At 40.2% G+C, this 243,793-nt stretch overlaps 2 protein-coding genes, 2 long non-coding RNA genes and 4 pseudogenes across 10 annotated transcripts; 3 read left to right on the plus strand and 5 right to left on the minus strand.

Annotated features, from left to right (window-relative positions):
* Positions 1–14,168: 14,168 nt before the first annotated feature.
* LOC114209162 (small nucleolar RNA U3) lies at positions 14,169–14,264 on the minus strand (annotated as a pseudogene).
* A 78,683-nt stretch (positions 14,265–92,947) lies between these two features.
* Positions 92,948–116,620, minus strand: LOC148165040 (uncharacterized; annotated as a pseudogene).
* Positions 93,067–122,591, plus strand: SPTSSB (serine palmitoyltransferase small subunit B). Its single transcript, XM_028103109.2, has 5 exons — positions 93,067–93,421; positions 93,644–94,519; positions 104,706–104,802; positions 117,636–117,679; positions 121,527–122,591. The coding sequence occupies exon 5, from the start codon at positions 121,559–121,561 to the stop codon at positions 121,787–121,789; it is 231 nt and encodes a 76-aa protein (XP_027958910.1). The 5' UTR covers positions 93,067–93,421; positions 93,644–94,519; positions 104,706–104,802; positions 117,636–117,679; positions 121,527–121,558; the 3' UTR covers positions 121,790–122,591.
* A 22,733-nt stretch (positions 122,592–145,324) lies between these two features.
* LOC148165041 (uncharacterized) lies at positions 145,325–173,076 on the minus strand. The gene is made up of 3 exons (XR_015768774.1): positions 172,620–173,076; positions 162,534–162,652; positions 145,325–145,587 (listed from the first exon to the last, which is right to left on the minus strand). It is a non-coding gene; the product is annotated as an uncharacterized LOC148165041 (long non-coding RNA).
* Positions 163,093–163,653, plus strand: LOC114209064 (glycine cleavage system H protein, mitochondrial pseudogene; annotated as a pseudogene).
* On the plus strand, positions 172,431–186,948 carry LOC114209070 (uncharacterized). Of its 6 annotated transcripts, none has more exons than XR_015768773.1 (5): positions 172,431–172,605; positions 173,339–174,532; positions 175,031–175,292; positions 183,035–183,134; positions 186,439–186,947. It is a non-coding gene; the product is annotated as an uncharacterized LOC114209070 (long non-coding RNA). The 6 variants fall into 6 exon arrangements; XR_015768772.1 differs by having other exon boundaries at positions 172,432–172,605; positions 173,339–174,551; XR_003609235.2 differs by having other exon boundaries at positions 172,436–172,605; positions 173,339–173,497; positions 174,434–175,292; positions 186,439–186,945.
* Positions 186,949–199,157: 12,209 nt separating this feature from the next.
* Positions 199,158–238,939, minus strand: NMD3 (NMD3 ribosome export adaptor). Of its 2 annotated transcripts, none has more exons than XM_028103100.2 (16): positions 238,841–238,939; positions 238,245–238,301; positions 237,232–237,366; positions 234,974–235,070; positions 228,474–228,554; positions 227,572–227,700; positions 227,209–227,299; positions 211,797–211,875; positions 211,011–211,107; positions 208,822–208,939; positions 207,574–207,719; positions 204,839–204,951; positions 203,959–204,031; positions 202,018–202,124; positions 200,998–201,068; positions 199,158–200,566 (listed from the first exon to the last, which is right to left on the minus strand). In XM_028103100.2, the coding sequence occupies exons 2-16, from the start codon at positions 238,286–238,288 to the stop codon at positions 200,433–200,435; spliced, it is 1,515 nt and encodes a 504-aa protein (XP_027958901.1). In that variant the 5' UTR covers positions 238,289–238,301; positions 238,841–238,939; the 3' UTR covers positions 199,158–200,432. The 2 variants fall into 2 exon arrangements, with proteins under 2 accessions (XP_027958901.1, XP_087881718.1); XM_088025592.1 differs by lacking the exon at positions 238,841–238,939 and adding an exon at positions 238,598–238,616.
* A 3,088-nt stretch (positions 238,940–242,027) lies between these two features.
* LOC114209027 (small ribosomal subunit protein uS2 pseudogene) lies at positions 242,028–242,833 on the minus strand (annotated as a pseudogene).
* Between the last annotated feature and the right edge of the window lie 960 nt (positions 242,834–243,793).

The following is a 243,793-nucleotide window of genomic DNA, read 5'->3' on the forward strand; positions in this document are numbered from 1 at the left end:
ATAACATAAAATTTCACTCTAAATTTAGGAGACATTACATTTTTTCTACTGATAAACCTTTCTCTCTCATTAAGATAGAGCCCATGCTTGGGAGGACGTTCTTTGAAGATCTGTTAGTTCTTTTCCCAATAAAGGTAGGTATTTACATGGACTTAAGAGTCTACATTTGTAAAATGACTTGGCAAGTTTCATGCTGAGGCTAGGGCCATGGATTATAAAGAAATTTAGGGTATTATGCTAAGCGAAATGAGTCAATCAGAGAAAGACAATTATCATATGATCTAACTGATATGGGGAATTTGACAAACAAGGCAGAGGATCATAGGGGAAGGGAAGAGAAAATGAAACAAGACGAAACCAGAGAGGGAAACAAGCCATAAGAGACTCTTAATCTCAGGAAACAAACTAAGGGTTGCTGGAGTGGTGGGGGGGTGGGAGGGATGGGGTGGCTGGTGATGGACACTGGGGAGGTTATGTGCTATGGTGAGCACTGTGAATTGTGTAAGACTGATGAATCACAGACCTGTACCCCTGAAACAAATAATATATTATATGTTAATAAAATAAATAAATAAATTTACAATGAAACCATGAAAAAAAAGAAATTTAATAACTGACTAGCAAGTACTATACAAGTACTATACAAAGCCACTGGCTTTGTAGATAGTCAGTTATGAGTAAGGTTCAGCTCTTCTACTTACTAGTCGTTTCATTTGGAGCAGGTTACTCTATGTCTCTAAGTCTTGGTTCCTCAATTCTAAAATGGAGATAATAGTAGCTTCATTTTGTGTGGTTGTGAAACTTAATGAGATAATGCATGAATAGCTCTTAACACAGTGCCCTTAGCAACTATGGGCTATTATTTTTAGTGAGGATTAGATCTAATGAAATTAACTAGCCAGAAATAGTATTTCAAAATACCATGGCAGGTATTTCCTAGTCTCATGTTGTGTCAGACTGGCATTTGGCCCCATTTCCATCTTCTTTTATGTACTCCTCTCTATCTCAAGGACTCAAAGCCTGAGAAATACTTTTCCCAGAATCTCTTGTCATCAGGGTTCCAGTTTAGTTTAGTTTCTGACATTTAGTTTCTGACACTTTCATAAGACGTAGAAGACAGAAAAATAGCAGAAGCCATTATTCTTCTGCTGGCCGCAGTTGGAATGTATGGACTTTGGGCAGAACTGAAGTTTGGCACACCAACATCATTTCCTGTCTTGACTCTGTGGGTGGCTGTGACCCAGTTTTCTGCAGTTTCTACCCTGGGCATCAAGAACAAAGTCCCAGGGGCGCCTGGGTGGCTCAGTTGTTAAGCGTCTGCCTTAGACTCAGGTCATGAGCCCAGGGTCCTGGAATTGAGCCCCACATCGGACTCCCTTCTCTGCGGGAAGCCTGCTTCTCCCTCTCCCACTCCCCCTGCTTGTTGTTCCCTCTCTCACTGTGTCTCTCTCTGTCAAATAAATAAATAAAATCTTTAAAAAAAAAAAAAAAAGAACAAAGTCCCAATTCTCTGAAGGCTAGAGGCAAACCTGGCAGCTAGTGGCAGCCTTGTGCCCCTCCCCCCTTCAATGACTGCATTAGTACCCAATTACCTATACTAAATCCCAGATTTAATCCTGTACTTAATCTTGAATCCTGTATTATTCTTTTCTATTCACTTTATCTCTATTTCTTTTATTATAAACTCCCAGCCTGTCTTATCCTATCTCATATCCAATCCTATATTCTCTTTTTTCTTACTCCACCCACTCCTTGGCCACCCATAACAGCTTAATCCATTAGAAACTAACTGGATCCAATTATGTCCCAAAAAGTTTTGTCATAAGGTCCTTGCACAGGGGAGTCTGGGTGGATCAATGGGTTAAGCATCTCACTCTTGATTTTGGCTCAGGTCATGATCTCAGGGTTATGAGATCGAGCCCTGCATCAGGCTCCATTCTCAGTGGGGAGTCTGCTTGAGATTCTCTCTCTCCCTCTGCCCCTCCCCACTCTAAAATAAAAAATTAAAATCTTTTAAAAAAAGATCCTCCCACAATGTTTTGAGCCTACAAATGTAATAATCTACACCAATGTTGTATTTCAGGTGCATTCTTGAATGCTGATCAAAGTATAAATATAAAGACTTTGAAATAATTTAAGGCACGTGTATATGTGTGGATCAGTTATCAGGCTACAAAAATGATGACCTTTTCTGACTTTATACAGAGCACTCTTCCCCCTCTGACCCCTCTATAGTTATATAAGATTCTAAGATGGACTTTTATGTATATAGCATTCTTTTCCTATCTTAATACTTTTAATTTTTCACATTTCATTATGACCGATATTCCATGCTGTGCTCCTTCTCATACCCAAGTTTCACATTATTCTTTCCTTTTTTCCGTCAACAAATGTTTATTAAACACTTACTCTGAGTCAGACATTGTATTATATGCAGGAGTTAGAGCAAAAAATATCTGCTGTCATAAAGCTTACATTCTAACGGCAGTGATAAATATCAGATGGCAAAAATGATCAATATTTCAGACTGTAATAAGCATGATGGAGGAAATAAATAGGGGTATTTGATAAAGAGTGACAGAGAAAGATTGTTTCAGACAAGTTCTTAGAGAAAGCCTATTGGAGGAAGTAGCCCTTAAGCTGATAGGAAAGCCTGAGGAAAGAGCACTGACAAATCAGAAGGAGCTAGTCACAGGAGGAGCAAGAAGAGCTTTCCAAGCAGCTGGATCCCAGTGCGCCCTGTCACAGAGAGAGCAGGAAGGCCCAGAGGCTCTGCATGTCTGGGGTGAGAGAGTGAGAGAGAGCCTGGCATGGTTTCCCCGGGACACACCAAGTAGCTGCTATATACTGTCATAAGGATTTGGGCTTTGTTCTACAGGCTATAAGAAGTCACTGAATGTTTGAGCAGTGGAGAGACCCTGGCTGCTGTGTGGAGGGTGGTTGCAGATGAGACAAAACAGGAAGCAGTAAAAGCAAGTGGGAGCTGTTGTAGTCCAGGCAGTAAGAGACACAGAGGCTCACATTTTTGTTGCCATTATTTCACAAATTAAAAAATCAACCCCTTCCAGAAAATAATCATTACTGTATTTAATATCTATCTGAAAAGTACATTTGCAACTAGTTAAATTGGAATTTAACTTCACAGATTGAGTCTAGAAGGTTTCTTAGAATTGTGGCATTAATATATATCACCTTGAGAAAATGAAGATAAGAGAGCACAGTAGGAGTCTACATGTGGAAAAATTCTTGAAGACTATGATTAATAATTATTTTCCCTTAGGAATATGAGATGAGGTTTAGTCGTTGGTCCAAGGTTTTAGTTTAAAATACACAATGAATCTGAGATAATTTTGCACTAGGCAGCGCAACCTAGACACACAAATGTTTGCATAGAAATGATGCTCGTTAACTTTTGTCTCCCTAAGACCAGAGTAATGAACCCCTAGCTGCTCTGAGTGGATTTTAGGAATAAAGTGAGATCTTAGCCCCAACTGCTGATAGAACTAGCTTGAGTGGGATGAACTGGGTTGGGCTGAGAGGCTTTCCCTGTGCTCAGTTATGGAAGGAAAAGAGGCAGGGTTCTAAGACGCCTGAGCTCCAGTCAAGACATGGGGATGACCTCAGGGCTTGTTCATCCTGCAGGGCTGTCGGCCTCCCCCATGAATTTCCTGCTTCAGGAATAATCCAAGGTAGAGTGGAGAGTTAGGGGCAGCAGCTACAAGGGATCACTACCATCACACCCACTTCCTGTGTGGTCACCCTCAGGAGGAAGGTCCCAGAACAAGGAGGAAAAGGAAAATGGGGAAGGACAGTTGCTGCCGCGACTTCCTTCTCTGCTGGAGAGCTACATCCATCCATTGACCGATCTTACTCTCCTTTTCTTTGTAACATGCCTGGTGTTGAGCTCTCAATGCTAAGCAACCTCGAGGGAGGATTTCTGATCAGCTGTTTCCTTCCACCCTGTTCTTCCAGGCAACTCAGACGGGCCTTCTAAAGCTCAGATTTTGAGCTCGTTCGCAAATGTAACGCCATCAAAGGGAAGAAGGAGAAATTTTGTAATGGTAGATTCTTATTTCTCACTTAATTTTTTAAGGGCAACTCCAGAGTGATTGTAATCAGCTCTGATAAGCTTTGCTCATCCCTTTGTGTTGATAGATGCAGCAAAAGCACCATCATTTCTGTTATCCAGAAGACACTACTTCTCCCAGAGTGTCTAAATAAGTGAATCCATTACAATTTTATTAAGCACATTGAATATCATATTACATTCCACCAAGTTAAATATTTCTTGTATTTAACAAGGGGGCGGTAAAATAAAAACCTTTTCAGCATTTTTCTGTTAGATAAAAGGGATTGACTTTGGTTCGGAATCTCACACTAAAAAAAAAAAAAAAAAAAAAAAGTCCAGCAGCATGGATACTGGTTTTTTCCCTCAATGCATGCCACCACTTTCTGTTACTCCTCTTCTCCTCCCACCCTGTCTTAAATCAAGGCAGTATGACAGGAAGCAGAATGTTCCAAATGGCAAGTGAGGCCTGTGGCACAGGACTGGGTGCAGAAAAGGAACTGCATTCAGCAGAGCTGGGAGCAATCAAAACGGGGCAGGGCAAAGTAATAATTCAGGTGACTGGTTGGTGGAAATGCAAACTCACCCACATGGGTGAGTAGACAGGTTAAAAATATACATTAAATTTAGACATAAAAATAAGTCCTCACTCCACATCACCAAAACATAAACGAAAGCTTTAAGGATGGGATTAGGCAAAGCCAAGAACAAAATTATTACAACTCCATTTTCTTCACAGGGATTCCGAGTGTCCGCCGAAGGAGTTTTCCTACTTTAGGGATAGGGAGAAAGGAGGTGGGGAGAGCACAGTATGAACATCTACGTGCGCAGCTGGAGAATTTTCGGGCTGATGCAGTCCGCTGGTTTTAAGACAGCCAGGGGGAACAGTGTGTGAAAGGTTGGGGGGGAGCTTGTGTGTGAAAGGTGGGGGTGGGCTGTGTGTGAAAGGTGGGGGGGCTGTGTGTGAAAGGTGGGGGGAGCTGTGTGTGAAAGGTGTGGGGGAGCATTGTGTGAAAGGTGGGGGGGCCTGTGTGTGAAAGGTGGGGGGGTTTGTGTGTGAAAGGTGGGGGGGTTGTGTGTGAAAGGTGGGGGAAGCTGTGTGTGAAAGGTGGGGGGGTCTGTGTGTGAAAGGTGGGGGGACTGTGTGTGAAAGGTGGGGGGAGCAGTGTGTGAAAGGTGGGGGGGTCTGTGTGTGAAAGGTGGGGGGACTGTGTGAAAGGTGGGGGAGCAGTGTGTGAAAGGTGGGGGAACTGTGTGTGAAATGTGGGGGAGAGCAGTGTGTGAAATGTGGGGGGTCTGTGTGTGAAAGGTGGGGGGACTGTGTGTGAAAGGTGGGGGGAGCAGTGTGTGAAAGGTGGGGGGAACTGTGTGTGAAAGGTGGGGGGGAGCAGTGTGTGAAAGGTGGGGGAGCTGTGTGTGAAAGGTGGGGAAGCTGTGTGTGAAAGGTGGGGGGTCTGTGTGTGAAAGGTGGAGGAAGCTGTGTGTGAAAGGTGGGGGGTCTGTGTAAAAGATGGGGGAACTGTGTGTGAAAGGTGGGGGAAGCTGTGTGTGAAAGGTGGGGGGTCTGGTGTGAAAGGTGGGGGGCCTGTGTGTGAAAAGTAGGGGGTCTGTGTGTGAAAGGTGGGGGTCTGTGTGTAAAAGGTGGGGGGGAGCAGTGTGTGAAAGGTGGGGGTCTGTGTGTGAAAGGTGGGGGGGAGCAGTGTGTGAAAGGTGGGGGGGTCTGTGTAAAAGATGGGGGATCTGTGTGAAAGGTGTGGGGACTGTGTGTGAAAGGTAGGGGGGTTGTGAGTGAAAGGTGGGGGAAGATGTGTGTGAAAGGTGGGGGGTCTGTGTGTGAAAGGTGGGGGGAGCAATGTGTGAAAGGTGGGGGGAACTATGTGTGAAAGATGGGGGGGTTGTGTGTGAAAGGTGGGGGGCCTGTGTGTGAAAGGTAGGGGGTCTGTGTGTGAAAGGTGGGGGTCTGTGTGTAAAAGGTGGGGGGAGCTGTGTGTGAAAGGTGGGGGTCTGTGTGTGAAAGGTGGGGGGCTGTGTATGAAAGGTGGGGGAACTGTGTGAAAGGTGGGGGGGCTATGTGTGAAAGGTGAGGGTTGTGTGTGAAAGGTGGGAGGGGCTGTGTGTGAAAGGTGGGGGGCTGTGTGTGAAAGGTGGGGGCCTCTGTGTGTGAAATGTGGGGGTTCTGTGTGTGAAAGGTGGGGGGAACTGTGTGTGAAAGGTGGGGGTTCTGTGTGTGAAAGGTGAGGGGGAGCAGTGTGTGAAAGGTGGGGGGTCTGTGTGTGAAAGGTGGGGGGACTATGTGTGAAAGGTGGGGGTCTGTGTGTGAAAGGTGGGGGGGCTGTGTGTGAAAGGTGGGGGACGTGGAGGAGATGCCAACTGGCTATACTTCCTGCTCCATTTTTCTGTAAACTCACAACTCATCTAAACAATAAAGTCCATTCATTGAAAAAAAGGAAAAAAGCAATGGAGTCTGAACATGATTGAATTGTTCACTTATTTGTTTATTAGTTGGTCCTGGTAGCAGTTAATAATCTATCAAAGTTACTGTTGAAAAACTGAAATTTAAAATTGACACGTGCTCAGAATACTTTTTGTTAATAAAGGAATTATGGCATGTTACTAAATCTCTGATGAAGCCAAACTGAGTTCCATGTTAGAAACTTTCTCCATGAAGCAGAGATTTCACTGAGACTTTCCTACTTCCTTGCTATAAATGATCTATATACCCATTAAATAAGGACACATAAACTTAAGCAAACCACTTTACCTTTCTGGAGACCATGGAGAATGCCTGCTGTAGGGTATTCCTCTGTAGGTAATCACGATGGAAAAGGAGTAGTAGGTCCTAACTCCAGCTCTATCGGATCCATCAACAATTAGCCAGAGGTTCCCTAAGGGGAGGTTCTGGGGAAGCTTCAGGAAACAGAATCTAACAGATTGGAGGGTTTTAAAGAAAAGGAGTTGGTCTTTGAAAGAAGAGGTGGTTTTCAGATGACATGCTAGACACAGAATTTCATCACTAGCAGCTTACCTTCCATTGATAGCCTTGCTCCTTGGTGTTGAAAGATGTGTGTTGCTCCTTTCATCAGCCTACTCACATGCTCAGATGTAGGGAACTCAAATACGAAGTAAAACTACTACAAATATGGCATGAAAGAAGTGCTTTATTACAAAAATATTTCCAATTACCAAACTTCTGCATGTCTTTAATTTCTGCAATGTGTAAGATCCTTCCCCCGCCTTTTTTTTTCAACCCAGGATTCTGAACCTACTCCAGTGCTCTGACCCTCTCATAAACAGACATTTGGAAAGGCAGAAGTTTGTCAACAGACATTGTGTACATCCCAAAATATATCAGTCCCTATCCTGCCCACTGGAATCTGAACTAGTTCTGGAGCCATTAAACAATTTAAATCAAGCTTAGAGCAGGCACCATAGAAATATTTTAATCAGAAGTTACCAAGAGAAATCAATCCAGGCCTGTAGGTATTGGAGTTAGTTCCTACCCTGTCTCTAGTTCTTAAAAAATTCTTGAAAAATCCTTAGTTGCTCCTCACCATTCAAAAGGCCATTATCACTGACCTGTACCATCATTTTAAAAGGCAGAAGCATCGAAGGATATAGGCCACACCGTATTTATCCGGGTTGTGCTGATATGCTGATCCTAGCACCTTCCTGCTTTGCTCAAACTTTGTAATTTGGCATTAGGCTCCAAGACTTCATTGTGGATCTGGGCTCTGTTAACTCCATGAGAGGGAGCCCTGAGCCTGGGTCACTAGCAGCTGCATGAGATGTGGGGTAAGTCGCTTTGCCACTAGGGCTCAGTGTCCCTATATTAAAAACAGTAAGTTTGGACTAGATGAGCCAGAAATAAAGCCTTTTCTAGTTCTAAAGTAGTGAGACTCTTTTCCCAATAAATTCTGCCTAATCACAGCACTCGGTAATTAAATAGTATTATATCTTCATTTTGTCCCCTGGTCCAGGGCCTATTCTAGGACTTCAGAATTAGGGCATGGAAAGCTCTACCTGGAGCAGTGGTTCTGGAAGACCCTCTAGAGGTCAAGGGCTCTCCCAGGGAGAATTGAGAATCCCAGAATAATGCTATCTCTGATAAGCATCAGGTTTGGTATCAGCCCAGAGAAGAACAGAAGGGAATCTGTCCCCGAAAAAGCTACCAAGATGTTAATGCTTCACATCAAAACCAGGAGTCACTTTCTCTTTCAGGACAGCCTTGCTATTTAATACCCAGAAGACCAAGGACAAAGAACGGCATTGTATGAGCTCTGTAACTCAAGCAATTAGCCAGGTAATGGTCTATGGGGTTCATTACAGCAGAATGTCAATTAAAACACTTAGAAGGAAATTATGCAAAGCCCTTAGATTTCAAATCTTATAAACTACCCAGTAAGACTAAATTATAGTAAATGTCATATCACTAGTGTAGGTATCCCATAAATGAAAATAAAGTTTTTCTAATGTGGACTCTTGCCTAATATCTCATAAATCCCAGAAATTGAAAAGAGCGGCCAAGTGTCTAGTCTTGATTCAACAATAAAGGAAATGAGATCAAGGATGTCATGTTTGAATTGAATATCTTCTTTCCTACCTTTGGTCTAATTAAGTAATACTTTGTATAGCTCCAGTTAATTGTTTTTTAAAGATTAAAAAATATAGCTATTAGTTTTAATTTGGATTTCTGCCAATGGACCTTAAGGAGGGAGATTAGAAGAGGAATGGGTAAAATGTGAATTTCAGAAAGCAAATTATTTCTCAGAAAGATCTTTAGATAAGATTTCTCTGTTTAATGACTTGTCTGACTTCATTCCCACAGAAGCACAGCATTTCTTTTTTTGTGTATGTGCAGATACATCATCAGAAAAATGGGCTTCTTTAAAATAGAAAATAAATAATGGTGTTCTTTAAGAAATTGCAAAAAATGCAAATAGCATTTTGCATCCAGTAGTGACTTTTCCTAAACACTGGCAGAAAGAACATGATATATAAAAATTAGTTTCTGTCCTGAAAACCCTCAAGTCAGGTTTAAGCAAGCAGTTAATTTTTATTCATGAATTATAGATCCGTTAGAGAAGGGAGGGAAAATAAAATGACTAATAGATCTAGAAATGTAATGTTCCACTAATTCTATCATGGAAAGCTAAATGCATGTTGCATTTGTGTTTTTATTCATAATTGTTCTGTAAAATACCACAGCCATAACACATTTTTAAAGCAAAATGTCTTTTCTCCTTACCAGATAATTGTTATGATAGAAACCATATTTTTCATGTGACTACCTACATCATCTCAACTGAAGATGTACCACACTATTATAATCTAAACAAAAGCTGATTTTTAAGACCTTCATTGCACATCATCTCTGAAAGGGGATCAAATATTGCATGGAACCAAAAATATGTAGTTCTATCCCAGTAATCTCAATATATTAAAATCTGCCTTTAGAATTTATTTATTCTGCTTATCTCACGGATATTCATAAACTTAGTGACTTTAAAATTAAAAATGATTCTATACTCCATACCACAAAACTTCCACATTTCAAAAATCAGTACAAAAAGTAGATTTAATACCATAGATGAAAGACTGCCTTCTATCAATTGCATGCTTTTATCATATCTATTCATATTCTTATTTCCTTGAGGCAAATTATATCAACAGGACTTTTTTAAGCCTGGGATCTTATTGCAAAAGGCCTGATGGAAGATAAAATAAATCAATGTTTGTAATCATCACCTACCTTATGGGTGTTTCCTTAACAGTAATCCCTTTCCTAGAAGGCACATTGGAAAATTCAATCTCATTTATCATTAGACAGGGGTCTGTTTTATTTCTTTCAAGATCTGCCGCTACCCAATGAGAGGTGAGTGCCCTTGATGAGGGGAGTGGTGACTTTTTCTGACTCTGAAGAAAGGTTCTGAAATCCGATGAAAGGCAAATGACTTGGGAATACTGAAGTCTTAGCTGTTCACTGGCCTGACCTTGTCTGCCAATCTCCTCAGCTTGAGGGATTATCTTTCATCCTAATACTTTAAGGTCATGATATCATAATGTCAAGCAACTCTCCTGTTTAGTAAATACTATATTTTTCTGAAGGATCTCCACCAGAATCTGCTATTCAGGCAGCATTTGGGTATTCAGAAGCATCTGCTTCTGTTGCTGAGTGAGCCCTGAATGCAGGAGAACAACCGCTTGGGTGACATTTCTGAACACACACACTCCCCACCACCACCCCCGCCTTTTACTGCACGGACTTGCCACCCATTGAGAATTGACCAAGACTTGTAGATTCCTGGCCAGGCCCATTTCTAGGAAAATATCCTTGTCATCTTGTTCGGGACTATAATAAGATGTCCCCAAGAATTTATAAATTACAAAAGCACTATCGGCCTCTTGATAGATCACTCATTCGGCAAGCAAGAATGCAAGCAAGCGAGCATTCACGAGAGCCGGCCAAGCGCCTGCTCTAGATGCTGGGCACAGAGCAGGAGAAAGACCAACAGGGTTCCTACTTTCATGGAGTTTATATCTTAATGGGAGAGACAATATTTAAAGCAAAAAGATGCAAACAGTAAATATCAAATACTAATAAGCTAGTAAGCATTATGCACAAGCGAAAATAAAATGAAGTAACGGAGAGGACCAACTGGCTTCTTTAAACTGGAAGCTCAGGGAAGACCTTTCTGACAAGCTGGCATTGAAACTGCTGCAATCTGAATGAAAAAAAAACCGTCGAGGGGCAGGAAACCCAAGGATGGGCAAGAGCATCCCAAATGGAGAGACCCAGAGATGGCAACAAGCATTAGACTGTCAGAGGGACACAAAATGCATCAGAACCCAGATCCAAAGAAAACCAAATTAAATCCCAGACAAGCAAGATGGTGCTATGATTAAGTATCTTAACACATCTAAGACTGGATCCATAGACGAGGACTGTTCAATCAACAAAAGACAGAAAACAGAGTCTGTGAGGCACGAAAAGAATTAGAACCCATCCAGACAGTCCCAAGGAGCCTAAGCCAATGGGATTTAAGTATCATAGTCCCATTAGTAAGTTGATCCCCATTATGAACTGGATGCAGCTGATTAGCTTAACCAGAAGCCATGAAATATTTGATTAATGTAAATCCTCTCATTCTGATTCCACACTTACCAAGTGCTTCCTGATTCTGCCCTCAGAGAAAATGTGCTGTCATAAGACTTCAAATAATTCGACACGGTGATTGCTCCGGGTTACATACAAAGTGAGTTTCTAATCACCATTTGGCTCCCCCTGTAACTTGCTGGTTTGGAGAAACAAACTGATACAAGTACAGCAGCCCATATGGTTATATTTCTCCTTGAAAATTAATGGGCCTGATGAAAGCTATCTGCCTCCTCCTCATTTTAGTGTTTCTGGGGTCCTGATCACTGCTGGACCCCAAAAATGCACATCTAATCAAGCCTCCATCTACAGTAGCCCAGCCAAGTTCTAGCTGGCCTGTCCTTAGCAGCCACTGTCTCCTGATGCTGAGGAGATATATATATATGTATATGTCTGGGACTACCACATCTTCATCAAAAATGCCTGGTAAGTTCAACTGGGCATGATGAAGAAAGTTCACGCTCTGGAATAAGCAATCAAGCTCACTGAAGTCCATCTTTGAGTATATCATGCTATCTGAGATGTTTGGAAAGCAAATATCAGTTTCCTCATCTATAAAATGGAGGAGTTGGGCTAGGTCTTTTTCATTGATTTTTAATGACACAAGTAACATATTAATGCATTTTCTCTGTAAATGCATAAAACATTAGAGGAAACAACACCCCAGTTGTTGTCTCCTGCCTCTGCTGCCCCAAGGTGAGGACTGTTATCACATATGAATCCTTCCAAACCTTTAAGCATTTATGTATGTCTACATACATATAGCTACTTATAAAATATAGTGTTGTTCACTTTATGTTTAATAAATGGTTCCACATTGTATATCTTGCTCGGTAATTTGTTTTCACTAAGCATTGTATCTTGGAGATTTTTCCATATCAGAACATACAGCTCTCCCTTAGTCTCTTTAATTGTTGCATAATATTCCATTATATGACTACACTCTACATTTGTTCACTATTCATCAAGTGGGGGCTATTTAGACTTTTTCTAACGTCTATCCTCTACAAAATGTTGCAGTAAATATCCTTGCTCATGCTTTATTGTGCACATAAAAGAGAGTAGCTAGAATAGCTCCAGGAAGAGGAACTACCAAATGATGGTATCTGAGTCTAGACTAAAGTTCTAGTCCCTAGACCACCTGAATCATAAGAGTGTTTATTGGGGCACCTGGGTGGCTCAGTTGTTAAGCATCTGCCTTCGGCTCAGGTCATGATCCCAGGGTCCTGGGATCAAGCCCCGGATCAGGCTCCCTGCTCCGCCGGAAGCTTGCTTCTCCCTCTCCCACTCCCCCTGCTTGTGTTCCCTCTCTCGCTGTCTCTCTCTCTGTCAAAAAAATAATAATAATAATAAATCTTTAAAAAAAGAGTATTTATTAAAAATAGAGAAAGAAATACATAAGAAAAAAAGAAGGCAGCTTTCTTGGTCCCATCTCAGACCTTCCGAGCCAGAATTCATGGATGTGGGAGCCAGAAGCTATGCTTTAAACACTTTAGGTGGTTTGCACAGTAAAGTGGGAGAACTCCTAGACCATGTGGCTCTGGTGCTGTCTCTAAAAATGTACTAACATGCTCACCTACCAACCACTTCCATGCGCAAGGCACCACATTAGGAGCTTGACACATATGATCCTGTTGAATCCTAACTCCCACCACCCAGGACCAGAGCTGGGTTGCAGTTACATCTGGATTCCAATCCAGAGTTAGGTCTAAGAAAATATATGACAGCCCATGAACACAGTGCTTCACACCCAAGTACACCCCCAGAAGAGTTACCTTTCACCTCCACTTCCCACCCCTGTGACTATCCCTTCCATCCAGGTCTGTTTCCACCACTGCTCCCTCCCAGCATGTGCTCTGATGAACTCCGGATCGTGCCAGAGGGAGATTGGCCTGCTGCTCCGACAGTTCGGTTCTCCTCTTATTTTCCCTCTGTCACCACCAAATCTTCCAGAAAAGCCTTTCTCCTTAGACAACAGGTGAGGAAAGGGAAGCTAAATGAGCAAAGACCCATGTCCACTGTGCTTATAAGATCACAGAGCAGAAAAAGCCACAAATATTAATATATTAATAGTTGTATTCAGTTAAGACTTTCCCATTAAATGAAACCTTGAAAGGTAGGTACTGTTATCTGCATTTTATAGATAAGAAAACTGAGCACAGAAATGTGAAGAAATTTACCCAAGATCACTAACCAGGGAAAGGTAGACCCAGCATTCAAACCCAGGTCTGACTGCTGCTAAAGCACAACTCACAAGCCTGCTTTATACTGTTTTTCATCTCTAATCCATGTGTCTGCGATTTTTATCCTGCCCCCTTTCTAGACAGTTATGGAGGACTTCATTCCCAAGTTATAAGAAACAACCTTGAGCATGAAGTTTAAAGGAGTGTGGCCTACAGAAATCTTCATCAATTCATTTGGAAGTGTTCAGCAGGCATCACACATTATGCTGAGTCACATTAGGAATTCATGCCAGCCTATAATTCTTTACACTTTCTGGCATGCTAGCACCGGATGGATTTATGTACCACTAAACTTAGCTTAAAACACCTCACTGCCTAAGCCCTCGGTAATGCTGACAAAATATATGTAGCTGCACTTATAAATCATTACCTTTACTTACATTTTAGAAATTGAAAATAATGTTTTCCAAGGAGTTGTTGGACAGTTGCAACTCACTAAAATGGACGGGCTATAGTTGCCTTAGCCTTAGATGAGTTCATAAGGGTGAGGCCTTCGTGACAGGACCAGAGAGCTGTCTGTCTGTCATGGGAAGACATAGCAAGAAGGCAGCCATTTGCAAACCAGGAAGAGCTCTCACCAGAACCCTGCCATGCTCTGGCAGCCTGATCTCAGTCCGCCAACCTCCAGAACCATGAGAAAATAAATTTCTGTTGTTTAAGCCACACAGGCTCTAATATTTTGTTATGGCAGCCCAAGTTGACTAAGACAATAGCATTAGATCACTTTGTTTTGGTAATTTTATGAATTTCTTTTAAGATAAAATTAACAAACTATAGAAATGATCCCTGAAAGTATAGTCTTTAAATTAATACAAAAAAATTTTTTTATTTGTAACTTAGTTCAAATTCAGTTGACTGGAAGAATGTCCTTATTCTTAGAATGAAAAGCTTAAGTATTTACCTTTAGTGAAGTATCGGGATGCCTACAACTTAATTTCAATGGTCCCTGAAAAACTTATAGAGACAGAGATAAATTTATAAAATGTTAGCAATTGTTGAATTTCAGTGAAGAGTGTACAGGTACTCATTCCATTCTTCTTTCATTTTTCTATGGATTTCAGTTTGAAAAAGGAAAATTTGGAAGTGTATTAGTCAGATTCTGCTGTGCCATTGTTGTATAACAAACATCTCCAGAATCTCAGCAGTTTACAACAAAAAGCTTTTATTGATTTCTCATCCACAGGTTTACAGATTGGCTAGGCAGCTCAGCTTTAAGATGTGGGTAGAGTTTATTTCTGCTCTACAGATCCCTATAGTGAGACAGGTAGCTACCCAGCATATGCTCATCTTGTAGCAGATGAAAGAGTCCAAGCAGTTAAGAGAACCACACAATGTTTCTTCAGATTAGAATCACAATAGCCATTTCTTCCCATATCCCACTAATCATATTGAGACATGGTCAAGCCCAACCTCAATAGGTCTAGAAAGCATATTATATTCACATGAACATAGCAAGTATGGGGAGAAAAGAAAGAATTGATGACAAGTAATACAATCTAGCACAGAGGAAACATTTCTCAAATAACAAAAAGCTCTATGGAAACAAATATCAGAGAAAGAAGAGGAAGAGGGTATTTATACCTAATACAACATGATTTAAAAAAAAAAAAGTCAATTTTGAAAGATCAAAGGAGGCCTCACTGAAGAAGTCATGTTACAAAGCACATGGAGTCATAAAGGTGGATAAACACTTTTTTCACTTTGCTTGATAATGGGGTATGCGAAGTGATTTTAACAAGGGGGTGGCTTTTTGAATACCAACAGCCTTCCAGTCATTCAAGATCCCAGACAACTGCCCTGATTCACTGTCTCTGCAGCCAGATACCCAGGAAGAACTCTGGGATAAAATTCAACCTTAGGATTTGGACTTCGACTTCTTTCACAATTAATTGTACTTCCCCGACACTGACCAAATTACCCTGAAAATCAGCATTTCTTGTACTAATACAGTCTCTAAGTACTAACTTTTCCTAAATGGCCATCACAATCACTTAAAGGAGTCTTTTCTGTATATTAAATTTTGAAACAGCAATGTGTCCAGGTGAAATTTAAATTATGAACAGTATAAAATCAAATATATAAACATATTGATATTGATATATACTTACATATATGTCATAACATATATTTCATATGTCAATATAAATATATTTATAAATATATATATTAAAAACCAAACGAATTCGTAAAAAATTTTGTGTTCCCCTTCAGAGTAGCATTTATAATCAAAATAACTTATTAAGAGGAAAACAATGAAGGCCCAGAATAAAGCTCCTTTTATAAAACAGCTACATCACCAAGCAGATTATATTCCTGACCCTGAATTGAAGGAGTTTGTCAGCTTACTTTCCCAGTACATCAGCTCTGCTGGGCTTCAGTCCAGAAGGCCTCTCTGCTTTAGCTTACCTCATCTCTTACTGACCTTTACTCCCCAGATGTGTATCTCATGTAACAGGTCTGTGCACTTGACCTTGACCACTTTGATCAAACACAGAAGAGAAAGGAGTTAAAGGAGAAAGCTTCCCTTACTAAGCAAACAAGCAGGAAATCCTCATATTTCTGAGCCTTTTGTTTTTAATAATGTAATATTTCTCTTAAACTTACCTATTGAAAAATTAGTTTCACCAGTAGCATGGAGTTCTGAAAGTTCCAGTTTGAAATTAATTTTATACTTTATAAGATTTTAATTGCTATGAAGTTTTGTTTCATCCTTCCTCTTATTAAGAATCTTATTGCAGGGGCGCCTGGGTGGCTCAGTCGGTTAAGTGTCTGCCTTCGGCTCAGGTCATGATCCCAGGGTCCTGGGATCGAGCCCCACATCGGGCTCCCTGCTCAGCGGGGAGCCTGCTTCTCCCTCTGCCTCTGCCTGCCTGCCTGCCTACTTGTGCGCTCTCTCTCTCTCTGTCAAATAAATAAATAAAATCTTAAAAAAAAAAAAGAATCTTATTGCAAAAATATTCATTTGTTTTCAGCTCTGATAAAATGATAAAATGGAAAATTTAAATGGCAGAGAGCTTCCTTCTATTTTGTAATTTAATGTGTAAATAAAGTCAAATCTTAACAACAAGACATTTCACTACACTTGTTCATCATTCAAATTGACTACCAGAAGAAAAGAAAGATTATCTTTTTGGTTGCTTCCAACGTTTTTCTAAAACCATTTAACTTTGTTCCCATTGATTCAAGCAATAAGAGACCTAATGTTCCTTGAAGAACTTATATTTGAAAATGCTTTTTGCTTCCTGAAAATATTCAAGTTTTATAACACTAGGGTTTTTTTTTTCAATAAAGTGGAGTTCAAGAATATAGGCAAATCTCTCACCAGGGACCTTTGAAATATTGCAATATATCAGCAATTCAATTTAAACTAAAAATAGTTTCTTTTATATTATACATTTTCTTAAGTTCTGATAGATTTATACTTCCCTCTATAAAACCAATTAATTTTTGCTAATAGGCATCCATTACTAATATACACTAATATCTAAGTGTTTGTTTTAAATACACAGTAAGGTGCCAATTAAAATTAAATCCTTTTTCAGTTCTTTGAATTCTGTCAGAGCAGTGACTCTATGCATATGGGAAGAGTCCTAGTTAGCCACAAAACAACCCCAACAATATATTGATAAATTAAAACTGAAATACATGTATGACCTGATTTTTCTCCAAGTTCCAGGTCACCTAAAAAGTAATTACTCAAACTTTACTGAATTTTTCATCTAAGACCCTCCCCTAAGTATTTCTAGGATTCCCCATGGGTGTTTTGCCAGATAGCCCCACAAGCTCTGCATAATCCACTGTGCCCCACTTCTCCTCAAGCCTCTACTGGACTCTACGTCTGCTTCTCCTCCAGCAATGGAGGGCAACAGTACATTGTGAAGCTGGGGGATACCTCTCCCCACTGTATACACCCACTTGGATGTTTGCTTATTCTCTTGACGTCTTAGAGAAATTTAAGTGAAAATCCTTTCCTGTTTCTCCTGGCCCACATAGAACTTACACATGAGACCAAAGAGGGATAGCCTGTGAGATAAATCTAAATAACACAGACAGGTTGCATTGGAATTCCCATTTCCAAGTGGCAACTTATATGGCAAGAATGAATTCTTCTCCTGGAAGAGTTCTTAGTCCTTATGCTTATCAGCTTCCCATCCTTTAGGGCTAACCCAGCATTTTCCACATGACTCCAGAAATGCCTGGATCCCACTTTAAATATAAGCCCCCTGGTCCCAGTGATTACCTGCATCCAAAGTAATACATAGGGGTGCCTGGCTGGCTCAGTCAGTAGAGCATGCCACTCTTGATTGTGGGGTTGTAAGTTCAAGCCCCATGTTGGGTACAGAGATGATTTAAAAATAAAATATTTTAAAAATAAATAAATAAAGTACTATGTAGATTTGACTAAAACATTTTCAAAACTATTTGCATATTAAAATAAGAACTTCCAACTTTCATAACTTAGCTTTCGAGATGCATGTTGTAGTAGACATTTGTGTGTTTTCTGACTGAAAACCTTCTTTTTTTGGCAAGTTTTTAAGCTTCGGAGTCTTGTATCTTCAAGGTAGAACCCAGGAAACTCAGCCTCCCTTGTAGCTAAGGCTCAAACATGTGACCTAGATTTTACCAATATGTTGTTCACAGTGAGACTTCAATTTGGAAGTGAGCAACCTGAGAAAGGAGTTCTGCACACAACCCAACGTGGTGGCAAGGCTTACAGCAGAACTGTACAGCTTTCTCAGAGACTTAATCTATGAAGAGACCAAAGTGAGAGACAAAGAGTCTCTTTTTTCTGTTCGCCTTTGTTAGCAGGATTCCAGAGCGCTCCTAGGAGCAGCCTCAATATTCTACAAAGCTTTCACGGAAACAGCTCTTCCTATGTTTCTCACAGCCTTTCCGAGTTACCCGGGACTCAAACATGAACCCAATAGTGACTACACTCTATTCAGAGTATGTCTTCCTGACTGATGACTAAGTTTTTTCCACTGGGTATTTTCAGCAAAACTGGCTTATTCATCCCCAAATAAGATCCCTCAAGGCTCCTACATATAGGTATGTGGTGGGGCTACCCCATAATTTCACTCTAGTCACACTCAAACCCCACTTAGACTCAAGCCTGAGTCCCTACTTTATTAATATCTTAAATGATTAAATTACCAACGAATGAGCATATTCTAACAAGTTTAAACATGTTTAACTAAATAAATAATGAAAACATTCCATTTCAACAATTTAGAATCACAAAAAAAGGTCTTTTCACTACTAGAACAATTCCAAGCCCCATGCTACAATTGCAAGAGGTGCCCCATCTTTTTCCCCAGGTTCTACTGAGATTCCCAAGGACCTCCAGTATTGTTTACTTAAAGAGTTAATTTCCATTTGTAATTATCTGAGCCTCCTCAGACAGCCCAACAGCCCCGGCAGTTCCTTCCAATAGGAGTCACAACCACCCAGACAGGGCACCTGGGTGGTTCAGTTGGTTAAGCGTCTGCCTTCAGCTCAGGTCATGATCCCAGGGTCCTGGGATAGAGCTCCGCATCAGGCTCCTTGCTCAATGGGGAGCCTGCTTTTCCCTCTCCCTCTGCTGCTTCCCCTGCTTGTGCTCTCTCTCTCTCTCTCTGACAAATAAATAAATAAATCTTTAAAAAACAAAACAAAAGGACCACCCAGACAAATAGCCCATCTGCTGTTGTTACTGTAGTTCTGTCAGTGCTAGGCCAGAGATGTTCAAGTATGAGCCACATTTTGTGCCCAGAACCAGCCTCTCTTAGGATTGCTCTAAGCCCGGCCAGACTCACCTTGTTGACTTTTCAGAAGGATAACTAAAAAGCAAACTCTATGCTCCGGAAGAGACCATCTCAAATTCTTAGGTATTCAATCCTTAACAAATCCGATCGAGGACACTAATAGTCCTGATTGAATATCTTTTAGGAAAACTATTTCTATCCCCTCTTTTAGAAGTAAAATATGTACATCTAATTGACATTTACTAAATAGAACACAATGTGTGCATTCTCAGATTCAAGGTAACCTCATACCTTTATCTGAGAACAATGGGCGTGTGTTTCCTGATCTTACTGACCCAGAATGAAAGAGCCTATTCTGAAGAACTTCCTTAAAAAAAAAGAGTCCGTTCCAAAGGTAAAGACATTTTTACCTCCATAAAGCCAAATTGCCAGCCACCTTGAAAAGAATAGTTTCCTCAGTAAATCTTTTAAAAGGTAAAATCCTTCTGGGTAGTTTTTTAAATCTAAAAACAATGCTTTCTTACCTAAAAAAACATCATTTTAAAGCCCTTTTAAATTGTTTTAGACATGTATTTTTTGAAAAGTACTACCTGCAGATGATCTAAAATTCAAAATATCCAAAGTAGATTTCTCTCCCACCCCATTTGCCTTCTCAAAAACAATCACTCTTTGCAATATTTTATAATTCCTTCTAGAGGTTGTAGAAGAATCAGCGCCAGCATACCTCTTTGGAAGTCTCTTGAGTCAACTTCTTCTCCTTCATTTACAACTTTCCACACGTTGAGATTCTATGGTGTGGCAGTTTCTGTATTTTTGTCTGATCCTTATAGTTATTTTGATCTGCTACCTTACCATCAAGTAGGCTCTTTCATTTTTCTTCCTCTTCCCCAATGCAAGATAGTGGCTATTTTAGCCCTTACGAGTAGCTTTGTTCTGCAAAGTGAAGAGGTTGTGTTTTTGGTGAGATTTCGCCTATTGTTTTCTTTACCCAATACAGTTGGCTGCTTATTCTGATTTTTTAAGTTTTCCTGAGATTATGCACCTTAGTGCAAAAAAACATGCACAGCATGTCAAAAACTGTGAAGGGTCTGAGATTTTAACCAACTTGCAAATAACACTTAGCTTCCCACAGTCTGAGGGATGCTGGCAGAAGAGATGAGACTCCTGGGTCAGAGACAACGGATGGTTTATTACTCACAGCAATAGCCAGAGTACCATCATTTGTGCCAGTTCCTCAAACCTTAGTTCCCACAGTGTGGCATCAAGAAGATGAAAACATGCCTGCCTCTGAAGTACAGTGCTTTACAGGAAAGGAAACAGCATAAGGATCCCAAATCATTTACAATGGAAAGTAAAGTTGTCAGACTTTTGCCCCAAAAAGAGACATCTTTATTAGTCCATTTATGGTCCATTTATGATACTCCCTCCCTTGCTCTGAGGGGAGACACTATCTCTATCTTTCAAGTCTGTTTACTACACAAACATCCTTGAAAAGACAGTGCACAATAAACATAATGAGTGCCACTGCTCCCAAGACATGCAGATGTGAGCAATTAGGGAGAATTACCTCCAAAAAGGCAGTGCCTCCAATCTCCTAGACACCAGTCGGAATTTCATTCATTCTGTAAGCTTTTATTGAGCACCTACTTTCTTCCAGGGGCTATGACCAGTGTCCATTGAAGGAAATAATGTAGGTGGAGGATTTTTTTAAAACTGTGGAGAGACCAGTGTTAGCTATTTTTCCTATTACCATAGTTGATCTCTCTTTTTAGTATTTGCCAGAAGTAGAGATGACATATATGTCCATTTCTTTTGCAGGTTATCTTCCAACAGATATGTGGGTCTTTAACTCCACAGCACGGGTTTAGTTGAAGAGATAGAGTCCTAAAACGCCAGAGCCCTGGTTTCATCTGCACAGAACAGGCTTTTCTCTGCTCATACCCAGTTTTCCTGGGGCTTTCAGTTCCCTCCTTTCATAAAGGGATGAAGAGAGAAACTGATTAGCCTAGAACTCAAAAATGTAAAACTTCTCAGTTGTGAAATCACACAATACTTAAGCACATTTAAAAATGTTAAGCCAAAGATTGTTCCATTGGAGTGCTTTCTAATTTAAGTTAATCCATTTTGCTTATTCAGAATTTAGCATGGTGTATATTTAATTATGGTGTGTGATGGGGGCATCTGGGTGGCTCAGTCGGTTAAGTGGCTGCCTTCAGCTCAGGTCATGATCCCAGGGTCCTGGGATCGAGCCCTGCATAGGGCTCTCTGCTCAGTGGGGGGCCTGCTTCTCCCTCTCCCACTCTCCCTACTTGTGTTCCCTCTCTCGCTGTCTCCCTCTCTCTGTCAAATAGATACAAAAATCTTTAATTATGGTGCGTGATGTAATGAATAAAAAAGTACTGGTAACTCTGAATATTTTTAAGATCTATTCATGAAACAAAATTTCAAGATGAAGAAATCAACTGTTTTGCAAATTAGTATATAGTATATAGTTTGTATAATACCAAAAAAAAAAAAAAACCTTAGGTAAGAGAATGTAAATTAATTTCTGGGGGTTTGGTTTTGTTTTTATTTTTATTTATATTTTCTTTTTTTTTCTTTTTACAATTCAATGAAATATAATCAGCATGCAGCAAACTGCACATATTTAAAGTGTACAACTTGAGGAGTTTTACCATATGGATACATCCATAAAATCATCACCACGCTCAAGTTAACATTCGCCCCAGCACAGAGCCCAACACATGACTCGATCTCACAAGCCACATTCATGAAGGATGAAAAAGTTCTAGAGATCTGCTGTAGAACAGTGTGCTTCTAGTTAACAATACTGTGCTGTACACTTAAAAATTTTGAAAAAGAGAGATTTCATGTGATTTTTTTACCACAATAAAAAATATTTAGCTGGGAGGGACAATTATCAAATAAATATCTGAAATGTTAGGCAAGGATGAATGCTATGAAGAAAAATAAAAACCAGGGTAAAAGATAAAGAGAAAAAATCCAATTGTATGTATGGGTAGATCTATTTCTGGACTCTCCAGTGTCCCATTGATCCATAAGTGTGTCTATCATTATGCCAAATGACACTGTCATTTTTAAGTATTTTATCAAGGAAGATATGATTGGCATACAAAACTCTGTACATATTTTACTTTAAATATCTTATAGTTTCATTTGCCAATTATACCTCAATAAACCTGGGAGTAAAACTATAATTGGAGAATTCCGTGAAAATTTTTTTAAAAGGCTGGTGTTTGGGGAAAAAAAATCTGTGCATATTTAATGTATACAACTTGAAGAATTTAGAGATAAGTATATATCCATAATACCATAACCACAATCTATGCATTACACATATCCGTCTATAAATTGTTTTTTTAATCCATCACCTACAGAAGTTTCCTCCTGTTGTCTTTATTTATTGTGCGTGTGATTAAAACATTTAATATAAGATCTATCCTCTCAGCAAAATTTTAAGTATATAATGCAATATTATTAATGAGGAATCTAACATAGTCATACTAATAAAGCAGAGAATAGATGAATGGTTGCCAGGGCCTGGGAAGAGGGGGAAATGAGAGGATTAGTCAAAGAATACAAAATTTCAGTTATTCAAGATGAATAAATCCTAGAGATTTACTGGACAGCATAGAGCCTTTATTTAACAAGACAGTTTTAGACACTATTATTGAAGCCATATAAAAACCCTTGAAATCCAGTAGCACAAAAAAGCTTTATTCTTTTTCAAAATTGTTTTGGCTATCTGGGATCACTGTATTTTCACATAAATTTTAGAATCAGCTTATCAATTTCTACTAAAAAATTTCTTCAAGGATTTGGATTAGGATTGAGTTAAATGTCAATTTATTTGTGTAGAATTGACATTTTAACAATATTGACTCTTCCAATCTATGAGCCTGGTATATATCCCTCCACTTATTTATGTCTTCTTTATAATGTCTCAACAATGTTTTGTTGTATTTAGTATACAGGTCTTGAACGTCTTTTGTCAAATATATCCCTAAATATCTCATATGCTGGTGCAAATGTGAAGAGTATTGTTTATTTAATTTAAATTCTTGTATTTTGTATATTGATTTAGTATCCTACAACTTGCTAAGCTCACTTATCACTTCTAGTTGCTTTTTATAGATTCACTGGGATTTTCTACATAGACTATTATGTTTTCTGTGAATAAAGACAGTTTTACATTTTTTTCCAATCTGTATGACTTTTATTTTTTTTTACCTTATTTTGCAGGCTAGGGCATTTATTCTAAGGCTAAATAGAAGTAGTGAGAGTAAACATTTTGCCTTGATTCCAATGTTAAAAGGACATCATCACTCTTTAATCATTAGATACAATGTTGGCTGTAAGTTTTTAATAGCTATTCTTTATCAGGTAGGAAAATCCCTTGTGTTCTTAGTTTTCTGAGAGTTTTATCAGGAAGCTATGCTGAATTTTGTCAAATCCTTTTTCTTTTTATTTTCTTATCATTATTATTTTTTTTAGAGAGAGAGAGCAGGGCTGGGGGGGCAGAGGGAGAGAGAGAGAGAGAGAATCTTAAGCAGGCTCCATGCCCAGGACAGAGCCCAACACATGACTCTATCTTACAACCCTGAAAGCATGGCCTGAGCCAAAATCAAGAGTTAGACGCTTAACTGAGTCACTCAGGTGCCCCTGTGACATTTCGTGTAATACTGCTCTGCCGGTAATAAATTCTAGCAACTTTTGTATGTCTGGAAAATACTTTGATTTTACCTCCATTTTTAAAATATATTTCAGCTGGGTGTAGATATCTAAATAATAGGGATTCTATCATTTGGTACTTTAAACTTGATGCTCTACTACATTCTGGTTTACACTCTGTCATATGTATTTTTGTTTTTCTGTATGTGTCATTTTCCTTTGATTTAATTATGTTCTCTTTATTCCTGCTTTTAAGCAATTTAATTATCTCCTTTGTATGGTTTTCTTCATGTGTCCTCTGACTGGGGTTTGTTAAGCTTTTTATATCGATGGGGTTTACTGTTTTCTCAAGTTGGGTAATATTTCAGTCATTATTTCTTCAGACATTTTTTTCCGCCTTCCTCCCATCTCTTTTTTCCTTCTGAGACTCCAGTGGCATGCGTGTAAAGATACTGACAGTCTCCCACACTTTACTAGGGTTCTGTTCACTGTTCTTTTTTTTTCTCTCAGTGTTTCATTTAGGATAGTTTCCATTACTGTGTCTTCAAGTTCTCTAATTTTTCCTTCTATAGTGTATAATCACCTGTTTAATTCCATTCAGTGTATTTTTATCTCAAACATATGTTTCATCTCTAGAAATTCAATTTAGGTCTTATTTATATCTTTCATTTCTCTCTTCATCATGCTCATGACTTTCTCTGCCTTTTTCAAAATATGGAGTATAATAGCTGATTTATTGTCCTTTTCTACTAATTCTATCATCTATCTAATTCCACCATTTATGTTTCTATTAATTGACTTTTGTCTTCATTATGGATATTTTACTATCTCTTTGAATGCCTAGTAATTTTTTATCAGATGCCAGACATTGTGGTTTTTACATTGTTGGATACTGGGCACTTTGTATTCCTTTAAATATTTTTGGACATTTTTCAGGGATGCAGAAAGTTTTTTGGAAATGAATACTAGTTTTTTCTCTTTACATATTTTTAGGCTCTGTTCTAAGATGTGGTTAATTTACTTGAAAACAGATATTTTGAGATTTGCTTCTAAGCTTTATTAGGTAGGTTTAAACAGCCATTAGTCTAGGGCAGGGCTCAGCAAACTTTTTGTAAAGACCACATAGTTAATAGCCAGGCTTTGTGGGCCACGTATAACCTGTTGCATACTCTTCTTTACTTGCCTTCAACAACCCTTTTAAAAAGTAAAACCAGGGAGCTGGGTGGTGGGGGGACAATTTAAATAGATGATGGGGATTAAGGATTGCACTTGTGATGAGCACCAGGTGTTATATGTAAGTGTTGAATCACTAAATTGTATACCTGAAACTAATATTACACTGTATGTTAACTAACTGGGATTTAAATAAAAATTGTTAAAAATAAAAATAAAAAAGTAAAACCGTCCCTAGTTGCACAAAAAAGGCCAGATTTGACCTGCATGCCATAGTTTTCTACCCTTCATCCAGGGCTAATTTGACTCTTTACTAAATTCCTTGGGAATAAAAAGGCCTTTCCACTCTTACTGGTAGAAACAAAAGCCATTTCTGGCACCATGTGAGCTCCATAGGCTATTCTGCCTGATCGTTTCTGAAAAAATATCAGAGAGCCATGTCTCCAGAACTCTCTCACTGGGCACTGTCTTCTCTCCAGTACTCTGCCTTTTCCATTGTAAGTGCCTTGGCCTCCATGAATTCTGCACTCTATCTCCTCAACCAGGAGAGAGTGCCAGTTTCTGGTTGGGCTCTCCTCCCTGCACTGAAGCCTAGAAACTCCATTAGCCTGTAGCTTAGATAATCACTGGGCTCACCTGGCTTGTGTCCTTCTTTCAACGATCACTTTTCTATACTGCCTGTTGTCCAATATCTGAAAACCATTGTTTCATATCTTTTGTCTGGTTTTTTAGTTGGTTAAGATAAATCTCATCCGTGGTTAATTCATCATGAACAAAAATGGCAGTCAAGAATATAATTTTAAAATATTTACATAAAATTAAATATTAAGCTCAAGCAAAAGCATCACAGTTTTTTTCTATAACTTATATAATTAAAATTATGCTCATATATTACATAAACCACAAGAAGAAAATATTTTCCCCTATGACCCAGCAATTGCACTACTAGGTATTCACCCAAAGAAAACAAATATAGTGATGCAAAGGGGCACCTACACCTCAATGTTTATGGCAGCAATGTCCACAATAGCCAAACTATGGAAAGAGCCCAGATGTCCACTGACAGATGAATGGATAAAGAAGATGTGGCACGTACACACACACACACACACACACACACACACACAATGGAATATTATTCAGCCATCAAAAAAAATATATCTTACCATTGGCAATGATGTAGATGGAACTAGAGGTTATTACACTAAGCAAAATAAGTCAATCAGAGAAAGACAATTATCACATGATTTCACTCATATTTGGAATTTAAGAAACAAAACAGAGGATCATAAGGGAGAGGAGGGAAAAATAAAATAAGATGAAATCAGAGAGGGAGATAAACCATAAGAGATTCTTAACTCTAGGAAACAAACTGAGGGTTGCTAGAGGAGAGGTTAGTGGGGGGTGGGGTAACTAGGTGATGGGCATTAAGGAGGACATGTGATGTAATGAGCACTGGGTATTATATACAACTGATGAATCACTGAACTCTATCTCTGAAACTAATAATACACTATATGTTAATTTAAATGTAAGTAAAACTAAGGAAATATTAAGATGAAAAATTTTCAATTTTTTTCTAAAGATTTATTTATTCATTCATAAGTTTTGGAGAGAGTGCACACAAGCAGGGGCAGGAGAGAGAGACAGAAGGAGAGGGAGAGAGGAAGCAGACTCCCAGAGCCCAACATGGGGCTCAGTCTTACAACCCTGAGATCATGACCTGAGCCAAAACCAAGACGCTTAACCGACTGAACCACCCAGGTGCCCTGACAAATTTTTTATTTAATTGTACCATTTCCTGAGAATGAAGTAGTTGTTAAAAATTATCATTAGCTAAAAAGAGGAAGCTATAGAATATGTGTCACCTAGATGTTGTAATAAGACATACTCTTATTTTTAAAATTTTGGAATATGGACCAGACATCATATTTGATAAGTAAGTAAACTTTATATTCAAAATAACAATAGATATTTTTAGGGTTCTAAACAATTTGGTTTTGGAAAAAAAATAAAATAGTTTCACTTACTTATTAAAAACTAGGACAATTTATATTTAAACCCTTTAAATGTATAGAATAAATAAATTCAACTTACATGGGCCTTTTAAGAATCATCAGCTAATTGCTCTGAATACCTCTAATGACTTCTTTCAGATTTTTAGAATGCCAATTATTCTAAATGACATGTTCACTATAATTTTAAGTCGTCCCTATTTTAAAACTATTTCAATTTGTGGTAATATTGCTTTCCAGCAATTAAGCTAAAAATGTGTCTTAAATATTCAACATTAGAACCTAAATTACATGGGCAAAAACATCTCATCCATGAATTTCCAAGAAAAACTTTTTTTAGAATTTAACTGACTAACCATACTTCTTCCACTAACTGAAAAAATAATACTCCTCAGAAGAGCTTACGTTAAAATGCCACTTCTAACATGGGATAAATTGACAGAGAACAAGTCTACCTTCATTAGAAGGTACTAAGGTCATTCTAGTACTATACTTAAATCAATTTCATGTTCTTATCAATGAACTATATCATTTTTACAGAAATTACCTTAGCTCATGCTAGGCTTTCTGGAACACAAGGAAGTATAATATGCATGTTTCCTGCCTTCAGGTAACTGACAATCTGGTTGTAAGAGAAGGCATATAAATATAGGAAATTAAATAATGCAGGAGATTTAATAAGTAATTTGTTATTTAGTAAAAACAATGCCATTTATTAAAATTCTAAAAAGTCAGCTGTTTTACACATATTATGTCTAATCCTCTCAAAAACTATTTAAGATGAGGGGGACCTGGGTGGCTCAGTTTGTTAAGTGTCTGACTCTTGATTTCCGCTCAGGTCATGGACACAGGGTCATGGAATTGAGCCCTGCTTCAGGCTCAATGCTCAGTATAGAATCTGCTTGGAATCGCTCTCTCTGCCCCTCCCCCAGCTCATTCTCTAAATAAATAAATAAACAAATAAATAAATAAATAAATTCTCTAAAAAAATTATTTAAGATGAGCATATTAAACAGAACTCAAGTAACATCTCTTCCTTCTCCACCTTTCCCATTCTCTGTCTCTCTCTCTCACTCACTCACTCACTCACATTTTTCCTTCTCCTTTCACATTGGCTTCATTCTCTAAAGATCAATGGCTACCCAAACCTGAAACTCTGAGCAGAATCATCTGGGGCTTGCATTCTTATACTCCCACACCAGAGAGAAAAGAGAGCTTTTCTCTCCCAGCTTTATTTTGGGGAAAAAAAAAAAATCTAAGGGGAAAAATTCTAAGTGGTCTGCCTTAGATCAAATGTTCACATCTTGGAGTGATGATAGTTGCCATAGGGATGAAAAAAAATAATGGGTCCAAACAGAAGTTTCCATTACCACAAGGAGGAGGAGAAACACAATAAAGTCCTTAGAAGGGGCACCTGGGTGGCTCAGCGGGTTAAGCGTCTGCCTTTGGCTCAGGTCATGATCTCAGGGTCCTGGGATCAAGCCCTGCATCAGGCTCCCCACTCAGCGGGAAGCCTGCTTCTCCCTCTCCCACTCCCCCTGCTTGTGTTCCCTCTCTTTCTGTGTCTCTCTCTGTCAAATAAATAAAATCTTAAAAAAAAAAATTTTTTTTTAAAGATATAACACATATTATGCAATTCACCCTTTTAAGGTATACCATTCAATTTTTATTATATTCACCAGAATTGTGCAACCATCACCACAATGACTCTTAGAACATTTTCATTCCCCACGTCAGGCTCCCCACTCAGTGAGGAGTCCACTTCTCCCTCTCCCTCTGCCCCTCCCCCTGTTCCTTTGCCCTCTCTCTCTGTCTCTTGCTCACTCTCTCAAATAAATAAATAAAATCTTTAAAAAAAAATTTTTTTAAAGAAATGTGCATTTATATTATCTCTTATAATTATGTATTTACCTTTACCACTGCTCTGTGTTTTCTAGTGTACAACTGAATTAAGGTCTGGGATCATTTGCTTTCAGCCTGAAGCACTTCCTTTAGTATTTCAGATAAGGTGGATCTCCTAGCAATGAATTGTCTCAGTTTTTGTTTATCCGAGAATGTCTTTACTTCACCTTTTTTGCAGAATGTAAGATTCTTAGTTGGCAATTTTTTTCTTTCAGCTTTGAATATGTCATCCCATTATGTTCCAGCCTACATTGTCTCTGATTAGAAGTCATTCATTAATCCTACTGGAGTTTCCTTGTATGAGAAAAGTCATTTTCCTCTCACTTGTTTCAAGATTTTTCTCTGTTTTGGCTTTCACCATTTTTACTAAGATATGTCTGGGTGTGGACCTCTTTGTGTTTATCCTACTTGAATAGGATAAAATCCATCTCACTAGAAAGGAACAGTCAAAATACTGTGCTCTAAAGTATCTTTAAATAATTCATTTCTGGGGTGCCTGTGTAGCTCAGCTGGTTAAGTATCTAACTCTTGATTTCTGCTCCAGTCATGATCTCAAGGTTGTGGGATCCGGCCTGGGTCAGACTCTGTGCTGCACATGGAGTCTGCTGGGGTTCTCTCTCTCCCTCTCTCACTGCCCCTCCTCCCCCTAAAAAAATCCATTCATTCATTCATTCACTCATTCATTCATTCATGTGATTATGCTATCAAATTAATATGCATGCAGATCAATTTATTTATTTCTATTAGTTTTTAATGTTTAAGGGTTTTTTTGTATTATTTTTGTTTTTAATTATGTAAACCAACATAGCAAAGTCAAAAAATATAAGAAGGTGTATTCACAAAAGACTATCATCAGTCCTGTCTCCTCCTCCTTGCCCCCCAAAGTTCCTTCTAAGTAACCATTTTTGCTTATTGTGGTTAATCATCCTGCCATTTTTTTAAATATAAGAGTAGGCATATAAGTACTCATATTCCCCTTTTCTTATACAAAAGATAGCACTTGGACAAAACATTCCTCACCTATATCTTCTTTATTCCTTTTTAAACTACATGTGGATGTACCATAGTCTATTCAATCTGTCCCCTATTGGTGGACATTTTGGTAGTATTTTTTTCAGTGTATTAGTTTTCTATTGCTGTATAACAAATTATCACAAATTCAGTAACCTAATACAAAAAGAAAATTATTATCTCACAGTTTCCGTGGGTCAAGAGTCTGAACACAGGTTATCTGGGTCTACTGCTCTGCAACACACCAGGCTGAAATCAAAGTATTAGCCAAGTCTGTGATCTCACATGAAGCTTGGAGTCCTCTTCAAAGTTTACTGGTTGTTAGCAGAATTCAGTTATTTGTGGTTTTAAAGTGAAGTTCCCATTTTTTTGCTAGCTGTCAGCTGGGATGATATTACTCAAGACCCTTTCCAGAAGTCCTCTCACATATGGGAGTTTACTTCTCCAAAGCCATCAAGACAATCTTTTTTAAGGATTCACCTGATTAGGTCAGACCTACTCAGGATGATCCTCCTTTAGACTATCTCTAAGTCAGCTGATTAGGGACCTTAATTATGACTGAAAGATTCCTTTACCTTTGCCATATAATGTAGCCTAATCCTGAGATTGCTATCCTATCATATTCACAAATTCTGCTTGCACTCAAGAGGAGGGGATTATACAAGGTATATATGGAGTGGGGATGAGAATCTTAGAATTCTGTCTACCACATTTAGCATTACAAATTATGCCTGGCTGGCTCAGTCGGGGGGGAGCGTGTGACTTGATCTTGGGGTGGTAAGTTCGAACCCCATGTTGGGTGTAGAGATTACTCAAATAAATTAATGAAACTTTAAAAACAAAACAAAAAACAATGCTACAATGAAAGCTCTGTGTATATGTTATTTTATTTTATATTTTTGCTGGTTATCTTTGAGACAAATTCCTATAAGAATTATACAGTGTAATTTTGCTATGTATTGCCACAAAGCTTCCTCCACAGAGGTCAGACCATTTTATATTCCCATTAGCAATGTAAGAAAGAGACAGTTTCCAAACAGCTTCACTAACAGACTATATATCAAACTTCTAGGTTTTGCCAATCTGATTGGCAACAAATGGTATTTTACTGTAATTTAAATTTGTATTTTTTTTTATTATGAGATAATTTAAGCATATTTCTCATATACTTAAGGGACATTTTGAGATTTGAGCATGATGTATTCAAGCTTTTCAACCAACCTGAAAAAGAAAATTTGGCACTGGGGAAAAGTATGAGAAGACATTGACTTTTTGAAAAGTCCATAAAACCTATGGATCTGCTCCAAAAAAAATTTTATCTAAAAATACCTGAGTCTTTTGCATAGCAAAGGAAACCATCAACAAAATGAAAAGGCAACCTACTGAATAGGAGAAGATATTTGCAAATAAATTATCCAATATAAATCCAAAATCTATAAAGAACTCATACAATGTAACACCAAATAATAATCCAATTAAAAAATGAGCAGAAGACCTGAATAGACATTTTTCCATAGAAGACACACAGATGACCAAAAGACACATGAAAAGATGTTCAACATCACTCATCATCAGGGAAACGAAAATTAAAACCACAATGAGGTATCCCCTCACACCAGTCAGAATGGCTAATAGCAAAAGGACAAGAAATAACAAGTGCTGGTGAGGATGTGGAGAAAGGGGACCCATGTGCATTGTTTGTGGGGGTGTAAATTGGTGCAGCCACCATGAAAAATAGTGTGGAGTTTTCTCAAAAAAATTAAAAATAGAAATACCACACAACCCAGTAATTCCACTTCTGGGTATTTACCCAAAGAGCACGAGAACACTAATTCAAAAAAATATGTGTTTCCCTATGTTTACTGCAGCATTATTTACAATAGCCAAGATACGGAAGCAACCTGTGTCCATCGTAGATGAATGGACAAAGAAGAAGTGGTATATACAGTAGACCCTTAAACAACAGAGGGGGGCTGGGAGACCGACATTTGTCCAGTCTAAAATCCACATAGAACTTTTGACTTCCAAAAAACTTAACTACTAATAGCCTACTCTTCACCAGAAAACTTAGTGATGACATAGTCAACGAAAACATATTTAGTATGTTATATGCATTACATAGTGTATTCTTACAATAAAGTAAGCCAGAGAAAAGAAAACGGTACTGAGAAAGTCATGAAAAAGAGAAAATATACTTACAGTACTGTATTCATTGAAAAAAATTAACTTACAAGTGAACACATGCAGTTCAAACCCATGTTACTCAAGGATCAACTCTATATACAATGGAGTGTTTCCCAGCTATAAAAAAGACTGAAATCTTGCCATGTGAGACAACATGAACGGACCTAGAGGGTATGATGCCAAGTGAAATAAGTTAGACAGAGAAAGAGAAGTACCATACGACTTCATTTATATGTGGAATCTAAGAAGCAAAAGAAACTAATAAAATAGAAACAAACTCATTAATACAGAGAAAAAAAACAATGGTTGCCAGAGGAAAGAGGGTGGAAGGATGGGCAAAATAAGTGAAGCGGATTAAGAGGTACAAACCTTCGGTCAGAAAATAAGTAAGTTGCAGGGATGAAAAGTACAGCATAGGGAATATAGTCAATAATATCATAATAAATTTGTATGGTGACAGATGGTAACTACACTTACCTGGTGAGCATTGGGTAATATACTGAGTTGTCAAATCACTATGTTGTAAACCTGAAACAGATACAACATCGTATGTCAACTCTACTTCAATTAAAAAAAAAAAAAAAAACACCGAGTTCATTTTTATATGCAATTTATATTATTGCTTTGAATGTTTCCTGCTTTCACCCAGGCAACATAGAAAAAGAAACCATTTTTATTAAAAAAAAAATCATTTCTCTCAGGGCACCCGGCTAGCTCAGTCGGTGGAGCTTGTGGCTCTTGCTTTCAGGGTTATAAGTTCAAGCCCCACATCGGGTGTAAAGATTCCTGAAAAATAAAAAAAATTTTTAAGGATTTTATTTTATTTTTTTTTTTTGAGTAGGCTCCACACCCAACATGGGGAACGAACGGATGACCCTGAGATCGAGAGTGACATGCTCTACCAACGGAGCCAGCCAGGAGCCCCCCTAAAAATAAAATCTTAAAAAAAAAATCATTTCTCTCAATATTGCATAGGATTGTAATTTCTATTTCTCTTTTGACTTCCCGGCATATTAACCCCGTTCACTGCTCAAACTTACTTCCCACCACGGGAGCCACAAAACCCAGAAGCTGGTTCCCCATCTCCTCTGACAGTTGGGGCACAGACTCCTGGCACATATTTGGTTCATTAAATGCAGCAGCCCGGCATTCTCAATTTGGACAAAGAAGAGGGTAACAGTAGCGAATCCGTTATGGTGTTGAGGGAAATAGCAGCTAGGTGTACCGTTCAGTGCCTTCTGTGACAGTGATAAAAACTGAGACATACGGAGCCCCTAATGGCAGTGGTCCTCCCTGAGTTTGGTTCTGTGGTCTCCCAGCCATGGCTCTGACTCCTAGTCTACCACTGTTCCTGCCGGCATCACCAGGTTCCCTCGCCAGCCCTCCTGGAAACTCTGGGAACGATCCCATAGCCTTTCTGAAAAATCCTTTTCTGTCTTATCAGCCCTGGCTGGTGCACTTTCTTTTTTTTTTCTTACAGAAATGCATGGCAACTTCCTGAAAATGTGAAATAAATTAAAATTGTTCAGATGAAATGAAAATGAGCTTGATGACTGCTCCGAAATGAGAATTCTGAAGTTATCTGGCAAGAATAAGAAGTTCATATGACAGTGCTCTTTGACCTAACACACTTGTCAGCTTTAATATCCACCTTATTTCCATTGCTGGTTCCTAATAAGTGCTTAATCACAAAGATGTAAATTATTATAACCCCTCAAGGCAGCTGGAGGCCTCGCTGCCCCCTTGATCTTGAGGTAAAATTTCCTTGTAGTCAATAATTCTACAGCTCATGAAATCCAAAGCTCTATCTCGAGATTTCTGCTAATCCTGCACCAACTGGCATCTGCCCAGGCTCACTTCTAAGCCCTGAAGTCCTTACATTCTGCCTTATCTCACCCAACACTGATTCCATCATAGGCCCTTCTCACACACAAGCTTTTGTGACATTAATAGATTCGACTGCATCTTTTTTCGGGGCGGGGGGGCGTGCAGAAAGGTCACATCAAACAATGTTGTACTATTTTACTGACTCTAAATGTTTATCTTTCTATTAGACAAAGCAGTTATGGCCATTCTCTGAAGCTTTGAGATTCGTTGATGTCCAGGCCTCAAGGGGGCTCCCCTTTGACCCAGTGATAATCTCTGTACCCTGTTTTTGTTGTTCTTATACCACTTCTTTGTCCTGACCCAGTCAGTAAGAGGCAGCTGTGTTGCCTTGAAAAGAATTAGAATCATAAAAGCAGGCACACAAAAAGCAAAAAACCTAATGTAGGGTTTCACTTTTCTCTGGATTTCTGCTCTTTGTTCACCTTTGGATTTCTGGTTTATATCTGCAATGGGCTGTTAAGTGGGGAACAGGGAAGCCTTGAGGGAAACAGAGCATGGAATTTATTTATAATAATTTATTAAAAAGAAAACTGACGGAGACAATTCCACCGTCAAAGCTCCATGGGAATTAAATGAGGGTTCCTTGGGTAAGGAGGTGACAGGGACAAGAGTGTATATTGGAGCATCACCTGAAAGGAGGTGGGAGGAAGGGCTGAATCACAAAAGGCGGTGGGGGAACAGCAAGTGAAAGAGCAAAGTCACCATCAAGGGCAGCTAGATCTCTAAAGCACCCTCTGCAGGGAGGCTGATGGAAGCTTTGCTGAAGCTCACCCATCATCCCCAGCCATTCCAGTGACAATCACAGCCAGCTCAGTAACTACCCCACAGGGGTATGTTAGCAATCCTCCCATTGCTGATGGGATAAGACTTGTTACCCATGGACCATCCACCAGCAAGACGTCTATCTAGATTCCCCCCACATCCAGAATGTGTCATATAGATTCTTCATTTTACAAAAGCCCAGGATTTGCCAAAGTCTGGAGGTGCAAGTCACCGGTTCCAGCACCTAGGCAAAATTTAGTCCTGACAAAATCCACCCCATAACACGTTTATCAAAGTATGATTCCCAACAAAGACAGTTCTAAGAGGAATTTGGGGGCAGCCCTTAATGTTACAGTATTTTCTCTGCAGTAAATGGAATCAAAACTACCATCATTTGATTGGCCAAATTAAACTTGTGTCAAGCAACACCAGGATTCTCTAGGACTCTGAACTGACTCTAAGTCAAATTATCTTTTATCCTCACATCAGCAAAGGTATCTATGCTAGTCAAGTTTCTCCAGAGAAACAAAACCAAAAGGATATAGTCATAAGAGATAGACAAAGAGATAGAAAGAGAGAGTAAGAAATTGGCTCACATGATTGTGAAGGCTGGCATGTTCCAGGAGGTCCAGTGGCTGTGAAGGCTGGCATGTTCCAGGAGGTCCAGTGGTATAGTTCCAATTCAAAGGCTAGCAGGTTTGAGACCCAGGAAGTAACAATGTTTCCATTCAAGTTCAAAGGCAGGAAAAGGCCAATATCCCAGTTAAAAGGCAGTAGACAGGAAAAATTCTGTCTTACTCAAGGGAGGGTCAGCCTTTTTATTCCATCCAGGCCTTCAAACCGATTGAATGAGGTCCACCTACATTAGGGAGGGCAATCTGTTTTAGTTAATCTACCAACTTAAATGTTAAACTCATCCAGAAATACCCTCACAGAAGCCCCCAGAATGATATCTGGCTAAATACCTGGGCACACCATGGTCCAGTCAAATTGACACATAAAATTAACTATCATAGTATCTTTAGCAAAGTCTGAATCATTGATGCTATCTTTGTCAGTAGGGAAGGCATTTCAAATACAAATTCCTATTTAAGGTTATCTAAGCAAAATAACTTTCAAATAAACTCTACCATATTGCCAGGAATCTGTACAATGCTACTTCTTCAGCATCTGCATTTCCACACATCTTTATCTAGCATCAGAAAATTCACATACGTACTTAGCCAACTCCAGCAGCAGTTTGGCCAAAGAGCTTGTGATTTTCCAATAGCACCCCCAATTGTCATTGCAGAACCTTGAATCAAAAGATTCACTCAGGTATGTGACTAAAAATATCTGCCAGGTAAGTCAGGCCATGAACAAGATATTCCCATGTCAAAACTATCCTAAAAATAGATTTACTTTCTTTTTCTCTCAACAAAGGGAAACTTCCAACAGCTATCCAACCACTTGTTCCAAGATTTGCTTTCGGAAAACCAGTAAATTATGGAATAGAGAAGAACTTTGTATCTAGCTCCCATTTTCTTGACAAAACCTCTTGAAAAGATGCTAGTTGTGAATTTAACACTTTTCATAGCAGTAAGCACGACTTCTTTCAGAATTCTTGATGCCAGCACATGCCCATGTCAAAAACAGTGAGTCACTCTGACATGTCACCAGGCAATAAAGTGTGGTGCCAAGCATCCAGAGACCCCATCTGTACACAGAGTATCACAATTTTTCTTGCAGGCCAAGTTTTGCTTGGCTAAGAAGAATGGCATCATTTCGAAGCTGCTGACAACCTTTCCAGTTTCCAAGAAAGAAATGGGACTTTTGCTTTGATGGCATCAGCATGCACATACCAGGCAAAACACAGGAGCTGGCCGCACTGAAAAACATCATTAGTTTTATTGAAGAAACTGGTGTGTCAGCTCCATGATCAGCTGTGAAATATCAGGAGAAATGTCAGCAGCTACATAGTGAATCACATAATTTAGGAGAGACACTGCTTCCATTACCTTCCCCTGCTCCAAGCTATTCCCAACTTGACCGTTGGCATAAACTTTCATCAAGACCTCTCTGGATGTGTGTGGCTTCTTTCCTTTTCCAGTATAAAGCTAGTAGGATTTAAGCGTTCTGCCTGAGGTCAAATCCAAGCATTCATAAACCCCTAACCTTTTCAAATCAAGATTTCTTCCTGAAAACTTCCAATGAGTTTCAGAATGGATAAACACAAAGCATCCCCTGGTTTTACTGGATTTGGGATCTCACTGGCAAGAACTCAGCTGCACAAGAAGCACACCAATTTTTGAGTTGGTGATAAAAGGGAAAGCAAATGAAATACACATCATCATTTTACCCATGTGAGTGTCTCAATTACAAAATATGGGCTTCTCCTCATTCTTCTTTGACTGACGAGTGAGTTGAGTGTTTGGTTGTGGAGTGGGGACAGCTTCTCCCGCCTCCCTTGGTCTCCACCCCTGCTCACTGAGAAGCAGACTTGTCCAGCTCCCCAGGCAGTCTGGGGGTTCCCATGCATTCCCCTTACTTTTTCCTCCAATAAGGAGGGGAAGATAATGAAGAACTGGTCATTGGCCACATTTTATTAGCAGACAAGGCTGCTTTTTCTCAAAAGGCTTGCAGCCACTTTCCAATGCTTCCCCTCCATTTTCCTTCTCTCATCTAATTAGTACATGTATGTGACCCTGGTTCTTTGGAGCAACCCCACAACAGTCTCTGTGTTCCAGCAGCTCCTCCTGAGACTGGAAAGGTAAGTCTGGCCAAAATCTTCTCCTCAGATCCACCGATCTTAGTTTCAAAAAAGTTTGTTGAGACCTTTAGGCCTTGGTAGTTCTGCTGTCCTCCACAAGAGCTTGCCAGAAGCATGGGGTGGGGGGGGAGTCAGGATTCAAGCAGAAAAATAGAAAGCACTCCGGTTACTTAGAAAAGAAATAAATGCAGGGAATGGGACTATAACATCGTTGAAAAGCCAAGGGGCAATCAGAAGGGAAGGAGGTATTAGCACATCAGGAACCCCAAGGGGCCATGCTGTTCTGCCCAAAGCCATGAGATGATATTTGCAGCAGCTGCCGGCTCTGATGCTGACACCCTGCAGGCAGTCACACTGCACGTCCCCACTGCTGCTAGAGCCAGAAGTCCAAGGGCTTCCGCTGACATCCGCCTTCTAATCACATAAGACTCCCTCCCATTAGAAGATCTCACTGGAAGCCAACTGTAAGGGAGTCTGGGAATTGTAGCTCCCAAGCTTTCCACTCAGGGGGACAGGACAAGTATGGGGCTGAGGACTCCCAGATAATAAGACATGTGTCACGTGGATCAAAGACAAAGGACTTCATTACTTGCAGCACAGCAGGGAGCATGACGTTCATGTTCACATCAGTTCTCCTTACCTCCCCCTCAAGTGCTACAGGTCAAGGTCCAGTGGCCAACGTTAGACACTACATACAAATGGGTTTTTACCCCAGCTTAGGAGCCCCACAGTTTTGGAAATCCCAAAGTTTAAAGGGGACTGCTAGCAAACCTGCTCAACCTTTGTTCCAGAGGGAGAGATTATCTTTATTATACTGAACAGCAAACAAATCTGCCCCCTGCCTTAAGATAGACACCATCACTATTTTCCAAGACTTTGCCATACTAACATCCTTGAAAAAATAGTTGGCAACGAAAGTTCATGTAAAACACACAGAAACACAAGAAACCAATGAAGAATTGTCTCCCACAAAGTCAGCCATTAGATTTTTGAAACAACATTAGGAAAAATATTAGGGAAGCAATACCTACACCAAAGAAAGACTTTCCTTCACCTGTGAAAGTTGCTCCTTTACTGAGTGTGCTATCCTCCCTTCTGGCCAAATCAAGAGGTCAATGCTAATGATCATTAGGGTAGCAGATGTTAAAACATACTACCTTCTTTTCTCAGTTGAATTATCCTACAGTGCAGCATCTTTTTAAAATCATTAGCAAAGAGTCAAGAAGGAAGGGCAATAAAAAAAATGTCTGGACAAAAATGAGATTTCTCTTGATAATTGATTCATTTGGCAAGGGAGTACACCAGAAGAATGACTTCAGAATCTCTCCAACAATTTTGTATTAAGAGGTAGATTTTGTGGGGGTTTTTTGTATAGTTGACACACAATGTTACATTAGTTTCAGGTGTACAACGTAATGATTTAACATCTTCATACATTATGCTATATTCACCATAAATGTAGCTACGATCTATCACGATACAATGCTATTATGGTATCATTGACTATATTCCCTGGGCCGTACCTTCTATTCCTGTGACTTATTCATTCCATAACTAGAAGCCTGTATTTTCCACTCCCCTTTACCCCATTTGCATGTCCTCACACCCCACTTCCCTCTGGCAATCATCAACTTGTTCTCTGTATTTATAGGTCTGATTCTGCTGTTTGTTTTTTCATTTGTTTTGCTTTTTAGATTCCACATAGGAATGAAACCGTACGGTATTTGTCTTCTCAGTCTGACTTATTTCACTTAGTATAATACCCCCACAGTCCATCCATGTTGTTGCAAATGGCAAGATCTCATCCTTTCGTATGGCTGTGTAATATTCCATTGTACATATATACCACATCTTCTTTGTCAATGGACACAGGTTGCTTCCATATCTTGGCTATTGTAAATCATGTTGCAATAAATATAGGGGAGTAAATATCTTTTTGAATTGTTTTTGTTTTCTTTGGGCAAATACCCAGTAGTGGAATTACTGGATCATATGGTATTTCTAGTTCTAATTTTTTTGAGAAACCTCCATACTGTTTTCCATAGTACCTGTACCAATTTACATTCCCACCAATAGTGCACAAGAGTTCCATTTTCTCCACCTCCTCAACACTTTTTATTTCTTGTCTTTTTTATTTTGCCATTCTGACAGGTATAAGGTGATATCTCATTGTGGTTTTGATTTGTATCTCCCTGATGATTAGTGATGTTGAGCATCTGTATGTCTTCTTTAGAAAAATGTCTGTTCAAGTAAGAGGTAGGTTTCTTGAAACCGGTGAGATGCTACCTTTCCAAAAATTTCCTGCCAACACTTATAACACAACTAAATGTGTAAAGTATCAGACTTACATTTGTTCATTAACAATTTTTCTTTTTCTACATGCCAAGCATTGTGCCAAGTAGTAAAGACAAAAGTTAAACAAGACGGACAAGATCGTTGCCCTCATGAATATTACATTCCAATGGGACAGACAGAAAGAAATACATAGATACAATAATTACAGATTTTGAGAAATGCTGGAAAGGAGATGAACAGGAGAACCACAACAGAGGCAAAGATCTTAATCAGATATGGTAGTTAAGGAGATACTGTCTAATGGATATGCCGTTTATATCATCATAATGGATGAGAAAGAGCCAGTTCTGCCAAGTGGGGGAAAGAGTGTTCCAAGTAGGGCAAACGTCCTGAGCAAAGACCTTGAGGCAGGAAAGTTCTAAGAACTGACCAAAGGCCTATATGACTGCCTAGTTTGTAAGAAGAGATTAAAGTAAAATTTAAATTTAAAAAAGATTACCACTATTTCTTTTATTGAAGAATCCTTTGTTTCCATTTATAAAACAACTAACAGAGTTTGATCATTAGAAGCAGATGAAATGTTGATCTTCCTAAAGATTTGAGAAAGACTATGGTTGTGCACACTCACAGTCTCTCTCTAGCACTCCCCCCTCTTCTTCCCTTACTAAAGTCACAGAGGAGTTGGCACTGACCCCTGCCCCTCTAGATGTCATCAGAGTTACTAGAATATTTACTGTTGGTGACATCTCCCATAATCCTCTCCAGACTTTCTGAGCACCATGGGACAGTCTGACACTGACTGCTGTGGCTTTGGGGTGGGCTCTCCTTGGTTCTTGTGATTCCTCCACCCACCCCCACAAAACTCTGACATAATCCCCTGGAAAGTTTAAAGCACTCTCCTCCCTAGAGGCTGAGGGTGGTTTGATGGACAGGCCTCCCTTCCCCTTTACCACCATTCAGTGGCCCAGGACCAGCTAACCAGACAGGGCAGGCATGTCCAGACACTTCAGAAAGCAATCAGCACGTAGGAGGGGAGCTGTTAGCATTTAGCTGGGGCAGATGCTTCTTCAAGCCTCTTCGTTCCAAACACCTTCCTTCCCACAGGAAGAATTCTCATCTCCTAGGTTCTCCTCCTGCCCCAAGTCAGGGGAGTCATGGTCTTGAGTACCTTCCACCTCAACCAAGGAGATGGTTACTCATCTTACCTCCCAAGATCTTAGATGGGGATGAGTTTCAGTCCCACAGGTAAATGAGCATCCATCTTCTAATTCAAAGTCTCTTTTTTTTTTTCAAGATTTTATTTATTTATTTGACAGAGAGAGAGACAGCAAGAGAGAGAACACAAGCAGGGGGAGAAGGAGAAGCAGGCTTCCCGCCGAGCGGGGAGCCCGATGGGGTCTCGATTCCAGGACCCTGGGATCATGACCTGAGCCGAAGGCAGACGCTTAACAACTGAGCCACCCAGGTGCCCCTCAGTATCTCTTTTTAAGTCTCACCAGTGAGAACTGTGGTCCTGCTTGTTCCTTTCACAGTTCACCTACGTAACAGCCTGCCCACTGACTTTTTGGCAAGACTGAGAAACAAGGTGCCTTAAGACTTTGCTCAGCCCATATCCAACTCCTTAGTGCAGCTTCATCTTCACCATCCAGGATCCTCATGAGTGCCCCCCCACCCCCAGTTAAGAGTGTGGACTTTGGACTCCTAGGGACAAGCAGGAACCGTGGTACCAAAAACCCTTGTTACAATGCTTTAAGAAGCCATAAATGGAAAAAAGAAAAAGCATGCTTAATAAAACCCTTCTCAAACTCCTCTTGATGAGTACATAATCTATTTGTATTCAAAAGGATAGACAGTATGCCTAAACCCCACGTGGCTTAGTTATCTATCTTCTTGGAAAAAATCACTAAAAATTCTATAAAATTCCTAATATATTCCTAATTCCTAAATATACTCCACTCACACTTTTGTGGACTAAACTCAGGAACAAATATGATTAATGATCTAATAATCCCTATCAACAGAAAATAAAAATGAGATGAAAGATTCTTCTTTGTTAACTCTGTCAGGGAACAAGAGTTCCTGTCCCCTTCAAGGGTCCCTCCAGGTGGACTAAGATTCAAACTGACATGAGATAGATTAACAGGTGAAAATCAAATGTACTAGTGTACACACAGAGAATCCACACAGACACGGAAATTCCAAAGACAGGTGAAATCAGGTATATATGTCACTCTGAACTAAGGAGAAGGGAGTGGGGTCTGAGATTTCAGAGGAAAGAAATGCATTTCCCAGGGTGATAAGAAGAGGAGATGTTTGGTAATTAGATGTTCACCCTGCAATACAGATGGGTCACTCAGATAAAATTTATCTCTGCTAGTAACCCTTATTTCGGGAAAGACTGAAATTTAGATTCTTCTATGTAGTTAAAGGAATGAAAAGTTTCTCTTGAGGCCACAGGGTCTTGATGGCCCCTAACCTTAACCCTAACCCTAACCCGAACCCTTGAGCCCACAGGGTCTTGATGGCTCAGGATCATCTTTATTCCAGAGTGGCCCCTCTTGTGGTGGCCTGCCCTTGGCCCCTACAACTCCATACTGGCTTCTCTCCTGCAGAGAATGAAACTTCTCATTGCAAAGATACTGGACATATCTACTTTGGCCCTGAAGGGTTCTTTGAGTTAGTTTACCAAAAACCTGTGTTCATGTTCAAGGTTGCTGGGCACAGCTTTTATCGTCAGCAGTAGGAAATCAGGAAATCTTTCATACCGTTAATCATTTCTATCCCAGTTTCTATTTTTATCAAAGTACACAATTCAACAATAGTAAACTGCTTTAGTAAAAAAACTGGGAGTCAGGCAAAGAGAAAAGGACCTTGACACTGGTTTCCTTCTGGTTTTTTCCTATTTTCAGACACAGTATGGTTTCGTGGTGTTACTAAAATACAAGAAAGCTGATAGCTCAATACAGTGCCTTTGTTAGAACCACCCAGCTGGATCATTAGAAAACAGATATCTTCTGTTCTGTTTCATGTTTCCCTAAAATGGCGCCCAGTTTGTGGTGGTAAATTGTTTTCAAATGATAGGTTCTCTGAGACCAATAATGCATGAATCCTCCTCTCGAAGATTAATATTATTTTCCACTCCATCTATCTCGCTATGGAAAATGGCGGCAGTGGTGGAAGTTACAGCAGGCTGGGAAGGCTGGTGAGACCCAGCCATCTGCGCCTGGATCAGTTTCAGAGCTCTTTTAAAGTGAGTCTGGGTGAACAGAGGAGATTTGTTTAAAACACTTTGTCATGCTGCAAGGCCAGTAACTAGTTGGACAGGCTGAAGATGGGACAGGGTTATAGGCCCCTAGATAGTTCATCAGAGAACTTGTATTAGTAAATCAGAAATCACACACCTGAAACAAACAAACAAACAAGCAAAAAAAACAGGGCGAAAATGCTATTGTAAAAGTGATTTAAAGAAACTGTCTACTCCCCAGAGGAAAGGCTTTCAATGGTTTCTCATTTTTATTCACATATGCTGTAATGTAACAAAAATAAAAAAAAAATGCTCAGAAGTTGTCTTTGGGGCAAAAACACTTCACAAATCTCTCAAAATATGTGAGAGAAGATTGTGAGTAAATATACTGCTGTTATGAGGTGTTATACAAATTTGCTAGACTTTGGTGCACGTAGAAGTGAAAAAAGTTTACGTGAAGAATCTGTGTTTGTTTGTTTTACCTTACTAAGTACCCACAAATAAGGGAAAGGCTCCAATAGATTAAAAATTAAATTAGAAAGTATAACAGAAGATGAAAGTAAATGAGATTTCATTTCACATTTAAAATAACAATGTTTTGCATTTAAATGAAATTCTACCTTAAAATATAGCATATGTTATAAAAAGAAAAGCAAGTTTTCTCTTATCTTGTGGAGAGGGTGCAGATGTGCCCAGATGGAGAACTATTTATACTACTCCTAAAACATTCACTAAGTATTAAAATTTATAGATCATTTTCACATAATCAAATGTCACAGATGGATTTGATTAAATTATAAATGTTACCATTATGTAAGAATTCTGTAGGAAAGTTGTAGGGTTTCAATCTGATTGTTACCATAAAATTTTCAGCAATTTCAAGTAATCCACAGTTTCTTGAATGGAAAGTCCACTTGATCTGATAAATTGACTTCAGGTTACGAAATCACCAGATGTCACTGAGGCTGTCCTCAATTAGAACCGTCCCTCCCTCATTAAAATGGTGAAAAATGGATTATGATTATATTCTTTAGTCTCACATAAAAAACACATCAGTTTTTTTGGAGGCACTACTCCCCGTTACTACAACTTCAGACTAGTACCATCCACTGCATGCACACACGCACACGCATGTACGTGCACACAGCACCTTTGTCAAGGTTCTAAAGACTGGACCACCATTCAACCTGCCGCCAGTGCTGTCTTTGCCACCCTACAGTTTATCTAAAACAATAGGAATACTGATCCTGCATACTTAACAAAAAGGTTGTAGTAAGCATCTCAAAATTACAGTTGATGAATTCACAGTCTAGCAATTCTGAATCTGACAACGTCTGTCAAAACTGGGTCCAGATCCTGACCTCATGACTTACAGCCTCTGCCACCTCGGGGTCACCCCTTATTCCTCTGAGGCTCAGTTTCCTTGTCTATAAAATAGAATTATATCAACTTTGTGCATTGTTGGGAGAATTATAGATAATCGAAGTAAGGTACCCAGCACCAGGCAGGCTGCATGGTACTGCTCAGTCACTTAACACTTGTTAAACTCTTGATGCTTTGGGAATGGGATTCTCTCATTTTTGCTATTTGCACAGTCTTCTTGTACCCTTAAAAAAAGTTATAAATTTTACTGGGCACCTGGGTGGCTCAGTTCGTTAAGCGACTGCCTTCTGCTCGGGTCATGATCCTGGAGTCCCAGGATCGAGTCCCACATCGGCTCCCTGCTCAGCGGGGAGTCTGCTTCTCCTTCTGACCCTCTTCCCTCTCGTGCTCTCTATCTCTCATTCTCTCTCTCAAATAAATAAACAAAATCTTTAAAAAAAAGTTATAAATTTTAAAATGAAGGGATGATTTGGCCACCCTAAAGTGGTCTGCCTTCTCTTTTCCAGGTTTATTTCACTGTTTGATTCCATTTGGATTGGAAGGGATATTGGTGTGTTAGGGTCGCTCCAACCCAGTACCACAAACAAATGGCTTAAACAGAAACTTGTCACAGTTCTGAAGGCTAGAGGTCCAAGAGCAAAGTGCCGGCAGAGTTGGGTCCTTCTGAGGACTGTGAGGAAGAGTCTGCTCTAGCTCTCTTCCCCAGCTTCTGGCATTTTGCTGGCCATCTTTGGCATTCCTTGGCTTGTTAACACATCACCCCAATCTCTGCCTCACATGGTGTTCTTTCCACGTGCATGTCTGTGTCCAAATTTCCCCTTTTTACAAGGACACTAGTAATACTGGACTAGAGCCCACACTCCTCCAGTATGACTTCATCTTTAATTACATCTGCAAGGGCACTTAGGACCTCAACATATGACTGGGGGTGGGGGGGGCGGGGGGGAGTTGTACAATTCAATCCAGAACAGAAGGTTATAAGACTCTCATCATTTCCATGAGCTTTCTGGACCATAAACTCCAAAGGAAATAAGCAGGACCTAATTATAACTCTGGTTGTCAGCCTTTTCACATTGCAAGCCCTCTGTGCTGGAGCACGGATGTGTAACATTATATACATAACAGAAAGGATCTGACCTTCCTACAGAAGAGCAGATCTTTCTAGAATTCTATCCTTTTGTTTTCTTAAATAGCAACACCACAATGAATGTCTCAAGTTTATTGTTCATTTTCATCTATTGCAATTCATAGTTCAGCTAACAATCACTTCATTGACAAGCTGGGATTTCAGAAACCCGGCAATAGGAAATAAAAAAAAACATGACACAGCTTGACCCAAAGCCTAACAAAGAGCTTCACCTAAATATGTGAACATTTTGAGGTTGCTCAAAACAAGGGAGCCAAAACTCTGAGGCTGGGAAGTATTTTTCATAGGACAAAATTTTCTTCAGGTAGATTTTTCTTACTGCGGTTTTCAGTTATTTGAAGAAATGATCCATAGACGGAATTCTTTTAATGGGGGACAGCTGCAGGCATGAAAAGTTCGCAGGAATACTAAAGGAGGCCTCCCTCTGTGCCTCTCAGCTACCCAGTTCCCCTCCCTGGAGGTAACCCCTGCTGCCCGGGTCTTCAGTCTCCACAATTAGAAACAAAGACACCTGTAAACTCATACCAAAGATAGCGCTGTGGACTGTGGACCGTCCTACGCCTGACTTGTTTCCTCTTTACCTTGTATCTTGAAGATCCTGCCCTATCAGTAGCTGTTTCATTAGTTGTAACCACGGCCCTCATTGTGTTCCAGAGTCAGGATTCCTCCTGGGCAGGAATTTTATCTACACAAGTAATGCAGTGTTCTCACAATACTATAATGGACCCCCACACTCCCCCCCCAACCCCCGCCCTCCCACGCCCACTAAGACCCAGAAGGCAGGTTTGTGCCTAACATACAGTATCAAATGGAAAGATGGACAGACTTACTCAAGGCTTTCAATGGCACCATTGTACTGGAAAAGTTCTGTTTGATACCTTGCAGTTTTAAAAAAATAAAATAAAATAAAATAAAAATCAGGTTCAGGAATTGTTGCTTCCCTACCCGGCCTCCCGCCCTAATTCCTTTACTAATGGAATCTGCAAGTGAAGGAATCGGCAATTCTATACCACCATTGCTAACAGCCAGAGCAACTCCACCCTAGGGCTGGAATAGGATTTATGTGAAATTCCCCTATTGTTGAACATTTAGGTGGTTTGTACTTGCATTCAAAACAACGCTGGCATACCCGTGACCTTTTGGGGGAGGGGCACAAATTGCCAATTTGATCCCCAGAAATAAATTCAACGTTTGTTTTTAACATTTGAGAGCATGGGTCCCCTTGAGAATCTGATGGAACTTTCACCTCTCCTCAGAAAAAAAAAGGCAAATACACACAAAAATTTTCAGTTTTAGGGAAACTCTCCCCCACAAAATGACCCCAGGTTAAGAACCTAGTATCAAATTATGCTCCCACCAATATGTAAATGCCTCTTTGCCCTCACCGTCACTTCTCAAACTTTTTACTGATTTGATAGATGAAAAAAGTATACCACTCTTATATCAATTTTTTGATTGCTGATGAAATGTAAACACTTTTTTAAAAAGTTGATCTGATCATGTATTTTTATACATGACTTATTCAAGTCTTTTACATAATGACTCAGATTTTCAATATTAAATAAAAAAATTTTTAACTCAACACTATAAAAGCAGATGATAAACTTGGAAACAGCCAAGTCCTAAGCATTGCCTGGGCTAAAATAATGAAATCGTTCATCTAAGAGTGTCAGATTCTAATATTGCATGTTTCATTATTTCCACTAGAGGGCAATATTAGCTTGTCTATTATTCTCTGGCTTCTACAGCCCTCAAGACTGCTACATTTATATTCCCTAGTCTTTTTCTAAAAAATATTTACAGAGAGTAAAGAGTTATAAATACTTTATTATGCATATAACACATAATATAAAAATAACATTTTAAATATTCTATTTAATTTGTTACAACACAAGAAAATGTACAAATGGTATTTTAATTATCATAATCAGAGCTTCATATGAAAACTATGTCTTCATTACTATTTACTATTACAGAGATTGAGTGAAATTACCATTACTTACAGAATGGTGCTTACAGCACAATTTAGAATTGAAACTTTATTAATCATTAGTATTAAAAAACAGAAGAAAAGCAATGGACTCCTGAAAAGGCAACAAGATTAATTCTTGATTCCAAATATTTATTACAACTGGTCGACCATGTACTATCAGACATAGCCTGGTTTGTTCTTTTCATTCAATAAATACTTACTGATTACCTGCATTTACAGGGTATTCCTCTGGGGCCTACAAATACAGTCATGAAGAATACCAAAATCCCTGACCTCAAGGATTTTTTCCCACTAGAGGGGTAGGGCAGAGAGGATATACAAATATGTATGTCTTACATACACACTGGCAGGTGTCAACAAAAGTTCCTTTGAATTTAGGTGCATTTGAAGATCTAATTAGCTTTATTAAGCAATCAACTTATGAAAAAAATAAGTTAGGAAAACAACCTAGCAAATACAAAGGAGCTCTAAGATGTACAAAGTGCAAGGTTTTTATAGGAAGGAGGGTGGAGCAAGGAAGCTAGTAACAAGAGAAAAGAAAGGATTGCTTGCTTCAGGCAAGGTCACTTTGGGGGGTGTCTTATCATGCAGATTACCTCATCTTCCTTAGAGTGATGGAGAGACCCTTAGAGTGATGGAGAGACCCTCAGGAGGGATTACCTCACTGGTGCTTAAAATTCCTGACTGGGGTGCCTGGGTGGCTCATTTGGTTGAGTGACTGCCTTTGGCTCGGGTCATGGTCCTGGGGTCCTGGGATTGAGTCCCACATCGGGCTCCCTGCTCTGCGGGGAGCCTGCTTCTCCCTCTCTCTCTGCCTCTACCTTGCTTGTGCTCTCTCTCTCAAATAAATAAAATCTTTAAAAAGTAAATAAATAAAATAAAATTCCTGACTGATCTGTTAAAACTTCATTTCTGGCAGAGGTTGAAATTGCAATTAGGTTAGGTATTAGGCCTCAGTTTGGTGATTTGGGCCTGGTTTTCTTCTTGACAAAGATGATAGGGGCTAAGGAGGGAAATAAAGCTGGGAAGGGAGTTATACCACACTGGGGAAATGGAAGCAGCCAGTGGAGGCTTCACACACAATTTGACATCTGAGCACACAGCTTGGGGAGCTCAGTCATGTGCTGACAAAGGATCATTCCATGAAGAGAAGGGACATCAGGCGCAAAGGTGTTGACGAGGGAGTGGATCTGACTAGTGAGAAAGAGCAAGGAAGCCCATGTGGCTGGAGAAAGTGACCCAGGGAGGGGAGAAGGCCGTGGCAGCAGCATCAGAACTGAGACTTTTACTCTGAGATGAAGAAAAGCTGGCAGGATATGATCTATATGCATACAAAGAATCACTCTGACTACTATTGTAAGCAGAAAGAATTAGGGGTCCCCCGAAAAAGAAAGACAAGTCATAGCTCCCTTGACCTAAGGAAAGTCATTTCAGGCCCCGAACCACCTGTGCTGTGTGCCTTACAGGTACCACTTGCCCAAAGCCGATTTCTAGCAGAACTTCCTGGGATATGTCAAAATTGTAGAATAGACCCCAGTAGATCGTGATTTTTAAGGGAACTAAAGAATGTAAGAACAAATGACCACTATCAGGCCAGGAGATAGCTTCCTCATATCAGGGACAATAAATCAGTGATAAATCTCCCAGTGCCGGCTCAAAAGTAGAGAATGACCCCACACACATTCTTGAGTTATCTTTGTGGGATCTAAACCCCTTTGAGCACTCAGATACCCGGCCAACTAAAGCCAGAGAATTGGTGATGTTGACCCTTGCCAGCCCTCAGGACTGGGACCTGGTCTCTGTCACCTTACAATGACTTTGCCTCAATTCCAGGCTGAAAGCTTTTAAGTTCCTTCATGAATACACATGAACCCTAAGCTTGAAATTTCCCCACTTTTGTTGTTTGAGGAGACACCACTTTGGGAAATATCCCCGGTGTTCTGGACCTGCTGCAAGTAAAACCCTTCTTTTCTTATTCTTGGCTTGGTTGTGTCTTTTGGCTCAACACCCACCAAGAGGTGAACCTGGTTTCAGGTAACACTGCTTTAAAGAATAGACTGTAGAGGGGCCAGAGTAGAAATAGGAGGACTAGTTAGGGAGCTGCTGCCATTAAGTAGGTGAGAAACCATGGGGCTGTGGACCAGACTGATAGCAGCAGAAGGCTGGGGGCAGATGATGGCTGAGGTGCCTACGGGTAACTGCATGCAGGAGACTGGCATTCAAGGCAGAAGTCTGCGTCAGAAATAGAAATTTGAGAGACATCAGTGTAGAGATGGAACAGGATCAAAGAGAACAAGTGTAGAAAGAGCAGAAAAGAGGCCTGGAAACCGAACCCCAGGACATCCAGTGTTAAATGTCGAGGCAATCAGAGGACACCAGCAAAGAAGGTTGAGAAAGGGTCAAGTGAGGTAGGAGAAAAACCAAGAAGGAGGGGCTTGGACGCCAGTAGCCTTCAGGAGCACAAAGTAAGCATCGTTAAAAGCTGAGGGCAAAGACTGACCCCTGATGTTAGCAGGGCTGATCATGAGGGCCCTGACAGCAGCGAGGTTCCTGGGGTCATGGGGCTGGAAGCCTCAACAGAGAGGATTACAGAGATACAGCGTGACACAATAGAGAGCAAGTATAATAGTTACTTCAAGGAATTTTAATAAAAAGGGAACCTAGAAATGAAGTGATAGCCAGAGAGGGATTCGAGGTCAAGAGGTTTTCAAAAGCTGGGAAAAATGATAGCATGATTCTCTGCTATTCGAGAGAGGGAAAACTGGTCGTTGCAAGGAAGAGAGGACACTTTATACAGCAATGTCCTTGAGTAGACAAAGGGGATGAGATCTAATGCAAAAGATGGGGGCTAGCCACTTTCAATATGTGGCCAAGTATATGGGCCCAGACACCAGGAGATGGGAAGATTTTTGAACAAGAAAATAAGGTCACTGGTTCCCATGGCCCTTTACTCTGCATTTTTATTAGGAAATGTGTCTCATAGGAACCATTTATAAAGCTCTATCTACTCCTATACTATAGCTAACTAATTCAGTTTACACAGCAGCCTGATTATTCGACTCTCCATTGTTCAGAGCGGTACATTCCACAGCTGCCTGGGCTTTGGTGTCACAAGGGAGGAGTGCCAATGGGTTGATGAAGCCTGCTTCAGAAGGGACTGCTCTCATCCAGAAAAAAACCTCCCCACAAGAACAGTGGGGTCTCTGGGGCGCCTTGGTGGCTCAGTCGTTAAGCATCTGCCTTCGGCTCAGGTCATGATCCCAGCGTCCTGGGATCCAGCCCGGCATCTGGCTCCTTGCTTGATGGGGAGCCTGCTTCTCCCTCTCCCACTCCCCCTGCTTGTGTCCTCTCTCTGTCAAATAAATAAAATCTTAAAAAAAAGAAGAAGAAGAACAGAGGGACTCACCCAGTTATGATACATCCAACATAGGTGCTTAATCAGTGTAATCAGGGGGTGGCATGAAATGGTAGGAAGAAGTTATGGTGAAATTAGGGTCAGCTAGGTAGCCCTGAAATCATGATGCTGCTAAATGCCGGTTTTAGAAAACTTACTTTCTTGTACACTAGAAAGAAATCTGATTGAATTATTTGCTCAATATATACTACATGCCAAGCACTGGACAAGCACATAAAAGTCATTCCATGATGAGACAAATTTTCCTACATCTCACTTGGTCCTTTTACTTTATTGACAACATCTGGCAAAGTAATCACCTTCTCAAAAATCCTATCCCCTCATTTTTGCCCAGAACCATGAAAGAAGTCAGTTCTTTCTTTTTTTGTGGAAGGATACATGATTCTATGGACAGGATTTACTTACCCACAAAATGAGTCTTTTTCTTTTTTTTTTAATTAACATATAATATATTATTTGTTTTAGGGGTACAGCTCTGTGACTCATCAGTCTTACACACGTCACAGCGCTCACCATAGCACACACCCTCCCCAGTGTCCATCACCAGCCACCCCATCCCTCCCACCCCCCACCACTCCAGCAACTCTCAGTTTGTTTCCTGAGATTAAGAGTCTCTTATGGTTGGTCTCCCTCTCTGGTTTCATCTTGTTTAAACTGAGTCTTTCAGGGGCACCTGGGTGGCTCAGTCATTAAGCATCTGCCTTCGGCTCAGGTCATGATCCCAGGGTCCTGGGATCGAGCCCCGCATCAGGCTCCCTGCTCAGCGGGAAGCCTGCTTCTCCCTCTCCCACTCCCCCTGCTTGTGTTCCCTCTCTCGCTGTCTGTCAAAAAATAAATAAAAATCTTTATATAAATAAATAAATAAAAGAGTCTTTCAGTCCAGCTGTACCTGAAGGATTTTTCTCCATCATTTTCATAACCGCCTCACCCTAATTTAAGATCACAAGTTCATGAACTTGTAGTATTTACTATATATTCTATTGTCTTCCTCAGCAACATATTTTGTTATTCAAAATATATATATTCCCACTACCATCAGTTCCCTTGGCAAATATTACTGATTCTTTCCTCCTTGAGTTTTCAAAGGGGCATTTTTCAACAAGGAGCTGGGTCTTTGTTATCTGTTCAAGTAGCAACATTTAGTTAACGTTGGATTACTTCAGGCCGTACCAAACCGCCAACTCCAGGCCTGTTGTCTTTCAGGGGGAAATAAGAGGGTGTGATGTTTGAGTAGCATAAATTCATTAGTGATCTCCCACGAGATTAATCTAGTCCGAAATCTGTCAGTGAAGGACTGTACTTTTGGTTTCAGACTTGACAGTGAAGATGATAAGATTCATTTAAAAATCACTTTAAAAAATGGAGGAGAAATGATAGTTTCATAAAACAACAAAGTACGAATGTTGCTCTCTGTGCAGCACTGAAGAACAAATTGAAATGAACAAACCAAAACTGCTTGGTCAGATTTTGACTGTCCTGTTGTTTTGACTATTGGGGCAGGTATTATAAGAGATGTTCCTCTCTTCACAGGAAACAGCTTCGTGAGCTCTGAGTGGTAGCTGCGGTGATCTGGGCATTGGAAGTTTCGTCTGAGAGGTCCTTGTTCTGGGGTCACTGGGCCCAACCTGCCCATCAGTTTATGAATCACATTCATAGGCCCCAAGGTGTGTGGGACAGACTATACGGCAGCCTTGCAAATTGTATCATTCTGCATACATTTGTACACAGAAATCCCTCTGCTTATTTACTTCCTGTAATTCTTGATATTCCTTGTGGGCTCCTACCCAACTAAGAGAGAAAATGCAAACACAATTTGATAAGGGAAATTTGTGTCCTAAGATGGCCAACCGAGCCAGCAAGGGAGTCCCAGCCCCTACCCCGGGGCTCTTCTGGGTCCTTCTCCCTGCCCCGCTTCGTGCACATGCCAAGATTGCCCAGTATGCAGAAGTACAAGTGTATAAATTACCCCCTCTGTTTGGGCTCAGGGCTCAGACCTTTGGAAATCACTCTCCTCTGAGCCCACCGGCATTAAATAAACCTCCTATCCTCCAAGATCTCCGAGTGCTGCTTGATTCTTCCGTCGGTGATCCAGTCCAGGTTCCGTAACATTTGGTCCGCTGACCTGGAAACCCAACCGCACTGGCCCATTGTTGCCACCGGTTTGGGAGCAATGGCAGGGTGGTGACTGAACGAGAGATCATAATGGAGAAGGCGTGCCTTGCCTAATTTTTGTCAGTCTCCCGCCCCGGTCACCTTGGGCCAGCCCCACTCCACTGTTCCCACTGGACTCGAGGAGACTTGGCAGGTGAGGACCTGGTCCCAATGTCAGATTACGGTAAGGCCTGGGGCCCCAGGACCCAGAGAGGCCCACCCATCGCGGTGGAAGGGGAACCTGATCACCAACCAGAGACCTCTTAGAGGTCTCATAGGTAGGGATTCCCAGGGAGGGAATGTAATAACTTCTGGAGTGAATGCGTGAGTGAATGTGCAGTCCAACGTGGCTTGCTCAAGCAGACTGATTCTGTGCCTCCACGGGCAGGCACCCGTAAGGTCTCCAGAAGCCTACGGAGTCTGAGCGGTCCTATCTGCGATTCTGAATGGCATACAGTCTATGGCAGCATCAGAATAGTTTCTGATCGTAAGTCACAATGCTGAGACCGCTACGGCTAAGCCTCATCTAAGCTCCTTCGGGACATGGCCAGATGGGCATCTGATTGGTCTCCTCACCTCAGGAGGCAACCCCCCTTTTGTCTGTCTCTGTGCCACCGCACACGGGAACATCACCATGGCATCAGGGCAGAGTAAACCTACGGTTCTAGAGACCATGATGAAAAATTTCAATAAGGGGTTTTCGGGAGACTGTGGAGTCAGGATGAACCCCAGCAAGTTCAGAACCCTATGTGAATTGAAATGGCTCACCTTTCATGTCAGGTGGCCTTCAGAAGGAACATTGGATGTCCCAACAATTCGTTGAGTATGGTGAGTCATAACAGGAGAACCAGGACACCCTGACCAGTTTCCGTACATTGACTCCTGGCTAGGAATTGCTCAGACCCTTCCCCCTGAGTGCGTTTAGCTTGCAATAGGCAGGGACAGGCCAGGGTCTTAATCACCTCATCCAACCAACCTAAAGAAAATCAGCAAAAGCCCCAGTCTCCACAAATCCTAGCCGGAGATACCAAGGACGAACCGACCCTGACCCCACCATATGTACCCCCAAGACCGTCTACACCTGGCCCTTCAGCTCCAGATACTCCACCGCCATTGGTTTCACCAGAATCCCCAGGGCCAGAAAATCCACTGGCGCCCCCAGGCCCAAAAGATCCACTTTCTCCAGGACCAGTAGCCAGGTTGCACCCCAGGCTGGGCACAAGCACCCTCCAAATGCCAGTAGGAGAGACACGGGAATCCAAGACGCACGATGAAGAAGGGACGGTCCAACCCGGCCATTCCATGATGTATTATCCCCACCAACCTCCTTAACTGGAAACATAACACCCCATCCTACTCTGAGAAACCACAGGCTATGGTAGATCTCATGAAATCCTTCTTCCAGACTCATCGGCCAATGTGGGAAGACTGCCAACAGTTACTCCACACCCTGTTTAACACAGAGGAAAGGAGGAGAATAATGAAGGGTTCACAGCAGTACCTGGAAGAGCACGCACCAGAAGGAGTCATCGACCCTGCTGCCTGGGCTAATATGGCCACACCCGAAGAGCGCCCAGCATGGGACTTCACAACTGAGGGACAGGCCCACATCCGCCGATACCAGGAGGCCCTCCTCTGGGGAATCTGGACAGGAGCTAAGAAACCCATGAACATGACTAAGGTATCCTCGGTCACTCAACAACCAGGGGAGTCCCCCGGGGACTACTACGAAAGACTATGTGAAGCCTACAGGATGTACACTCCATTTGACCCCAAAGAACAGGCAAGCCAAAAGATGGTAAACACCTCCTTTGTGGCTCAGGATGCCCCAGACATCAGGAAAAAACTTCAGAAACTAGAGGGTTTTGCCAGGATGAACATCACCCAGCTAATAGAGATTGCCAATAAGGTCTACATGAACAGGGAGGTCACAGCCAAATGGGAAGCCAACAAAAAGATGAAAAAGAAAGTCAGCCTCCTTGCCACCTCTCTGAAAGAAAAGGACAACACAAAGGCAGGGAGACCCCAACCACCAAAAGGGGGGAGACCCAGAACCCCCTTGGCAAGGGATCAATGTGCCTACTGTCAGGAGAAAGGGCATTGGAAAAATGAATGTCCCAACTGGGGAAAGGCTCAGAAGCCCAGCCCCTACAAGGAAGAACCCCGAGAGGAGGACCTCATAGGCCTTGTGAGAATGGACTCAGACTGAGGGGGACCGGGCTCTTTCCTCCTCAGCCCCCATAAGCCCACAGTCAGAATGAAGGTGGGGGGCCAACCAGTGAATTTTATGGTTGATACTAGGGCCGAGCACTCTGTTGTCACCTCCCCAGTGGCCCCTTTCAGCAAAAGGACTGCAACCATCCTTGGGGCCACTGGGACGTGGGTGATATAACAGCCCTTTTGCCAGGCTCGCCAGTGAGAACTCGGGGGCCACAAGGTCCGACATGAATTCCTTTATCTGCCCGATTGCCCCATCCCTCTCCTGGGCCGAGACATACTCTCCAAGCTTAGGGCTCAGATAACCTTTGAGCCCACCAGACACACAGCCTCCGACTGAACCCAAGGCAAGAGGAGATGCGGTCTCTGTTACTAGAAATTACCATGCCATGGGAAGAAGAAAGGAGGCTATTCTGTGCCCAGGCCCAACAGAGCAGCTTGCCAGAGTTTAGACTCATCTTCCCTTCAGTATGGGCTGAAAACAACCCACCTGGACTAGCCCAGAAGCGGGCCCCTATCATTGTTGAACTGATCCCAGGAGCTCAACTTCAGAGACAAAGGCAATACCCCCTTCCACAAGAAGCTAAGATCAGCATCCAAGAACATCTGGCCAACCTCAAAGAAGCAGGTATTCTAGTCGAGTGCCAGTCGACCTGGAATACCCCACTCCTGCCAGTCAAGAAGCCAGGAGGGGGATACCAACCAGTTCAGGACTTGTGGGCCATCAACAAGGTGACCATCTCTTTGCACCCAGTGGTCCCAAATCCATACACCCTCCTTGACCAAATCCCAGGATCGGTTCACTTGCCTAGATTTGAAGGATGCCTTCTTCTACTTCCGCATAGCTCCTCAGAGCCAGCCACCGTTTGCCTTTGAGTGGTCTGAACCTGATACAGGGCGCCAGATGCAACCATTGAGAGGGCCCCAATCTCCTTAGGGTCTCAGGTACACTCTTTCCAGACAGGGGACTCAGTTTGGGTCAAAGATTGGAAGAAAGACCCCCCTCAAACGGCAGTGGACAGGGTTTGTTAGGTATTGGACTGTTTTAACCACCCCTACTGCCCTCAACATCTCAGGTGTCACCCTGTGGGTCCACCACTCAAGAGTGAAGAAAGCTCATCATTTGGATGAGGAGCTGCGCCAGTGGAGACTCCAGCCAGACTTCACAGAGTGGGCTTCACCTTCAATGAGACCCCACCAACTGATGGACACCTGCTCACTGTGGTCCCTGACTCTCATCAGCGTGATTTTCCTCATCTTGGGAGTTGGACTCTACACTGTTGCCCCTCCTGACTGGACTTTCCCCCAGAGGCTTATTATTGTCATTGCTTATTGGGTGAACCTAAGGTGCATTACTACACTTACTTCCCCACAGGTTTCATCTGCTGTCGGGTTAGTCACAATAGCTCCCTCTACCTAAAGTCATAGACCCCGCTTTTACTGGCCCTCTGCTGTCTACTCCTGAGTGCATTTCACCATGGTTTTCCTGGCCCCAGTCAGTCCCGGTTTTCTGCTACCTGGTGTGCTGTTCCTCCTCACTGCCTCTAAGCTTGCCCAGCCCAGCAAGGGGGGCAAACTCTCGTATCACTGTTACTGGCAAATGGACTTTCCAGCTTATCCCCCTCAATCCCGCACCAGCACCCCCACTGACTTCTTCCAACTGGGATGGGCACACACCAAAGGTTGACCTCTGTTTTGATGGATGTCAGCTTCTTGACACCTCCTGGGAACCTCATAGATGGTGTTCCTACCATGGCCCTCACTCAGGTTACTGGCTGGTAGATATCTACATCTGTGGGGGCCCTACACCTCAACAGCCAAACACCTGTCCTCAGTTCTGCTCAAAAGCCTGGGGATGTGACTTATGGGTGGCAACTTGGCCAGGAATGGAACAATGGTCCACCAGGTGGTGCCTCAAACAGTGCAGTGACATCAGGATTTCTTGTCACATAATGCTACCCCATCCTCTTGCCCCAACAATCACTGTATAGCGCTCACCCTCTCAGTCTTAGAACCCAATGCCATGTCATGGGCTACAGAAATCATTCTCCTGTTGGGCCAATATCACCCTATGGGGACTGACCCCATGGCCAAATTTATGATTAAGTCCATGTTCACGCCAAGCCTTACAGTCAACCCCCGGAGTCAGACAGAAAATAACTTGCCCTGGCGCATCCCTGGGTCCCCCATCCACAGGCAGCAAGCATCTATAGCACAACTGTTAGGTATGATTAACGCCTCCCACCAAACACTTAACCACTCAAATCCACCCATAGTGTCTGACTGCTGGATCTGTATGAAGTCTGGTCCCATCCAATACCTAAGTGTCATCCTCAACCAATCCACCGTGTCACCTCCCACCTCGGTACTGGGGACCTCAGATTATCCTTTTCTGGCTCCGGTACCGCTGTATGGCAACTCTTCCTCTCCCATCATGGGCCACAGTCAGATCTGTGCTCCTAACAACATTTTTCTGGCTTGTGATCAAGGTATATACATCTGCATCACCCTGCACGATCAATTATGCAGGCTTTTCAGTCTCTTAGCCAATCTTTCAGTCCTCCCCAGGAGCGATGCCCCACTCATATGGAGACCTCCTAGCCACCCTCAATGCTCCCCCATGGTCATCCCTCTTATCATGAGCCTGCTGGCCACATCAGGTGTTGCCCTCAGCACCACTGGCGTCAGGATGTCAGGTTCAGTACCAGGGGTTAACTCAACAACTCACAGTGGATTTTTCCACCCTCACTCAGTCAGCCCTAGCCCTGCAGCGCCAACTCGATTCACTGGCCTCAGTGGTCCTCCAAAACAGGCGCAGGCTCGACTTGCTCATGGCCGCACAAGGGGGCCTCTGTCTCTTCTTACAGGAGGAATGTTGTTTCTATGCTAATGAGTCAGGGGTGGTCCAAGAAACTCTGATCCAATTACATGCCGGTGGGAAACACTCCAGCAGACAACTTGGTGGGATACCCTCTCACAATTGTTCCCTTGGTTTGCCCCCCTCATCAGCCTCCTCCTATTGCTTTTCCTCATAGTAGCATTTGGTTCTTGTATTCTTAATGCCCTCACTAGGTTTATCACTACTCAAATTGCTAAAATCAGACTCCAGTTGCTCCTTACTCACTATTGCCCCTTAGAAGATGAAAATAATGCCCTCTAAACTAGGTGTTTAAAGAGGCATCAAAGGGGGGAATGATAAGGGAAATCTGTGTCCTAAGATGGCCAACTGAGCCAGCAAGGGAGTCCCAGCCCCTACTGCTGGGGCTCTTCCGGGTTCTTCTCTCTGCTCTGCTTCCCGCGTGCACCAATCCGGGTTCCTCTCCCTGCCCCGCTTCACACACATGCCAAGAGTGCCCACTATGCCAAAGTACAAGTGTATAAATTACCCCCTTTGTTTGTGCTTGGGGCTCAGACCTTTGGAGATCGCTCTCCTCTGAGCCCAACGACATTAAAACCTATCCTCCAAGATCTCCGAGGGCCGCTTGGTTCTTCCATCAGGCAATCCAGTCCAGGCTCCGTAACAAATTCACTTGGTAAACTCCATTAAACATATAGTGTCTTTGAGTAACTTGGGCTTCCTGAGGAGAAGGTCAAGCACTTTTAAGTTTCTTCCACTTCCCATGCTCTTCTCCAAAATGGCAGCTCAGGAATGGTGGTGGGCCCTGGATACAAACCCACCATTTTTTGCCTTCCATCTCCTATTCTGGTCACTGGAGCCCCCACCTGCCATCTAATATTCAAATCTGGGCCTGAGGAACTGTCAGATCTTTCTCAGCTGGGTCTGATGAGGTCTGATCTTCAATTTCCAGTCTACCTCCAGCCCAGCTGGGCTACCCTACCCTTGCTTCAAGTCACTTTGCCCCATCAATGTTTATACCCCTCCCCTTAAGTTCACCTACTATCCACACTCCATCTACCTGATCCTGCAATTGCCCACATGGTCTTGGGAAGAATCACTCTGTGAAATTTCCTCCTCACAAGAAGGAAATAGGGCAAAGACCACTCTTCTTTCACCTCTGCCCTCACCCTACCTAAAATGTCTCCACATTGGACACCTTGACCTAGACAGAGTCACTCAGACACGCTTTGTCTCACCATCTGCTCCCTCTGCTTCTGTTACCTCCTCCTCCCACAAGGATGGGCTCCCCTCTTTCTCTACCTGGAAGAATATGGCTCATGCACTCAATCCAAAGAAGGCCCAGATGGAACCTACCCTACCCTATGCTTCCTGGAAGCTTTTGAGTTCATGGTTCAAGCTTGAAGGTGAAGGAAAAGAAGGAAAAAATCTTATTGTAAGACAAAACAAAAATACTTCCAAATATTTCAACATTTTCCAAAACGTGATTCCCTCCCATCTTCTCAGAAGCAGAATTTTTTAACTCCTTTCTAGAGTTTCTTCACCAGCCTTTAGTTCCCTAAGTTGCCAGTGTACCTTCAGCATTCCAAAGACGACCTATTATCTCATTTAAACAAAACAAAACAAACCCACCCAAACAGTCGTCTGAGCTTTGATGTCAAGTCAAAGCAGCATGCAGTAAGGGCTGGAGGCTGCAGAAAAGCCAAATGTGAGAACATAATACAGTATTAAATTGAGAAAGAAAATGACTCACAGAATTCGGGGCATATGAAAGTATGTTTGGAAAATCAAGGCCAGCATTATTAATGAAGCAGACTTGTTTCATATGGTGGTGAACACACACCCATAATTACTTTAACGATCTTCAACATCACATCAGGAGGACATAACCTGCCAGATTGAAAAGGTGAGCACTGCCCTACAAAACTCATCATATAAAACCAGCCTTATCTAGCTTTTATAAATTAATCTTCTAATGCAATTGCCCAATTGAATAAAGCTTTAGTATGACTCAATCTTACTTGAATTTAGGAATTCAGTCCAAATACTGAGGTAATGGTTGACACAAACAGTCATTTGCAAGGTCAAGGGGGTTCCGATCAAAAAGACTAAATTTCTCATTGCTTGTCATTTCCACATAGTGTATGTCTATTTGAATATTGAATGGATCTCAGGGGAAAGTTGAAGATCATTTCTAGAGCCTTATTATTAAAGTCTCAAATAGATGCCAAGTAAAGAAATTTACATAGTTACTAATACAGACATTATTTTAAAAAGTCATTCCTAAGCAAGATAAATTTTATTCCATTAAACAGATAAAATACCCATTACCTATTTTTTAAGCAGTTTCTCTTCAATATTTATATAACAGTTTGTCTTTCATGTGTGACTTAGATCCACAATCAAAAAGAGTCTCTAAAAATATTAATTAAAAAAAAGGGGGGGCGGGGCGCCTGGGTGGCTCAGTTGGTTAAGCGACTGCCTTCCGCTCAGGTCATGATCCCGGAGTCCCGGGATCGAGTCCCACATCGGGCTCCCTGCTCAGCAGGGAGTCTGCTTCTCCCTCTGTCCCTCTTCCCTCTCGTGCTCTCTATCTCTCATTCTCTCTCTCTCTCTCTCAAATAAATAAATAAAATCTTTAAAAAAAAAGGGGGGGGCACCTGGGTGGCTCAGTTGTTAAGCCTCTGCCTTCGGCCCAGGTCATGATCCCAGGGTCCTGGGATCGAGCCCCACATCAGGCTCCCTGCTCAGCAGGGAGTCTGCTTCTCCGTCTCCCTCTGCCTGCCGCTCCCCCTGCTTGTGCTCTCTCTCTGTCAAAAATAAATAAAATTTAAATTAAAAAAAAAAGACTAAGTCTCTGCTTTGGTGCCACTGTCATTTTAAAGGGGAAAAACAGAGAGTCATGGAAAAGTGATGAGAGGTGTTGAATAATGTAGCTATGAAGAAACTCTTGGAGAAACAGCATAAATAGGGTGATAAAATGAGAACGTCAAGTCTACTTAAGCTCCCTAAACTTCCCTGAAATGTAATATAATCGTTAACCAGAACATAAAATGTCACTGAGGAAACCACAGCTTTTTAGGAACTGGAGCCTCTTCAGTTCTTTTTGTTTGTTTGTTTTTCCCCAATTGCAAAATCCACTTTTCTATAACAACAAGGAAATGAATATTTATGAACTCCTGCAGCTCTTTGTTGGTACACATATTAATATACTGATGATCAACAAGCTTTCGTATATGCTTGTCCACTTCTTCACACACACACACCCCAGATTATAAACTAGAGCAAGGATTATGGCCTAATATTCTTCAATCTTCCACAATTCTTATTCTAGTTCTTGCAGACAGTAGAGACTTAGTAAATGTTTATCAAATTGAACTGGACTTTGCGTTAGTGGTTTAACTAATAGATGGAGAACCTGCCACAGTCAAAAGCTTCAAAAAAAGAAAGAGAATTTCTAAATAAGATATTTTTAAAACTCCCTCATTTTATGGTACACTGGCATGGTGTGCAAACTAATTTATATTTTTTCATCAGCTCTTTTATACTCGGGTTCAGCAGAAATTTTGCTGGTAAATCCATATGGCAAATTTCCAGGGTTTTAGACTGTCGATTCAAAACCTAAAGCTGTGTTGACCAAAGGTATCTCACAGAGACAGAGTGCCCTGGCTTCTGATTAAATTAGTGCTGGATGAGCTTAATTGCCTCCCTTTTTAATATCTCACCACTGGAGACTCAGTGCAGGAGGGCTGAATTTAATTGTAATATCAGGTTTCAGAAAGTATGGCTGTCCTTCCAGATTCTATCCACTTTTCCCTCTAGGACAATTTCCTTTAATTAAAGAGATAAGTGTCTGCTTTTTGTGTGTATTAAGAGTGGCTCAAGATTAGAGTTCTAGGACAAGCAATGCACACACGTGGGATAAAGACAAATACAGCTTTGATGAAGCAGAGTAACTAGAAGAGAAGGAAGGAAAGGAGGGAGCGAGGGAAAGGAAGCAAAGAAGTGAAAGATACTTCAGTGAAAATGAAAAACACAAATAGAGTAGTGAGTTGTGAATTTAAAGACACCACCTAGGCAGGGCCAGGATGATGTGTCTTCTTGACTTGGTTACCCCAAGTCCTTAAGTCACACTGCCATGCCCTCTGTAGTTTTCAGAGAATGTTAGTCCTGCTTTTCCAAATTGATACAGATTCTAATTTAGCGTGTCTGCCGAGGGTCCCGAGAGTCTGTATTTCTCACAACTGTCACCCGGGGACCAGCCTTTGACTACTAAAGTGTCAGCTGGTACCCTAAGCAAGAAACTGATTTTCTTGTATTAAAATATAGAACCAAGTGTCTCAACTTCGACATTTCTGCCATTTGGGGCTGGATGATTCCTTGTTGTGAGGTGCCATCCTGCAGGCTGTCCAATGTCCCGCACTGTAGGATGTTTATCAGCATCCCTGTCCTCTTCTCACTAGACGCCCGGAGCAAATCCCCCAGTTATGACAAACAAAAATGCTGCGGAATACAGCTCAACGTCCCCCGGGAGGCAAATCACCCTAGCTGAGGTCCACAGAAATCAAGGACATGTGAGCAGTCAGAGGGAAAAGGCCAATAGGTAAAATGCATGCATTTTTGTAAAAGCAGCCCTGTGTTTTGGTTCTTTGCCAGCCCTGACCCTTAGCCAACCTTGGCCTTCCTTTAGAAATGACAGGGGAGGAAACAGCGCTGGAAGCCTTCATGCCAACACCTCGGATGAAAACATTACAACTCGGCCAACTGCAGCCTGGCCTCCCTCCAGGGAAATCTGCCATCCAAGAACCACCCCCTCCATTCGCTGCAGAGCTGGCAAGATCTGAGAATATTCCTAGCATCTAGAAGAAATAAAATCCTTCGGACCTATTTTTAGGGCTTAGATAAATGTTCAACTAGTAGAAATGTTCACTATTTCAGACACACTAAAAATGTAGTTTTAATATCATCTATACAATGCATCTCAGAGATTCATTCATTCCTTCCTTGCATTTAAGGAAGCAAACAGCCAATATTTTCTAGACTGTTTCAGAAACATAGCAGAAGTTGTCATGGCCTTTCGGGTGAATTTTAGTTTTCCCTCCTGTCAGGAACGCCAGTAAAATAATCTCTCTCATCATTGCAATGTGGTCATTTCCTTCTCCACTTAACTCCCAAATTGCTTACAATTTTGGTTCAAAGTCTTTTCCTTTACCTTCTTTATTTATTGTGTTGTTCAATTATAATTATTTGAATATTTATTGGGCCCTACTAAATTACAAAATGTGTGGAAGGCAAAAAAAATAAGACAGTGTTTCTAATCTCAGAGTTACCTATTTAGTTAAGGTAAGACTAACACAAATAAATAGACTAGTGACCAATACAAACAATTCTAAGACTCCCTACCTCCTGAACTATGCCCAGCACATAGGAGACTCTCAACTAATCTTTGTGGAGTGAGTGGATGAACCACTAATGCTCCAGTTTCCAAATGCCATCAAAGTTGACAGATGAAGAATTTTATTGGTTGGAGAAGGTTTCATGGTGAGAACTGAAGAAGTCTACCCACACCTGCACTAAGAGACGACCAAACTCTAGGATGGCTTTTAGCAATATAAGTCTGTGTCCCGGGATGCCTGGGTGGCTCAATCGGTTAAGCGACTGTCTTCGGTTCAGGTCATGATCCTGGAGTCCCAGGATTGAGTCCCTGCTGATCGGGCTCCCTGCTCAGTGGGGAGTCTGCTTCTCCCTCTGACCCTACCCGCTCTCGTGCACTCTCTCTCTCTCAAATAAATAAAATCTTTAAAAAAAAAAAAAAAGAAAGAGGCTGTGTCCCCAGGATGACCACAGTCCCACCCTCCCCCCCTCCATAAAAACACCTGCCCAGAGAAAGCTCACCTGCCAGAAAAGTTGGCTGCTTTTCTAACCAACACCTGAGGACAGGCCCCACCTCCCTTTCTTAGAGCATCTACTAAAAAGAACTTACAGCTGTGAATCCTTCCTCTGTCCCTTTGAGATGTATATGTATCTCCTACAACTCTGGAGTGTCCTCCTTAAGGACCTGAGAGCCTTGGAAGTGTAACCATCTGGCGGTACAGAGCCTCTGCCTACCAGCCCTATCAGAGGACAGAATCCGCACTTCCGTCCCCGCCAGCTGGCACCCACGGCTGGCCTCGACGCATCTATACTGACCAGCTCTTTGTCGTTCTCCTGGAGCCCCACTCTCCTCCTCCATACTTCCTCGCGTTAAAAAGCCCAGTCACTCCCACCCAAATCAGGGTGTAGCTGATTTTCACCGCTTCCACTCATGCCCCCCTTTGTTTATCTTTGAACTGGTGACGTTGAGACTAGGACGGTGGGCAGAATTCCCCTGTCGTCACTCTCTTCTAGCGCCTTCTTCCAGCCCACTTCATAGACATTGATTGTGCCCCATTTTCCCACCTTCCTTTACCATAGCTGCCGCCCACCGCCAGCTCCCATTTACTCGTTGTCGCGTCTTTCCCCAACCGGTGACAGCATCTGGGGAGTGTGGTCCTGGGGCAGACTGACTGTATACCTTTGGAGGGGGTCTAGGATCTGAAGTGGCCCCCACTGCATCCAACTCCACAAAGTACTCCGAAACTGTGGTCCACACCAGGAGCCCCTCCTGGCAAATTAACTGAAATTCCTACTCCTCCCACGTGTGGTGGGGGGATGGGCTTTCCCAGGCGGGCAGAAATGAAAACTGCTCCTGCCCTACTGTCTCCTTTCCTTTTCCTCCTGCATCTATAGGTAGAATCAGAGATGTTAAAATTCTACAGAGCTCCTTTACTACAATCTTCTCATGTAATAATAGAGGACCCAACCACCGCTACTACTTGACTTTTGCATGCATACTCTGCAGCAGGAACTGTGTTGAATGCTTCACAAATCGCACGCTTCTCCCCCACCCTTGGAAGAGGAAGACACCGAGGCTTGAGAAAATGGGAGTCTTAACTAGGTTTCTGCAGCCAACAAAAGGGGCAGGGCTAGAATTCAAACCCACTTTTTTTTTTTAAGATTTTATTTATTTATTTGAGAGAGAATGAGAGAGAGAGAGCACGCACATGAGAGGGGGGAGGGTCAGAAAGAGAAGCAGACTCCCCGCTGATCAGGGAGCCCCATGCAGGACTCCATCCGCGGACTCCAAGATCATGACCTGAGCCGAAGGCAGTCGCTTAACCAACTGAGCCACCCGGGTGCCCCAAACCTGCTTTAAAAAAAAATTTTTTTTCCAAATCTTTTACAAATATGAAACTTAAAATTAGCCACTCTCTTATCCTCCAGATTTAGTAAAATAGTAAGACCACCACCAAATTTTGTTAGATGCATTTTTTAAAAAGAGATGTGTACAAAACGATCAGCCCTGAGGATGTAGGTGAAGGGGGCTGTGACATATAGTTACAAATTTGTACAAAGTCTTCTGTACTTACCGCAATCACATTTTCCTTAAATTTGGCAAAATTTCAGTAGCAATTGATTTAAATATGAAAATGGTAAGATAGCATGTTATCCTGAGAGAAGTTAATGCTTATAAATGTTGTTTTATTTGTCTCAGTTTAATGAAAGACTAGTCAGTAAAGAATTTTGTAAATATTGAAAGTTCCATTAGGGGGCAACATGGGGCCGTCACATAGGTGAGACATTATTAAAAAAAACAAAAACAAAAACAAAAAAACCTGAATCCTCTCTTTAACCTCAGACTTTTCCAGAGCCCAAGCGTACTCCAAAAATAATATGCTAGGAATTGATTTTAAGAATTACTGCCAGGAATTCGAAGCTCTGTGACATCCTCCCAATGGCAATGAGAGCTAAATATCAGAATTGAGGAGTCTAAGACCTGAGGTTAGACCTTGGGTGAGTTCCTTGCCCAGTTTGGGTCTCCAAGTTCATGTTTGTTAAACAGGCTAAAATCACTTCCATTGCTTACTACAGAGGGCAGATGCTAATTTCCAGGGAAACGCTATGCCTACACAGGTAAGATTTGATTAAAAACACAGTTAATTCAAATAGATTGCTGTATTACCTGTCTGGAGCCAGGATCCTGAAGACAACATATGCCCAGAAGCATAAAGTTGGAGTGATAATCTCCTGACACCTGAATCCCTAAAACCCTGATGTAAAAGGAAATCAAGGCCTCAGGTAAAAACCCTTCTTTCACTAGCAGCCTTTCACTAGCAGCGACTAGGCACCACATGGAGACATCACTCAAAACCAGTGGGGCCTGGGTGGGCAAGCTCCATCAGGGATGGAGGAGTTTCCAGCGGGTCTCAAGAAACTGGTGGTCTGTCTGCATACCTAGGGCCCATAACTGTAGATACCTCAGTTAATTATCAGCCTTTTTAAATGCCTCTGCTATAATTAACTTTTGCAAAAATGATTACACAGGCTTTTATGAAAATTATGTTGTGCCAATAGGTTGCCTAATGACTTATTTGTCTGATCCTCACTTTAAAGAAAGTAGGTATTTTTAAATCATTGCCCTCCCTGATACTGGTTGATGTTAATGATTCAACTATGTGTACCTTGCTTTGCTTTGTTCATATTTAGGAACAACTATATATACTGCCTTACAGTTTAACTACTTTACAGTTTAGGATTTTATGTACATGTTTATCTCCAGAACTAATCCTGAACATTTTGAAATTCCATCATTCAAGGTTCTTTGTTTATAAGAGGGCAGATTTTTCACCAGTCTCAAAATGAGAATACTAAAAATCAAATGAATAAAGTAACTCAGCAAGTCCCATCAAATTCCCTAGTGACCTGATGTAGGTCACCAGCAGGGGTCACTAAAGAAGTGATGGGGTGAGACCAGGTATTTAGCCTAAACCATAAAGTGAGTTTTCAATGGGAGACCCTGGGTGATAAAAATCTGTTTAGCATTTTCCATAGATGTTATATAGTCTGGGTGGGAAATGATCCTGTTCTAGAAAATTCATCATTTGGGGAGGAAAAACATAATCCTTAGTCAGAGTAATAATAGGCCCAACCCTTGAGAAAAAAAACAGAACATGTTAACCATGGTTCCTCCATCTACAGAGTCAACATTTGCACATTCAAAACTTGCAGGTATCAAATATACATATTTGTTTTGAAAAGAATTTTTGGAGCCAGAAAATAATCTACTCTTAGTGACAACCCTCTGACATCTCCTGACTTCTGTTCTACCATACATGAAGATGTCTCAAGAGAAATTCCAATTCTTACAACTTGAAGCGTTCTTCTGTTGTGCTGAAAAACGCATAGCTAGAGACAAATGAATTCTCATGTCTCTGGGTCCCACACTCCTCCACAAAGCTTCACTGTAGACCAGATTCTGAGGGCTGAGCCTCCAGCAAAGTGCAAAAGAAAGTCTTTAAGAAGCAATGGAAGAAGGCAAAGTGGAAGAGGGAAAGTAAGGGAAGGAAAAGGGAAAATGTTTTATTTGTATTCAAAGAGAATTCCATGACTGTGGCGTTGAGATAGAAAAGAGCTATGTTGGGGCACCAGAAATAAAGGCTTAGAGTATGATAAATATGCTGCTATTTCGGGAAGAGTTAACAAAACGTATGAAATCAGAGCTGTCCTAGACCCAGGTTCTGTTAACCCAGGAGTTAAAGACCCTTTCACAAGGCTCTTTGGTGTAGGACTCCTGGAAGTCCTAGTGTCATCCACAGCCTTCTTTGCTCTGCCCACACACACACACACACACAAAATGGCCAACTTTCCTCAAACCCTAGAGCATCTGAACGTAATGCACACCAAAATTTTCAGACCAGTTTTTACATGTAGATAGGGCTTAGCTACTTGCAATCCCCGCTAAGCCAGTCTTTGCCCTAAAGAGACATACTTGTCCCCAACCTGGGAGAGCTGGTCATCAGCCTGGTTCATGTCTCCCAGCTCCCAACCTAGCAGCCCGTGTGGTAGTTTCCATAGGGGTTTCTTCCCACTGGCTCCCTCTCCCTGACATTAGTCTGAGCCCTTTTCTGTATATTTCTTTCTAATCACATGCCAGTCTCAAGGTCTGCTGCTTCACCATACCAGCGAACGTCAGGATTGCCCACAATGATCCAGCGCTTCCAGGAAGTTTAAAAAGATAAACCGTGCCTCCAGCACCAGCTCCCCCATCTTAACCACCACTTGCAGTTCTTCATTCACTCTTTAATGTCCCCTCGCCTGTGCCCCCACATCAGGGACAGCCCCTCCATGTCCCAGGCCTGCACGCTGTACCACCCCTGCCAGAGGACCCCGTGGAGAAGCTGAAACTGGGGTTTCTGGGGGGCACTGCCACAGGAGTATCCACTGTGTTGGAAGGTGAATTCAAAGATGTATGAGACACATAACCCCATCTTCAAACTGATTAGCTTTGAGTGTCAGAGGTAACCTCACAATTCAACCCGATGTTCTCAGGCCTGAGGAAATGTTGTAAAACAACTAGGTTGTCAAGAATGTAGGTTTTATGTCAGCTTCAAAAATAAGTCCCAAAATTTAGGTTACGTGAAAGCAGGAAGGTTTCCAAAACCACAGAAAGAAGTTCCACTGGATTTGATGGGTCACAGGCCATGGATAAAGGTTTGGGGGCAGGGGGTAAACACAGATGATGAGTGAGTTATAATACTCCCCTGCAGACAGCCTCCTAGAACATCTGGAGGGCGAGTGTCTAAAAGCAGAAAAACCAGGGCGCCTGGGTGGCTCAGTTGGTTAAGCGACTGCCTTCGGCTCAGGTCATGATCCTGGAGTCCAGGGATTGAGTCCCACATCGGGCTCCCTGCTCAGCGGGGAGTCTGCTTCTCCCTCTGACCCTCTTCACTTTCGTGCTCTCTATCTCTCATTCTCTGTCTCTCAAATAAATAAATAGAATCTTTAAAAAATAAAAAAAATAAATAAAAGCAGAAAAACCAGCTGGAAACCTAGTATAATTCTCCAGCAGGGAAAACGCCAGGGCCTGAGCCAGAGAAGGGCAGAGGGAATTAAGAAATATGAAAGACCTCGCAAAGGAAGCAGCCTCAGGAATGGAACACAAAACAGTCAAATGCAATAAAGACCATCTACCCTTGGTTCCAGGGAGAGGAGTGGAGCCAGGAGCGGAGATCCTTTTTGAGTTCGTATAAATCTGTTCCTAAGGCACGGAGACCCTCTGGTTTTTGAAATCACTGTGACCTGAGACGTGAACCTACTTTCTCTAGTTGTTCATTCAACAAGCCTTGATTTAGTACTTCTTCTCTGCGAGGCATTAAAAAGTCAGAAATCATTAAATGAGGTCCAGGCCCCCAAGGAATTCACCGACCAGTTCCATGACTTACAGGTAATGATTTTGGTTTCCTCAACTCTCACACAGAGAACTGCCACTCTGTTTTCCTTCATGATTTCCCCCATAACCAACTATGATGATGCACTGATCTTTATTTAAACTGGTACTCTCTTGGAGGTGTCATGAGCCACTGCTAAGGTGTGGATCATTCATTATGCCCCCCCTTTTTAAAGCTGTGTGGGGTTTTTTTTTTTAGATTTTATTTATTTATTTGACAGAGAGAGAGCACAAGCAGGGAGAGTGGCAGGCACAGGGAGAGGGAGAAGCTTATCAAGGAAAACACAGAGCTTAAAGAACAGCAATTCAAACGGAATTTCAAACATCACAGAGGACTAGAGGCATGGTCCTTCGCAGCTTGTAGCAAAAAGTCTCCTTCTCTGCTATTTCTCAGACGGAATTTTGTGCCCCATCAGGAATATGGGCGGTACTCTAAGCTGTACTCGAAGCCACGGGAAGCCGGGCGCATTACTCTGAAGCATCTATTTTGCTTGAAGATTTGGGGTAATTTTATTGATTTGAAGTAGCTTATATTAAAACACACCAAGGGCGCCTGGGTGGCTCAGTTGGTTAAGCAACTGCCTTCGGCTCAGGTCATGATCCTGGAGTCCCGGGATCGAGTCCCACATCGGGCTCCCTGCTCGGCAAGGAGTCTGCTTCTCCCTCTGACCCTCTTCCCTCTCGTGCTCTCTATCTCTCATTCTCTCTCTCAAATAAAATCTTTAAATAAATAAATAAATAAATAAATAAATAAATAAATAAAACACACCAAAACATTATGCAGTTCAATGAAGTTTTGTGCAGATTTTTCATAAAAAAATTTTTTAATATTTTATTTATTCATTTTTGAGAGAGTGACAGAAGGCATCAGAGGGGGAGAGAGAAGCAAACTCCCCACTGAGCAGGGAGCCCGATGCGGGGCTTGATCCCAGGACCCTGGGATCATGACCTGAGCCAAAGGCAGATGCTTAACGACTGAGCCACTCAGGCGCCCCAGATTTTTCATTGAAGTAAGTTTACACTGGGCCTTCGGGAGTATGTGAAGGAGACCTAGGGGAAGGGAGAGGAAGGTAAATAAATTGACTTTTGGATGCACTCCAGGGTAAGGTTTGGGAATCTTGACTCATATGACTTAGGATGAAAAAAACAATCAAGGACCATTCAATGAGACACAAAACTCAATACATTACTAAAATGTCCTTCCTTTTTCCCTGTATTTACTTTCAGTGGAAGTTTTCTGTGCTTTATAATTCTGAGCCTCCTGACTATAAGTTAGAAACTCAGTAACTGAAAATGAAAGAGCAAGCTGTGAACGGAAGGACCATCAGAGCTGACACTGGCATGTCTGAGGTTAAAGCGATTGTGAAGGTGGACTCCATTATCTGCAGAACATAGCCAGCTCCCTCACAAACCAGTGACCGTTCAATGGCATGGGTCAACCAAAATGTCAAATTTAAGGTTTGTACACACGGTCTGCTATGGACGCCCCCCCCCCCCACCTCACAAGGCCTTTAAAGAACTTAGGAGCCCAAATTCTTCGGCTGTCTAGGTTGTCTGTGTAAATCTTGACACAAAGACAGCCATCTCCATGGTAACCATAGATAAATGTAGACATAAGAGTGGCTTTGTATCGCTTACACAGAAATGAGAAAATCTGGTTCAAACTGTCTGACTTTTGATGCTAAAGATGATGGATTCAAAAAATAAAGTTATTTTAAATCTGTCCTCTGTGGCACTTAAATAAAGTGGACATATGATTTTCCCAGAGTTGAGTAGCTCTTGAGACTGATGGCTGGGACTTTTCGTTGCTGGCCTTGCTTGGGTGCAGCAGCAGGAGTGTCTTCAGCAGGCAACAGCTAAAACGTCACACAGCTTAGAAAGGCCCTCCGAGTGAGGTCCAGAGCAGAGCAAGCCAAAGTCCCCCATTTAGAAACATTCGCAGAGTCGAGAAGAGAGCAGAGCATTGGCAAAATAAGGGTCTTGGCAGACTGGTTTTCCCCAACGACTGTGCCCCCTCCCGCCCCTCTACTAGAAGGCCAGAATTTAGAAGGTGTTTTAACTGCCTGGAAATCACAAGTTAGAGAAGCAAGGAGAGCGGCAGGTCAAGCCAAGCCCTTGGTTCCCTGGGGAGCTTGATCTAGATAGTCCCCACGCAGGAGGCACAGGTAGATCTGATCTCAGCCAGAAGGCCCAGGCCCCTTCCCTGACTCCAGCCTGCCTTGCCCTGACAGATCCTGGCAGCCATTCGGCCAAGGCTGGTCTTCAGGAGGGCAAAGCTCTTTCTGCGCCAGAGAAAGAGGGACCATGGGTGGGAATGGTAGGCTGACTGTGGACATAGCTTAGTTTATAACTTTAAAATATTGAGATATATGATATATGGCCTGCTTTCATACTGCTGAACCTGATCAAGGGTTAGTAATCAATTTCCAAGAAACACCAAGTCAGCGAAACATGTTCACCAAAGCCCAGTGATGCAAGCAGCAAAAATTCAGAATATGGAAACTCTACAGGACAAGTAACAAACAAACTGCAGGGGCGGGGGAGGCTAGGCTGTAGAAACAATAGATTAAAAGAGACTTGAGAACCTATTCAACAACTATACGGTGCAGCCCTTGCTTGGAATGGAGCGAACTGACCAGAACAGTCATTCGTGAGCCAAAATATATACTGAAATATGAATGGATGACATGATATGATATCTGGGATTTGCTTCAAATCCTCTAGTTGGGGGGATAGAGATGACCTAAGAACGGCCAGGAATTGACCCCTGGCGAAGCTGGAACGTGAGATATGAGGGTTCCTGACACTATTCTCTCCAGTCTTACATAGATTTCCTTTCTTCTCTCCTTCCTTCCTTCCCTCCAGCCATATCTATTCACTAGACTAAAGGAAAAATAGGAGTAAGTTTGTGCAAATAAATGCAATGTTTTCAGCTATTTGAGGAACTTTTGAGTCAAATGCTTTCCCCATGTTAAATAGAGGTATTACCTATTTCAAAACATTTACTCTATCAAGACAGTGTCTGAGAGAAAGCAACTCTGAATCCAGAATGAGCTTTAATTTAAATCTCACCTTACCACCTGGGCGACCTTGAGCAAATCATTAAACCTTGCAGCACCTCCCTGGCAGTTTTCTCACTTGTCAGCCTGCCGTAAAACCACTTTGTGTGCTTTGTTGTGAAGATCAGCGAGAATGTTTGAATGTGATAGGTTCTTAGCACACAACTGACAACAATTGATTAGAGATTATATTCCGATTATTTCTGCAAAGATTTAAATTCTTTGCCACAGAAGACCTAATTCTTGATTTTCAAACTTTCACATTTCACCATTTTACTAAAGGTTTTGTTGCGTTTGACGGCTAACTCCTCCTTTTAGTCTGAGATAGCAGCTATAGAAAATAGCAAGCAGTTAAAGTTTAATGTTAAATGTTGGTCTCATAATGAAATCGCCTTTGACTATTAAATTTTACTTTATTCTTATGCCAACCTGTGACGGAATATTTTCTTTGTATATATTTATCCATAACAATAAACTTATATCGGTTGCCATAGGAAAAATTAGTCAGCTCTTGGGAGTTTAAAGAATGAATGACAAACTGAGGGTTCTAGAGGGGAGGGGGGTGGGGGGATGGGTTAGCCTGGTGATGGGTATTAAGGAGGGCACGTTCTGCGTGGAGCACTGGGTGTTATGCACAAACAATGAATCATGGAACACTACATCAAAAACTAATGGTGTAATGTATGGTGATTAACATAACATAATAAAAAAAAAGAATGAATGTAATGGAGGAATATTTATCATCAACACCCCACATCCTGCCTCCCCTGTCGGAATGTGGGAGAAGCATCCCTCCTCCGTGGAAGCCCCACCCCTCCATTGGCCCTTGGCTTCCCTCTGCTCTTTGCTTCCTCAAGGATATCACTCAGCCATTCTCCCAGGCATCTTTGGCACCTTCAATCTCTCCCTTACTACTGGATCATTCCCTTGAGTATAAAATACAATTATCTATTTTAAAAAACCCAACTCTTCCTTGACCCTATGACCCCATTCAGCCCCTGCCTCATTCCTCAACTCTTTTTTTTTTTTTAAGATTTTATTTATTTATTCATGAGAGACAGAGCGGGGCAGAGAGAGAGAGAGAGAAGCAGAGGGAGAAGCAGGCTCCCAAGGAGCAGGGAGCCCGATGCGGGACTCGATCCCAGGACCTCGGGATCATGACCTGAGCCGAAGGCAGATGCTTAACCATCTGAGCCACCCAGGCGCCCTCCTCAGCTCTCTTTACAGCAAAACTCTCAAGTCCTCACTTTCCACTCTCTCACCCACCCCTCTAATCATCTCTCCATCCCCACGACACCCGAGAAACAAGTCTTGTCAAGGACCTTCAGCCACACCAAACCCCCAATGGCCAGTTCTTTGTCTCATCCAACCTGACCTTTCACTGCATTTTGACCCAGCAGTCCACGCTCATCTTCCCAATTCATTTTCTTCTCTTAGCATCTGAGGCTCCTCACTCCGTGTTTTCCTATTCCAACCCCCTTTTCCTTTTTCTGTACCCAGCTGCCAACCATGGAAGCCCAGGGCTGGGTCTTTGGCCCTTTTTTCTGCCAGCCCTCTGCTCCCTCCTGTCCCCACACCCAACATAGATGTCTTCTAGGCCCAGGATTTTAAATGCTATCCATTCACTGATGACAACCTTATTTTTATCTCCAGCCCTGACTTCTTCTCTAAGCTCTGGTCCCATAAATACATTTTTGTTTAAATCAAGTATAATTGACATACTGTTATATTAGTTTCAGGTGTACAATATAATGATGTAACAAGTCTATACATTTCTCAGTGCTCATCACAATCAGTAATCATAATCCCCTTCACCTGTTTCACACACCGCCCCCACCCACCCACCTCCCCTCAGGCAACCACCTGTTCTATGTATTTTAGAGTCTGGGTTTTTTATTTGTCCCTTTTCTCCTTTGTTTGTTTCCATAAATACAATTATTTAATTAACAACCACATTTGGGTGTCCAATTGGCATTTCGAAGCTAACATTTCCAAGAATTTCCACATTTTTCCTTAATAAGCCCCACCTCTTGATTACGTGCATGGAGGGAAAAGGGATTTAAGGACACCAGTGGTTTTGCAAAAGTCACTTTAAAAATATTTGGGTTCATACGATCCAGCAATTGCACTACTGGGTATTTACCACAAAGATACAAATGTAGGGATCCGAAGGGGTACGTGCATCCCAATGTTTATAGCAGCAATGTTCACAATAGCCAAACTGTGGAAAGAGTCAAGATGTCCATCAACAGATGAATGGATAAAGAAGATGTGGTATATATACACAATGGAATATTATGCAGCCATCAAAAGGAATGAGATCTTGCCATTTGCAATGACGTGGATGGAACTGGAGGGTGTTATGCTGAGTGAAATAAGTCAATCAGAGAAAGAAATGTATCATATGACCTCACTGATATGAGGAATTCTTAATCTCAGGAAACAAACTGAGTGTTGCTGGAGTGGTGGGGGGTGGGAGGGAGGGGGTGGCTGGGTGATAGACTTTGGGGAGAGTATGTGCTATGGTGAGCGCTGTGAATTGTGCAAGACTGTTGAATCACAGATCTGTACCTCTGAAACAAATAATGCAATATATGCTAAGAAAAAAAAAAGAAGAAGATAGCAGGAGGGGAAGAATGAAGGGGAGTAAGTTGGAGGGGGAGACGAACCATGAGAGACGATGGACTCTGAAAAACAAACTGAGGGTTCTGGGGGTGGTGGGTTAGCCTGGTGATGGGTATTAAAGAGGGCATATTCTGCATGGAGCACTGGGTGTTATGCACAAACAATGAATCATGGAACACTACATCAAAAGCTAATGATGTAATGTATGGTGATTAACATAATAAAAAAATTAAAAAAAATATTTGGGTTCTGTAAATCGTTCAATAAATATTATGTTACAGATGCTCAGCTGAGTGCACAAGATCCAAGAGAGGTGAGATAGGACCTCCACCGTCAAGAAACTCAATATAGTATATAACCATTGCTCCTTACAGTTGTCTAAACTTAACTTCTTGCCATGGGTTTCCTCAACAGTAACATAATAATAAAAATAATTATTATACTTTTCTCATATGATTATGTGAATCAAATAAAGTACTATATATAAAAGTGATTATTCCAGTGCCTGGCACATAAAACCCACTCAATAACTGTTAAGTTTTTTTAAGATTTTATTTATTTGTCAGGGAGAGAGAGGGAGCAAAAGCAGGGGGAGCGGCAGGCAGAAGGAGAGGGAGAAGCAGACTCCCCGCTGAGCAGGGAGCCCGATGTGGGACTCAATCCCAGGACCCTGGGATCATGACCTGAGCCGAAGGCAAACACTTAACCAACTGAGCCACCCAGATGTCCCAATAAATGTTAACTTTTAAATAAGTGGCTAAAATCATTTGCCCTGTTGTCTCCTGAAATTCAAAATGGCACTTTCTTTATGCCTCGAAGGGAGACAGGCATATAAATAAATATGGAAATTATGCAATGCACTTGAGAGTAACACATAAATTAGTGTAAGTTCTGAAAGAAAATGTTCTCCAACACAAAGCCCAAACCAAACAATTGCTACATAAACATCTGCTGCAGAAAACAACTTTTTCTCTAGTCTATGCTTATTGCTTTTATCTTACTCATTTTGTCTTCTGGTCATCTCTTCCCTCTCAAGTATCCTTCATTAAAAAAGGCACTCCACATTTAGAGGCATATTCATTCTTTCTTCCTCCTACACTCCAGGGATCTGCTACCTTCAAAAGCTGAGCCAGCAGAGCGATGGTGTTGAAATGCCAATTATGGAAAGCCCTACATGAAGCCTATCATTTCGTTTCCTGCATAAATACTTGGCAGGCCCTCTGATATCCAGATTTTAGGATTGTTTTGCCTCCCCAACCACGAGCACTGAGTCTTTAGAAGTATGTCCTTCCCTTGGGAAGGCTGAAGGCCCTGGGAAAGGGAAATGCTGTGAAGCAGGGCTGGTTCTGCAGGAATCTAGGTACTTGTCGAGGTCAGCTGTTTTCAACCCTGGCTCATCAAAACTCAGTCATGTCATGAGCTGTTTGAAAATTCCCTTAGAAGCTCTTACTAACCAAACTAATCGTCCAACCATAATTTCTTCTAAGACTCATCCCCATTTTTGCTAGTTTAATGTATCCCATTATTAAATCATCCACATAGCAATCTTATAGATTGTAAGGTTTTCTTGGAAGCACACTTAACCTTATATTACATAGTACCCACATAAGTACTTTTTTTCTACTGAAATCTTTGCATGCATGTAAATTATTAGAAAACTGCACTCCTCAAATTTCACATCAAATCCTGAAGTGTGTGACAAGGAGTGCTATTTTTCTTTTACAGGTAGAGAAGCTGAAAACCAGAGACATTACTAAATCCATAACAAGGCAGGAATGGGATGATGGAAGCCTGATACAAAATGCTTTCTCCTTTTGTTTTTCCTGCAGGCCTTCTTGAAGCATGAGGTCTCATCAGCATCCTGAACAAGGAACATCCTCCTGAATTGTTCACGTTTTTCTTGAGAAGGGATGACAAGAGTGTCTTCAAAGGACACATTTAGCTTTATTCCTTTTCCCAGCCCTCTTAAAGCAAATGAGTCCCTCTTTGCCCCTCCTCTGATTTATTTCTGTGAGTACTTTACTGACAAGTAAACCTTCTTGTCTCTGTTCAGAGTCTATAAGTAATGAATGACTGTCTCCCGACACAAAGGGGAGGATTAGTTCTTCCACACAGTGGAAATCCCACAGCAAGGTCAACAGCACATTGGAATGCTCCCTTCTGCCCACCCTTGATAGAGCACAGAAAGGGCAGGTCCTGTGTAAGGAATTTCTACCACAGGACCTGGGAGAAAAGCATTGAACTCTCTCTCTTATAGATGGAAAGAGACTCAGGGAGGCGGAGTTGCGTGAGCTCCTACGGCTAGCACGTGGCAGAGCAGGAAGAGAACAGAGGCCTGTTCTATTCTGCGTCCATCCTGCTTCCCCTTTGCACCGTGGAAGACAACGCTTCTCTCCTCAAGCACCTTCAGGACGTCTGAAGGTCTATAACCTCACCCATCCAGACCCCCTGCTCTGGTTCATCCCTGGGGCCAGCCTCAGAAACCCATTTGCTGCACCCAAGAAACTAAGGCTTTGCCAAGGGCTACCCCAGACTGAGCTGAATTCTGGAATCTTGATGTTTGAGTCTTTCTCCATCAAATATGAGTCAGGGTCAGATCAAAGCAAACTGGCCTTAGAAAATGGGAGGGACGTAGAGGCCCTGGGACCAGGAGACCAGGATTTCTGCCTGGAATCATCATATGCTAGCAGTGAAAAGACATGCCCCCCTTCTCTGAGCCCCAGTTTCCTAATCTGGAAAATGGAGACAGCAGAACCTTCTGCCTATCCAACAGCATTACGCCGGGAATCAAAACGAGTAATGGAAATAAGCAAGGTGTCCCTCAACAAGAAATCGGATAAACAAACTGTGGTGTATCCACACAATAGAATATTACTCATTAACAAAAGGGAACAAATTACTGATACATGCAACAACACAGATGACTCTCAAAAGCAGTACACTAAGGGGAAAGAGACACAAAGACTGCAACGATCTAATTTCTATGAAATTTCCTAGCAAGAAAAGCTAAGCAGTGATGACAGAAATCAAGAGAGTGGTTGCACGGGGCTGGGGTGGGAGGAATTGACTGAGAAGGGTAATGAGGAGACTTCCTGGGGTGATGGAAATGTTCTGTGCCTTGATAGAAGTGTATACATTCATTAAGACTGATAGAGAACGCACACTTAAGACCTATGCATTTCACCATATGTAAGTTGTGCCTCAATAAAAAGGATAATAACATTTAAAAACCTTTGTAAATAGAAGAGCTGTGTACAAATGTAAAATGTCACAGTCCTCCTTCCATCATTTCTTGGTCAGACAACCTCATACAAGTGACTTGTGGTAGCTCCCACTAAAAATGCACTTAACTGAGGTTGCCTTCTTTTAATATCCAAAGTTGATGATTGGATCTGAATGTAGGGATTTCTGAGAAAAGCAAATAGCAGACAAACAGAGGAACACTAAGTTTAGAAATAATGATTCATATTCTAATAGCTAAGTGGCATATGGGCCATTCCACAGCATATACACATTTCCTCTAAATCAGACTCCTAGATTTCCATAGAAAAGGGAAGTTGCTATTTAAAATTTAGCCAAGATAGCAAGCAGCAATAAAAAGAATAATAGCCAGCCTCTTTCAAAGTGTTTTTTCTGCTCTCAACAGCCCTGCAACGCAATCAGCATTATCTCCATTTCACAGCTAAGAAAACGGAGGCTCAGGAGTGGCTAAGTTACTTGCCGCATGATACATAACAAGAAGTCACACTTAGGCGTGTCGAACTCCATAGCTTCTTCACTCTATCCTGACAGATTATAGATAGAGGCCAGTCTCACCTACCCTTCTAATTAGTTATCTTCACAGTTGTATGTAATTTTATATCATTACAGAACAGTCATAATAGTGATAGCTAATATTTATTGAACATTTATTATGTGTCCGGAGTTTAACATGTATTAACTCACTAAATGCTTAAAATTTAATAACAGGTAGATATTACTAGTAGCTTGATTTTACAAATAAAAAAAATGGCCATGAGAAATAAAGGAACTTTCTCAAGGTCACAGATGTAGTGAGTAGTGGAGCCAGGTTTTGTGCCCAGGCAGGCTGGCAGAGGCCACACGAGCGTTCCGGTCCCCTCATTATCTCTTCTCAATGCCACATGAAGGGTGGCTCACCTCCGAGAAACCCAAAGTACAAGGCATAACACAGTGAGGTTAAAACTCATTTTGGAAAGGAGTAGAAAACATTTCAGGTTTCCTAGGAACAATCTGCAACCAGTTGCTAGTCCTAGATTGCAAAACAATTGCACATCTCCTATTTCTGCCCAACTCATGAGACTAGGTGGGGCTATCAGTATTTCTAGAGTAGATGCAATGACAACAGAATTTTACACATCTTTATTAACAAGTACCCTAAAAAGCTCATCCAAACTGACCATCTCTTGGAAAATTTCATTTATCCATCTAATGGTTCACCCTGACACCTCCAAAAGATGTGTTCAGACTCTCAGAGTAATGACTCATTGTGCAGTAAGGGAGGAGAAGGAAGAGTGTCAGAAAGGGAAGCGAGACTGCGAGCTCGACAAGAAACCCAAGTGTTTCTGATACGCTCCTCCCTCTTCCGCCTCCTAGAGAATTCCTGAGCTCTGGCTCCTATTCCTATCACAGGGCTCCCAGATGTTAGCAAGCATCACAACCACCTGGAGCAAGGGCAAGTTCTAACAAGCCCCCAGGTGAGGCGAATGCTGCTGGCCTTAAGACCACACCTGGAGAACCACCGCCCTCTAATATTTATTGCTAAGGAATCTCTGTTTAAATATCTCCAACCACAGGGGGCACCGAGGTGAAATTAACACTGCCCACTCAGCAAACCAGGAAGTTACAATTTTACTTACCAGCAATAAGAGGGCACACTTTAACTTTGTTCAGAAACACACACACACACACACAAACCAGCTCAAAAACTGTCTAGGGAAGGGTTTACACCTGGTGGGGGGTGGAGAGGCCCTGCAGACCCAGCAGCTGACGTGCAGATTCTGCATAAACATGGGCAGCCGGAGTCTCAGCTGAGCTCATTTAGCTTAACAAGTCTCTAGCTCCAGTTCACAGTCAGCAGCAGAGATCAATAAAGCTCCATAATGCTCTTCTGTTAGTCTCTGGACTTTCTTTGAACAAAATAATAAAAGATGAGCAAGGGTCAATAGTGCGATAGACATAACCCACACCTGCCCGCTCATTAGATCTCACTCTGGTTACATAGAGTCAAGCAGCACTTTTTAAGGGGGTTTCTGTGGTTTTCTGTGGTCATTTTGGAGAGATCCCCCCCACCTTGGTTTATTACAATTCACCAAATCCTAGATATGAAAGGGGCCTTAGAAATCTTTTGGCTTCACTTTCCATCAGTCTATATTGCAAGAAACTTTCCTACAATATTCTTAGGAGATGTAAATATGACAGTCTTCAAAAAGATGAAGGCCCACCTACCAATTTGCGGAGTAACTTTACATGGATCCCTAACCTATTCACATGATATGATTGCTGTTTATAAAATAAATCCTTCAGGGGCGTCTAAGTGGCTCAGTCCATTAAGCGTCTGCCTTTGGCTCAGGTCATGATCCCAGAGTCCTGAGATAGAGTCCCACATCAGGCTCCCTGCTTGCCGGGGAGTCTGCTTCTCCCTCTCCCTCTGCCCCTCCCCCTACTCATGCACGTGCACGCGCGCTCTTTTTCTCTCACTCTGTCTCTCAAATAAATAAATAAAAGCTTTTTAAAAAATCTTTCATGAACTTCACTATTAAGGAAGTAAGACAACTAATAACCACTGAGTGCCTGCTATGTGCAAGGCAATGGGAAATTCCTTTTACAAACGTCATCTTACTCATCACATCAATAGGTGCTAACTTGCAGCTAGCCAGGTAATCTAGATATCCAGATGCGCACTGAAACAAACAGCCAGTCAGGCAACTTGTGTCAAATTTAAATTAAATGATCCAACAGCTAAGTTGAAAAGTAAATTTTTAACACCTTCCATGTGTTAAATGACTAGCCTTGGCGAAGAGAAACCGTTAGCTTTAGTAAATAAGAGTAGGAAAGATACTTCCCAGGCAAGTCAGGAATACTATTTGGTATGACTGGAGAGAACAGGCATTTCAAAGGACATTGATTATTTCCTCGTCAACAACGACAAAAAGTCAACCAAAAGGGCTGCAAGTGATATTTTTAAAAGGATACGGAGAGGGTAGGGATCCTGTCCTTTGCAAGAGGTACAGGAGGTCAAAAACCTCCCCTAAGTAAAGGAGGGCTCAAATAAAAGCGGATTATTTATTAAGATGGTAAAAAAGCAAAGTGTCTCTGGAGCGCATTTACCACTAAACCCTTCCTCCTGTCTCTCACTCTCTATCCATCAGCCTCCCTAGCTGAGCCACCTTTCATTCTCTCTTCATTCTAGGGGAGAACTGTCTGTGTGCGTCTCCCCCCACCTACGCAACACCCCACCCTCATTGTCTTCCCTCCCTCTCTCCCCCTAGTGGCCATAGCGTAGAATTGAAGCCTTCAATTTTACAGTCCTTGATTAGAAATTTTTATAATTCTCCCTTAAGAATGCCTCCGCTCTTTTTTAAATGAGCTCCAGTCTTATTTAAAACTTCAAGGCTTATAATTACTAAAGTTGTCTTGAAATCTGCTAAATCCAGAACACCATGTTCTACGCCTCCATGAAAGATAATTTTAAGATGAAATCAGGAAAAGCATGATTTCTGCCGATCCGGAGGAGTACACACCACAGGAGGGTATGTATCTAGGAATGCCTGACCTCTTGTAAAGCCAATCATTGAATTTAAAACAAAAACAAAAGTCATGATAAAATCCAGTATAGAAGATTTGGGGCAAATAAAATGTACCATCTCTGAGCTATAGTGACTCAAACTATTACATTGTTTCAGTGTAAAGAATGAAAACCTGAAACAAATAAAAAAAAAATTTAAAAGAGAAAAACAGTTTGTCTTAATATAAGACGTTTTTCAAAAGTACAAGGAAATTCCTAGTGCTCATTTTGTTTCAAGTATTGATCTACCTCTTAATTGCTCCTTGCTTTGCTATTACTGATTTCAAAATCAGAAGGAGGGCTTGAGCATTTATTCATTTATTTATCCCTCAAATGCCCTGGGAGAGAAAAGGCTCCTGGCAGAAAGCATAGGATCTTCTTGCCCCTGCAGCTTCTAAACTTAGGAGACAAGCTCTGAGCCAAATGCCTCAAAAGGGAAGACACAAATGTTGAGATATTGCTGACTGAAATAACTTGTTCAGCTTTATAAACATCAAACAACAAAAATCTGTGCTCCGAGTAGCTTCTGAGCTACCCTGGGTCCAAATTCACAGTTCTGTTATTCCTCAAAATCAGGTCTTTGGTTATGAAGTCCAATGAGCCTGAGTCTGGCTCTCTTCTCCTGGGACTTGAAATATCCTTAGTTCTTAGAAGGACTTAAGTTTGAGTTGGTAGTTTCCAGAGACCTGTCAAAGAGACTTCTGAGTAAGCCCTCCACAAAACTGTGCCACATCCAAACAGCTACTGCAGTATAAATAACTTGACCCTGATAACTTGGAATTGATCATATATTAGTCACACAACAGTTGGAGGAGAATGCCTAGGTAACCTATTACCCAGAACTGTGTTTCAGCTTCCCTTAGAAACAATAGTAATATGACTCTTTTCTTCTTAAGAAACCATAAGCCTCCTTGAAACTAAGATGAAAAAATAAACTCTTCCAGTTTTTCTTCAATATTCTCCTCAATTAAACTTGGATACTTACTATGGAAATGCAGCTTCATGACAAAAGCTTCGCTTTCCTACTATTTGCCATATCTAAGAAATTTCTAAATAGAAATGTGGAACAGCTCGATTTCCCCCAAATAAACTCTATTATCTAGGTAATAAAAATATCTCTATCTTTTATTATAAAGTGAAATAAAATTCAAGGAAGGCAAATATTTTGCTGTAAATATTCATGTCACCTCCTACTGGTTTTCACCAGAGTTGATGGCACATTCAAAGTGAATGCAAAATAAAACAAAACAACTTTTTAAAGATTACCTCTTACGAGCAAGGTCACTTCCTAACTAAGGCACTTGCTCTCTCATTCCAACCTCAAAGTCAGAATTCAAGCCTGTGGCTCAGCAAAAGCACAGATTTTAGGGACCTCTAAAATAATTTGAATATAGTGGCATTAAAAATGTTACACCCACGGGGCGCCTGGGTGGCTCAGATGGTTAGGCGTCTGCCTTCGGCTCAGGTCATGATCCCAGGATCCTGGGATCGAGTCCCACATCGGGCTCCCTGCTTCTTGGGAGCCTGCTTCTCCCTCTGCTTCTCTCTCTCCCTCTCTCTCTCTCCCTCTGTCTCCATGAATAAATAAATAAATAAAATCTTAAAAAAAAAAATGTTACACCCACATATGCCCAGGGTCTATTTCGTGGCCTTCATTAAAATGTCTCCCTTTCCTTTATTGCATTGGTTAGATTCTCAGACAATTGATAAGATAATAACTATGTGGCCAAGAGCAGTTCAACTCCCATCTTCATCTGCAAGTTCTTTTGTGTTTCATTCCCATCTCAGAAGCCCCCTGTCCCTCTACTTACATTTTCCTCAGAGAAGAAATCACAGATTTTAACCTGGCTTCCTTGGGGAACACTTCCTGGAGTACTAGGTCATGTCTTTTTTAACCATTTACCATTGAAAATTCCTTCATCTTGGGCCCAGGCAGCCGGCATCATTCATCAAGGTCAGACCTGAAAGGTATAGTCAGTCATGGCGATTCCTCCTAGGCCACAATGTCTCACAGCCTTGTTGGCAGGCATTGCTCTTATTTATTTACTTGTTTACTTATTTATTTTAAGCACACCCAGCATGGAGCCCAACGCTGGGCTCAAACTCATGACCATGAGATCAAGACTTGAGCTGAGATCGAGAGTGGGACATCTAACCAACTGAGCTACCTGGGCGCCCCTGACAGGCATTTCTCTTAATGCACCTCCTGTTTCCACCATCAAAACTCTCAGTAGGCCTCCTTTCCTCTTTCTTTCTTTTTTAAAAATTTATTTAAGAGAGACAGAGAGAGCACAAGTGGGGGAAGTGGCAGAGGGAGAGGCAGAAGCAGACTCTCCACTGAGCAAGGAGCCCCGCATGGGGCTCCATCCCAGGATCCTGGGATCATGACCCCAGCCGAAGGTAGATGCTTAAACAACTGAGCCACCCAGGTGCCCCACCCCTTTCTGATGAGAGTTGTGTGATCAGTAATATCTAGCCAGGTCTAGCACTCTCCTCTTGGTTCATTTGGTTGCCTCACCTTGACAATGTCTTCCTGGTTTGTAAGTGTTCTCTGAGAATGCTAGATAGCCTCCTCTCCTTTCAGTTGCAGTAATTATTTTTTTTATTATTTTTTTTTAATTTTTTGTTTCAAGTTTTTATTTGAATCCCAGTTAGTTAACATAGAGTGTAATGTTAGTTTCAGGAGTAGAATTTAGTGATTCATCACTTACATATAACACTCGGTGCTTATCACAACAAATGCCCTCCTTAATACTCATCACCCATTTAGTTGCAGTAATTTAATACCTATTTTATCCCATCATGCACTTCTCTATTGGATGCTCAACCAAATACTTAACTGGATGCGCAAGTCTAAAGCCTAAGGAGATACAACATTCTAGGAGCTGTCAACTTGTAAAAGAGATCCCTACCTCTGAAACACAAGTAGAAAAGAGAGTCTAGATGGTTTGCTATATGTTTAACTCCATCTCTGGTAGTTAGACTTTAACTTTTATTAAGTCAAGAGTCTTGTATCTTCACATCAATGAGTCACTGAAATGTGACATGGGGATAACTATAAGCCTTTTCTCACTTTCCTCATTTAGAAGCTCAAAAAAGAAATACATCATCTGAGTGAAACCCTTCTTTTAGCCCTAAAGGAGCTGGATGATATGACAATATGCATTTTTAATGTAATTCAATAAAAATCATGTAGTACCATCCTGCTTTTCCCCCTGATCTTCTCCATGTGCTTCTTGGTTTAAAAGTTTTCAGAATTAATATGATACTAGTGGGAAAGGTTAAATTGCGCTCTCATTTTATATTTGACATGGACTAAGTATCTTTAGCCATGCCAATTAACCTTCTTGGCCTTCATATATTATCCATCAGTTACCTTTCTTATAGTAAGTCAGACAGGAGGAGTTACCTCAGCCTTTTTGCTCTATTTGGGTCTTCAACTGACTGAATGAGGCCCACCCACATTGGGGAAGGCAATCTGCTTCACTTAGGCTACAGACTCTAATATTAATCTCATGTAGAAACACTCTCATGGACACATTCACAATAATGTTTGAACACATTTCTGGGGACCCCTGGCCCAGTCAAGTTGACACATAAAATTTATCATCACAGTGGCCAAACTTTTTGGATGATCCAACCATTTTACTTTGGATTTTGACATGTAACCAAATCTCTGCCCAGAACAAACTTACTTTGCCTGTATTTTGCTAAGGGATTCATTGCTTTTTTTGTTTTGTTTCCTTAAGGCTTTTGATTTAGCAACAATATTCTCTGACTTCTTTTTTTATCCTTAATTAGTTGGAGTAAGACTCCTCAGCAATAATTAATAGCTGTGTAATGAGAAAGGGAGAGAGAACTCCAGCCCTAACATTGCCCATTCCCCACTGAGCGCATTGTCACCCATCTTCAACAACAAAACATCTTCCTCTGACTTTAATGTACTACGAAAATTCATAGCTGCTCTGGCATTGTGACATTTTTCGGTGGAGAATTTGACATTCATTGTAAAGGTATTACTTTAATTACCATCAAATGTAACTTTTGGGTCAGGTTGCTGTTAAGGATAAAAAGAACAAACAAATCCAGAGTGAAAATAAGAAATAAGAGAATAAGGCAACAAGAAAAATCAGATGCCAACAGTAAACAACAACAGGAAAAGAAGCTCATGGAAACACAATGGCAACTGGAAAGTAGCCAGGGTCCTTTCTGGAGCAGTCTGTCCCAGTCTTCAATATCTGATCCAGTGACCTGTATTTTAAGTTTATATGATAGCTTTATGGGAGGCATCAGGGGAATTTGGGGAAGCATCTCACAAACCACATAATAATCACCTAAGAAATTCTTCCCAGCAAGACTAGACTTTTTAAAATCAGGCAGGTCACAACATGCCATTGCCCATGTAAATTAAAACAGAATCTTACCACAAATAGCAACCAAAATTTATATTGATCTTCATCAGTTTATTTTTTAAATGGCTGTCATATGCTTTTACCTATCATTTTTTAAAAGTAGCATTATTGAGATATAATTCACATACCATACAACTTGCTCATTTATAAAATACAGTTCAGTGGTTTTTAGTATGTTCACAGAGTTGTGCAACCATCATCACTATCTAATTCCAGAATATTTTCAGGACCCCAAAAAGAAATCCCATATTCATTAGCAGTTACTTTCTATTCTCTCACCCCCACCTCTGCCCTAACCTTAGACTCGAATTGAAAAATCAACTATTTATTTATTTATTTATTTATTTATTTATTTTATTTTATTTTATTTTATTTTAAGTAGGCTCCACGCCCAACGTGGGGCTTGAACTCATGACCCTGAGGTCAAGAATCCCACACTCTACCTACTGAGCCTGCCAGGCGCCCCCAAAATCAACTCTTTTTGAGTCTGGAGTCTGCCATCTTTTCAACTGGAATTTACACCATTGGCTCTCCTGGGTCTCCAGCTTGCCAACTGCAGATCTTGAGACTTGTCAACCTCCATACTAAAGTGAGCCAATTCCTTATAAACTGTCTCCCTCCCTCCTGCCCCACCCCCCTTTTCTCTTTTGCTCTCACTCTCTCTCCATAATTGGATCTATTTCTCTGGAAAACCCTAATACAGCCACTTTAGAGCAATCTGTATTTCAGACATTGAGAGTTCTGTCATTTTTTTTTTTAGGATTTTATTTATTTATTTATTTATTTATTTGAGAGAGGGTGAGAGTGAGAGAGCACAAGCAGAGGGTGTGGGGGGAGTAGCAGAGGGAGAGGGAGAAGCAGGCTTCTCGCTGAGCAGGGAGCCCAATGCGGGGCTTGATCCTAGGACCTGGGATCATGACCTGAACCCAAGGCAGATGTTGAACAAACTGAGCCACCCAGGTGCCCTGAGAGTTCTGTCATTATTATCCTTAACTGATGAATCAATCAATTTCTCATAAAATAGGAAGCTGTTATGTTTAAACTAATTTCTACTTTTAAAACCCGAGTTAATTTATCTTATTTTTTGTCAACTATTGTTTTAAGTACAAGTCTTGTAAACAGATAAGGAAGTGAAGAGTCCTATATCTAATTATATGATACAGGGGTACCTGGGTGGCTCAGTTGGTTAAGCGACTGCCTTCAGCTCAGGTCATGATCCCAGGGTCCTGGGATCAAGTCCCACATCGGGCTCCCGGCTCAGCGGGGAGCCTGCTTCTCCCTTTGACCCTCTCCCCTCTTGTGCTGTTTCTCTCTCTCTCTCTCAAATAAATAAATAAAATCTTTAAAAAAAAATAAATATATGATACTGAGTTAAAGAATGTTTTATGTTGGTCTGAAATATTAGGGCAAACAATGGGTTTCCCTGAAAAGGTAGTTCATAGAAAACACAGTTGAGTCATAGTTGGCCCAAAAGGGGAGGAAGGGAAGAAGATAGGGAGGGATGGAGGGAAGGAAGAGGAAGGAGTGACCAGTTATGTTCCTAAAAGACTAGTTTAAAGCTGTATATGTTATAAAAGATTTTAATAAGCAAAAGAGATGTATTAAGCATTTTCTAAGGGTCAGATACTTAGCTAACTGCTTTATACGCATTATAATCTCATTGAACTCTCAAAACAACAGTAGGGAACACTTATGAGACATTTACTCAATGCCCGGCACACTTCTGACTGCCTTTTGTATATTAACTTAAGTAACTTAATACATTTATTATCCTTTGTGGCAGATGAAGAAATTGAGGCTTTGGAGAAGTTTAAGTAAGTTGTCCTCATTCACAAGTTAAGTGGTCATGGATTTAAATATGGGAGGTCTGGCTCCAATATCTGTTCTCTTAACCAGCACAACACAGCCACCTTCTTTGAGAAAAGTGATACACGAGAAATCATGGAAAGATTGTTTATAGTGAGCCAACGGAGGATACGGCAAATGACAGGGTTTGACAGACAACTCTTAAAAGTTGTGTCACTTTAGAGGAGTTACAACCTCTCTGATTCTTGGTTTACTGTCTATAAAAATGAGATAAAAACTCCTACCCTGCGAACTTGTGGCAAGACAAAGAGATGATGTATGGAAACCTTGGCAGTAATAGTTCAATAAATTATAGCTATATCAACATTATTATTATCTTTATCACTGTTATTATTATTATTCTTTTGAAGTTTGACATAGAGCTCAAAGACACAAGCCATACAACTTTCCTGGTTGGTTTGTTTGTTTTCAACCTTACAGTTCTAACTGAGGAAGAAAATAAAATTCTATGTTGATAGAGGGAAACTGAAACACAGCAATTGATAGTAATGGAGGATATCAGTTGCATCTATGTAACAATGTAACCAGGAGGGGAAAAAAATGTTTTCCATTTAACAGAAAAACAGAATTATACCCTTATTCAGAGAAAACAAGGATAAATAAAAAATTACTAATGAAGATCCTTATACTAACCAGAAGGAAATTGAGATGGGTTCTTTGAGTTAATTAATATATTCCCATAATTTATGCAACTACCTGGGTTTAACCATGATGTGGTTCTGGAGACATTAGCTGGCTTAGCCAAGGGTGCAGAATTACTGCAAAGCTAGTTGATGACTCGGTAAAAACTAGTACATGTCAACTTCACAAACCTTTAGAATTCTCAGTGTTATAAAGAGTTAGAGTATTTTATGTCATCATAAAAATAATTAGTACTAACCTAATAATGTTTTTTAAAAAATAAGGGTTAAGGGGGCGCCTGAGTGGCTCAGTCAGTTAAGCATCTGACTTTGGCTCAGGTCATGATCTCAGGGTCCTGGGATCCAGCCCCACCTGGAGCCCCACCTCAAGCTCAAGCCCCCCCACACACACTCAGCAGGGACTCTGCTTATCCCTCCCCCTCTCCCTCTGCCCCTCACCCCCTTATCCTTCTCTCTCTGCTCCTTTCCCCCACCCCACCTCACACACCCCACCTCAAGCTGGCTCATTCTCTCTGTCTCAAATAAGTAAATAAATCTTTGAAATAAAATTTTAAAAATTTAAAAAATAAAAATAAGGGTTAACCTGCACACTGTGAAAGCAAACCAGAAAGAAGTCCATAAAATTTGTCTCAAATTTCTGTTTTTGCTTTTTTTTTAAGGATTTTATTTATTTATTCAATTGACAGAAAGAGAGAGAGAGAGACAGCGAGAGAGAGAACACAAGCAGGGGGAGAGGGAGAAGGAGAAAGAGGCCTCCCGCCAAGCAGGGAGCCCAATGCGGGGCTTGATCCCAGGACCCCGGAACCATGACCTGAGCCGAAGGCAGTCGCTTAACCAACTGAGCCATCCAGGCGCCCCTGTTTTCACTTTTAAACACTCCTGTTACTGGGTTTCTTACTTTTTCTCCTCCTGGTCATAAAATGAACATAAGAGAATAAGAGTTGATAAAGAGAGATAGATGTTGCTGATATAGTTAGTTGGGGCTGTATTCTTTTCTCTTGATTTCATTGGCTTTCCATTGTCTTCTTTGTCTTGTCCAAATAGCTGTAGATACATATTGGAGAATCTTTTGTTAAACTGGTCTTACAACGGCTCTGGGGGTTTCTGTATTGTTCTTTGGGGGTCTCTTTATTGCTAAGAAGTATCCTTTTAAGGGCAAGAATTGTGCCTATTATGGTACATCTCATGTTTGTTGATAGTTAATGGGACGGTCACATTAGTTCCTTAATGAAATACTGCTTTTCCAATCTTTAGAACTACTGGCTCTCATTATTAATATGATCTTTATTTTATTATTAAAACTGAGACTGTTTAAGGGTTAGGGTCTTCCCACAATGAAAGACTTCAGCCTAAGCATATGCATATCTGTGAAACTGGAATCAGTGAGTTGGAGCAACGTCACTTACTCACTCACTCACGCTGCTAGAACATAGCTCCATAGGAACTTAAAAAAGTGTACTAGGAAGGAAGTAAAGAAAAGGAGGGAGGGGGATGGGGGGGAGGGAGGAAGAAAGGAAGGAAAGGAGGGAGGGAGGAAAGACTGACGGGCAGGTGGGCAATCCTGTTTTTGCCATGCACTTTATAAGAGGGGGCTGAGTTAATTTTCAATTCAGGGGGGTCTTTCTAAAGTATTCCAAAGGTGCTCAGTCATGAGGCTTGGATTTCTCAATGCTAAAGAGCCATGGAGAAGGCGGCTGAGTCACTGAAAGAAAGGGAAGGAACATAGAGTTCCACTAACAAAACAGAAGAAATGTCAAAATACAGAAGAGAAGTTCCTGAATGATGGTATTTAGAGGAGAATGGAGGAAGGAAGGGAAGAGGAAAAGCCAGGGAGGAGGGAGATGGAGAACCGTATGAGTACTTCGTAAATGGTGGTTCATTTAATTCTTCAGACGAACCCAATGAAGTCAATATTATTCCCACGTTGCAGATGAGAAAATTAATGTATAGAAATAATAGACAATTTGTCTCAGACTACAGTTTGTTAGTAGAAAAGCTGGGATTTGCACCCAGGGCGATTTTGTCCCAAAGTCCATAGCTTTTTCTACCAGGACACCCTGGTTACATTTGGAAGCTTGAGAAAACTCATATTTCAAACTGTTCATTTTGCTCCCCCGGGAGTAAGACGGTTCTCAGCAGATGCATACCAGATCTGGTAACTGACAGCTGGTTATTTTAAGTGGATTCCCACATCAGGTCCTTTCTCCTTCCTGGTATGCTGAACTCCAGATACATTCCACACAACCTTTCTGGGTCAGTCGGTACAGCTTTTACAAAGTGATCCCATTCCCTTCCCATATTTGTCCTCAAACCTCCCAGGTTACCTGAGGGAATATACTCTTCTATTACTTTTAACTTTTACTATTGCTAAAAGATTTCTACTCCATGCTTGCTGGAATACCTAAAGAATTCAACAGCTGCTTTATGATAATGACAACAAAAGGCCTTGTTCAAAATGTTCAGTTGATAAATTATCATTGCTTCAAATTCTCATACTATTATATTCTAAACAATTCTGCCTGGTTCTTTAAATCTTATTCCCCTTTCCATAAGCTGTGGTGTGTCTTAACCATTTCTTATCTCACAATTTGTAGTTAGCTTAAAGGGAGAATCCTCTTCATGGCAAAAGAACATCATTTGAGACTTTTTTTTTTTAATATCCTCTTTCTCTGTGGTTATATATAATCTTTCCTTCCATCTTTCCTTCCTGATGTTACTTGTATCTTTGTTCCTTGATTTTTTTTCAATGAATACGTTTTTTCCTTTTATTGATCAATTCTCCCGGATTTTTATTTTCTATTTCATTAATTTCTGCTTAATCTTTACTAGTTAATATAATGCTTTTGCAATTTCTTCTAAGTTTCTTGGTTTGTACATTATTTTGCAATAAATACATTTAAGGTTTATGATTTCTGCTTTTCAATACTCTCCTGATTTTGTTATGCAGGATTTTTTTTCTTCTATTTCTAAAGATTTTGTAATTTCTCATTTGTTCTTCTCTTTAATCTAGATTTAAAGCATTTTTAAATTTCCAGTTGTATATCAATGACAAGGAATTTTTCGTGTTAAGTTTTTTTTTGTTAATTTTATCCTCATTGTGCTTCAATAGTTGATGTGGTCTGTATGATTTCCCTGTCTTTTAAAAATGTGATCTTTATTTTATGATCTAGTTAAGTTTTGAGAATGTTCTATGATTAGATAGAAAAAAAAATCTATTTTCCATTTGGAGGTGAAAAGATACACATCTCTTTTATCTGTGTGTGGTTATATTACACATATGTCATTTAAGATCCTTTTTAATAGTCTGGATGCTTCTGCCAAATGTACCACTTTCTCCCAACCTCCACTTGAAGTAATTGCAAGGTCTCCTATCCATTTCACAAATCTCTGGCACAGAGAAAAGGGGCCTGTTTCTATAGTTCCACAAATGTACAATCACATGGTGATTGGCGAGAACTAGATAATGAAGAACGAGACCTAAAAACTAGTGTAATAGTACTGGTCCTACCACACAACGGGCTTGGTGACCCTGGACAAGTCACTTTTCAGGTTTTCTATTTCCTCATCTATTTCCACGCCTCAATGGTGTGGTCTTACTTGCTCTGCCGAAATTACAAGGTTTGTCAGGAGAGGCAGCGAGATAAGGAATGTGAACAACACAAAGTGATAATGAAATAAAAAATACTAGGCGTGGTTGCTCATATTTAGATACAGTTCCAGAGAAGGAAAAGATAACCATGTAAAAACTGGCCAGCACATGTTCCAAAGTGCTCCTCCGTTCCTAGTGGCTCCCTTCCCTGGCCCCAACCACCTTCAGCTTCCTTTGGGGACGCACCCCCTCCTGCGAGGAGAAAATCCCTCTCAATAACGTAAAACTCCCTCTTCGTGGCACCCGCAGCTTGGAACCTGCTGGAAGAGTGTGGTGAAAACGAGCAGAAACCTGCCCGCAGCTCAAATTCGCGCTTCAGCACCATCAGCCCTGGCCGAGCATGTGCAGTGCCTCCTCCTTCAGCAGTGGGGGCTGACTGGCAGTTGCCCAAATGCTCATTAATCACAAGAGGCTCTGGGCCCCGGACGTCCCCGGGCCTTGGGCAGAGAGTCTCGGTGGCGGAGATATCGGGGCCGGGATCCTCAAGGGCCTCTGCGCTCGCAGCCAGCAGCCGCCACGTTAAATCTAAGCATCCTGCGCTCGGTAGAGAAGGGATCGATGGTGTTCTGGATGCGGGCTTCCAGGGAAGATGCTCTTCGCGGTCCCGCGCCTCCTCGGGAAGATCGTTGAGAGTGGAGCGCGGGCGCTGGGCACGCCGGCCCCGGAACCGCGGGAGCCCGCGCCGCGCGGGTCTGCACCGCCGAGCCGCCTCCCAGCCCGCTCTCCCCAGTTTGCTTTCCTGCCGCAGTCCGGGCCCGGATTAATTCTCTTCACTTGTGAGTGAGCACACACAAGTTCCCCGGGCACGATCCTTCCTTCTGTTTCCCCGGGGGGGCCCAGTTTTTCAACGATTAACCTCCCAGCCAAGGGGCGGAGGGAACGGGGCAGGATGGAGGGAGTGGGGCGGGGAGAGGCGTTTTTGCGCGTTCGAAGGCACCAAAATCAGCTGCCGACGTTAAATGGGTTTACTTTCTTCGATTTTTGACAAACAAATGTAGGGAGATGCCTGCTCGGCCGACTGCCGCCCCGGCCCGGAGCCCTGGGCTCACTTCGCAGCCTGCTGCCGAGTTTCACACCGCAGTCCTGCTCAGCATCCGCCGAGCTTCGCCCCCTTGCCCAAGTCTGCAGATGGATGGATGCGGGGCGCAGGCTTCCCGTGGTCGGGTTAACGCTGGCTCCGGCTAAAGCCCCAAAGCTCCCACCTCGCGCCTCCCGTTTATCTGCCCGCCCCCACCACCACTACCGAAGGACGTGCCCCTCTGGTAGTGTCGGGGCTCCCAGCCCAAGCAAGGGGGGAGGACACCTCCCTATCCCCTCCTCCCCAACCCCGCCGCGGCTCGGGGTTTTACTGCAGCAGCCGGAGGTGACAGCGACGCCTTCGCCTCCTCCGTTGCTCTCAGAGCCCCTGCTTCCCCTGCATCCGGAAAGCGCCCCCTCCTGAGAGGCTGGTCCCCGGAGAAGTGCTAACGAGCTGCAGAAAACCAAATTTAAAAAATGTAGAAGTCGCTGGGCTGCATTCCTCCGAGGACGAGCCTGATCGCCCAGGACAGAGAGTGGCAGCGTGTGGGAAGTTGGGACCGTAGAGCAAAGGGGGAGGGGAGTGGTGCAGCCGGCATTCTCCTCTGGAAGCAATCGCTGGGAGCAGTGCGGTTGGACACAAGTTTGCGCGGGAGTGTTTTCCTTTTGTCAATAATTAATCACCGGAATCGGTCTGGCAGAATTGGAGTTTTAGCAATAGTGCAGAGGGCGGGGCCGAACACCTAACTCCAGGAGGCTCTGAGGCGCCCGGCGCAGTGGGAAGCTCGCAGCAGCTGGGGAGGAGCCAAAGCCTGGGCGCTCACCTAAGCCGCAGGGAGATAACACCCAACCGGGAGGTAAGCATCTTCCAAAATATATGCTTGAACGCTAAAGTAGCTTTAGTAGGTTAGAATTCCTGTCTCTATAGGGGAAAAATTAATCCTAGCTTTAATGCAATTTATCAGTTTATTATTTAACTGCATTAAAATTTTAAGAATTGAATGGGTTTTTCCATTTGCCTTAGTAACACCGTTGCCTTTCTAACATAGTTAGAAACTAAGAGGTTTCACTCAACAGAAGCCAAACTTTATTACCGAAACTTTCCCAGCCCAAAGAAGAGATTACTTTGTGAATTACTTTCGTATTTATCTTTGTGTAGTTCAGTAACTATTCAGGGAAATATCTTTGGGAGATGCTTGGTTTCATTCTTAAATATTCTAGTGTTATGTTCTTATATAATACTTTTTGCCCCTAAAGCTACTTTAGGTGATAGTACACACAAGTCAACTGCCCAAAAAGTGAAGAATTTCCAACAAGGAGTACATTTTAACATTTTCTCATGATTATTAAGCAGTATGTATTTTCTCAAAGATGCTTATGTGATCATTCATGAGTAACCAGACTTCTAAACCCCAGGAGAAAGGAATAGTTAGCTTTGCCATGGAATGGAAAGGAATGGAAAGAGGAGGGTTTTAGATATGAGCCGAGGTTCTATGTTTGTTTCAACTAAAGTGATATTCGACTGGTTGGCAATTAACATAGATGAGTTCAGCTCCTGATTCAATAAAGAATTTGAGGAACTGTTAAATGTAAATCTTAGCCCTAAAACTACAAACGGGTTCATCACGGAAATTGGGAAAGTTGTTTTTATAAAAGACGTAGTGATGTGGTCATTCTTTTGAATTAATTAAGAAATACATGGACATTTTTGCCTGTGAACTTTTTAGATTAACGCATAAAACTAATGAGGTTTTAATAACTTGATTTTCACATTTTAATTATTCCTGTGCTTTCAAAAACAGGGATCATTTTGATAACTGTCAATGGCTTTGATGGCTTTGTACATAGATTACTAGAGCAATAATCTCATATGAAATGCGCTGTCACCCTTATTATTCAAATATTTCTATTCGGCCATTTAATAACAATAAGTTAAGAATAGTTTGTCAAATCAAATGCATGAGCATTCTAGAATTTGACTGGATATAAAGTTAAAAGTCAACCAGGCCTCAACTTCAATCAGTTCTCTTAATCCAATGTTAATAAATTTACAAAATTTACTTTTGTAAAAACTGTCCTTCATAATTCTCTATCTACTATGTCAACATAAACTCTTTTACCACCAAGTATAACAGATGCAACATTTGCATTAAAAATTATTCAAAAGGAACTCAACTTCCAGAAAGGTTGTGTAAGGAGCTCCATGAACCCACTCTGTAGCAAAACAACCACTGGTGAAAATTACAGATGAGCTATTTCGTCTCTGGAAATTGTTCTGAAGAAAGACAACAAATGAGGAAAACTTTACTCAAGACAAACTACTGCAATTCAGTAAAAACAGCAGGAATGTGAGGCATTTCAGCCACAACCCACTTCCCTGCCCCCTTCCAGCTAGGGGGTGGTGCTCCATTCCCGGGGCCTGCAGCCAAGAACACAGGGCTCCCTCTCAACTTAGATCCCAGTCTAGGGCTATGGTATACCCTGGGAAAAGCAGGCTACTGGCAACTTACCACCCGTTTTGTGTTGTAGAAACTTTCATCTAGGCAGGAGCGGGCAAGAGGTCTCAGGCTCTTCCTCCAACTACCCCCATTCTTAAGGCATATGAAGAAAAATTTAACATCTAAAAGACAAATAAGCCATTCAAAAATGGGCAAGGGAATCGAAGAGCCATTTCTCCAAAGAAGATGTACACACGGCCAATCAACACATGAAAAAGTACTTACTATCAGTAGTCATTAAGGAAATGAAGATCAAAAGCATAAGGTACCATTTCACACCAACCAAAATGACCATAATAAAAAAGGCAGATAATAACACTGTTGGAAAGGAGGTAGAGAAATCGGGATCATCACACATTGGTGGTAGGAATATAAGATGGTGAGTTGCTGTGGCAGGGGCGCCTGGGTGGCTCAGTTAAGCATCTGACTCAATTTCAGCTCAGGTCATGATCTCAGGGTCCTGGGATGGAGCCCTGAATCGGTCTCCAAGCTCAGCAGGGAGTCTGCTTGAGATTCTCTCCCTCTACCTCTCCCCCTCCTCCTGCTCACATGTACTCTTGCTTCCTCTCTCTCTCTCTCTCTCTCTCAAATAAATAAATTAAAAAAAAAAAAGTTGAATACAGGTGTCTTGGGGTGATGAAAATGGTCTAAAGTTGACTGGTGATGTTTATATCACTGTGAGTATACTAAAGACTACTGAAGTGTGTACTTGAATTGTCTGAATTATATCTCAATAAAGCTGGTTTTTAAAAATAAATTGGCCAAAATAAAAAAAAAAATGGGTGGATTTAGAACTTGGGAGTTCATGAATCCCCATATACCACTAGACAAATGGTTTACATGAGGCTTTTTTAAAAAAATTTTTTTAAAGATTTTATTTATTCATTTGTCAGAGAGAGAGCACAAGCAGGGGGAGTGGCAGGCAGAGGGAAAAGCAGACTCCCCACTGAGCAAGGAGCCTGACACAGGACTTGATCCCAGGATCCCGGGACCATGACCTGAGCCAAAGGCAGATGCCTAACTGACTGAGCCACCCAGGTGTCCCCACATGAGGCTTTTTCCCCAAGGGCCACATTGAAATATATGAAATAATCAAGAGTGGCACAGGTGTTACACAGCTTTGTGATTTGCACATGTTTACACACCCACCCAAGCTTTCCTCTGTTTAGAAATCAGTCAAATGTAGGGGCGCCTGGGTGGCTCAGTCAGTTAAGCATCCCACTCCTGATTTCGGCTCAGGTCATGATCTCAGGGTCATGAAATCAAGGTTCGAGTTGGGCTTGTGCTGGGCATGGAGCCTGCTTAAGATCCTCTCTTCCTCTGCCCCCATTCCCCCCCGCCCCCCGCCCTGGCATGAACTCTCTCTCTCTCTCTCTCTCTCTCTCTCTCTCTGTCTCAAATAAATAAATAAATAAATAAGGAAAGTAGTCAAGTGTCATTAATGTAGTCTTACAGAGAATTGGCTTGTAAATGCCCTTTTTGGACTCACCAACTTGCCATATTAATTTAAGCCCAGTGAGGCCAGTTGTTCCTCCTACCTCTAGATAACTCTAGTCCTTTATCAGTTCTTCAGACCAGTTGTTGAAAGAGGTCACACTGCATGAGAGAAGGAGGTTACGTAAATCTCAACCAAAAGTGAACTTTGCCACTCAGATTAGCCCAGTTTCACTCCCACTAGATTGGCCCCCGGAGTAGGAGTCTTGGGGAGGGGGAAGGAAAAGCTGGGGCCACCACAGTGGTTTTCAGACTACACCGACATGGCGCTGCTAGAAAGCATCTCCTGTGATTATATGATCTCCAATACAAGAGGAGCTCTCAAATAATGCATATACTCCTCTAGTCACCTTAATGGTTTGAGTTCCCATAAACTGCCTGATCCTGTACCAAGAACCATGGAATTGGATGATAGTGCTTTGTCCAGAAATAAGAATATAAAATTAGTGAGTCTCTGAGTTCCATGGGGCTGGTAAGTAGCAGCTAAACTTGCTGCTAGCAACAGTTATGAGTACAATGAGCCTAACCATACCCTTAGCTTTAGGGATTCAAGTAAGTCTGCCTGCATCAGGAAAACACAAGAGTTTCTATTGTCATCAGCACAGGCTTATCCTTCCATGTATATGTTTAGAAGAGCATACCATGCTGATGAAAATGGGTTCCATTTGGCTTTTGACCATCAAAGCTTTTGTAAAGGTCCTATTGTCATATTTTATCCAATTAGAAGATTTATACAAAATAATTTTAAAGGTCCAACCAGTTGTCTGTAGATTAAATACACTTAAAAAAAAGCTTGATCACATTTATTATTTATTAATATTGCTTTGATCGGGATTAATAATTTATTTATCCAATAGATATTTATTGTGCACCTATCTTGGGCCAGAACAACTCTAGGCCCTGAATGAGTAATAAAATAAGCTCCTTCGAGGAGCTTCAATTCTAGAGGGGACATCAGCCGTTTAAAGAATGATTAAAAAATTTATTATTATTATTATTATTATTATTAAGTGAATTACAGTGTATGATAGGAGATAAGGGCTCTGGAGAAAAAATTAAGCAGGGAAGGGAATGAGGTACAGTTTTAAACTGTGGCATCATGCTAGGAAGTAAAATTATGTAATTAGATACTCGTGTACAGACCTGGCCCTGTGTCTCTGAGATAGACCGTGAGGATGACTAGCTCCAAGGGAACTTCCCCCTCAGGAGTCTCAGTGTCCCCTTCCCATCAGCATTATTTTGCTCCCTTGGATTTGCTGCTGTCTCATTAAGGAAAATACGAGTCTTAACGCAGCCCCAAGGAAGACAGAGCTTAACACCTGCTCCAAAGAACCATAACCTAAATAAAACACTACCTTATGATAACAAAAATTCTTGTTGAGGGAAATCATTAGCCTGGGGTTTTGGTTTTCTTTTGCCTTTCTCTCTTGCTTTGCCCTGGATTCTTGTAGTCTGCCGGAGGACCGTGTGGTAAATAATTAAGAACTGCTTTCCCAAAGTTTACATCTTTTTTGAAGAGTGAGAGGGTTGGGGAGAGGATGAGGGGAAGATAACTTTCCAGGTCATCTTGGAAAGGTGAAGGGAGAACGGAGCTTTCAGAACTAGCGAACAGAGCATGGAATCCCACAGATCACCCGAAAAAGGAGAGGAGAAGCAACCAGAGTCTCCACTTTCCTGGACTGTCCCAGAATCTCTACTCAAGGCCCCTGTTTTAAAGATTTTTATTTATTTATTTGACAGAGAGACACAGCGAGAGAGGGAACACAAATGGGGAGTGGGAGAGGGAGAAGCAGGCTTTCCGCAGAGCAGGGAGCCTGATGCGGGGCTCGATCCCAGGACCCTGGGATCACGACCTGAGCGGAAGGCAGACGCTTAACGACTGAGCCACCCAGGCACCCCAAGGCCCCTGTTTTAAAAGACACCAGAGGACACATTGCTGTAGGAAAAGACAATGGATGTGGCAGTTCTCCTGGAATAGAGCTTTTAGAAAATGGCTTAAAAGGGAGCAGGGACTTGATGTTTTTAAGTACAAAAAAAAAAAAAAAAGAGCATTTATTTCAGGCTTAGAGGAGAAGCATTTAAGCATGTTCAGAGTCCAGTTAGAAATAAGTCAAAAGATTCCCTGTTATAATGGGTTTATTATGGAGTATTAGAATTCTAATTCATTTATTCTACAGATGTTAATTGAGCAGTCACTCTGTGCCAGGTGCTGGGGGAACAACATAGAGGAAGACCTTGTTTCAAAGACCTCTCTTTGTAGAGGTTACATTATATGCCTTTTGCTACAAAATAGTTGAAGCACACAGTGATGAGGATAAGAACTTTTCCACCTGCCTGTCCTGACACCCCCTTCCAGACTGGGTTAGAGCCTCCTTCCCTGCCCCCTTCCCTGTCATAGTGCTATCACACTGTGTGGGGATGCTAGTGTAACTGTCCTTTCTCCTCTCTAGAAAGTGGCTAGAGGAGAGTGCCCATGTCAGTCTTAGTCATAGTTTACATCTCTAGTACATTTTTTAAATTAAAGATTTCTTTATTAATTTGAGAGAGAGAGAGGAGCACGGGGTGAGGTCAGAGGGAAAGGGAGAGAGAGAATCACAAGCAGACTCCCAGGCGCCCCTCTCTAGCACATGTTTGATGAATATTTGAGTGGATGGATGGGTGGGTAGATTAATGATTTGCCAGGTTAAGATCAACGCTCTTTGCATAGATAGGCAGTCTGGCAGAGTGGTTAAGAGTTGTGTACTCTAAATTAGTTGTGAGACTGTGGGTCAGCTTTTAAATTCCCAATGTCAGGGGCGCCTGGGTGGCTCAGTCAGTTGAGTGTCCAGTGATTTTGCCTCAGGTCATGATCTCAGGGTCCTGGGATCAAGTCCTGCCTTGGGCTCCGCATTCAGTGGGGAGTCTGCTTCTCTCCCTCTCTCTCTGTTCCCCCCACCCCCTGGCTTGCATTCTCTCTCTCTCCCTCTCTCAAATAATCTTTAAAAAATAAATAAAATAAAATAAATTCCCCAATGTCTCACTTTCCTCATTTGTGAAATGGTTATAAAAATAGTGCTTCCGCTTGGGACGCCTGGGTGACTCAATCGTTAAGCGTCTGCCTTCGGCTCAGGTCCTGATCCCAGGGTCCTGGGATCAAGTCCCGCATCGGGTTCCCTGCTCGGCAAGAAGCCTGCTTCTCCCTCTCCACTCCCCCTGCTTGTGTTCCCTCTCTCTCTGTGTCTCTCTCTGTCAAATAAATAAATAAAATCTTAAAAAAAAAAAAGAAAGAAAAGAAATAGTGCCTCCCCTATAGTGTTATTAAGTGAACTATATAAAGTAAACATATAAAGTGGTTAGCAAAGTTCTGGGACAAAAGTTGTTCAATAAATACTACCTGCTCTTATTACCAATATAGAATGGCAATTTCCTGGGGGACAGTTTGCTATTCAAATATTGCATCTCTGCCCTTTCAGCTGCATTGTAAGATCAAAGGATGTCAATTAGGAATTCCAAGCTAAAGGTGTCATTTTGAGTTCAAGCTCTCCGAAAAGATTAAAAAGAGAATTTGGGAATTAATATAAGCAGGATATTGAACAAGAAAATTAAATGGACTAGAAAAAGAGAGGAGGAAACAAGCTCAAGATGGCATGTCCAAAGCACCTTTTCTGGAGCAATAATAACCTCTAGTGCTCTCACCCTCCCCTGTAGATAGCCCAAGTACCAGCTCATCCCCGTTCTGGAACACACTCGTGCCTCATAAAATGTCACGCCCCTTAGGCATCAATAAATGTTCACTGATGCAGAAGAAAGAAAAGTGGGAAAAAAATTATTTGAAGTGGAGTCTTATCTAAACCTAAAAGTGTTATAGTATCCTTTTCATTTCTTTTGAAAATTGAATAATCCTCTTTTTGTGTGAGACCTTTGGTCAGAATTATCATAGCGCCTCCTCCCAGACAAGTCCTTATTACCTTCTGAATGAGACCAAACGCCAACCTGTGACCAACATATGGAACCCCAGCATCCTCTCTGCTTCCCTCTGCTTCTGGCAAACAGAATTCACATGGTCTCTCTCCCAACCACGGGGGAGTCTCCTGGCTTTCGTCTTCCCCTCAGAATAGTAAACTTCTCCTTTACTAACTCATCAACTGGGAAGTCATTTTTAAGTAAAATTAGCTTAGGATCACTCTATTGATGGAAAGAAACTGGGCCTAGGAAGAAGACATAACTGACCCCAATTCTTCAGTTATCAGCTCTTTTTATTCCTCAAGGCTGTAGATACTTCCTCTACTCCACAAGGGAGATCTTGGTCCTTAAATTTTTAATAAGATGTTTTATTGCCTAAAATTTTCAACAAAGAAAAAAAATCAATCAGGTTGACCTAGTTCTGGTTTTGATGGGCAGGAAAATCAGGTTATAATTTAGGACAAAGAAGTTGTTCCACAGGTTTCCTCCATTTAGGAGAAAACTTTTTTTTTGATGCAAACACAAAAGAGGTGATATGGTACCCCTGTGACCTTTGGAGTGAATTCTTTCTCCTAGGCTCACGGAAGTCACCATTTTACCCACTTACATCATATGTCTCTAAAAGGTTCAGTAGAGTCACCTGAAAGGAATCTCTTAGGAGAAGAAATAAAATGCACGTAGAAAATAAGAGGAACAAATAATAATTGTGATAAAATTTACTCTCTGAGCCCTTTACTAGGACCAGGCACCATTAAGTATTCTTTACCAATGTTGTGCTGTATCATCTTTACAGCAACACAGAAATAATCATCTCTGTGTTACTGACAACATAACTGATGTTCCCAGGGGTTAAACAGCATCCTGACTATCACACAGTAGTAAACTCCAGCTTGCCAATTTCAAAATCCACACTTTTATTACAGCCCCCCAAAATTTAATGAAGCAAATCATTCTCCAGTGGGATATTGAATTCTGTTGTAGAAATAGGATCTCAGATTTGATGAAATCTTAGTAATTTCTTCTTAAAACCTTCCTGCTGATTGATAGCAACCCTCGGGAGGTGTGGTCCAGTCTCTGCTTGAACGGTTTCCCTAATGGAAATCTCACTACTTCAACTAGGCAATCGCTTTCCCTTTAGATAGCTCTTATTATTTAAAGTTTTCCCTGAGATTCACCTCTGAAAACAATAAATTCCAAACCTTCGCCTCCATGACTGCCTGTAACATCATTTAAAACCTTTCAGATCTTTTAAGACCTCCACGACACGTTTCTCTCCTCAAATCTTCCCTCAACATTGCCCTTGAAAACCTTCCAGACTTGGGAGACCAACCATAAGAGACTCTTCATCTCAGGAAACAAACTGAGGGTTGCTGGAGGGGAGGGCGGTGGGAGGATGGGGTGGCTGGGTGATGGATACTATGGGAGGGTATGTGCTATGGTGAGCGCTGTGGATTGTATAAGACTGATGAATCACAGACCTGTACCCCTGAAACAAATAATACATTATATGTTAATTTAAAAAAAAAAAACCTTCCAGACTTTTCTCTATTTAGCTTCCTTTGGATGTGCTCAGCCTGCTGGAGTAACTGCTTTTAACAGCTGGAAGAAGGATGCTAATCAAAGCCAAGTGCTGTAGCCCCCTTTGTCACCTGTGGCACAGTACTCCTATAAATACAGAAGAACACTGGCACTGTGGTCTGAATGTATCCTCCCAAAATCCATGTTGAATCTGAACCCCCAAAGGGATTAGAAGGAGGTGGGGGCCTTCAGGAGGTGTTTAGGTGATGAGGATTGAGCCCCCTATGAATGGGATTAGTGTTCTTATAAAGAGGCTCCAGAGAGATCTCTTGCCCCTTCCGCCATGCGAGGATACAGTAGAAGGTACCGGCTATGAACCAGGAAGAGGGCCTTCACCAGAATGATAGTGATGCTGTCACCTTGATCTTGGACTTCTTAGTCTCCAGAACTGCAAGAAATAAATTACTATTGCTTATAAGTTACGCAGTTTGTGGTGTTCTAACAGCCCAAATGGACTGAGACAATTAGATTGCTTATTTGCCCAACATTTTGCAACACTAACGACTCGTAATGAACTTGAAGTCAAATTAAATTCTTTATTCTTTCTTACTTGAACTGATCATCGGCCACATTTTCCCCCATCTGACCCTTAGACAGTTAACTTTTTGAATTGAAGAACAAGATTTTATATTTCCCCCTAAGTTTTACCATACTTGGAACCCTGTAACCTGCTAAGTCTTATAACTCCACCCCATAACTTGGGCTTATCTGTAAATTTGATCATGCATAATTTCTATGATTTAATTCGGATGGACAAAAATGCTACCGTGGTCAGGAGAAAATGCAGACCTGTGGGCCTCACCAGTGGGTCTTTAACCCACTCCCCGACTTGATGATGCTTTACCAATTACGAAGCACTTGCACAAACATTTCATTTGGTTCTTACAAATACCTTGTTAATCAGATACTATTATCATTATATGTGAAGACAAAAATTCAGAAAGACTATCTGACTTGCCTAATGTGACACAGCTAATGTCAAAATAGGAAAAAGCCTTAGGGCTTCTGATTGTTTCCAGTGCCTTTCCAAAAACAGATTTTTAAACAGATTAAAAAAAGATTAACTTTTTCCTTTTTCTCCCTACCATGGATATCAAAAGAGACTAATCAAAATCAAAAAACATTTTCAAAAAAAAAACAAACATATTTTCTACAAACAAAATCTCACATAAAACCCACCATATAAAGCAGATTAAAAGCTGGCTGTTCTGCTAGAAATGAGGTGCAAGACTCTTAGCCTTGTCTCTGTCCCATTTGGGGGTCCCCTGAACCCTGCTATAGATGGTAACATGGCACCTCATAGTCCCCCAGGGACATTCGGAAGTGACTAGCCAATGGCATGTTTTCAAACTGTAACCTTCTCTGAAAACAATTTTTAAATATGACTAGCTTGTTATACCTTGTTTTTGTAATATATTCTAGAATTTTGTGGGAGATATCCATTTAAGAGGTTGCATAATCTTTTACATGGAACAGAATTGTTTTGAAGTTTGAAGGCAACTTTGGGTTAATTCAAATCTTTATTTCACAGATGAAGAAACAGCAACCCAGAGAAGAGGAGTAACCCACACAGGATCATTCCACAGAGGCACAAATACAAGAACCCAGCTCTGGACCCTCCTCGGCAGGTAAATTCTTCTGATTATATCATGGAGTCTCACTTTTAGAAATCTGACCCTTTTGATGACAAGATGACATCTTCAACAACACGGGGCTTCTGGTTCTCACTTGAGCAACCAACAAACATTATATCCTTGATATTATAATGACATTTAAGATGATACAAAGGAATAAAATGGGGCAATTAGCTTTAGCAATGAGGCCTTGAAACAGCTTAGCTAACAGACATCACAGGCTTCTTTGAAAGCGTGTGCAGAAAAAGGTTTATGCAAAATTTGCTAACATCTCAAGGGGTTTCTAGATGCGCCCCACCACCAAGTGCTTGGCCTCCAGGTTAAGAACCTCTGGCCAAGCCTAGTACAAGTGCCAGGGTCAGGACTGCATAATGCCAGCTCCTTTCTTATTTATGGGTCTGCTGGTTAAAGGCGTCTTCTGTTTCAGCATCCTTCATCTTTTATTTAAATGGAGCGGCATCTTATCCTGGAAGACCTTTGATACAAGAGCGTACTAAATGTTTTAATAAGTATTTAATTAACTGGATGGGACAAATTGAGAAATATGATAAAATGAAAACATTTTTCTTTCAAAGATGTTAGCAGTGAAAGTGAGGACGATCCGTGCTTATAATAGGACCTTCATTTTTGTTCTGTTTCTTTATTTTTAAGAAAGTAAGAAAAGGAAGTAAAATGAAAAAAAAAAAAACCCAAAACCTAGATTACCACTAATTGTTGTCATGACCGCTTTGATGAAATCTATGGAAAATGGGGAAAAGAGTAGGGGTGGGGACAAAAAGAAGTAGATTTATCTTCTAAATTGTTTCTTAATCCTTCCCTTTGCCACAATGTTTTAAGAGATTTATGGTTCTGAAATGGTTGGCAAAAATGTCTTCATTTTAAAATAGTTTGGGAAGCTCCTAAATTACTTTATTGATAACGAGGACTGATTTTCCTAATTCAAAGCCACTCATGGGACCCTTAGCATTTGTACAGCACTCTCACAGGAGGGCCAGTGCGGCGATAGAAACAACGCTCGGAGCGAGAGAATCCTAGGACCAAATCCCACTGTTGTTTCCGCTTTGGCTTTTGGCAATAAGCAAAGTGCAAAAAGCTAATGCGCTTCAGTTTTCTTGTCCTTCTTTTTTTTAAAGATTTTATTTATTTATCTGACACACAGAGAGAGATAGAGCAGGAACACAAGCGGGGGGTGGGGGTGGGGGTGGGAGAGGGAGAAGCGGTCTTCCCGCGAAGCTGGGAGCCCGATGCGGGGCTCGAACCCAGGACCCTGGGATCATGACCTGAGCCGAAGGCAGACGCTTAATGACTGAGCCACGCAGGCGCCCCACTGAGCCACCCGAGGCGGGGGGGGGGGGGGGGGGGGGGGGGGGGGGCTAGTTTTCTGGTCTTTAAAATGAAGTGATATATTTTTTATCTCCTTGATGACAGCCACACCAGAACTGAATAAACATACTAAAGAAGAGTATCTCTAAAAGTGGCCTCTAATTGAATAACAAAGTTCAGATGCCTTGTCTTAAAGATGAGCTCATGTTCCTTTAATCTATACCTGGTATTCATAGCTAAGGCAATGATTAGTAATATTAATAGAGTGTGCAGGGTAAGTAATGTAGTATATAAAACACTATGTAGTAATCATAATAGTTAAGATTCATTTAGCTCTTCCTATGTATTATTGTAAATACCTTACACTTTTTAATCTTCCCAGAAATCTTATGAATGAAGTTCTGTTATGATTCCTAATTCCCACTTGAGGAAACTGAGTCAGAGCGGTTGAGTCACTTGGCCAGGGTTAAACCCAGATGTGATCCAGGGCCAGAGCTCATCACTACTCATCACACCCAGTCTCTCAGTGAGATTCTCACCCAGCTCCGCATTCGGTCACTGTGAAACTTTTGCCCCCAGTTTTTTCATCCTTAAAATAGAAGGCACTTAAGTTAAGCATCTAGCCAGTGCCTGCCAGTGGTACTTAATAAACGTTTTTTCTGTTCTCTGAAAAGAATTTCACATTATAAAATTCTAATGTTTTTTCTGTATTTTTTATTTTTTTTAAGATTTTATTTATTTGACAGAGAGAAACAAAGCAAGAGAGGGAACACAAGCAGGGGGCGTGGGAGAGGGAGAAGCAGGCTTCCCGCTGAGCAGGGAGCCTGATGCGGGGCTCGATCCCAGGACCCCGGGATCATGACCCGAGCCGGAGGCAGATGCTTAACGACTGAGCCACCCAGGTGCCCCTAATGTTTTTTGGGGTTTTTTTTTTAAAGATTTTATTCATCTATTTGTAAGAGAGAGAGAGAGCACAAGCAGGGAGAGTGGCAGGCAGAGGGAGAAGCAGACCCCCCGCTGAGCAAGGAGCCCGATGCGGGACTCGATCCCAAGACCCTGAGATCACGATCTGAGCCGAACATAGAGGCTCGACCGACTGAGCCACCCAGGCATCCCAAAATTCTAGTGTTTTTAAAGAGATCTGAATTTGTTTCCTAGGGCTGGTGTAACAAAGTATTACAACATGGGTGGCTTAAAACAAATGTATTCTCTGATAGCTCTGGAGGTTAGAAGTCTGAAATCAATGTGTTAGCTGGACCACATTCCCTCCAAAGGCTTTACGGAGAATTTTTCCTCTGCACCTCCTGTGCTGGGATTCATAACTTAATTATAGCTACAAAGACCCTTTTCCCAAATAAGGCCACATTCACAAGTTCCAAGATGTGGACATATCTCTTTGGGATCCACCATTCAACGTACTATGAAATCTTAATTTAAATATGCTTATGTCCTGGGAGATTCCCTCTGGTATTCTTGACCAACAAGCCCACATTTATTCCAAGAGGGAAAAGAACATTTTATCTCACCCAATTTACGCCTATAGTTAAATTGGTTATAAAATCTGCCGGCTGAAAATATTTTTCTTAATATGCCCAGTTGCCATTAGCCTTCTCACATTTACTTGAAAATCAATAAAATTCTTGGGAAACAAGCAGTTGTTACCCATTTAAAAGAACAGGCCTGCAGCTTAGCACTTGTCCACTTTTCACTAGAATCATGCAAGGTAGCCAGGCACTTGGGAGCAGGTGAAAGAGAATGAAGCCAGTAATAATATGGCTACACAGTTCTTACCGGGAGAATGAGAAATCCACTTGGCTAAATGGTCAATAAGACTTTTTTCTTTTAGTATATCATTTAGGTAACTCAATTTTAAGTACGAAATCATAAGATTTAGAGTAATTTAATTGCCTAAAAGCAACAACCTGTTTTGACGTAACTCTATGAACACCTGTCTTTCCTTTCCCCCCTCCTCGTACCCCTAAATTCCCTACGCCAGAAACTAGCTGACCTAGAATGCCAACCAACCCCGGAGGGAAATACCCTCGGATCTGGGCGTTGACAGAGAAAACATCTCAACAATGCCATGTCTATCTCTATGACCCTTGGAGTCAGCCTAGATTTCTACTTATTTGCCTAAAAGCAATAATAACTGAGACACAGAAGCAGCTCAGTTGAGGGCAGTGAAAAACAACAGACTGTATTACTACTGTCACAAAAATCATGCCTATGAGAGTTCAGTGTTGTTGGTCACCAAAATAAGAAAAACACTGAACTCATCACCAGAAGCATTCCAAACAGTGTAATAAGAAGTAAAAAACAAACCAGAAGAATGAGAAAGAGGAGGAAGGACAGAAAATAAAAAAAAAAAACAAAAAAGTTTTATGAGCAAATATTCAATGTTATCAAAAAAATAAATTTTCAAAGAAAACTACTGTTAGGACATACTATTGGACGTGTCTTGATTGACCAGCTGCCTGCCTATCAAACAGATTTCCATTGACAGAACTCTGGGAGCAAGTGCTCACCAGGTATGATTGTGACAGATCAGTGTTGCAGTAACTCACCTTCTTCGGCCTCAGATTGTTTCTTAGAAATAAGTTTTCTGTTTCTGAAGACACATCAAATATAATGACGATAGATAGGATGAGATAAAGGTTTAATTTTTCATGGTCAGGCCTCTAGCTCCTAAGAAAACAGAGTCCTTAGAAACAAACAATAAGAACGTAGTTCCTTTACTGAATTGTGGGTTTGGGCGCCGGGGTGGCTCAGTCATTAAGCGTCTGCCTTCGGCTCAGGTCATGATTCCCGAGTCCTGGGATCCAGCCCCACATTGGGCTCCCTGCTCCGCGGGAAGCCTGCTTCTCCCTCTCCCACTCCCCCTGCTTGTGTTCCCTCTCTCGCTGTGTCTCTCTCTGTCAAATAAATAAATAAAATCTTTAAAAAAAAATTGTGGGTTTGATGGCCAAGAGCTGGGGAAGAAAACACAAAGCAGAACTGTTATGATGTGCATGGAATACAGTTGCCTAGAAAGGGCTCTGTAATGACAGTAGAAAAGTTTCGGCCAAACAATTTAACCACTTTTCCACTCTGACTTCTTTTAAAGTGCTTTGGGTACTGGGGTCTTATAAGCCCCATTTTTCACATCACTGTCAAAAACAAATAGGCATATCATAGAATTTACAATTCCCACAAGTACTGTATGTATTCTGTATACTGACTTTCACTGATGCCAAGAATACACGTAAACATGTCATCCCTCCTCTCAGAAGGTTATTTGTAGTTTGGCAGTTTCTGATTTTCCTCTTGTATCCTAAAAGTCAAGAGAAAGGGAACCCCACTGGGACCTCCGAATTATTATTTGAAGACATTTGGGGTTATTTATTTACTCAGCTTTGGATGGTACATCTATGTAATTTTGCTCAGCTAGTCATGCCCCACTACAAATTGAGAATCTCAAGACTTTTAATGACAAAAAATATATATTGTTCAGACTGTTTTATTTAAGATTTCATTTATTTAAGAGAGAGAGAGAGAGCAAGCACGAGTAAGGGGAGGGGAAAAGGAGAGGGAGAAGCAGACTCTGCGCTGAGCAGGGAGCCCAACATGGAGCTCGATTCCAGGACCCTGAGATTATGACCTGAGCTGAAGGCAGATGCTTAACGACTGAGCCACCCAGGCACCCCAGTTTCTTCTTCTTTAATAAAATAGTAATAAAGACTCTTAATCTCAGGAAACAAACTGAGGGTGATAGAGTGGTGGGGGGTGGGAGGGATGGGGTGGCTGGGTGATGGACATTGGGGAGGGTGTGTGCTATGGTGAGCGCTGTGAATTGTGTAAGACTGGTGAATTGCAGACCTGTACCCCCGAAACAAATAATACATTATATGTTAATAAAAAAATTTTTAAAAATAGTAATAAAGAGGTTCATCCTAAGAAATGACATTCTAGCTAAAAGCTTGGCTCAGAAATTCTACTCTCCCCTCCAGTTTGGGCAGAAATAAACAGAGGTACTTGGCTTTTTTCTATATGAGTAAATGAAAGGACACCAGGAACAACACAAAATATATCATCCCACTTGTTACAAATTTCTCTTCCTATTCATAACATCTACTCAACACGAATGTACTTACTGCTCTTTTTTAGTTTCAAAATATTTATCTTCTTTTTGATAGCTACCCAACATAGAGACTGATCTAATGTGAACTTAATATTTCTTAAACTATTATGAAATTTTGTGTTAAAGTCAAATTCCAAATTTTCTTTCCTGGGCAGAAGTCTTTAATTCATAAATCCCTCTGGAATCTGTCAGAATATGCCAAACAATAAGGATTATTTTGAAATTACAGTTATCCAACATATGCCATTTTGCCCAGCGGTCTCAATAGATAGTTGGGCTGGAAATACATGTTTTCTCTTGTTCTGCTTTTGTTAGTGTCAATGACAATTGGAGGCAATCAGGTCAGTTCAGATAAGCCACAAACACACTCTGCTCTTGCATATAATTCAAACCAACACTGTACCAACAACTTGGCTAAATTGTTGGTGAGACTTTTTCTTTTTAGTACATTATTTCAGTAACTCACTTCTAAGTACAGGATTAGACAACTTAGAGTAACTTAGTTGCCCAAAGCAGTAACATGCTTTGACTTACAATTGTTTGTTTCTTCCTCTCCGAGGAGCCTAGAATTATTCAAATCCATCACTTCTTGTCTGACTACTAATATTAACCCGGGTATCAGCATGAGGCATTGGTTGCCAAAGGATGGCTGGAGAGTATTCTAAGATGGAAAGGAAATTCACAGGAAAATGTGAAGCAAGGATGGAACTTTCTGTGAGGCACAAAAAAACACTGGAGTCATCCACAGAAAACTTAGAGCAAGATATCTGGAAAGTGGGAGACCAATAAACTGCTATTATGCCTGATTCTGACATAGACACAATATGAAGTTTTGCCATTAATCGTAGGAACTTTGTATCTTTGTGAATCAAACCGTGTTCACATAAAGCAGCAACTTGCAATTAGGTCTCCAAGACAAGAACTATTACATAAGGTTGCACAGGGCACAGCTCACAAAGTGAGTGGTATGTGGTTGCCCTGCCCAAGACACATTTGAAAATGTGCTTAGAGATTGCATTGCCTTTCAAGTAGTGGTTTGTGGTGATCACTATATACATATGTTGTTTTAGTTTTTCAAAAACATTACTAGACAATTCAACCAGCGAACACAAATAAAGGTTGAGGTTTTTTCTTCCTATAAAATATACACAGCACTCCGTTATAGGTAACCGTTATTTCACAAAGACCCTTTGACTCTATTAACTTAGGAAAAATCTTGCAAATAGTTTAAAGTTGTACCAGTCCACAAGAAACATCAACAAACACTACTAGGACCATGACTATGACTTCTAAAGAGCTCACGACCTACCCCTACATTCCCTACCGCATCACTGAGACACTTGGAGGCAGTTATGATGATCTTCATTTTACATAGAGAGGCTGGGACCCAGAAGATTTTGGAACTTGTTCAGGAATAGGAAGCAAAATGAATGAATGGATGAATGAATAGAAAAGAGTAAGCTACAACACAATTAAGGTCTCCAGATGTTCCCATCCTGGGATTTTTCTCTATTAAAACAATTTTTTCTACCTACCAATCTTAAATTATTACTCACCTAGAGTAAGCACTTGTAAAAGCCATTTTAATGGGCTTTAAAACGACTTCACAAGTGTTTTTTTTTTTTATTCCCCACAGAGTCCATGAACTTTAAATAGTATGAGAAAAAAAAAAGCATTTGTTACATTGAAAAAAATTTAGTACCAGCTTCTTTCCTTCCTACAAAAGGACAGATTGTACTGAATTTGCAAAAAACAATCTGCCTAAAACTCATTGCCTGAAAGCAGACAATGAGAATTCATAAGTACCTTTTATGTAGCCCACATGTGCTATGGAAATATTAAATAAGTACAAGTGTGTTCCCTGCCCTCAACCTACTTACAATTCAGTCAGCCAGCCAGCCAGCCAGCCAACCAGCTCACCAGCCAGCATGCAAGTATCCCACATTCCAGGCACTGGGGTTAAAGAGATGACTGGGGCATATTCCCAGTTCTCAAAGACCTCCTAGTCTAGTGGAGAAACTTTATATGGCTAATTATATTATGGTATAAGTGCTGAAACGTTCCAATTAAAACACATAAACGAAAGCAATATATTTTGCTCAGGAAGGGTAGTTTCCTGAAAATGTTTCATAGGAGAGAGAATATAGGAGCTAGGTCTTGAAAGTGAACAGGATTTTATCTAGAAGAGAAAGGGCACAAGAACATTTCTAGAAAAAAAAAAGATGAACAAAAGCATGGAAGCTTAAGAGTGAATGGAATTTAGCGGGAGAGTTCAGAGATGCTGCTGGAGAGGTAGAAAAATGAGATCATGAGGGGCCTTAAAGGAATATTTCATATCATAGGAAATGGAGAGCCATTGAAGGGTTTCAAGCAAAGAAATTAATCTGTGATTTTAGAAAGTTAATTCCAGCATCGGGATGGAAGATTGTAAGGTGAAAGGAGATAAGTTTGTAGGCTATTTCATTAGTCCAACCAAGATATGGAGAGAATCCACAGCACTGCCCAATAAAATTTGCCGCCATGACAGAAATGTTCTATATCTATGCTGTCCAATATGGTAGCCATGAGCTACATGTGGCTACTGAGCACTAAGTATTTAAATTGCCCCATGTGACTAGTGGCTGCCATATTGGACAGTGCAGAGGCATCTTAGAGAAGCTGGCACTTGAGTTAAGCCTTAAAGCAGGGTGTTTCCAACTGTAGGTTATAATTGGTGTAGTTCACAACTGGGATATTTTTTAATGACCAAAGAGAATAACATAGAATGCAGTAGAATTAAATCAACTAGAACAGAATAGAAAAGAAAGTAGCATGCACTGTAGAGTAATACTGTGAGAGATGTTTGTTTCAGTTATAGAGCTGTGTGTGTGTGTGTGTGTGTGTGTGTGTGTGTGTACTCTGGATCACAATGCAAAATGTACTTTCCCTCTCTATTCTGTTTAAAAATGTTTGAAAGCCATTCCTTTATGAAAGGGTATTATTTAACCATGTTCAGAGTTATTAGCAAGACGTTCCCAGAAGAGCAGAGTTTAGTTCATTGGAGTTTAGAATAGGGATAACTCTGGACTTTCAAGACTTTCCTAATTATTTTGCTTTCAAAAAATTAATAGACTTTATTGTTAGGAAGAGCTTTAGACTTACAGAAAAATTGAGAAGATAGTACAGAGAGTTTCCACATACCGTGCACTCAGTTTCTCCTATTAAGACCTTACGTTAGTATTGCAATTAATGAGCCAAGGTTGACATGCTATTAAGTAAAGCCAATACTTTATTCATATTTCCTTTGCTTTTACCTAATATCCTTTTTTTCTATTCCAAGATTCCATCCAGGATAACACATTACATCTAGTTGTCATGTTTCCATAGGCTCCTTTGAGCTGTGACAGGTTTTCACATTTTGCTTGCTTCTGATGACCTTGAGAGTTTTAAAGAGTACTGATCAGGTATTTTGCAGGATGCTACACTGTTGGAATTTTGTCTGATGTTTTTTCTCATATTGCACTGAGGTTGTGGGTTCTTTGGGGGAAGACCGCAGAGGTAAAGTGCCATTTTCATGCCATGATATCATGGATACATACCATCAACATCATTTATCACTATTGATCTTGGCCTTGATCCACTGGCTGAGGTAGTGCTAATCAGTCTTCTCCACTCTAAATTTACTTTTTTATCCCCTTTGTCAAACAGTACTCTTTGGGAGGAAATCACTCTGCTCCTTTTAAAAATGAATTACTTAGGGACCCCTGGGTGACTCAGTCAGTTAAGTGTCTGCCTTCGGCTCAGGTCATGATCCCAGGGTCCTGGAATCTAGTCCCACATCCGGCTCCTTGCCCAGCAGGGAGCCTGCTTCTCCCTCTGCCTGCTCCTTCCCCTGTTTGTGCTCCTCGCTCTGGCAAATAAATAAATAACATCTTTAAGAAAAATAAAAATGAATTACTTAATCAAAGGGAGGCTTGAACCTGAGTAAAAAATACTGAGTTCTTTCCAAAGAAAGCTACTTCTGAGTGCAGACACGGTCTCTTTTTAGATACAGCATCTCTCTCTGCAGCAGGCAGGACACTTTTTTCACATCTCAGATTTTCAGGTTCCAAATATGAAGCTCACACACACACACACACACACACACACACAAACACACACACACACACAAATTGAGTGATTGACGCGAAGTTCCAAAATAAGTCGGAAAGGAATTAACTCGAAATCAACTGCACATCTTTCTGACTTTTCTCCTCAGCCCCAGATGCTGACATTTTAGAAGTAAATTTAACCCAAAATTTAACCCAAAACCCAAAATGGGTTTTTCCCCCCCAAGAGGGAAGATTCATTTTTAGGCTAATGTTTAGAAAGGGAGATCCCACACTGAGAAAATCCGGTAATTTGGAGTAGCTTTTTTAGGTGGAGGAGGGCTGCAAGAGCGAGCCTCTGCAATGTCCACAAGGTCAATTCCAGCCTGCCAAAGCACCTGCTGCTTCCCCCTCGTTGCAGTTGCCTAACCTCCTGCCACTCCTGTTCTCATGTAGAGAAAACAACAACACAGAACTTCCTGAGCAAGCCCAGCCTCTCTTTTTCATTCCTTCCCTGCACGTTCCCTTCACAATGCTCTCGTTTCATGACTCATACACATGGGTTCATGGGAACACGTGGTGTTTTCTTGTTGCTCTATGTATTCTTTCTTGTCCATACAGACCGGAACAAAGTCCTGCCCCTGAGTAATGTGGGTCATAAGTCCCAGGTCCTCTCCGTTCATTCTGGGAGAAGAGGTGCAACTTTATCTCCTTCCTCACTGTACACAAATCGAGTGAGGGGGAAAAAAATCATCACCTGTTGATAAAAGGGCAGTGACATTCAGAAATAAAAAATAGTCACTTACTCTCCAATCAATTATAAGATAACTTCTTAGGGGACTTCCAAGCCCTTACTATTTTCCAGGGCCCCAGTGTCCTAGATTCCCTTCAGGATTCAGTCTCTTCCTGTGTCTCCCAGGACTCTAATAATCCTTCTCTCTCCTCCTCCCCTCTGCTTGGTAAAATTCTGCTTTACCAAGTTGGGTCAAGCCATGGCTAAAGCCAATTATCAGAGTTTCTCTAGTAATAACAACAAAACAATTTATTATTTTGCATATTGTAGCATGGGTAAAGCCATGCTAAGATGTGCATCACTAACAAGAACCTAAATTTTTGCTAGTTCCCAGTAACATTTGCAATAAATAGGCATCCAGATCCTCATTTGGTCAGAGGAGCATCTGAAGGGTGGGAATTCAGGAAAGAGTCTTGAGTAAGGGAAGAGTAGAGTCTGGGGAAACAGAGGGTAGGGGCTGAGGTCTTCCAGATATCCCACACACCTGAATCCATTGTCCTTGCTCAACTTTGAGTCTTCTAAGACCACAGACAACCTTCACCGGAATTTTCACTTCATTCATCCAGTGTCAACTGCCAAGATACCAGGTGTTCTCCACCTGGTCCGGTCACTTCAATTTGGTTTGACAAACCAATTTCAATGTCAACCAATTTAATATCAATTTGATGTCAACCCCATAGATTTGGTCCTTTTCTTTAAAATGAGTAATTTAGTCTAGGGGATCTCTACAGTCCATCCAGTCATTAACATTCTGAGTTTCACTTTAGCTACCTGTTATATGTGGTAAATATTGTCTCTAATGTAGATTGGTGGAATATACTCAGTTGAATTATAATCCTCAAGGGCAATGATGACTGTCACCATGGAATCTCCAGTTTCTAGTGCAATTACCAGCATGTCAATAATTATTTTCAGTAAATAAATGGGAGGGTGGGAGGGAAGAAGGGAAGGCTTTCTCCAGTTAGTTTCTATCTTCCTATCTCTGTCCTTCCTCCATATGCAAATCTTTGATGTTTTGCTTGCATTTCTGCTAATCCTTCCGGCAACCCTAAACAGTAGGGATTATTGTCTCCATTTTACAGGTGAGGAAATTGAGACCCAGAACAATTAAGTAACTGGGCCAAGGTCACACAGCCAGTATGTGGAGGAGTCAGGACTTGAACCAACATCTATCTTTATTCCCAAACTCATACTCTGCATTATGCAAATGCAAAAAAAAGCACTTCTCAAACTATAAAAGATCCTTTGAAAATATAAATTGTTTTGTTGTTATTATTACTAGAGAAACTCTAATAAATCAAATCCATTAGGCACCTTAGAATGTGGTCCTACACTGGTCCTCATGATTTAAAACAATGGCCCAGAGAAAGCCTTTCCTTAGGCTTCACAGGCCATTTCTCCAGGTAACGCTGCTGCCCTTTGCTTCACCCTCTACTTCTTACCTGGAGCTTCAATTGCTTTGTGTTCCGCAGGGGCTCCCAGCCCTCCCAGTTCACCCAAGGGTGTACCCATCACTCAGCTTCAGCTGTCAGTCATACCCATCTAGGCCCCCAAAGACATATCACTATCTGCTTAAGCAATGCTGCCCCTAAAAAAAGGACAGCTTCCTTAAAGATCTAGGAAGTTTTTAAAAATCATCAAGTTTGGAGGGAAGTTTTTTTTTAAAGGCAACAAACTACTGCCTCCTTCATTTCCATGTATGGAAATCACCTTTCAAAAGCACACAACTGAAAACCAGGAGATTTGTTGTGTGCTTGAGTTTAAGTCCTTTGTTTAGCTTTGCATTAGGTCTTTAAGGAAGTGGGCAAACGAATTCCACATTTCACTGTGAGAAATTAAGACATTGAAATGTTTGCTCTCATCCAGTTCTAAGTTACCAATGGGTGATTCCTTTCATGGCATTTCTGCCATCTTGTTTCCCCAAACTCAGCCCAGTCTCCTAGTTTCCTTCTTAGCATCTTTCCATGTCCTATCCCCCATGTGGTGTTCATTACTGACCCCTCATCCACTGCGTGTTTGTGACATGGTCCAGTGTGCTGCCTATAAGAGCATCTCCTGTCTACAGTGCCATTTTGGGGACAGATTCCTTCTGAAGCCATCACTGTTCAGAAGAAATCACACAGTAGTACTCAAAATGCATTTGTTAATGAATGAGTGAATTCTTCTACCCACATTACTCATCTTAAGGACTTTTTTTTTTTTTTAATCTTGGATGTATTCCCATAGGAAATTTTAAAATGGGCTCAAAAGGAAGTAGAAATATATTACCTAAGCAAATCTAGAAACTAAATATAGTGTTTTTCTAACAATAGATTGTAACAGATGCTTTACCAATAATAACCAACTCTCTCTTCTCACCTTTTCTTTTTTTTAAATGTTTTATAAAATGCTATCCCCTTTTATTCTGTAAAAATGCACATAGATTCTAGAATGTACTATAATTCTGTTTCCTTTGTTTCCCGGCTGCATTAGTAATTTTTTTTTTTGACTAAAGTGTAGTTGACATACAATCTTATATTACTTTCAGGTGTACAACACAGTGATTCAACGTACTCACCAGTGCTCAGCACGGTAAGTGTAGTCACCATACAAAGTTACTACAGTTATTATTGACGATATTTCTTATGATATACTTTTCCTCCCCATGACTAATTTATATAGTTACCTTTCCAGCTAAGGAACAAATAAACCATCTTTAAAATTGCTTTTCATCAGTAAGGGGAAGAAAGAATCAAAGTGAGGGGAGAAATCAATGCCTTTTGTTGACTTTTAGGCTTCAAGAGACTGAAGTGAGATGTGACGGTACAAGCATTTTCACATGTCCTAGCTGGCTCCTGAGAGAACTGGGAAGTGACACAGGGTCCTGGGAAGTGACAGAGGGGCCAGGAAAACTGGCAAGAAAAACTTTTAAAATCTTGATTCTTTAAATTGTTAGCAGTATATATCAAGGTCTTACCAGGTATCCACCTCTGGTGAATGCACGTTGGTGTGCTTCAGATCTATTGTTTGTCCGTTCGATTGATTGGTTTTTACGGTTGAAAACAACAAACATTGACTGTCTCACGGTTTCTGTGGCTCAGGAATCTGGGCACAACTTAGCTGCATGCCTCTGGCTCACAGTCTCTCACAAGACTGCAGTCGAGGTGGCCATCGGGGCTGCTCGAGCAAGAAACTTAATTTTAGAAGACAAATCTATACCCCACATTGGGACAGAGACTACTAAAAAAGAAAAAAGTTAAAAATAGAAGAGAAAGCTATGGCCAGGCAATTTGTTGTGTGTATTTTTAAAAGCTAAAATGAGAAAAAGTATAGAGAAAAAGCCAGTGATATTTCTTTTTTTTTTTAAGATTTTATTTATTTATTTATTTGAGAGAGAGAATGAGAGATAGAGAGCACGAGGGGGAAGAGGGTCAGAGGGAGAAGCAGACTCCCTGCTGAGCAGGGAGCCCGATGCGGGACTCCATCCCGGGACTCCAGGATCATGACCCCAGCCGAAGGCAGTCGCCTAACCAACTGAGCCACCCAGGCGCCCAAGCCAGTGATATTTCTAAATGAGTCGTTTATCTCATTTATAAAAGTGAAAAGAGTATTAAGAATATTTTAAGCAGATTTTTGGTAGGAGGTTGATTCTGAATGAGTAACACCCTTGGGACAGCAGAGGTATAGATTTTCTGAAATGACTGGTCTTGAAAATCTTTTCATCTTGGCTTTAGAATGCAAAGAAGGCCACATGTCCCTATGAGCTTAACGCTTTATTGTCTCAAACCCACCACAGCCCCCCTCACTCATAGGATAAAGACAAAATACTTAGCTTATCCAAGTAGTCCCTGTTGTGCTTGGCCTAACTCTGGCCACCCCCTTCTCTTCAGTTTTCTCCTACTCCCACTCTCCATCCCCAGGTGTCTATGGCTCCGTTCCCTGACCCCCGCAAACATCTGTCAAACCTCTTCCCACCTCTGACTTTTGCACAAACATAAGCTGATCCCTCTCTTGGCCATTCTCCCCACCTGACTATCGATGTTATCTGTATGACTTATAGTCATCCTTCAGATCTTACCTCAAGCATCTCTTCCTCCAAGACTTGCTAAGACTGGATCAGGTTTCCCATAGCCTCTCATACGCTGCTCTTTTCCTTAAGGGCATAATGTAGTTGATATACATATTTGTGTATACCACTTGATTGCTACCTTTCTCCTCAACTGGACGAAGCTTCCTAAGGGGAGGGTCTGTGCCTGTCTGAGCCATTGGTCTTCCACCTTTGCCTAGTACAGCCTGGACATGATACCTGATGAATGTTTTCTCACATTCCCGAACAGTTACCCAGTGTCACCCCGAACCATATCTAGGTAATGAAGAGGAAGCAAATATGGGTAGCTGTAAATGAGATCTTTAAACAAGTAAGTTTAGTTTGAAATATACAGTTGTCTAGTAGGACAGCCTAAAAGCTCAAATAGTGATACCTCCTAATTTTCTCCATTTTGGCCTCTCAATGGAAAATGTTGGTTGCTTGGATAATATTGCTCACTGAAATGACCACTTCTGTCATTCACTTCCTCTGAGACCAAACTCTATTGGCCTTTGCTCTTTCTCTGCAGCCAGAGCTAGGAATGAAAAAGAATGTTGGAAGTGACTTCTTAACCAAGGTCCACCAACCAGGACAAGGCATTTCAATCCAATTACTTAGTTCCTGCTCTGGCTTCTAGGACAGATGGGAGACTGACTTTTCTTTTCATAAGAAAGCACAATGACTTCAGTTTGTACCATCGACTTATTTGGATTATCCTGGCCATTATTACAGATAATCGCAACAAAGACTTTCTATTTTGAGTTTTTGTGGAAATTACCCTTATCAGAAATAGTTACTTATCAAAACCAAGCTGTTGAAAGTCAACAATAGCTAACCATATCCTACTTAGGTTGGGACTATGAGTGATCTATAATCATTTTTTTTTTAAGTTGGTTACTCTTCATTCATTCACTCATTCATTCAGCACATATTTACTTATGACCATCTTTGTGGCGGGCTTTAGGATCATGAAAGTCTCCCCATAGCCTGAGGAGTCCGTAGTCTTATGGAGCAAAAACATCTTATTTTACTCAAAGAGAATCAAAGAAAAGAGAGACGTGTTTAGGTCAGAAGGTAGAAATTATCTTCAAAAACTTTAACTGTGATTTGAATAGTAAATGTAAGCAAAGTGGACTTAGATGATGTGGCACCGTTATATTCTTAGGAATAAGCAGAAGAGGCACAAGGGTCAGCTTGTATTCCCATAGTGTCTGTGGGAGTTTACAGAATCTTCCCAAGAATCTTTTTAAGAAATAATAGATGCCCTTCTTTCTAGGAAGTTTTACATGCATGTGGTTGTAAGTGTGATTCTATCTGGGGACCAACAAAACCTTTTTATATGGTTTTCATAATTTCTTTACCCAAAAACCAAATGATCACCCACCTTTGGGCTTCCATGTGCTTTGGAGGTCCCCAAGACCGCCCACATAGTCAGTGATTCACTAGAAAGACTCACAAAACTCAATATATGTTTATACTTACAGCTAGAGACTATTACAGTGAAAGGATGTACAACAGGATCAGCAAGGAAGAAAGATACAGGTGGAATTGGAAAACATATCTTTACAGGCTTCCGATGCTCTCTCCCTCCCATGAGTGGACAAACCAAGCGTGCTTCTTTCTCCACTAGCAAAAAGTGCAGTGATACATATGCAATATTTCTCCCCAGAGAAGCTCATTAGAGACTCGGCACCAGGGTTTTAATTGGGGCTGGTTCTGTGGACATCCTTTGCCTAACAATTATCAAAATTCAGACTTCCAGAATAAGGCAGGTGTTCACCAAAAATTACAGTGTTTTCACAGTTTAGGCATAGTGAATCATCCTTATCCATTAGGGAATAGAGAGAACATTCCGAAAGCAAGTTCCCAGATGCTGGCCAAGGGCCAAAAACTTGCAAGCAGACCCTTGTAAATATAGTAGCCTCAGGCTCGCTGTATTAACTTTTTTCTGCACACCATTCTTTAAATCTTCTTCCAGAATACATGTTGTAGGAAATAGAATATTCACACTTCTCACTCTTTGCATACATGGCTAAAGAAAATGTGGTTAGCCTTGATTTTTAGGTATTTTCACTAGATTATCCACTAGCAATTATCGTTTTTAGATAACTATTACTATTATTAATAATATTGTTGCCATTAATCCTGGTAGTAATTATTATCCATAGTGGCAATATTTTGGGCTCCTATGATTAATATACTGTGAATTATTTCTAATATAATATTCATATAAATAATCCATCCAATGATCATTGACATTCTTTTAAAGGTTTTAACATGCTGAGATCATGAAAATCTAAGGAGATTCTGTGTTTGGTTCCTCATTTCATTTTTCTTCTAATCTGTTAACAGGACAGACTTTCTGCAGCTTGAAGGAGCCAACAATGGATTTCAAGCGTGTGAAGGACTATTTCTCCTGGCTCTACTATCAATACCAAATCATTAGCTGCTGTGCTGTCTTGGAGCCCTGGGAGCAATCCATGTTCAATACAATCTTACTGACCATTTTTGCTATGGTGGTGTATACCGCCTATGTTTTTATCCCAATCCACATTCGTCTGGCTTGGGAATTTTTCTCCAAAATGTGTGGCTATCACAGTACAATTTCTAATTGATCCTGTTTGCATTCTGTGAATTGGCTTTGCCTATGTATATGTTGCTTACAACTTACCGGTGTTACGTGAATACGTGTCTTCTTTCATTGTATGATCTGAAAAACTCTCTTGTCTATGCACTCTTATATCTTGCCTGCAGTGTGGGATAGATGTCTTTTAGGTTTTTTTGTACATGCTACGTGGTGCATTAGTCCATATAATACATACACCTTGCCTCACATACCAACCATATTCTTTCAACTTAAATCTACAACTTTAGATTTTTTTTTAATCAGGAAATTTCATATAAAATTTTTCTGAAAAGTAGGCTCATAAGAGACCTACCAGAATCATGTTTAAAATGCTCCCTTGATATTTATTCTGTACTAAAGGGTATATTTAAAAAAAAAATTGTTCATAAGCTCCTGTCAAAAGTATCCTATTTGTTTACACATATAAAAAGATGTGAATAAGTTATATGGGCCCCCTAAAGTCTTATTTTCTAGCAAACTGCTGATACCTAAAATTCTTTTACTTCAAGTGCAAAAGAATAGGTGGGAGGCAATTATCTCTTTTCAGAATGGTTCATGAATTATTTCAAATGCCTCTAAAAGTCTGGCTTTATAAGAGTTTAAAATCAACAATGTTGATTTTAGATAACCCAGTAAGTATTATAATACAAAAAATATTAAGTGTAAGGAACAAAATATAATCAAAGTAAATTCAGATATCATGACTTGTGATGTTGACTTGCCTTGCATGGTGCCCGGGGGGTGGAGGGAGGGAAGAAAAAAGAAATTGCTTTCTTTCTGTGATTTCACTCAGTGGAGGAGGGTGGGGGGAAGCACGTATTGGGCTACAGGAAGAAAAGCTAATAAATAGGCTGGAAGTAATAGTCTACCAGCAGGAACTCGACAGCTCCAGTTAAATGCTTTGATATAGTGGCTCTTTTGCAGAGCAAAAACAAGATTTATTAAATTTCCTTCAAAGTGTTTATCTTAAAACAAACACAGGTTTTTAATTGTACTGCTGAATCAAATGTGAATGCCAAAGACCAAACCTTACAGTTCGTCTTTCCTTTCAATAAATAGTAAGGTTCATAATTCTGAGGGTCAAAATGTAAATAGTTTTTGGACAGTATTTGCACCCATGTTTGTGTTATGGAAAAAACATTTCCAAGGAAGGCTAGAGAGAAAGATGTTTGACATGCCAAATTAACATGCATGTTTGTTAAAAAACAAAACAAAACCAAAAACACGTGTTTTGACGATAAACCAGATCTGAACCTGGACTTGTTGATTTTTGCCAAATAAACTTAGGCTTAATTTTGTAAATAAGACAGTCACCTCCAGATTTGCTTTCTCCTCATATTGCACCAACTATCTAGGTGCTTCCATCCACACTTGTCCCCAGACTTTTTTTTTTATTCTTAAAGATTTTATTTATTTATTTGACAGAGAGAGCGAGAGACAACGAGAGAGGGAACACAAACAGGGGGAGCGGGAGAGGGAGAAGCAGGCTTCCCGCTGAGCAGGGAAACCAATGCGGGGCTCGATCGCAGGACCTTGGGATCATGACCTGAGCCAAAGGCAGACGCTTAACGACTGAGCCACCCAGGTGCCCCTAAACTTATCTTTTCTTATAATCCATTGGGGCAACTGATCTTAAAACAGCGGGTTAAAATGAACATTTATTAAGGGTCTTCTCCATAGTGAACCCATTTTACATGTTGGAGTAGATATTAAGGTCTCCCAGTTACAGGTAAGGGACGTGGAACTTGGAAAAGACGCATTTCTTGTTCAAGGTCCTTCAGCTGCTAGTGGCAAAGCAAGGAAGCAGGTCCAGGGCGGGGCTCCTCTGGGCCCGGAAATACGTGGCACGTTGGAGCCGGTGGGAGGACCATGGGAGCAAACGAAAGATGATGGGATGGGGTCACCGACAGGTTAGGAAACAGAACCACATCGATTAAAAGAGGCAAGGGCATGAGGAGACAGCGGAGGTCAGAGGAACAAGAAGCCCAGGTCCCAGTTCCACCTTTGCTGCTTACCCTGGTGCTGTGTTCACCCATTTCTACACTGTCCAGGCCCATAGGCCTATTTTGAAAGATCGCTTTCACTTTTAAATATTTAAAAGAGGATTCTCAGTTAAGCATGAACTTGGATGCATTCCCAGTTCTCAATGATTCAACATGCTTATATACAAGGACCCCTGCTAAGTACTCTTGGAATTCAATTACAAAGATAGTGCATTGACCTTAAAATCCTCCTTCTAAAAATAAGAGTTAAAATAAATGTGAAGAGACACAGTAAAGCCTAATAAAGGATATTGCAAAGCACTGCCCCCAGGCTGTCACTTTGAAGGTAAGCATTTCCTCTGAGCAATCAAAATGATAAACACAGGGTTCATCAAATATAATCAAACATAGTATGGGGGGGAAAAACCTATCTGCATACAGAAGGGAAGAGAGACCCACCTGCGCTACTCTGTCAATTTGTCCTGCTAGGCAGAGATGCTCTTTACCATGACCAGTGTTAGCCTAGATTACAAACACTTTTTATATGCTTTTTCTTTTCTTCTATTATTTGTATATTTCAATAGTGGTCACAGAACTTTAAAAAAAAAAAAGGAATAGTCAAAAGTTTCATGGTTAAAATGGGCTTGTGTTTGTCACTCACTAAACTTGGAATCATAAAATGTTCCTGCACGGATATTGGCCAAGTCAACAACTGCTTTTCCTTACTTGTGCAACCAAAAATACAAAATGCTGAGAAAGCAGGCAGTTTTAACACCAAGATAACACTGGTCAGTCTTTGTTAATAAGTTGTGTGTACTAAAAAAAAAAAAAAAAAAAAAATCACTAGTTCACATCTTCTACTTCTTTCTTCTTCCATCATTACCTTATTTAGATTCGCTCACTAGCAGAGCATGCGCCCCTGAAAGGCAGGAAATTTTTTCTTATTTCTGAATCCCCAGTATCTAGCCCAGTTCACAATACAGAGCTTAGCAGATACACATCCTAGAGCACATGACATACCCTGTATCCACGCAGAATCAAGGAAGCTCAGTATTCGTATTGGGCCAACCTCAGAATGAATAGCTTCCATCTATCAACCAAAAGAGTAGCACTCATTCATTTGTTTATTCATTCATTCAACAAACATATTAAAAGCCAACCATGTACAGATAGAGGAGTGGAGAGATGGATAGATATCTAATGAAGAAAGCCTAGTAGAAACTAGGTTGTAGGTATTCACATGTCCGTTGTAAAATTCTCTTAACTTTACTGCATGTTTGAAAGTTTTTTTTTTTTAAGATTTTATTTATTTAAGATAGAATGAGAGTGAGCCAGAGAGAGAGAGCGAGAGAGCATGAGCGTGGGAGGAGGAACAGAGGGAGAAGGAGAAGCAGGCTCTCCACTGAGCAGGGAGCCCAATGTGGGACTCAATCCCAGGACCCTGGGATCACGACCTGAGCCGAAGGCAGATGCTTAATGACTGAGCCACCCAAGCGCCCTTGTTTGAAAGTTTTTATAAAAAACAAAAAACAAAAAAACGCTGGAGGAAAAGTCTACTACAGGCTGGTCGTTGAGCTTGCCACTAGGAAACAAAGATAAATGAGACTGAAACAGTAACACTCCCAAATTCATGAATCATACAATCTGGTACACAAGATGACACAGGAAAAAAATAAGCAAACAAAATATTTATGAGTTGTGGTAAGGTCTTAGGAATGGAACAGCAGAGTGCTGGAGAGGAAGCAACAGAAAGTCGGGGAGGGTGGAGCATTTGGGAGACCCAGTGAGACTTGAATCCAAACTTCTCTCATTGTAGGATGGTAGCAGGAGGACGAGGTGGGAAGGAGGTGATCTCACACTGTAAGAGGGGGACACTGGCTGTTGTGTGAGGGCAGGTGGGAGGGACAGGGGTCAGAGCAGGGAGAACCCATGCAGGAGAGGGCTGGACTAAGGCGGCAGTATCAGAAGCAGAGACACAGAGGTCTGATTTGACATATTTTGAAGCTAGAAAGTCACACATCTTATTTATAGGTTGGATCAAAGGAGTAATTCCATTAAATACCCAAAACCTTTTTCTTTAAACTCCAAAAGAAACTTCCCAGTTTGGTAAAGTTATTTCCGGAGCTGATTAACTATCCTAAGAGAGGTTGAAGGAAGCCAGCTTCATATATTTTTTCTATTTTTTCCACTGTATGTCATCAAGAGTCCTTACACTTCTGACTGGAAGAAAGGACTCCAGTTTTCCACCATGAAACAGAATGTTATTCTCTAGGTACTTTGCATCATCAAAACGGACTAGCCAAAATATCAGTAGCATGGTTGTTCCTAGGGATTAAATTACCCCAAGACTAATTCTAGAGCTTGAAAAGGCTTTAGAAGCAAACTTCAGGGCTCGGGTTCTCTTTGATTCATTCCCGAATTATTATGCAGACAACAGTGAAAGTAATGGTATTGAGAAGATTTAATAGTAGTGTTATCGGAGCATGGCTGACCAATTTTTAATTTCAGTTATTTGGTTAGAAATTATGAGGAAACTGGAGGCAGAAGGAGTTCCAAAATAAAATTACAGTTGCCTTTACTATAATGGCAAAGCCTATTTCTGTAGCTTTTTTGTGAACAATGATGACGTATTCCATTAACAAAATTCACACTTCTAATCATTTCCAGATGGAATTCAAAATTCAAATTGCTGCTTTTTATTATTGTAGTTTTCTTTCTAACAGAGGCAGCACTTAACCCAGATGTCTGATTGTGGGGGAGGGGAGACTGCAAAATGGAGGAGAGAGTGCCCCACATCTCTCTCACACGCGCGCGCGCGCGCGCGCACACACACACACACACACACACACACACACACACACACACACCAGCGGGTAAATTCCCTGGATGGCATCGTCCTGATCACTAGGGATGCAGCGATGGAGGAGAGCCCCATGTCACCCAGCTTGGTGTCCCACTCAGCAATGAGATGAGAAAGGGACGAGGAGGAAGAAGAGTCAGAGAGATTGGGGGAGGGGAGGGAAGAAGGAAAATGGAAGAAGGCTTATCCTTTTGTTTTCTGCCTTCATACTGGGAAAGTCGCACTTCCAAGTAAAGTGCAATGCCTCTCCTCCATCTTCATCCCTCAAAGAAATTCCCTGATCTCATATATTTTTTTCCTAACAAGAGCCATATCCAAATGTTTTATATCTTGTTCACATTAATATTTCAGTTTCTTTTGTTAAAATAGTTCACCTTTGCCCATAGTAAAAAAAATCTTCTGAATAATCAGGCAACTGATCCTCTCTCCATCCTCCAGTGGGTCTTATGTCTTCCCTCCCCTATGGCCTGGCTTCTAAGTTTCACTCTGTCTCATCCCATCCCAACCCCATTACGTCATTATTTTTCAAAGCTCAATAACCTCCTTAGAAAATTAGGGAATGGATTTGGGTCTCTCCAGAGTGTCTTCAAATTAAAAAGTCTACAGTCTATGAAATTCTAGTGACTCTCAGCATTTCAGCTTCCTGAAGCTTTCCCTGGTTATTGATAGGACCCTGACCTTTCTCTGAAATTCTATGGCCTCTGTAACGCTCGCACTAACCATCGTTGTTACGGGGAGAAAGGTAAGACAGCCCACAAATAAAAACAAACAAGCAAACACACAAAATCCCAAAGAGCAATCAGTCAGTCCTTCACCGCAGATTCAGTTGAGAAAAACTAGTTCATTGAATGGGTGGTGGGTTTATAGGAGAGGCCTTCCCGGGGGATTCAGCTTGCACCTTACGTTTCAGTAGCCACGCCCACTCCGCAGCCCCTCCCCCACCCCCTCCCACAGGCCTCTTGGGGGCCCTCCGCCTGCCTACTCTTACTTGCTGCCCCAGGAAGGGTTCACTGTCTTTCTCAGCAACCTCAGTTTTCACCACTGGACGAACACAGAGGACTGGGGATAAGAGGACCGGCTCTGAGTAGAATCTACAAAGACGGAAGCGGTTCGGTTCCTGTCCTGGTCTAGCCAACAGACAAGGGTCCGATGTAACCTCTGGTAGCTTATCTTTTACACCTTGTTATGCAAAGGCACTGCCATCCTCCCAGCCCGGAATTATGTTTCCCTCAGCCAGAAAAAGTAACTGGCTCCAAAAGAGGGGTGAGGGGGAGGAAAAGTCCATTACCCACAGAGGAATACTCCGTGTCTCTCCTTTGTCAGTTTCCACAGAGTCCTGTGTGAATTGCTTCTGGAGAGCACAGACCTTGTGTTTTGTGTATGTGTGTTTTGGTTTTTGTGTTTTGTGTTTTTGGCCCCGTGTAATTTTGTAGGAGCTCATTCAATGAACTGATTAATGAATAAGTCCTTTTGACAATTAAGTCCTTTTGACAATTCCAGGTCGGGAAGCACAGAGTCCTATTTCCAGACGTGATCTGTCATTAGAGTTTGTATTGAGTGATTCACCTCTAAAGAAAGTTTTTAAACTCTGAACGAGTGTAGACGAAGGTTTTGAGAAATTACTGACCCTCCCTTAGATTCTCCTACCTGTTACTCCTCTTCCGCTCCTATATTTTTCCTTCGCAGCAATCCCCGCATACTCTGCTGAAAGAAGGAGGATTTTTAAAGGCTAAATGATGAATTTGCTCCTCAAGTACCACGCCATTGGTTCTCATCTGTGGCTATACATTAGAAGCATTTGGGAGGTTTAAAAACCACCAGTGCTTGGCCCCACCCAAAATATTAAATCAAAATCCCTGAAGGGGACCGCAGCATGGTTCTTTAAAAAGCTCCCCAGGTGATTCTAATATTCAGCCTAGACCAAGAACCACTTTACCAGGGCTTCACTAAGTGCTAATTAAGTCACTAAAATCCAGTGTAAAGCTGGACACTCCACTTAACTTTCTCCCATTTGCCAGTTTCCCCAACATGTCTATGACAGGGTCAAGGCTCCACTGTTTCTCTAGACACAGTCTAAATCATAACAAATATCACTTCCCTACAGGTTTTCTGTAAAAGTATTTAACACTGCCTTAAGAGCTTAAAGTGCTAAACAGTTAAGAACATCACACTCCCCACCAGATTCTGTCCCATGGGATGATGTCTTCAATCATTCATCATGCATCATTTAAGAGCAATAAAATATCACAATTTATGCTTCTAGGCTTGAAGCTCTAAGTACACTCGATCTGCCGCTGATGAGTTTGGTGGAGCTTTTTCATTTGCAACTTGAGTACAAGATCATGTCACCATAATTCAGTTAAGCCAAATTGTGTCATCAGTCTTGCTGCAGAACGTGCAAGACTTCTCCATTTCACCGTACGGTTGGAAGGCACCAAGGCGTCCTATGGACGCATGATTGTACCTCGCTTCCTTTTGTTTTAATTACTTGCGGCTACCCGTCTTTCCCATAATAGATACATAATATAGGAGATTGTTAAAAATCAAAAACAAACAGAGACCAGACTTAAAAATTCTCTGAGCAGACAAAACCGGTTTAGTCATAGAAGCAAAGCTTAATTTAGCTTATGCTGCCGGATGAACTTGACTAGGTCGTTTCTTGCTTATGCCTCTGGAAATCATAAGCAGAACAGTTTCCCGAATTTGATATGAGGTAACCACTAACCAATTCCCCATCATTTAAGAAAATTATAATATTATAAACCAATCACTGTGAAGAATAAAGAGTCACCGCCTTTCTATTATATAAATTGTCTTATAACAATGCACCGCCGAGCCTCATTCCATGTTTTGGTTCCAGTGCTCTCGGTTTGAGAATAGTCTTTTTGGTGTATGCACAATAAACTTTTACTAATTATGACTTAGGTGATCCCTGGTTTTCCTTCTGTTATTTATGAACTTTTGACAATACACGCACACACATATTTTTAAACCATCTAAAGCCATACCAATGTAGTTGGTGACAGAAGCCATTCTAATTAGAAACTAAGTTAACCAAGTGATAATGTGTAATAGAAAAATGAATACCAGTGGTGGATGATGAAAAGATAAATGCCAACCGGAGGGTAGAAAAACCCAAGTTCTCGTTCTTGCTCTGGTAGCTGTGTGTCCCCTTGGGGAGGTCACTTCGCTTCTCTAGGCTCCAGGTTTCTCTGCTGTGAGGTGAGACATTCACCTGGGAATGGCACATACGCTTTTGCCTTTTTCGGTTCTTCAGTCATTAGCAGGGCCTTCGGGACGGTGTGTTGAGAAGCGTTCTGAGGCTGTATCAGCTCACTGGACAGAAATCCATTATCAACTTATCAATGTCTATCAGGAGGTCGGAAGGAAAGTGAAGCTTAATTTCCACTGGGCCGAACACCAGAGAATTGCCATCCCAACCCAATGCAATGGATGGAGACCAGTAGAAATAAAATGAAAACAACTGTTTCCACCACCTTAGCGCTAATCTTTACAGCCCTATGTACATACTGGGATATAGCTGTCTTTAGCCAGTCACACTTACCTGTCAGCTCTAGTTCAAATTCTACCTCTTCTGCTAAGCCAACGTATGCCATGATAAGAAAGGGTAACATTTATGCAGCGGGTACTATGTGTCAGGCACTATTCTAAGCATTTTGCAAAGGTAATTCACTTAGTCCTCACAGCAATCCATTTAGGGATCCCCATTGTACAGAGGGGGAAAGCTGAGGCACAGATTGTGTAAGGGACTTGTTCAAGGCTACGTAATCACTGAAAGAGCTGGAATTCAAACTGAGGCAGTCTGCACATGGGCTTAACCACTGGATGAAAGATTATCTTCTTCTGAATATCTATATCAACCACCCCCCTTCACCCTACTTTTTTATTTTTCCATTCTATTATGTACTGATTCCCTGTGACTGCCAGAGATCAGTGCATGTAGTAAAACACTTTGAGATTTAGACAGAATTTTACAGAGGGTGACCATACATCCTGGTTTGACCTGGCAGTGTCTTAGGTGGGGGGCGGGGGGGGGGAATTCAGAGGCTTTCTACCTGAGATGATGCCTGAGTTACATATTAATGAGTAAATAGCATAAATAGCAATTGGCCACCTTAAAATCAATTTATTCTCCAATATGAACATTCTCCCGTTCCAGTTGGTTATATTGCTTGGACCCCAAAATACATTCTTTTTTTTCTTTAAGACTTCATTTATTTATTTGAGAGAGAGAAAGAGAGAACATGAGCAGGGGGAGGGGCAGAGCGAGAGGGAAGAGCAGACTCCCCACTGTCCCCACCGAGCAGGGAGCTGGACACAGGCCTCCATCCCAGGACCCTGGGATCATGACCTGAGCCAAAGTCAGATAATAACCGACTGAGTCATCCAGCCCCCCCCCTTTAAATACATTATTTCATAAATGGAGTTAACCATCCCTCCCCAAAACTCAAAAAAAAAAAAAACCTATTAAGTTATGTGCAAGAATAAAGTGCAGTCCTGTCCCAACTGCAGTAACTTGCTTTGCATAATGTCACTTCCAGGTGATGTTCTTGGGTTGTTAGAAAGGGAGGGAAAGATTTAATAAAATTCTTGATTAGGAAAGGAGAAAATATTTCAGGGCACCAGAGAGTGAGGAAATTGTTCCCTCTTATAGGCAAGAGCTTCAGACTTTCCAATAAATCAAAGGTAATGAGCCGGTAACTCCATGAAGATATGAGGGGGAAGATGCTAGATTTTGGCGAGTTTCAGACAAATAAAGATTGGTTCTACTTATAACGCCGAGCCTTAGTTTAAGGATGGTTGGGCCAACAGGACAGCCCACTGATCAAAGAAAATAAAAAGGGACTGCATTGGAATCCTGTTTTTGTTTGTTTCTGGTTTGGGACCATGCCTTTCATTTAACAGTCGTATTTTTCAAATTAATTATAATAATGAATAACTTTCGACCTGACCGTGACGGTGACTTTACTCCACAGACACGCAAAGATACAAGCCTTGTAAGTCACATTTACCTGTAAGACCTGACAGCATTGAGAAGCTCAGAGAAGAAATGGCAAGGAGGACATGGTTGCTTCTCACTTCTTCAAAGCCTGGGTTGACTCTGGGTTAATTACCATAATGGGACACTCAATCCAGGCTCAAAAGTCAATCTGATTTAACAATGGTCATATATCCTGGAAACCTGAAGTTACCTGCCTCCCAGATGAAAGACAGGAGGAAAAAATGGTGAAACCTATTCAGGATGGTGGGATCCTGACTCTTCCAGAGACAGAAACCAGCTTAGAAAAAACAATAAAGCCAGGGCGCCTGGGTGGCTCAGTCAGTTAAGTGTCTGCCTTCGGCTCAGGTCATAATCCCAGGATTCTGGGATCAAGTCTCACATCAGGCTCCCTCCTCAGGGGGGAGTCTGCTTCTCCCTCTCCCTCTACCCCGCCCCCTGCTTGTGCTCTCTCTCTCCCCCTCACTCTCTTTCAAATAAATAAATAGACTCTTAAAAAAAATAAAAAATAAAGCCAGTCAGAGGTGGGGAGCCTGGGTGGCGCAGCTGGTTAAGCAGCTGACTCTTTAGTTTCGGTTCAGGTCATGATCTCGGGGTCCTGAGATCAAGTCCCACATTGGTCTCTGTGCTCAGCATGGAGTCTGCCTGGGATTCCCTCTCCCTCTGCCCCTCCTTCCCCTCCTCCTCTCTCTCTGTCTCTCTCAAATAAATAAATAAATCTTAAAAAAAAAAAAACCAGTCAGAGGTGATATCAGTCTATTGGGCAGAGGTTAAAAACCAAGATCAAGATCTGGGCAAAAAGAAAATAATTGTTTGGATTGGCAGGAGCTAGGAGAACAGAAATAGGGAGTCAAGACCAGGTGGGAGGGTGCCTGGGCTCAGTGGGTGAAGCGTCTGCCTTCAGCTCAGCAAGGAGCCTGCTTCTCCCTCTCCCCCTTGCCTGTGCTTGTTTGCTCTCTCTCTCTGTCAAACAAATAAATAAAATCTCTTTAAAAAAAAAAAAAAAAAAGACCAAGTGGGAAACTCCAGAGCCTAGAGTGGGAATAGTGCCTAGAAACTCCCACTCCTGGTAAGACATATCTGGGGTTCTAAATTCCAGGCTGCCCCTGGGAGTTGGGGTGGGGGGGCATTTGGTCAACCTGAGCCAACTTCCCAGGTTCAGGGCTAAACACCAGCTCCGCTACTTTCAGAGCACACTCTTGGCCTAATTCTTGGTTTTGATAAGGTGCCTCAGGTGAATCCAAAGATTCAGGAGGGCAGCAGAACAAACTTCCACTTGAAGTTACCTAACATCAGTGCCCACAATCAGAGTGGCCCTAAGAGTTATAGCAAACCCAGGGTGCTCATGTGCACACTTCTCTGCAAATTAGAACTTTTTTCATAAAGATGTTGTGGCCTTTCCTTTATTAATTTGTTTAGCAAAATGCATGTTCACAGGACAAAGGTGAACTGGAGCACAGCCCTGTTTGAATGATAAGTCCCGTAACAGTACACCTTGTTCCTTTTTCAATTTTTCATAATGCGTGACATGGTTTATTTCATGTCAATTCTCCCCTTAGAAAATAAGTGCCATGGGGGCAGGAACTGTCTATTTTTGTCCACTATTGTATCCCTGTCCCCTGAAACACTACGTGGCCCCAAGTGGCCCTCAATAAATGTTTTCTGAATAAATGTTGCTACTCACTCAAAAAGTTGTGAGGAATAAAAGAGAAAGTATACATGAAGTAGCCATCACAGTGCCTGGCAACCGAATCAGTTGTTTTATGTGTGTGTGTGTGTGTTTTACAGAGTACATGAATGGAGATTTTACTTCACTCTCTCTTGGTGCCCTGTCTGGTTACTTTCCTATTTTTTAGATTTCTTTTATTACCTTACTTTTTACACGAGTGCTTAATGCCTTCACTTCCTCTCTAACTCCTCTCCAACCTCTGCTAGTTTGGCTCCCCTGAAACCATCCCCTCAAAGCTGTTCCAAAATCCAAACAATTGGCAAACTCCTTGAGACTCTCTCTCCAGGGTCTGGGACACCACTACCTATTCTCATGCAAATTTTCCAGTACTTTCTCCCTGTTGCTGACACTTGATTTTCTCCTATTCTCTCTGTGTCTCAGCAGGATTCACACCTTGACCTTCTGCCTTTTTGCTTCCATTAAAATTGGATTTAGCCAATCTCGGTTTCCACGTATTATTTCTTGCAAATGACTTCAACATTTTTTGATCTTCCATTTTTGTCTGACCTGTAGTCCCATAGTCCCAACACCTTGAGAAACTTGCCCTGCCTTGACGCTCCTAGAGCCCTTTCATGCTCCCTACACTCAGAGCATAGATGTCTAGCTCTACCAGACTCCCCTGGGATAAGATATGCAGCACTTAGCATAATTCCTGGCACAAAACACGTGATAGTTTTTTCAATAAGTGAATTAATGAATGAGTTTATAAAACTATTACTAAAACATTTTCATTCAAATCTCTCACAATATCTCAAACTTTATACCAAAATGTCCTTTCCCCCTGAATTCCTTTGCCTCCTGAATTTCCTGCTGTCAGGAGTACTGGCATCCAAATTACCTGAGCCGAAAACTCTCAAGTCCTCTATGACTCCTCTCCATTTCCCTCATATTTATCAAATCTTGAATGTTTCTTACATATTCTGTGTCATGTCCATTCTCCATCCCCACTATCAACATGCAAACCTAGCAAGGCCTCAGGTCCCATCTAGATCACTACAATAGACTCCCTGTTCCCAAACATGTGAAGACTCTGTTATCTGCTACAGGCTTGTAATTTAATGTTCTTGACCTGGTTTTCAAGAATCTCCATAATTCAGCCCCCCTTCTCCTCCCGCTCTTGGCTACTGACCAAACTTCAGGTCAACATCCACTGGCTACCCCAGGCAGGCTGTGCTTGTCATCGATCGCTTGAGTGCGGGCTTGCTGGTTTATTCTCTCCCTATGTGAAGTCCTTTCCATCACCCCCATCTACGGAATTCTGCCAACAATGCAAGACTGAGATCAAATAATTTCTTTTTATTAACAGCTCTCCTGAGATATCTTTGACATATAAAAATTGTATATGCTTGATGTGTATGACTTGATGTTTTGATATTGAAATAATTTTTTTTGTATTGAAATAACTTCTTATGCAGGAAAGTTACTGTGACCATTCCAACCCCCTAGCCCCCTCTCCTCCCACAGCACTTAAATTCTGCACCACAACCTCATTCAGGGCTTCATTTCGGGTTTTGCCCTGCTTTCCCTATGTTCACTTGTTTCTCCAAAGAGATTGCGAGCTCACTAAGGACTGCAGCTATGTCCTGAGTTTTCAGCAAGTGGTAAGTAGACATGTGCTGATTGATTAATTTTATCAGATTTGGACACAATTATGACTCATTTAAAAGATGAGATATAGTCTCTAAAAGCAGACTGCTACCAATAACTGGGGGAAGGAAAACTCATTTTATTTCCCTATAAAAGTTTGAAATGAGTTCCTAACAGGAAAAATTGTGTGCTCAGAATTTTATAATAACATTTAAAATACAACACAATTTTCAAATCACACTTACCAAGGGAAAGCAGGATATTTTGGCAGAAAATGGAAAAGGGAGGACAAAATAAAATCAATAAAATTCCTCACACATCCTCACACAAACTACAAGACACAAATGTTCTCAAAGATCTTTATCCCATCAACTTGCTGGGCACTCTAAAGATGGTCCTAAAGACTGAAATTTTTTCCGCCCTTCTCAAGAGAGAATGTCTGTTCTGAGTACTTTTTCTTTTTAACTTTTTATTTTAAAATAATTTTAGGGGCACCTGGGTGACGCGGTTGGTTAAATGGCTGACTCTTGGTTTTGGCTCAGGTCATGATTTCAGGGTCATGAGATAGAGCCCCACATTGGGCTTAGCACTCAGTGTGGAGCCCACTTAAGATTCTCTCTCCTTCAATTTGAGAAACAAGACAGAGGATCATACGGGAAGGGAGGGAAAAATGAAATAAGACGAAACCAGAGAGGGAAACAAACCATAAGAGACTCAATCTCAGGAAACAAACTGAGGGTTGCTGGAGTGGTGGGGGGTGGGAGGGATGGGGTGGCTGGGTGATGGACATTGGGGAGGGTATGTGCTATGGTGAGCGCTGTGAATTGTCTAAGTCTGAGGAATCACAGACCTGTACCCCTGAAACAAATAATACATTATATGTTAATTAAAAAATTTAAAAAAAAAGATTCTCTCTCCCTCTTCCTCTGCCCTTCACCCCATTCTCTCTTCCTCTCTCTCTCTCTAAAATAGATAAATAAATCTTTAAAAATAAATAAATAAAATAATTTTAGACTTGCCAGAAAGTTGCAAAAATAGTACAGAGAATTTCCACATACCCTTCACCCAGCTTCTTTTAATGTTAATATGTTGTACAACCATAGCATAGTGATCAAAACCAGGAAATGAATCATGGTACGATACTATTGACTGAACTATAAATCTTACTTGAATGTATTTACTTTCTCCCTTTAATGTCCTTTTGCTGTTCTGGAACCAATTCAAGATCCCATATTGTATTTGGTTGTCTCCTTAGTTTCCTCCAACCTGTGGCAGTTCCTCAGTCTATCCTTGTCTTTCATGACCTTGCTTTTTTTTCTTCTCTATTTATTTATTTATTTATTTGATGTAGTGTTCCATGATTCATTGTTTGCGTATAACACCCAGTGCTCCACGCAGAACGTGCCCTCCTTAATACCCATCACCAGGCTAACCCCTCTCCCCAGGCCCCTCCCCTCTAGAACCCTCAGTTTGTTTTTCAGAGTCCATAGTCTCTCATGGTTCGTCTCCCCCTCAGATTTCCCCCCTTCATTCTTCATTCTTCCTTTCCTGCTATCTTCTTCTTTTTTTTTTTTAACATATAATGTATTATTTCTTCCAGAGGTACAGGTCTGTGATTCAACAGTCTTACACAATTCACAGTGCTCACCAAGTACATACCCTCCCCAATGTCTATCACCCAGCCACCCCATCCCTCCCACCCCCCACCACTCCAGCAACCCTCAGTTTGTTCCTGAGATTAAGAATTCCTCATATCAGTGAGATCATATGATACATGTCTCTCTTTGATTGACTTATTTCATTCAGCATAACACCTTCTAGTTCCATCCACATAGTTGCAAATGGCAAGATATCCTTTTGTGATGGCTGCATAATATTGCAATATATATATATATACACACACACACACCCACCACACCTTCTTTAGCCATTCATCTGTTGATGGACATCTTGGCTCTTTCCATAGTTTGGTTATTGTGGACATTGCTACTATAAACATTGTGGTGCACATACCCCTCCGGATCACTACATTTGTGTCTTTGGGGTAAATACCCAGGAGTGCAATTGCTGGGTCGTACAGTAGCTCTATTTTCAACTTTTTGAGGAACCTCCATACTGTTTTCCAGAGTGGTTGCACCAGCTTGCATTCCCACCAACAGTGTAGGAGGGTTCTGCTTTCTCTGCATCCTTGCCAACATCTGTCATTTCTGGACTTGTTAATTTTAGCCATTCATACTGGTGTGAGGTGGTATCTCATTGAGGTTTTGATTTGGATTTCCCTGATGCCAAGTGATGTGCACTTTTTCATGTGTCTGTTGGCCATTTGGATGTCTTCTTTGGAAAAATGTCTGTTCATGTCTTCTGCCCATTTCTTGATTGGATTAGTTGTTCTTTGGGTGTTGAGTTTGATAAGTTCTTTACAGATTTTGGATACTAGCCCTTTATCTGACATATGACCTTGACTTTTTAATGAGTACTAGACAGGTATTTTGTAGAATGTTCCTCAATTTGGACCTATCTGGTGTTTTCTCGTGATTTAACAGAGGTGCCTTTTTGACAAGATTACTACAAAAGTGATGTGTCTTCAGTGCATCATATCAAGAGGTAGGTGATATTGATACATCTCAGTACCAGTGACATTGACCTTGGCCATTTGGTTACGGTGGCATCTGTTTGGTTTCTCCATTGCAAGTTACTATTTTTTCTTTATAACTGATACTTTAAGATTTTGCTAATAACCAGTTTCTACTCCAACTTTCACCCACTGATTTTATCCATCAGTGGATCCTGCCTGTTTCTATTATTACTATGGTATTTGCCCAATGACAGTTTTAGATTTCCCTCATTCATTTATATTTATTAATTGGATAAATTATTCTATAAGGCTCAGTGTTTATTAATATATTATTGATTTCTACTCCTTAGCAGATGCATAAATTATTCTATAAGGCTCAGTGTTTATTAATGTATTATTGATTTATACTCCTTAGCAGATGCTTAGGATGGTAAGCACAGTTCTGGGAGTCTTGGAGATCCTTGTCCAGCAATAGCTCTGCCCCAGTGAGATCTATCAACTTGGGAATGTCTATTCCATACTTCTGAGTCAAAGGAGATAACCTAAAGGGTATCTTTCAGAAAAACGAAGAAGGACAAGGAGAGGAAAGGGGGAAAGAAAGGAAGGAGGGAAGAGGAGAGGAGAGAAAAAAGGAAAAATTAACCCTTTGTATTCTTCTTAACTATTGCTTAGTCTGAAAAAGTAGTATTTTAAGGGGACACTTTTCTTTCAATGGGATATACCTATATTGAATCACAAGAAAAGATAAAAAACAAAACACATTTCTGGCACTCATGCCACCTGGGTGAGTTATATAACAGGGTAATACATTTATGAGGCCATTACCATATAACCACCATGGATTTCCCTCCTACCTTTTATAGCAAATGAGTACACCTTGGAACAGGAAACTAGGGTCTCAAGCCACAGTACAAACTAGTGGAGTGGTAACTTGGAAGGTTGACATTAATCTTTCAAGGCCTAGACATCACAGAAAGAATTTAGTCTAAGCCTGTCTGAAGGAGGGAGAAATATCTTCTTGGGTTGGGTTTTGGGGAGGCAGAAACCCACACAGACCACAGTATCCCTTTCTTTTTGTTTTTGTTTTTGCTTTTAGATTTTATTTATTTATTTGACAGAGAGAGACATAGCGAGAGAGGGATCACAAGCAGGGGGAGTGGGAGAGGGAGAAGCAGGCTTCCCGCTGAGCAGGGAGCCCCCTGAGCAGGGAGCCCGATGCGGGGCTCGATCCCAGGACCCTGGGATCATGACCTGAGCCGAAGGCAGACGCTTAACCAACTGAGCCACCCAGGCGCCCCACAGTATCTCTTTCTTAACACCAACTTCCTTGCCAGCAGCAGACAGAAACTCTATAAATTCTTGGCTCTAGCAATTCTTTCCTCCTTGCCCCTAATCCTGATTGCCTTTATACCCCATGCAGGAACATAAAACATAGTGCACAGTGGTTCTTAAACTGTGGATGTTCACTTACACATAACTGGGGGGAGGGAAGTATACCCACAAATATCTTGGGATTATTTTAATTCTTTATTTTCATATGGTTGATACTCTTGAAAAAATAACAAGCATATTCTGGGTCAATCTGGATGACCACTTAATACCCACAAACTGCCACTAATTCTAGTGTCTGCATATTTGCACTGCTGTTTGTAATCAGCTTATTATCACCTGATCATCTGAAAGGACAGCATTTAACTTTTATGTGTTAATAGACATAACTGGACACATTTGAGCTGGTGTATCTTCATACCCAAATGACAACATGGCTGCTATTATACTTAAATGATTTATTTTAGCCAATGATAAAGATAAATCTTGATATTTGCAATGATACTCAAAATTGAAAGATATTTTCACGGACTAATGCTTTAGTTTCTTAAGTTACTTAATAAATTGGGATTTTGACATGACATCACCAAAATGTGCAGTAACATACTCTAAAGCATGAAGCTAATGAGGAAAGAATTGAGACAGACCTAGAATGGAAATGAGGCACCAAGTTCAACTGGAGGCCAAATTACCTCATCTTGTGCTATGCAAACCTAAACAATGGTTGAAGAATCAGATCACATTATACACAGTAGTTCAGATGTAAGGGTATGATTGTTAGTACTATTCAGGAAGCAAGGTCATTTTTTGTATGTATCTCCTTCTGTATCAATCAGCTTGCAAAAGTTTATTGTCAGAACATGTAATTGTAGAGATACATGGAAAATATTTGTGTTCAATGGTCCTTTGTAAAATTTTCAGTAAGTTTTGGCATGCTCTATTACATTGATTGGTCATAGGATCAAAAGAGACTATAGTGTTTATTGTTTAAAAGGAAAAATAAAAATAATGACGATGATGACATAAAAAATGGGCCATCATGCTCAAAATCAAAAGGATCAAGTCAAAAACTGAAAAATCAAACATCATCCTATTGTTAAACCCATCCATCTATAATTTCCTTTCAATTACATTAAACTGTATTACATTAATGCTGATAATGTTTTATTTTGGAATTTTGTTGGTCCTTAATTCATTTGGGTTTTATAGTTGTGTATGACCTAGAAGCACAAGGGGGTTTTATATGTAATTATATATCTATACGTATTTAAGCCAGCACATAAAATAATTCAAGTCACTATAGTATGGAGGGGTCCAAAGTAGGGGGAAAAAGCCAGGGTAAAAAAAAAAGTTAACAAAATGGGTGAAGGGGAGTAGGAGGCACAGGCTTCCAGTTATGGGATGAATAAATCATGAGGATGAAATATACAGCATAGGGAATATAGTCAGTGATATTTGTAATGGTATCGTATGGTGACAGACGGCAGCTACACTTGCAGTGAGCTTAGCATAATTTTTTTTTTTTTTTAGAGGTGGGGAGGGGCAGAGAGAGAATCTTAAGCAGGCTCCATACCCAGTGCTGAGCCTGACATGGGGCTTGATCTCACAACCCTGAGGTCATAACCTGAGCAGAAACCAAGGGTCGGACGCCTAACCGACCGAGCCACCCAGGTGCCCTGAGCATAATGTATAGAGATGTCAGACCACTCTGGTACACCTGAAACTAACAGAGCACTGTGTGTCAATTATACATCAATAAAAAATGAGTTAATTCTTTAAAAGTTGAAGAAAATTATAAACAAAATGATCTTATTTATGTAAAAATAGAATAGCTGCATATGTACATGTAAATTTGTAAATGCATAGAAAAAAGAGTTTGAAAGGAGACATACCACACCATTAACAGACTTCTGAGAACTTCTGAGAAGGGAAATATTTTAAGGGACAGAGATGGGAAGGACTTAACTGACTTTATAATTTCTGTATTGTTTCAATTTATATGTAAATAGATCATCTAACTGAGTAGAAAATACTTGAAGGGAATGCATAAATAAAAGGGATCAGTAGATCACTCAAGTGGTAACAAAGGCACAGACTTTGGCTTCAGAAAGCATGGGACTACATTTTGATCCAGGTGTTTCCTTTGCACTATGGTACTTAGGGTTAGTCAATTAATTCTCTCACACCTCAGTTTTCCTAATCTGCAAAATAGCAGTGACACTAACCATGGGAATATTGTGAAGATTTAGTGAACTAAAGCATGCAATGTGCTGAGTGCAGTGCCTGGCACAGGGGATGCCCAATAAATTAAAAGTATGTTTTTACTATGCCAATTATTACTATTCATATTAATCGTAGCTGTTTTATGAGATTACGTTGACTCTGAAAGTAGCTAAATGGGCTGTCTGGACGATGCCATTGTTTTCTGTTTCTGCGGGACATGCATTATTTGCCCCTTCAGGTCCATGCCTCTGTGGATTCCCCCTGCTCTGTGTCTTGGGAAGGCTGACCTTTATGACCTGCATCACTGGACTCCTGTGCCTTCCGGCTTCCAGAAAGTTTCCGCCAATGGGCACACTGGCAGAGTGGGGAGGGCAGGGTAAGAGGAAAGTCCAGGATGCATTCTCACAGTTCCCTCCTTACCAGGGAACCATTGGTTGGGTGTACCAAAGCCCACAGCTTCTGTCCTCAGCCCTCTCTGGGTTCTGGTGAGCTTCCCCACCACCCTCAGATCTAGGGTGGTCAGATCTTCCCAAGTTTGCAAGTCTCAGGGTTCTGCACTACCTTTTTATATCTCCTAACTCTGTAAAATGGTCCTTTTCTTAAACTCTTTTCAAATTATGCAGTTGAAGTGTAGCATCTGTTTCTTCCCAGATTCTTACATATTCACTGTTCTGTAGTTTGGCTCCAGCAGAATAACCTAGCACAACACAAGACAACTTCACGGCAGGAAACTTCCAGTGGAAATTCCTGCAAATCTCAAGAGCCCAGGGAGCAGAGGGAGACTCTTAACGTTGTGTCATTTCAGTGGGATGGAAAAAAAAAAATCCCTCTTCCGTTGCTCTGAAATTCCACCTAACTACAGTTTGTTCGTTAACTGATGGTTATAAAAGATGTAAGTTTTCTAATTACAGGTCATAATTCCAAACTGCCCGTTCACAGCTTGTCTGCTGAGTCAGAGGATGGAATCTTTGAACTATAGTTTTGTCACTCCCATTTTCAAGCTGTTTCTCTGCATTTGAGTTGCTTGCTAGCATTTCTGATACAGGTAACACCCCTGGGGTCAGGGACCGTCACCCTCCTTATAAGAACAGTCACCTTAGCTGGACCGCTGGTCCTGCCTTGTTGACAGCCTCTCACTTTGCTCCAACAATACCACTTCCCTGTTCAAAAACCGACGGCAGAGACCCTCATTCTACTTAACGATCAGTGCTGTAGAATTTACCATGTGCTCAATCCTGGTCCAAGCGATTTCTAAATATTAACTCATTTAATCTTTACAAGCTCCCTATGACACCCATTGTTTTAGAGAAGGAAATTGAGGCAGAGATATTAGGTGTGTTCCTCCAGGTTACACAGCTACTAAGTGTAGTAAGTAGAATTGGCCATTAAACCCAAATAGTCTGGCTCCACAGGTCATGCTTTTTTCTTTTTTTAAGCGAACACACCCGAAATGGGGCTCGAACTCACAACCTCAAGATCAAGGGTGGCATGCTTTATCAACTTAGCCAGCCAGGCGCCCCCACCATAGTTCATGCTTTTAACCTCTTCCCCTAAAGCTTCTCGCCTAAGAAATTGCTGCAAACTTTTTACTGGACTTTTACATTTCTCCATAATAGGGCCCTAATTCACTTTTCCAGTATTATCTCATATCACCTACTCAATATACATTCATCTGATAAAAATCTTTTGAACCTGTGTGGAGATGCAACCTGGTGAAAAGACAAACATTTAAAAATAAGCCATCAACAGTGAAATGGATAAATAAATTGTGGCATGGTCACACCATCGAATGCTACACAGCAATGAAAATCAACACACTACAGGGGTACCAGGGTGGCCCAGTCAGTTAAGCGTCTGCCCTCGGCTCAGGTCATGATCCCAGAGTCCTGGGATCGAGTCCTGCATCGGGCTCCCTTCTCTGCGGGGAGTCTGCTTCTTCCTCACCCACTCCCCCTGCTTGTGCTCTCTCTCTCTGACAAATAAATAAAATCTTAAAAAAAAAAGAAAGAAAGAAAGAAAGAAAAGAAAAGAAAATCAACACACTACAGCCGCAGGCATAGCATAGCCCTGCTGAGGCTGGGACTGCCAATGCTGGGGCAGGAGCGGCAGCTTCAGTTAAAGATAAAGGTATCCAGGGAGACGCTAGAGAATGTGGTCTGTGTAGGCAAGGTGCTGCTTCCAGGGCATCAGACACCACCCCGCCCCTGGGAGCACCCAGAGTCAGAACGGCTTTCCTGCCTCGCCTCGTCTGTCCTGGTAGCCAGGTATAGGACGTTGCAACTCATCCATTCCACCTGGAGAAAAAAACACCAGGAGGACAGCATGACCCATCTTGGAAGAAAAGAAGGAAAAGCCTAGTCAATGATATCAACATTGAAATCCTGTGTCTTACTAAAGCAACCTTTGACAGACGTTGGCATTCAGAACCTACCCTGCACACGTGTGTGCTATGGCTCACGTAATAAACCTACTGAACTGATAGGATTTAACCTAGGTCCAGCACTACTGGAGAAAAAAGGGGTGTTGATGATGATGAATTAGGATCAAATGCTTTTGTATGCTGCAAAATCTTACAACAATGTTTTCCCATTCTTTGTGTATTCAGATTCTTTGAAAAGGGAGTCTGGTTATTGCTACTGGTTAAATTTTTTTGTTATTGTTTCTAGTTTTACTGAGATGTAATTAACATCACTGTATAAGTTTAAGGTGTACCACAAAATGATTTGACTTACATATATTGTGAAATGATTACCATAATAAGTTTAGTTAGCATCCACCATCACATACAGAATAAAAAGGAAAAGAAAAACAATTTGGTTCCCTTGTGATGAGAACTCTTAGGATTTACTCTCTTAACAACTTTCCTATATATATCATACAGTAACATTAACTATAGTCACCATGTTGTACATTACATCCTTACTACTTATTTATCTTAGAACTGGAAGTTCTGATCACCTTCTTCCAATTCCCCCTCTCCCCACCCCCCCACCTCTGGTAATCACAAATCTGTTCTTTTTTTCTATAAATTTGGTTTGGTGGGTTTTTTTTTTTTTGGTTATTTTTTTAGATTCCACATATAAGTGAGATTATACAGTTTTTGTCTTTCTCTGTTTGACTTATTTCACTTAGCATAATGCTTTCAAGGTTCATCCATGTTTTCACAAATGACAGAATTCCCTTGTTTTTTTATGGCTGAATAATATTAATATACATATATATATATATCTCACATCTTCTTTAACCATTTACCTATCAGTGGACACTTAGGCTGTTTCCATGTCTTGGCTATTGTAAATAATGCTGCAATGAACACGGGGGCACAGATATCTTTTCAAATTAATGTTTTTGTTTCCTTTGGATATATTTCCAGAAGTGGAATTGCTGGATCATTTGGTAGTTCTACTTTTAATTTTTTGCAGGAAACCCCTTGCTGCTCTCCATAGTAGCTGTACCAGTTTGCAATCCCACCAACAGCGCACAAAGGTTCCTTTTTTCCGACATCCTTACCAACATTTATTATCTCTTGTCTTTTTGATGACAGCCATTTTAACAGGCATGAGGTGATATCTCATTGTGGTTTTGATTTGCATTTCCCTGATGACTAGTAATGTTGAGCATCTTTACATGTACCTGCTGGCCATTTGTATGTTTTCTTTGGAAAGAATGTCTATGCAGATCTTTTGCCCATTTTTCACTTGGATTATTTGGGGTTTTGCTATTGAGTTGTATGAGTTCTTGATATATTTGGGATCTTAACCCTTCATCAGATGTATGGTTTGCAAATATTTTTTCCTGTTCCATAGGTTTGTCTTTTCACCTTGTTGATTTTTCCTTTTGCTGTGTAATTATTTTTGACCACTTATTTTCTTGCTATACTACTGTTTAGATTTGATACATTGTACAGCAATCATTTATGCAGAAATTCTCAGTTAAGACTTACAAGAATTAATATTTCTTATAACAATAAAATCAACACTTCTGATTTTAATTAATTGATCAAATCTAAATTTTAAAAATATTTGACCCAAAACTATTTCTTTGCATATCAATATTTTCAACAGAATATATACATTTTTTTAAAAAAATCCCATACTGTAAAATACATTTTTCAGGGAAAAAAAAAGTACAAAAGGGTACATACTTTATATAAATATGTTCAAAAAGCAGACAAAATCATTCACTGCTATTAGAGGTAAAATAATAATTTCCCTTGAGAAGTGACTAGAAGGAAGTATGATGGGGTTCTGAGTGTTCGAGTCATATTCTGTTTCTTGATCTGGGAAGGGTAACATGTGTGTGTTTTATTTATAAAAATTCACCAAACTACAGAGGCACCTGGGTGGCTCAGTCGGTTGAGTGGCCAGCTCTTGATTTCAGCTGTCATGATATCGGGGTCCTGGGATGAAGCCCTGCAGCAGGCTCCACGCTCAACAGGGAGTCTGCTCAAGCATTCTCTCTGCCTCCACATGTTCTCTCTCTCTGAAATAAATAAATAAATAAATAAATAAATAAATAAATAAATAAATCTTTAAAAAAATTTCACCAAGCTATAGACTTTTGCTCTGTGCTCTTTCTTGTATATGTAGCAATAAAAAGTTTACTCAGACACTCACACAAACTTGTAATTACTAATTTAATTGCTGACTATGTGCCAGCCCCTCTATTTAGCTCTTTATATATATATCATCTTTATTATCGTCACAAAATCCTCTGAAGTAGGTGCTGTCATTAACAGAATTTATCTCCTGCCAGCCCCAGGTGTCTCCCAGATTACCCTTATTTCCTTCCCAGCATTTAACACAATAGGTAATAATTTTATGTTTGTTAATCACCTGTCTCATTACCTGCATGTACAGGCATGAAGCTTGACTTTTTTTTTTGCTCACAACCCTGAGATCAAGACCTAAGCTGAGATCAAGAGTTGGACGCTTAACCAACTGAGCCACCCAGGCGCTCCTTGACTTTTTTATTCACTAATATAGCTACTAGGTGAGGCCAATGCCTGGAATACAACAGGTCTTCAGTAAATATTAACAATTGCTAAACAAACGAGCATCTAAATTTTGTAAAGGCAAAGAAAAAGTACAAGAGAAAGAGTGGCAGGTGGGACCTATTCGACTTTGGCTACCCACAGACGTCCTCTCTAAGGAAACAACAGACCCAGTTGGCCAGCATACAGGAGAAGAAGGGAGAGCCATGAGCAGGAGAAGGAGCATGTGTGAGAGTGCACAGCTGGGACTAGCTTGCTCCCAGAAGAACCAGCAAGGCCAGTGGGTCTGGAGTGTGGGAGCAGGGGGCTACAGAACCTTCGTTCTCCAACATGTTCTACATTTGCTGCCTCCAGGCCTTTCCTCCCACCAGTCCCTTTCTAGAAGGGAGTCCTCTAAAATGTTACCCAACATTCAAGACTCATCTCAAATTCCACCCTCTCCAAGAAATCCCTCCTGATGACTCCAGCCAGGAACCAGGTGTGATGGCATTTGTCACCCCCACCTTGAACACTCTGTAACAACCTGCGCATTGTCTTTGTGCTACTTTGTGTTGCAATTATTGTGTGCAGGTATCTAATTCTCCCTTCTAGATAAAAAGATTCTTTATTTATTTTGTATTTTTTCAAGATTTTATTTGTTCATTTGAGACAGAGAGATAGAGAGAGAGCATGAGCAGGGGGAGAGGCAGAGGAGAGGGAGAAGCAGGCTCCCCACTGAGCCAGGAGCCAGATGTGGGGCTCGATCCCAGGACACTGGGATCATGACCTGTGCCGAAGGCAGACACTTAACCGACTGTGCCACCCAGGTGCCCCTAGATAACAAGATACTTTAACACAAAGTATTTGTCTTGCTCATCTTTATAGGATCCTGCATTCCAAATCCTAGCATTATGCCTTGCAAACATTGTCTGGTAGGAACTGAATTGGGGTATTGACATAATTTGGCAGACTTAGGAAGTACAAAATATCAGTGAGAAGCATTGTGCACATATGAATGGAGGGGAGGGGAGAAGAACGAATCAATTAGGAATGCCTATGTCTGCAAGTAACAGAAAAGCCAAACAACCATGATATAAACAATGAAGGGTTTGTCTCTTATAATCAAACCTAGGTAGTTACTGGCAATTGGTTTAGCTATTCACCTGGACCCAAGGGCCTAGACTCTTGCTTTATTTCTGCTCAGTATCCTTCACAAATTGGCTTTTGCCCCCACGGCTGTCTCCTTGTGGGTACAAGATGGGTTTTACATCTCCTGAGAACTTGTCCATTTCAAAGCAGGAAGAAGGGGGTAATAGTAAAAGGCCAAACAAACTGCACCTGTTCCCTTTTACAGGTAAATAAATTCCTCAACTCCTCAGCATGTTCTGCCTACATCTCATTGGTCAGCACTGGGTTATGTGGTTAGCAACACAGGAAGCTGAGAAGTAAGGGTTAAATGTGGTTAAAATTTTTGGCATAGACCCAGCTGTGGGCATTTTACCACCATAAAAAGTCAGAGTTTCACTGAAAAGAAAGAAAAGGGAACTGTTTCTTGGAAAAAGAAACATATTATTTTAGCCTCAGGGGTGATCTATGCCCAAAGATGAGATCGCAGCTACAAAAGCTAAACCAGGCATTTTAAACCCAAAGTCTGCAAGGGAACAAATGAGTAAAACAGGCAAGTGATTTCTATACAGATTTATTTTATATGCATATGAATCCCTAGGTTACTCTTCACTTCCACAAGGAAATTTGCTTTTGCCCATTGTTCTTGAATTATGTGGCATCTTGGTCTATTTCACACTTTTGATATAGACAAGGTTATAAGACATGTTCTCATATCTTATTACTACTACCATAAGACAAACACCTGTGCAATCTCATGGGTGGATGGCAATTGACACTTCGTCTCCACGTCTGAAGAAAACAGGAGTGGGAAGGAATGGACGACAGGGGGCCAGCCCTGTCCCAATGAGCAGCAGCTATTCAGTCCTCCTCAGTGATAGTTGCTACGGTTGAATGCTCTCAGATTTTTCAAGAGAAATCAGAAATGTGGCTGCTTATGTGAAATCTCATGATTAAATGTTAATCATGATAATAGGACATTTCAGATGGGCTACATGTTTTGTGCTTTCTGAGAGCAGCTCGAGAACTAGAACTCTCACTACAGCCAAGCCCAGCCAACCCTCTTGGAACTTCCTTTCCCACTTACAGATCCCAGCATTTCCCATAGGCACCTTCCTTGCCCACTTACCAATACCGGGATATTGCTACCAACTTTGGACAACAAAAATATTCTAAATGAGGACACTTTTCATTTTGAAACTGGAGTTCATTCACCTTTTTTAAAGATTTATTTATTTGAGAGAAAGAGCATGTGAGCAGGGGGAGGGGCCGAGGGAGAGGGGGAGAGAGAGAGGATCCTCAAGCAGACTCCCCACTGAGTGCTTGATCCCAGGACCCTGAGATCATCACCTGAGCTGCAATCTCAAGGGTTGGCCGCTCAACTGAGTGAGCCATCCAGGTGCCCCACAAATTCATTTATAAGAGCAAACCTTGTCTACTGTTGGACCAATTGGAAAAACCAATTGTTTACTAAAGGTTGAACTACCTTTGTTTAACCTTTAGTAAAAAATTGGAAAGTTTTATATCATCAGGATTAAAAAAACAAAACCAGATATTTCTGGTCACCTTACAGAGTGACTACTGACTCACGTAATGATGAGATGACTGCTTCTTTGTGGATTCTTCCATTTATTTGTATTCATTTAAAAAGTGTTCTTTGCTTTCTAAGTAAAACCAATCGTCTATTTTCAGTTAAAAAAAAAGCTGAACTTTTTTACTTTCTAAAATTTTCCGAAGTAAAAACTTTAATAAATAAAGCTCTGCCTTGTCATCAAGCATTTTGATTTTTCTTTTCTTCTGTTGTTTCCTGTTTTCCCATTTCACTCTGGCCCTAGGCCTTTTGGTAAGCCTGTAACAAAACCAAGAGTAATTTCAGAGAATATCCTCCTTATTTTACAAAACAATATTCTTATTGATTTATGTCCCTGTAACTAGCCAAGGCTACCATTCCCCAATCTCAAATACTGTTTTTCTCTCATCATGATTGAGGTGCACCTTCCAGACTCTGTCTGACCTTGGTACGAGGATCTTCCGTCTGCCTTTCTCATAATTGGACCACTGGACGGTTTTCTCACCAGGTTTATAATATTCCTTTTTCTCTGAGAAATCCTTTAGATTTTCTATGTCCTTTTCTTTCTCTAGATGTTAAAAAAAAATAACTAAAAGTAAAATAAATGTTTTCAACATGATTCTTCTAGCAACATAATAGCCATCTGTACCAGACAACCTCAGCCACTCTCCCCATAGAAGTGTACCTGTTTGAAGTTCCACATCAGCAGTCAATTCTTTGAATGATCCCTATTTGTCTTTCCTGTTGATAAGCACAATGCACACCACCTTCCCATGTTTATCTGATAGTTATTGCTCCTTGGTTTTTCCTACTGTTACCATCATAGTGATTAGGTTCACTATGGTGAAAGGCATTGGTCTTCCTTAAACATAAATCCCAGACGATTCAAAATTTGCCAAACATGTTATTTATAAGTTATGTTCTTTGTAGTTCTAAAAAGCGTTTGGCATTATGTATAATAAAAATACGTAGTCAGGTTAATTTAAAGAAAAATAGGAACAGAAGTAAAATATCTTTTAGAATTAGGATGAGAGAGTTATTGTCACAGAGCAATTTGGCTTGAAGTTTTCTAGTATGCAAGGGAAAGGAAAACCAGAAACGATGTAAAGTTCTCATCACGGAATCAAATAAAGTATGGTTCTTTCTTCAATAAATGAATCCATTTAACAAATATTTGTGGAGGACTCACAATACCTCAGATGCCATGTTCCCTGTGTTGGATACAAAGATTGAAGATATAAACATGACCTGAAGAGCCCAGCAATCAATGGCATAGACAGACACATAATGATAATAGAATCACTTGAATTTTTTTTAAGATTTATTTATTTATTTGAGAGAGAGAGAGAGAGCGCACAAGCTGGGGTGAGAGGCAGAGAGAGAGGGAGAAGCAGGCTCCCCACTGAGCAGAAAGCCTGTCATGGGGCTCCATCCCAGAACCCCGGAATCACAACCTGAGCTGAAGCAGATGCTTAACCAACTGAACCATACTGCCCCAAGAACGACTTGAATTTAGCAGTTGCAATATGAGCAGGATGTTAAAGGAGCACTTACTGGAGTCAGTAGTTCTCTCTCCTGAAGAAAAAGCAGGTAACCACCTAGGACTGAATTCACAGACAGGGTGTCCACGCACTAGATACCCAAGCTGGAGGACAACACATACACAAAGAATTCTTGGGATTTCAGATGAGAAAACCAGTATAGCTTGTAATAAGTAAACACAATCAATTTGTATAAAATTTCATCTCCTCAAAGGGGAACCCTCCTACACTGTTGGTGGGAATGCAAGCTGGTGCAACCACTGTGGAAAACAGTATGGAGGTTCCTCAAACAGTTGAAATTAGAGCTACCATACGATCCAGCAATTGCACTACTGGGTATTTACCCCAAAGATACAAATGTAGGGATCCGAAGGGGTACGTGCACCCCAATGTTTATAGCAGCAATGTCCACAATAGCCAAACTGTGGAAAGAGCCAAGATGTCCATCGACAGATGAATGGATAAGGAAGATGTGGTATATATACACAATGGAATATTATGCAGCCATCAAAAGGAATGAGCTCTTGCCATTTGCAACGACGTGGATGGAACTGGAGGGTGTTATGCTTAGTGAAATAAGTCAATCAGAGAAAGACATGTATCATATGACCTCACTGATATGAGGAATTCTTAATCTCAGGAAACAAACTGAGTGTTACTGGAGTGGTTGGGGGTGGGAGGGATGGGGTGGCTGGGTGATAGACATTGGGGAGGGTATGTGCTACGGTGAGCACTGTGAATTGTGCAAGACTGTTGAATCACAGATCTGTACTTCTGAAACAAATAACGCAACATATTTTAAGAAAAAAGAAAAAGAAGAAGATAGCAGGAGAGGAAGAATGTAGGGGAGTAAGTCAGAGGGGGAGACGAACCATGAGAGATGATGGACTCTGAAAAACAAACTGAGGGTTCTAGAGGGGAGGAGGGTAGGGGGATGGGTTAGCCTGGTGATGGGTATTAAAGAGGGCACATTCTGCATGGAGCACTGGGTGTTATGAACAAACAATGAATCGTGGAACACTACATCAAAAACTAATGATGTAATATATGGTGATTAACATAACAATAAAAAATTTTAAAAAATTTTAAAAAAATTTCATCTCCTCTTTGACAAATGACATTGTATTTGAGGTATTTCAAGTTCAAATCTTATTGAATTCAAAATGGTTGGATATGTACCAAAAAAAATAAAAACATATTCTGGGCTATGTAAATATGAAACACGGGCCATGCTTGCTTTATTTAAAAGCAGTTCACACAACTGCAATGTTAAGACTGTCCATCACTAATTGACATTTGGATCAATCAGACTAAGAGGGAGTTTGATCAATAGAAACTCAGCAGTTTTCCTGGATTATCCAGATTAACCCAGTATAATCACAATGGTCTGTATAAGAGGGAGAAGAAGTCAATGCAATGTCAGAAACAAAGATTGGAGTGATGAACTTTATTTTTATTTATTTATTTATTTTTAAAAGATTTTTATTTATTTATTTGACAGAGAGAGCACAAGCAGGGGGAGTGGCAGGCAGAGGGAGAGAGAGAAGCATACTCCCCGCAGAGCAAGGAGCCGATGTGGGGCTCGATCCCAGGACCCTGGGATCATGACGTGAGCCGAAAGCAGAGACTTTACTGACTGAGCCACCCACGTGCCCTATTTATTTATTTTTTTAATATAAGCTCTACCTGATTGGGCTTCCACCTTCATGAAATCCTAGTCCCCCTTGTACAGTGCCCCAATTCTGGGCAGGCGAGGGGTGGGGGGGACGGGGAACGTGTGAAGGGATTGGGATTTTTAACTCCTCCCACGGGCAGCACATAGGTTTCTCTAATTCCCACACTTCCCAAAATACACGGCTAGCTCTTAAGTCTACAGACTCAGGATTACAAAAACATTTATTCTCTTTCTCTTATTTTTTTTGGTCATCTATTTTATCATTTGTATTCGTTTAACTCAGCTTAATTTCTGTTTTCATGCTGGCCTCCCAGAATTTGGGGCAGTGGAACACACTCAGGGGAAGACTGACTCAGAGACATCCATCATCACAGGCTGCAGCCCCTAGAATTTCAGGGTCTTTTCACTGCCACCCTAACCTACCTGGGGCATGGGAGTCTGTGAAACTGCTCCACACAGATTTCTCAACTCTAGTGCCTTGCCACCCTCCCAAAGCCCTGCCTAGAAATTAAGCAAGCAGTTAAGAGCAATGAAGCCTGCTTGTCTGGGTTCAATGTTCAGCCTCTGATACTTACTAGCTAGGAGATCAGCAAATTATGTAACCTTTCTATGTTGAAACTTCTTCACCTGTGAGCTGGGAATATAGTATCTAATTCAATGGGTCTTGAGAAGTAAATACATCCCATGCACTTAGAATAGCCCCTGGCATATCAGAATCCCATATGTTTTGATACTCACTAAAATGTTAGCTCCACATGCACAAGGTCTTTATGTATTTGTTCAGTGCTCTTAGGACAGTGCATGGTGTATACAGGAATTGAGTGAATGAATGTTGCAAGATTCAGGGTATGTTTTTTCTCTGCCTTAGGACTTTATTTTTTTATTTTATTTTTTTAAAGATTTTTACTTATTTATTTGACAGAGAGAGAGACACAGAGAGAGAGAGGGAACACAAGCAGGGGGAGTGGGAGAAGGAGAAACAGGTCGCCTGCCGACCAGGGAGCCCTGTGCAAGGCTCAATCCTAGGACCCTGGTCACCACCTGCGCCGAAGGCAGATGCTTAACGAGTGAGCCACCCAGGCACCCCTGTCTCAGAACTTTAGAGCTCTCTGTTCTCTCTCTTTCCAGTGCTGGGAAATCTCTCTTGTCTTGGAGAAATCTTTTTTTCTTTTGGGTTTCTGGCCAATATGTTGTTTCTGTGCTTTTTTGACCCACATCCTCCCCACCTCTGCTCCCAAAGCCAGGAAGACAAGCAGACAAGGCTTGCTCGCCTCTCAACCATAACCCCCCCCCCACCCCCCATGGAAGCAAAGAACAAACTTAATTGCCTGCTTCAATGGAAGGAGGAAAAAAAGAGGAAATACAGAAGAAGAGCAAAGGTTAAAAATCTCAAAATAGTACTCCATCCCAAGAGCTTTGACTTTCTTTTTAAACTAATTTCAGTTGCTCCTGAATGAGTTCTAGGTTGTGCAAAATTATAGGGCTTTATCTTATAATCATTAAATGAAATGCAACTCACGCCTGCTCACATGCCAACCAAATCTAACCACGTATGATTCACAGCCTCCTCACTACGTTGCCTTGCCGGTCAAAACAGAGCTTCCTCCTGGATCCCTTGCACGGGATGGGGCTGGCTTTTGGGTGGTCATGTCCTATCAGTGAGCAATCTGTTTTCTTTGATAAAAGCTGTACTGTAGTGGTTAGGTACACACACAGCCCACACCCAAGCATACCACACACACTTTCTAAACAGAGGTGGGGCAAGCAGCATAATGGCAGTTTCCTGCCAAGTCAGACCTCAAGTAATATTCTCCTTCTCCACCCTTCCTCCCACCTAGTCCTCCATCTTCAGCTCTAGGCAGAGTAGATAGTTACCAGCCTCCTATTTATTTGCTAAAGCAGTCTGGGTTTCATTGCCAAAAGACACACCCAGAAACACTTGTTGGCCCATATCTAGTTATACCTGTCCTGCTGCTGGCTGGAAGCTGCCCCATCCTTTACTTTCAAGGAGAGCCCTAACACCGGGACCCAAAGTTAACTGGGCTTCTTCTGGGACAGCAGTACCAGGGCCTACAATTTTTCACCAACATTTCTGATGCGACTGTTAAAACTCCATTTCAAAACAGACCTGACGTCGGTTTAGGGTTTTGTTTTAATCGAGATGTATTTTCTGGTTCTCTGTTTGTCCAGGTATGGCCCAGATTAGATTTTATTCTAATCTGTGCACTGCCTAGAGCTGAAGATGGTGAACTATATTACTGGCAAGGACATCTCTCCTTCAGCCTAAATAGTATCGAGGGTTCACTATTATACCATATTCACAGGGTAAAGATCGATGAGGATTGAAAATGACATAATATGGAGGTAAGAGCCTTTGACTTAAGTCCAACAATCTGTATCCCAAATTATGGCCTTGTCACTATTTGCCCTTGGAAAAGTCAGTGACTTTGTCTGATCCAGTTTCCCCATCTGTAGGAGATATTTTTGAAATATTTTTTCAGATCCTCTAATTATCTTTGCCTGCATTAGCCTACTCATTGACTCCCTTTGGGAGGACAGATATCCTCTAGAACAATGGGTCAGCATCCAAGCCCAAAGCCACTTACTAAAATTCATAGTGATGCAGTAATTCTAAAAATCCCGAAATTTCTTCAGCTTGAAAGCAAACTTTGGAATAGGGCGACCAACTCATCTCAATTTGCCCAGGATATTCCCAGGTTTCAGCACTGAAAGTCCCACATCTTAGGAACCTGCTCGATCCCAGTCAAATTAGGGTAATTGGTCATTCTACTTGAAGGCCTGGACCTATTGCTTAATTATAAGCCATAGTATACACATTATTGAAGGTAGAAGAAAAATACTGGTAAGAATGTGAGCTCCAGGAGGAGTGAGTACTCCAATCTTTACTAACAAACCACCCCAAAAGAATGGAAGCAATCATTTATTTTGCTCATAAATCTGAGCATTGAATGAACTCAGCCAGGTGCTTCCTGCTCAGATTGTCCCTTGAGGTTGCAATCAGACAGTGGTTGAAACTGATAACATCTTGACACCTTCTTAACTAGCATGTTGGCACCTGGCCTGGCATACTTGAACAGCTAACAGCTCAAGCTCCTCAGATCTCTCCCTCCCTCTCCTCTCCCTCTCTTTCTCATCTCCCCACATAATCTCCCTGAATGGTGGCCTCGGGGTAGCTGGGCTTCTCACATGGTGACTAAAAGCTCCTAGAGTGAGTCTCAAGAGAATCTGGCAGAAGCAGCACAGAATTTTCTAATCCAGCCTCTGTCCCACCACATTACTTCCACCATGTTCTTTTCATCAAGGAAGACACAAACGTCCACCCAGTTTCAAGGGAAGTGACATAGACTCCACCTCTTGATGACAGTATCAAAGAATTTGCAGGTATGTTTTTAAACTATCATAAGAAGGAAGAAGGACACTTTCTCCTTCTAGTCAGAGAATTTGCTAGAAAAAGAAGAGAGGTAGAGAAAGCCAATTGTCAGCTGCATATGTGTTATGGATCACCACCACACCACCCTGGACCGTAACATCGCTGGGGCAGGTATCAGACAGGTCGAGGGTCAAGAAGGAAGTCAAAAGTGGAAGAGCTGCTGCCCCTTCCCATTGACAACTCTTGAGAGGGCATCACCACACAGAGCACCAACAATGAAAGACCACAGCAAAGTAAAAATGGCAGCATAGCCCAGTCAGGGAGTGAGAACACTTAATTACCCAGAGACTTCCTTGGCTGCCATATGGCACAGAAGAGCCCCAGGTTCCTGCTAGCCTTGTGAAGGACGTGAGATGATGTTGCTGCCGCTAAAGATGCCACAGAACAATGATGAGGTGACTCAGAAGTGCCTTAAGTTGGGAGTCACAGGTGCTCTCAAACCTCAGGGAGAAGGAACTGTGGCATCAGAGAAAATGGAAGTAGGGGTGAGTGTGCAGGAAAGACCTCCAGGCCGACTGTGCCCAGAGAGCAGGCTAAGAGTTCTCCCAAGACATGTCACCTGACTGGATGGACAAGTACACGACAGGAGCTTGGCTCCTGTCAAGATGGAGGCAAGGGGAGCTAGAAAGCAGTACACGACTGGTGTGTGGACCCAAAGTCTCCCCCCAAGCGCGCGCGCACACACACACACACACACACACACACACACCTTGTGAAGGCAATGGAGTTATCCGAAAGCAATGAATATAACACAAATGGGCAGGTTTAAATTTCTGGTCCCTTCTTACAGTCTCTACTCCTATTCAGGGTAGCAGCTGTGAGGAAAATCAGGTCAGTGATAAAGGGAAAAAAAAGCAATATTTCTTTTTGCACATCTAAGTTACAGTGTTAAACTTGTTCCCGAGCAGTACAAAAAATAGAAACCACTCTTTTGATTATCTCACTCCCTGCCCTGCAGTCACACTAGCTCCTTCCACTTAACCTCTGACTTGCTAAGCCATTTCTTCTCTTGCGCCTTTGCACCTGTGGTTCCCTCTATCTGGAATGTTCTTTTAGCTGGCTTTGCATCTTTCAGATTTCACCTTAAATGTCAACTTCTGAATGAGGCCTTCATTTACTGTTCTACCAAAATGGATCTACTCCTGTTTTCCCCCATTCTCGATACCGCTTTATTTTTTTCTGATAAATGTTTCCTCACCCCACCCACACTCTCCCCAACCTGCTCCTCTCCAGACTTCCCCATCTCAGGAAACGATCCTACCCAATTACTCAAGCCAAAAGCCTCAGTCCTTCTGATTACTCTCATTTGGCCTCACACCCATATCCAATCCAACCATAGTCCCAACAGTTCTGTCTCCAAAATATACCCTAAATGCAATCACTTCCCTCGCTTGTCTCTGCCACCACCCTATTCTATGCTACTCCTTCTCGTCTGGCCTGACTGTGCCAGTAGTCTCCTTGCTTCTGCTCTTGCTTCTCTACCGTCCACTCCACAGGATACTCAATGAACTATTTTAAAAAATGTAAACCAGAATCCTGCAACTCCTTTGCTCAAGGCTGCAACATCCCAAAAGTCGCCCCCTGGGCCTACAAGGCCTGTAGAGTCTAAACCCTCAAGCTCTCCGCCTACCAGCACATCTCCCTCCTTATGAACTCATCTGCTTTCTGCTCTTTGAAACTGCCAGGCACCTTCCTGCCTCAGGGCTTCAGCTCTTCCTCTCCCTGTAACAATCTCTGCCACTGCCTTAACACAGCTGGCTCCTTCTCATCATTCAGGCCTCAGCTTACATGTGCCTCTAGGCAACAGCCCTCTCCGAGCCCCTCCCACCCACATCAGAGAGTCGCTCTCCCAGGACTTCTTTGTCTACAGTACTGGACACTGTGATGAAATTGGAAGTTCGCTTGTTTACTTTTTAATTCTCTCGTCCCTCCTTCACAAGCACTTCTGTCAGCTCCCTGGGAGAGGGTCCCCGTGTCCCCCAACATCCAGAACAGCATCTGGCTCATAGGCGCTCAGAATGTACTGAACGAACAAATACACGAACGGGCAGTTTAAACTCCACTTATTCTGCAACAAAGGAGCATTTTCTTCTGGTCTCGGTTTCCTCACCTGCAAAATGAGGTTGTTTAATAAGGTAATCTCCAGGGCCCTGTTCAGCCAAACATCCAGGTTCTGTCTGTAGTTGTATGTGCACCCTAACAGTTGGCTCTGCAAGGGCATTCTTTCTCCACAGAGTTGAAAGGACTTGCAGTCCTCTTTCTAAAGTACAAATTCATGTTTGCAAAAATAGAGGAAAACTTCACTAGGTAAATAATAGAGTTAACACTTGCCAATAAGGTAAGGCAGGGCCAAGTAAAATGTAAGTTCCTCATTACAACAAATGATAGAATAAATTGCCTGTGCCCTGTCTGGGTCTATTTATATCTGGCACTTAGCTTTCCTTTGGAATTGGGCTTCTCTGGGCTGGAGCCCAAATTTAAGTAGACGCAAGAAAATACAGAATCAAGACTCTGTTAACTGCAAATAGTCTGTTGTGTCCCTACCTGGGGCAATATTCTTTATTGTCAGCAGCACTTGGTGGGATTCATTTTTCAAGTTCTTCTTGATAAAAACAAAACAAAACAAAACAAAAAACTATGAGGATGGAAGAGATACTCTTTTATTTTGGCAGGGTTCCCAGCTACATGACTGTAGCTTGGTACCTCTAGGCATATGGCTATAGGACCCAGGAATTCAAGTTCTCTCTCAAAGTACTTCTCTTTGAAGAACTATGAAGTGATGTTAAACACTCTTTGAGCCTCAAAATAAGCACATTTCAAGCCAGTCCCTGTGGTGCATTTTTACCATATATAAACTCATCTAGGTTCCTAGGCTAAAGGCATGAAAGAATAAGTTTGGGGGAAAGTAGAAGGTTGATTTTAAAAATACTAACCAAAAAAAAAAAAAAATTCTAAGATCCACATGAAAAATTTCCTTACTCTCTTCTGTACTTTCAGAATCGGACCCATCCCTCAAGGTTCATATCAGAAAACACCTCCCCTAAGAAATTTTTCCCAGCCTCTTGGACTACTTTAAAATCTCTTTCTTCTCAATTCCTGCCACACTTTGCTTGGAATTAATCAATGTTTTTGATTCAGAGATTATAGGAGGTTGTTTACATGCTCACCTCCTATGAGACAATGTGCCATTCACTGAACCTTCTTACCCACTACCTAAGCACCTAGAAGGCACGGACTCCCTCTAGCTCACCTGGAATATGCAGCAAGGCCTAAAATCACACTTTCATTTATATGCTCAAAATACAGGTATTTCTAAGTTTTTTACAAGCATTTTTACTCACTACTTAGTTTTTTTTTTTTAAGTTTGTATTTTGAAACACTTGTAGTACCCTTCATCCAGCTTTCCCCAATGGTGACATCTTATATGCAGTATCAAAACAGGAAATCCACATTTGTACAATGCTGTTAACTAGACTACAGATCGTGTTCATTTTTTCACCAATTTTTACATGCACTCATTTGTGTGTGTTTGTGTTTCTATGCCATATATGCATATGTAACCCAAGCATATATATTTATGTAGCCACCACCACAATCCAGACACCAGACTGTTCCATCGTCACAAAGGAACCCTCTCGTACACTCCATATATATTTACATCCTCTCCTAACACCTGTCCCTGCCCCATCACAACCTCTAATCTGTTTTTCATCTCTATAGTTTTGTCATTTTGAGATTGTTATATAAATAAGATTATAAAGTATTAGCCTTTTGAGATTGACTTTTTTCACTGAGCATAATGCCCTTGAGAAACATCCAGGTTGTTGCCTGTATCAATAGTTCACTACTTTTGATTGCTGAGTAGTATTCTACAGTATGAATGTACCAGAGTTTGGCTGTTTTCAGTTTGGAGTGCTTATAAACAAAGTTGCTATAAACATTCATGTACACACAAAACATTTGTGTGAACATAAGTTTTCATTTCTCTGGCATAAATACCCAAGAGTGCAATCACCAGGTCATTATGGTAAGTGCATGTTTAGTTTTATAAGAAACTGCCAAACCATCCTTCCAGAGTGGCTATGCCATCCCCACACAGGACACCTTTATCCATTCATCTCTCGATGGACATCTGGGCTCTTTCCATAGTTTGGCTATTGTGGACATTGCTGCTATAAACATTTGAGGTGCAGGTGTCCCTTCAAATCACTATGCTTGTATCCTTTGGATAAATACCTAGTAGTGCAATTGCTGGGTCGTAGGGTAGCTCTATTTTTAACTTTTTGAGGAAACTCCATACTGTTTTCTGGAGTGACTGCACCAGTTTCCTTTTAGAAGTTTTTATAGCTTTACATCTTACATTTAAATCTCTGACCCATTTTGGATTAATTTTTGTATAAGGTTATCGGGGGTAAGTCGTGGTTTATTTTTTTGACTATGGATGTCCAATTGCTCCAGCACCATTTGTTGAAAAGTCTGTCTTTCCTCTATTGAATTGCTTTGCCTCTTTCCCAAAAATCAGTTAGTAGTATATGCGAAAAAGAATTGAAAACAGATACTGAAATAAGTACATGCACATGTATATTCACAGCAGCATGATTCACAATGGCCAAAAGGTGCAAACAGCCCAAATGCCTATCAAGTGATGAACGGATAAACAAAATATGGTATATACATACAATGGAGTATTATTCAGCCATAAAAAGAAATGAAGTACTGATACATGCTACAGAGTGGATAAACCTTGAAACGTTATGCTAAGTGAAAGATGCTAGACACAAAAGGTCACATATTGTGTGATTCCATATATACGAAATATCCTGAATAAGTGAATTCCTAGAGATGGGGCGGGGGGGAAGGGAGAATGGGGAGCAAATACTAAACAGGTATAGGGTTTCCTTTTGGGGTGATAAAAGTGTTCTGGAACTAGACAGAGATGGTAGTTGCACAACATTGTGAACGCACTCAAAGTCACTTTAAAATGGCTAATTTTATGTTATGTGAGTTTGACCACAATTTCTTAAAAAAAATCAGTTGAATGCATTTGTGTGAGTCTATTTATTACCCTCCAGCCTTGATTCCTGTTAAAGAATTAAAACCATGCTTTTCACATGCAGATCCAACTACAGGTGAGCTGAATGAATGGACACACGCTCTTCACTAAGCTTTTTCCCCCTCACTGTGCTGGAAGTTTTCCCCAGAGGCACAGATCCCTCTGCCCCCACATTTACAGGCCCCCTACTATTTCTCTCCCTATTATATGCAGGTGGAAGTTGATTTTGCTGACACAAATTATCATAGGGTCTCAAGAAACTAGAGAGTCAGTCAAGGTTGATTCATAGTATCACTTCTATCTTCTGCTTACCCAGCTGATTATTTAGAAAAATCTCCTCCAAGTATTAAATGTACTATTTGCACGTATTATTTAAAATTGTATGCATGATGAAAGTGGGCAAAGGAGAGTTTTTAATCTTTCTATTACTTTCTAGAGTTATTTAGAATTACTAGCTTATCAAGATATATAGATTTTTACAGCTTTGCTTATTTCCAGGTTTTACACTAGTGGGAAAGCTCCTGGCGGGCATTTCAGACACCCATAAGCTGTCACCAAGCACTGTCGTGGGGTTTGAATGTCCCCACAGAGCCATGGGACAGTCTAGCCCGTCCACTTCCAGAAGGCTGGGCCTGTGACTGGCTTTCTGTACCTGCCAGGGTGGGGGCTTATTGGGTGGTACAGTCCCAGCTCATGCCCACAGTTTGCTGACTTTGCGGATCTGGTAATGAGGAGTGATTTTTGCTGCCTTGTTCTTCCTTCCAAATGCCACAGTGAGATGACAAAGAGAATCTACTCATGCCAAATCCCTGCTTAAAGTCTTCCACTAACCTCAGAATCAAGTCCTGCATTCTGCCATGTCCCACAAGCTCCTTGGCTCTCCAGCTTCCCCTGACCCCTTCTCCTCCAACCCCGAGGCCCGGTCTAATATCAAAGTATTTGCACTTCCAACACTTTGTCATGTTCTTGCTTGACCCAGTGCCTTTGCATATGCTGTCACCCGTCAAGTTTGGCTCAGGACAATCCCAGCTGGAAAGTTCTCTGTGACCCTTCACAATCAGGTTAGGGGTATCTGCACATTTCCCCCCCGTTCCATGGTAAATCCTACCTATGTTGCAATTCCCTGTTGACTTGTTTTTCTCCCTCATAAAACTAAAGACAGGTCATGCCAGGTAGTCAATAAATGTTTCTTAAATTAATACACTTACTAATTTATTATCTTATCAGAGCTACTTCTTGAACTCATATTATGTGCCAGATACTGTCTTCTGTGATGGGATATAGCCCTTTACAAGACAGGCAAAGCCCTTGCCTTCTTAGAGCTAATACTATAGTCAAATAAAGAGACAGATAATAAATAAGTACACGGATAAATACATAATAAAGTTTCAGGCAGTGATAAATTATGTGAAGTAAAGCAAAACAGTGAATGAATGAAAATCTCAGAGCTAGAAATCAGGCTGTTCAGACTATGGCCACAGAAGGCAATTGTACTGCTATGAATTCAAACTTGAAATTACATGGATTTATTTTTTTAGTTTGTATACATCCTACAAATATTTGTTGTCTTCTAGAAGCCATCCATTGCTCTAGCTCTAGGATACCACAGGGAGCAGAACAATTTTTATTAGGAATTTTTACTCCTGTTCTTGTGGAGCTTACGTGCAAGTGTCAGCAAGTAAATATTTAACATATCAGAGGCTGGTAAGTGCTTGGAGAAAAATAAAGCAAGAAAAAGGCAGAGAAATTCTTGGGTATGTGTGTCGGGGTGAGGGTAAGTGGGATTTTAAATAATCAGGGAAGAACTCACAAAGAAAGTGGCCAGAGCAGAAAACTGAAGGAGGTGAGGGAACAAGCCAAATGGATGTCTGCGAGACAATCCAGACAGAGAGAATGGAAAGTGCAAAGATCCTGAGCCCAGGGTGAGGCCTCTAAACCTGAAACCTGCTCTTAATATGCAGTAGAAGTACAAGTCATACCTGAGCGTGAACTAGACTGAGAAGCAGACAGAGCTGGGTGTGACTCACGGACCCCCACTTACTGGTTGTGTGGCTTTAACCCAGCCTCAGTCTCCTCAGGTCTCCAATTCTTCGTGTGTACAATCGACGTCTACTGGAAAGTGTGCTCATGCTACTCCAGTAGGATGACAGCCTCTATGAACTGTAAAGGATGACAAATGTCCATTTTAACTATCTTCTCATATACTTTATCTCCTAAGATTGCCACGAAGATTACCTGGATACTTTGATGATCTAGTTGTAATGATTTAGTTAGGATGAAGCAGCACCTGTTGTATCTAAATGCAACATAAAATGATAGAATTTTCAGCTTCTTATGGCATATTTGCATTATGTATTTCATTATTTAGATAATGTGACTTTGACATGTTTTTGATCTCAGTATTTCTTGAAGGAGTATCATTTTTGATCACTAACAGTATCTAGACTTTCTATACCACTCAGATTAAGTATTTTTAAAAACTGACACTTAGGTTTGTTGTTGCAGTGTATATATATCCTTTGTCAAACTGATTTTGTTTCCTGCCCTGCCGGCTGGGGTTCCCGAGTCCCTTGTACCGCGACCCCTGCACGTCTGCGAACATGGCGCTGCGAGCGGTGCAGAGCGTGCGGGCTGCGGCCTGCAGTCTGCGCGTCGCCTCCGCGCCCGCCGCACGGTGCCTGACGCGGCCCTGGGGGCTGAGGGCGGGCGCCGTCCGGACACTGCGCACGGGCTCCGCTCTGCTCTCCGTGCGTAAATTCACAGACAAACATGAATGGATAACAACAGAAAATGGTATTGGAACAGTGGGAATCAGCAATTTTGCACAGGAAGCTCTGGGAGATGTTGTTTACTGTAGTCTGCCTGAAGTTGGGACAAAACTGAACAAACAAGATGAGTTTGGTGCTTTGGAAAGTGTGAAAGCTGCTAGTGAACTCTATTCTCCTCTATCAGGAGAAGTAACTGAAATTAATGAAGCTCTTGCAGAAAATCCAGGACTTGTCAACAAATCTTGTTATGAAGATGGTTGGCTGATCAAGATAGCACTCAGTGATCCTTCAGAACTGGATGAATTAATGAGTGAAGAAGCATATGAGAAATACATAAAATCTATTGAGGAGTGAAAATGGAACCCCTAAATAAACTAGTATGAAACAACTTAATCTAGCATAGTTGTCTTAAATTAGTGGTACACAGAGGATTTAAAATAGCAACTATTAGCAATACCAGTGGAGAAAGAAACTACTTGCAACAATGCTAATGGAAGAAAATACCCCTTAACTTTATAATGATTGCAGAAAAACACAACATGCATCTGTTTTGCAACACCCTCTGATTTTTATGCTCCAGTTATAATATTCAGAATCCTGAAATTATCTTTGGTTAAAAACTAGTTATAAAAATTATGTAATTCAAGGATGACATTGTTGCCTTAAGCCTTAAGCTTACACCTATCCCTGGATGGGGGTCAAAATGCTTAAATAATCTTTCCATTGGAAATAACTGGCAGTAGAGAAAGGTTTGTTAGTTGTATGTGTCAGATAAAGAACAATACTACCTTAATTTTGCAATATACTGCACTTGCTGGTGCTATTTTTATACAATGAAGCAACAGCCTTGCAGGAAGATAGTTTAATAATAAAACATTCACCTTCTTCGTTAAAAAAAAAAATTGATTTTGATTCCTGATTCTAGACATTGACCAGATTATCATAATTTTATGATTTAAAATTGAATTTAGCTGTTCCTTAAGTGCTATGTGGAAAAGAGCCCCTATCATTTTTAGATAGTTTAGATAAATATAGCACAAAGGAAGTTTAAGTTCAAGGAAGCTGAGGTCTGAGGCCTCTTGGAGTGTGGGACAGCCCTGACAGGGATACCTGTATTTGTTGGTGGTGGTGGTGACTAGAATAAGGGGGAGGGTTCATTATGATCCCTCACTGGAGTTTTATACTATATGTTATTATATACATTATATGTATCACAATATAGTTACACAACATAGTTACACAAAGCTAGTTACAAAAAGCTACATTTGTGCTATGGGTAATAAAAGGGATTTTTAAGTGTAATTTTGTACTATATGAGTTCTTCAGGAAACAAAGCAGACGTATATAAAAAGACAAATCACAACATGTGACAAGTGACAAACATGTGGCACAGACAATAAAGGTAGAGGAACTTCAGAGGAAGTTTACTAAATTGGACAATCAGGCAAGGCTTTGCAGAGGGGTTGGAACTGGAATTATGGAAATATGACTCAGAAATGCAGAAGAGGAGGAAGACATTTCTGAAAAGGCATGACAAAGGCCCAGAGATGGTACCCATGGGGGATGTTTGAGAGACACTGAACAAAACAATGTAACTGGAACAGAGGGTATTTGAAGCAGAGGCTTCATACAGGAATGTACTGGGAAGAAGGGTGCACGGAAGAGTGTGTTAGGAGAAAATGTGGAAGGCCTTGAATGATTTGCGCACTGATACAAACACTGTTGGTAGGAGTAGTAAATTGACACAACTTGCTAGGGGGCAGGTCAGCAATACTTCTCAAAATGCATATTCCTTTTGACTTAGCAGTCTTACTTCTAGGAATTTATTTTTAAAAATTCATTCTATTTCTAGGAACTTTTTTTTTTAAGATTTTGTTTATTTATTTATTTGAGAGAGAGCGCGTGCACAAGCGGGCAGAGGGAGAGCGAGAAGCAGGCTCCCCGCCGAGCAGGGAGCCCAACGTGGGGCTCGATGCCAGGACTCCAGGATCATGACCTGAGCTGAAGGCAGATGCTTAACTGACTGAGCCACCCAGGTGCCCCTCTAGGAACTTATTTTAAGTAATTTATTTATATAAGAATTTAATTGATGTAATCAGAGAAGATCTCAGAAATTTGTGTAAAAGGATGTTTACTCTAGTGTTATTTATAAAAGGAAAATAAAATTAACTGTCCCATACACCAAACTGGTAATAAGTAATAGCACCTCCACATATGGAATCCCCAATGCAACCATGGAAGCATATTTTTCAGCATTACTAAAGACATGGAAATACAATGTAAACATAAGTGAAGAAAGCAAATCACACACCTAAAACTAATGTAATATTGTGTGTCAACTATAATTCAATTAAAAAAATATCTATCTATGGAATAGTTCCATCACCACAAAAATGTTATTTCAATAGAACCATGCAATCTGTGACCTTTTTAGATAGTTTTTTTCACTCAAGATAATATCCTTGAGGGTTTATGCAATTTATTGTATATATTAACAGTTTGTTCATTTTTGATGCTAAGCAGAATTCCATGGTATGAATATATCATGTTTATTTAACCATTCACCCATTGATGAATATGAGGTTTCTTTCCAGTTTTTGGCTATTACAAATAAAGCTAATATGAACTTTTAAAAAAAGAAAAGAAAGCAAACCACAAAAAGTCTTTATACAATACGAATCTGTAGGGGTAGAAATCTTTTCGCTTTTACCCTTCCAGATTCCTTAGCTGGCCTAATAATTAAATTGACATAAGACAGATTAACAGGAGAAAACAAATTTAATTTCATACACACAGGAGCCCTATAAAAAATATGAGACTCCAAGAAGGAACCAAAGCAAGCAGCTTTTATACCTTTCAGACAAGGAAATAATAAATTTGTGAAGAATTGACAAGATAAAGGGGTTTGGGCTTGGGGTAGTAAATTAGTGAAGAAGTAACATGTTTTGTTTATATAGCCTTCTTTACCCTAAATTCCCTATGTCCGGTGATAAGGATGCCTTCTACCCTTCTGGTAAAGGAAGAGAACATTTCACATAGGAGATTTATTTTCTGCTTTCAGGGGAACAGAGGAGGATCAGAGTATTCTTCTTGTACTGGCTGTTTCTTAGGTAACTTTGATTCAAAATAATCAATATGCCAAAGTGGCATATTTTGGGGCGGCATATTCTGCTCTCCTGCCCCACCTTTGAAACTTCCAAGAAGTTTCACAATTCAGAAGCTGATTGGCAGATTGCTCCATTATCTCACTGAACTAGTCTCTTAGTCTTTGAAAATAGGTCAGCTCAGTTAAACAGTTGTGTCTCATTTCAGGGGCAGTGTTGTAGGTAGGCTCCCAAAGTTAGGCCTATATGGTGTGAGTATTTGCATGAGGTATTTAATAGGAGGCATTTCTTTGGAAATAAGATAAAAACAATGGTTAATGATTGGAGCAGACAATAATCCCAGCTTCTGAGTTCTGAAGACAGCTAGTCAAAAAGATTTTTAGATGTCAGACTCAAAAAATCTTCGGATAGAGTAAGGGCAGGCACTCTGTCCTTACTCTGACAGTGGCACTCTGACAGATTTTCCTGGTTTGCAGTTTGAATATCTCTGGTGATCTTTCTGAAAAGATCACACAGCAACAGTCATAAAGATTATCCATACATGAGCTATTATGGTGATTTCTCTGATGTTTATATCAAGTCCAATTTTAGCATTCCCGGCTTTGGGAAAAGGGCAGTTTTAGTTCTCAATGACTACAAGGCAAAAGGGTGGGAGAAATTTGGAAATGTTAGTTTGGAGAGTTGTAGCTACATATTGGAGGAAACTAGATACATTCAGGATCCAGTCCAGTTTAGAGGTAGACAACAAAACTTCAAAGACAATTAATAGGACTAGAATCTGATATCCACAAGTGTGTACTACAGTTTACCATTGAAATATCATTTTTCTCTCTATAGGTAACCCCATTTCTATCAGAGATAATCAAATCAAGATTAATTTGTTCGCAAATAAGTCTAGTATTAATAACTTTGGTCTGATTATTTACATAAGGTCAGCAAGACTAGTGATTAACTATATGGACTCTTTTAAAGTCTGTTTTGCTGGAACTTTTCATAAGGAATTTTATGAAACGACAGAAGACTTTACAAAGGCCGTAGTGAAAGATCTGATGAGAATTCTTTATGAAGCAATTAACAAGGAAATTTGGTTAGTCTGTGACACACAACATTTTAAGGTGATAAATGCATTTATGACTAGTAATGTTATATATCAGATTTTTAGGAATTTTATACAATTTTTTGAACACATAACAATATATAGTCACACAAATACAACCCAAAAAAGGTTTAGCATCACTTCTGATTTAATAATGCTTTCCCATGTAATTTAACATATCAAATAAGCCTAATTAGTTTTTCATCCCTTTTTACAAGGAGAGAGAATAAATCTTTCAAGACGGTCCAGGGACCCTCTGCAAAATCCCAAAGTAAGTTCAAGGCTGAAAAGACTTCATTTAGAATTTGATTTGTGGGGACATTTGTCAAAAATGTTAATAGGTTTTAAAAACTTGATTAATAAATCACAGGTTACTGTGAAACAATACTAAGTTATCCACTTAACAAAAGTGACAACCAAAAACTTTGCAGGAAAATACAGAAAGTTACACAGTAGAAAAAAAAATTAGTTATTTTAATAGAAAAGACTGTCTTCTTAAGTAATCAAAGACCTGATAAAGGGAACACGAAGCACAGGAAATTATTTTGACAAAACACAAAATCTTTGCCTTCTAGGCAGATTACTCAAAGGATAAAGAAACACCTTCCACAATCTTATCAAGAGGGGACTAACAGTCCAAGAAAACTGTCCTTTTAGCAGATGAAAGAAAATTGAGTTTTTGTTTCCATAAATACCTTATTTTAAAAAATGCTTATAATAAATTTGTACTATTTTAGCTAGCATGACCACACAAGAAAAATTCTTTCTCTATTTCTCTCTCTCTCTCAAATGATCAGCATTATATTATTTTTCCCTTAACAAAAATACATCTCCATATCTCATACTTTCTCTGAGCCCAAACACATCTTACTTTGCTTGCATAGTGTTGTGTCCCTTACTATCTCATATATTAATTAGAATTCTTTTTTTTTTAAGATTTTATTTATTTATTCATGAAAGAGAGAGAGAGAGAGAGGCAGAGGGAGAAGCAGGCTCCCAAGGAGCAGGGAGCCCGACGCGGGACTCGATCCCAGGACCCTGGGATCATGACCTGAGCTGAAGGCAGACGCCCAACCATCTGAGCCACCCAGAATTCTTAACTGTTAGAAACCTTAATTTCTGGTATGCAATTGTGAACTCTTATACCAGTATTCTATAGATTGGTAAACCCATTAATGTACTTCATAACCTCTAGAAACATATGTTTTCTTACAGTACAATTTTTTTAATGTGGCACAAGACATGTTGACTGACAGATCCAAATATGTTTAGTTTCTCTGCAATAAGAAGTCAAAAGTTGATAAACCTATGTTCAATAATTAATGTTTCTGTATTTTATCTTACTTAAAAATGACCTAGATATTCAAGGAATTTCCATCATTTAACTTAACTTAGCAAACCTCTGAAGGTAAAAGTCACCACAGAGATTTGGGAAACTTTTAAGTAGACATATCATAAAAAATAATTATTGTTGAAAAATTCACTTAAAAATTTTTATCTTGCTTGCATTTATTTAATTCACTTGTTCATTTTTTTAAAGATTTTATTTATTTATTTGAGAGAGCACGCACGTGAGCGGGGAAAGGAGCAGAGGGAGAGAGAGAATCCCAAGCAGACTCTGCACTGAGTATGGAGCCCCACCTGGGGCTTGATCTCATGACCCTGACCTGAGCCGAAATCAAGGTCCAACACTCAACTGACTGAGCCACCCAGGTGCCCCTAATTCATTTGTTCTTAATAATCATATTAGATTACTCAAAATTTCATGAGATATTAAAGCAGCTAGCCATTATCTTAAGTTATTTTTCCTGCTGACAAATTTTATAACAGAGATAATATGAACTTATTTGACTTTAAGTAAACCTAGGTAGAATGCCATTAACTGTTTTTAAATGCCAACAACTCTAAAGACATTCCTATTTTGATTAAACCAACTAACTTAAACTAGCCTTTATTTACTAAAGGTTATCCTAGATGACATGAACTTGAAAGCACTTGGGTTGACTTCTATTATACTTCTGAGAGTTTTGAAATATTTAATTTGATAAGTGCTCATCTTTCTTTAAGCTAGTTTAATAGGGCTTTACTACAAATTAATTTTGGAAATACCATTTGGAGGTTGGAAAAATAAATCACACATTTATAACATACATATATAAACGTACATAAACACACAGGCAGATACAAACTGAGACCTTAGAGCTTTCATTCTAAAATGTTAGCCATGAATCAAATACAATAATATAAAACTCACAAGTTTACAAGTAACAGTTGAATCCAAATTGTGTTTCTGGCAGTTGGAATAAGTTAAGTTTACCCACTCATATGGCTAAATTTTTTACTATTTGTGGAGAAGACTTTTAAGATTTGTATTTGCCTTTGACAAATAATCTTATGAAAGCTGTAGACTAGAGTTTGAGCAAGAGAGATTTCAAAGCAGATTGTATTTTTAAAAGCCTCCCACACACACTTTTTTCCTTCAGTTTCTCGTGATTGTAGACAGTATTTTCGTTATCTCTGATGGTGTTTATATTTCAAAGACATGGTAAGACTTACACCTCAAGGGACAGAGAAAGAATGCAAATTTTTACCTGAAGTCTAAGGTAATTACTATTTAAATTTTTCTCTTTTTTTTTTTTTAAGAGCAGGACAAATGTGTTTCCAAGGGCCTGATTTTTTACATTTGAAAATGTCTGGAGGCAAATAGGAAAGGCTCTCTGCAGACTTTAAGTTGTTATCAGAGTTATGCTTTTGTTTCTTTAAAGATTCAAGTTGCAAATGAAGAATTGTCAATTTCAACTCCTTTATTTTCTCCTGCATTCCTGATAGCTTTCTTCAAAGAATTGGGTAGCTTCTCCCATTATAATGCTTAGAGGTTGACTAGCACACCCGTTCACACTATTTTGAATTTGCCTTTTTATTACATCAGGGATAAATTTTCCTACCAAGAGAGAAACTAAAAGATTTCTATGTTCTGGAGCTTCAGTGCAGTATGCCTTTGAAAAATCTGTATAAAGCATTCAACAAAGGCCTTTGGATGCTCTCCTTCTTTCTGAATGTACAATTCAAACTCAGACCAGTTCCCCTTAGGGGGGAAAGTTCTATGGCATCTTCTATCAGCCCCTGAACATCAGCCTCCAGCTGTTCTATTTCCTGATCATTTGTAGGAGGGCCTGAGAGAAATTCTGGTCATGTGTTTCCTCTTTGAGAGGGGGTTTTCTCCAGGGGGCCATCTGATCTGTCTGTTAACTACAGTATAATCAAGGGTGGGAAGAATATCCTTGCAGCTAATCAAGGTCCTTGTGAGTGGGGTTGTAAATGGCCACTAATTTTTTTTTTTTAAGATTTACCTATTTATATCAGAGAGAGAGCAAGAGAGTGAGCACATGTGTAAGATGGGGGGGAGGGGCAGAGGGAGAGGGAAAGCAGTCTCCCCACTGAGCCAGAGCAGATGTGGGGCTCCAACCCACAAGCCTGAGATCATGCATGACCTGAGCCAAAACCAAGAGTCTGATGCTCAACTGACTGAGCCACCCAGGTGCCCCTAGCCACTAATCTAATTCCTCTCTAAATTTGGTAGTATCTTCTGAAAGTGGAGGTAAAAGGGCTTTATAGTTTAAAAGATCTGTTGCTTTCCAGAGGACATGAATTCTTCAGGTGGGGCTGGAGGGTTCCGGATTACATCTGCAAACGATATTGCAGAGAAAGGCCTAAGACTGTCAGAGCCTGATTATAGAGACCTGGAAAGTAGGAGCAGTTTGAAGGGACAGCAAAACAAGTCTGCTAAATTTACTTCCTGGTGCTACTGCTAAATACACTTCCTGGCTTTCAGCATTTACCTGAGTAACCCATATAGCCTGGGCCTAGAGATTAGGCTGGAGTGCCATCTGTAAATCTTGTAGGGAAAGGGAAGTTAAAACAGGCAGCTAGGTGTTTAAGGGATTTTCTGGGGAAGGAGGAAGAGTTTGGGGAGCTAAGGGAATTCGCTGAGGAAATGGGGCTAGATTTTCAGAAGGGGAATTTATGTTGAATGTGGATTTTAACTTTTTTCTAAGTCTAATTTCTGTTCCTTCATCCTGTTAGTCCCAAAGGCTAGCCATTATACTCCTTTGAATCCACTTTTTAATTTGATCTTTCCATAGGTACCAAAATGACAACTGTTCAGAATGAGAGCTCTCTTAAATATTTTTCAAATACAGAAGCTTTTCCAATTCAAAGGACCCATCATTGATAAGTAGGATCTTATATTAATCTCAGTATTGACTCAAACCAAGAACCCTTTTATGGCACACAAGACGTAAATGGTGTCCCAAAAGAGAGTACAAAAGATCCAGCACCAGAAAGTTCAGAAAGTTCACTCCCGGTTACCCTATGAAAGCAAAGACTCGTGGTCACAGGCAGTGAGAATGGTGTAATGAAAATGGTGTCTCCAGTTTCCCATGAGAACATGAGATGCCTCCAGGTACAGACCTAGGCAGGTGCTCCTGAATGGGACTTTTCCAGCACCATTAAGACAATAAAGGTTGAGACAATAAAGGTCCTTTATGGGCTGGAAACTTTTGCAACAAACTCCCCTAAGAACTGGCACAGCCAGACAAAGAAAGTGCTGTTTGTAACTTTGTTTTTTAGAACCATCATCTATTCAACTGGCCACCAAAAGCAAGCTGGTGTGTACATCTTCTGGCTGGCAGAAATCTGAGAGAATATTCTCACTAGTTACAAAGCTAAGCTCTCAAGACATAGAACAAGATGAAAGAAAAACTTCATCCAGTTTTTACACAGGGGACTCACAGCAAAGCTTCTCTAAATAGATGCTGGTCTGTTGAGAACCGTGAACTCACCAGTCTGTGAGGCTGGCTCAAACAATAGGTTTATAGGACCCATGCCTGTGTTGCACTCTGTGGTTTTCTTTGTTATGACAAATGACACAAAAGACAGAGACAAAAGAAAACGATGACGGTCTCTGGGAGGAAAGCGATCAATAGAAAACAAGAGTACTCATAACAAACCTTTACCAGAGTTGCTCTACCCAAGGGACTAGTGCACACAAATATTTTCTCCTGCTAATCTAAATTTAGAAAAAGAACTCTCACCACTGCTTCCAGCAGAACTTGCAGGCAGAGAACTGGGAGACATCTGGACATGGTAAGAATTCTTACCTTCTGTGGGCTCCTGTCAGAGGTCCCAGGATCTCTGAGCTGCTGCAGCCAGTGGAGAGCTCCACATTGGGCACCAAAACTGCAGGGGTGAAAATCTTTTTCCTTCTTCCCTTCTAGGTTCTTTGGCCTAATAACTAAATTGACATAAGACCAGTTAACAGGAGAAAAACAAATTTGATTTTGTACGGATGAGAGCCCCATAAAAAATATGAGACTCAAAGAGGTGACCAAAGCAGGCAGCTTTTATATCTTTCAGACAAGGAAACAATAACTTTGTAAAGAATTGACAAAATAAAGGGGTTTGGGCTTGGGGTATTAAATTAGTGAAGAAGTAACAAGTTTTGTTAATATAGTCTTCTTGGCCCTAAATTCCCTATCTTTAGTGATAAGAGTGCCCTCTACTCTTTTGCTACAGGGTAGAGTATCTTTCACATGGGAGATTTATTTCCTGCTTTCAGGGGGACAAAGGAGCATCAGAGTGTCCTTCTTGCACCAGCTGTCTTTGAAATAACTTTAATTCAAAATAATCAATATGCGAAAGGGGCATTTTTGGGAGTAGCATATTCTATTCTCCTTCAATTCCAGTTTCTTAAAGATTATACAAGATTGTCAAGGAATACACCAAAATATTAGCAGGGGTTATGGCTGATTTTTTATTTTTTATTTTTACTTTTTTGGAAAGAATCGATACTTACCTGTCTTGTGCTTCACCCACTCAGGGCCAAATCTGAAAAACCATGATAATGGGGCCAAGGGTGCTCAGTGCAGTGTGGATGCTTATGAAAGAGAGTTCTTTCACACAACAGAGCCCACCTGAAACCAGTGCCTGAAGTCCAAGGCACAGTGAAAGGCCAGCAATGCAAACATTTGGATAGAAGGTAAGCTCTCACTTTCTCTGATCACACCAAGTAAGAACAGGGGCTTTAGTTAAATGTTCACTTGGGTGCCAGGCTTTGTGTTAGTGTTTTTCGTAGATGGTCTCATTTAAATCTCCAATACTCCTGGGGTGCCTGGGTGGCTCAGTTGGATACGCATCTGTCTTCAGCTCAGGTCATGATCTCTGGGTCCTGGGATGCAGCCCTGTGTCAGGCTTTCTGCTCAGCAGGGAGTCTGCCTCTCCCTCTGGCCCTCCCCCCACCCCACTCATACTCTCTCTCTAAAATAAATAAAAACTTCTAAATAGATAAATAAATAAATCTCTAATACTCCTATGAGTTAGGTACCCATATTATTCTCACTTTATATATGGAGAAACTGAGGCACAGAGTGGTAAAATAACTTCCCACAACACAACTAACAAGAGATGGAGCCAGGATCCAAATGTACACAATGATTCTAGAGTCCACATTGACTATGACACTCTCCCCCCCCATTTAAGGGAAGACGGGGAAAAAACATCCATTGTATACATCTCATCCTAGAGCCACCTGCTAAAATGTCCTTGGTGGAGAATTAGGCAGCATACTACCTAATGGGAAAATTCTGGATGGGGCCTATAGGAGCCGTCTGGTACTGGGCCTGGCACTTACTAGGTTTGTAACTTCGGAAGTCATAAGCCCTCCAAGCTTTGACTTCCTCATGCATAAAAGGGAAATAAAATGACCTGCCCTGTAGGCCTTTAAGGATAGCTGTGAACAGCTGTGAGAAAAAACACATAAAATTTCTGTGGAAACTGTCAAGTGCCATACAAGTAAGAATTATTATTAGTCATAATACAAACATGGAACTCTGAGAGTATTAAGAATGGACACCAGATTGCTCTGAGAAGCTCCCAAAGGGTTATTCTCAAAGGAGTATATCATAGTATCCCACAGATATTTGCTCCAGCCGTGGCCTGACAAGAGTGGTGTGTCATATGGAACCTGCACCTGATTTGCAGCACAGGGCAACACACGATATGGAAACACCTACCTGTGAGTAATGGACACTGAGGTGAGCTGAAAAGCAGCATTCACGCAACCCAAATCCTGGCCTGGGAAGCCATTCAGAGAACTGACTCTGATATTCTGACAGTAAGGTCTTTCTTGGCTCATGAGGAAGATCATAATAGGTTAATGATGGTGCCCACTACATTCCAGGCTCTGCCTATGCTAGGCCCCTCATAAACATCTTCTCGAAGACTCACAGTATACCTACTATTATCCCCATTTTGCAGTTAGGAAAATAGGCTCAGAGAGGTTAAGGGGCTTGCCCACCAGATAGCTAGAGATAATGAGAAAATTAAGGGATGAAGACACAATTTTATTCATTCATTTCTGTTCTGATAAGGTTATCTAAAATCTTCTTTGGTCCCTCCAAGATGAAGATAATTAATAGATCATATTATCTCCTAGGTTCCTGCGGACATGTTAGGTAAGTAAAACTTATATTGATCAAAAACATGACCAAAAATGCTTTGTCACTTCCCTCAGAAAGAGATGTGGTCTATTTTGCCACCCTCTGGAAACTGGCCTGTGACTGCTCTGACCAAGAGAGCATGCTGGAAGAGACTCTCCCAGTTTCAGGTCCAGCCTATAAATGGACTGGCAGCTTCCACCTCTCCCTCTGGAATCCAGTGGAGAAGCCCACCTGGAGCAGAACAAAGGTCCCAGCCAATAGCCAGCCCAACCTGTCCATCATGTGAGACTTACAGAGGCACTAGATCCTCCAGCCCAGTCAAGCTACCCCAGCCAGGTAACGTCACGTGTACCAAGACAAACTGTCCCCAAATGGCAAAACTGTATGCAAATGAAGGACTGTTACTGTTTTAAGTGACTGGATTTTAAGTTTTGAGAACATGTTACATAGCAATGCATATCTTAAGATTGACTTAATAATTTTACTTCTAGAAACTTTATGTTCAGGCACTAATCAGGAATGCAGACAAAGGCTTACATTCCAAAACATTTCATTTTTACTTTCTTTTTTTATATATATATTTTTAATGTATTATTTTGTTATGTTAATGACCATACATCATAGTTTTTAATGTAGTGTTCTATGATTCATTCTTTGCATATAACACCCAGTGCTCCATTCAGTACGTGCCCTCTTTAATACCCACCACTAGGCTAACCCATCCCCCCACCCCCCTCCCCTCTAGAACCCTCAGTTTGTTTCTCAGAGTCCATAGTCTCTCATGGTTCATCTCCCCCTCCGATTTCCCCCCCTTCATTCTTCTCCTCATGCTACCTTTTTTTTTTTTTAAACATATAATGTATTATTTGTTTCAGAGGTACTGGTCTGTGATTCAACAGTCTTACAAAATTCACAGCACTCACCATAGCACATACCCTCCCCAATGTCTATCACCCAGCCACCCCATTCCTCCCACCCCCCCACCACTCCAGCAACCCTCAGTTTGTTTCCTGAGATTAAGAATTCCTCATTACAGTGAGGTCATATGATACATGTCCTTCTCTGATTGACTTATTTTGCTCAGCATAATACCCTCCAGTTCCATCCATGTCGTTGCAACTGGCAAGATTTCATTCCTTTTGATGGCGGCATTATATTCCACTGTGTGTGTGTATATATATATATATATATATATATACACATCTTCTTTATCCATTCATCTGTCAATGGACATCTTGGCTCTTTCCATAGTTTGGCTATTGTGGACATTGCTGCTATAAACATCAGGGTGCACATACCCCTTCAGATCCCTACATTTGTATCTTTGGGGTAAATACCCAGTAGTGCAATTGCTGGGTCATAGGGTAGCTCTATTTTTAACTTTTTGAGGAACCTCCATACTGTTTTCCACAGTGGTTGCACCAGCTTGCATTCCCACCAACAGTGTAGGAGGGTTCCCCTTTCTCTGCAACCCTGTCAACATCTGTCATTTCCTGACTTGTTAATTTTAGCCATTCTGACTGGTGTGAGGTGGTATCTCACTGAGGTTTTGATTTGGATTTCCCTGATGCCAAGCGATGTTGAGCGCTTTTTCATGTGTCTGCTGCCATTTGGATGTCTTCTTTGGAAAAATGTCTGTTCATGTCTTCTGCCCATTTCTTGATTGGATTATTTGTTCTTTGGGTGTTGAGTTTGAGAAGTTCTTTATAGATTTTGTATACTAGCCCTTTATCTGATATGTCATTTGCAAATATCTTCTCCCCTTCTGTCGGTTGTCTTTTGGTTTTGTTGACTGTTTCCTTTGATGAGCAAAGGACATTTCATCTTGATGAAGTCCCAATAGTTCCTTTTTGCCCTTGTTTTCCTTACCTTTGGCGATGTTTCTAGGAAGAAACACTGGCCCATGGCACACATGCTGGTCACCAGCATGCTCACCATTTTGGTTTTGTTGACTTTCTTTTGCTGTGCAAAAGCTTTTTATCTTGATGAAATCCCAATAGTTCATTTTTGCCCTTGCTTCCCTTGCCTTTGGCGATATTTCTAGGAAGAAGTTGCTGCAGCTGAGGTCGAAGAGGTTGCTGCCTGTGTTCTCCTTTAGGATTTTGATGGACTCCTGTCTCACATTGAGGTCTTTCAACCATTTTGAGTCTATTTTTGTGTGTGGTGTAAGGAAATGGTCCATTTCATTCTTCTGCATATGGCTGTCCAATTTTCCCAACACCATTTGTTGAAGAGACTTTTTGCCATTGGACATTCTTTCCTGCTTTGTCGAAGATTAGTTGACCATAGAGTTGAGGGTCCATTTCTGGGCTCTTTATTCTGTTCCATTGATCTATGTGTCTGTTCTTGTGCCAGTACCATACTGTCTTGATGATGACAGCTTTGTAATAGAGCTTGAAGTCCAGAATTGTGATGTCACCAGCTTTGCTTTTCTCTTTCAACCTTCTTCTGGCTATTCAGGGTCTTTTCTGGTTCCATACAAATTTTAGGATTATTTGTTCCATTTCCTTGAAAAAAGTGGATGGTATTTTGATAGGGATTGCATTGAATGTGTAGATTGCTCTAGGTAGCATTGACATCTTCACAATATTTGTTCTTCCAATCCATGAGCATGGAACATTTGTCCGTTTCTTTGTGTCTTCCTCAATTTCTTTCATGAGTATTTTATAGTTAGTTCTGAGTACAGATCCTTTGCCTCTTTGGTTAGATTTATTCCTAGGTATCTTATGGTTTTGGGTGCAACTGTAAATGGGATCGACTCCTTAATTTCTCTCCCTTCTGTCTTGTTGTTGGTGTATAAGAATGTCACTGACTTTTGTGCATTGATTTTATATCCTGCCACTTTACTGAATTCCTGTATGAGTTCTAGCAGTTTTGGGGTGGAGTCTTTTGGGTTTTCCACATACAGTATCATATCATCTGTAAACAGTGAGAGTTTGACTTCTTCTTTGCCGATTTGGGTGCCTTTGATTTCTTTTTGTTGTCTGATTGCTGTGGCTAGGACTTCTAATACTATGTTGAATAGCAGTGGTGATAGTGGACATTCCTGCCACGTTCCTGACCTCGGGGAAAGCTCTCAGTTTTTCCCCATTGAGAATATTTGCTGTGGGTTTTTCATAGATGGCTTTTTTGATATTGGGTATGTACCCTCTATCCCTATACTCAGAAGAGTTTTGATCAAGAAAGGATGCTGTACTTTGTCAAATGCTTTTTCTGCATCTATTGAGAGGATCATATGGTTCTTGTTCTTTCTTTTGTTAATGTATTCTATCACATTGATTTGCGGATGTTGAACCAACCTTGCAGCCCAGGGATAAATCCCACTTGGTCGTGGTGAATAATCCTTTTAATGTACTGTTGGATCCTATTGGCTAGTATTTTGGTGAGAATTTGTGCATCCATGTTCTTCAAGGATATTGGTCTGTAATTCTCCTTTTTGATGGGGTCTTTGTCTGGTTTGGGGATCAAGGTAATGGTGGCCTCATAAAACGAGTTTGGAAGTTTTCCTCCCATTTCTATTTTTTGGAACAGTTTCAGAAGAATAGGTATTAATTCTTCTTTAAATGTTTGGTAGAATTTCCCTGGGAAGCCATCTGGCCCTGGGCTTTTGTTTGTTGGGAGATTTTTGATGACTGTTTCAATTTCCTTAGTGGTTATAGGTCTGTTCAGGTTTTCTATTTCTTCCTGGTTCAGTTTTGGTAGTTGATACATCTCTAGGAATGCATCCATTTCTTCCAGGTTATCTAATTTGCTGGCATAGAGTTGCTCATAATATGTTCTTATAATGGTTTGTATTTCTTTGGTGTTGGTTGTGATCTCTCTTCTTTCATTCATGATTTTCTTAAAAATATAAAATCTTAAAAAAAAAGTTGGGGGGTGCCTGGCTGACTCGATGGAGCATGCAACTCTTGATCTCAAGGTTGTAGTTTGAGCCCCATGTTGTGTGTAGAGCCCCATGAGAAGTTACTTAAAAAAATAAAATCTTTAAAATAAATAAACATTATCAATAGTATTATCATAATAGAGGAAAGAATCCATTCGCAAAGGAAAAATGAGCCTCATTTAAATTATCTCTATTATGAACTAGAATTGATGAGTAACAACAGCCTCTTTAATAGTACGTAAGTTTCAGTTTTCAAGATACTTTCCCATTCATCATTGTATATAATGCTCATTATCCCTGGTAAGATGGGTGAGTAAGACACTAACAGAGAAGCTACCTGGACCTCCCACTGTTTCACAGCAAATCAGGAGTCAAGCCCAAGAATTTCCAATTCCATGGTTTCTTAATCCTGGCCGTGTGGCCACCGAGAAAAGCACTGTGATCCACTCATTTTACTTAGCTATTTCCAGATTTCATCTGTGAGTTGCTTTCCATCTGATATTTCTCTGGTAACAAACTCCTATGCTCAGCATTCAAAACACCTAACTTCTTAATACCTACCACATACTTTATGAAAATGTCTTGTGGTAGCATCTGAAACAAATAATACCTTTATTCTGTATGCTCCCTTTTGTATGTGTTCAGAGGAATGTAAAACAAATGATCTTTGTATCAGGCTTGTCTGAAGTCACAATTTGGATAAGTGTATGTTTAGGGTAGATAGGACATGCTTGTTTAGGGAGTCCTGAGGAACAATTCATCACAATTTGGACTTGTAAAAAAATCCATATATTGCCTTATTTTAAAATCTGAATTCAGGGGCGCCTGGATGGTTCAGTTGTTAAGCGTGGGCCTTCAGCTCAGGTCATGATCCCAGGGTCCTGGGATCGAGCCCCGCATCAGGCTCCCTGCTCAGCAGGAAGCCTGCTTCTCCCTCTCCCATTCCCCCTGCTCATGTTCCCTCTCTCGCTGTGTATCTCTGTCAAATAAATAAAATCTTTAAAAAAAAAAATCTTAATTCCGGAATCAGGAAGGATGCCAGTGAAATCTTTAACTGTTTGCCATTACATGGAAAGTGCCCGGTGCCCACCCCTGAGCAAGAAGGCACTCTGTCAGGGAATGCCCACTGGCCCACAGCACACCTCCCTTCTGGTCACCAGCATGTTCACCATCATCTCAAGTCCGGATATGTGCCCCCTTCGCCACCTGGTGTTGCACTTGCAGCTTTGTCTTGTCTAAGTTCTGGCTCGGGTCTCTGTAATCAATTAGCACAAGCTTGAAAAGAAGCACTGGCCCACATGTTGGGATGGGTAATAAACTTACACAAAATCACAGAGGGATAAATGGAAAGCCAAGCTTCATTAAGCAACACAGCTTAATGAAACTTGGCAGCAAGCATCAAATAAAAATGTCCTGCTCCTCTTTTTAAATCTATTTTTCGTGGACCTTGCTGCTGATATTATTTGGAGTGCAGCCACAGCAACGCCAAAGAGCTGAGGAAAGGAACAGGGAAGGAAAGAAAGATGGTAGCTGGCCAGGAGGCTCTAGTCTCACTCCATTAGTTTTGCTCAAAATGACGAAGTCTCTCTGTCACTCAGTTTAATACATTAGTCTTTTAAGAATATATGTAACAGTTGAACCCAAAGAAAACTCAGAGGTTTGATATGTTAATAGAATTTAAGAGACTGTGACCCCTAAATAAAGAAACTTAGAGGTAGGGAGTTTCTTGTAAGACCTCTTATACCATGACACTCTTTTTAGATTTAAAAACAAAGCTCAGGTACCCAGGTGGCTCAGTTGGTTAAGCATCTGCCTCCGGCTCAGGTCATGATCCCAGAGTCCCAGGATTGAGCCCTGCATCGGGCTCCCTGCTCAGTGGGGAGCCTGCTTCTCTCTCTGCCCCCCACGCCTCTCTCAAATAAAATCTTAAAAATAAAATAAAACAAAGCTCAAACTTCATTACAAATTCTCAATAAAAGTTCTCACAAGTCATCCTGTTTACGAATTTATTTATTTATTATCTTTTTAAAGTGAACTCTATCCCCAACGTGGGGCTCGAACTCATGACCCCAAGTTCAAGAGTCATATGCTCTACCAGCTGAGCAACCAGGTGCCCCTTGCAATCCTCATCCTAAAAGAAAACCATAAGACTACCTGGTCATGTTCTGACTACACCACAGTCCATTCCTCTTTGGTAATCCATAAGCTTTTCTCTGATGCCAGACTGTGCAGATTCCAATTGGTTCTGCCACTTACTAGCTGAACGACTTGGGGCCAAGTACTGACCTCTTTTTCACCACTTACTAGTTATATAACCTGGAATAAGTGATTTAACCCTCTTTCACCTCAGTTTCCTCATCTGAATGGAGATAATCCTATTACCCACTTCATAAAGTTTTTGTAAGGCTTACATGAATTAATGTACATAAGGTACTAGAATGATGTCTGACATGCAGTAAAAGCTGTTTGCCATTATTTCCTTTTAAGAACAGACATCCTATAGGCCTGTGATCTCAACTAGCATCGGTTATGCAAATACCAACCAGAAGCCCTGGGAAGTACAGAAGAAAATGAGAAAACAAATACAAAGCAATGCTGAATCACAAATTCCACATTCCTTCTGCTAGCTTTAACCAGTGAGCTGCAGTCACTTTCTCTCCTTTCCTTTCATCACCCTTTTGATCTAGTGATACAAGAAAGGTGATGAACTTGAAAGGCAAGCAGCAAGAAGTAGGAATCAGGAAATAAGCTGGTAGGCTTCAGATTGGACAGGCCCCCCCTTGGTGTGGAATGCCTCACCTGCCCCAGTGCCACAACGATGCAGTTCCACCTCTTTCGTGCCTACTTCCTGGCTACGGAGGCATGGACGGATGGAGAGAGGACTGTGCTAGGATTGGCAAACTTTCAGAGCCATAAGACGCAAAAAAAGGACATGAATCAGGGAATCAGGCCTGTTGTCTGTGGCTCTGTCACCCACCTTTGAGTGTCCTGGGGTGAGTCACCTGAATTCTCCTGTTCTACTGCATCTACAGAATGAGAAGACCTATGCTATAGACCTCATAAAATGTGAAAATAAGTTGTAATAAGGCATGTGAAAGCATTTTGAGAAATATAAGGTACTATGAAAAGTTACATTAATGACAGGGTTTGCGTTAGAATAGCTTTCCCTAACGTTAACAAGTTATACACAAAAAAGGTCTTATTATCAAGTTAATTTAGCAAATGCGGGGTTAAGAAAATTCTCCAGATTTCTCTACTTAGGATAGTGATCCCCAACCCGATTAGATCCAATATGCCTTTGTTGTAAACAAATTTTCTTTGTTAACACCTCCCTACTACCCTAAAACAAAATTCATAGACATATCCTACATAAATGATTTCCAAAAGGACCACCAGCAATAAAATATGTATTTTAATACATAAATGCTTGAGAATAACTAACCCAAAAGACATAGTAGTGAGACACTTGTAGAGAGAATCATGGTGAATATGACAGCACAAACAAGGCTACAGAGTTGTGCTGTATCAGTACTCAATACAAAAAGTGGTGTTTGCTCATGATGTGCTTTTCTAAAATAGTAAATAATTCTTGGCAAAGCTCCAAACAAAATACAATCCTCCCTGGATTTACATGGTCATTGTACTCCTAAGACATTCAGTGTCTATTAGAAAAATCACAATTACTTTGTATTTATATGTAAAACAGAGCTAGGACCTACCCGAATTATAAAACAGATTTTTCAGCTACATGGCCACAAGGATAAGAGGAAGTCCCAGAGGGCAAGAGACAACTCATGATTTTGTGGGACTGTCTGTACACTGCAGGCTAGCTAGTGTCCATCACCTCTAGGCCAATCAGTATGACAATAAAACACTCCCACAAATTTATAATTTATAAAACCTTCTCTAGGGGACAGTACCACTCTACTGAGAATCATTAGTATAGGGCTTCAAGAATGAGACATGGCAAGCAAGACAGAAGTCACAGATCTTTGAACATGGCAATGTGACCAATGAAGAGGAAAATATGAGAACACTTTAAAACAGAACACTTTTCTTTCCCAAATAGCTTCTAAGAAGACTATGGTTTCACTAATCACACTTTGGGAAATATTGGTATTGATCATTTTTTAAAAAAGAAGATTTACTAGAGAAAGCATACTAAGTAACCTGCCACAGGTGATATGTTTTCCAGGAAAGTCTGATGCTTGGCTGGACCTCTCAATGTGTTACCATCCTGGGTCGTTGGGCTCTCCAAGCAATCGAAATTGACTGGAGCCAAGCAGGAATTTCAGGCAAGACTTTTATTGGGGCCTATGCTCAAGCACAAAGGAGACAGCACAAAGGAAAGGGTCCTTCAGGTTGACTCCTCAAACAAAGGCCAGGGAAAGTTTTTAAAGAGGCTAAGGCAGGAGAGGAGTGCCGGCTAAGCACGTAGGGGCGGAGAGAGATACAAAAGTTGGGTGCACAGGCACAGTGGACAGCCCATGCTTCCTTATGCATCTCATATCTCATTAGCATGTTTAAATCCACTCCTGGGTGTGATACTCCGTACTAAAATGAGGGAAACAGTTGGTGAAAGGTCAGCACTGGAGTCCACCTTGGCATAGACTGGTTTGGTCTTCACCAGTCTTCCTAGTCAAGTCTCCCCCTTGGTAAGCATACTGCTTCCGCATTCCTACAAGATATGCTACTCAAAGGGGCATAGTGTTTCCACTATCAAGGAATCTGGGATTTGCAGTCAGGACTGAGGGGAGCTGACTCCAGTCCCTGCTCGATCTCAAATGTATCAATAACACAGAAAAAAATATCATCTCTTCAAACACAAGAAAGAGGGAGCTCATAGAAACTTTTCTAGGACACCTAGACATCACAGACACAGAGCCTGAATTTCATTAGTGCCATTCAGGATAAATGGTATGAAAGTTTGATATTTGGAGTCCAGACTGTTGCTTGGAAGTCACTTTTATGGTCCTTGGACATATTAATACATAAATTTATTTTTCAAGGCCTATACATTTCTCATGTTTATTTCCCAAAAGTAAATGGGATTTCTAGATCAGTCCAGTGAATGAGGCAAATAATGTTAACTATGTTTTTCATTATCAATTCAATATATAAAATTAAAACAATGAAATATTTATCTCCATTTGTTCTCCAAACTTGCATTTATAAGCATTGAAAGATACCTTTAAATTGTAAAATCTACATTTTAGATTTCACTTCTCCCAAACCTGGCTTTAACTCATAACCTAGTGACTACTAAAAAAATGACAGCCTCATTATTTAGGGCATACTGAGGCTAAAAATGTCTCAATCTCTACCTAAGTGGAAGAAATAGGGGTGGGGCTCCCTGCTCAGCAGGGAGTCTGCTTCACCCTCTGCCTCTGCCCGTTTCCCCCCCCAACTAAATAAAAGCATTAAAAAAAAATAAAATAAAATGGAAGAAATAGACTCCAGTACATAATTACAGAGCAATCAGGTGAATGCTATTAGCTACAGGACTCCAGAGGAAAACACCTCACCCAACCAACCTGGAGACTCAGAAAAAGTTTCTTGACAACTAACTTGTAGGGAGTCAGAATTATCTCCTTAATTACATGGTCAATACATTTTTAACAGATTTTAAGAGAAGCATGAAAACAGTACATCTGATTTTATAAGTACGTAGTGTGCACTGGTGCCATCTGGTGGACATTTGTTTTAAAAGCAAGCAGAAACTATATTTTGCAATATAGTTTATCTTATAGTTTCTGTAACTTGGGGACCAATGTATCAATTTACTTCTAGGTTTCCCTATCAACCTAAATCAGGTCACTTACTACATGGTCACACCTCATCTTCATTCAGATTTGTGGATGAGTTAAGTTACCACATTATGTGCAAAATAAGTACTTGACAGTGGTGTAGCAAAGGAAATTTGTATGAAATGGGCAACAAAAGAATTTTTTTCCATAGTTGTAAACCTACTTCAATTCATCCAAGAGTTTTTAGAGGAAAGACTCACTGAAAAAATCTAAATTATGGATATCAATGGTCCTACTTAAACAAGATCTAGAGAAGCACAAACCTTAAGGAGAAATAAATTATGATCGTAACTACATCAGAGTTAAATATTTGTTTAATGAAGGACATTTGCAAATTTAACAAATAATAAAATGAGTGAAGATATTTGTAATGTCTGAAACTAACAAGGGCTATTTACACATTTCTTCAAATCAACACAAGAAAGAGGAAAGAAATAAGCACTGACCAAAAAAAGAAATGAAATACAGTATACATCAAATAAATATAAATATCACTTTACACCTATCAGGTTGGCAAAATATAAAGGATATTAGCAAGTGCTAGTGAAAATGTGAGGAAACAAGCTCTCAAGTATTTCTGTTGGAAAGAAATCCGGCAGTACTTAGTTAAGTATGCATATATTCTATAACCCTACAATCTTGTTCCTGGATGTATAGTTACTTATTGCTGTGTAACAAATTACCCCAAAATTTAGAGGCTTAAAATGACAAACACGTATTATCTCAAAGTTTCTGTGGGTCAGGAATCCAGATGTGGTTTGGCTAGACATCTGTGAGTTTGGGTTTCTCAAAAGACTGCAGTCAAGGGTCACCTGCGTTACAGTTATCTCAAGAGTAAATGGGGAAGTAACTGCTTCCAAGTTTACTCACATAGCTGTTGGCCAGAGATGTAAGTTCCCTACCACACAGACCTCTCCATAGGGCAGTTCACAACATAGCAGCTTGTTTCCCCCAGAGAAGAATGAGAAATGGCAAGCAAGACAGAAGTCACAGATCTTTGGTAAACTATTCAGAAGTGACATCTCATCACACTTGCCCTATTTTATTCATTAGAAAAGAATCACTTGGTCCAGCCCACATTAAAGAGTAGGAATTTAAAAAAGCGCATGAATATCGGGAAGCAAGAACCACTGGGAACCATTTTAAAGGCTGCCTGCCACACTGGGTATATATCCCAGAAATTCTGAACAGATGAATAATAAAACAGGGATAAAGCTGTTCATTGCAGTATTGTGTGAAAAACAGTTGCAGGCAACTTAAATGCCCATCAACGGGAAAATAGATAAGAGAAAATGTGATATAAACATATGGAAAAATACTATGCGATGAGAAATGGTGAACCAAATTTATATGTAGCAACATGGATCTACTTTAAAAACATAAGGCTGAGTGTAATAGAGTAATGTACAACAGCCTTTATTTAAATTTAACCCATGAATAACATTATATATCTTTCAAGAATTTCAATGTATCTACATAAAAGTATGGAAGGTAGACATATGTGACAAGGGTAACAAAGGGAGAAGAAAAATGGGCATGATGATTTCCATGGACAACATGCCATAAAATGAGCATAAACAATTCAATTCTGTGGTTCTAAAGGCGTTAAAACCAAGGCCCAAAAGACAGGAGGAAAACTAAGGCCTCCCTCTATGGCGGTGCTCAAGCCTCTGAGTTCTTCCTAGAGAGAGCCAGTTACTGGTTATAAATTCACTTTACCTACCCTTCTATGTGCTATTCTGAACATCTTGGGGCTGGGAGACGTCAAACTGTATTTCTACTCTCTTGCCAGGTGGCTTCCTGTTAGGCAGTGGAGGGAACGGAAGAAGCTGAAGAAAAAGAAAGGCTGGGGCTCCCAGTGTGTGGCAGTTGCCGGCAGGCACGTGTGCTGCTACAACAACGGGTGATTCCAGACAAGCGGCCGGCAGGTCTGGTTAACCAAACGCCCTTCGGTTAGGTGACATCTCTTCAGTAGAGCAGCCCTGCCTCTGAGCACAGCTACAGGTCAGCACAAAGGGCTTCAGTGTCTGCAGCTCCTCATCTGTTTATTACTCCAGGCCCACTTGCCGTCTTCCTTTTTTCCACTTCTGGCCCCTTTATGTCAGTACACACTACAAACCATCTGGAAAATACTGCTTTTCTGGGGCACCTGGGTGGCTCAGTCGCTGAGCGTCTGCCTTCAGCCCCACATCGGGCTCCCTGCTTTGCGGGAAGACTGCTTCTCCCTCTCCCACTCCCCCTGCTCGTGTTCCCTCTCTCACTGTCTCTCTGTCAAATAAATAAATAAAATCTTTAAGAAAAAAAAAAGAAAAAAATGGGCTCTTTTGTGAGACTCTTCTAAATAAATTCCATTAGATAGAACTTAATAAACACACACACACTCTTTAGTCACTTTCACTTTTCTCTAAGGAACATCTCAGATTATCAAAGATGAATAAATTGCACAATAAAATGTCAATATTCACTCATTTCTTTCAAATAAATCACTTGATAACAGCAAAGAATTCTTTCTTTTCCTCTAATATTAGCTCTGATACATGGCACTGCTTTTGATCCATAACTTTTAATTCTGAAATACTTATATACTCACAGGAAGTAGCCAAAAAAAAAAAAGTACAGGGAGATCCTGTGCATTTTTCATCCAGCTTCCTACCATGGTAATCTTATGCAATTATAGGATCAAAACTGGGAAACTGATACTGACACAAATCCACACAACTTATTATTCAGATTTTATAAGTTTTACAAACATTTGTGTGTGTGTGTATGCGTGCGCACGCATTCACATGTGTGCACAATTTTATCACCTGGATAGTTTCATGTGATCATCACCACAATCAAGAACTATTTCATCACTGGGGCATCTGGGTGGCTCAGTCGGTTAAGTGTCCAACTCTCGATTTCAGCTCAGGCCATGGGTTCAGGATCATGAAGAGCCCCAGGTTAGGCTCTGCGCTCAGCATGGTGTTTGCTTGAGAGCCACCTCCCTCTCCTTTTGCCCCTCCCCTGGCTCATGCTCTCTCTCTCAAATAAATAAAATCTTAAAAAACAAAACAAAACAAAAAAAAAAACTGTTCCATCACCAAGAGGCTCTCTCATGCTACCCCATTAGAGCCACACACAACCTCCACATACACCCCCATCCCTAAACCCTGGCCATCACTAAGCTGTTCTTCATCTCTGTAAGTTTGTTTCAAAAATGTTACCTAAATAGAACCATACAGTATGTAACCTTTTGAGATTAGTTTTTTTCACTCAGCATAATTCCCCTGAGATCCATCCAGGTTGTTGTATCAATAGTTCATTCCTTTATATTGATGAATATTATTCCATGGTACGAATGTACAAGTACGTTTATAGCAACAGTATTCAATTTCCTAAAAAAATACTTTTCCTAACAAAATCTTACACGAAAATCAAATATCTACATAAAAATGAAGCTGCTCAGCCTGACACAGAGTCAGGAAAAACTGGAGCTAGGTCATCTTAACCTTCCCCACCTGCCCAGGGCACCTTCCAGAGCACTAGCTAAAGCATTAGAACCTATAATACAGAAAGGAGAATATATGGGAATGAAACCAAAATAATTTTTGTGCCTACTCAGAGTAACAGCGAAAGTAGGAGTGAAAGTCAGGCTGCTCTAAGGGAATCTATAGGAGTATATCAACTGTCACCTGAACTTTAACCCTAATTAAAATTGCCAGTAGGAAAAAAGGAGGTTGCCTATTTCTGTAATAAGAAAAAGTATTATCCATTAACTGCTTAATGAAACAAATTTTAAAGATGCAAAGACTATCAGTTATTGCCAATAATGCTGCATAAGAAACCACCCAAAACTCAAGAGCTTAACAATAATCACTTATTCTCACACTCATGGATTTATCAGCTGTTTAGGATGACACTACTTTAAATGTTCCATTCTGAGCCAAGTTGGGGAGGGCAGTGACTACTACCCAGGGATATTCTTCTTACAGTGATGACAGGACAAGAGCACCAGTGCAAATAAGCAGAAGCGTTTTAATCCTACCCTCTTACCATACCTGCTAACATCCCATTGCCAAAGCAAGTCACACAGCCAAATCCAAAGTTAAGGGGCGAAGAAATACATTCCACCACCATGAAGATGGGGCAAATATAAAGCTATAATATGTTACTACAGAGAAATTAAGAATTGTGACCAACAATTCAATCTATCACACACAAAAGACTTGCTATCTCCCCAAATATTTCCTCCATCTGAATATGCCTTTGCTTAAGCCTTTGGTCCCTGACAAAAACGAAAATACTGTCAGGGGTAACACTCTACTCCATAACTTTATTTAGCCTTTAGTATCAAAGTATTTCCTATGAAAAGAGAGAAAGGGCAAATGTGACTAGGGAAGGCAAAGAGTAAGAGACTGAGGGAACCACCCCAAACAAACTTTTTGCTATCTTACAAATTTACCTAGCATCAGAGACTATCTAGTCTCACAAAATAAAAGACAAAAGACCACAATGGAACTCTACAATCAAAATACAAATTTTTTAGAGATCCTCTTTGAAGACAGAATTCCACATCCCAGACCATTCAGAGTTATTACCACCCCAGAAATCTGTCTGGTAACATTCCACGGAGACTTGTACAGCACTTTACACTGTCACTCTTGAATCCAGGTGAACACTGATTTATCTCAGCCTTTCTCAAGTAGTCAGCCCCTCGACATTATTCTGATCCAAATGTATAAATACAGGAAAACACAGAAAACACATATTTTGTACTTGTGGAATACCACCGAATAAATTCCTTTCTGATTAGAGAAGAGCTTCTCTGTATAGGTCCTCTGTCCATGTGGTTATTTATAAATAGCATTTGTGCCGTTATATAAGTAAAGGACCCTGGAGGAAGACAACAATTTACTGTGTTAAGCTGAACAGTCTGTGTTACACTACAACATCAAACCTCTGTGGTTAACTAATTAGCATTACTCACCATGGAATTTACCAAAGTTTAGAACTAGATGCAGATTCTATTTCTATAAATAAAATGAAGTCTTGAACATCATGAACAACTCTCCCTATAAATCCCACTTACCATCTCTCCAATGCCATTAAGATCCTTTTGGTTTCTTATTTTATGGATAGACTTGTAAGGAATTAGTTAAAGCCAAACTATACCCAACAAAAATTTCTACTCATTTTTCAAATTATTCACATAAATCAGATAGTACCATCACCTACTTATTTGAGGACCTATGCATTGTGCTATATTTGCATTGCCCTAAAGAAATGTACAGTCTAGTTAGAGAGAACGACAAATACATATAAAAATAGTAATAATAACTCAGGAGCATATAAAAACTACCAAAGTAGGACAGATAGTAACTGCTATAGAAGTTAAATCAGTGTGGACTGGACCTCACCTGAGTTAAACTAGAAAACATTAAATGTACAGATAGAACATGTCAAAGATCAAGAATAGTACACAATAAAAGAGACACTCGCATAAACCGTACCACATGGTAGTTATCTATCTAGAAAGGATTTTGTAATGTCCTGAGATTTTTACTCTCTGACAGTTATTTCCTTCCTAAGAAAATAATGAGCAAAATGGACAGATTTCTTATAGGGCGGGGGGGGGGGAGGGAGATGGAAACCAACCTGGAAATGCTCAACTTCAGAGACTAGCTAATAAGATATTGGTATATCAGGCTATCGATTGCCTAATGCCACAACAATAATGCTGTACAATGACCACAAACCCACAGTGTTATTCAAGTTTATTGCCCATATGGCTGCAGTCAGTTGGGGGATTGGCTCGAAGGTTCTGCTGATCTTAGATAGGCTTACTCACACATCTGAGGGTTAGCTGCCTTCATCTAGAGCAACTGGGGCCATCTGGTCTGTGTGATCTGTATCTCTTCTTCCAACATGCAACCAGGCAAGTTCTCACAGCTATGATAGAGGCCCAAGCCATCTGGAGATGTCTAAGCTCAGAATTTCTACCTCCTTCTAATCATCAAAGCCCAGGGTAAGAGTAAAAGGGCTCTACAAAGTTACATCGGGGGTCAGCAAACTACAGGCCTCAGAGAAAATCTGGCCCACTGCCTTTTTTTTAAGTTTTATTAGAATATAGCCTCTCCCTTTCATTTACATATGGGCTATGGCTCATTCATGCTACAATAGCAGAGTAGTTATGACAGAGACCATATGACCTGCCAAGTCTTAAATGTTTATTATTTGGTTGTAGGCTGTAGGATAAAGGGAATGAAACACAAGAAAAAGTGAAGAATTAGGGCTATTTCTGCAATCTACCAGTGGAGTGTTGGTTTATTATTATATTTAGATTTTTATTTTTTAATTTTATTTTTTTGACAGAAAGAGAGACAGCAAGAGAGGGAACACAAGCAGGGGGAGTGGGAGAGGGAGAAGCAGGCTTCCCGCTGAGCAGGGAGCCTGATGTGGGGCTCGATCCCAGAACCCTGGGATCATGACCCAAGCCGAAGGCAGATGCTTAACGACTGAGCCCCCCAGGTGCCCCTATAAGACTTTTAATGGCTTAGAAAAGACTCATAAAATAATGCTAAGAAGTAAAAGAAGGTTAAAAAAAATTATATAGGCAGTATGATCTCTAATCATGTAGAAGTACGTGTATTACATATAAATAATTAATATACATATATTATTTTCATATATATTTTTAAAGGCAAGCCACAGACTAGGAGATACATATCTGATAAAAAGAACTTGTATCCAAAATATACAAAGAACTCTTAAAACTCAACAATAAGAAAACAAACAACCCAGTTTAAAAATGGGCCAAAGGTCTGAATAGATACTTCATCAAAGAAGATATACAGATGGCAAATAAGCATATAAAAAGATGCTCATGACATCTGTCATCAGGGAACTATAAGTTAAAATAACAATGAGATACCACTACCCACCTATTAGTATAGCTGAAATCCAAAAAACTGACAATGCCAAACGCTGATATGGATGCAGAGAAACAAGAACTCTTATACACTGTTGGTGTGAATGCAGAATAGACAGCCACTATGGAAGACATTTGGCAGCCTCTTCCAAAGCCGAACATACTGTTACCACAAGATCAGCAAACATGTTCCTAGTTATTATCCAAATGATTTGAATACCCATGTTCACACAAAAACCTGCACAAGGAAGTTTACTGCAGCTTTATTCATGATCACCAAGAGCTGGAAGTAACCAAGATGAATGAATAGCTGGATAAACAAAGCATGGGATATTATTCAGCAGTAGAAAGAAACAAGCTAGCAAGCCACAAAAAGAACATTAAAGGCATATTGCTAAGTGAAAGAAGCCAGTATGAAAGGCTACATATTATAGGATTCCAATTATATGACCCTCTGGAAAAGGAAAAACTAATGAGATGGTAAAATGATCAATGGTTGCCAAGGGTTTGGGGTTCAGGATGAATTGGTGAAGTACAGGGCATTTTTAGGACAGTGTTAAAACTATTCGGTTATGATACCATAATGGTGGCTGCAAAACATCAATTTGTCAAAGCCCATAATACTTCATTGTACAAATAATGAACCTTCATGTATGCAAATTAAAAAAAAACATTTAGGTCAGGGGATTGAATTCAGACTGTGACAAGAGATTCTAACTGCATTACAAATATATAAAACAAGGTCACTGAAGGGGATCTGATCACCCTGAAGGTGCTGATCTAAGTAACTCTAGAAATGAGTGCAGTCTGTAAGACTAAGGCAAAAGGAACCGCACATAAGTTGTTTTTCATGGGATACAGGTTAACAATTCTGTATACTAGAATTGAACAATTAAATAAATGGATGGCAGAAGATGAGAACAATGGCCAAAATTAGAACAATTCAAACAAAATAAAGGAGCATTAGATAATCACCCAAAATATAAAATAAATATTCATGAATCCATACTGCTATAAATAAATGACTGAACAAATTAGTACATGGGAGAAAAGAAACAAATCTTCCATAAAGAAAAATTCCAAATAATTTATATAGATATCCCACCCTCAAGGAGCGACAGTATGACTCACTACTTCATAGGTATAGTCTGTGCATAATGACTTCCTTCTAAAGTGTACATTATGGAAAGGGGGAAAAAAAGAGTAACTTTACAGTGGAGAAACCTGACAACTACTACCTCAGGTGATCAGGGCCAACATCAACAGTGATAAATCATGTTGACAGTCCATGCCTTGATATAATGTCATGAAAATAGCACTTTGCCTGTGGTCTTTCTCCCAATAACCTGTAACCTATAACCCCAGTTCCTTGAGAAAAACATCAAATTCCAATAGTGGGGTATCCTACAAAATATTTGACAAGCACTCCTTAAAACTGTGAAGGCTATCAAGAACAAGGGAAGTCAGAAAAACTGCCACTGCCAAGGGGAAACTAAGGAAACATGACAACTAAATTTAACATGGTATCCTGAATGGGATCTTGGCGGGGGGAAACCTACATTAAATAGGAACTAAAGAAATCTAAATAAACTACTAAACTAAAAAGACTTGAGTTAACAATGTAACAACACTGACTCATTAAGTAATAAAAGGAGAAGCTGGGTGTGGCATATATGGAAAGTCTTTGTACCTTCCCAATTTTTCTGAAGATCTAAAACTATAAAAAATAAAGCCTATTAAAAAAAATCCAAAACTTTAACACTGATAATCTTATACTGGAAATAAGGGTAATTTACGCTTTTGTCCTTATAGCTCTCTGTGCCACACAGATTTTCTAGGATAAGCTCTATGCTGCTCTAAAAGTGTAAACTTGTAAACTAGTGTTCAACTTGTTTAAACAGTAAACACTAAAACTGTGAGTATAAATTTTAAAAGCAGACACTATTTATTGAATAATTACAATATGCTATGAATTGTACGCTAAGAATTTCAGCAATTCTCTGTGTAGTGAACAGTATTATTCCTTTTTAAAATGTGAGGAAATAGAACATTAGAAAGGTTAAGTCCTACAGCTAACAGGTGCAGGTAAATTGACCCCAAAATATCTTTTTATTTCTATATAATACAGCTTCCCCAGAATTACTTGTTCAGCACTTCATAAACTAATGCTAGTACATATATTATCTAAATTACTTCACAACAGTGCTATGAAGTGAATGATAAAAAGCCGTATTTATGTGAAACTGTGTCACAACAAAAATGTGTGGCAGGCACCACTGCAGGGCTAACTCCACCAAAAAAGAAAACAAAATCTCCATCAGATAACAATACAAGTTGCCCGGCTACAGAAGAAACACAGTGGCTGCCAAACCCACACCTAATAAGTTTTACGTATTACAGAGAACTTGTTTTACCAGAAGGTATCATGAATCACATACCTTTTCCCTAAGTAATAAAGCAGTTCTTTCAAAATGTGTCAAGTCAGAGAACTAAAACTGAGTATTTTCCGCACACTACTTTGAAGTTCAAAGAGATATTGAGACTGACTTCTTGCCTTCATCCAGGCTTACCACTCCACTGCTCAAGTTATTTCAACATGTGACAGAATTGATAAACAGAATGAATTGCCTCTATCTGTGCTTTTTATGATGCCATTTCATGACTCCTTAACTCACAGGGTGACTCAACTGAGACTCCTCTATTTTTAGGTAAATTGGTCTGTATCATGAAAATAAGCCAAGAGTAGAGTGGGGCCTGAGCAAGGGAAACCCAAAACCTGCCCAAAGAGTTATATTAAAACATCAGTATCCACGAACAAGATCAAATACAAGGACAATAATGTGGAGAACAAAGACAGAAGAAAAAAAATAAATTCCCTTACAACTTAACAGCATTGATAAGTCCTTAAGACAGGCAGAGCGACCTTCCTCTAGGAACTCAAAATGCCTCAATGTTTATACTTTGCTAAGGGCGAAAGGCAATCTTAGCTTGACATTAACCTGACCTCCATAGATCTCCTTTAACATAATTGGAGGGGCGCCTGGGGGGCTCATTCGTTAAGCGTCTGCCTTCAGCTCAGGTCCCGATCCCAGGGCTCTGGTATCGCTCCCTGCTCCGCGGGAAGCCTGCTTCTCCCTCTCCCCCTGCTTGTGTTCCCTCTCTCGCTGTCTCTCTGTCAAATAAATAAATAAAATCTTTAAAAAAAACCAAACATATAATTGGAAACTTCTTTTATCTCTACCCCCACCCCCAAACATCCTCCAAGCATATGGCCCATTGATACACATCTGAAGGGTTTCATGACTAAGGTTTTACTAGACAGTAGTAAATTACACTTTTCCTAGTAACAGCTAGCCCCTCAAGGCCCTGGAAGCCTTGCTTCCAAAATTCCTGAGAGACTTAGGCTATCCCTAACCCCCTCCCAATATATGGTCATTCACTCCTCACAACTCTGGGGCAGCTCTTTCTGCCCACGAGTCCTGTCACCATGCTTTAATAAAACCACCCTGTTTGCACTGAAGATGCCTCAAGAATTCTTTCTTGACCGGTCACTCCTGAACCCCAACATTTCCACATAAGAGCCTATCAAAAGGACATAGAAGCCAGATTGATGGGGTACCCACTGGCTAATTCTGGGACAACGTGAGCATCAAAATTAAAAATTCAGGGGCGCCTGGGTGGCTCAGTCAGTTAAACCTCTGCCTTCAGCTCAGGTCACAATCCCGGAGTCCCAGGATCAAGCCCCGTATCGGGCTCCCTGCTCAGGGGGGAGCCTGTTTTTTTCTTCTCCCTCTGCCCCTCCTCCTGCTTGTGCTCTCTCTCACTCTCTCAAATAAATAATATCTTTAAAAAAAATTGAAAATTCAGGGCGCCTGGGTGGCTCAGTCGTTAAGCGTCTGCCTTTGGCTCAGGTCATGATCCCAGGGTCCTGGGATGGAGCCCCGCATCGGGCTCCCGCCTGCTTCTCCCTCTCCCACTCCCCCTGCTTGTGTTCCCTCTCTCTGTGTCTCTCTCTGTCAAATAAATAAATAAAATCTTTTAAAAAAATAAAATAAAAATTTTAAAAATTTAAAAATTCAACCTATAAGGAAACAAACCCAATTTCCAAGTAAAGACAAAAGATGTGAACAGCCATTCTACCAATAAAGTTATATGAGTAACAAAGCACATGAAAAGATGCTCAACATAATTAACCATTAGGGAGATGCAAATTAAAACTACAAGAAGATTGCAATGACGTGGATGGAACTAGAGGGTATTATGCTAAGCGAAATAAGTCAATCAGAGAAAGACAAGTATCATATGATCTCACTGATATGAGGAATTTAAGAAACAAGACACAGGATCATAGGGGAAGGGAGGAAAAATTGAAACAAGATGAAACCGGAGAGGGAGACAAACCATAAGAGAGTCTTAATCTCAGGAAACAAACTGAGGGTTGCTGGAGTGGTGGGGGGTGGGAGGGATGGGGTGGCTGGTGATGGACATTGGGGAGGGTATGTGCTATGGTGAGCGCTGTGAATTGTTTAAGACTGATGAATCACAGACCTGTACCTCTGAAACAAATAATACATTATATGTTTAAAAGAAAAAAAAAAAGAAGAGAGCAGGAAGGGAAAAATGAAGGGGGGGAAATCTGATGGGGAGATCTCCAAACCATGAGACTATGGACTCTGAGAAACAAGCTGAGGGTTCTAGAGGGGAGGGGGGTGGGGGGATGAGTTAGCCCGGTGGTGGGTATTAAGGAGGGCAAGTGTCGCATGGAGCACTGGGTGTTATACATAAGCAAACAATGAATCATGGAACACTACATCAAAAACTAATGATGTAATGCATGGTGACTAATATAACATAATAAAATTAAAAAAAAAAAAAAAAACTACAAGAAGACACCACCATCCACCTGTTAGGATGGCTTTAAAAAAACCTGGCAACACCAAGTAGTGGTGAGGATGCAGAGTAACTGAAATGTTCACATACTGCCAGTGGAAAAGTAAAATGGCACAAATCACTTCAGAAAAACAGTCTGGCAAACTTTTTATAAAGTTAAATATACATTTACAATAGGATCCAACAATCCCATCCCTACTTTTTTACCTAAGTAGAATGAAAACTTGTATAGAAATATTCACAGCAGCTTTACTCCTAATCATCAAAACCTAGAAATTCAAATGTCAACAGGGGAATGGATAACTGTGGAACTCCGTATTACTCAAAATAAAAAGAAACAAACTCTTGATATATACAACACCTTGGATGAATCTCAAGTGCACCATGTTGTGAAAACAGCTCAAAGGCCACATACTATATGATTTTATTCACATATTTTGGAAAAAACAAACCATGAGGTCAGAGAACATCTCAGAAGTTGCAGGGTGGGTGGTGGGTGGTTAAGGATGAGGAAATGGCTTGAAAACAAAGGGGTAGCAAAGGGAATTTGGGGGGGATTAGGGGAATGATAAAACTGTTCTGTTTTGATTATGGTGGTAACTGCATGAATCTACATGTGTTGAAAGTTATGGAACTGTAAATTACAAGACTGAATTTCATTGTAAGTTAAAAATAAATTTAAAAAGAAAAATCAAGCAAAAATAATGATTATAAAGGAATAAATCCTCTAATTCCTTAAAACAGAAAACCAACTAATAACCAAGGAAGCTTAGGGACATGTGGACTAATCAACAGCACAAATCATACAAATGCACTGAGAATCTGGTATTACTTCTGGGAATTTGGTATCACTTCTAGTCCTGCTAAAAGGGTTTACCCTAAATCTAATCATGAGAAAAATATCAAAGAAGCCCAAATTGATGTCATTCTACAAAATAACTGGCCTGGACTCTTCAAAAATGCCAATTACATAAGATGTAAAAACTCAGGAACTGGTCCAGATGAAAGAAGTCGGGTGGCTCAGATGGTTGAGTGTCTGCCTTCGGCTCGGGTCGTGATCCCAGAGTCCTGGGATCGAGTCCCACATCAGGCTCCCTGCTCCTTGGGAGCCTGCTTCTCCCTCTGCCTCTCTCTCTCCCCCCATTTCTCATGAATAAATAAATAAAATCTTTAAAAAGAAAAGAAAAGAAAAGAAATATGAGAACCCAGTGCAACACACAATCCTAGATTTATTTTTTCTATAAAAGACTTTGTAGTTGGGACAAACTGACAAAATTCCAATATGGACCACTGATTAAATATCAGTACTATGCTAATGTTAATTTTTGATTTTGATCATTGCACTATGGTTATATAAGAAAATTCCTTGTTCTGGGGCGCCTGGGTGGCTCAGTCGTTAAGCGTCTGCCTTCAGCTCGGGTCATGATCCCAGGGTCCTGGGATCAAGCCCCACATCGGGCTCCCCACTCTGCGGGAAGCCTGCTTCTCCCTCTCCTGCTTCCCCTGCTTGTGTTCCCTCTCTCACTGTGTCTCTGTCAAATGAATGAATAAAATCTTTAAAAAAAAAAAAGAAAATTCCTTGTTCTTGGGCGGAGGGGGGAGACACTGAAATATTTGGGGGGTTACTTTAAATGGTTCAGGAAAAATTAATTACAAAGAAAGCAAATGAAGTGAGCATTTGCATTTGGCAAATCTGAGTGAAGGGTATCCAGGAATTCTTTGTAATATTCTTATAACTTAGTCTGAAATTATATCAAAATTAAGTTATTATTTTTTAAGATTGTATTTATTTATTTCAGAGAGAGAGAGAGAGAATGAGCAGAGGAGAAGGGCAGAGAAGCAGGCTCCCGGCTGAGCAGGGAGCCCGACGTGGGGCTCAATCCCAGGACCCTGGGATCATGACCTGAGCTGAAGGCAGATGCTTAACCAACTGAGCCACCCAGGTGCCCCTCAAAATTTAATTAAGAAAAAGTAACATCCTTGGGCTAAAAATAACAGATCAAGTAATCTAAAGGACAGAATCAATATAAACACATTTTACTAAAATAGTCCAGGGAAAACTTGGCCCTTTCTCAGTATTGAGTACAGAGGAGTAGTGTCTAGTCTTGGCACTCAGCCTGGAGTTCTAGATTCTACTGTGGCAAGGATTAGCTTGATGCTGTTAAATATCTGAATTATACAAGTAACTCTCTCCCTCAACTGTTTGCTTGCTCATAAAATGACTTTCAACTACAAAACAACACCTTCAAGTGAAGATCTGACTACAAAAGAAGCTAACTGATCATACTGGCTTAGAAATCACTCCTATATTATAAACCAGCTTTTTGAAAATTTGATTAATACCAGCCTTCCCAAAATGTATCAACTCTGGGACAATAACAAGAGTACTTGGGAACCCATAGCCTGGGAACTTTAGAGTAACTATACTCTAAAATGGTAGGTTTATCAAGGCTGTGTAACTCTGAGAACTTGGCTTATTAGTTTTTCTATTACCTACATTCCTTCACCTTGTCACAGCCTTCTTTCAACCAACAGGTTTCATTACTCATAAAGACAACATCAAAAAGAGTAAGACTAAATTAGTGGGAAATTATATTTCTCAGTGAGAAAATCATATGACAAGTACTTAAATAATTCCACCTAGGAATAGTACATAAGATACTCTGTCACTTAAATATAACACTAATACAATCACTTCAAGGACACACAAAAAAAGGGGAGAATGTTTTTATTTTCATGCTTTTTCAAGTCTTGACATAGAAGAGGTAAACACAAATCACAAATGAAAATTTTAACTAAATATGCAGACCGAACAGCAACGACTATATAAAGTTCAAACCTTTATCCATAACTTCAGAATTGGGGAGTCTAATCTTAAAAAAAGGAAATGCTCCATTCATCGCTTACTCAATTTCCTTATGTGGTGGTATACCTAGAGTTTATGAATTAGCTTTTAGTTCTGGCATACTTATTAAGTCTAATCTTGCTTATGGAAATAGGATCTTAAGATTTCATTCTCAAAACACTTTAAAAAACTGAAGCCAATGCTTTTCATTCAAGGATGTGGAAGGCATTCCTTTTTCAAGTCTGACTCATGGTTTTATAAAGCATAAAGATCATTTTTATTATTTCGTCACCTATGTGCTGGATCTTAATATTCTTTTTGATGGTGATACATTCAATGACAGAAACTTATATAAAGAAAATTCCTTCTCAATTTGTAAACCAAAATTTCAAAAGCAAAAATACTTGGAAGTGATAGGAAGACATTTTTATGATACAAGCAAGCTACTGGTCTAAGCTGCTGGCATGAGCAAATATAACAAAAGTACAAATTGTTATTTAACCCTTAAATAATCTATGTTTGCTACAAATCCAAATACTTTAAATATATTTTCTTCTGCAATAAAAAAACCCCAATTTAAGCTTTTGAAGATGTTAATATTATGAATAAAATAGATTAACTTCCCCCTGAATGTCCAGTAACAAACTGAACCCCGACTTACCTATCCCAATGACATAAAAATGATCTAAAGTGGATCAAAGTGCATTAACAAGTTCATATAAAAATGATTCTTCATATGCTCTTTTACTAAAGCCATCAATGCAAAAAGAATGTAAAAGCTTGTTTTATACTTGAAGATTTAGGTAATCTCCAAGGCATCACAACTTTTGAGATTTCAAATCCGATGCTACAGTATGCGAAAATACTAGGGTATCCTAAAAAGGCAAACTTAAAAAATTCCACACATAAAATGGCCTAAATATCATTAATAATTACATTCTCCATAATCTTTTATCCAAAAACTTCAAAGCTATCAATCTCGTTCAGTGCTTTGAGTGAGCAATCAAAACAGTCCTATTTATTGAAGTTTAAAACTAAATTTCTCCTTTCTCAATATGGAAGCATAGGCGGAATAGACAATGAAAGTTATTTCATCCAACATCCTGAGTCTACAGACATGGAAATCATCTACAACACAATCTCACTGTGTCATCATCGATTCAGCTTCTTCACCAGTAGCATCTTGGGAAATGTGCAGGTCTTCAAGCATCTCAGCCAGACTAATTCGAGGGGCTCCTTCATCATCTGTGTCACTTTCCACAGGAACGGTTGAATCTAAAAAAAAAAATACAAGGAGGATTTCAAATAAATACAAATGTGGAAATATGCAAAATGCCTCCCCCACCATCATTACTGTTATTTACCCATATTGTATCTGCAGTTCTTGTATCCTATCTGGAGCAGGCATTTATAGTCACTAAATGAATGAACTACATAAATGTATGAATAAATATCCATTAGTATAAGAATCAGGAACTTGAGGGATTATAGCAGGATACAAATAATATCAAATGTGGTAAAACAACATTTTAATAAGTCTTACTGTTCTGCAAGTATTTTTATTTTTTGTAAATGTTTAGTCAAGTTTTAAAAACAAACAGAAGTCATTAATGGAAAGAAAGTTTAAGATATCAAAATACTTATACTGGGGTAATATATCTATACAAAAGCAAAAGATACAACTTAAACACTCCTAAAACACTAACCTCTATAAATGTTTACATTTTTTCTAATTGCCTCATCTTCTTCAAGATCTTCAAGGAAATCTTGGTATTGCCTACAGAAGGATAAAGAAACATTTAACTATTTCATCTTTACCAACAAAATAGAAGTTATGTTTTCTTCATTTTCAGCACTATAAGATAAATGTGTTCCAAGTATTAAAATCTTTAAAAATAATATCTGAAGGTCAAATACGGATGTTATTTAAATACTAACAAGTTAAAAAAAATCTTTTCTTTCAAAATTACATGATTAAAAAAATACATACTTGAATATAAGGTAATATTAAATATAAGACAAGAAAACATTCTCCACTTTACCATCCCCCCCCCAAAGTCTTGTGGCCAAGTTAAAATACATACAATTTTAAGACTATAGTTGAAATAAATATGTACATACAATATCTAATTAACTTCACAATATATATTTGTAAATACTTATTTTAAATTACCTTATGAGATTGTATTTTGGAAGTATTACTATTTCCCACTCACATTTCATGACACAATTTTACTTAAACTCTTCATTTTTTTTAGATATCAGTGTCTTCACCATCATTAAGGCCACTTCTGAATTGTACAATATACTTTTCTAGAACACAACATCTTCGTTTCTCCTTAAGTTGTTTGAAAAATAGCATATTTGATATCAATGGGCTTTTCTTTTTGTCCCAAGTCACAAGTACTCACTTGTTATTTGTGATATCCACAAAGTACTTATTTTAGCTTTTCAAATGCACTGTTTACAATAATGCTGCAATTCTCAGGCCAAAACCCATGAAATAATAATATTAATATATATATTACATATATATACATATATATCATTATATTCTCTTATACTGATTTAATTGACACAACAGCCTCTTACACTGATTCAGTTAACACAATAAGAATACAAAACTAATACTGAATGCAACAATCATGTGATAACTATATATAAAAACAATACAGATTTATTATAAGGATTTCCTTTGAGACAATACATAAGGTTTAAAGTAGGACCTTTCATCATCTGTATCCATGTTTTCTCTATCTCTTGCAAGCTCTTTCAGTTTCCAATTTCTACGACGCTGACGTTTGGTACGGTCATAATTCTTCTTGATTAATACCTAAAAGTAACAGCAATATTTGCAAAGTTAAAAAAAAAAATGGGAATGAAGAGGCCTCAAAGTCCAACAAAGTTAAAAAATGAAAGACTATGAGAAAGCCAGAAAGTCACCAGACTGATGACAGTGGTTCCATCTTAGGAGACAAAAGTAGGGATCAAGAGGTAGTGTCAAGAAAACTTGCAATATTTTTCTACATGTACTTAGTATTTTACAAAAATGCATTCTGCCATTATTTTCATAACTGTTAAAATTTAATAATTGAAATTTTCCAGTGATTCAAAATTAAATTGCTTTTTTATACCAAAAACTTCACATTTCTAGTGTCTTTTTAAGATTTTATTTATTTGAGTGAGCGAGAGAGTGCGAGCAAGCGAGCTCTAGTGGGGGGGAGTGGCAGAGGGGGAGGGAGTAACAGACTTCCCACTGAGTGCACAGCCTGATGCGGGGTTCAATCCTAGGGACCCCAAGATCATGACCTGAGCCAAAGGCAGCCGCTTAACTGAATGAGCCACCCAGGCGCCCCTCTGTTATCTTTCTTTCTTTCTTTAGACACAGTGAGAGAGGGAACACAAGCAGGGAGAGTGGGACAGGGAGAAGCAGGCTTCCCACTGAGCAGGGAGCCCGATGCGGGGCTCAATCCCAAGACCCTGGGATCATGACCTGAGCAGAAGGCAGATGCTTAACGACTGAGCCACCCAGGCACCCCTGGTGTCTTTCTTTATAGCAAAGTTCAGTTCTCAGCTACCATTCACATAATCATCCTGAAATATTACCACAGGCAGACATTTTCCCTCCCTTTTATGACTACTAAGAAGCAGTTGTAGAACTATATTTATCTTTTACAAAATGTATGTCCTGGGACAGTTTAAAAAATTGTGTAATAAAAATAATTTTACACAATACAAAATCTTGTATGAGACTGTCTTGATAGCCTCTTAGGACTCTGTTAGGCTTTTATCTAAACTGTGCTTCTATTTCCTAATTTACTAATTAATAAAAGCACAACCGGGTGGTGAGAGGGGGAGTCCTTCTTATTCCATGACTTCATTTTTGCTCACATCTAAAGAGATTAGTGAAGATTAAGCAGGCAGGAATTAGGGTCTCTCACATTCACTCTTGTTTATGATTCTAATAAACTCATGTTAGAATTTAACAGGCTTACAGGCTTTTTTCAGAAGAAACATTCTTTCTCTAAAACTCAACATTGTAAAGATTATTTTCAACTGCAATTACATGCAAACCTGAAAAATCTGAATAATGGTTTTAATTCTAAACACTTTAACTGAACAATATATGAAATAAGCTGAGCCAAGAAGAATGAACCTAAATTAAGTTCTAATGGTCATCATTTTTAGCTGCAAATTTATTTTTGCTCTACAGATGGTATCAAGCATTTTGACAGAGAATGGAAATTCAATTATAAGAGCAACGAAAAACTCAATAAATCTTGGATTTTCCCCACAAAGACACATGATTAAATATGAAGACTTTTGCCATTATACCTTAGCTGCAATCTTTTTTTTTACTTTTTTTTTAAGATTTTATTTATCATTTGAGACACAGAGATACAAAAAGAGAGAGAAAGAGCATGAGCAGGCAGAGGGAGAGGGAGAAGCAGGCTCCCTGCTGAGCCAGGAGCCCGATGTGGACCTGAGCAGAAGGCAGATGCTTAACCATCTGAGCCACCCAGGAGCCCCGCTTAGCTGTAATTTCAAAAGAACCTCTAAATTGATTTGTTATTTTCATAAATGTGAACTCAACGCATCTTACCCATAAGTGTTATTATATCAATCCTCTTTAACACAGGAAAAAAGGAAAAAATCTAAAGCCTTACCACATCTGGGACTCTATCAGAGTTCATTTTGTTGACATACTCATCATTTAAGTTACAGTTGGCCAAATCAAACCTGAAATAAAAATAATTAAACACTTAACAACAAAAACATTTATTCTTTCCACATTCCTTCGTATTTAATGGATGTTCACCCGAAAGTTCTAGAATTAACATTTAATATGCTTTCCCATATTAAAAGTTCTGCAGTTTACTATACAATGAACATGCCTCTACAGATCAGGGTAAAGATAACAACACATTCTGATCTCTAGGTTTCACATATTACCCATCACTGTCCATCTTACTATGTACTTGTAAAAGAGTCAAAACAGACATATATCAGTATAACATTAGAATTCAGTTAGATGGTTCCATTTAATTAAAAAATAAAACAAACAAACAAAAAACCCTCATTCTCTAGTAAAAAAAAAAACAAAACCCACAAGAGCAAAAGTAATGCCTACAGCATGCTGGTAAGCTCCATATTAGAATAGACTGTCCTATGCCTGTGAAGGATTCTTACATATATGGCTTCCATATTTTGAAAGTGAAATATTTGAGCAATAGCATATTCATAATAAAAAACTATCCACTCCCCAAAAAAGCTACAAATATGATCTAACCATACAACTTCAGGGTTCAGTTACTCAAAATCTTGGATTAAATGATTCTTTAAGATGATGGCCAAAATGGAGTCCCTACGGGCTTCTGTCCAATCTAGTTTAATTTAGCTATCAATAAAGTGAACTGCAAAGCTCCTAAAACTCTTAAATTCTTTTTGGAAACACATCTTTGATAGTATTTTAGATAGCTTTGCTGGCTCCCAAAGAAAATTTGCAATGCTAATTGCCAGTTTAAAATACTGTAAAATAATACAAACCCCAACACCAGGTCTCCAGGATTTAGAAGATGTCCCAAATGAGTACGACAAAAATACTGTTTATCTGTATTCATTTCAGAAGTTTTCTGTACCCAGACTTCCCCGAGGGTATGCTTGACAGGAAAGAAAATGCACTCTTCAATAATCCAAGCATAACTCAAAATGCATCTCATAGAAACTAATACAATGTTGATTTTGGTTTTCTAATTTTCATTTTAAAGACAGCAATTGTTTTATTTTTCAGATCTCTGAAACACTGTCAAAATTAACAAATTACTGTACTGAGTAAAGAGAAAGACTCAATAAGGAATATATAAAATAAATACTTTATTAAGATTTTATTTGAGACTTTATAAAACATTAACAGTATCACCTAAATACAGACATATATAGAGTTTTCAAAACAAATGTTTTCACAGGGAGATACGTAATACAGACCAAGCAAAAAGAATAAATGAAAAATCTTCACCCCAGAAAATATCCTAACAAACCCCTGTTTTACACACAGTGTTCAAAAAACCAAGGTTCAGACAAAGCAATCTAGCAATCCCAGTGGCACCACCACCACCACCACCACCACTACCACTACTACTACTACTACTACTACTACTAGAGAACCCAAATCTTCATGAGATCAGTATTTTGGATGTGGGCTATTTGAAGTATAATCCTTTTTGTCCTGTTGCAGAAACAACATCCCAACTTTGATTTTTTTTTTTTTAAGTGGGCTCCATGGAGCCCAACGCAGGGCTTGAACTCATGACCTGAGATCAAAACCCGAGTTGAGATCAAGAGTTGGACGCTTAACCAACTGAGCCACCCAGGTACCCCCCAAGTTTGAAATTTTAAACTGGAAATTTTAAACTGGAAAACCATTAAAGTCCCTTTCAAACACAGGATTTTATAAGCAATCGTGACTGACATTTCAAATTTCCAGGCTGAATTAAATATAGCACTTGCCAATACTTTTTACTAACAAAAAGAGATGTAAATGGGATCAAGAGCAAAATACTAAGAGTTATAGACTGGGGAATTAAGGAATCGCAAAGAGATAGAGGGAGAAACTGAAATAAATGATAGTTCCCAGATTTAGGAAAGAATGGAAAAAAAATAGTGAATTACCAGTTTCTTCAAAATTAAACATACCTCACCAAATGATACCACAAACATGCTCCTTGGTATTTACTTGCCAAAGGAGTTGAAAGCTTATATCTCTACAAAAACTGCAAACACAAGGATGTTTATAGCAACTTTATTCATAATTGCCAAAACTTGGAAGCAACCAAGATGTCCTTCACTAGGTAAATGGGCAAATTGTGGTAAATCCACACAGTGAAATGTTATTTGGCACTTATAGATTATATGATTCTAACTATATACAATTCTGCAAAACAATAGACAGTAAAAAGATCAGTGATTGACGGGGTTAAGAGAGAGGAAGGAATGAACAGGCAGAGCACAGGGGATTTTTAGAGCAGTGAAAATACCCTGTATGATACTATAATGAAAGACACGTCCTTATACATTTGACCAAACTCAAAGAATGTACAACACTAAGAGTGAAACATAATGTAAACTGTGGACTTTGGGTCATTATCAGGTATCCATGTAGATTCATCAATTTTAACAAATGTACCACTCTGATGGGTGGGTACTGATAATGGAGGAAGCTATGGTATGTGTGGAGGCAGGAGGTATATGGGAAATCTCTTACCTCCTCTTAATTTTGCTATTAACCTAAAACTGTTCTAAAAAAGTACAAGTTGTTAAAAAAAAATTTTTTTTAAGGCATGGGAGTTCCCACTGATTAAATCTGGGACAATATGAATGACCCAAAGGAAAGAAGGAAGACAGGTAAGCTAATAACAAAGGGAAAAAAAATCATAACATTACAATGAAGAGATCTGGCTATCAGTGAAATAGCCAACCATTACTATCACTTAACATATCATAAAAAGCACAGAGTGTCAATTCTGAAATGTTCTGGCCAAACATAACCTAAGTTTAAGCAAGTCTTTTAGATCCACTTTTCATTTAAAAGAAATACAAGAAATTAAGAAGATAAATAACATCATGAGAATACAATTAGAGACCTATAAGATTAGTGCCCTAATTGCCTTAGGAAGTTGGTATCATAAAGGAAAAAAAAAAGTGAAGGGGGCCATTATTAAGTAAAAGATTTAAGAGGTATAACATTCACATTCAATATATGGTCCCCAACTGGATACTAGTTTGAACAATCCATAAAAGGCATTTTGGGACAAACGAGGAAATCTGAATATAAACTAAGTTTATACGAACGATAATACTTTGATTATGTAGAAATTCCTATGTTTTAGAGACGCATACTGAAGTATTCAGTAATTAGTGATAATATAACAAATACTTAAATTCAAAATGTTTGAAAACTTTTAAAGTCAAAAAAGGTTTTTGGTCCTCCTATACAAGAGTAAAGCTAAGAAATCTTTTTCACAATAAACATTTTTAAAAATGTTTCTAACATTAAAGAGAAAAATGAACTTACCAGATAGTGTAAGTCTAATATATTTCACCACAATGACCACGTGTTAAAAACAGATAACATACAAACATGGAATGCATTTGTAACCTAATGAGGTGTTAGCTTTATGTGGAACCACATTTTGGAATTACTAACAAACTAAAAAACATAAAAATACGAGAGGGACCAGAACAGTTAAGTTGGGGGGAAAAAAGATGGGGAGGATGGAACTTACCTTTTTTGATATCATTCCAGCACCTGCATTGCGTTTTGGATCTCGGACTATGCTGCATTCCATCACAATGAACTCCTCTAGCTGTTTGGGATGGCATAAACTATTGAAAGGGTGACTCCAGAAAGTGCTTCCATCAATATCCGCAACTAAGTATAAACACGGAATATCAAAAATGAAGTATTTCAAAAGCCACCAAATGTATTAGGAAGAAGTTGATATATATGAACTAGGAAGCATGAGGTCAAGAGACCACAGTGGCAACTCTCTAGAATCATCCGAATCAGCCCCAAACTTCTCATAGCACAAGAAAAATTTCAGGTGTCAATAATATCTTAAGTAGTTACTATCATCAGGACCCCACATAGCTAAGTGCCTTTAGAATAAGATCAGGGCACCTGGGTGGCTCAGTGGGTTAAATAAGCGCCTGCCTGACTCTTGATCTCAGCTCAGGTCTTGATCTCAAGGTCATGAGTTCAAGTCCTGTGTTGGACTCCTTAAAAAAGCCTACTGAAAACAAATTTAAAAAGTAAATAAGATCAGATCCACTCAGTTATATAGCTGTTTCATGTGCTGGCACTTTAGAAACGTTATCAGTCATCTTAGCTGCTTAATAGGAAATAAAGTTCTACCTGACAGATATTCATCCCAATACTGCAAAAAGACCTTTGACTTATGAATTCAAATTGACAAGAAAAAGTGACTTTCTAAAAAATGTAAACTTGATTTTTTTATAACAGAAAACTTACATTACAGGAAATACATAAAAAAGATCAAGTAGATGCTCCTATCGATATGAGATTTTCTTTAAAAAATAGTTTTACAAAGGGAATGTTAAAAATTATGTGTACTATGATAAAATTAGTTAAAATTCATATTTAAACTAAATGTTTTACTGCATTATAAGTGAAATGTTCTAAACTTTAAATAGTTGCTATACACTAAACTTGGCAATGAACTTAAATAATTATTCACAAAAATTAATTGAGGTAAATAAGTCAATTTCAGTAAAAATAAATGGCCTAACCTAGTAAATTTTTTAAAATTCACAGACTTGTTTCTTCGAATAGAAAATTCAGGGGTTACTTAAAAGCTTTAAAAATTCCAGTGTTTTTTAAGAATTAGACAGTAGTAAAAATCTTAACTAGTTTTTCATAACAATATTACTGAGAATATTTGATGAAATTAGCAATATAAATTATTACAGCTTGCTGGACAAAACTGTCAAGGCAAATATTTCCTAAAACTTACCTTGTAGGGTATTTGGATCTATGAGATGAATGACACTGGTCACTCGAATACACACACAAATCTGGTTCATATTTCCCAGGCTTTGTGCCAGTTTTGGAGACAGACAAACAACATTATCCTAGGCATAAGAACTAACATTTAGAGTGAAGCAAATCCTAAATAACTGTCTCCAATAAACACTCATCAATATAAACCTGATCCAAAGTATATGTACCCAAACCAAAACGTTGTTAATTCTATTTATTAACAAAGGGCCTAAAGAAAAGAATCAAATCTTGGAGAAACAGAAAATAAGCTATTCCTTCTAAAGATGGAAATATCTGTCTTAATAAAAATGTTTTAAAAGTATTTTTCCAGATCTTATTCACCAAAGTATTCAGTTTATTTCAATTTTATTGAAGTGTGAATGCTTATTGCTCTATGGTAATACAGTGTACACTCTAAACAAAGTATTGTAAGCATCTGAAGGAAAGTGATTTTCTAAATCTACCTGTGACTTCTTTCAATTTCCATAAAAAATAAATTTCAGAGGAGCCATATGTTTCTTTTTCATGGCTACATGCACCAATAGGTAATCAAAAATTTAATGCCCAAAAAGCACGTATGTCCATGTGTACATTAGGAGATATTACCAGCAATGTAGTTACCTGTTTTTAAACTGTATTAAAATACAAAAAGATCTGGGTTATATTTTAAGCTGTATCAATTCACAATCATAGGCTCCTCCACTGGGGGGGCGTTCTGTGCATCTCTAATAGCACCTAGTCCAGTACTTTGTTTTTCACTTAGGAAGAATCTCAACAGATTAAATGAAAATACTCTTACATTGTGCATTTATTCAGATACTTTCATGAATCACTCAAAGCACTTAACCCATGGCCTAAAGATGGCATCACACTTAGATTCACACTTCCCAGGCTTTGTACCAGGAAAATGTTCAGTTTTAAACCAGGGGTCTGCAAAATATGACCCTCAGGCTAAATTTGGCCCACACCATTTATGTAAATAGTTTTGCTGGAACATAGCCTTGGCTATTCATTTACCTATTATCTATGGCTACTTATGTAAAATAAGAGCAGAGCTGAATAGTTACAAAATAGACTACTGGGGCTGAAAGCAAAAACATTCACTATCTGGCCCTTTAGAGAAAAAGTTTGCTGACACTACTTTTTTTTAAAGTAGGCTCCATGCCCAACATGGGGCTTGAACTCATGACCCTGAGATTAAGAGTCACATGTTCTACCAATTGAGCGAGCCAGGTGTCCCTGCTGATCCTGTTTTACACTATCATTTCATCCCTGTTACTATACACTGCACCATAAATTAGTATAGTATTTTTAAAGCTTTAGAGTCACAGACCTAGGCACAAATCCTGGCTTCATTTTGGAGTTATGTAACTCTGGGTAAAGTCATCTAACCTCCCCAAGCTTCAATTTCCTCATGTTCAAAATGATGAAATGATTTACCCCAGGTATAACAAGACATGAAGAAGTGAAATATACTCAAATACTTAGACACTAACTTTATATGGAATGCTCACAATAAATTATGGCACTTATTGTTATTAGTAGATATTGACATATAAGTTCCTGTATGGCAGAGACCTCTAAATAATAATCCTTAATACACTACTCTCTCTATAGTAGATCCTCAGTAACTATTTGTTGCATTTTAATTCATTTATATGTTTGAAGCAGGGTTTTACCTTAATCCAATGAAATGAAATCATAATCTACATTTTAAGTTTTATTCAGATTGTTTTTAAATCACAAAAAAATGATTCTACAATTTCATTTCTACAATACTGTTTAATTTTATCATGCCAAAATCCATTTTATACATATTCTACAAAGTGGTTCACTGATATTTATTTTAATGTCATTTCCTGTATTCAAACTTTTTGTGTGTCCACCAGGATCACAAATTTTAAGGAATATGAACATTAAAAAACTGCAACCAGGCCTTTAGTTAGTATACCAAAGTGAAAGGTATGTCAATTTATAATTTTAAGCATAATTATTTAACATCTTTTTTAATATGGCTGAATACGTCAGAAAGGAATCCTTTAAGAAGTTATTCTAAATTTTTAACCAATCCCACAAGGAAATCAAGAGCTAATAATTACATACAAACCAATTAATTACCTGTAGTATTTTATAGACATGGATTAATTAAATGAGAAAAAGTACCTTGCATATTGGAACAATTTCCACAGAAAAAGTGCTTTTGTAATTGTATGTGTTACTATGGATATCCTGAGAGATCAATCTCTGTGAGGTTTTGTGTCTGTTAAGAAAAAAAGTTCATAGTAATAAAAAGACATAAAGGTTCCTACTTATTGTAGTCTAGGGAATATCAATTTTTATCAAATCAAATGATTACTGTCCAAGGTCTGAAACTGCATTCTGATGCCTGCTATGGCAAAGCCTAATTTCATCCACTTACATTTCAAAACCTTCACCAATCCAACTGCACCCTACCTCTTTTCAATTTTATCTACTCAAAACCTCTAAAACATGCACTTGGCTCAGACGAATGTAGTCTATATATAGCATCCATTAAAAGCCACACATTGTCCACCACAAGTCTTTGTTCACACTAATCTCACATTTCACTATAAACTCTACCTTTGAAAATTTCCCATTTTAGGAAATTTCTTCTTCTTCCATGAAGCTTGTCCCCAAAGCCCTGTACCCCCATCTTTCTTTTGTATTATTTAAATACATTCAAAGGTTTAGCACTATAGTACTTATCACAGTGTGAGGTCTAGCTCCCTAAAGAGATTCTTACATACTCTTTGGCTAATAATTCCTGTAAAGTGGCTAATCCAATAGATGCTTACTAATTATGTAAATATTCCTATTACAATTTTAAACTTTTTAACATAAGAGATGTAGTCTAAGCCTGAAGAATGGACATGATTTACATTCATTCCCAGCTCTTTGGATTTAATCACATTTAGGTTCAGAACATACCTACAGGGAACTGTACACTGAAGAAATTCTACCATTTTCTGAGCATGCTGTTTTGAGGAATAATAGAAATCCAGACCATCTTTAAAAAGAATAAGAAAAGCCACATGAAAATAATTCTGCAAAGTAAGACTTTCCTCTACTAACATGACTATATCACAAATTAAATGTGTAGTAAACAAATTATTAGAAAACATAAAAAATGTATCAATTAAGACAACAAAAAGATAAGACAAATCAGACAAATAATAACAAAAGAAAACAAGATTCAAAATTTTAATTTCAGACAAAATAAAATTCAAGATCAAAGGGGGAGAGAAATGGGGCACCTGGGTGGCTCAGTTGGTTAAACATCCGACTCTTGATCTCAGCTCAGGTCTTGATCTTGGGGTTGTGGGTTCAAGTCCCACATTGGGCTCCACAATGGGCATGGAGCCTACTTAAAAAAAGGGGCGGGAACTACACAGAAGTGTATTTTATATAATAATCTCCCATGAAGATAATAGGAATGCATCTAATAACATAGCACTGAGATGCAGAAAACAAAAACTATTAAAAAGAAAAAAGAAATTAATAAATGTTAACACATGTGCAATCACTGTGGGAGGCTAGTATGAGACTATCAAAAATAAAATGACCAAGAGGGTATTATGCTAAGCAAAGTAAGTCAATGAGAGAAAGACAATTACATGATTTCAATCATATGTGGAATTTAAGAAACAAAACAGGATCATAGGGGAAGGGAGGGAAAAATAAAATAAGACGAAATCAGAGAGAAGACAAACCGTAAGAGACTCTTAACTATAGGAAACAAACAGGGTTGCTGGATGGGAGGCCTGTGGGGGATGGGGAAACAGTGATGGGCATTAAGCAGGGCACTTGAAGTAATGAGCACTGGGTGTTATACGCAACTGATGAATCACTGAACTCTACCACTGAAACTAATGATACATTATATGTTAATTAAATTTAAATAAAATAAAAAAGAAAACAAAAACAAAATGACCAAACTGACTAAAAATAGGAAGGATACATAGAACTTGAATAACTCTCAAGGTTGATTTAACTGAGATTATAGAACACGGTCCCAAGAATACATATTATTTTTAAAAACTCACAGAATATTCATAAAACAATCATGTACAATTTTTTAATTTCAATAAATTCTAAACAGTATGAATTATTAGACAGTATTATCTGATCACAATGCAGTACCATTAAAAATCAGCAACAAATGGATAATTAAAAACACACCTACCTGCTAGGAAATTCTTATAGAAATACTCTTCCAAACTAACTCAGAATAGCCGAAAGAATTCCGAAGATGAACAAAGTGGGTGGGAACTTATACTTCCCAATTTCAAAACCTGATAACTTTAGTCAAGACAGTGCGGTACTAGCACAGGACAGATACACGGATCAACAGGACAAACTCGAGAAGCTGGAACTAAACTGACATGTACAGTCAACAGATCTTTGACAGAGACTTCAAAGAATTCATTGAGGAAAGGATAGTCTTTTCATTGCGAAAACAGGATATCCACATGGAAAAAGATGAATTTAGACTCTTACCTCACACCATGCACAAAAAACAACACAAAAAGGGTGAGACCCAAATTTAAGAGCTAAAACTATAAAACACAGAAGAAAATCTTTGTAACACTGACTTAAAAGAGTTCTCAAACATGACAACCAAAAGCATATTGGATAAAATAAAAAAAATTACATACTGGACTTCAAAATTTTAAACTTTTGCTATTCAAACGACATCACACTTCCTGACTTCAAAATATAAAGTTACTGTAAACAAAACAGTTTGGTAATGACAAAAAGACAGTCCTAATAACCACTGGAACAGAACAGAGAACCCAGAAACCAATCCACATATCTAGGGTCAACTGATATCCAAGTGCTAAAAATTACACCCTTGGGAAAAGATAATCTCTTCAACAAATGGTATTGAGAAAACTGAATATCTACATGCAAAAGAATGAAACTGGACCTGTTTTACACCATTCACAGAAATCAACTCAAAATGGATTAAAGAATCAAACGAAAGACCTGAAACTATAAAACCTCCAGAAGAAAACAGAGGGAGAAAAGCTTTGTGACACTGGTCTTGGCAATGATTTCATGAATATGACACCAAAAGTACAGGCAACAAAAACAAACAACTGGGACTACATCAAACTAAAAAGCTTCTGCACAGCAAAAGAAACATCAACGCAGTGAAAAGGAAACCTCCAAAAAGGGAGAAAACGTTTGCAAACCATATATATCTGATAAGGAGTTAATCTCCAAAAAATATTAGGAACTCCTACAACTCAACAGGAAAAAAACTAATAACCTGATTAGTTAAAATGTTTAAATTTTAAAAATGGGCAGAGGAACTATATAGACATTTCTCCAAATAAGACATATAAATGGCCAACAAGTATATGAAAAATGCTCAAGGTCAAAATTATCAGGCAAATGCAAATCAAAACTACGAGGTATCACTTCATACTCATTAGGATGGCCATTATTAAAACAACAACAACAGAAAACAAGTATTGATGAGGATACAGGAAAACTGGAACTCTTGTACACCAGTGGAAATGCGAAACAGTGCAGCCACTATGAAAAATAGCCTGGAGGGTCTTCAAAAAATTAAAAATAGAACTACCATATGTTCCATTAATCCCACGTCTAAGTATTTATCCAGAAGAACTGAAATCAGAATCTCAAAGATATATCAGCACTCTCATGTTTATTGCAGCACTGCTCACAGTAGCCAAGATGATGGGCATTTGGGTTGTTTCCACAACAGAGGAATAGATAGAATGTTGTGTGTACATACAATGGAATTCTATTCAGCCTTAAAAAGGGAGGAAATTCTGCATTATGCAACAGCATGGGTGAACCTTGAGGACATTATACTAAATGAAATAAACCAGTCACAGAAAGACCAATACTACCTGACTCCACTTGTATCGAAAATATTCAAATTCACAGAATCAAAGAGTGGAATGATGGCTGCCAGGGGCTGAGAGGAGGGGGAAATAGGGAGTTACCAATTAATGAGCATAAAGCTTCAGTTAAGCAAGATGAAAAGGCTCTAGAGATCTGCTATACATTGTACTATAGTCAACAATAATGTAAATATACTTAAAATTTTGTTAAGAGAGAAGATTTCATGTTAAGTGTTCATATCACAGTAAAAAAAAGACAACATTAAGACAATGAAAAGACAGGCTACGGGCTATGAGAAAATACCCACAAATCATATATATGATGAGGAACTCGTATCCAGAATATATTAAAAAAAATTAAAATTTAGTAAGACAAACAATCCAATTAAAATATAGGAAGAAGATCTGAATAGTTATGTCCCCCAAAAAGATACAGGAATGGCTAATAACCTCATGAAAAGATGATCAACATCATTAGTCAATAGGAAATGCAAGTAAAACCACAAAATGAGACATCACTTTACACCACCCTCTAGAATGGCTATGAACAAAAAGAGACAATAATGTTGGTGAGGAGATGTGGAAACTGGAACCCTCAAACATTGCTGATGGGAACATAAAATGGTACAGCCACTTTGGAAATAGTCTGCCAGTTTCTTAAAAAGATAAACATAAAAAAAGATGAAAAACATAAATTTACCATATGACTCAGCAAGTCTACACGTAGATATATACCCAAGAGAATAAAACAGCTGAGATGCTGAAAATAAAAGAAATATGCAATGTACAGTGGAAAAAGGTAGCTATAAATACCAGCTACAAAACCAACATGAACTCACGAAAATTTATAAACTTCAGTATATTTATTAGAAACTAAAAATAAGCTTTCAATTAATTCAAACAAAATAAAACTTTAAAAAGTAGAAGGAAAAAAAATTTTTAATACATACGGTGATGGATGTTAATTTTAAAGCAAAAATTAAAAAAGAAAAGACTTGATTCGAGCTAGTTCTTTGAAAAAACCAACGGACAAAACTTGCAAATCTGATAGACGGAAAGAAGTGAGGGGAGATGAGAAAAGACAAACAACATTAGGAAGAATAAAGAAGATACAACCATAGTTTATGGATGAGATCTAACGTTATAATATATATTCTATGTTGGATTTTATGCCAAGAATGTGAAAAGCTAGATGAAATGATTTCCTTGGAAAATGCTATTAAAAGTAATTCAAGAAGCAACAGAATACCTTAGAAAGACTAATACCCTAACAAAAGAAACTGAAAAGCCTTTACCCCCCCATATCAAACTGAATGTCTCAATGGGCAGCATTTTTTTTTTAAGATTTTATTTATTTATTTGAAAGAGAAAGAGCGTGCATGTGTGCACGAGCGGGGGGAAGGACAGGAGAGGGAGAAGCAGGCTCCCCACTGAGCAAGAAACCCAATGCAGGACTCGATCCCAGGACCCTGGGACCATGACCTGAGTCAAAGTCAGATGCTTAACCGACTGAGGCACCCAGGCTCAATGGGCAGGTTCTTACAAAACTTCAAGAGGTTGATAAACACTAGGTAGAAAGACGGCAAACCTTGCAATTCTTTCGATGTCACTAATATAACTGATGAAAAGACTGGATTGAACAGCTTATATATGTATATAACTATGAATGCACATGTATCAAATAGAAATCTCAACAAATATTACATTTAGGGATGAAATACAGAAAGATAATGCCTGACATATGACCATGTTACTGTATCATGTAACTCTCCATTCCTAGCCAAAGGGAAAAAGAAAGAAAAAAGAAGAGGAAAAATATGCAAAAGATGAAATAAAAATACCATTGTTTACAGATAATGGTTTACCTAAAAAATCAAGAGTTATCAACTATAAACTATCAGTGATATTAAGAAATTTCAAGATTAATATATTAGCAATAATCAATTTAAAAATGCATGGGGTGCCTACGTGGCTCAGTCCGTTGGGCGTCTGCCTTCGGTTCAGGTCCTGATCTTGGGGTCTGGGGACCAGGCCTCGCAGCAGGCTCCCTGCTCAGTGGGGAGTCTGCTTTTCCCTTTCCCTCTGAATCTCCCCCCCCACCCCACTCATGCTCTTTCTCAAATAAATAAAATTTTTAAAAAGTTGCCATCCACAATGACAAAACAGTGTAGAGGAGCCAAAAAAAATAACAAGAAACATTTAAAAATCTTTAAAAGGAAACTATAAAATGTTTCACCAAAGTACAGAAAAGAACTAAATAAACATGATTATGCACCAGGCAGGGTTCTAAGTGTTCTGCATAGATTATTTAATCTTAAAATAATCCTATGAGGTAAATGCTATTACCATTCTTTCTGTTTTATTGATGGGAAAACTGAGGCTCAGAGAAGTTAAATAACTTGCCTAAGATCACACAGCAAAAAAAACTGGAGGGACAGAGTTCAAACCCACAAAATCAGTTTCAGAATCCATGTTCTTATTTACTATCAACCAAATCTTACAAAAAAATTAATAAGGGCATACATATTATAAAGTATAATTCACATACTGTGGTAGAAGCAGTGAGACAAAACAAACCAGAGGTGAGTCATGTGTATAAAGGAATTTATCGTACGTAAGAAAGGAGATCTTTCAAATCAGTGGGAAAAGATAGAGTAACCTAGGAAAAACTCTAACGGTTAAGATTAAAAATCTAAATGGAATTTACTTTAAAAATATAATGATGGGAGTATAGAAAGCTTTCCTATATAAGACACAAAAGTTATAAGCCATAGCTATATAACTAAAGAATAAAAAATTTAAATGATAAAAGGCATGTGACAATGCAAGAAGTTATCTGCTGCCTTAGGCTCACACTCAAATGCATGCTAGCTCTCTAAACATACATACATAACACACACACGTAATGAGATTGATGTCTGGAATAAGACAAAATAAATGAGGGTCTGGCCTCAGGAATTCAGCTGGATAGGGATCAAACCATTCTGAACACCTACGAATTCAACAGGAGATCGAAGAAAAGAACAGCAACAACTCTCTGAACAGAAAAGCGACCACTTTCCGGAAGGTAGGACGTGCGAAGTGAATCCGAGGCGATACTCGGGAGGATAGATGGCAGGGGAGGGGGCCTCGGTCAGCGGCTTCTGGCAAAGTGACAGCAGCGGAGCACAAAGTCAGAACTTTTAGAAGTCGGCTCCGCTGAGGGACGTCGCTCCAGTGGCTAAACGGGGGGTGGTACCCTCGCGGGACAGTGTGGTCTCAGGACCCTCGGGGTCACAGGAAGACCGGGGGTGCCTGAGTGCGGCAGAGCTCCCAGGTATCGGAGAAGGGAAGCCGGCTGCGGGCACGGAGCCGAGGTGCGGGCTCTCAGCTCGGGGTTGCCATAAACTGTGATCGGTGACAGTCGGGCCACCGCTCCTCCAGCAGGGATCCAACAAGCAGCAGATCCGGGGAGACTCCCCTTCCTCCGCCAGGAAGAGCAGTGTGGAACACACCACAGGGATCTGCTGGGTTTGGAGACTCCACACCAAGTCGGGTGCCAGAGATAGAAACGCTCGGTCACAGGCCAGGTGAGCACGGAGTGCAGCTGGAGACCGGGGAGACAGAAGTGATTGACTGCTTTTCTCTGGGGGTGCACTGAGGAGCGGGGCCCCAAGTTCTCCTCTGGGGCGCAGATTGGGAGGCCGCCATTTTCACTCAGCCTCCAAAGCTGTAGGGAAAGCTTGCAGGGCAGGGAACGAAAGCTCCCGAGAGCAAACCCAAGCAGATTACTTAGCCCTGACTGACAAGGGTGGGGCAATTCCGCCTCCGGCAAAGACATTTGGGAACCATGGCAACAGGCCCCTCCCCCAGAAGATAGCAAGAACAGCCAGCCAAGACCAAGTTTACTGATCAATGAGAACGGGAGAACTCCAGCGCTAGGGGAATACTGCACATAGAATTCATGGCCTTTTTACCATGATTCTTTAGTCTTTCAAAGTTAATTTTTTAACTGTCTTTTTTTTTTAATTTTTTCCCTTTTTCAACCATCTTATCAATCCTTTTTTAAAAAAAAATTTTATTTTTCATTTTTAGAGTCATATTCTATCCCTTCATAGTAGTTACCCTTATTTTAGGCATACATATATGTAAGTTGTTCTCTCTTTAAAATTTTGAGATACAGTTTCCTCTAACAGATCAAAATATACCCTAAATCTCTAGTGTATGGCTTTGTTCTAGTCTCCTGCCTGATCACATTCTCTCTCCTTTTTTTCTTTCTTTTTTTTTTTTAACCCCTCTAATTTCTTTTTTCAAACAACTTATCAATTCCTTTTATAAAATTTTTTATAATTTTCATCTTTACAGTCATATTCCATCCCTTCGTCGTATCAACCCTTATTTTGTACATATATGTCTTTCTTTCTTTAAAATTTTGGGAGGCACTTTCTTCTAACAGACCAAAATACACCCAAAATCTAGTGTGTGGCACTGATCTATGCACCAGCCTGATCATATTTGATCATATTCTGTTTATTTTTATCTTTTTCTTTTTCCTCTTTCTTTTTTCTTTCTTTCCCTTTCTTTTCCCCTGGTTTCAGGTCTTTTCTGATTTGTTTAGAGTATATTTTCTGGGGACGTTGTTACCCTGTTAGCATTTTGTTCTCTCATTCATCTATCCTCCTCTGGACAAAATGACAAGATGGAAAAAATCACCTCAACAAAAAGAACAAGAGGTAGTACCATCTGCCAGGGACCTACTCAATACGGACATTAGTATGATGTTGGATCTAGAGTTCAGAATCATGATTTTAAAGATACTAGCTGGGCTTGAAAAAAGCATGGAAGTTATTAGAGAAACCCTTTCTGGAGAAATAAAAGAACTAAAATCTAACCAAGTCAAAATCAAAAAGACTATTAATGAGGTGCAATAAAAATGGGGGCACTAACGGCTAGGATAAATGAGGCAGAAGACAGAATCAGCAATACAGAAGACCAAATGATAGAAAATAAAGAAGCTGAGAAAAAGAGAGATAAACAACTACTGGATCACGAGGGCAGAATTCGAGAGATAAGCAATACCAGAAGACAAAACATTAGAATAATTGGGATCCCAGAAGAAGAAGAAAGAGAGAGGGGCAGAAGGTATATTGGAGCAAATTGTAACAGAGAACTTCCCTAATGTGGGGAAGGAAACAGGCATCAAAATCCAGGAGGCACAAAGAACCCCTCTCAAAATCAATAAAAATAGGTCAACATCCCGACATCTAATAGTAAAACTGACGAGTCTCAGAGACAAAGAGAAAATCCTGAAAGCAGCTCGGGAGAAGAATCTGTAACCTACAATGGTAGAAACATCAGACTGGCAACAGACCTATCCACAGAGACCTGGCAGGCCAGAAAGGACTGGCATGGTATCTTCAGAGCACTAAACAAGAAAAATATGCAGCCAAGAATACTATATCCAGCTAGGCTCTCACTGAAAATAGAAGGAGAGATAAAAAACCTTCCAGGACAAACAAAAACTAAAGGAATTTGCAAACACGAAACTAGCCCTACAAGAAATATGGAAAGGGGTCCTCTACGCAAAGAGAGAGCCTAAAAACAGCAGGGATCAGAAAGAAACACAGAAATATACAGTAACAGTCACCTTCAGGCAATACAATGGCACTAAATTCATATCTTTCAATAGTTACCCTGAATGTAAATGGGCTAAATGCCCCAATCAAAAGACACAGGCTATCAGATTGGATTAAAAAACAAGACCCATCGATATGCTGTCTGCAAGAGACTCATTTTAGATGCAAAGACAACCCCAGATTGAAAGTGAGGGGGTGGAAAACCATTTACCATGCTAATGGACACCAAAAGAAAGCTGGGGTGGCAATCCTTATATCAGACAAATTAGATTTTAAACCAAAGACTGTAATAAGACATGAGGAAGGACACTATATCCTACTTAGAGGGTCTGTCCAACAAGACGATCTAACAATTGTAAATATCTATGCCCCTAACATGGGAGCAGCCAATTATATAAGGCAATTAATAACAAAAGCAAAGAAACACATTGGCAACAATACAATAATAGTGGGGACTTTAACACCCCCCTCACTGAAATGGACAGATCATCTAAGCAAAAGATCAACAAGGGAATAAAGACTTTAAATGACACACTGCACCAAACGGACTTCACAGACATATTCAGAACATTCCATCCCAAAGCAACAGAATACACATTCTTCTCTAGTGCCCATGGAACATTCTCCAGAATAGATCACATTCTAGGTCACAAATCAGGTCTCAACCGGTACCAAGAGACTGGGATTATTCCCTGCATATTTTCAGAACACAATGCTTTCAAACTAGAACTCCATCACAAGAGGAAAGTTAGAAAGAACTCAAATACATGGAGATTAAAGAGCATCCTACTGAAGAATGAATGGGTCAACCAGGAAATTAAAGAATAATTTAAAAAATTCATGGAAACAAATGAAAATGAAAACACAACTGTTCAAAATCTTTGGGATGGAGCAAAGGCAGTCCTAAGAGGAAAGTATATAGCAATACAAGCCTTTCTCAAGAAACAAGAAAGGTCTCAAATACACAACCTAACCCTACACCTAAAGGAGCTAGAGAAAAAAGAGCAAATTAAGCCTAAACCCAGCAGGAGAAGAGAAATAATAAAGATGAGAGCAGAAATCGATGAAATAGAAACCAAAGGAACAGTAGAACAGATCAACGAAACTAGCAGGTGGTTCTCTGAAAGAATTAACAAGATTGATAAACCCCTGGCCAGACTTAGCAAAAAGAAAAGAGAAATGACCCAAATCAACAAAATCATGAATGACAGAGGAGAGATCACAACCAACACCAAAGAAATACAAACGATTATAAGAACAGATTATGAGCAACTCTATGCCAGCAAATTAGATAACCTGGAAGAAATGGATGCATTCCTAGAGATGTATCAACTACCAAAACTGAACCAAGAAGAAATAGAAAACCGGAACAAACCTATAACCACTAAGGAAATTGAAGCAGTCATCAAAAATCTCCCAAAAAACAAAAGCCGAGGGCCAGATGGCTTCCCAGGGGAATTCTACCAAACATTTAAAGAAGAATTAATACCTATTCTACTGAAACTGTTCCAAAAAATAGAAATGGAAGGGAAACTTCCAAACTCCTTTTATGAGGCCAGCAATACCTTGATCCCCAAATCAAAGACCCCATCAAAAAGGAGAATTACAAACCAATATCCTTGATGAACATGGATGCAAAAATTCTCACCAAAATACTAGCCAATAGGATCCAACAGTACCTTAAAAGGATTATTCACCACAACCAAGTGCGATTTATCCCTGGGCTGCAAGGTTGGTTCAACATCTGCAAATCAATCAACGTGATACAATACATCAACAAAAGAAAGAACAAGAATCATATGATCCCTCAATAGATGCAGAAAAAGCATTTGACAAAGTACAGCATCCTTTCTTGATCAAAACTATTCAGAGTATAGGGATAGAGGGTACATACCTCAATATCATAAAAGCCATCTATGAAACACCCACAGCGAATATCATTCTCAATGGGGAAAAACTGAGAGCTTTCCCCGAGGTCAGGAACGGGGCAGGAATGTCCACTATCACCACTGCTATTCAACATAGTATTAGAAGTCCTAGCCACAGCAATCAGACAACAAAAAGAAATCAAAGGCATCCAAATCAGCAAAGAAGAAGTCAAACTCTCACTGTTTGCAGATGATATACTTTATGTGGAAAACCCAAAAGACTCCACCCCAAAACTGCTAGAACTCATACAGGAATTCAGTAAAGTGCAGGATATAAAAGTGGCAGGATATAAAATCAATGCACAAAAATCAGTGGCATTCCTATACACCAACAACAAGACAGAAGGAAGAGAAATTAAGGAGTCGATCCCATTTACAATTGCACCCAAAACCATAAGATACCTAGGAATAAATCTAACCAAAGAGGCAAAGGATCTGTACTCAGAAAACTATAAAACACTCATGAAAGAAACTGAGGAAGACACAAAGAAATGGAAAAACATTCCATGCTCATGGATTGAAAGAACAAACATTGTAAAGATGTCAAGGCTACCTAGAGCAATCTACACATTCAGTGCAATCCCCATCAAAATACCATCCACTTTTTTCAAAGAAATGGAACAAATAATCCTAAAATTTGTGTGGAACCAGAAAAGACCCCGAATAGCCAGAGGAATGTTGAAAAAGAAAAGCAAAGCTGTTGGCATCACCATTCCAGACTTCCAGCTCTATTACAAAGCTGTCATCATCAAGACAGTATGGTACTGGCACAAAAACAGTCCCATAGATCAATGGAACAGAATCGAGAACCCAGAAATAGCCCTCAACTCTATGGTCAACTAATCTTTGACAAAGCAGGAAAGATGTCCAATGGCAAAAAGACAGTCTCTTCAACAAATGGTGTTGGGAAAATTGGACAGCCATATGCAGAAGAATGAAATGGACCATTTCCTTACACCACACACAAAAATAGACTCAAAATGGTTGAAAGACCTCAATGTGAGACAGGAGTCCATCAAAATCCTAAAAGAGGACACAGGCAGCAACCTCTTCGACCTCAGCTGCAGCAACTTCTTCCTAGAAACATCACCAAAGGCAAGGAAAGCAAGGGCAAAAAGGAACTATTGGGACTTCATCAAGATGAAATGTCCTTTGCTCATCAAAGGAAACAGTCAACAAAACCAAAAGACAATTGACAAAATAGGAGAAGATATTTGCAAATGACATATCAGATAAAGGGCTAGTATCCAAAATCTATAAAGAACTTATCAAACTCAACACCCAAAGAATAATCCAATCAAGAAATGGGCAGAAGACATGAACAGACATTTTTCCAAAGAAGACATCCAAATGGCCAACAGACACATGAAAAAGTGCTCAACATCGCTCGGCATCAGGGAAATCCAAATCAAAACCTCCATGAGATACCACCTCACACCAGTCAGAATGGCTAAAATTAACAAGTCAGGAAATGACAGATGTTGGCGGGGATGCGGAGAAAGGGGAACCCTCCTACACTGTTGGTGGGAATGCAAGCTGGTGCAACCACCCTGGAAAACAGTATGGAAGTTCCTCAAAAAGTTGAAAATAGAGCTAACATATGATAGAGCAATTGTACTACTGGGTATTACCCCAAAGATACAAATGTAGGGATCCGAAGGGGTATGTGCACCCCGATGTTTATAGCAGCAATGTCCATAATAGCCAAACTGTGGAAAGAGTCAAGATGTCCATCGACAGATGAATGGATAAAGAAGATGTGGTATATATATACAATGGAATATTATTATGCAGCCGTCAAATGGAATGAGATCTTGCCATTTGCAATGACGTGGATGGAACTGGAGGGTGTTACGCTGAGCAAAATAAGTCAATCAGAGAAAGACATGTATCATATGACCTCACTGATATGAGGAATTCTTAATCTCAGGAAACAAACTGAGGGTTGCTGGAGTGGGGGTGGGGTGGGAGGGATGGGGTGGCTGGGTGATAAAGACATTGGGGAGGGTATATGCTATGGTGAGCACTGTGAATTGTGCAAGACTGTTGAATCACAGATCTGTACCTCTGAAACAAATAATGCAATATATGTTAAGAAAAAAAAAGAAGAAGAAGATAGCAGGAGAGGAAGAATGAAGCGGGGGAAATCGGAGGGGGAGACGAACCATGAGAGACGATGGACTCTGAAAAACAAACTGAGGATTCTAGAGGGGAGGGGGTGGGAGGATGGGTTAGCCTGGTGATGGGTATTAAAGAGGGCACGTTCTGCATGGAGCACTGGGTGTTATACATAAACAATGAATCATGGAACACTACATCAAAAACTAACGATGTAATGTGTGGTGATTAACATAACAATAAAAAAATTTAAAGAAAAAGATATATATATAAAAAAAGACAAAATACATGAGGAAGAAATAGACATGAAAAACATACAATTCACATAAGGCATAAACATAAATGGCTAATACATATATAAAAATGTTAACCCTCATTAGTAATCAAGGAAATGCAAATTAAAACAAGATACCATTATTTTCTCTAATAGTACAGCAAAAATCATAAAGGCCAATACAATTTTAGAGTGTTGGCAAGTGTTTGGGAAAAAATGAAAATTCTTGCAAGTGTTGGGACAGTACACCGGCACTATTTTGAAAGACAATCTAGCAGTACATATAAAAATTTAACAATTGCATACTCCGGTCTAGTCATTTCAATTCTTAAACTCAATCTCAAAGAAAAACCACCAAATATACATAAACATAAGGGTAAGTTAATATAATGTTATTTGTAGCAGCAAAAAATGGAATATCTTATAAGCCAGTCAACAGAATATAACCTAATAATTAAATATACATTGATTAATGAATACATACACACACACACACACACACACACACACACACACACACAGTGGTTAAAGTAATGGAATAGGACCACATTCAATGACATGGCAAGGTTTCCACATAAAGTAAGATGGCAGGTCACAGAATATTACAGAATGATCAAACACCTGAGGGGAAACCAATGCGATCACAATTTACATAGAGTATATATTATAGGGGCGCCTGAGTGGCTCAGTCAGTTAAGCGTTTGACTCTTGATTTTGGCTCAGGTCATGATCTCGGGGTTGTGAGACAGCCCTGTCGGACTCCACACTGGACATGGAGCCTGCTTAAGATTCTCTCTCTCCCTCTCCCTACCCCCCCCAAAAGAGTACATATTATACTATCTTGTTTTAAGGGGCTACCTCTGGAGATAACAAATGGATAAAAGAGATTTAGAGGTCTTTAATTCACATATACATCCCATGTGTGAATTTTTACTATTACTATGATTTTATAAAAAACAAAGTTACAAATAAACCACAAACAAAAAATTCATTTAAACCAAACCAAGAACTAGCATGTGGAAAAAAAAAGATTAACTCCTCTGGATGAAAAAAGGCCCCTAAACTTGCAATATTTTTGGTTTTGAATATGACTGCAAAAGCATGTCCCAGGATGTATCCAAGTCTTTTGCTACAAAAAAATTCTTTGAGTATATTTCTGCCATGGTGATGAAAAAGAATAATAGTGGTTTGCTTTCTTAGCTATAATATTTGGATCTACTTATCCCCGAAAGAGTTGCTCAAAGGAGAGTTACTCAGAACAAAGGTGTATTTTTGCCTGGTGGCTGGCCACAAGTAGCCAGGCACCATGTTAAATAGGCAGCAAGGTACCTTACCCACAGTAAATATTAAATTGTGTTTCACCGACTTGGGGTGCCTGGTTGGTTGAGTGTCTGCCTTTGGCTCAGGTCATGTTCTCAGGGTCCTGGGATGGAGCACCATCAGGCTCCCTGCTCAGTGGGGAATCTGCTTCTCCCTCTCCCTCTGTTCCTCCCTGCCCCCACCCCCACCTCCAGCTCATGCTCACTCGCTCACTCTCTCTCAAATAAATTTAAAAAAAATTTTTTTTAAATGAATAAAATAAATTGTGTTTCACGGATTTAGACTATTAACCTTATGTCTACTTAAGGCATTCAGGTCAGATACAAAGCTTAAAAGATTTTCTCCTGGTGACATCACTACATACATCTCCCCCCATTTAAGGGCCCAAAACCACACTTCTCTAAGTACTTTCCCAAGACAAGATATGAGTAACAGATCAATTAGTAACAGTGGAACTCCCAGTTTTAAAATGAGGAGTATGATGTAAGAATTTGGTCATTCCTTTAAGAACAGTATCTCTAAACCTATACTTTAGAGACTAGGAAAACAATGTATATAGATGTTCACCATATCAAGCACCATCTAAAAATACTAACCTTTAAGTCTGCTTAAGAACATTTATATTTTCTACTATCAATTAGAGAAATATCCATCCACCATCTAGTACGTATACTACACCACCAGTAAGTGCTAAGACAGAACACACTCTAAGGAACCATTAGGAAATCATGCAAAAAATTTTGAATTCTACCTTTTAAGAAATCTAACTATATCATTTGCATATCAAAACCAAAAATATTACAAAAGAACTTAGAGATCTCAAAAATAATTTTCTTCCAATCAGAAACTAATCTCTGCATGAAACAAGTTTTCAATGAGTTTTCCATCACAGCACTTTACACTGTATTAATGCAGTTACTGGTTTACTCATCTGGTAGCTACTTAGTGTAAATTTAAATTAAAACAAAAAAAATTAAGAATTCAGCTCCTCAGTTGCACTAGACACATTTCAAGTATTCAATAGCCATATACGGCTAGTGGCTACCATATTGGACAGTGCAGATAAAAAAAAACAAGATTTTTTTTCTTCCTAACAGAAGAAACAGTTCTTTTGGACAGTATTATTCTAGATATTATCAATAAAGATAAGACTTATGTTAGCTGAAATAATTCTGACATCAATTCAAATGCTTTTAAATTTTAACTTACCATGAATCTCTTTGATACGAAGTGTATTCTGATGCATTCCATATTTTAAAATCAACTGTTCCAGATAGTAGAAAGTTTTTTTGTGCAAAGTCTAAATATAAATGCATTATTAGATTAATAGAGGAAATGAAAAAAAAGCCATCTATAGGTATAGCGCACTGATTTTTAAAACAAAAATAATCTTTAAAGATTATCTAAAACGTGATAGTGACCTATTTTCAAAAGCGAATGTTCCAGAAACCTAGACTATCGCTGGTACCTACAGGATTTGAAAAGGGAAAGGAGGTGGTTTTACTAACTGCTTGTAACTGACAGAAATGAAACACAAGATGAAGGTTTCACTCATCATCCTTCTCTCAATACCTTTTGCCTCACTTGAACCACAGCCTTCCAGAAATCCTTAGCTTCTACTCTGTGGCAATCTCCACACATCTGAGGCTGAACAACATAATCCACCACAAACACTTGCTGAAGGATAGCACCATTCATCACCTGATAGGGGGCGAGAAAAAAAAAAAAAATCACACTCCTTCCTTCTTTCCTTTCTGTTTAATAACAAATATTTTTCTTAAAAGAAAATAATATTTAGTAACTTTAATACTTAGAGTTAATAACTTAAAGTCTTTTTCCACGAATGCTTTGAGGACATCCACAATAAATCAATTAAATTAAAAATCATAAAAATAAGTAATCCTAGTTCAAGAAAAAAACAGGTTTAATTTGTAGGATTAAATTAATAACATTTCATATTTACCTTTAGTTAAAGTGGTTGTGAAGATAGTCTTTGAAGGATTTATATATCTATATATGTGTGTGTATATGTATAAAAAAATAAGACAAAGAAAACTCCCAAAAAAGAAGACATTCCTTAATTTAATAGTTCCCAAACATAGCCAATCATCAGAAATAACCTGGGCAGCTTTTAAACACAGATTCCTGAGTGTCACATCCAGATGGATCCAGTTTGATTCACTTACTATGACTTATAATGATGTTCAGCCAAGTTTGAGAAACACTGTCTTAGCTCATGCTTTTACCTCAATCTTTTTTCTAATAAAAATAACTTTGAAAAGATGAGCAATGGCTGCTCTTACTAATGACCTGATCATCTGGCAGATGACCCCCCCCAAAAAAAAACCCAGAAAGGTTAAAATTAAGAGTGTAATCTTTTCCTTTTAAGCTATTCAAATAAGGTAACTTACCAACATCCCTTCATTTTCACTACCTACACTCCAGACATGCTGAAAAAACTGTATACAGCTTACCTCTTTCTGAACAGTCAGCTTAACTTTAAGTCTCTTAGAATGGGGCTCAGTCCAAACAAAACCTGCATCTACAAGCCGTACCTTCAAAATAACACAAACAAAAAGAAACATAAGTTCCCACCTGAGAAAAAAGATGAAAGAACAAGTCATTAACAAATAAATTTCATAAGTTTAAGGAATCTGTGATTAGCATGACTACTCAACATCACCAGTAAAAAAAAAATTATCATCAGAGGTCTGGCAACAAAAAGTGCAAGGAAAGGACCATCTAAGGACTACATTAATGCAACTGGTATAATTCAAACAAAAATTAAAGTATTTGCATAGAAAAAAATCCTTTTCCCTTAAAAAGTATACTTTATTTTTTTTTAAAGATTTTTTTTTTTTTTTTATCTGACAGAGACACAGCGAGAGAGGTAACACAAGCAGGGGGAGTGGGAGAGGGAGAAGCAGGCTTCCTGTGGAGCAGGGAGCCTGATGCAGGGCTCGATCCAGGACCCTGGGATCATGACCTGAGCCGAAGGCACTTAACGACTGAGCCACCCAGGCGCCCCAGTATACCTTTTTAAAAAATAGAAATTATACTTTTTAGAAGAAAGCAAAGATCTGTTGATTCATCATCTACTAGAAATCTCATATACAAAAGTTTCTACTCAGATTATTCTATCTACATTAAGTATGTGGCTTTAAAAAAAAAAAGTTCAGGGGCACCTGAGTGGCTCCGTGGGAAAGCGGCTGCCTTCGGCTCAGGTCATGATCCCAGGGTCCTGGGATCGAGCCCTGCATCGGGCTCCCTGCTCAGTGGGGAGTCTGCTTCTCCCTCTCCCTCTGCCTGCTGCTCTGCCTACTTGTTCTCTCTCTCTGTTAAATAAATAAATAAAATCTTTAAAAAAATAAATAAATAAATAGTTCATTAGAGGGCATCTCAGGCTAAATACTGAATCCACAATGGTAACTCACTGCTGTATCAGCAGAGGCCAAGAAAGTTTGCTACATGTGAGGAACTCAATGTAGCTCAATATGGCTAAAATGGGTGTTTTGAGAAAGAGAGAAAAACAAAAAAGAGAGGTTGTTTCAATAATTTGGGCAGTAGTTGTAGGTGATCTGAACTGAGAGGTGCTGGAAATAAAAGAAGTAGAAAGACACAGAGTTATTTAGGAAAAAAGATCTACAGAACTGAGTGACAACTGGATATGGGAAGGAGGAAAAGAACAGAATCTAGGATGAGGCTCAAGCATCCAGCTTGGGCATCTAGGAAATAACTATTTTTCTGAAATAAATAAAGGACAGATTTGATGGAGAGAAGATGCTGCATTTGGTTTCAGACATTTGAGTTTAAGAGGATTTATCTATGATATACCTATATGAAGTTGTTAAGTGGATGTTAAGATACACATTTGGTTTGGAGTTCTATGGAGAAATCAGAGCTGTAGATAACAGATTTGGGAGACATCAGTGGGCAGATGATAATTTTATCAACTTCTGTCTGGTGAAAACTAGACTAGTTGTAGATACAGCACTCCAGGGTAAAACCCTCCTCATATGACTGGTTCCACTAAAGCAAAACCTAGTAGTCAATAAGCCACACCAGGTACAGAGGGTAACAGGCTGCTTCTTATTCCCTCAGCCACCATCCATCCACAAGGGTCAAGAAGACCCAAGAGCTCTAGGACTGCCCTTCTCTCAGTTTCCAACCTCATCTACAGGAATGGAGAGAAGACCCTTGACATCTACTTCAACATTCAGCAACACAGCCTCACCACACTATCTGTCCTCAGACAGTCAAAACTGATCAACTTTACTGGACCCTTTATCCTTCTTTACAACAGTCCCAGACACTTCAGTCACCCCTCATCCCCCACACTCTAATCTCCATATGGTTGGTTCCACATACTCCCTATTCTGTCCCATCTAACACTCCTCCCAAAATTCTGAAAAGCTTTCATTGTTCCCTCTGGAATGCAACATTCACTAACAACAAAACCTCCTAAATTCTCAATCTCTTTGCTGAACATTCCATTCATCTTCTAATCTCTTGATTATATATATTGCTCCCCTGCAGCTAATTAAAGTAATGGCTAATTTTTTTCTCATTCTTATCACTGGACCAAGAGCCAGAGAGGTGTCCTCCTTGCTCTTAATTGCTAATTCCAAACCACTCTCCCTGCCTCCTCCTTAAATACACCCAGTTTTGAATCTTAAGGATATGCTACCCACTCTTTGTGATAGTCATCTGTTAACCTTTGCAGGGTCACCTTCTCAAAGACTTTAGCTCCTGGCTCACTGTTGCTCTTTCCAACAATATTAATACTCGGTGATTTCAATATCCTCATATTTATCACCACAATACCCTAGCATTTGCATTCAAGTTCCTCTTTCCCCAAGATCTTGTCCTCCTTCTCTCTCTGCTACTCATATCCTTTTACCAGTAATTGAAACCCCTCCAAAATCTCAACTCCAAATATCCACTTCCTGATTCCCATCTCTTATCCTTCCAGCTCATTCATTCTAGTTCCTGAGCACCAAAAATCCTTCAACCTACTGCAACCTATCATCTATTCATCCTACCACCTTTTCACTATCCCTCATACCTCCTTGTCTACTCACTTCCATCATATCCTAGCTTAATTTCAAGATCAATCATCAAAATCATTCCCATGCCAGAATCATTCCCATGCATACACTCAATTCCCTTGGTCCCTCTCTCACTTTACCTTGGTCATTTGGCTAAATCACAATCTTTGTTAAATCCAGTGCCCTGCCAGTTCTATGCCTCACCTGTGCAGCTGATAGGGGTAGAGAAATAAATACACAACATGCAAGTCTTTAAATTTATAACAGTAATCTTTGCAACCACACAACATCATTCTAGTATATTCCCTCTCCCACTCTATAGAGGACTATTTTATACCTTCCCCTCGCTCCTCAAACATCTTAATTTTTCCTTCATAACTACTCCCCAGGCTTTTGTTTTCTCAATTATAAAAAGTAATCAGAAGAGTTTCCAGAAGCTCCCACTTACCAGCACCTTCTCTCCTATTACCACAGATGAACTGTCCTTGCCCCATCAAGACCAACCTTAAGAATACCCCATTAGTGAGCAAAGATCTTTGTTTTGTTGCACAAAATATTCCAGGCTCCCAAATTAGTGCCTGGGAGAGAGTAAATGCCAAATACTTGTTGATATTCTTCCACTAATAGGCTACATTCTCTCTTTTCCACTCCTCAAGGTCATCCCCCAGTCAATTATTCTGTCTCTGTGCAGTTTCACAAATTTTTCCCTCTGTTCCCACAACTCCCAGATAGCTTATAAATATACTATAACCTCTCACGTCTTCGAGAAATGGGTCCCTTCCCCTTATTTCCCTCTACTCACTACCCCATTCGTTTCCCTTTACAGCAAAACTCAGAAAAATTATCTATACTTGCCATCTCCAATTCCTGTCCTCCTATTCTCTCATTTCCATTCCAATCAGGTCTTTACTTCCACCACTAAACAGAACCTGCTCATCAAAGTCATTAATGGTCTTCACATTACTAAATCTACAAATTCATTACTTGACCCATCATCTGCAAATTACATAGCCAGTCACTTCCTTTGTAAAATACTTCCCTTGTGTTCCAAGACACTACACTCACCTAATTTTTCATCTACCTCACTAGCAACTCCTTTTCAGTCTCCTTTGATTTATCATCTTTCCAAGCTTTTATCAGTAAAAGACCCCAGGATTCAATCCTCACATTTCTTCCCTTCTCTAACTAAACTCCCTAGGAAATCTCACTCAATTTCACAGCTTTAAATACCATCTATATCCCAAATTCATTATCCCCAGTCTGGACCAGTCCATTGCTTATTTATACAGCTGCCTACTATGTCTACTTCCATGTTTAATGGACACCTAAGTACCACTATGAGATGGCTCATCTCTCCCACCCTGACCTGCTCCTCTTGAAGCCTTCCCTACCTCACTAACAGCAACTCCCTCCTTCTGGTTAATCAAGTCAAGAATCATAGAAGTCAAATAATCCTTATGCTCATCCGTCACATACATACATCCAGCTTCATCGGTAAACACTACTGGCTACCTTCAAAGGAGATCCAGGCTGTCCGCTCTCACCACTGCCACTACTGATCCAAATACCACCATCACTCATGATTACTACAATCACTTCCTAAAGGTCCCCACTTCTATCCTCACCCCCATTTCCCTCATATGTATTCTAAACACAGCAGCGAGGGATCCTGATAAATCATAAATCATTCATCTTACTACCCTACCCTATACCCTTTATACCCACTACACTCAGAGTAAAAGCTGACCTGGGACTTTCCATGATTGCTGTTTTCATCCCCCACTAGTTTTCCCCTTCTCCAGATTTCTGCACAGCTCCCTCCCACACTGCCTTTAATGTTTACTCAAATGTCACCTCATCCGAGAGGCCCAACCACTCTATTTCAATTATTTATTTTGTTTGAGTATAGCTGACATATAATGCTAACCACTCTATATTAAACTGCAACTCTTCCCTATGCAGTTCTTATCCCCTTCCTGGTTTTTCCTTCCACAGAATTGAGACCCTTTTAACATACTGTATAATACACCTGCTCCACACCCTCCCCTCCAACTAGAGTAAAAGTTACCTAAGACAGACATTTTTGCCTCTGTCATTCGCTGCTATATCCCCAACACCAAAAGCAGACTGACACAGAACTGACACTTAATCATCATTCCTGAATGAACTAATGAATCATTAAGACTCACCAGGCATTTGACAAAAGCCTGAAAGCCAGAGTATGAAAGTGAAAGTTACACAAAAAACTGACTCCGGAGACAAATTAGGGAACAGAAGGAAATTTTTTAAAAACCTATTAGCAAACCTTCAGAAAAATTCAACAGAAAGCATTGCTGTTGGTAGGGATGTAAATTGGTACAGCCACTGTGGAAAACAGTATGGAGGTGTCTCAAAAAGTTAGAAACAGAAATACCGTAGATGTAAAATTGCCATTACTAGATATTTACCCACAGAAAACAAAAACACTAACTTGAAAAGATATATGCACTCTATGTTCACTGCAGCATGATTTACCATAGCCAAGATATGGAAACAACCTAAGTGTTAATCGATTGATGAATGGATAAAGAAGATGTGGTATATAGCGAGAATGGAATATTACACAGCCATAAAAAGGATGAGAACTTGCCATTTGCAACAACACGGATGGACCTAGTGAAATAAGTCAGACTGAGAAAGACAAATACCATATGATATCACTCATATGTGGAATCTAAAAAACAAATGAATAAACAAAAGGCAGAGTAAGACCCATAAATACAGAGAACAAACTAATGATTGCCAGAGGGAAGGGGGCTATGGAGATAGACAAAATGGGAAAGGGAGTGGGAAACAAGCTTCCGGTTATGGAATGAATAAGTCACAGGGATAAAAGGTATAGCACGGGTAATATAGACAATGATATTGTAATAGCGTTGTATAGTAAAAGATGGTAGCTACACTTATACGCAGAGCATAATGTATAAAGATGTCAAATCACTATGTTGTATGCCTGAAACTAATGTGATACTGTTTGTCAACGATACTCAAATAAAGAAAAAATTTTAAAGAAAAATTAAAAAGAAAAAAATTTTTAAAAAAGAACAGAATGCATCAAAACATTAAGACTATGGTAAAGACTCTGGAACATAAAAATATCACTGCTGGAACAAAAAAAATCAATACACAAACCAGAACATAAAGTAACTCACCAAGAACACAGAAAAAAAGACAAAAAGATTAAAAACAATAAGGGGGAAAAAGACAAAGTTTTAAGCCAGTAGGGCCAACACAGACTAACAGAAATTCCAAGGAGAAAAAAAGAAAAGAAAGGAAAAAATTTCAAAGAACTATTACATGAAATTTTATCAGAGCTTAAAAGAGAATCTGAAGACTTTCAAACCAAGAGTCCATTTCAATTAAAAACATATCTGGTGGAAATGAATCAGTCATAAAATTTAACACAAAGACAACTGAAAGTGTTATGCAGAGAGGTAAACTGGGCTAAAATTCTATTTGTTTTTTGGAGATATTAATGCACTGACTTTAAGTAACAGGCACAAATATTTTCTTTCTAGAGTAATACTGAAAATAAAGAGACTGAATACCGTAGCCCTAATACTATAACCTTCTAAATTATGTTTAGCAATGGTTTTGTTTATTTTCAGGAAAAAATCTATTGCACATAAGAGGTTCTCAATAAATAGTGAAAAAAATGATTCTACATTAAATCTTTCAAAGCAAAAAGATTTTCATTTCCATAAAATATATATATGTATAAATATATATAACTTTAAAAAATGAACATAGTTTTGTAGTAGGATGCTTACCAACATTTAGGTTATTTTGGGGAAACCTAATCATATAGGATCTTCTGAAAATAACAGATTAAAATATAAAAACAAAAACACATACCTACAAAAACTGATTTTAACTGACTAACCTACCTTACTCAGAGGGGCTTTGATTTTTTTCAAACACAAAGCAAGAAGCTCCCTGGATTCTAATGCACACTGTATCCAAGTTCCAGGCGGCTGGAAATATCTGAGAAAGAAAAAAAAAAATACTGAAACCCAGCATCTCTCAGGAAAACCAAAAAATTCAATGTGAATCTGCAGATATAACACTGATTACTAATCAGACAATAATTCCCAAGGTTGATATGAAGCATTTAACCCAAATATATTTAATAGTTTCAGAAAACTTTCAATTAGATCAGTAGCTTTAGTTTAAAAAGTGAAATCCTAAGTATATTTGAGAAAGCCAATCTGATATAATCTATTAAAGAGATCTTATTACTTCAAACACCAGCAAAGAATTCCAGTGAGGTCTGACAAAATTCCTAAGAGTTCCTTGAAGCTATACTTTGAAAAACAGGTAAGAAATCATCTTAAAATGGCATTAAAATGGTTAAACATCTAAAATGCTTAAAAATTGCTGATTTACAAAAAAGGTAAATTAGTACCTCATACTATGTATCAACAGTAGTTCAGACTATTCATCTATTTCAAGTCCCTTCCCAAATTTTAAATTGTAAAACTTGTTTTTAAATTTTACATAAAACCTAATTAAATTAAAATTTCAATCCCTGGGCACATGTGGCTCAGTCGGTTAAGCATCTGCCTTCGGCTCAGGTCATGATCCCAGGACCATGCCGCACACTGGGCTCCCTGCTTAACAGGGGAGCTTGCTTCTCCCTCTCCCTCTGCCACTCCCCCTCCTTATGCTTTCTCTCTCTCTCTGTCAAATAAACAAAATCTTTATTTTTTTATATTTTATTTATTTATTTGACAGAGAGAGGGAGTGAGCACAAGTGGGGGGGGGCGCATGCACAGAGGGAGAAGCAGGCTCCCCACTGAGCAGGGAGCCAGACACGGGGCTCAATCCCAGAACCCTGGGATCATGACTTGAGCTGAAGGCAAACACTTAACCGACTGAGCCACCCAGGCACCCCTAAATAAAATCCTAAAAAAAAAAAGCCTTGCCAAGCACATAGTAAGTGCTCAGTAAATGTTTGTTAAATACGTAACACTTCTAAATATGTTATATGAGTGCTTGTTTTTGCTATATTTGTTAAGTGAATGTTCTGATTTTCACTTTTATTTATTTTTAAGATTTTAAGTAATATCTACACCCAATGTGGGGCTCGAACCCACAACCCCAAGATCCAGAGTCACAAGCTCTACCTACTGAACCAGCCAGGCGCCTGATTTTCACTTTTAAAGGTTCATTCAAAAACCTTATAGAGGTTCCTTTATTATAAGCATGCTTTTGGAGTCAGAAAGGGCTTCATCTATCACCTAATAAAGCCCTTTCATTCTGATGAGGAAATTAAGGCTTAGAGAGGTTAACTGGCAGTTTCAAAAAGCTAGTCTGTGAGAAATCCAAGACAAACCGGGTCTCCTGATTCTTTGTCCTGTGCTTTTTTCACTCCACCATGCTTTTAAGAATAGCAAATATCTGTAATTGATCAAGCCTCATACATGCCAAACTTGCAAACTGTAAACTCGTTGAAACAGTAAAGTTTCATGTGTTTGTATATATGTACATTTTAAGCATTTTTCTGGAAAGATAGTTTTCAAATTGTCAAAGGGATTCATGAGCCAACCCTCTCACCACCCCCCCAAAAAAGTTAAGAACCACTAGAGTCCTAACCCACTTAGGAAATCACAGGCAATTAACTTTATATGGGCAGTGTCACTAGGCAGTTTTGTGTTACTCAACAGCTAACCATTATCATTTTGTTACACTGGCATTTTAATAGATTTTTAAAACACCTTGCTAATTACTTAAAACATTAAAACTTAAGGTTTTTTTTATCATACATAACTTCTGGTGACTAAAATGAAAAAAAAAAAACCCTCATGATAATAACAATATTATGTCCTTAGTTATCTGCTTTCACTTACCCTTACAAACACCAACTCATACCTATTAACTGTATACATCAAACCTATTACACCCTTACAAGAAAAAAAGCAGATTCAAATACCTTTACACTAACTTACCAGCTTACGAGGGCAAACCAGAAGAGTACACTACAAAATTGCAAATCCTAAAATCTTTGGCGACACCAACATAAATAATTATATCTCAATTACATGTGCTTTATTCTATGTACCTTGGTGTCATCTCAGCATACCCCACTGGCTCTCCTATATATAAATCTCAACTTTAAGTAGAATAAAATAGTACTGCACCATACCTTTGACATTGCTTGCAGAAAGATACAGAGACCTGTTTCGGAATGCCTTGGCTGATGTCTACTTTACTTCGCAAACAGGCCACACAAATATTGGCAGGATTTGGACTAATTGGGACACCACACTCACAGCACAAGCTTAAATAAATAAAACATAAAATTTTCAAATTAGGTTTCACAAATGCACTGGTTATCAAACAAATAAAAGCCTTCAAGGTTAGGCCATAATATCTCTGTTTAAAAAAAAAAAAAAAAAAAAACCACAACCTGGCAAAGACATCTTCAAAGATGCTGTAGATAAAGTGTCACCTTGGAATACTAAGGCAAGAAAAACAAGGATGGCTATAATTCCAAAAATCCTCAAAGTATGGTATTGTCCAAATAGTCTAGAGACTCTAACAGATTTCTAAGGGTAATTATCAGACAGCTTTATAGTCCAAAGACATTTTTTTAAGACTGCCAAAATGCAACATTTAACCAGAGCAGAAAATTTTTCGAAGGATGAAAAGAATATTACATCTAGTGATTCAGTATAATGGACTGGTGTCATAACTCTACGTGCACTGGGGACAAGAAATTTTTAGCAATCACTGATGCTGTCCCAAAGAAATGTTCTCTAATCTATGATGTTCAATAAGGTAGCCACCAGGCACATGTGGCTACTGAGGACCTGAAACGTGGCTAGTATGATTGAAGAACTTAATATTGAGTTTTATTTCATTTTAATTTCTTTAAATTTAAATAGCCACATATGGCTAATGGCTATCACATGGACAACGCCAATCGAGAAGATACAGGGAATATTTTAACACTCTTAAAGCAAGTATTTACTACAACAAACTTTCCAACTAAAAATGAATTTGTCTCAGGAAATAAAGCTTTCCACTTTTCCCACTTAAGAGAAAGAATTCCCCTCCAAAAAAAAAAAAAAAGCTTTCCCCACAGGCAGTAAGTTTCAAAGACTCACTTTAATACCGTTAAATTTAAAGGGAATGGGGGAAAGAGATACGACTCACATGTGTCCAGGGGTGCGGTCGGTGGATTCTGTCATATACTCCATTTTTCTGTATGCCCTGATTTTAAGAGAATGAATTGTGGGATTTAAGTCATTTGTCTATTCAGCTCTACACAAATCTTCCTTCTCCTCTTAATAAGGCAGCCAAGCCTCGTAAAGCACTAATTAACAACCAATTCCACGTGGCAACTCCAAGAAATAACTTCCTTTATATCAGAACCCAGGGAATTCCGGAGTTTCCCATAAGTAAGACCCTCGGGCCATTAAACTCGGCCGCTGACCGCTGTTACCACCTCGGCGCCAACCCCTACCGGCCCAAGCAGGGGTCTGAAAGGCTAGGGCCGCCACCCTCACCTTCACGCCTGCAGCGACCGGGCCTCGGACACGCGCTGCAGAAATCGCCGGCGGTGCCACAGCGCCGCGGGCCACCTACCCCGACCCCACACCCAGCGGGTGGGACCTCACGCAGGCTCCTGGACCGCGGAGCACACGCGGCACGCACGCGGCCTGAGGCCTGCCCCAACTGGGGGAATCCGCCCTATTCTCTCTTCAGGGACCCCGCGCGATAGCAGGCCGGATCTCCGCCCCAGAACCTACTTAGCTAGTCTGGAACAGACCCAGGTTTGCGGGGAAACAGCAACGGAACAACCCCTATCGCCCCCTTAGCGCCGACCACAGCCTGCTCCAATACAGCGAAGATCTCGCGAGAGAAGAGCTCGAAATCCCGCAGTCCGAGAGAAGGAGGTTAAAGGGGCGGCTAGGAGGCGGAGGAAGGGGAAGGCTTAGGCGAGCACTGGGGGTGGGAACGGAGCTTAGAGGCGGGGCAAGTGGGGAGGAGTGGGGAGAGAAGGCGTGGCCTCCCTCATGCAACGGTGCCTGAGACTCGCACAGACATTCCAACTCTTCTCCTGGGTTATCGTCCTTCCCGATTTTCCCTGGCCAGCGTTCGCTCCAGGCTAACCTCGCCCATCAGATATCCTGATTGGGAGCTTGCTTGCTTCTTGTTGTTAAGTGATTATATAAAAGTTATCTGTAAACAGTACCACACACAATACACAAACAAACTCCATCAAGGGCAGTGTCTTTGTCTCTTTTGTTCCCATCATATGCCTAATGCCTGCTACAGCCTAACTACTCAAATGCATTTTTGCTGGAGAGATGAAAGAAAGGTAAGACCCAATTATTTGTGAAGTCTGTTATTTTTAGTCCACTAATTGTTAGAATGTGCTTCCCTTAGTGCATTTAATATTTCCTATGATTTTATACCTTGATCTTAGAACAGCACAGACCATGCCTAACCACTTCTTCTCATGACGGAATTTCAAATATTTAAAGAACACAATCATTTTTCTCTGTCTTCTCACCCCAAATGTCAAGGAATAAGCAGTCATCTTATAGAAGGTGACCAAAGTAGGCTTCTCATTTCTTGCCTAGGGTACTTAAGTAATCTCCCATTCCTTCTCCTTACTTCCAGACTCCAACCTATCCTTCTAAGTGCAAATCTGATTTTGTCACACTCTCCTGCTTTTAATCCTTCAGTGGTCTCTGACAACTTTCAGATTCTTTCCAATTTCTCTGCATGGAAAGAAGATCCTTCAGGATCTAATCCTGACACACCCTGTCACATTCCCAAGCATGCAGCCATACAGACCAGCTGGAGGGTCCTACAGGAACTAGTCCACCTTTGCTTATGCCTGGGACAGTCTGCCTTAAAGATTAAGCTGTAGTATCATATATTAGTTTCCTATTGCTGCTGCAATAGAATAATACAGATTTATTATCTTACACTTCTGGAGGTGGTAAGTTTAAAAAAGATGTTCTTCCTTTGTGTGTGGTCCTACAACATCTTTATAGAAGGTGTATGCCTCTATAATGGTGCCAACAACATTAAATTTGATCATAAATTTTCTACTCTGCATGTTCCACAGGTTCAGCTGCTGGAGAGCAGTCTGAGTCTCGTTCTTCTCCATCTTCTCTGCACCTAGCACAGAGCCTGGTGCAAAACAGACCCTCAATGTATTTTGGTGAATTAATTATCCATTTGATACAACAACTCTGAAGAAAGCTTATCTTCCCACTTTTTCCATCCATATTGTCATTTCCCTTAAGCCAAATACCACTAGGAACACAACTGTAGTTAAACAGATTGTGTTTATTATTCACTGAAGTGAATGCAAACATATTGTGAGGAATCATGGAGTGTCTCATTAAGAGGGTGTTAGAAAAAAACCTATCATAGGGGCGCCTGGGTGGCTCAGTTGGTTAAGCATCTGACTCTGATTTTGGCTCAGGTCATGATCTCAGGGTCATGAGATCAAGCCCAGCACTGCGCTCTTTGCTCAGTGGGAAGTCGGCTTGAGATTCTTTCCCTCTCCCTCTACCCCTCCCCCGACTCATGCTTGTGCGCACATGTGAACGCGCTCTCTCCCCCCTCAATAAATAAATAGGGGCCCCTGGGTGGCTCAGTTGGTTAAGCATCTGCCTTCAGGTCATGATCCTAGGGTCCTCTCATGGAGTACCCCCCACCCCCATCAGGCTCCCTGCTTAGCAGGGAGGTCTGTGTTTTTCCCTCTGCCCCTCCCCTCCCACCCCCTTTCTGCTTGTGCTCTCTCTTGCTTGCTCGCTTGCTCTCTCAAATAAATAAATAAAATCTTTAAATAAAATCTTAAAAAAAAAAAAGAAAGAAACCTAGCATAGAATTTGGGCTTTCTTGGGTAACTTGAGAGAGTCTCTAAGAAAGTAGGGGTCTGCTCTACATTGGATGCTGTCAGAAAGTAGGGGTAATTCTATGAATGGATATCTCCACAAATCTTATGTATAGGAAGAGAGGCAAAAGATAAAACTGCAGTTGGTAAAGAAGTAGCAATTACTCATTTTGGCCAAGAGAGGGAGTATTTGGTATTTTGTGGGTGGCACAGTGACCTTGTATTTATCTATGGTTATACAAAATTATGCAGTGGCCTTGCTTTGTCTCATTTTAGTATGGTGTAGAGTAACCTTGTCAGGGGTGGATGTTCTGTGAAATTGTTTTTGTCTAACAGGAGAATAATGTAGGCTACCTGTGAGTACAGGGCAGCTTCTGAATGTCAGGGGCAGTTCTTTTCTTTGTCAGAATAGTCCCTTAATACCCTATTTGATTTGGCACCAAGTGCCACAGTGCCAGGCTTGTTAGGGACTGGATATACAACAGCGAACAACACAGACATCCCTTGTGGAGCTTACACTTTACAGACAAGGTGATATTCCAGAAGCTTAGGTAACTTGCTGAGAATTCTATAGCAAGTTAAGTGGCAGAACTGGGACCTGAACTATGGTTAATCTAACTGTACCCATGCCCTCACCACCACACCAGGCTGCATGCCTTTCTGAGGCTCAGGACATCTATTATTCACAGACTTTTTTCTTTTCTTTCTTTTTTAAGAGACTGTTTATTTTCCATTAACCTTATTTCCTTTTCAGGAGAGATCCACTTTCTGTTTAAGAGTCTATGGAAGAGGTGTGCATGGGTGGATCAGTTGGTTAAGCATCGGACTCTTGATTTTGGCTCACATCATGATCTCTGGGTCATGAGATCGAGCCCCACATTGGGCTCCGTCCCTAACGTGGAATCTACTTAAGACTCTCTCCTTCTCCTTGTTCCCCTCCCCCGACTTGCACACATGAACGCACTCACTCTCATGTGCGCTCTCTCTCTTTCTCTCTCTCTCACAAATAAATAAATAAATAAATAAATAAATAAAATCTTAAAAAAAAATAAAAGAGTCTGTGGAAGAGCAGCTTAGGATCACTCAGGGGTTGTTGCTACCCACCAAGTGGCCTGAGCAATGGGAGCTGCAGAGCACTTCTGAGCTGTGGCTGGGAGCTCCAGTCTTCCATAGGGAACGGCAGGACACCTGCACACCATCTGAGACCTCAGGCTGAGTAGCAGTAAATTCGGGATCTGGGGCAGCCCATTCACCCAGAAATTCCTCCTTGGTCATGGCCTTTTCAGGAGAGATCAAGCCTAGCCTCCCCTGGGGGTTCACGGGAGATGGTGCCACACGTGTGCAGAACTTCCCGGGCCAGCATCCACCGCCCCTGACCCACTGCGTGAGCTCCCGAGCTGTTGTGTGGGTGGCCATGTCCACACAGCGCAGAGGAGAGTCTGGATTACACAGAGCGATGGCAGGAGGGTTAACAGAAGACATCTCTGTGAGAGGCTGGTGGTCAGCCTGGGGATCCGTAACCACCAGGAGACACAGCCCCTGCAGGCTGCCTGCACCTGGTTAGCGAGAGTTCTGGGAGCGAAGCGGCCACCATTGAAGTGGCTCCAGCGGCAGCAGCTGGCTTGAGCACAGGCCCCGGGCCACTGTGCCTGGACGATATGACACTGACATCAACCGGGTTTTTCAATGGCAACAATGGCACGAGCTGTCGGCAGAAGCTTCTCATAAGATCTCTCCAGATTTGAAATACGCCATCTCTTTCCCTTTTGTAGATGTGCTGTTTCATTTGGAGGTCAGGGTTGGTGCCACCTAAGTGGGTTCTTGCTGCAAGTAATTACAGGACATCTTCCTCCCTTCGCAGGAGAATGCCAAGGGCTCTGAACATTGTGAAAGTTTCCCTTTAAGTTCCATGGGGACCTAGAAAAATATGGACCCTCATATGGACCCCTCTCTTGTTAGCACAGAAAGGCCACAGGCTTTTGACAAATGAAATACTTATGTGGCAGAAAGTACCTATATCTCTCCTCATACTTCTCTCCCTCCAGATAAGACCTCCAGATGTCAGAAGTAAGTGTTTGGTCTCAAATGTCTCAGCCACAAGCCTAAGATGAGCTTGCTAAGATTGGCCTCAGAATGAAATAATACGGGCAAATTACACCAGAGAGAAATTTGTTTTGCACTTATTAGTTCTCAAATCTCATCTTGGAAAAATGGGTTCTCTTGTCCCATAGTCCCTGTATTCAGGATCTCTGTCCTTATTCAAATCTTTGCTTCAGTGTGTGTTTACAAACTTAAATTCTGTGTGTTTGACCTTGGCATTGAAATGGAATTCCTGGAACGCCTGGGTGGCTCAGTAGGTTAAGCATCTGAGTCTTGATTTCAGGTGGCGAGTCATGATCTCAGGGTCGTGAGATCAAGCCTTGCGCTGGGTGTGGAGTCTGCTTAAGATTCTCTCTCCTAATCCCTCTGCCCCTCACCCCCACTCATGCTCTCTCTCTCTCTCTCTAAAAAAAGAAAGAAAGAAAGAAAGAAAGAAAGAAAGAAAGAAAGAAAGAAAGAAAGAAAGAAAGAAAGAAAAAAGAAAGAAAGAAAGAAAGAAAGATTATAAACACTGAAATTTGAGTGTTCAGTTTGTAAAATTCATTAAGCTATAACATGATCCATGCATATATATTGTACTTCAACAAAAGTTTTAAAAATACAAAAAAGCTCACATAGAATCATAGTAAATAAAACAGAAAAAATAAAATTACAATAATACTCAAGAAATCTCTTCACTTTTGCAAATTCCAAAATTGATATTGATTGAATTTATAATGGTTTACTGTAGGTTTTTAAGATTTAT

The sequence above is a fragment of the Eumetopias jubatus genome, unplaced genomic scaffold (assembly GCF_037043125.1).
Source record: "Eumetopias jubatus isolate StellerSeaLion01/CBP00866 unplaced genomic scaffold, mEumJub1_p1.0 scaffold_1, whole genome shotgun sequence".
NCBI classification, from domain to species: domain Eukaryota; kingdom Metazoa; phylum Chordata; class Mammalia; order Carnivora; family Otariidae; genus Eumetopias; species Eumetopias jubatus.

Coding starts and splice junctions, on each gene's coding strand:
- SPTSSB (XM_028103109.2), top strand. CDS start 121,559: ATGGATTTCAAGCGTGTGAAGGACTATTTCTCCTGGCTCTACTATCAA.
- NMD3 (XM_028103100.2), bottom strand. CDS start 238,288: ATGGAGTATATGACAGAATCCACCGACCGCACCCCTGGACACAT. Junction 211,876..227,208: donor TCGTATCAAAGAGATTCATG/GTAAGTTAAAAT, acceptor TTCTTTTTAAAG/ATGGTCTGGATTTCTATTAT. Junction 211,108..211,796: donor CAGTGTACAGTTCCCTGTAG/GTATGTTCTGAA, acceptor TTTTCTTAACAG/ACACAAAACCTCACAGAGAT.